At 44.8% G+C, this 237,751-nt stretch overlaps 1 protein-coding gene across 7 annotated transcripts; it reads left to right on the top strand.

Moving 5' to 3' along the window:
* Positions 1-40,997: 40,997 nt before the first annotated feature.
* On the top strand, positions 40,998-225,241 carry CSE1L (chromosome segregation 1 like). 7 transcript variants are annotated; one of them, XM_029612426.1, is made up of 26 exons: positions 40,998-41,086; positions 42,233-42,357; positions 56,831-56,926; positions 72,212-72,354; positions 73,344-73,445; positions 73,530-73,675; positions 86,280-86,370; positions 86,862-86,969; positions 87,086-87,178; positions 88,622-88,789; positions 88,934-89,063; positions 105,370-105,435; positions 106,763-106,965; positions 114,813-114,897; positions 144,494-144,555; positions 169,022-169,158; positions 169,283-169,386; positions 169,670-169,767; positions 170,168-170,318; positions 170,566-170,774; positions 171,299-171,396; positions 172,445-172,530; positions 202,401-202,482; positions 203,156-203,302; positions 216,515-216,746; positions 223,921-225,241. In XM_029612426.1, the coding sequence occupies exons 2-26, from the start codon at positions 42,351-42,353 to the stop codon at positions 224,008-224,010; spliced, it is 2,934 nt and encodes a 977-aa protein (XP_029468286.1). In that variant the 5' UTR covers positions 40,998-41,086; positions 42,233-42,350; the 3' UTR covers positions 224,011-225,241. The 7 variants fall into 7 exon arrangements, with proteins under 7 accessions (XP_029468286.1, XP_029468289.1, XP_029468283.1 ...); XM_029612423.1 differs by lacking the exon at positions 40,998-41,086 and adding an exon at positions 41,113-41,250; XM_029612425.1 differs by lacking the exon at positions 40,998-41,086 and adding an exon at positions 41,282-41,300.
* Positions 225,242-237,751: the final 12,510 nt, after the last annotated feature.

The following is a 237,751-nucleotide window of genomic DNA, read 5'->3' as shown; positions in this document are numbered from 1 at the left end:
TCTAGATGATTGGCTACTCAGAGGTCCATCCAAGGAGCTAGTACTTCAATCCCTCCATTTTACCATCAGCCTGCTACAATCCTTGGGGTTTCTCATAAAGTATCTCAAGTCAAATCTGACTCCATCACGCATTCTCTCGTTTATCAGAGCAGATCTAAACACCATTCAAGCCAAAGCGTTCCTCCCAAAAGACCAAGCACACACATTGTCGACCTTGGCCAAAGAAATACAGACTTGCTGAACCACCACAGCTAACCTTACTAGGTCACATGGCATCCACGATTCATGTTACCCCAATGGCTTGACTAGCCATGAGAGTAACACAATGGACTGTAAAGTCCCAGTGGTCCCAATCACACCAACCTTTGTCCCACATTGTCCACATCACCAACCAACTACGACTCTCGCTAGCTTGGTGGTGCAGGAGTCCAATCTTTAAATAGGACTATTCTTTCAACCCCCATATCCTCAGATTACATTAACCACAGATGCCTCCAATCTGGGTTGGGGAGCCCATGTCAACAACCTGCAAACCCAAGGAACCTGGACCACAGTGGAAGCAAAGCACCAGATAAAGTTTCTGGAGCTGGAGGAAGTGACGCCATCAGGGCTGATGGAAGCCTAAAAAGGTGCTCCTCCTGCTATCAAATGAACATCCTACACTATCGCTCTGTTCCGACTAGTTTTTAGCTGGAAAATAAAAAAACTATCAGAAGGAAGTATGCGGATGACGACCAAAAGCAAATCGCATGACTTTAAACAATATTCGTATCAAAAACTCAAGATGATCCATGAGGATCTACAGAACAAACTGGCAGATACCAACAAAGATGCTGATGCTATCCGAAACTAGATCGGGGCAGCAGACGCTTCATTGCCTGCTGAGGTGATCACCACCAGAGCTGAATTCAGAGAGTGGTTCTGCGAATTATGGCTTGATATTAAAAATCATAAACGGGATATGACAGCCATTAGCGAGGTAAAAGAGGACATGGCTGAAATAGGACACAGACTTGATGAAACTGAAACTCAGATGGAGACCCAGGCCGAAGAAATCAAAACTTTGGAATCAGATTTGAAGGGTGTGCAACAAACATGTGACGAACTGAACTCTCAAGCTAGAGGATATTGAGAACAGAACTCACCAGAATAATTTACGCTTCCGGGGAATACCGGAGTCAGCCAACACCCTGAACTACACAGAAATTATACAGCAGATCTGTGAAAATTTGCTTCAAGAGGATGAAAGCACAGATGCCGGAGACCTGAGTCCTCTTAAAATAGATAGGGCTCATAGGGCGATGGGACAATGGCAATATAACCGGTCGAGAGACGTTGTTTGTTTCCATAATTATCAGGATAAAGAGAAGATCTATCGACAAATGCGGCAACAATTCCCTATACAGTGGAAGGGTCATGACTTCACTGTATTTGCTGATGTGGCGGCCATTAATCTCTGCAAGAGGCAAGAACTGCGTGCAGTAACTGCGCTGCTTCGGAGGGAAAACATAAAATACCGCTGGCTGTACCCCTTTGGGCTGCAATTTTCCAAGCAAGGCACCACCTATAGAATCCAGAATATGGCTGAAGTGGCGAAAGTATTAACAGAAGCCGGATACTCACAACAAGATGTCAAGAACTCTACTCTGCTTCCTGCTTCCCGAAGGCCAGAGCAGCCATGATGGCAAAGGGTAGAAAGATAGGGACGCTGGCTCAAAAGAATCTCACAGAGTCCACCATCATCTAAATAGATACTCTCTGCACTAGAGGGCTTACTCTAGTTTGGCTCTGAATTGATACGTTCTCTTTGTTATCATTTGGCTATTGAGCATTCAAAATTGGACTTGCAGAGTTCCTTCCATTGTTCTCTTGACAGCATGAATGAGGCTAGAGTAATGGTTGCTGCTATAATTTAGAACTGTTTTACTAACATTGCTGGGATGGGCATTATGATCAGCGGGGGGGGGAGGGGTGTATGTTACCCTGGTGACTATCCTCCAATGTTTGCTAACAATCCTCCCTTTGGGGACAATTGCTTTGCGGGGTGGGGGTGGGGTTTGCTCTGTTATTAAAAGCACAATATTGTGCTTATTACCTTTATTTACTTGTTTATGTAACTCAGTTTTATTTTTGAAAGTACGCATGAGGAGCTCTCGGTGGCTCATGAAGGAAGGAGTGATGTATCTTTCCCTGGAATATTGTTATATTATCATTTTGTTGCTTTACGCTCAAATAACTATATATACTGGCTGTCTTTAAAGTACTATCAATGAATGTTAAGGGCTTAAACTCCTGCAGAAAGCATAAATTGTCTTATGAGCTACAACAACTGAAAGTGGCTGTAGCTATGGTCCAAGAATCCCATCTCACTAGCAGGCATATAGGATTAATGAGATCACCCCATTATCCCATACAATACTGGGCTGCAGCACATAAGAACTCCAAATATGCGGGTGTCTGTGTCCTCTTTCGAAAGGATTTTATATTTGAAGAGATAAAATGTATATGAGATACTGATGGGAGATATTTCATTTTGGTAATCTCTATTGGTGGTCATAAGTTTAGTTTGGTCATACTATATGCACCAAATAATCACCAGGGGCAATTTTTTCAAGCATTGTCTGAGGTTCTGCAAAATACAGTAGAGGATCAACTTCTCATAGGGGGTGACTTTAACATGACACTTAACCCTTCTTTAGATAACTCCCGTGGATCTTCAGTGGTCCTGCACAAGGATTGAAAGACCCTTAAGACAATGATGGCAGGTCTAGATGTTGTGGATGTGTAGTGAACTAGATATCCTAAATCTAAAAATTATAGCTTTTATTTATGCCCTCATGACACTTATTCCACAATCAACCTGATTTTAGTTGACAGGAGCTTATCAATGGAATATCCAGATCTGAAATAGAACATATTATGTGGTCAGACCGTGCCCCAGTATGGGTTGATATCTCACTTCAGTTCCTGGATAGAGGGCAATTATATTGGAAGCTTAATGATTCTCTGTTAGATGATTCAGACTTTGTTCATTCCTTAGAGGGAAATATTCAAGACTACTTGCTCATTAATGATAATGAGGAAGTGTCTGTGGTGATGGTTTGGGAAGGCCTGAAGGCTGTGATTAGGGGGCATTTAATAAGCCCGTGCCTCTTATGTAAAAAAATTGAAGGATAAAGAAAGAACACTTCTGATGATTCAGTTAGGAGATGCAGAACAGGCTCACAAATTGTAACCCTCTAAGAGCAACTGGCGTACCCTGCAAGTGTTAAGGGATAGATTAGCAAATATGGATGCAGCATTAATAGCTTTTCAATTGGACATTGTCAAACAAAAATTTTTTGAAGGAAGGAACAAAGCAGGCAAACTTTTAGCCCAAAAATTGAAAAAACTTATGACATGAAACAATGTGATTAAAATTAAGGATGAAAAACTTAATTGGTACCAAGGAAATTAGACAGCGGTTCCTAAATTTTTATGCTGCTTTATATAGTGCAGATAGGTATCTATATACGACTCATTAATGTTTCTATCTTTCCACCATGGATTTACCTATACTGCAAGACTCGGGGCGCATGTGCCTTGACAAGGAAATCATGCAATTGGAAGTACATACAGCCATCCGGCACTTAAAACTGGGAAAATCTCTGGGATTAGATGGGTATACCGCTAAATTTTATCAGACGTTTGAGAGGGTAATAATTGAGCCCCTTACACGTATGTTTAATTCCTTATGAGACAGGTAGAATCCCATAGTCCTCTAATAAAGCTGGCATTACAATTTTAGCTAAACCTGATCGAGACCCATCTTTGTGCGGCTCTTACTGCCCCATTTCCCTAATAAACATTGATTTAAAGATTTTCGCTGAGATACTGGCGGACAGGTTGAAGGGAGTAGTAGGAGACCTTATCTTCCCAGATCAATCAGGATTCATTCCTGGGAGGATGGCTTATGACAATGTCAGAAAGGCAGTAGACTTTATATGGTGGGCGCAGCATCAAAATATTCCAGCTTTGCTTTTAACTATAGATGCTGAAAAAGCGTTTGACTTAGTACACTGGCCCTATTTATTTAAATTACTAGAGCGTATGAAATTTGGACCCTTGTACATTCAATGGATCACTAAATTATGACTCCCCATTGGCTTGTCTTAAAATAAATGGGGGATGTTCTTGTTTATTGTTTTATGTACTTGTGATCTGTTGTCACTTTTGCCTTACTGGTTTGTATCAGGGACACTCAATAAAAATTGAATTTACAAAAATAAATAAATAAATAAATGGGGGATATTCAGATGTTTTTAAGGTACAAAGAGGCATGCGTCAAGGGTGCCCTTTGTGTCCTCTCTTGTTTGCATTTTTTTTTGGAGCCTTTTGCTACCGCGGTCCGATCAGCCCTATCAAAGGGCGGCTTCAGTGCAGCCAATCGGGGAGAAGCCGGCGGGGATTTAAATTCTCCAGCTCAAACATTTAGAATGCATCCAGCCTTCCAAATCCCAATTCTACAGCACTACCTATCACAGAGAAGAATTCCAACCAGACAAGCACAACTCCGCAACTTAAAACCCCTTACACCTATCCTGATTACACCGATTACTCAGCTCCTAGGCCTCACCCTATTCACCTTATCTCTATTCAACGCACAATCCCTAACCAAGAAATCTCTAATCTTCAATGACTATCTCACGGATGCTAAGCCGGATATTTGCGCAATAACCGAAACCTGGCTGAAACCTTCAGATACCGCAATAATAAACCAGCTACCGACGCTAACCTATGACATTTTCTCCCTTCCCAGACAGAAAAAGAGGGGAGGTGGAATTCTCCTAGCAACCAAAAAAGACCTTAAGTTCTCTCAACATCCTGTCCACTCGGATACCAAACTTGAAATCGGCTTTTTCATATCATACCAGCTACAAATTCTACTCGTCTATGCCCCCCCAGGCCTCCTAGAAACTGATGCCTCCCCTATTGTTGAAGTAACTACATCGCTCCTCAACCTGGACGCCCCAGCAATAATCTTAGGAGACTTCAATCTGCACATGGACAACCCTTCACTCTCTACCAGCTGTCAAACCCTTCTCTTAGCTCTCTCAGCAATGGGATTCACACAAATAGTCAACAAACCTACACATAAAGCCGGTCATACTCTGGACCTGATCTTTGTCAACAAAGGCATAAAGTCAACATCCCTACTGAAGAGTAAGAAGGTACCCTGGTCAGATCACTCCCTGATCTCAACTTCCTTCTCGCTCGAACAAACCATCGCCCCTCACATACCCTCACCTTCCTTTCCTTACAGGAGATCATGCTCCTCTGAAGACCTCAACAATCACTTGATTCCACACCTTCCCTCCATAGACCTCCCCGACCCTAACACAGCTCTCCATTCTTGGAATGTCATCGCAGAATCCATAGCTAACAAGCTCTGTCCGCTAGCAATAAAAAAAATCGCACTCAAATGCCTCTAAAAGACAACCCTGGTTCACTAACGACCTGAGAAGGCTTAAACAACGTTTAAGACAGAAAGAAGCCAAGTGGCGTAAAACACCATGTGCTAGCACGCTCTCCTCCAACAAATTTACGCTTCACCTGTACAAGACCTCCACTTCCAAATCAAAAAGGGATTTTTATGCATCTAAAATTCATAACCTGGTCTTTGATGCTAAAACCCTATTTGCCTATGTATCTAGCCTCACTCAGGTCACCCCCCCCCCCCCCCCCAGAATTTCCCAGCAACCAAGCACAATCCAAAGCGGAAGAACTCGCATCGTTTTTCCAAAACAAAATCATCAGTCTTCTTACCCAACTACCCTCCAAGATCGCCCCCCTACCATCGGTTCTGCAGCCTCCCATCAAAAATATTCACCTCGATGCTTTCGAACCCATTTCCTCCTCTGAGATTCAAGTTATTCTAAGAAGAATGAAACCCTCCTCTCACCCGGCGGACCATATCCCCACCAAACTTCTTCTCACAATCCCAGACTCTATCTCCAAAACACTGGCGGACATTATTAACTGTTCTCTCTCCCACGGTTCCTTCCCAGACGACCTCAAACTGGCGTCACTCAAACCACTCCTAAAAAAACCAAATTTGGACCCAAAAGATCCTAACAACTTCCGCCCAATAGCCAATCTCCCCTTCATTGCTAAGATTATGGAAAGGCTTGTGAACTCCCAACTATCGGACTACATTGAAGATAATAAACTTCTATCCGCCTCGCAATATGGATTCCGTAAAAATCTAGGCAAGGAATCCCTCCTTACTACCCTAACAGACTTACTTATCCTGGGTCTCGACAAAGGTCAATCATTTCTGCTGGTCTTTCTGGACCTTTCGGCAGCCTTCAATACTGTCAACCACTCCTTCCTCTTCAACCAGTTAGCTGCCATAGGAGTTTCCGGCTCTGCTCTATCTTGGTTCAAATCATTTCTCAGCAACAGAGGTTACAAGGTCAAAATCCAGAATAAAGAATCTTCACGCCATGACTCATCCGTAGGAGTCCCACAAGGCTCCTCTCTATCCCCGACACTCTTTAACATCTACCTTCTACCTCTTTGCCAACTCCTCACCAACCTCAACCTAAAACACTTTCTCTACACAGACGATATCCAGATCCTGATCCCCATCAAAGGCTCATACTCGAAAACCCTCAACTACTGGGAATCCTGCCACCAAGAAATCAAACATCTCCTCAATAGCCTAAATCTAGTACTAAACTCCTCCAAGACCGAAATACTTCTCATATCCCCAGAAAACAGCAATCTCACCGCTTCTCATCCAACCAACCCACCAACCACACAAGTGAGAGATTTAGGAGTGATAATTGACAACAGGCTGAACTTCAAAGCCTCCATCAACAGAACGACCAAAGACTGCTTCTACAAACTCTTTGATGCTTTGATTCTTTGATGCCAACTTTGATGCCAAGTTTTAAAAAGGATAAGACCTCTCTTCCACGCCCAAGATTTCAGAACAATCCTCCAAGCAATTATTTTCTCAAAGTTAGATTACTGTAATGCTATCCTACTTGGTCTCCCTTCCTCCTACACCAAACCACTCCAAATGGTACAAAACACAGCAGCCCATTTACTAACAAACACCAGGAAAAGGGACCATATTTCCCCAATTCTAAAAGACCTTCATTGGTTACCAATTCACTTCAGAATCATCTACAAATCCATATCCTTGATTTACAAAATCATCCATCAACACACCACAATTGACCTACAATTTCCTCTCCGCTTACACAACTCCACAAGACCTACCAGAGATGCATACAGAGGATCCCTCCATGTACCCCCTACTAAAACCACCAGTCACATTACCTTAAGAGATCGAGCCCTCTCCACAGCTGGCCCACTGTTATGGAACTCCATCCCTCCCAATCTCAGACAGGAGCCTTGCCTCCTAACCTTTAGAAAAAGACTCAAGACTTGGCTGTTTATGCAAGCTTTACGGACTTAAATTAATGCACCTCGCCATCAACATATCCAACACAGCAGCTGTACCTCTTCTCCTTGAATATAATTTAGTCTCTGCTAAACTATCTTTATTTCCTCTGATCCCAGTTCAATAGTCCTTGTTAATTGTAACTGCTTTCTTCGACACGTTATTTCTGTTTTTGATGTATTTATTGCACCCCTGTTTATTTGTAAACCAGCATGATGTGATCATTTCATGAATGCCGGTATATAAAAACCTTAAATAAAAATAAATAAATGTGCATCCATGGTAACTCCCAGATAAAAGGTATAGATTTAGAGGGTTTATCTTTCAAACTTGCCCTTTTCGTGGACGACATCCTGTTTTCAGTCTCAGAGCCGGATATTTCACTACCAGAGATTGTAGCAGAAATATCTCAGTTTAGCTCAGTCTCTGGATTCAAAATAAATTGGGATAAATTGGAGATTTTTAATATCTCAGTTCTGCCTAGACAGACAGTTGATCTTAAGACAGTATATGCATTCAAATGTCCTTCACAGAAGATAAAATATCTTGGGGTATATTTGGGTAGACTGGATGACCTATTCCACGTGAATTACCACCCCTCTGTTAACCAACATTTTTCAAGAAATGGAGATCCTATGTCAACTCTAGACAGAATGACTGGGCTGAACTACTGCCTTGGGCAGAATTTTCCATCAAGTCACATCCTGCTTCTTCAACGGGGTATAGTTGCGATGGAGAAGGTACAGCGAAGGGCAACCAAAATGATAAAGGGGATGGAATAGCTCCCCTCTGAGGAAAGGCTGAAGAGGTTAGGGCTGTTCAGTTTGGAGAAGAGACAGCTGAGGGGGGATATGATAGAGGTCTTTAAGATTATGAGAGGTCTTGAACGAGTAGATGTGAATCAGTTATTTACACTTTCAAATAATAGAACGTCTAGGGGGCATTCCATGAAGTTAGCAAGTAGCACATTTAAGACTAATCGGAGAAAATTCTTTTTCACTCAACTTACAATAAAGCTCTGGAATTTGTTGCCAGAGGATGTGGTTAGTACAGTTAGTGTAGCTGGGTTCAGAAGGGGTTTGGATAAGTTCTTGGAGGAGAAGTCCATTAACTTCTATTGATCAAGTTAAACTCTGGAATTTGTTGCCAGAGAATGTGGTTAGTGCAGTTAGTATAGCTGTGTTTAAAAAAGGATTGGATAGGTTCTTGGAGGAGAAGTCCATTACCTGCTATTAAGTTCACTTAGAGAATAGCCACTGCCATTAGCAATGGTTACATGGAATAGACTTAGTTTTTGGGTACTTGCCAGGTTCTTATGGCCTGGATTGGCCACTGTTGGAAACAGGATGTTGGGCTTGATGGACCCTTGGTCTGACCCAGTATGGAATTTTCTTATGTTCTTAAGTTTACTTAGGGAATAGCCACTGCTGTTAATTGCATCAGTGGCATGGAATCTTCTTAGTGTTTGGGCAATTGCTAGGTTCTTGTGGCCTGGTTTAGCCTCTGTTGGAGGCGGTTGCTGGGCTTGATGGACCCTTGGTCTGACCCAGCATGGCAATTTCTTATGTTCCCCTTTCCAACTTGTCTATGGGAGACAACCTTTACCTCTGCTGCCTATTCCATTGACAGTAGCCTCTCCTGCTGCTCAGGCTACCACAGCAGAACTATCCCAGCTTTGGAGACAGATGAAGGAGCTCCTCCTTAAAGCAGGACAAAAGGCAAAGAGGACCTATGATGCCCATCATCAAAAGGCACCTCAGTTCCAGCCAGGAGACAAGGTCTGGTTAAGCACAAAATATATCCGACTCAAACTTCCATCTGCAAGATTTGCTTCTCGCTTCGTGGGATCTTTTGCCATCCTTCGGCGATTAGGAAATTTAACCTACAGTCTCAAACTGCTTCCATCAATGAAGATACATAATGCATTTCATGTATCTTTACTAAAGCCGAGTTCTCCGGAAAATAACCAGAGCCTACCAGCCTGTACACAGAAGATGACATTGAATATGCCGTAGATGACATCCTTGATGTACGTAAAAGAGGCAAGACATGGGAGTACCTCATATCTTGGGAGAACTATCTCCCAGAGGAAAACTCCTGGGAACCACTGGCCAATATTACAGACAAGGAGATGCTACGCCAATTCCACTTGGCACACCCTCGCAAGCCCAGACCACCTGGAAGAGATCTTGGAGGGGGCCCTTTGAATTGGGGGTACTGTTGCATTCGTCAGTCGCAGACGGCTGCAACCGCTCTGCCTTACCTTTCTTTCTCCCCTTTCTCTCTCTCTGGGCAAGATGGCTGTCTCCGGTGCCCAGTGCCGCAGGCCTCTGCGTTCTCAGACCAGTATGGGCATCACCATCCACCATGCTCACTCCTGTGGCTGCCTAGGGTGCCAGTGCACACATCTGACGCTCAACCGCGGGGGCGGCCCAACCGCATGACGTCAGTACCTCCGGATATATCAGCCTCCGCTTCCACTACCAATTCGAGTTAGGCAGAGTAGCGAAGCGAAGACTTTGCTATCGTGAACATCTGAGTGAGACTACACTTCTGAGCCTGTTGAGCGTATTGGCACCTTGTGGATCTGTGCCTTACCTTCCTGCCTACCATCTACTACAGCAGTACAATAAAGACTATCCATTCTGTGTCTGCTGTGTCAGCCTATTGCAGTGGTTCCCCACGGGGCCCCTCCCCTTGGGCGGAGTCATCTCCATTGCGACCAAGGGTCCATAATGCCTCAAACAGTGGTCCCCAAACCTGTCCTGGAGGGCCACCAGCCAGTCGGGTTTTTGGGATATCCTCAATGAATATGCATGAGAGAAAATTTGCATGCACTGCCTCCATAACATGCAAATGTTCTCTCATGCATATTCATTGTGGATATCCCAAAAACCTGACTGGCTGGTGGCCCTCCAGGACAGGTTTGGGGACTACTGGCCTCAAACATAAATACATTTTGGGAAAACCCATTGCTGAATACAAGGTGGATTGGGCCATTAAGGACCTTAAATCTGGGAAGGCTCCAGGTTTGGATGGGTTTACCCCTCTCTTTTATAAAAAAAAAATATAGACATATCCACAGAGACCACCTGGCACAAATGTTTAATCATATCCAGGATGGGGGCAGTTCTTACCGAATGGTAATGTGGTTGGGATAACCTTGTTACCCAAGTCAGGAAAGGATCCTACCAATTGTGCATCCTTTAGGCCCATCTCCCTGATTAACATTGACTTGAAACTTTTGGCTAAAATCTTGGCTCTTTGCTTGAGAGGCAGAATAGAGGGGTTAATTCACACTGACCAAGCGGATTTTATCCCGGGGCGCACTACTGCAGATAATATCAGAAAACTAATCGATTTGATTTATAGTGCCCAGCGGACTGCACACCCAACAGTCTTTCTAACTATAGGTGCTGAAAAAGCTTTCAATAGAGTATTTTGGCCCTTCTTATTTGCAGTTCTGGATAAAGCGGGCCTTGAGGGTTATTTTTCTACATGGGTGAGGGAAATGTATCAAGCACCCCAAGCCTGTTTAAAAATCAATCATAGTTACACCCAGAATTTTACGGTACAGAGGGGGACTAGACAGGGGTGCCCACTGTCCCCATTGCTATTTGCTCTCAGTCTGGAACCCTTTGCAGCGAAAATCATGCAGGATCCGGAAGTGTATGGAGTCCCGGTGGGCTCTCGTCAGTATAAAATTTCTCTTTATGCTGATGATATTATATTTTCATTAACACAGCCTCTTTCTTCTCTGGCCCGGGTGAAGCATCACTTGGAAGTTTATGGCTGCCTCTCGGGGTTTCGTGTGAACTATGATGTCGGAAATTTTATCAGCCCATTCGATCTCTACCCATTGTTTGGTCGAGTTCGGGTCATGGCACTCAATTACCGATCTGAGTTGTGCTGCCACATTGGATTGGAACGAGAAGGAACTAGAAGGGAAATGATTGTTTCCCATTCGTTGGACAAAGGGCCCTATCCGCTATTTGGGTGTAAATTTAGGGCTAAATATTGCAGCATTAAAGGGGAATAATTATCAACCCTCAGTATGGAGTATAATGGGAGATTTGGATAAATGGGACAGGTTTCAACTATCTTGGCTTGGTAGGATAAATACCCTCAACTGGGATACCTTTTCCAGGCCCTATCCTGTCTCCTCCCTAAACATGACTTGAAACCCCTACCGAGGAAAATGTTCTATTTTATCTGGCACAGGAGACCACTGCCGGTAGCTAGGATGGTGTTGTATTAGGAGCAGATGGGACAGAGGGGTAGGACTTCCATCCTTAGTACATTATTATGTGGCAGCTCAACTCAGATCGGTAATTGAGTGTCATGACCCGAACTCGACCAAACAATGGGTAGAGATTGAACAGGCTTTGGTGGATGATTTCCCATTGCATAGCCTGGTTTGGCTTCTGTTGGAAACAAGATGCTGGGCTTGATGGACCCTTGGTCTGACCCAGGATGGCAATTTCTTATGTTCTTATGGTTCTTAAAGATTTTCCCCCTCCTTTACAATGTACATATCGAATATGGAGATGTTGGAAATCCAAACTGGTGCGGAGCAAACAATACTCGATGCTTTCATCCATCCGACATGTGAGACACTTTGTTGCTGGGAGATCAAATCCGGTATTTCTTAGAAGGGAAAAATTAGGGCTAACTTGTCTGGGGCAGGTTTGGAGGAATGGAGTGATAGCATTTGACCAACTACAACGGACATATGGCCTGTTACAAAAAGGGGAGCGCTGGGAGAGCAATCCCATCTTGAGGGGATTGTGTGCCCTACAAGGCAGCACCGAGGGTAGGCGAGGCGTGTCCCAGCATGGGTGGAGACGGACGGTCTGACCCTCTGCCGGACCTGCATGCTTCTGGAGCCAACACATAGAGTTGGTTATTGAACAGTCCTCTGACCGTTCCCAGCCCTTTCGGACCTGCCACAAGGAATGACAAGAAGCAGCAGGCAGGACTATGGACGAGGGCAGATGAAGGCTCTGGAAGAGAGAGACTCTGGATGTAGACTCACTTGGGTGCAAGGACTTTGGACGAAGGTTCAGAAGCAAGGTACTGCAGGCAAAGGTATTCAGGAGGAAGACCAAGTACTGGGTTGAGACTACGACGCAGCGCGCCCTACACAGCCCTAAAGCCATGTCCGAATATATTCAGGAGAACCTTCAAAAAGGCTTTATAAGACCATCCAAGTCCCCTGCTGGCGCAGGCTTCTTCTTTGTGGGGAAAAAGGACGGAACGTTGCACCCATGTATAGATTACAGGGGTCTCAATGAGATAACTGTGAAAGACCGCTATCCTTACCACTCATCTCAGAGCTATTTGACAGACTACAGGGAGCCAAGATATTCTCCAAGCTTGATCTCAAGGGAGCCTACAACTTAGTTCGCATTCGCTCTGGTGATGAATGAAGACAGCCTTCAACACCTGGGACGGTCACTTTGAATATCTAGTGATGCCCTTTGGACTATGCAATGCCCCGGCTGTCTTCCAAAATTTAATGAACGACATTCTGCGGGACCTTCTCTACAAATGTGTCGTCGTTTACCTAGATGACATCTTGATATTTTCCCAAGACATGACCACTCATTTGGAGGATGTCAAAAGAGTGCTGCAAAGACTCCGCGAGAATCATCTATACGCCAAGTTGTCTAAGTGCGAGTTTCACAAGGAATCAGTGCCTTTCTTGGGGTACATTGTTTCCAACCAAGGTTTCCAGATGGACCCATAGAAGCTGGAGAGCATTAAGAAATGGACTCAACCCACTGGTCTAAAGGCTTTCAGACGATTTCTAGGTTTCACCAACTATTACAGAACATTCATCAAGAACTACTCCTCACTAACTGTTCCGCTTACAGCTATGATGAAGAAAGGTGCCAAAGTTGCCAATTGGTCTACAGAGGCAGTAACAGCATTCCAGAAACTGAAAGACGCCTTCTCGAGCAAGCCGTGTCTCCGACACCCGGATCCCACTAAGCCCTTCATCGTTGAGGTCGATGCCTCAGATGTCAGCGTAGGGGCCGTGCTAAGCCAGGCCGATGATTCCAAGGCCTTACACCCATGCTCATTTTTCTCCCATGCTTCTCTCCAGCAGAGAAGAACTACGGAATAGGAGATAAAGAGCTCCTGGCAATAAAGATGGCATTCGAGGAGTGGCGCTCTTGGCTCGAAGGAGCACAACATCAGATCACAGTCTTTACAGACCATAAAAATCTGGAGTACCTCCGCCACGCACCGTGCCTAAACTATAGGCAAGCGAGATGGTCTCTGTTTTTCAACAGATTTGACTTTGTGCTGAAATACCACCCTGGAGATAGGGCATCTGCTCTGATGTTCTTATCTCGCTCATTCCTCTCTGAGGACATTCCAGATGAACAGCAACATATCATCGACCCGAAAAGTTATCTTGGCAGCTACTCACTCAGTACCTGCAGGTAAAACCATTGTTCCCAAGAACCTAAGAAAAAAGCTGCTAGCATGGGCTCACAACTCCAAACTGGCTGGACACCCTGGTCAACGCAGAACTCTGGCTAAACTGCAGAAATATTATTGGTGGCCCACCAGGAAAGAAGACATATTCTCCTACGTTGCTTCCTGTGCTAATTGTGCCAGACAGAAACCGCCACCCGGTCGCCCTTGGGGCCTACTCCAAACCTTGCCAGTACCAGACGAGCCATGGACACACATTGCTACAGACTTTGTGGTAGACTTACCACTCTCAGGAGGAAACAACACGATCTGGGTAACTGTAGATCGGTTCTCAAAGATGGCTCACTTCGTGGCTCTCCCTGGCTTACCCACAGTCATGGAGCTTACTAAGCTCTTTATCACGAACATCTTTCGCCTACACGGCATGCCTAAGCACATAGTCTCCGATCGAGGAGCCCAATTCACAGCTACGTTCTGGAAGGCATTGTGCAAGAAGTTTGATATCTCTCTCGACTTTACCTCAGCATACCATCCACAGTCTAAAGGGCAAACAGAGAGAATGAATAGGACACTCAAGCAGTTCATTCCGTGCCTATGTGGGCACTCTCCAAAATGATTGGGCTGAACTGTTGCCCTGGGCTGAATTTGCCATCAACTCTCATCCAGCAACATCAACTGGATCAACACTATTTGAAGTGGTCTATGGATGACTACCATCACCACCACTACCACTTCCACTGTCAGTGTCGGCCCCGGCAGCTCAATCTACTGTCGAAGATATTCAACAAATATGGACTCAGACCAAAGAGATGCTTCTTAAAGGAGGACAATGAACAAAGAAAGGATACGATGCTCATCACTGCAAGGCTCCAGATTTCCAGCCTGGTGACAAAGTCTGGCTATCCACAAAGCAGTTAAGACTTAAGCTACCTTCAGCTCGCTTCGCTCCTCACTTCGTTGGACCCTTTCCCATTCTCTGACGACTAGGCAATCTTACATATAGTCTGAAGTTAACACCAGCATTGAAGATTCATAAAGCATTCCATGTCTCACTATTGAAGCCATTGATCCTTAGTGAGTTTTCAACCAAGACACCTGAACCTACACCTATTGATGCAGAAGACATCGAATACAAAGTAGATGCAATCCTTGACGTAAGAAAGAGAGAGGCAGAGTATGGGAATACATCCTGTCATGGGAGGGTTATGGACTTGAAGAAAACTCTTGGGAACCTTTGGCTAATATCATGGATAAAGAGATAACATAAGAACATGCCATACTGGGTCAGACCAAGTAGCATGGGTTATTTTTCCCTATATGCATCACCTTGCACTTGTCCACATTAAATTTCATCTGCCATTTAGATGCCCAATTTTCCAGCCTCATGAGGTCTTCCTGCAATTTATCACAATCTGCTTGTGTTTTAACTACTCTGAACAATTTTGTATCATCTGCAAATTTGATTACCTCACTCGTCGTATTTCTTTCCAGATCATTTATAAATATATTGAAAAGTAAGGGTCTCAGTACAGATCCCTGAGGTACTCCACTGCCCACTTCCTTCCACTGAGAAAATTGTCCATTTAATCCTACTCTCTGTTTCCTGTCTTTTAGCCAGTTTGTAATCCATGAAAGGACATTGCCACCTATCCCATGACTTTTTACTTTTCCTAGAAGCCTCTCATGAGGAACTTTGTCAAATGCCTTCAACAATTCCACAGAATGCATCCTCAGAAACCAAGAACAGGTAGGAAGCCTGGAGGGCACCTTTTGAAGGGGGGTACTGTTGCATCCATCGGTCCTAGACGGCTTTGCCCCGTTTGCCTTGCCTTGTTCACGGCTCCTCCCGCTTACCTTGGCAAAATGGCTACAGCCGCATCTGCAAGCCGCCCTCTCCAGCGTCCCCGGAACGGCTATGGTGCTGCCACCCACCCCTAGGTTTGTATTTCTGATATAGTCTTCCTAATTACATAATTGGCAACAAGATAAATTAGTAAATTGGTATTACCTCAGGTGTTAACCACCAAATTATCAAAATGAGGACTATACAATGTAACTTTTGTGGAGCCTTTATTCTGAGGGAAATCATCTGGAAACTTAGGGCTTGCCCCATTTGTTCAGAACTCTCTTCCTTGAAAAAGGAGCTGGCTGAAGTTAAAGCTGAATTAGCTTCAATGAAGAAAGGCTCACCCTCTTTACAATTTTCAGCAATTAATCCCCATTACCACGGAAAAACCAAAAGTCAAGGATAAAGAGATTTACAGTGGGCTCAGGTAGGATAAGACCCGTGACCCACAGGAACCCATTCTTGATAGCTGTGCAGCCCACAAGTCTACTACCCCCACACTCACACAGGGCATTAATGAACTCAAACAACAAGATTACAGTGGGCTCTGGTAGAATTGAACCTGTGATGCAGAGACACACACTGTATCAGGTGCAACAAGTACAAAAAGCCCCCTCTGTAGTAAATACTGAAGAAGCGCTTGAGAAAGTGATTGAAGTGATATCTGAAAAGAAAGAAGAAACCCAATGCATAAAGAAATTCCAGATCCGTAACCAAAGGAAAAAGGTCATTGTGCTGGATGAATCTGTCATCAAAGGCAATAATCCTTTCCTTTGCACAAATGCAAAGGGGAAGGGTGAAGAGGACATCAAAACTCAACTAAATTCACAAAAGGAGTCCAGGAACAGCAGTAACCTGAACAAGGAAAGCTGGAAAGCTATGAGCACAAATGCTTGTAGTTTGGGCAATAAAATCCCAGATCTGCAAGCCCTAATGATAGAGGCAGACTTAGATATTGTTGCTGTCACGGAGATATGGTTCACAGAATCTCACGATTGGGATACGGCAACACCAGGCTATAACTTGTTAAGGAAGGACAGAGAGGATAAGAAAGGGGGAGGTGTGGCTCTTTATATCAGAAACAATATCCAAGCAACTGAGCTGCAAGGAAGATGGGGCAATGAAGAAGCACTATGGGCTGACCTAAAAAAAGCTGGGACATCCATTTTTATCGGAGTGGTTTACAGGCCTACAAACCAAAAGGAAGAGCTAGACAGAGATCTGGTTGAAGACATCCAAAAGATAGGAAAGAAGGGAAAAGTGGTGATCGTTGGAGACTTTAATATGCCAGATGTAGACTGGAGTATCCCATCTGCAGAATCTAATAATAGTAGAGAAATAGTGGATGCCCTGCAAGTATCTTTGTTCAAACAAATGGTAATGGAACCCACGAGAGAAGGAGCTATACTCGACTTAGTGTTCACTAATGGAGATAATTGTTACGCTTGGGCTCCGGTCAGGAGGCGTGAACACCACCCAGCAGGGTGGCTCCAGGTGGAGAGAGACAGGAAGCTTAGAAACAGTGTCTGGTTCCAGGCTGGGTCAGGGCAGGCAGCAATAAGCAGTGTCTAGTTCAGGCTGGGTCAGGGCAGGCGGCAAGGAGCAGAGTCTAAGTTCAGGCTGGGTCAGGGCAGGCGGCAATAGGCAGTGTCTGGGTCCAGGCTGGGTCAGGGCACAGTAAGCAGGGCAAGGCAGGTCAGAAGGCCCGTAGGCCACACACACACAGAAGGCCCGTAGGCCACACACCATAAGCGGGGCAAGGCAGGTCAGAAGGCCCGTAGGCCACACACACACAGAAGGCCCGTAGGCCACACACCATAAGTAGAGCAGGCAGGTCAGAAGGCCCGTAGGCCACACATACACAGAAGGCCCGTAGGCCACACACCGTAGTCAGGGCAAGCAGGTCAGAAGGCCCATAGGCCACACATACACAGAAGGCCCGTAGGCCACACACCGTAAGCAGAGCAGGCAGGTCAGAAGGCCCGTAGGCCAGGTGAGAACAGCGAGGAAGGAGGCCCGAAGGCCGCACAAGGCTAGAGCAGGGAGCCCAGGTGAGCTCGATGCCGAAGCACCGAGGCAACTGTCAGGCAGGGTTATAAGGGCACACCCAGAGCATAGAGTGGACATAGGAGATGGACTGAGCCTGTCCGGAAAGCCAGCACTAGAGGGACCCCTGGTGGTGAGGCGGTTGCACTGCAGCCAAAACTGTAACAATAATGTCTCTGATGTCCAGGTGGGCGCCCACCTCAGCACCAGTGATCATCAAACGGTATGATTTAATATCACAAAAAGGATACAGAAAAGAAGCACAAAGACCCGAGTTTTGCAGTTCAAAAACACGGACTTTGATGAAATGGGGAAGTACCTGGAGGAAGAATTAAAAGGCTGGGAGAACGAGAGAGATGTGGATCAACAATGAACCAATCTAAAAGGAGCAATTACCAAGGCAACTAATCTATATGTTAGAAAAGTAAAGAAAAGCAAAAGAAAAATGAAACCTATCTGGTTCTCAAAGGAGGTGGCTGACAAAATAAAGGCTAAAAGAACAGCGTTCAAGAAATATAAAAGATCCCAAAGGGAGGAGCACAAAGAAGAATATCTGGTAGAACTGAGGGAGAAGAAGAAATTAATCAAGACAGCAAAATGTCAAGCGGAAGAGAGGATTGCCAAGGAGGTAAAGAGAGGTGACAAAATATTTTTCAGATACATCAGTGAAAAGAGAAAAGTTCAAAGTGGTATAGCGAAATTGAAAGATGGAAAGGATCAATGGCTGGAGAGAGACGAAGAAATGGCAGAAATATTAAATGAATACTTCAGTTCTGTGTTCACTAAAGAGGACCCTGGAGAAGGACCGTCGCTAGTTAACAAGAAACTGGAGGGGAGTGGAGTAGATGTAACTCCATTTACAGTAGAATAATGTACGGGAAGAGCTGGAGAAACTGAAAGTGGACAAAGCCATGGGGCCTGATGAAGTTCATCCCAGGATCCTGAGGGAGTTCAGAGATGTGCTGGCGGGTCCGCTGTGTGACCTGTTCAATAGATCCCTAGAAACGGGAGTGGTGCTGAGTGATTGGAGAAGAGCATTGGTGGTCCCACTTCACAAGAGTGGGAACAGAGAAGAGGCTGGTAACTACAGACCAGTTAGCCTCACTTCAGTGGTGGGAAAAGTAATGGAGTCAATGTTGAAAGAGAGAATAGTGAACTATCTACAGTCAGAAGAATTAATGGACCAGAGGCAGCATGGATTCACCAGGGGAAGATCCTGTCAGACAAATCTGATAGACTTTTTTGACTGGGTAACCAAGGAATTGGATCAAGGAAGAGCACTTGATGTCATCTACTTGGATTTCAGCAAAGCTTCTGATACGGTCCCGCACAGGAGACTGGTGAATAAAATGAGAAGCTTAGGAATGAGTGCCGAGGTGGTGGCCTGGATTGCAAACTGGTTGACGGACAGAAGACAATGTGTGATGGTAAATGGAACTCTCTCTGAAGAGAGAGCGGTTTTAAGCAGTGATCCGCAAGGATCCGTGTTGGGACCGGTCTTGTTCAATATCTTTGTGAGCGACATTACGGACAGGATAGAGAAGGTAAGATTTGTCTATTTGCGGATGACACTAAGATCTGCAACAGAGTGGACACGCCGGAAGGAGTGGAGAGAATGAGACGGGATTTAAGGAAGCTGGAAGAGTGGTCGAAAATATGGCAGCTGAGATTCAATGCCAAGAAGTGCAGAGTCATGCATATGGGGAGTGGAAATCCGAATGAACTGTATTAGATGGGGGGAGAAAGGCTAATGTGCACGGAGCAGGAGAGAGACCTTGGGATGATAGTATCTAATGATCTGAAGTCAGCGAAACAATGTGACAAGCCGATAGCTAAAGCCAGAAGAATGCTGGGCTGCATAGAGAGAGGGATATTGAGTAAGAAAAGGGAAGTGATTATCCCCTTGTACAGGTCCTTGGTGAGGCCTCACCTGGAGTACTGTGTTCAGTTCTGGAGAACGTATCTCCGAAGAGACAGAGACAAGATGGAGGCGGTCCAGAGAAGGGTGACCAAAAGGGTAAATGGTCGTCATTGAATGACTTATGAGGAGAGATTGAAGAATCTAAATATGTACACCCTGGAAGAAAGGAGGAGCAGAGGTGACATGATACAGACTTTCAGATACTTGAAAGGTTTTAATGATCCAAAGACAACGACAAACCTTTTCCGTCCGAAAAAAATCAGCAGAACCAGAGGTCACGATTTGAAGCTCCAGGGAGGAAGACTCAGAACCAATGTCAGGAACTATTTCTTCACGGAGAGGGTGGTGGATGCCTGGAATGCCCTTATGGAAGAAGTGGTGAAGACCAGATCTGTGAAGGACTTCAAAAGGGCATGGGATAAACACTGTGGATCCATAAAGTCTAGAGGATGTGAATGAAGAGTGGGTGGCTCACGGGAATGACGGCTACTGCCTGGAGATAATACCCTTATTCAATAAACATACACACGGGTAATGCGACTCCAACATTGCTCTAAGCTTCAACGGCAAGAGGAAACGTGGAAAAAGATTTTCATTCACAAAAAAAGCGGGGAGTAGCTTGCTTGTTACGGTGGTTACTACCCCAAACCAAATAAGCCTGGTACTTCACTTTCAATGCATATCCAGCATAGCTCTCTGCATCAACGGCAGGGGAGAAAGTCTCATAGTTCACTTTCAATGTATATCCAGCATAACTCTCTGCTTCTACAGCAGGGGGAATGAAGAAAAATAGATCTATATACAGACAACAACCAACAAGGTCTGAATTATTTAGTCTGGGTAAACAAATAAGCATGGGTATAGCTTGCTTATTGCGGTGGTTACTATCCCTAACTAATTAAGCTAGATATTTCACTTAGAGGCAGTTCCAACACTGCTCTCTATATTAATGGTGGGGGTGGAAGGGAAATAGAATCAAAAGGTTACTAAGAGCCAAGAGTAACAGATAAGAATGAGAAAAAAAAAGTGCAAAACTTGCTGGGCAGACGGGATGGGCCGTTTGGTCTTTTTCTGCCATCATTTCTATGTTTCTATGTTCCTCCCAAGGGCCTATTAGGGTGTGCACATGTGCGCTACCCACGTCTTTATTCCAGCATTGGTGCAAACCTCGGGGGCGTCCCCCTCAAGTGACGTCACAGCATTTGGGTATATAGCCTGTTCTTTCTTGCTAGCTAATTGCGTTAGCAACAGATTGGTCTCGGCCGGTCTAAGCTACTCTGCCGCTTCCGTGCTGTCGCTGGAAGCTCTCTCGCTGCCCTTCGGGGTATTGACTAACCTGGGTACCCGCTCCTCGGGGGCCCTCTGCTTTATTTCAGGTGCCTTACAGGGACCAGGTACTCGCTCCTCGAGGGCCTGCTGTCCCTGCCTCGGTGCCCATACCATCTACTTCAGCCTGGTGGAATTGCCTAATTACAGCTACCATCTAGTGAGTAATCTAACTCTCAGTCTGTCTCCTCTACAGCATTGCCTTGCTGGGAAACCTACACTGGAATCCCCTATACCAACAGGGTGAGATGGGTTCCCTCTGCCGAGTGTCCCGAGACTGCTGCATCCAGACTACCTCACTATTGCCACCTCTGGTGGTATACACCAAACTGTACAATAAAAGATCTTATTCTGTGTTTGTGCATCCCGAGTCTAGCCCAGTACTGTGGCTCCCCATGGGGCCCCTCCCCGTGGGCGTGATAATCTGCCACAGTACCCAAGAATCCACCCAAACTCCGCTAAACCATAACATTAACCTTTAAAAATGAGTCATCCCAGCTTTTAAACTTGATGACAAGGAAATGCCAACAGTTACTCAGAAGTTAACTTTTTTATACAGGTGTTCGTAAAGGTACATCACGCTGGTTCACATTATAACAAAAAGTATTGAAATTACATTATAACAGGGAAGAGGGATGGGGCGACAAAGTGAAGCACAGAAATACAATTCAGAAATAAACAAGAAAGTATCTCATGAGTATAACAAGGAGTAACTAACACAACTTCAATATAACGACTGCATGAACAATAAATTACATGTAGTGACTAAGTTAAAAAATACTGTATCAGACTAAATAGTATTTCAAGAGAGTATCTTGGTAATGAGGAAAGAAGAGTTCCAGGTAGAGGGCTAGTTTGAGCGTTTCACTGCAGAGAGCAGTAAAGTATACCAGTGACTGAGAACCTATAACTATAACTTATATATATATATATATATACACCTATAACTCCTTGTAAGGCAAAATTACAGTTGCTAATAATTTCAACTGTTTAAATCCTTCCCTCCCTCCCCCTCTACCCATCCTCCCCAAGGCTTGCTCTTCTAATATAGTGTTGCTGGGGTACATAATTGGTAACAAGATAATTTGCTAATTCTTCATCAGATTAAAGGAGTTCTCTATCAAATCAAATAAATAAAATGACTATTATTCAATGTAATAACTGTGGAGCCTTTAGCTTGAGGCAAACCATCTGAAAACATAGGGCTTGCCCCATTAGTTCACAACTCTTCAGTTAGAGTTGTCTCAACTTAAAGCTGAATTACCTACAATAACAAAGGAATTAGCAACCACCAAGGAATCCTCACGCACTTTATAGCATTCAAGAATCTTTTTCTCACTACCACAGAAGATTCAGAAACCCAGAACAAAAGTTTTTACAGTGGGCTCAGGTAGGATAAGATATGTAAACCAAAGACACCCATTCTTCACAACTGAGCAGCCCAGATGCCCTCCTCCATTGTACAGAGCATCCAGAAATGGATGTATTCTGAGAACCATCTTGGTCTGTGTGAACCTTCTTATCTGCATGAAAGTTGCTACACTGCATTCAACTTCCCCCCATACTCTTTTAGCTGGATATTGCCAAAAAAAACTGTCACCAGCCATCTGCGGATCACTGAGAAGGGTCTTGGAAACTCACATTTGCAGGTGCGCGCCTTGGGAACTTGTGCCCTGCTACTTCGAAATCTGCTCTTTGGCAGATCACCAGTTTGGATGATGTCATGGATCATTGGATACCTCCCCCTATGCATCCGGTGGAATCTCCAGAGCCCCCAGCCTAGCAACATGCTCAACCTGGGTTTCGGCATCTAGTCCACAGTTTCTCGCAGTGGATGATGGGTGGAGCTAGCGGGTCCACCAAATTCCTCTCCCGCCATCTCTCCAAGGGGCGGAAAGGATGGAAGAAGAGAATTTGAGGCCTGGCTGGATGATCTCATCTCGTACGAGAGCAACACTCCAATCAACTCTCGACAACAGCAACCAAGACCTGATCCAGTTGACTCGGTGACCGTGTATGAGCAAGTGGTGCCCACCACTGCTACTGATTCGTCTTTGGACTCAGAATTCACATATTAAAATGTTCAGGAACCAAGATCTCCCTATCCGGATGAGCAACCAGAACCTGAATACATCCAACTACTCCCTGGCCCCATGGAACAAGCCTCCTCCTTCATACGAAATGGCCTGCTCTGGGGCTACCCATGCATGCAAAGTTGCGGGATATATCAGATACCACCTGCTACTTTCATGCTGACCTCCCAGGTACAATTTACTTATGATCATCGAAAGGGCCGGTATGTGTCTTACCCACCATCAAACCAATTATCCATCATGCACCCCTGCCACGCCAGCTCGTCTGCTTGAACAGCTGGTAGGAAGGATTCGCCAATGTTGCCCACAAATCCCTACACATGACGGAATCCGTGATGTATTCATTATTGGACCACTGACCGATAGAGACAGCTGTTGCTATGGACCCTCATCCTTAAATGATTGGATTGAGAACAGCAGGTGTTGTTTTATTTTAATTTCACATTCATTGGGTATGAATGTTCTCATGATTCCCATAAAGAAATTCAGAGAAACTCCTCAGGCCTGTTTATTATTAGTAACCAACTCAGATTTGCAAGCTCACACCTCTCTTTATCAACCTGGTAATGAACCATTTCTACAAAATCATTTGTATTTCAATCTGTATCCACGTTACGCTGTGCGCCAACTTGGCTCAGCACACACAGCTTGTCGCGTGGCCGCCTCCCCCTCAAGCTTCCTGGCACCTCGCTAATCCTTAAGCATCTAGCTAAGTTTTGATGTTGTTTAACTGACTCCATGGGGGGGGGGGGGTGTCAGAAAATGTGTTTCTGTATAGCCATGTGTGTAGTTAGAGCAGTGGTTCTCAACCAGTGTGTCACCAAGAACACACAGGTGTGTCACCACATTTCCCGGTCCCCCGCTGACCCAGCTGCACCTCGGTCCTCCTCCGCCCGTGCTTAAAATGCTGTCAGCCCGGACAGAACGTGGCAGAACAGCTGGAGTCAGCGGCACCGGCATGGTCTCTTCTTCCCACCCCACCCCCACCCCCGCGGCCCGGAAGAGGAAGTGGTGAGCAGCGGGTGCGTGCGGGAAGAAGAGACCATGCTAGTGCAGGCAGCGTCGGCCCGAAGAACAGAAGAGAGGTGCGGCCTGAGGAATGAGCAGCGCGACTTGGAGAAAAATTAAGAAGAACGTCAACCCCCGCGGCCAATGGGACTCCTTTCTCCGTGAGGGCTGAAAATGAAGGAGGTTAGGGTTGGGAGGAGGCTGCTGCTACCGCTAGTTTCAGGGAGAGAGGGAGTGAGAGAGAGTAAATGAGCAAGAAAGCATGTTTGTTTGAGATCCTGTGTGTGTATGGTGTGAGTGAGATAGCATGTATGTGAATGATTGAGAGCCTATATATGTGAAAGAGAGTATGTCTGTGATTGAAAGCCTGCCTGTGAGAGAACATAAATGTAAGTTTGTGATTGAAAACCTGTTTGTGTGAAAGAGTATGTGTGTATGATTGAGATCATGTGTATAAGAAAATGTCGTAGTGCGCCCCGGGATAAAATCCGCTTGGTCACTGTGAATTAACCCCTCTATTCTGCCTCTCAAGCATAGAGCCAAGATTTTAGCCAAAAGTTTCAAGTCAATGTTAATCAGGGAGATGGGCCTAAAGGATGCACAATTGGTAGGATCCTTTCCTGACTTGGGTAACAAGGTTATCCCAGCCACATTACCATTCGATAAGAACTGCCCCCATCCTGGATATGATTAAACATTTGTGCCAGGTGGTCTCTGTGGATATGTCTATATTTTTTTTTTTTATAAAAGAGAGGGGTAAACCCATCCAAACCTGGAGCCTTCCCAGATTTAAGGTCCTTAATGGCCCAATCCACCTCGTATTCAGCAATGGGTTTTCCCAAAATGTATTTATGTTTGAGGCCAGTGGTCCCCAAACCTGTCCTGGAGGGCCACCAGCCAGTCGGGTTTTTGGGATATCCACAATGAATATGCATGAGAGAACATTTGCATGTTATGGAGGCAGTGCATGCAAATTTTCTCTCATGCATATTCATTGAGGATATCCCAAAAACCCGACTGGCTGGTGGCCCTCCAGGACAGGTTTGTGGACCACTGTTTGAGGCATTATGGACCCTTGGTCGCAATGGAGATGACTCCGCCCAAGGGGAGGGGCCCCGTGGGGAACCACTGCAATAGGCTGACACAGCAGACACAGAATGGATAGTCTTTATTGTACTGCTTAGTAGATGGTAGGCAGGAAGGTAAGGCACAGATCCACAAGGTGCCAATATGCTCAACAGGCTCAGAAGTGTAGTCTCACTCAGATGTTCACGATAGGCAGAGTAGCGAAGCGAAGACTTTGCTAACTCGAATTGGTAGTGGAAGCGGAGGCTGATATATCCAGAGGTACTGACGTCATGCGGTGGGGCCGCCCCCGCGGTTGAGTGTCAGATGTGTGCACTGGCACCCTAGGCGGCCACAGGAGTGAGCATGGTGGATGGGGATGCCCATACTGGTCTGAGAACGCAGAGGCCTGCGGCACTGGGCACCGGAGACAGCCATCTTGCCCAGAGAGAGAGAAAGGGGAGAAAGAAAGGTAAGGCAGAGCGGTTGCAGCCGTCTGCGACTGACGAACGCAACAGTACCCCCCCTTCAAAAGGCCCCCTCCAAGATCTCTTCCAGGTGGTCTAGGCTTGCGAGGGTGTGCCAAGTGGAATTGGCGTAGCATCTCCTTGTCTGTAATATTGGCCAGTGGTTCCCAGGAGTTTTCCTCTGGGAGATAGTTCTCCCAAGATATGAGGTACTCCCATGTCTTGCCTCTTTTACGTACATCAAGGATGTCATCTACGGCATATTCAATGTTATCTTCTGTGTACAGGCCGGTAGGCTCTGGTTATTTTCCGGAGAACTCGGCTTTAGTAAAGATACATGAAATGCATTATGTATCTTCATTGATGGAAGCAGTTTGAGACTGTAGGTTAAATTTCCTAATCGCCGAAGGATGGCAAAAGATCCCACGAAGCGAGAAGCAAATCTTGCAGATGGAAGTTTGAGTCGGATATATTTTGTGCTTAACCAGACCTTGTCTCCTGGCTGGAACTGAGGTGCCTTTTGATGATGGGCATCATAGGTCCTCTTTGCCTTTTGTCCTGCTTTAAGGAGGAGCTCCTTCATCTGTCTCCAAAGCTGGGATAGTTCTGCTGTGGTAGCCTGAGCAGCAGGAGAGGCTACTGTCAATGGAATAGGCAGCAGAGGTAAAGGTTGTCTCCCATAGACAAGTTGGAAAGGGGAACATAAGAAATTGCCATGCTGGGTCAGACCAAGGGTCCATCAAGCCCAGCAACCGCCTCCAACAGAGGCTAAACCAGGCCACAAGAACCTAGCAATTGCCCAAACACTAAGAAGATTCCATGCCACTGATGCAATTAACAGCAGTGGCTATTCCCTAAGTAAACTTAAGAACATAAGAAAATTCCATACTGGGTCAGACCAAGGGTCCATCAAGCCCAGCATCCTGTTTCCAACAGTGGCCAATCCAGGCCATAAGAACCTGGAAAGTACCCAAAAACTAAGTCTATTCCATGTAACCATTGCTAATGGCAGTGGCTATTCTCTAAGTGAACTTAATAGCAGGTAATGGACTTCTCCTCCAAGAACTTGTCCAATCCTTTTTTAAACACAGCTATACTAACTGCACTAACCACATGCTCTGGCAACAAATTCCAGAGTTTAATTGTGCGTTGAGTAAAAAAGAACTTTCTCCGATTAGTTTTAAATGTGCCCCATGCTAACTTCATGGAGTGCCCCCTAGTCTTTCTATTATCCGAAAGAGTAAATAACCGATTCACATCTACCCGTTCTAGACCTCTCATGATTTTAAACATCTCTATCATATCCCCCCTCAGTCGTCTCTTCTCCAAGCTGAAAAGTCCTAATCTCTTTAGTCTTTCCTCATAGGGGAGCTGTTCCATTCCCCTTATCATTTTGGTAGCCCTTCTCTGTACCTTCTCCATCGCAATTATATCTTTTTTGAGATGCGGTGACCAGAATTGTACACAGTATTCAAGGAGCGGTCTCACCATGGAGCGATACAGAGGCATTATGACATTTTCCGTTTTATTCACCATTCCCTTTCTAATAATTCCCAACATTCTGTTTGCTTTTTTGACTTTGTATGTATGATTAAGAGCCTGTGTGTATAAGTAAGAAAGAGATCATGTGTGTCTGTGTGTGATTGAGAGCTGGTTTAGGTGAGGGAGCATGTGAGTATGTGATTGAGAGCCTATGTGTAAATGAGAGAGAGAGAGAATGTTTGTAAGCATGTGAATGAGAGTCTGTGTGTGAGAGAAAAAGACAGCATGTATGTGTGTGATTGAAAGCCTGTGTAAGCGTGAAAAGATAGACAGCATTTGTGTAAATGTGTAATTAAGAGCCTATATAAGTGAGAGAAAAAGCATGTGTATATGTGAGTGTCTGAGAGCATGTGTGTATAGGTGTGTAATTGAGAGCCAGTGTGAGAGAGAGCGCTGGTATGTAACTGGTATGTAACTGAGAGGTGAAAGTTCCAAGCAGACCGCCCCTCCTCCTGATAATTCAAAACAATCTCAGGACGCCTGGATATCAAATGTTCCCAGGTATGCAATGTTTGTATCCTTATTTTTCATTACTAGGTCTTTGTATCTGCTATTTTGAAATATTTTATTGGTATCTAGACATTTTTTATATGAGTTTTTAATTATTGGATATTCCACTCATCAGCTGCTTTGAAATAATCTGTTCTTTTTGTTAGTATGGTTTTACTGCTACTGATTTTATATTTCTTGATTTGTTTTATAAGGATGAGTGATGTTTCTTTTTTCCTTTATTACACTGCATACAGAGACTCTGGCTTGTTGCAGTTCCTAATTCATTTTTTTCTGCATGCTTCTAGTTATGCATTTTGGTCTCTTTATTCTTTGTTAGGTGAGTGTCAGCACAAGCGATTCAGGTTGAGGTTCTCTGCTGGTGTATAGTTTCTGTGTAGGGCTCTATAGCAGCCTGACTTGATCCGTTTTCCTAATAGGAGATGTACTGGTGTCTTAAGGCCTGGTGTGATATTTTTAGTGTTGCCTTTTCTTAAGGAAGGTGGTTACTGTTTAAGTGCTGGAAATTGGTGCTGTTTTGGTGTGGGATGTTTACTATTTATGCAATTTCTGTTCAGACAGAATACGTATCTTTTCCTTGTGTCATTTTAAACAAAAATAATTACCGGACCTTTTTATTTATTTATTTATTTATTTATTTATTTAACACTTTCCTATACCGACCTTCATGGTAATAACCATATCGGATCGGTTTACATCGAACAGGGTAAACTGAAACAAACATATGAACGGAGGAGGCAAAGTTACATTCAACAAGGAGGGTAAACTTGGAAGCTTAAGCAGCTGGAAAGAGAGGCCTAAGAGTAAACGGGCTACAATAGAGTAAACTGGCTAGTGCTTAATATGTACTTAAAGGTACAAGGTTCCATTGCTCATGCCTATTGGTGTGTATCAGGGGGATCTGAGAAGGCTTGGCAGAAAAGCCAAGTCTTAAGTTTTTTCCTAAATGTTAGGAGGCAGGGTTCCAGCCTGAGGTCTGAGGGGATGTTATTCCAAATAGTTGGGCCTGCTATAGAAAAAGCTCGGTCTTTGATCAAGGTGAGGCGCGTGGCTTTAGTTGGAGGAGCTTGCAGAGTTCCTTTGTGGATTTCTCTAATCGGTCTGTTGGAGGTATGGAGTTTGAAGGGGATTTCGAGGTCGAGTTGAAGTTGATTGTGGATGGATTTGTGTATTAAGGTGATTGATTTGTGTAGGATTCTGAAATTAACTGGTAGCCAGTGTAGGTTTCTGAGGATGGGTGAAATGTGTTCTCCACGGTTGGTGTTAGTCAAAATTCTAGCTGCGGCATTCTGTATCATCTGTAGCGGTTTGGTGGTAGAGTTGGGGAGACCTAGGAGGAGAGCGCTGCAGTAGTCTATTTTGGCAAATAGCAAGGATTGGAGAACTGTCCTGAAGTCGTGGAAAAATAGGAGGGGTTTGAGTCTTTGTAGCACCTGGAGTCTGTAGAAGCAATCTTTGGTTGTGATGTTGATCATTTTCTTTAGGTTTAGGCGGTTGTCGAGAATTACCCTGAGATCTCTTACATGCGTATGAGTGAGATGGGTGTTGTGTAGGGACTGTGGGAGGGAGTTATCTTGGTTGGAGATGAGGAGGAGTTCGGTCTTCGTGGCATTAAGGACCAGGTTTAGACTGTTGAGAAGGCTAGTGATAGATTGTAGGCAGTTATTCCAGTGAGTGAGAGCTTTTGAGATGGATTCTGTTATAGGGATCAGAATCTGCACATCGTCTGCGTAAAGGTAGTGTATTAGTTTAAGATCTGTTAGCAGTTGGCAAAGGGAGAGGAGGTAGATGTTGAAGAGGGTGGGAGATAAGGAGGATCCTTGCGGTACACCAACTGAGGAATTTGTTGACGGTGATTCTTTATTATTAATTTTGACTTTAAAGCTTCTGTTGCTGAGGAAAGACTTGAACCATCTGTGGACTGATCCTGATATACCAAAGTCTGATAGGCGATTCAGGAGGATGGAGTGGTTGACGGTGTCGAATGCTGCCGAGATGTCTAGCAGGACTAGTAGAAAGGAGTGGCCTTTGTCTAATCCCATAATAATATGGTCTGTTAATGAGATGAGGAGGGTTTCCGTGTTTTGTGATTTGCAAAAGCCATATTGGGATGGATACAGGATGTTGTGATCTTCTAAATAATCTGAGAGCTGGGTGTTTACCAATTTCTCCGTTAGTTTGGCTAAGAATGGGAGATTAGAGATGGGGCGGAAATTGGCTAATTCACTGGGGTCTAAATTGTGTTTCTTAAGGAGGGGTTTAAGGGAAGCGGTTTTAAGTCTGTCTGGATAAATCCCTTGAGTTAGCAGGCAGTTTATAATGTTGGTCAGTGGTCCAGAGATCGTGTTTGGGATAAGAAGCAGGAGTTTGGATGGGATATTGTCTGCTGGATGGCTGGATGGTTTCTATCTCTTTAGGAGGGATTCGATCTCCCTGGGGGAGGTTAAGTCGAAGTTGTCTAGCTTGGCTCCCGCGAGGGTGTGGGAATTGTCACATGTAGCGAGGGGGGTAGTATTGGTAGGGAGTAGTGCAAGAGTATTCGAAATCTTCTGTTGGAAGAATGATGCGAGCTCGTTAGCCTTGGATAGTGCCTGTTCATCTGATATCGTCGGCGGGGCTGACTTTGTGATTTGTGATACATAAGAGAAAAGAGCCTTGGCATCATATTGGAGATTGTGGATTTTATTGGCATAGTATTCTCTTTTTGTCTTTAGAATAGCGGTCCTGTAATGATGTAAGGTTCCTTTGTATGCTGAAAGGGTAGATGAGTTGGGGGTTTTGCGCCATCTGTTTTCTTTGTGTCGTAGGTCTTGTTTCAACCGTTTAAGTTCGGAAATGAACCAGGGTTGATTTCCTTTTTTTGCTGGATTAATTGTTTTGGAGACTGCGGGGCATAATTTTTTTGCTACTGCTTCAGTAATCTTATGCCAGGAAAGTACGGCTGAGTCAGGATTGGATAGATCTAAGTTTGTGAATTCCTTGGAAAGCTGATCACTGAGTATATCGGATGCGCATGGTTTCCTGAAGTGAATGGTGGAAAGGTGCTGTGGTGTGTATGTCTGTTTATTTGTGGAGAAGGATGAGTTTATCAGGAAGTGGTCTGACCAGGGGATTGGCGTACACAAAGGTTCCTTTGTGCAGGAGAAGTTAGAGTTGATGAAAATAAGATCCAGAGTGTGTCCAGCTTTGTGTGTAGAGTTATTGATGATCTGATTGAATCCCATTGCACTGAGGGAGGTGAGGAGGGCTTCACAATTGGAAAAGCAGGGTGAGGTATCGATATGGAGGTTATAATCTCCCATGATCATTGTTGGAAGGTCTGTGTTGATGTGCTTCACTATAGATTCTATAAGGGGTGAGGAATCAGTTTCTAGTACTCCTGGAGGGGCATAAACTAGCAGTACTTGAAGTTGTTTTGATTTGACTAAACCCGGTTCCAGTTTGGGCTCAGACCTGATTATATGCGATGTAAGTCTGAGTTCTTTCTTGGTAGCTAGTAGAAGACCACCCCCTCATTTTTTGTGTCTGTGGAATGTAAAGATGTCATATATGTGTGTGGGTAGTTGGTTGATTAGCGCAATGTCTGAGTTTTTTAGCCAGGTTTCTGTGATGGCACAGATGTCTGGGTTAGAGTCCAGGAGATAGTGGTTGAGGATGTGTGTCTTTTTAGTCAGAGATTGCGCATTAATTAGGGTTACCGAGAGTAGAGCGAGCCCTAGGAACTGGGTCAGAGGGGTGATCATGATTGGGATGAGAGATCTGGAAACTCTTGATGGTATTTCTTGAGCAGGAAGAATGCCCGAGTGGTAGCGGTGGTATCTAATAGGGATCTGATGGGTTAGCATTTCTTCCCGGAGTTCCATTGGTGGGACTGGGCGTGAGGAACTGAGACTTAGATGCTGGAGAAGTGGGGGTCCAATTGGCTTTATATCTATAGAGGACGCGTTAAGATTTGAGCTCAGTATGTTAGGTGAGTGAGTGAAGGGTATAGCTATGGGATGAGGTAAAGTCTGGTCAATGGGGGCGCTGTGAGTGATCCGTGTAAGGCTCTGGCCTGCGGTACCTGCTGTCGTCGTGAATTGTATTTCCGCCATGAATTGTAATGAGCAGTGTGTTACACATGTGAGCGTGGCCTTTCAGGTGTGTCACGATGAGAAAAAGGTTGAGTGTAGTCAGTTATATCAAGTTTGTATTGGAATATAAGGAATGCTTTTAGAACTTAGATAAGGACATATATGGGATGCCTTCTGGCTTCCGCCTCATGTCTCATGGTGGTTAAAAGTACAGACTAACCACAAATGTGGTAAGCAGAGAAGTGACCACAATTGTAGTCAATCTCAGAATAGCAACAACCTGGCTATTTAAATCCTGGTAGGGATAGTACAGGGGAGAGGAGCGAGAACAGTCCTTACTCACCACAAGAGAGACATTAAACGGCTAATAGCTTCATGATGTCGGTAAGCATTTAATTATAATTATTTCTGCATAAGAGAACCCTATGTAGTATGAGATAAGACATGTACTAGAAAGAATTTATTTTACACGAATAAAGACTTTAGTAGATATTTATCTGATTGCTATAGTTTCAATAACTATTGAAGGGGTCTGAACGCTTCAACCTGACAAAGGACTTCATGTACCAGAATTCCCTGCTTCATGACGGGTTTACTTACAGTCTGCAATACAGCTGTAATTAGGACATTGAGAAACTCTCTGTCAGCACATTGCACATTTTCATTTTTTTGGCTTCGCTGTTCTTATTCTCTGATAAGCTTTCACTGCTGTAACCTAGATTAGAACAATGGATGTATTATGTGATGGGCTGTATTACTGCAGACTCGCGAATTCCTTTCCAGAACTGCAAGTCCCAGCAGCCTCTCCTGCAGAACATGGGAGAAGTTTCACGAAAGTTCCAGGGTGTCTAGGGAGGGGGTCAGTAGCCCCTTCAGCCGGAATATGCTTGCTCAGCAATGCTTAGAACGCATGTGTAAAAGATAAGAACTGTAAAGTGCATAAGAGTCTGCTCCTGAAGGGGAGGGGCATGCAGTTGTACTGAGCCTTTGTCTTAGCTGCATCTTGCTGGCAATAAAAGTCTATCTTTACGGATCAGTTGTCTGGACCTCCTTACTGACTAAAAAGAGACGGTTACATTTGGCGAGCTCAGCCAGGAGGTACCGGGGACGCTATTTTAGCCCCCCAGTTGGTCCAGGAGATTTTGTGGCGGAGTGATCCCCCAGACTTGCCTGGTGAGTGGCCACCGCTGAGTTCAGTGATCAGGTATCTGAGGGGGTCATTCCACGGAGATCCTCTGAGACCTTTGGGCTGGTGATCCGGGAAGAAGGCTTTCATGACGTTCGGAAGAACCCTGCAGGCGAGTATTATGGGAATGATGGGAAAAGTGAAGAATAGCTAAAAGAGTAGCAAATAACCGGTCCATCCGTGAGGGGACCGAGGGGGCTTTGATCACACCCCAAGCGGTGGTTTGGTAGGAATTGCATTCCGAAAGCCACGCACATAAAAAGAGGAAAAAGAAGTAACGCATACGATAGTGGGAATAGGTTTCTTGTTGTGTGAAAGAGAGTGAATGGCCTCGCAGTTCTAGGCCGGGCTGACCGCGTCCTAGTCGGGGCGATTGTGACCCTTTTGTGTCTGACGGATACGGACCCCTTACCTATCCGTCTTCCCTTCCCTCCTCTGTCTGTGAATTCTATCCTGATGGGAGGGGGCGGTTCGACTCCATTAAAAGTCATGACGGAACACTATAGGGAAGTGTTCGATAGACATAAATGTACTAAACCCGGAATGATTCAACGATGCACCCATAGGTGGCCCAGTTTGTGTGTAAATTGGCCTCCGGTAGGAACTTTCGATTTCCAAACGGCCACAAGGGTCCAGAATATAGTTATACAAGAAGGGAATCCGGGTTGCCCTGAGGATATACCGTACATAACCGCTTGGATTGCAGTTATTGAAAATCCTCCGTCGTGGGCAAAGAAGCTAGTAGAGGGAGCCGCCCTCGTAATGGTAACTCAAGTACGCAAAATGGGGAACCGGAAGTCCCCAGTGTCTGTCTGTCTGTAAGATACCTGTAAAAAAAAAAAAAAAAAAAAAAAATTCTACTGTGGTAGATCGGTTAGACAAATTTCTTTTTGTGATCAAATGCATTATTTCTTTTGATCTACTCTGGTGATGCAGACTATTTTTACTTAAGGAAAACTTATTAAAAGTGATTGTGAATTATTTATCTGTATATGTGTGCTGAACAGCGGCAGTTAGCTGCTGCTGGGAGCTTGAGAGTTAATTAATTTGGCTGGGCAGCGGGACAGTTTAACCCCTATAACATTTCTCTGGTACGTTTGGGTTTTCAAATTATTAATTAAGGATTGTAATGTATGTAACTGCTATCTGTGAATTGCAAGCACATGTACCAGGGATTTTTAATTGTTTTAAACCCTAATAAGAAGAGATTTTGGTTTACAGATGCTGCACAAGACTACTATACAACAAATTAATTTACAGTGTTAAGTTAAAATACTGATTTGATTACTGAGAATGCATTTACTGGTGTTGAAGTTTAGAACTTGATGGCAGTTAAGGGTTAACGGCAGAGATAATTACAGGAGAGAGGAGGGGATCGAGCCAGAGAGAGAAGAGAAAGAAAAAAAAAAAAGGGGACATTGGGCTAGTCTGGGTGAATGAAAATTGTTTCGTTTGTTTTAACAGAACATTATTGAAAGTTAGTTGATGGTGTGCGTATGTGAATAAAGATAGAATTGTGGTATGTTAATTAAAAGAAAGGAAGATTGTAGCTCCGAGTTTCTGCTGATTAAATTTATTCTCCAAGGTCCTTGCTAAAACTGTCTGTAATCTGACAAAGGATTGCTACTTGCAAAGAAATACCAGAACCAAGGGTCCCTTACAAATCATTTAGTGCCTTATGATGCGGGCTATTTTTAAGACATTTTATAGCAGCAAATTAATTGTTACAGTACAAAGTGGAATGGTGGTGCGTCCCACTGCGTGTCAGTACGTAGTGCGTAGGCATTCAATATGGCTGTGCGTTTCAATGCTGGCGTTGCTAATCAGAAGTTTTTAGTTTTCTCATATCTTCTATCCCAGTGTCCTCCCTATGCTTATCTTTCTATTCTCTAATACCATGTTAATTATTGTTCTTACTTGTCTCCTATATATTATCTGTTATTTAAAAGTTACATTGGAACGCATGATAAAGTATGAACTCCCTTTTGCTGACGCAGTTTATTTTGAAGCTGTCTCTGGGAAATTTAGAGAAATGATTAAGAATGGGTTCTTTGTTAAAGTTTTTCTTGCTGCTTCTTTGGCTAGCAGTAGTTAAATATGCAGAGCTACTCCTTGTTTTAAGGAACTGGCAAGATAAGACAGCCAAGCATGTGCAGCGCTGACTGTGGGAATTACAGGATGCCGTTTGTAAAAAAAAAAAAAGACAATAAAACAAAGACTTAATATTAAAAATTTTGATTCAGTGGCAGGCGCAAGATAAGGATTATTGGAAGTTGTGGGCAAGAGAAGGGGCCACTATGCAAGATTAGGAACAAGAGCAAATATGAGTCGGCCCAAATGATAAAGTAGTGGCCCACACACACACACACACATATATATATATATATATATATATTGCAATTATGTTCTTTTACCACTGGTGGGGGCTGGGCTCTGGCTATTACCATATGTTCTTAGTGTTTGCAATGTAATTGATACAAGGCTTCCAAGGGTTTGATCATCACTCCTGCACACCTAAAGCGCCCCCCCCTGGATCCTTGCCTGCAGATCCAGGTTGACTTTATTGAATTAACCCAATGCCAAACTTACAAGTATGAAGGAAGCAATGTTTTGCAGCTTCTCAGCCTCGTCAGAACTGATTTGCCTCCAGGCGCAGGTCACCTATTCAATTTCCAGATGGATTGTGATCTTCTCATCGTATTTTGAGATGTATGGGAACAGGGATCAGGAAGAGAAGAAAAGGGCCCGTCCCTGCAACCAGGAACTTAATAATAGAGACCCGACATCCGAAAGAAGCTGCAGAAGGCCGAAGGCTTTGAGGGCATGAGCCTCAGCCAGTTAAAAGCTATAGCAGACCAGGTATGTGGAAATAGAGAAGTGGAAGAGAAAAGAGAGAAGCAAGTAGAGACATGAAGGAGAAAGTGACTGTTAGCCGCCGCTCTCGAGGACACACGGAAGGGAAGGAGCCAAGACAATGGCAGACCGCGAAGAGGAGGGGGAACAAGACCCCCCTTTGGGAAAGAATCAGTGTGCGTACTGCAAAAATGAAGGCCATTGGAAGAGAGACTGTGAAGAATGGCAAAAGAAATACGGGAGCCCTGCAGTGAATACTAACGACAAAAATGGACCTGCACCGACACAAAGGGGCCGAGGAGGAAGGAGATTGGACAACCCCCACTGGCAGATGGCGGGGGAGGCGACAAGGAGCATACAGCCTGAAGAGACCGGGAGGGAAGAATCCCCACTGACCCTCTGGTGGAGATCCACGAGGTAACACAACAAAATCAGGGGCCTGTTGGACTCAGAGGCCAACGATCTGTCATGACTGCACCAATCGGCCCCCCTGACGAAAGAGACTGTTTCTATAGTGGGTGCCTCAGGTCAGGTACTCACTGCCCCTCTGCAGAAAGAATGAACTATACAAGTAGGCGGGACCATGGTATCCCTTATCGGATGGAACCTGCTGTGTAAGCTACAGACCACATTGAGATTTCAACCAACAGGGGAAGTTAAAGCCTCCTTCGGGGACCATCCAGTGATACTCATCTGTCCCCTCCAAGAAGAATGGAGACTACATCTTCCCATAGTCGAACGAACCATCGAACATCGATATGAAAACAACACCCCCCTCAACAAAAACGAAGACAACTGATGGATAGTGTACCCCAAGTATGGTTCGAACAGAACCCGGGAGGAATAGCTATCGACGCTACCCCCATATGGATAGAGATGAAACAGAATGCACAGGTGATTAATCAACCTCAATACCCCATTCCATATATGGCCAGGCAAGGAATCCAGATACATCTGCAGAGACTGTACGACTTGGGCATTCTCCGACGAATCCAATCTGCTTGGAACACCCCTTTGTTGCCCGTAAAGAAACCTGGATCTGATGATTATCGACCAGTACAAGACCTACGGAAAGTGAATAGTCAAGTAGAAGATCTAGTAGCCCTCGTGCCAAATTCATATTCAATCTTGGCTCAAGTTTCCCCTGCATCCAAGTGGTACAGTGTCATTGATCTCAAAGATGCCTTCTTCTCCGTCCCGGTGGCGGAGGAATGTCAAAAGATTTTTGCTTTCACATGGGAAGATGCAGATACTGGAGTAAAGCAGCAGTACACATGGACTCGGTTGCCTCAAGGGTTTAGGCACTCACCTACGCTGTTCGGTGAGCAACTGGCAAAAGACTTAAAGATGTATCAAGTAAAGTATGGACCAGTCATACAATACGTGGATGACCTTCTGTTGTTTCGAGAGACGTACCTCGAATGTGCGGTATCCACTCTTCAGCTGCTAAAGACGTTGTACTCAAAAGGGTATCGTGCAAGTAAAAAGAAAGCGCAAATCTGTGAATTGGAAGTAGAGTATTTAGGCTTCCAAATACGTGGAGGAACCCGTTGTCTGGGAGTTTCTCGCACCAGTTCTATAAGAGATCAACCTGTACCCACTTGCAAGAAAGAGCTCCGAGCGTTCCTTGGAGCTGCAGGATACTGTAGGCTGTGGATTGCTAACTATGCAGTTATTGCCCAACCCCTGTACAACAAGCTGCGGGGTAAAGAGGCAGAATCTCAACCCTTCCAATGGGAAGGAAACGAACTGGCAAGCTTACGTCAACTAAAAGAAGCCTTAATTGAACCACCTGCTTTAGGATTGCCAGATGTAATGAAACCATTCCATCTATTCGTCGATGAAAAGAAAGGAATGGCCATTGGGGTATTGACTCAAACTCTAGGCTCATGGGAACGACCTGTTGCATATCTGTCAAAAGGAATGGACAATGTGTCAAAAGGATGGCCGGGATGCCTCCGAAGCATTGCTGCTGCATGTCTACTGATACCCGAAGCTGTTAAGCTAACATTTGGACAAACTTTACAAGTAACAACTCCTCATACTATCCAAGGACTACTAGAAACTCATGGGCCAAAATGGATGACTAATTCACGTCTTGTAAAGTATCAAGCTCTGTTATGTGAAACTCCTGAAATTCAAATACAGGACAGCAAAAACTTGAACCCGGCCACTCTTATGCCGGCACCTGAACCAGTTGCCCATGACTGTGAAGAAGTCATGACTACAATACATTACAGTAGACCAGACCTGAGGGATCACCCCTGGCAAGGAGCTTGGACTTTATTCACTGATGGGAGCAGCCAAATCATTCATGAGATACGTTCTGCTGGATATGCTGTTGTATCCGAAGATGAAATCATTGAGGCTCAACCTCTTCCCCCAGGAACGTCTGCACAAAAAGCTGAACTAATTGCCCTTACTCGAGCTCTGCAGTTGGCAGAAGGACAAACTGTAAATATCTATACAGACTCTAAATATGCCTTCCTTACAATCCAAGTGCATGGAGCATTATAGAGGGAAAACAATTGAACAATGCATCAGAAGTACGTGAATTACTAGACGCAGTTTGGCTACCTCGCAAGGTGGCTGTAATGCATTGCAAAGCACACACCAGGAAATCAAACCCTATTGTCAAGGAAATCAGAGAGCAGATGAAGCAGCAAAAAGGGGCAACTCGGGAACCCTTCCAAGCAGTATTAATTGCATCGAATCATCAGGCTTCAGGCAGTCCTGGAGCTCATCACCAACGACTGCTTTCGCTCTTAAACTCTGGGCAAAACAAAATACCAAAATTATGACTGCAGTGTACCAGAATAGATTGGTTTTAGATTATCCTCTGGCCCAGGAAGGAGGGTTTGTGGAACATTTAACCTCTCCAATTGTTGTTTACAGGTAGATGACCAAAACAAGGTTATCCAAGACATCACTGATCGCATGGTCAAGATGGCACACGTCCCTGTCCAGCAATGGAATAGTGCTTAGGACTGGACCAATGGATTCCGTGGTTGGTTTTCCATGATCGGTGGATTTAAGAGCTTGTTTGTTATCCCAGCCAGTTTAATTCTGTTTTGTCTTTTAGGACCCTGAATTATTCCTTTCTTGCTCAAACCGCCTTCGTCGGGTGATGAAGGACATTGCTGAACGCAAAACAGCCACGCAGCTTCTGTCACTGTACATGTATTCCTCTGAGCCTATAGAACCTGTTTAACCATCCTCATGTTTTATCCTGGGCCATCTTCCCATACATGACAAGTTCGGGCTACAAAGGGGGGTGGAGCCATTAGGGCCCATCCGTCTCAATCCCGTGAAGAAACCATCGGACTGTTTGGGAAATTAGGGCCCCCTGAGAACTCAAATTGCTAATTTTTCTTGTTTCTGTTTCTTTCAGCTCCACAGTTGCGTTGTGATGGTGTGATACTTTTCATAAAGAATGATAAGTATCAAAGGGGGGAATGAAGGGGTCTGAACGCTTCAACCTGACAAAGGACTTCATGTACCAGAATTCCCTGCTTCATGACGGGTTTACTTACAGTCTGCAATACAGCTGTAATTAGGACATTGAGAAACTCTCTGTCAGCACATTGCACATTTTCATTTTTTTGGCTTCGCTGTTCTTATTCTCTGATAAGCTTTCACTGCTGTAACCTAGATTAGAACAATGGATGTATTATGTGATGGGCTGTATTACTGCAGACTCGCGAATTCCTTTCCAGAACTGCAAGTCCCAGCAGCCTCTCCTGCAGAACATGGGAGAAGTTTCACGAAAGTTCCAGGGTGTCTAGGGAGGGGGTCAGTAGCCCCTTCAGCCGGAATATGCTTGCTCAGCAATGCTTAGAACGCATGTGTAAAAGATAAGAACTGTAAAGTGCATAAGAGTCTGCTCCTGAAGGGGAGGGGCATGCAGTTGTACTGAGCCTTTGTCTTAGCTGCATCTTGCTGGCAATAAAAGTCTATCTTTACGGATCAGTTGTCTGGACCTCCTTACTGACTAAAAAGAGACGGTTACACTATCATTATCATACTTATACTTATAGCCATGTACTGTTTGTTTAAGATGAGATTTGAGAATTATGATGCTTCACAAGCTAATCATATACTTTAAATGTTTATAACTTATCTGAATAAAGAGACTGTTATTTTTCATACATCCTGACTGACTTGCTTCTCTAAACAAGTCTATTAGGGAACCCTCATCTCTAAAATAATAAACTCCTTCCCTAAGGGCTGGAAGGTCTGATGAAAGGTAGGATAGGAGCAGAGCTCTTCTTGGCTTTCACTGACAGCAGCAGCGAAGAAAGCAAATAGAATGCTAGGGACTATGAGGAAAGGAATGGAAAATATCATGCCTTTGCATTCCTCCATGGTGTGACCTCATTTTCAGTAAATTGTGCAGTTCTGGTTACATCTCAAATAAGATACAGCAGAATTAGAAAAGGTACAGAAAAGAGCATCTAAATTGATAAAGGGGATGGAAGAATTCCCCCATGTGGAAAGGCTAAAGAGGTTAGGTCTGTTTATCTTGGAGAGGAGACAGGTGAGGGGAGATATGATTGAGGTCTATAAAATAATGAGTGGAGTGGAATGAGTAAACCTGAATTGGTTGTTTACTCTTTCAAAAAATACAAAATCTAGGGGACCTGCAATGAAGTTACTAAGTTGTTTTAAAACCAATAAAAGAAAACATTTTTTTACTCAATACATAATTAAGAACTGGGATTCATTTCCAGTGGATGTGTGAAAGCTTTTAGTGTAGCTGCATTAAAAAAAAAAAAAAGGTTTGGACAAAATCCACAAACCATTATTAAGGTAGAGTTGTAGAAATCTACTGCTTATTCTTGGGATAAGCAGCTTGGAATATATCCACCCTGCCAGATACTTGTGACCTGGAAACAAGAGATGGGGTTCGATGATTCTTTGATCTAACCCAGTATGGCAACGCTTGTATTCTAAAATCAGAACTACAAATCCATGCATGCAATGGGGCAAAACCAGGACTGGTCGAGATGGCAACCTTACAAGGGAAAGAGCAAAGTCTTGCAATGCATTGCAATGACTGGCAGGAGACGAACTGGCCCTGCACACTTTTTTTTTTTTAGATGTGTTTAGCTGTAGCGCCCAGCATCATGCACATGGCACCGAATGCGTTGGCCTGAGACAGCCGCCCGAGTCGGGGAGTGAAGATGGCCAAAGTGCGGACGTCCGCAAGAGGGAAGTCTTTCGCGTGCGCCACGGCGCCTGCGCGGTGAGGTCAGCGCGCCATTTTGCCGGCGTTTGAATGTGAGCTGCGGACGGAGCGCGCGCCCCTTCGCCGGGCCCGGTTGAGGACTGCTCTCGGCGGCCGCTTTTATTTGTGTGTGGTTTTTTTTTTTTTTTCGTTTGTTTGTTTAAAACGTTCATCGTCCGTTACCGAGGTAAGATGAGTTCTGAGCGCTCTAGGGGCACAGTGGCGGGCGGCTCCGTGGTGCGTGGGTTTTTTTTTTTTTTTTTTCCTTCCTCCGGGCAGGGCCCAGCTTGGCCTGGTTTAGTCTGCGGCAGAGCCCCGGGGTGGAGTGCGCTGCGCCCCCAGTCTCTGCTCCCGCTCAGCGCCGGCGTTCTTTACTCCGACAAAGCCAGAGAGTGACTGCATACCCCCGATTCCGACTTGGCATTTCTTCCCCTCGTAAGAGACGGGCAAGGCCGCACAGTAATTACAGCTAGAGCCAAGCGGGTGCCTGCGAATGGAGATTTACAATGGCAAATCGGGAACTGGCGAGGCCTGCTGGGCGGTGGGGTGTTTTTATTTATTTGCAGGGAGGTGTCTGGTGAAATTTTTTTTCTCTCTGTCTCGGGAGGGCGTATGGGCTGAGTCCTGAGTAGGGACACCCCGCCTCACGCTTTGCAGGGGAAGGAGGTGGAGGGGAAAGCAGCCTGCCGACCTAGAGCAGGAATCGCAGCGTTTCTTATGCGGGCTTGCGATAGGGTTTTTTTGGGGGGCGGGGAGGGGTCTCCGCGGCTCGGCGACTGACGGAGAGAGAGGAGTGGTTGAAATCTGTGATGCGCCGCTATTTTAATTTTTAAGAAGAGTTGGCATACTGCAACTAATTAATTCTGTTCTGAGCCCTTTACTGTGATGGTGGGTGGATGGATTTTTTTTTGGGGGGGGGGAGGGGGAGAATAGTGATGGGTCTAAGTTGCATCTGTTCCCGCCCCTGCGATGTGCTGATTGGTGGCGAAGGCTTCACTATAAGAAAATATTGGGAAATGTTAGGGCTGTTCCCCCTGTCAATTACAAATGTTAAAACCCATCATGTTTGAGTGAACTGGTGCGTAATTTTGGGGTAAAAAACAAAAATATAAAGCTGAGGCCTGTTATATTAGCATTGTTTAATTCCAGATCATTCTCTCTGCATTTAGTTCCTGTATCGTAAGGGACACGGATGGACCGAGGAACGTCTCGTGTTTAAAAAAAACAAAACTATTACCAAAATACTGTGCCTGACTTGCTTTGGATTCATCGCTTCCTTAAGTTAAGATGCCAGGTAGCCAATTAGGATCCTCTTGTGTGTGCTAAAGGCTTTATTACGTAGTTAAAATGTTGTATCCAGGTTTTATGGGGAATGGTTGAGATTTAAAACATGTAAACTATTCTAAGGACATAAAACATAACCTTCAGGAAATGCAAGATGGCTTAATTATTTTTTTAAGGTTTCTTCTACAAAATCCCCACAAGTTTCATGCTATATTTGTTAGTTTAGCATTCACTTGTAATGAGAGCTGCCTTTTTTATTTAAAAAATTATAGATGCTAGTGTGTGTTTTTTCATCTGTCTCCTTTGCTAATAGTGGTGGTGTCAGATTTTTTTTGTACCGCTACTTTACAAATGTTTCTACTCAAATTCCAGGTTCTGCAAAATAATTGACAAAATTGTTGGAAAGAATGTTTAGTACAGTTGATTTACTTTGTATATCAAGGAATTTGCTTTTGGAGTACCAATACTAACAATATACTTCAAAATATCAATGTACTGCATTTTGACTTTGTGCCGGTTTTAGTCATTCCTAAGCCTTTTTTTGCCCTAATATATTTTTTCATATTCTGGCCACATCACCTGTTCTAAGAAATGCCTTTCCCCATTTTACTCTTCAGTTTATGCCAATTTCATGTATTGCATGTGAGAATGAAGTCTTCATGGGGTTTTCATGAGTCTTCCCAGCAAATACTGTAGCCTTACATATATAGTAGGTTGACACTGAGACTATCTAAAATCTGCAGTACCAGTGTATAGCAGTACTGCAGATTTATTTAAAAAAAATCCACATGAAATGAGGTAAAATATAACCACAGCTTAAGTCGAAAAAGATTCTCGGTTCCAAACAGTACATTTATTCATAGGTGTTTTGTAATTCACCAGTAAGAAACATCAATTCACCATGAGTGTAATTCCATAGAGGACTTCATAATTGTGATCAAATGCTGCAGAGGTTCGTAATCTTGAAAGTCCAACAATAATCAAATCCGTAAGACAAAGCTAGGTCCACAGACACTGCCATGTTTCACCAAGCGGCTTTACCGGGAGGGTCATTGCTGTAGAAAATAAAGTGTATCATTTCTTACACATACATGGACTAATAGAAGCAATAAGAGTATCACTAACTTAAAAGACAAAAACCCCATGCTACTTAAATCCTAGTGGTCTTTGTTTTGCTAAGTTCTTTCTTTTTTTCTTTTCAGCTTTATATATTATGTATCTCATTTGGGTGACTTTTATTTCTTGTTTTTAATTATGTTGGTCAGTTATTACTATAATCTTATTGGCTCTCCATTGTCATGTGACATGTTCATGCAGTTTTGACCACTTTATCTGTCAGTTGGGAGCCATGCTTTCCAAATAATGCTGGGAATGCTGCTCTGTGGCGATTTACTTGTTGCCTGTCCTTTTCAGAGTTTGTAGTTAGTGATACTCTTATTGCTATTGTCTTTATATCTCTTGGTCTGTGTATGAATTGATACATATTTTATTTTCTTTTTTTTCCTACAGTAATGTCCCTCCTGATGAAGCCGCTTGGTGAAACATGACCATGTTGGGGGACCTAAATTTCTTACTGATATTATTATTGGGACTTTCAAGATTATGAACCTTTGCAACATTTGATCACAATAATGAAGTCCTCTATGGAAATCATATTCATGACCAATTGATGTTTCTTATTGTTGGATTACAAACAATTATGAATAAATGTACTGTTTGGAACTGAGACAATCTTTTTTGACATAAGCTGTGGTTATATTTTTCCTCTCACTTTTTTTGCTTCATTTCATTTTGCATTTCATAGCCACTCTGTCAATGGAAAAAAAAAATCAAGCCATAAATCTCCATAGAGGTGTCCCCCCCCCAAAATGTTTTTCTGCTACAATTCAGAATCTTATAGCTGAAACTCACAGTACTCTTTTTTTTTTTTTTTTTTTTTGCTTGTATCTTGAGGCCCTACATACTGCACATAAATTAAAAGTAGCAGTTCCCTTTTTGATCTGATTTTCACTTATCTGTAAAAACAATATTTAAAGTTTTAAATGCTTCTAATTTATTTTCACCATTATGAATTCAAGTAAATGTGGAATGTTACCAGCTATTTTGTTTTCCACATTCATGAATGTGGCCTATTTGTCTTTTTTTTTTTTTGTAATTACATTAGCAAAATGTAGTTGTGTTTTGTGATTGCAGTCTCTGGTATTTCTGGTTTTATATTTTCAAAATCAAATCCCAAACTTTGTTGCAGAAATGAGCTGTATCTCTATCACCCCCAAGTTCAGTACTTAACTATTAAGTTAGCAGAAAATCAGTTTTTGGTTGTATGGGTTTCATTCTACATTCTGAGATTTGATATTTACCTTGAGGGACTGCCTCTTGATGACCATTTTTGTTGTTCATTCTTTATAGCAGAGCAGTGCTTAATTTGTTTTAATGCTGTGTGGCGTAATAAAAAACATTTATCAAGTTCAGAAATCATTCTGTCCTTTTTTTGCTTAGAGATGTGGGACTGCTTTTTTTTTTCTGCATCTGTGGGGCCAACTGAAGAGAATTAGCTAGGTTAAGAAACCTTGTAGTGCTAAGGATAATCACATAAGCTGTTTTCTCTTATTTTATTTCTGTATTTCTTTTTAACAATTTCTAACTGTGGGTGTATGTTTAGAAAGGGTTGCCTAATAATTTCTTAGCATTCAGACAGATTAATCCACACCAGTGGGTTATGCACCTCTACCAGCAAAGCTGACGTCACGGTACGTATACCCCTGCATGCCTGCCAGTGTTCTGTCTCCAGCAAATTGTGGACGTGCATTTCCATACTGGGGACTGATTTAAAAAAAAAAAAAAAGAAATATAGAAAATGATGGAGAAAAGAGAGAAATTGATTCCCCCCCCCAATGGTAATACCTTACGGTTCCTCTCTGTCGCATTTTCCTGTGGTGATATCTGCAGATCCTTCCCTCAGGCGAGTGCCTCGGTCTGGTAGCTGGTTTTCCGGAGCGGACTTAGCTGTGTTAAATAAAACAAAAAAAAAAACTGATGAAAGATTAGTGGGAGCAGGAAGCCGAGGGTGCTGGTGAAGGCCTTTGGGTCCCCCGCAGTAGGAGACACTCTATACTCGGCCAGGACAGGATGAGTTCAGGTAAGGAGTAAAACAAAAAAGAAGAAGTGGAGGGTTTCCATTCCCTGTACGTACCCGGATCAGTCCAGACTCTGGGTTTTGCCTCCTTCCAACAGATGGAGACGGAGAAAGTTTTACTGACACTGCTACTTAACTACACGTGCTACCTGCAGTTCCTCAGTATTTTTCTGTCTTCAGCAGATGGTAAATGGGTGCAAACCTGCAGTTCTGCAACTGAGACAATTTTTTTCCTTTGAGCCTCCTGGGGGGGCGAGCCGGGGCTTGGTGACCCTTGCGTGTGCTCGACCAATGCGCCCATAGGATGTAAATCTGGTGGTCCAGATCCCTCCCCTTCACGAGGCTGCTTAGGTGGCAGGGTCCGCGTCATTGAAGGATGTTCAGGATCATAAGTTAGAAGTACACCTTGAGGATTTTTTGAGGTCTCTGCCCTGGAGTTGCGAGCGGCTATTTGTACTAGTCTTATGCAATGAGCATGTCTCCAATGGGTGTAGCAGTCACAAAAGAACCTGCCATTTTCTGCCAAGGAGGTAGACAGGGCTGAGAGAATTGAGGCGGCAGTTGCTTATGGTGCGGATGCTCTTATGTGGTTTAGTTTGTATTTCGTCTGTGGTTTCCACCAGAAGGTTGCTCTGGCTGTGAAACTGGGTGGTGGACGTCTCCTTCAAGGTGCAGTTAGGTTCGCTGCCTTTTAAAGTTCTCTTCTTATTTGAAGAGGATCTTGAGCAACTGATGCGGTAGATTGAGGAGAATAAAGTCCTCAGGTTTCCAGAGGATAAACCTAAGGATGTGTTTTTTTCAGACATGTTCTCGTTTTCAGTTGGATAGGAAGGCCTGGCTGTCAAGACTTGTGTCCAGGCCCAAAGGCAGTTTTCTCTTAGGGGCAGTCCGGGGATCAATCCTTTTGAAGTGCTCGACCATTCTGAGCTGCTGCTGGAGGGAGTGCTTCCGGTCTTAAGTCCTCTCCTTCGTTCCCATTATAGGAGGTTGCCTGGAGAGGTTTTACAAGGAGTGGGCCAGTATTACTCAGGACCAGTGAGTTCTCAGTGTGGTAAGGGACGGTTACGTTTTAGAATTTGCTCGGCCCGTCTGCAAGTTGATTCTGATTTCCCCGTGCAGCTCCTTAGAGAAACAAGCAGTAGTTCGAGAGATGCTAGACCGTCTGTGTCACCTGGGGGCGGTGGTTCTGGTTCCCCTCGAAGAGCTTCACAGGGGGAGATATTCCATTTACTAATTACTTTGTGGTTCCAAAGAAGGAAGGAACTTTCCGCCCCATTTTAGATTCGAAGAAGGTAAATGCAGCACTCAAGGTTCTGCATTTTTAGGATGGAAACCCTGAGGTCTCTGATTACAGTGGTTCGCAAAGGGGAGTTTCTAGCGTCTCTGAATATGAGGCCTATCTGCAAATCCTCATTCATTAAGCCTCGCAGCACTTCCTTCGGTTCGATTCTGGGACAACATTTTCAGATTGAGGCCATTCCTTTCGGTGTGGCTACAGCACCACGCACCTTCATCAAAGTGATGGTGGTGGTAGCGGCGGCGCTCTGGAAGGAGAGAATTCTGGTGCATCCATATATGGACTTCTGGCTTATCAGGGTGAAGTCGGAGGTTCTCTATTGCCAGTTGGTTCAAAGGGTTCTTGAGGCACTCCAGTCCTTAGGTTGGGTTGTGAATGTAGCAAAATGGTCCTTGGATTATCTGTGAGCTTGGTTCGACACCCTTGTTGGCAAGGTATACCTCTCAGAGGAGCGTGTTCTGAAGCTGCAGGAGCAGATTCGGTGGTTGTTACAGTTGCCCAAGGTATGGGATTATTTACAAGTTCTGGGCTCTATGGCCTCAACCCTGGAATTAGTACCATGGGCTTTTGCTCACATGAGACCATTGCAGAGAGCGCTTTTGTCTCTGTGGAATCCAGTCTCTGAGGAGTTTCAGGTTCCATTGCCTCTCAAGGGCATCACTCAGGAGCGTCTTTCCTGGTGGCTTCTAACTTCCAATCTGGTCAGAGGTGTGGACCTCAATGTTCCAAATTGGGTAGTAATTACTACCAATACCAGTCTCTCTGGTTGGGGAGTGGTATGTTAGCACCATTCAGCTCAGGGTGGCTGGTCCAGGAAAGAGTCTGTATGGTCTATCAACCAGCTAGAGACCAGAGTGGTCCTCTCAGCCTTATAGGAGTTTCTACTGTTGGTGAGAGGTCAGTCAGTGAGGATCCTCTCGGACAATGCGACAACAGTAGCTTATATCAATAGGGCGGAACCAAGAGTCAAGAAGTAGCCCAGGAGGCACAGGCGTTAATTCGGTGGGCAGAGCAGCACCTGGAGCGAAAAGTGGCATCCCACATAGCTGGGGTCAAACGTTCAAGCAGATTTCTTGAGTCGGACGGCATTAGATCTGGGCGAGTGGGAATTGTCCGAGACCACGATACAACTCATTCGCGAGTGGTGGGGCTGCCCCCCATGTAGACCTAATGGTGACTCGTTGGAATGCCAAGGCACCTCTTTTTTTTCAATCTGAGGTGAGAGGATAGGACTGAGGGGGGTCGATGCCATGGTTCTCCCTTGGCCACGGGGGGTACTGCTTTGTCTTTTCTCCCTGGCCGCTCATGGGAAAAGTTTTGCCTCATAGAAAAGCATCAGGGAGACGTAGTCTTGGTGGCACCGAACTGGCCGTGCATCCGTGGTTCGCGGATCTGGTCAACTTGGCGGTGGACGGCCCGAATTCTCTTGGGTCTTCTGTGTCAGGGACCCATTTTTATGACCAGGCTGTTTGCTTTTGTCTAGCGGCATTGCTTTTGAGAGGCGGTGTTTGAGACGTAGGGATTATCCAGAGGCGGTTATTACTAAGTTGTTGCAAGCCAGGAGAAAGTCCACTAATATTTCCTATGTACAGATATGGAAAACTTTTGAGTTCTGATGCTCCACCAAAGGTGTTCGTCTTTTCAGGTCATTAGTTTCTGATATTTTCTTTTCTGCAAGGTTTCGACAAAGTCTTGTCTCTCAGCTCACATAAAGTGCAAGTGGCAGCTCTAGGTTGTCTTCTTGGTAAAATAGATGGTTCCTCTATTTCGACACATCCGGATGTTTTTCAGTTCCTTAGGGGTACAAAGAATTTGTGTCCTCCGCTTCGAAGGGTTTCTCTGTTCTGGGATCTTAATCTAGTCCTCAGGGGACTATGTGAAGCTCCTTTTGAACCTCTTCGGAGAGTGATGTTGAAGGACTTAACTCTCAAGGTTGTTTTTTATGGTGGCCATATGTTTGGTTTGGAAAGTATCTGAGCTGTAGGCTTTGTCTTCTGATCCATTCCTTCAGATTCAGGAGTCTCGTTGAGGACAGTACCTTTTTTTTTTTTTTACCAACAGTGGTTTTGGCATTCCATGTGAATCATCCGTGGAGCTTTCAGCCTTTCCCACAGTGGAAGCGTCCGTTCCGCATGCGAGAGAGCTCAAATTGTTAGATGTGAGAAGAGCTTTATTGAAGTACCTCAAGGTAATGAATGATTTAAGGAGGTCAGATCACCTTTTTGTTCTGTGGAGTGGTCTGAAGAGGGGTTTTAAGGCTTCTAAAGCTACTATTGCCCATTGGCTTAAGGAGGCTATTGGTTCCACTTACATTATTACAGGTTGTCCAGTTCCAGAGGGATTGGTGCTCATTCTATGCATTCTCAGGCAGCCTCGTGGGTGGAGGCGCAACTCGTTTCTTCATAGGAGATTTTCAGGGCAGCGACTTGGAAGTCGCTATATACATTTGCTAGACACCATTGCCTGTATGTGGGACATATGGGTTCCTCATCTTTTGGCGAAAGTGTTCTGCAAGTAAGGAGCTTTGGTACATCCCAGGAGTCTGGACTGATCCGGGTATGTACAAGGAAAGGACCTGCTAATTTTCGTTCCTGTAGTACCTACCCAGTTTAGTGAGGGGGAGAGTCATCCACTCATTCTGTTTTTATAGCAGAGAATATTTTCATGTTCTGTAAGTTTTTGAAAGTTGGGACATTTTTCGAATTGGTTGTCATTGGCTTTGTGTTAGATTAATACTGAGGAACTGCAGATAGCACTTGTGGTTAAGTAGCATTGTCAGTAAAACTTTCTCTGTCTCGTTTGCTGGAAGGGAGGCAAAACCCAGGAGTCTGGACTGATCCATGGTAGTACAGGAACAAAAATTAGCAGGTAAGAACCAATTTTCCTTTTCCCTTCTGATTTTCCAAGCCTCGGTGTGCCGATCAGACGTCTATTCCCGCCTCCAAGGGAGCTGGGGGACTCTTGGCAGGTTGAACACCTTTTTGGCTAGGCCCCACTCTCAGGCTTAGAAGCCACTTAGGTTGTGGCGGCGGCGCTTGCGTGCCTGGGTGTGGGTGTTCAGGTGGGCACCTACCTAAACCACATGTTGTGCCCCTATAATTATTGGACAGCCTTGTTTTTTGGCTGTCGTGTCCACGCTCACTTGTGCAGGTGCACAGCTGGGTGCACAATGGTCAGACGTTTTGGAAGTGTGCTGCTAGTGGGCATTTATTTTTGTGCTGTTAGCCATATTCAGGCATCTCACCTTGGTGCCCTTTCCCCCCCCCCCCCAATTACTAGCTTGTATCAGCGCTACTTGGAGGTTCAGGGAGTTTTCTCCGGCAGTTTTTTTTTTTTTTTTTAGCTGAGGCTGCTCTTCCCAGTATGAAGCGGGAATGGGTCCGGTAGGGGACCTGTCAGTGGTGTTGCCAGGTTTTGGGGCTCCCCTATGTGTATCATCAGCAGGGGAAGGCTTCTCAGTGGGTGTAGGACCAGTGCCCCCTGATTTTGGTATGCGGCAGCATTCGCCTGCTTTTTTTTTATGCGCAGGTCTGAAGCGAATCAGCTTGACAAGTTGAGCAGCCATTTGGCTAGGCCCCACTTATAGGTTTTTGCTCAGTCTTCGATGTGGTAGACCTAAAGAGTTCAGGATCGAGGTCTGCGAATTCCCGCTCACCTGGTGCTGCAGGTATGTGTTGGAGTGTCTACTCTTGCTGTGGGTCACGCTGATAGCATCCCAGGTGGCATGGATGGTGAATGCAGCCCTTATTCCCTGGAGAATGGGAAATTCCTCTGGCGTTGGAACTGTATAGCTTAATGTTGCATTTCTTCATAGAGGTTGCCGGCTTGGATCGCCCAGGCACTGAAGATGCAGGGTGCTAAAGCCAAACAAGAATTCGATTTAGATTCCTTATGGGAAGCATTATGGATGATAAGAATTGATTGATCTTACATGGGGTGCCTCGTGCTATTTTTTACAGGGGGTTGAGCCTTGGCAATGTGGTACCCCCTGGATTCGGCAGAGAGAGAGAGCGCAGTTGCGCTTTCTGAAAGTGTCTGCGCTGGTGTGTACTGGCACCAAGCAAATGACTATCCCTGTGAAAGGGGGAGTGGCTTTAAGGAGGCACAGGATAGGGAAATTGAGGCTATCCTTAAGCAGGCATCGAGGCGGTGGCAATGAATTGCAGATGGTCTCTTGCTGCTCTCTAACAGATCGCTCTTGCTCTCTGGAAGTCAATGAATCTGGATGAGTCTGATCTTGGAAGCTAAGCAGGGTTGATCATCGGCTATGACTGACGAATGGGTACCAAGACAATCCAAAGCCTTAAATGGCCTTTTAAGGATCACTCTGCTTTAGGAGTGAGATTTAAAAAAAAAAAAAAAAATCCACAATAAGTGGTGAGTCCAGGTTCCTGAGTTACCAGAGGAGTAAAAGCAGGTGCCTCAACTCGTTCAGCATGGTACATTGTGTTAGTGGGTTTCGATCCTACAGAGGAGACACTTTTCATAGGGGCTTGACCTTCGGGTAGGTTAAGTCCTTCATCCCAGGCAGTCTAGATTCGGTGTGGGCTCGAGTGGTATTCCTCCCCCGCTCGAACCTTTCAATGAGGTTCTGGAGATTCTCAGCGTGCCTTCAGACTTGATTACAAGGAAGATCAGTGGGCTGTGGTGAAGCTCATCCCACCATGGTCCAACGACAACAGGAGACTGTGTATGTGTGTGACTGAGAGCCTATGTCTCAAATGTAAGCTCTCACAGGCACGTACAAACACACACGATGTATCTGTGAGGGAGAGAGAGCCTATGATATTAAGTCGGAGGGTGTATAGAAAGCAGTTTTTTTATGCTTTTCTGTACACTTTCCCAGTGCCGGCAGAAATTAACCCCTGTGGCTTGGCTGCACATTTTACTTTCTGTATGGCGCGGGAATAACTAATAGGCCCATCAACATGCATTTTCATGTTGCGGGCGCTATTAGTTTCGGGGGGGGAGGAGGGGTTTGGCAGTACGTTTTCAACGTGCTATTACCCCTTACTGTATAAGGGGTAAAAATAGCGCTTCAAACTCGCGGGCTAACGGTGTACTCCGGCGCGCACTGTACTGTATCGACCTGTATGTTAGAGAGAGGGAATGTGAGAAAACGAATGTTTTGCATGTGTGTGAGAAGATAAAATTTGTGTGGCCCTACTTCCTCCAATCCACGACAATCTCAGGGTGACTGGAAATCAGAAGATCCCAGGTATGGGGAGAGCAGGAGACTTTTTTTAATCCTTATTAGTTTTAATTATTGAATGTAATTTGATTCTGCTCTTTCAAAATTTAATTTTTTGGGGGGGAGAATAAACATTTTTTAATAGTTTCTTTTATTCATTAGATGTTTTGAAATATTTTATTGATGTTTGGGACATTTTCAATATTCTGTTCATTCACTGGTTTGAAATATTCTTATGGATATGATTTTACTATTATGATATTTCTTGATTTTATTTAATGTTTTATGAAGATTGGTACTATCTGTTTTTCCATTGTTGCTCTGCATACAGAGGCTGGATTGTTGTGGGTTCCAGTTCTTAGCAAATTTCTGTTGATACTTTCTGATCTTTGTTTTGTATTTAGTCAGGGTCTCTCTGTGTTCTGCATACGGTATGTGACAGAGGTGAGGAATTTTGCTCATGTGTACTTTCTGTGAAGGGGTCTATAGCAGCCTGGTTTCCTAATAAGTTTTATTGGTGTTCTAGGCCCTGGTGTAATGTGCAGTGTTGCCTTTTCATAGGTAAGGTTGTTAGGCTTGTTTTGGTATGGGAGGTTACTATATTGTAATGCTAATTCCGTTTATTAATGGCTTTCTGAGGGCCATGCCCACACCAACATGCATTGCAAAAGTCTGATTCCCTAGGAGTTCAAGTGTTAGTTTTTTTTTTGGGTTTGTTTTTTTTTTTTGCAGGGTTCTCTGGTTGGCATGTAAATATAATATGCATGTTGTGAGTTATATTTTTGAATGTTTTCTTATGTAAAATTTGGTATAAATGCATAATTTGTGTGTCTCTGTGGGTGTGGGACTGAGGGGGAGGGGTGGCATAAGTGCAAGGCTGTAAGGTTTGCCCAGGGTTAATGGGTTTGGGGTGGAGGGATGTCAGCTTTTAAAAATATAGATTGCAGGATGGAGCTGGGCTTTATCTAATGGGCCCGGGACAGGCACTGAATACATGGGGGGGGGACACGACAACACAGGACAGCAAAAAATGCTAGCACCAGCCCTGGCTGTAACTATTCCTGATTCTGAATCTCAAGAATAAGTTTTATGTTCATAAACAAAGATAAGGATGCAAGTATAAAAAAAAATGGTTATGCATTTCAAAAGAATCAATATTTTTGAAAACTATTAATCCTTTTTATGTTATTGACGGCCTAATATCAGACTGCATTTTTAAATAATTTGTATTGCAAACTGCTAAATGAGTGTCATCCAAAGGCAGAACTTCTGTTAAATTCCTCTGGAGCGGTATATTTTCACAAATTCTACAGTGATATTGAGTCATTGTAACGCCCCCACCGACTGCAGTGCTCACTCTACAGCTAGTGTTGCTTTACCAATGCAAATCCCAGGTCACACACCTCGATCAACACTGCCAGCCATTTGTTTCCTTAGGCGCATGTATCTCCATATCACTTAAGAGTCCAGCGGTGGGAAGGGACTCTGCAACATTCCTGGATGATGACAGCCTCCAGGGACAGTTAAATGCTGACTTCACTTCTGATCTTTGCCTCAATAACAGGTCTCCCTGCATCCACCATTGGTTCTAGTTGCTTTCTGCTTTGTCTGCCTTGCCTTGTTCCAGTGAGTCCAGGCCTGCATCTAGTTCTTGTCTGTGCCAACCTGTTATGTCTCTCACTCTGTCCTTCCTTTCCTAGATTGATTTCTCTGCCTTGACCATCACTTGGATCTTGTCTCTGCTATCCTCTACCTGCCTCAACCATTGCCTGGATCTTGTTTTCTGCTGCCTGTCACCTGCCTTGACTATTGTCTGAACCTCGTCCTGCTACTAGTCAGCGCTCCCTAATCTCTGCTGGCCCCCAGAAAATGACTGTCTCAACCTGTAGAGGAGGGGATTAGTTTAGGTGAAGACTAAATGCTATGGTCCCAACTGGTGGGTGTCTCTGCTGCTACCGATCAGGACATGACTCGTACCTTTGCGAGCCAGGTATATCTATTTTACAGTTCTCTGATTATAGACCTAGAGGACTCAACAGGGAGCTGGGATTCATCCCCGGACATTGCATGCCTGCCAAAAAATCTACCTATCCACTCCAGGAAAAGACCATCTTCACAGCATGAAAAATCATGACAAGATTTAATTAGAACTCCAAACAAAAAAAACCACACAAGGAGGATAACACTAGAGTCCCATCTCATAGAATATTGGCCCAGGAAACGGTCTCAGATCACAACTCTTCTGAAGAATTTTTTCCACGGTTTGCTATCACATCATTCCACTCACACTTCCCTATCACCTTCTGGGAAGTGTAAAATTACATCAGTACGTAATTCTCCTTCCTCACCATTGAAGGAGCCATCCCCACAAAACTTGGTTTCACCTCCAGCCTTTCCGCATCATGAAACTTCACCAGGGAATTCTCCCTTATCATCCCCAAATACTTTACTGGAATTCCATTGGACCTTCAGAAGATCAGCCACAACCATCTTCACCAGCAGAAGATCTCACTTATTCCAAATTTCTTGAAAAGTTGGGCTCAGCCCTAAAAATAGAAACCTGGAAACTTTCTGACCCCAGATCTGAAGTTTTGGGAATCTTACACATTTTAGATGTTCCAACTGCTCCTTCCTTCTCCCCAAATTTTAGAAACTCTTCTGGATAAAACCTGGGACACCCCATATCTTATAACTACAACTTCCAGAAAGCTGGATCTCAAATAAAGAATGCAGAAAACAACTTACTTTCCCTGTACGTACCCAGATCAGTCCAGACTCCTGGGTTTTGCCTCCCCTCCAGCAGATGGAGACAGAGAAAGTTGTGACAGACTCTGCCATATATACCTGGGTGCCAAACTCACAGTCTGGAATAGGTTACTTGGTAGTTTAGATTTTTTCCTTTTGCTATAATTATAAAGCTTTTATTTAAAAAAAAAAAAAAAAAAGATAGAAAAGATCAACAAATTTACTTGCAAGGAAGATTGTTGGAGAGAGCACGTCAGCCTCCCAGGGGGTCGGCAGGTCCTGAGGAGACTATTCCCCCCCCCTGGTGTGAGGCGGCTGCGGCAGGGGTTGAGAGCCATCTGACCTGGTGCAGCAGTCCCTGGGGTGATACCGGGGAGCCCGGATCACTCACCCCAGCATCACCGACCAAAGACCATGGCAGACCGGCAAGTTTAACAAAAAAAAAAAGAAAAGTTAAATAATTTTATTCTCACTCTCCCTTGTTTTTCTTTGCTGCGACTGTGTGTGCGCCGGTGTTTACTTGCGGCCAGTTTTCCTTCTAGCTATTATTTTTGCAGTTTGTTCCGATGCCGCGCCTGTCCCAAGATGGGCTTTGTTCGGCCTGCCTCCCTGGCAGCGAGGGATCCTCAGCGGGCACCGGGGGGGGGGGGGGGGGCATGATACGGGGTCGGTCAGTTGTGCTGGCAGTCGGGGAGCTGCCAGTCCCTCCCCCTGTCTTTTCCCGCTGAGTGCGGGAAACGGTGCTATTTTGGGGGCCTGTTCGGCGCAGATCACGATGGGAGTTGCGCAGCAGCTTTCCCCACAGCGGTCCGTGCCAAGGCCTCGATCAGTTACGCAAGCTGACCCCCAAGGGACAGGGAGACTACTCTGATTCCGATTCGGAGGACTCTGCTTCATCTTTTTCTTCAGAGTTTGTGTTAGCTTTCCTGGCCTTAAGCATAACTAATAAGAAACGCGCTTTTTCGGGACTGGAGCCTTTGGATCCACCTCCCAAGGCCCAGAAGAGGGCCGCGTCTCGGGTCCGCGGGGGCTCCTAGAGAGAAGCGTCCTTTACGGACCAAGGTGCCACAGGTTGGCTCAGACACATCTTCAGACGCAGCAGATCCAGATGGGCAGGATTTGCAGTCCCAGCCCCCGAGGGGGGTAGAGGGTGACGGGGACCAGTGGCAGAGTGCTGCCAGTGGTTCTCATGGCATCGAAGGAGATGACCCGAAGATTGTTCTTCTGTGCAAAGTGGCCAGGGGAGTAGGTAGAGCGAGTGGAAGGGACACTCTTACAGTGAATTTCTAGGGAAATTCTGCTCAAAATATTTAAAATTCTGCACCTTTAAGTAATAACTTTTTTCTGTATTCATTTAAAATGTAATTAGACTGTCATGTAAATTATTTTGACCAATATAAAGTTTGTAGAATTTTAAATTTTTGTGCACAGAATTTCCCCAGGAGTAAATACAAAAAAACATTTTCATGCTGTAGGTTATTAAATATTTGAAGGGTAATATCTGACTTTTTATATTGGGTTCTGTACTGTTTAGGCGAAATATAAGAATGTCAGAGAAATCTGTCAGAGAATATGTAAATATTCTAAATTTTTTCAGTTCTATAGAGCTGTTTTACTACCTTCTAACCTCTAGAAATGTTTAAAGAGCAAAAGGTACTTGTGTGCAATACTATCTTCATCCTTTTTTTTTTTCGGAATCACACGAAAATGTATTGGATCTAATATTTTGGCTCAAGACTTTTTTTCTTCTCCAAATGTATGTTTTCTGTAAGTGGGATGTTAAGCTTGCAAAAGAAATTAGGGAAAATTATTTTCTATTCATTATTATGAGAACTCTAAAATTCTGAGGAGAAACATGGGCTGTTTTGACAGGCCAGCAACATTTATAACACAGCCAGCTCAATTTCAGCTCTTAGTAAATATTTTTAGCTGTTGATAACCTTTCCTTTTATTTCCCTCCTCTCCTAGTTCAATCATCCTTGTTATTTGTAACTGCTTTCTTCTGTACTATAGTTCTAGTCTGACGTTTATTATGCACCCCTGTTTAACTGTAAACCAGCATGATGTGATTGTATCATGAATGCCGGTATATAAAAACCTTAAATAAATTTCAGGGTTTGGGACTATGGAGCTCAGTGATGCCAATTTACAGACTTTGACGGAGTACTTAAAGAAGACACTAGACCCTGATCCTGCCATAAGACGTCCAGGTAACCAGTCTTAACATAATTGTATCAGTTTATCTCGCGTAATAAGTGTGAAATTGGTGTAGATCTCAAGTTGATACTATTAGTTTACCTAGTGTGTATATACTTGTTTTACCTTTTTAGTGGACAAATTTAAGCATCCAAAAATAACATTCACCTCTGAAGAAGGGACCAATATGAGGTTAAACACTCATACACATCTTACTTTGGTTTGTTAAAACTCGGCTGTCACTTTTTATTGAGTGTACAGTAATGCATATAACTTTTATTGGAAATAATGGAAGGCCCCAAATGGCCACACATTTGTGGTATTTGCTAGGCAAAAAATGGCATTGCTGTGTTTGTGAAGAGAGGGGAATTGCTCTTTTTAATACAATCTAAGGCATCCATTCCAGGGTTATAGAATGCATGGCAATGACTGTTATGCAAAAAATGTTGCATCAGTAAGTAATATGCATGGATATGATTTATAATAAATGAAAACTAGTCTTAAGTTGCATATAGGATATAACTGGTAGACAATAGTACACTCCTTGTTATGACTTCTTGCTATTATAAAATCAATACAAGGTTAAGATGTAGATCTAGTTATTATCCAATTGGATATTTCAAATTTGGAATCCTATTTGATAAAATGTATTCACTGACAAGGTGTGGTGAGGGAAAAGGATGTCCATTGTCAAAAGGGCTGTATAAAAATGTCTGCTTTGCAGACACCAATAAATGAATAAGAAGGCATGTTGAAATTCTAGAACTGGTAACTATGACAAAAGTAATGAATAATATTTGCAGCAAGGGGACAAACCTGAGGAAGCAGTTTATGAAATGTACACTTGTTGCATACACATTTTAACTATTCTAAATGTGCACATTTGCCATCTGCTTTTCTATAGTCTACTACACTTTAAGTGACCCAATCATTTGTCATTCTGCCTACTTGTATTTAGCAAATTTTAAGGCTTTGGATGCTATCTACTGATAGGAAAGGATAAACATGTATATGTGTGTATGTATATTTCTCAGAGGACAAGCAGAATAGTAGTCCTCACAGATGGGTGACATCAGATGGAGTCCTGATGTGGGAAAACTTTGACTAGGCACATTGATCATGCCCACCATGCTCTATTTCACACGTCCACGCAGAGTCCCTCTCCAGTCTTTTTCCATGGAGCTGAAAGCCTTGCGGTGTGAGTGAGCTCACTTTAGCTATTTTTTGGACTTGTGGAAATCTTTCCTTGTTTCTCACGTTTTTCGGGGTTTTTTTCTCATCCAGTCGCTGGGTCCCTCTCTGTACCTTCCCATAGTGTGTTCTAGTCAGGGTTTTAGGCAATTTGGGTACGTTTCCTTTCACAATTCCCCGTGGCAGTGGTTCCTCAGTGCCCGCCAGCCCTAGATGCTCTGCCAACCTCGTTTTCAGTTCCTGGTCCTTTTTGTTTTCATCTGGTTTTCAGCGATGCCCCAGTGCCTGAGGACCATATCCATCAAGGATCCATATGAGATGGTCCCTTTGCCTGGGGGTATCGCATAATGTTCGGGGTTGCTGTTTATGTGCCCAGATAACCCCGAAGGGACGTCCGCTTCGACTTGACAAGACTGAGCAGCTCTTCTGGTTGAAGGAAAACTGAGCTATTGGCATTGAAAGACAGGGAGCCATACCGATGGACACCGAGCTATCAACATCAGGGGGACCATCGGGTCTATCGATGCCTTTGGCAGTTAGAGATGCTGGAGACTGACCACTGTTGATCTTCTCCAGACTGAGGATGTTGAGTTCCTCGTCATCGGCCTTTGCACCAGGGAAGCCGAAGAAACATCGGCACCGGTCCCCATCGATGCATGGTGTTGGTCATGGGATTCACCAGCTTATACCGTAGTGCTTCGGAAGCGACCCCCATGGCAAGGAGTGCCAGTCCTCAGTCTGTGCTGGGGGTCCTGATGCCAGTCATTAATCCACCTTGAGGGTCCAAAGAGGATCTGGCTACCCCTCCTTCCTCCCATTTGAGGAGGAGCTAGAGTACAGAGTCCCGCTGGCAGTGGAGCAGATGCTGCAGGACTTCGGACCTGTGGCACCGACAACACCAGACCCAGTGCTGTCCATTCTTGTACTGCTTCTAGAGAAGCTCAATGTGCTTATCAGTGCATTACCGACCCAGTTGATGTCTGTTCCCAGGACAGTATTAGAGCCTGGCGGGGTACTGTGGCCTTCCCCTACTGGTACGGTGTTGCCAGTTCTTCCGAGGAGGAAGCTCCAAAAAGGCATGCAGAGACGTTGAGGCCTGGACACAGCTCAGGCCGAGGCCTTCCTGTCTTGCCAGAGGACTGTCTTCTTGATGACCATCGCAGCAGAGATTCAACCAAGCCAGCAGGTGACAGCTTGGTACACATTTAGACTGTTGGGCCATAAGGCCGCAACCATCCTTGTCACTCCCTTGGCATGTTTACACATGTGCAGAGCCCAATGGACCCTGAGGTTGCAGGGGATCCAAGCCACTCGGAGCCTCCAGGATTGCATCTGAGTCACCCCATCTCTCTGGGGACTCGTTGCCCTAGTGGCGGGTACTTTCAAATTGGGAACAGGGATCCTCTTTTCGAAGTCTTCCTACCCAAATTATCCTAAACACGGATGCGTCCATCCTGGGGGGAAGCTCATGTAGGCCCAAGGTCTCTGGTCCACTGAGATACGATTTTGTCAAATCAGCTTCCTAGAGTTTTGGGCGATCAGGTATGCACTATGGGCTTTCAAAGATTGGCTGTCCAATCCAAACCGACAGGTAGCCAATGTAGTACGTCAACGAGCAGGGAGGCATGGGATTGTACCTCCTGGGTCAGGAAATGGTCTAGATCTGGTAATGGGCCCTATCCCATGGGCTGATGCTCAGGGCTATGCATCTGGCCAGAACGGAGAACTTGATAGCAGACGGGCCCTGGACCAGGGGGTAGCAAATCGGATATTCCACCTGTGGGGGAGCCTGGACGTCGATCTGTTTGCATCCCTTTGCAACAGGAAGGTCCCTCAGGTCTGCTCCTTGTACAGGTCAGATGGCAAACCCCAGCCTCTGATGTCCTTGCCCAGAATTGGTGCAAGGGTTTTCTGTATATGTATCCTCCGAATTCCTTAGTGGCAAAGACTCTCTTGAAGCTTCACAAGGACAGGGACTATGATCCTCATAGCCCCTGATTGGCCGAGACTGCTCTGGTTTCCTCTCCTAGGGGAGTTGTCCATCCGAAGACTAATCAGTCTGCGGACTTCCCCAGATATCGCGCATGATCAAGGCAATCTGCGGCATCCCAACATCCAGGTCCTGTCTCTTACAGCCTGGATGTTGAGAGGTTAATCTTTCAGCTGCTTTATCTTTCAGAGGATGTGTCTCGGGACCTGGTGGCTTCTAGAAAGCTTTCTACTAGACTCCTATGGACTGAAGGGGATGCTTTCCATGTATTGTGAGCAGAAGGAAATTTATCACATGTTTTGGAGAATTGAAACCTTGAGGTGATTGATAGAGGGACATTGCTGGTATCATTTATTGCCGCTAAAGATTTAAACCTGGTCATGAAAACATATTTTAGGAAATACCCTGTAAATTTTTATGATTCTCCTGTTAAAACTTTTCCCGATCTTGCTTCGACCACGCAAATCAGACTTCGAGGGTTCTTGAACCTTTAGACAGGAGGTTTCCCGTTTGATAGCAGGGCTGAATTAGCCATGCTGTCATGGGATCTGTCAATCAGGTCCGGGAGGCGGAGCTTTTTAAGTAGAGGTTTAGTTTTTTTGTCTCTGCGGCTGCGCAGGGGTTCCCATGCAGGAAAGTAACAGATTCTCCTCAGTCTGTTTTTTTCTGCGCGCGGGATCGCATGCGGAGCCATTTTTATCCTCAGATGTCCAAATCGGGCTTCAAGAGATGTCGCTGTGGCAAGGTAATGTCAGTCACGGACGGCCATGACCGATGTTACCGTTGCCTAGGCGCCAACCATGACATGAGGGACTGCGAATTTTGCGCTCGTATGTCCCCTAGGGCCCAGAGACAGCGGGCCTTCCGTTTGAAGGAGCTACTTAGCCTCTCGGAGCCATCGGAGGCTCACTCTTCACTGGGCCCGGTGAAGACACCCGCTCCCCCTCACAAAAGAGCAGCCTCGTGGGATCCTCACCCCTCCAGTCCTGGAGGAAAAGAAATGAGGCAAGTACATCCAGTGGATCAGGGACCTGATCCAGTCGATCGGGATCGATCGACTTCAAAAACAAGAGCACCGAAAATGACGGAGCGGAGCGCGGGGTCGTCGAAGATAGCTAGGGCGCCGAAGAATTCGAAGCATACTAGGGCCCCGACAACAGCGGCGCAGACAATGGTGCAGAAGGAATCGACGCATATGACGCCGAGGACATCGGCGCAGCCTATGGCACAGAGTACATCTGTGCACGCTACGGCGCCGAGTGTATTGAAACCTATGACGATACCGACAGGACGCTGCCGTGAATTATACAGTCTTTATCACGGGACAAAATCCCGATCTCTCCTGCACATGCCCACAGGGAAACATGCAAACACCGAAGTAATCGGAAGTGGAGACACCAATCTCCACAATTACCTCATTCTACGCCATGACCATCAGAGTCTTCTTCAAAAGGGTTTTGATCTAAGCACAGGAAAAGGTCTCCATCAAGAGATGTGTCTAAGGCCATCAGGGCACATACATAGACACAGGCACCATTCCCGTCATGAGACTGTGCCAAAAAAGACTTGAGTGGGAAGTCAGCCCTTCCACCTCCCAGGTCTTCTAGAAGTCAGCGCCCTAGGGCACGGTCACATCAGTCGCCCATATGCCTTACTTCGTCTCACACTTCCATGTCTTCACGCAGTTCTTCTAAAGGTCTAGAAGATATATCCCAACCACGGGCAGAACCATTGCCACAGCATTCTAGCAAAGCAGTCATGCCGCCTAAGACAAGAGAAGCTTTCTGGCAATTATCACAATCGCTTGCAGGATTCTACGAAACTCTAGAATCCTCTTACAAAATGACAAGTCAACCACAGGACAACACTGCTGATCCTAATGTTCAACCTTCACGAGAGCCTTCGTCAGAACCCCCCCGTATCACGAGTTCCAGACCGGTCTCCATCCCCAAGTCCAAAACTAGACATTCAAACAGATTCTATGGCCCCACATACATCTCCTTCATCATCGACAGAGTTCCCGTTAGATCCGCAAGAACAACCGCAGGAACCATATTCTCCGCCAGAAACCTTTTGTACCCTCGTTTTCTGGAGAAACTAGGTACCATTTTGCATTTGGACAAACAAAAGGAATCCAATCCAAGATCAGAAACCTTAGGTTTGCTAAACATTTTTGATGTTCCGGGAGAGCCCATTTCACTCCCACCGCAAGAGTTGCTACACAGTGTTCTCCAAAAATTTTGGGAAACACCTCAATCTTTATCAGCGGTCTCAAGAAAATCTGACATCGTTTCAGATGAAGAAATATCCACCTTATGCGCCTCCGCAACTACCCCATGATTCCATAGTGGTAGAATCGGCGATGCAACGATTCAAAAGATCAAAAACACGCTCTACTTACCCACCGACCAAAGACAATAGATATTTAGATGAAATTGGACAGAAAGTGTACCAAAACGCAATGTTAACTGCTAGAATAATGCATCACCAAGTTTATATGGTGCAATATTTATACAAATGCATTCAGGCGACAAAGGGTATGCTCTCCACCACGGCGGATCAATCACCTCAAATGCTCCATGATATAGAAGAGTGCTCCAAACACCTCCTTCGGTCAATATATGAAGGCCTGGAAACATCCAGAGCATCCACAACAGCCATAGCGGTCTGTCGCATGGTGTGGTTACGTTCCAGTTTCATAAGAGAAGATTTACTCTCAAAACTGGCAAATCTACCATGTGCGGGAGAATAACCTTTTTGGTACCAGGTTCCAAGACACGGTGGGCAAACTGAAAGACGAAGCGATAGCCGTACAATCGTTACAGACACAACCAGCTTACACGGCCTTGCGACGTTACTACCCTTACAATCGGCGATCTTCTTACGGACGCAGACCTTATAGATCTTATCAATCTTACTGTCCTCAAACAATACCCATTGTATCGGCAGCAACAGCAAGCCCCACTTCATTGTAGGGGTAAACCTCGCAATCAGAGACAACAGTCCCAGCAGCTGGCAACTGCAACCAAACCAACACAGTCTTTTTAGACTTACAGCCACCACCACAAAACTTAACGCTGCCAGGAAGACTCCAATCATGTCTAACAGTGTGGAAACAGATTACTTCAGACCAATGGGTGCTAGAAATAATACATCAGGGGTATCAACTTCAATTTACAACAAAACCAACCTTACCCTACCTTCCCACACTAAAAATTCAGAGGTCTCAGTCACAACTAGCGGAAGAGATTACGAGCCTACACAATCAACAGGCCATCAAATTACTATCCTGGAAACAACAAAACACGGAATTTTACTCCCCATATTTCATGATACCAAAGAAATCAGGGGGCCAACGTCCCATCGTGGACCTTCGGGAACTCAACAAATTCCTGACCAAAGAGAAATTCAAAATGGTATCCTTAAAGTCAATTCTTCCTCTAATGCAACCCAACGATTGGATGTGCTCCATTGACCTGAAGGATGCATACACCCATATTCCAATCCATCCATCCTCTTGGCGTTACCTATGCTTTCGGTACAAGAATCAGCACCACCAGTACAAAGTACTCCCCTTTGGATTATCGGCTGCACCCAGGGTATTCACCAAATGCATGGTAGTGGTGGTGGCTCATCTCAGACAACAGGGTATGATAATATTTCCATATCTGGACGATTGGCTCATAATAGCCTCGACTCGAGAGACATTGATCGATCATCTCCAAAGAGTAATACAATGCTTACAGGCATTAGGACTGGTGATCAATTTTCAGAAATCACATCTGCAACCAACCCAACAACTGCAGTTTATAGGAGCATATGTGGATACCATTCGGAACAGAGCATACCTCCCATCGGAAAGAAGGGTACGACTACGTCAGCTTCTACAACACTCAAACACCCTCAGCGAGACAAGTGTTAGTGGTCTTGGGTCACATGGCAGCAGCCAATTTTATAGTTCCAAACACCAGACTGCATATGAGACATCTGCAGTGGGGACTGAAACATCAGTGGAGACAACACACACAACCATTAACACAGAAAATACGCCTAATGTCAGAGATGAAGAAGGACATAGCATGGTGGCTTTCCCAATCAACACTCTCCAAGGGAGCACTGTTCCATCCTCCCACACAACGCAATCCTAACCACAGACTCATTACGGAAGGGTTGGGAAGCGCATCTCGAAATTTACGAAACATAGGGACTATGGATGCTGGAGGAACAAAACCTACAGATAAATTTGTTTGAACTCAGAACGATCCGAAGGGCTCTACAAGTTTTTCAAGACTACCTAAAGGGCCGCAGAGTCATGATCTACACAATTCATTTTATTAGAATCCAGGAAACATTCAACAAGAAAGAACTACAAATGGAAACATTACTCAACTTGGTGCATATCCAATAACATATCACCAATGGACTGTCCACCAGAAAAACTAGTGGAATACCTTCATACGCTGTACGACACTGGACTAGCCACATCTTCCATTAGAGTTCATCTCAGTGCCATAGGAACGTACCATAGGCCATTAAAGGATACACCGATATCCAATCATCTGTTACTATCCCGCTTCATTAGAGGACTATCTCATCTTCGTCCTCCAGTTTCAAAACCTCCAGTTCCCTGGAATATCAACACAGTCCTGGAACAACTCATGCTTTCCCCCTTTGAACCTATGGAATTAGCATATATAAAGTACCCTACTTGGAAGGTAGTGTTTCTAATAGCAGTAAATTCAGCGAGACGAGTCAGTGAACTACAAGCACTAGTCCACTATTCACCATACTTACAATTTTTTCACCAAAAAGTGGTTCCCAGAACTCGCACATCCTTCTTACCAAAAGTAGTTTCGCAGTTTCATCTTAACCAAAGTATAGAACTACCCATCTTTTTTTCCTAAACCTCATGCTAATGAGAGGGAAAAATTGCTACATACACTGGATTGTAAAAGAGCATTAGCTTACTACAAAGAGAGAACAAAATGGGAATCCCGGGCTTCTCAACTATTTGTATCATTTGATTCAAAAGCACCAAGACTTCCAGTATCGAAACGTACCATTTCCAGCTGGATAGTACAATGCATTCAATTTTGTTATGACAAGCAGAATTTACATCTGTCTGCTATCCCCAAAACTCATCAGGTGAGATCACTAGCAACTTTATGGGCACACCTTAGAAATGTACAACCCATAGACATTTGTAAGGCAGCTACATGGTCATCACACTACTACCTTGATCAGCAAGCGACCACGGATACGAAGATAGGGCAAGCAATACTGCAATCTCTATCATCCTGTCCACGGTGACTACCACACTTTCTTCAGATCACGTCCAGATAAAGGTATCACAATTAACGTGATCGGGAGCTTGGGACTCCCATGGCAGCATAGCTAATTCAGCCCTGCTATCAACGGGAAAAAGCAAGTTTGCTTACCGTAAATGGTATTTCCGTAGATAGCAGGATGAATTAGCCATGCTGACCCGCCCTCCTCCCTGGCAGTCGCCGCTTCTAATCAACTACGGCTTAATCACAGACTGAGGAGAATCTGTTACTTTCCTGCGCAGGAACTCATGCGCAGCCGCAGAGACAAAAAACTAAACCTCTGCTTAAAAAGCTCCGCCTCCCAGACCTGATTGACAGATCCCATGACAGCATGGCTAATTCATCCTGCTATCTACGGAAACACTGTTTACGGTAAGCAAACTTGCTTTTGTGTGGTTGGGTTATTCGTTTAAACTTCTTTTTCTCTGTAAATGCTATATAACAAAAGGAGAAGAGTTTTGTATTTTTCATCTCAGAACAATTGAAAGGTTTCCTGGCTTCAACAAGTTCTATCAACTTAATTCAGTAAAAATATATAGTGCTGTAATGTGTTTGATTTGATCCTTATTGTATTTCTTGTTAAAGCTCCTAAAATATTTTTTACGTTTCCTCCTCTTATCTGCTTGGTAGTGTGGTAAAATTAAACCTTAAAATGTCGATATTCCAATAGAGTAAATATGAATGAATGTAAATTCTATATACTCTTTCTTTCCTAAAGAATGGAATTATTTCAAATGGAATACTGGTAAAATTATATAGTCCCACGGCATTTCTTTCTTAAGCAAAATTTGTATTTTAATTTATAAAATGATAGATAAAAAAAAAAAGACCAACTCCGTTAGAGTTCATCTCAGTGCAATTGGCACATACCACCAAGGTATAGATGGTACGCCCATCTCTGAACAGCCTATAGTTGTTCGATTCATGTGGGGCCTGCTTCAATTGAAGCCTTCCCTAAGCCTCCCACTGTGTCTTGAGATCTCAGCTGATGAAAGCTCCTTTTTGAGCTGTTGTGCACCTGTGACCTGAAGTACCTGACCTGGAAGATCATATTTTTGGTGGCAGTCACCTCAGTGCACAGGGTCAGCAAACTCCAGGCCTTAGTGACTTATCCACCTTACACTGTTTTGTTTTTTTTATCGTGACAAGGTGCCTTTGCGTACACACCCTAAGTTCCTGCCTAAGGTGGTGACGGACTTCCATCTTAACCAGTCCATCGTCCTGCCAACATTTTCGCAGGCTCCATTTGCACCAAGGCAAAAGAGCACTGCACAGTTTGGACTGCAAGCGAGCCTTAGCTTTCTATCTGGTGCGGACAGAAGCCCATAGACAGTCTACCCAACTTTTCATTTGATTTGATTGGAATAGGTTGGGTGTTGCTGTGGCCAGACACTATCCAGTTGGCTAGCAGATTGCATCTCCTTCTGTTATGCCTAGGCGGGGCATCATGTCAAGGCTCATTCTGTCAGAGCCATGGCAGAGTCGGTGGCCCACTTGCAGGCAGTTCCTGTGGAGGAGATCTGCAAAGCTGTGATGTGGAGTTCTTTCCACACATTCAAATCTTGCTATTATCTGGATAGCGATGGCTAATGCGATAGTAGATTTGATCAGTCTGTCCTTTAGAACCCAACTCTTCCCACCTAGGGCCCGTTGTTTGGGTTCAGGCCATCTTCCCCCCCCCTCTGTTTCCAACAGTACTGTTGTGTGCATTGGCACTTGGTTGGTGCTGGTTGATCTCCTTTTGTGTTGGGGAGCAGTCTGTAGCTAGGGATTAACCCATGTGTGAGGACTACCATCCTGCTTGTCCTTGGAGAAAGCAGAGTTGCTTACCTGACAGGTGTTATCAGAGGACAGCAGGATGTTAGTCTTCATGAAACCCGCCCACTACCCCGCTGAGTTCGGTTTCTCCTATTTTATAATTCTAAGTTACAAGACTGGAGAGGGACCCTGTGTGGAATAGGGCATGTTGGGCATGCTCAGTGTGCCTAGTCAAAGTTCTTTGTTATAATTTTCCCCGCATTGGGGCTCCATCTGATGATGTCACCCATGTGTGAAGACTAACATCCTGCTGTCCTCTGAGAACACTCCTTACAGGTAAGGACCTCTGCTTATTCTCACTTGCTCTGTGTGTGTATATGTGTGTAATATATATTTAGTTAGTTATAGTTATCTGTCATTTGAATATACAAGTAATGGGTATTCTGTTCTCTTTGGGAAAACAGATAACTATCTTCCTCTTCAAGTCAGACCAGTCCAGACAAATAGGTTATGTGTACCAACCAGCAGATGGAGACAAAGATAAACAGGTTTGCTGGTGTCACACCTTATATGCTTCTGTGCTGACCTTAGCCTGCCGGTATCTTCTGTTTCCAGCAGATGGATGATAGGTGTACATCCTGTGCTGTAAGCTTGGGGCTGGACCTAGATGAACAGGAAGATTTCTAGTGGGTAGCTCCTGAGGTGGAAGATGGGTTTCTCCCTCCCTTAATTGAACGTAGCTTTGAACCAGTGGAATTGGCAGTGCTGGTTGGTAGTTCCTGAGGTGAAAGCTTAAGATTTCCTCCTTCAGTGGAGCACCAGAGAGCTACTAATGTAAGTACATGGTATCTCTCTCTTCCCCCCCCCCCCCCACCCCCAGTCTACCTCATCTGTTCAAAAGCAATATAAAAAAAAAAGTGGAGCAGACCCTGTTGCTTGTTACAGCTTAATAAAGCTGTTTAAACAAGTCTCTCGAATAATGCAGAGGGGAATCTTCAGCACCCATTCTGACCGCAGGACTGCAGCTGACTGCGGGGCAGAGTTGGTGACTGGAGCAGGCTCAATGAATCAGTTTTTCAGCTAGTGCTGGCAAGAGCATTCAGGGGAGTATGTTGCAGTGCAGACCTTGGGGGGGAAAACCCATGCTCTGTGTGCAATACTGAGCTTAAGGGTAGCTCCTGGGAGATTTTAGAATTGCGTTGTCTGTGCTGTGAGGCACAGGGCCAGTGGACTTGAGCTTTCTGGGGTTCTTTTGGCAAGGGGGTTAGTTTTTACTGCTATTTTCCACTGCAGAGGACAGTGCCCCAGAGAGAATGGCGGCAATTTTAGGACTGTGGGAATTGGATACCTTGATAGCGTCCCTTTGTTCAAATCTACAGAGCAGGATTTAGTCTGGATTTACTGCTGGACATTTTCGGTAATGCTGCATCAACGCTTTTCCCTACTGGCAGATTTTTCCTGGGTATGGACTACCTTGTCTACGAAGTTTATTAAAGGTATGAAATAGTTTGTTCTCTGAAGCAGAGTTTATTCAGAAATCCACTCTGGAGTTTATGCTCTGTGTGTTGTGAGCCCTTGGGCCTTTGCTAGATTTGTGCTGCCTGGTGTGTGCAGGCACACACCATGCTGTAGTTTCACAATGTTAGGTTCTATCTTAGGAGTTACCACCCAGGAAAGAGATCTAAGCGTCAGAGTGGATAATACATTGAAATCATCAGCTCAGTGTGCTGCGGCAGTCAAAAAAAAAAAAAAAGCAAACAATGTTAGGAATTATTAGTAAGGGAATGGCAAATAACATGGTAGATGTCATAATGCCTCTGTAGCGCTCCATGGTGAGACCACTCTTTGAATACTGTGTGCAGTTCTGGTCACCACATAAAGATATACCAGTAGTTGCACTGGAGAGAGAGTGCAGAGAAGGACGACTAAAATAAGGGGCATGGCATGGCTTCCTTATGAGGAAAGGCTAAAGAAGTTAGGGCTGTTCAGTTTGGAGGAGAAATGACTGAGGGGATATGATGGAGGTCTACAAAATCATTAAAGGACTTGAACAGGTTAATGTGGATCTGTTATTTACGCTCTCAGATAATAGGACTAGGGGACACGCCATGAAGTTAGCAAATAGCTCATTTAAAACAAATTGAAGAGAAATCTTTTTCACTTGGCGCACAATTAAGCTCTGGAATTCATTGCGAGAGAGTGTGGTTATGGCAGTTACTGTAACTGGATTTAAAAAAGATATGGATACATTCCTAGTGGAAAAATCCATAAACTGCTATTAATAAGCAATAATAGCTTGAGATCTATTTAATGTTTGGGTATTTGCCAGGTATTTGTGACTTGGATTGGCCACTGTTGGAAACAGGGTGCTGAGCTTGATGGTCCCTTAGTCTGACCCAGTATGGTATATCTTATGTTCTTATGTACACCTCAGGGCCAAGAGACAGGACATGTCTTCACCTGTACTGGCCACTTTCCCTTTGGGTTGGGCCTTTTGGTTCTGACGGCCAGCAGGATTTGGAAGTCCTGGGCAGATGGAGGGCAGGCGGAGCACAAGCAGAGTCAAAAGGCAGTCCAGGTGAGCAACAGGAGAATAGTCCTAGGTGTAAGGCAAGATGGAGCAGGGTGGAAGCAAGATTAGATGATGCAGGGCAAGAAGATGCACACTGCAGGTGGGAGCATGGCAGGAGACCTGTTGCTGAGGCACTGGCTGGTAGCAGAGGCTTTCCTTATATATTTAGGATATGATGTCATCAGTCAGCACCCCAAGAAGTCCAGGCTGCAGGGCCTATAAGAGGAGACCCTAGTTACAGTTAGTGTTATATCCTTGTATGCTGCACAAAGCGAAACGCTGTACTAGAAGCTCTGAAAGGTAAGGGTCATTACAGGTTTCTCTCCTATTGATTTGTAATCTGCAGCAAATATGCTGTGAACAGACAGGCTCTAGTTCAGGGATCCACTCCTGGAGTTCTTCAGCTCAGGAGGAAGGAACTGGGGAGTACCATGTTTAGGAGGAGTTGATAAGTCTCTTCAGCTGGAATTATTTATTTATTTATTTGTTTTTTTGTTTTTTTTATACCTATCTTCCTACATTAGAATCAAATCAAACCGGTTTACAAAGAACAAAAACTTGCCATACGGCCTTACATGGAACAATAAACATATAAATAAATATAAATAAATAAATAAACAATAAATTAGAAGCTACACTAGCTCAGAAGAGCTCCAGCCTTTATCTGGAACAGATTCTGGTTCAAAGTTGATCAGAACCTCCTAGATGTTTCCTTTAGTATGGAGTAAGTGGCAGCCAGACGTATAGTGGCAGCAAGGTGGTTACTCTGGCTTCGTAACTGGTCTGCAGTTCGATTTTTCTAAAGATGAACGTTACTAAGCACTTCTTTAAGGGAGAGCTGCTATTTGGGGAGGAGCTTGAGAAGGTGCCAAGGCCTGGGGTGAGTCCAAGGTGCCCAGTCTTCCAGGGAACTTCATGGAGAAACATTAAGGCCTCTCCATCACTTAGAGCTGGTCTGTAGGGTTTCTGTTCTATATGAAGTCATCTTGGTGTGCAGGTGTGTATCTTAGTCCAATTTTTGAGAGTTTAAAAAAAGACCAGTAAGGGTTCAGTTCCAATGGTCTTCTGATCTTGCACAAAGGTCTTCCTATAGTCTTAGACCATGTTTTCTTGACATTGCAGTTAGCATCACTAGCATATTACGTGGGGCAAATATTGAGTAGTCGTCTTTGCACCAGTGGTGGCTGCATTTTTTCCTTAAGCTGGTTGACATTTTTGTCTTCAGGAAAGTTTCCTGTTTCTCTTTGGCTTTTTCCTTTCAGGATTGTGGTCTACCCTATTGGGGGACTTCTTTGGGGGTTGTTTGTGTTTAAAAGCATTCTTCGGAGTGATGGTGGTTTTGCTGCAAGAGTATTGGATATGCAAGCATCTTGCTGAGTCTAGTGAAGGATTTGGTGACAGTTTGGGCAGCTCCTTCCTTCTTCCAGTTGTGTTTTTGGAATTAGACTTTTTATTGTCCTCATTACACTTCTGTTTTAATGGAATAGCAAAGCTCCTTTGTTTTACTGTCAGGAGAGTTCCTTGATGCCTCAAGAACAGACAATATCCTTCAGTCCGCAATTGAATCGAAATGAATAAAAATTTAAGTATATGCCATGTTGTGCAAGTTTGCATATGCTGGCACAAGTTTGTGCTAGTTTTAGCAAGGTTACTCAAGTCCATTCCAGAGATTTCAAGTTTGTGCAAGCTTGGCAGAATGAGGGTGGTCCTGGACTGGTCTGACTATATTCAAGGAAAGGAAATTATCAGATAACTAATTTCTCCTTCCTCTTCAATCAATCAGACCAGTCCAGATGAATGAGATGAACCCAAGCTACTCCTAATTAGCGCAGGACTACCAAACCTGTTTGCAACAACTCAGAGGTGAAGACGCCTCCTCTCTGATGCCCACATGCAAGAAACAATGTTTTGAAAAGCATGCAAGAAAGACCCAGACACTGTCTTCCAAAAATGCCTAAGGAAACATCAACCACTGCTCTGTTAGTAAAACAATTAATCCCTTGCACACAACCCAAACAATGGTCCAACCCTCTAAGGTATTTTCTATAATGTTTTATCTTAATCAGGTGAACAGTGTTGTGAACAGTGTCTGCTTCCATGGGATTGTTTTTGGAAGCACTCTGGTTTAAAAAGGAGCATTTGTTTTGAGTACTTGTGGTGGCATTAACATGCCAAAGTTAACTTATTACAGATAATACTACCAGGCTGAGGTCAGCATGGATGCATGTTAAGAGGTGACTTCAACTAACCTGTTGATCTGACTCCATCTGTTGGTTGGCTGCATAACCCATTTGTCTGGACTGGTTTGACTGTATTTAAGCAAAGGAAATTATCAAATAAGAGCTAATTTCACCTTGAGATCTATTTATTCTGTCCTAATTAAGTTGATTTTGTGAACTAACATTTGTGCATTTCAGTAGAATGCTTTTCAGGAACTCATATTGCAAGATTTTTTTTCCAGCTGAGAAGTTTCTTGAATCGGTTGAAGGAAACCAGAATTACCCATTGTTACTTTTAACCCTGCTAGAGAAGTCCCAAGATAATGTCATCAAAGTGTGTTCCTCTGTAACATTCAAGAACTATATTAAAAGGAACTGGAGAATTGTAGGTATCTTAGTGAATTTGACAAATATAAACTGTAAGATATGTTAATTACTGTAGACAAAATTGCATTCATAATAGGGGGAAGGGATTGGTATAATGATAGATACAGGAACATAAAAACATTTACTGATATGGTCCTTGACTGTGTGGAGTAGTATCATTGAGATGGTAATTGCACCTGAGAGTTAGAGGCATAAATGGCATGAAAAGGTGAGGCACTTAATTAAAAAGGAGGGTAGTAGGGGCCTTTAAGTCCTTTAATTTTAGGAAATAAAAATAAGCATAAAGTGAAATATTTGAGAGCAGCTGTTGTATAGCAGCAGTGTGTGAAATGAGGATGGACTGGTTTTTTTTTAAATAATTTTTATTTGTGTAGCAATCATGATACCTTCTGAAATGAAGAAGGCTTTCACTGTGTGTATAGAGTATAGTATATAGCATTAAAAGAATATGGAAAACAGCTTTGCTGGTATAAGTGTTTTGTACAGAAGTATTTCTATAATTGCTTGAAAGATACCATGTTAAAGAAATTAGCTAGTACAGGTGCAGTTTAGTTTTAATAGATTGGTGCTGACTTTAACGCAGATAGAGATAGTTGAGCTTTCATGCTTTTGTGTTTTCCATGGATGAGCTATACATTTCTTTAAATACTACTCTAGTCGTTTTTGGTAATGAACTGCAAGATAATACATTATTGCAGAACTGGTCATGGATAGAAAATGATGTGCAGTTAGCTTGGTGACCAAGCAGTTGGTGTGTTAGGTTCAGGTATTAGTTCTGATGCCCATGTACTGCATAGGCTGTATTTAACAGGAAAAGGCACAGAAGGTTTTGACCTCCAGAGGAGACTAGGAGCATGAAATTGACTTGCTTGGTGTAGCTGTCAAAGTAGATGCAGGTAAAAAAAAAAAAAAAAAGAAAAGATGGGCATGGGGAAGTAATCACTGCATCAGTTTTAATCTGACTTTTATTTAAATTTTTATTTTAAGATTGAGGATGAACCTAATAAAATTTGTGAAGCTGATAGAATAGCAATTAAAGCCAACATTGTACACTTGATGCTTAGCAGTCCAGAACAAATTCAAAAGCAGGTAAGGAATTAAAATTATGAATTGGATTAGTGCTTTGACTAATGACATCCTAAGAACCTTACCAGAGTTGTATTTCCTTTGTAGCTTAGTGATGCAATTAGTATTATTGGCAGAGAAGATTTCCCTCAGAAATGGCCAGATCTCCTAAGAGAAATGGTGAATCGTTTTCAGAGTGGAGACTTCCACGTTATTAATGGAGTTCTTCGCACAGCACACTCCTTATTCAAAAGGTATTGCATTTAATACTAATTTTTAAGAGTTAGATACATGCTTTTTTTTGTGGGGGGGGGGAGGGGGAGTGCATTGCTTTCATAATTTATATTAAGCAGAACATGCCTGCAAAATATTAATTTGCTTCTAGATGTAATGTTGCTATTATGAAAATGTTGCTGTCTTATAGGCTTTCAAAGAAAATGGTGTGGTGGTCAAGACATTTGCTATATAAAATGTCTACTGCATAAGAAAAATGGGCAGAATGGTGCAGAAAATTGATCCATTAGCTAGAGACATTTTTAGATATTTTTGGTCATTAAGAAAGCTGAATTGGCCATGCTCCATGCGTGATGTCATCAGGTGGCACAAGTTGGACATGTCTCAAAACTTGTAGAGTTTTTAGCTCTACTGGGCATACGCATTTCCCACACATCACATTGTAGAAGTCTCCTTGGTCTTGTTTTGCCTGTGGCTTTGCAAGAATGGCTGGAACTCTCTCTTGCAGGCCTTTTCCTTCTCAGATTTTTCACAAAAAGCACTTTTTCCTAGCATGTAGCTAGATGGTTATGTTCCCTTGCCAGCAGATGGAGACAGGTTTCAAAGTAGTGTCCTCAGCCCTTCAGTATTTCTCCATCTCCAGCAGATGGTGAGCGTAATTCTCCCTATGGGGATTGCTGTACTTTTTGAAAGGAGAAATTCTACATTTAAACTGGAGAAAAATTTGAGCCCCGCTCTCCTGGGGTGATACCTAAAGGTCCCTCTCCCAGTTGAGAATTCCTGAGGCGCTTTCCGAGATCCCTCAGAGGTGTGCCTTGGTCTGGTAGCTGGTTCCCAGCGTGGACTTTGCTGCTTAAGCAGCTGAAAGGCAGTGGGTGCAGGAAAAAGAGTGCGGCGGTGACTGCCAAAGCCCTCTCCCCCTTGAGATGGAGACCATCTCTGTACTCAGCAGGTAAGTGCTAAGCCCAGGTAAGTTTAAAAAAAAATATTTACCTCCCGATTCAGATGCATTTGGAGGGGCTCTGTAAACTTCCTTTGGTCTCCTTGCTCGGCATGTCGTACCGATGTCGTTCCCAATCCTGTTGGGGTAAGGGGAAGTGGGCTTCTGAGCAGGTTGAGCGGCCCTGTGGTGGTCTAGGCCCTGCTTTAGGCTGAGTCGGCACACTGTACAGTAGACCGTGACGGCACCATCTTGCACGACTTCGTGCATGCTGTATTGCCCTCCATAGAGTGTCGGTATGCGCAGTACACATTGTCACGTGGTTACATACACGCATGCCCTACTGAGCATAGAATAAAGTAAAGCCGGGCGCATAGGCTGTGCGTGTGCCTCGCTGCAGCCTGCATAGGTGCCCGAAATCTATGTGCATAAAATTTTAAGCGCAAGCAGACTGAACACAGTTACTGCCGCCAGTGGTTCCGGCTGCTTGTCATAGTAGGGCTTCACAGCCTGATCTTGATTCCAGCTTATGTCGGCACTATTTATTTATTTATTTATTTCAGATTTTTATATACCGGCATTCGAGACAGCAGTCACATCGTGCTGGTTCACATAAAACAGGGGTGCATAGTAAACATAACTATAACAATGGTGTTGAAAAGGCAGTGACATATAACAGGGTGATAAGAACTTGGCTGAGAAGGAAGAGAAAGGAAAGGTTATTAAAATTCACACAGGTAAACGATAGAAGATAAGGATGACCATGGTGTATTTGGAGATTAGTTAACCGAGTTGGAGAATAGTTAACCATGTTGGAGATTAGTTAACCATGGTATAGTTGGAGATTAGGGGTGGCTTGGTGGTGTTCTATCAATTGGCATCCGGGAAAGCTTGTGTGAATATCCAGGTCTTTAGTCTTTTTTTGAAAGTTGAGATGCATGGTTCTGTTCTTAGATTTGACGGGATGGAGTTCCATAACGGTGGAATGGCTGTAGAGAAAGCCCGGTCTCTTAGTGTGCAGTGTCTGGTGGATTTGGACGGTGGTACCTGTAGCGATCCCCTGTATGCATCTCTTGTCGGTCTTGACGAATTATGTAGTCGGAGAGGGATCTGTAGGTCAATGGGGGCCAGTTGGTTGATGTTTTTGTATGTGGTAAGCATGGCCTTGTATATTATTCTAAAGTGTATAGGTAGCCAATGGAGGCTCTTTAGAATGGGGGTTATGTGGTCCCTTCTCCTGGTATTTGTCAGAATTCGTGCAGCTGCATTTTGCACCATCTGAAGCGGTTTGGTGTATGACGCGGGCAGGCCAAGTAGGATGGTGTTACAATAGTCTAATTTTGAAAAAATGATTGCTTGTAGGATGGTTCTGAAATCTTGGGCATGGAAAAGTGGTCTAATTCTTTTCAGCACTTGTAGTTGGTAGAAACAGTCTTTGGTGGTTTTGTTAATAGTGGCTTTGAAATTCAGGCGATTATCAATTAAGACTCCTAGGTCTCTCACTTGTGTGATTGTTGGCGTGGCTTGTTGTGCAGAGGTGATGGTGCTGTTTTCTGAGGAAGTCCAGGGAGAGTTGGTCTCCCTGGCTTTGCTAAGCCCAGCTCCTCCCATTCAAAAGATAGATCAGCCACAGCCTTAACTGGAAGTACCCCAAATCTGAGTACCCCCAGGACTGGGTCATTCATGGGAGAGGGAAATTCAGCGGCACCTACCTCAGTACCTTTTGGGCTAGGCATGGACCCGGCTGCTTTCTCTTGGGTGGAATTTTTCCAGGGCTTTCAAGCCTTCGTATAGGTGCAGTCTGCTATCTCATTTGCCCCTCTCCAGATGGAACCTCCTCAGCCGGTAAGCCCTCCCTCTCCCAGTCCTATCGCAGACCTCGAGGCATTCCTCGCCTCACCAAAGGTATCCCTAGCAGGGAACCAGACAGCACAGATGAAGAGGAGGATACAGATTCCTTGGAAGATGGGGAAATTCTCCTGGTTTAGAACCGTATAGGACCATGTTACGGTTTTTCCATAGAGACGAATTGCCGGCCCTGGTTTCCCAAACCCTGAAGATGTTGGGCGTTCCTGGGGCGGACTCTGTGATGGAACCAAATAATCCCATTTTGATTTCCCTACGGAAAGCCTCTTGCTACTTTTCAGTACTGGAAGCCATTCAGGAGTTGATTGACCTGGAATAGGATGCCCCAGAAGCAAATTTTAAAAAGGGACGAGCGTTAGAAACGCTATACCCACTGGATCCGGCAGTGAGAGAGTATTTGCGTTTTCCTAAAGTGGATGTTCTGGTCTGTGCTGTCTCTAAGTGAACAACTATCCCAGTGGAGGGAGGAGCGGCCTTAAAGGATGTGCACGATAGATGAATGGAGTCCATCCTTAAAAGGCCTTTGACGCAGTAGTAATGACCTTATAAACTTCTTCGTGTTGTGCCCTGGTAGCTTGCTCATGCTTGCTCCTCTTTCGAGAGGTGGATGACTTGGGGGCGAATTCCAGAGTGGTATTGGAACCCGCTGACGTGGGCTCTGACATAGGCTATACTTTGGCCAGAGGAGTAGCCTCAGTGGTGGCAGCCAGAAGACAGCTATGGCTGCGGAATTGGTCAGCAGATGCAACTTCCAAGGCAAATCTTACAAAGATTTGCCTTGGAAGTTCACTCCTTTTCAGAAGATCACTCCTTTTCAGAAGCGAACTGGTAATGCTGCCCAGTAAATAGGACGAATCTCCACACAATCTATCACAAAAAAGGCTACTCTTCTCTGCAATATCCTCACTGACTAATCCCCCGACATTTGTGCAATAACAGAGACCTGGCTAAAGAACTCAGACACCGCTATAATAAACCAACTACCTACTGAAGAATATAACATCTTCTCCATTCCTAGAGGTAAAAAGAAAGGAGGTGGACTCCTCCTTGCAGCAAAAAAGAAATACAATCTTGCTCTGCAATCCATTTTACCTCCTCACAGGCTTGAAATCGGGCTCTTTAAGTCCAAGGATCTACAAATCTGCCTAATCTATGCCCCCCCCTGGCATTTTAGAAAACAACCCCTCACCACTAACTGAATACATTTCCAAATACATCAACATTAATATCCCCACTATCATCCTAGGTGACTTAAATCTACACTTTGACCGCTCACCGCTTTCACCAGCCAGTGAAGCCACCCTGGCCTCCCTAAACGCACTTGGATTTAGACAAACAGTATTGAGCCCTACACACAAAGCTGGGGACACTCTTGATGTCATTTTTACGAATTCACTTATCCAAACTGTCTCTCCACAATGCACCCCTATTCCCTGGTCAGACCACTACCGGATTGACACTTCCTGCACGATTAAATGCACTCCCCACATGCCTAACCACAATAAGAAAACTATAACATTCCATAAACATTGCAAATCTGAAGACATTATGATCTCACTATCAGAAGACCTCAATAAGTTAGATCTCACTGATGCCAACTCAGCATGTTCCTCCTGGCACCAAATCACCAGCAATATTGCAAATAAACTGTGTCCACTAATCTCGAAAGAAATCAACACGGAGAAGAAAGACAGACAAGACCGTGGTACACCCCTGATCTGAGAGTGATGAAAACGGAACTACGTAAAATGGAAAAGAAATGGCGTAGAAACCAAGACCCAGCGCTACTTTTAAAGTTCCACTCTCTTCTACACGAATACCGGAAAAATACAGACAAAACCAAGAAAGACTATTACGCATCAAGGATTCATCAATACCATTTCAACCCACGTGCACTCTTCCAATATGTATCTAGCATTATTATGCCTCCAACAAACGTTAACTCAGATAATGAGGACGAAAACAAATGTGAAAAACTAGCTGCTTACTTTCATGACAAAATAGATAAACTCATGGCACACTTTACCACCTCCCCCCTTCCTGTCAACTCACCTACTGCCAACGCACACATCACTACACCCACTCACAACGCACACATACACAACCCAAATACAACCATACCACTCTGCCACCCTTACAAACTTTGAAACCACTACTCCTCTAGAAATAGAAGCTATCCTCAAAAAGATTAAACCAGCTATGCACCCCTTTGATATCATACCCACTAAAACACTCCTTTCTTCTCCTGCAAGGATTGCCAAACCCATTTCCAAGATTCTCAACAAATCTATCACTTCTGGACTGGTACCCACTCAACTCAAGCATGCCATAATAAAACCGACCCTCAAAAAAGCGGACTTGGACCCTACTGAACCATCTAACTATTGCCCAGTTTCGAACCTTCCTTTCCTGTCCAAAATAATGGAGAAAATCATAAACAAGCAACTCACAGAATTTCTAATTGAACTTCAATTACTACTTCCATCCCAGTATGGATTCCGCAAGAATCATAGTACCGAAACCCTGCTCCTGTCTTTCAGAATTAATACTAAAAACACTAGACACGGGTCACTCTTACATTCTTGCTCTGCTTGACATATCATCTGCATTTGACACGGTCAATCACTATACCCTTATCACCCGCCTATCTCAAATTGGAATCTCTGGCTCTGCCCTTTGCTGGCTCCATTCTTATCTTAATGAGAGAAAATACAATGTTAAAATTGGCCGCCACGAATCCAAACCTAGAAAACTGCAACAAGGAGTACCTCAAGGATCCTCTCTCTCATCAACACTGTTTAATATCTACCTTATCCCCCTATGTCAACTCTTGATGAAACTTGGATTCCTGCACTTCATATACGCAGATGATGTACAGATCCTCATCCCCATTAAGGACTCTCTACCTAATGCTCTGAAAAACTGGGATACTGCCCTTGCAGAAATAAAGAATATACTCACCGAAAATTTTCTAGCAATCAATACCAGCAAAACAGAACTTCTCATCATCTCCCCACAAAGCAACATCCCCCTCAACCCTACCAATTATCCACAAGCTGACCCTCTCGCCGTACAGCAGGTCCGCAGCCTCGGTATTATCATAGACAACCATTTCTCATTAAAAAAATTCATTGCGGCCACTGTTAAAAACGGCTTCTTTAAACTCCATACTATGAAAAGAATCAGATCTCTCCTACACCCGCACGACTTCCGAACAGTTCTACAAGCTACAATATTGTCAAAATTGGACTACTGTAATTCTATTCTGCTTGGACTGCCAAATAATTCGCTACAAAACGCAGCCGCCCGAATACTCACCAACGCACATCGCCATGATCACATTACGCCGGTACTCCAATACCTTCACTGGCTACCAGTAGTATCTAGGATTACATACAAAGTCCTTACCTTGAAGCTCCAGGGAGGAAGATTCAGAACCAATGTCAGGAAGTATTTCTTCACGGAGAGGGTGGTGGATGCCTGGAATGCCCTTCCGAAGGAAGTGGTGAAGACCAGAACTGTGAAGGACTTCAAAGGGGCGTGGGATAAACACTGTGGATCCATAAAATCAAGAGGCCGTCAATAAAGAGTGGGTGGCTCGCCAGAATGACTGCTACTGACTGGAGATAATACCCTTATTCAATAAACATACACATGGTTACTGTGACTCCAACATCGCTCTAAGCTACAACAGCAAGAGGAAATGTGGAAAAAAGGATTCGCACTCACAAAGTGGGGAGTAGCTGGCTTGTTACGGCGGTTACTACCCCAAACCAAATAAGCCTGATACTTCACTTTCAATGCATATCCAGCATAGCTCTCTGCTTCAACGGCAGGGGAGAAGAAAAACTGATACTTCACGCATATCCAGCATAGCTCTCTGCTTCAATGGCAGGTGAGAAGAAAAACTGATACTTCACGCATATCCAGCATAGCTCTCTGCTTCAACGGCAGGGGAGAAGAAAAACTGATACTTCACGCATATCCAGCATAGCTCTCTGCTTCAACAGCAGGGGAGAAGAAAAAAGGATTCGCACTCACAAAGCGGGGAGTAGCTGGCTTGTTACGGCGGTTACTACCCCAAACCAAATAAGCCTGATACTTCACTTTCAATGCATATCCAGCATAGCTCTCTGCTTCAACGGCAGGGGAGAAGAAAAACTGATACTTCACGCATATCCAGCATAGCTCTCTGCTTCAACGGCAGGGGAGAAGAAAAACTGATACTTCACGCATATCCAGCATAGCTTTCTGCTTCAACGGCAGGGGAGAAGAAAAACTGATACTACACGCATATCCAGCATAGCTCTCTGCTTCAACGGCAGGGGAGAAGAAAAACTGATACTTCACGCATATCCAGCATAGCTTTCTGCTTCAACGGCAGGGGAGAAGAAAAACTGATACTACACGCATATCCAGCATAGCTCCCTGCTTCAACGGCAGGGGAGAAGAAAAACAACCAATAAGGGCTGAATAACACAGTCTGGGTAAAACAAATAAGCATGGGTGTAGCTTGCTTATTGCGGCGGTTACTTCCCCTACTACCCATAACTAATCAAGCTTGATATTTCACTTGGTTGCAGCTCCATCACTGCTCTCTACATTAATGGTGGGGGTGGAAGGGAAATAGAACCAAAGAGCTAAGAGAAACAGATAAGTATGAGAAAAAAAAATGTGAAGCTTGCTGGGCAGACTGGATGGGCCGTTTGGTCTTCTTCTGCCGTCATTTCTATGTTTCTATGTTTCTTACCCTCATACACAAATCCATCTACAACCAAGAAATGCAATGGTTCTCTGACCATTTTACATTCCACAAATCCAATAGACCTACAAGAACAATGCACCAAGCCAAACTAAAGACTCCCACGCTCAAACATATTAAACATGTTTCCACGAGAGAACGATCATTTACCATAGCAGGAACCAACTTTTGGAATAAAATGCCCACAGACCTGCGCCTGGAGCCCTGCCACAAGAAAATCAAACAAAACTTAAAAACTTGGCTTTTCAGAAAAGCTTATACACAATGACCTCCTACTCCTCAAACAGCCGTCCTACTTTAAACAGCCATCCTCTCCTCCCCCATTCCTTCTTACACTTTAATTCTAAGGTCTCCCTTTCTGGTAAAATCATTTGAATACATAATGTTCTTTCATACACTCCTTACCCCTCACCTATTACATCCCAATTCTTTCACCTCTAACTGCATTTGATTGAATGTACCTAATTATACATAGTTTGTATATTATTATTTGTACCTAATGCACCTAATCATATATAGTTTCTCCCATGAGATTAGGCGGGATTAAATTGTACTATATGTTGATTTATTGCCCTGTTCATTGACCGTATTGATATATATACCTGTTCTTTCTGAATTGATTGTAAAGCCTGTTGCTAAATTATTGTTCATTGTAAACCGAGGTGATGTTTGAAACGTGCCGCGGTATATAAAAAAACTTTAAATAAATAAATAGAATTTTACAGTACTCCTCGGGATGTATTCATGTCTTCTTGCCACTCCCAGCACAAGAAGCATGCAGTGGAGACTACTCTTTTAAGGCTCCACAAGATGAGGACTATAATCCCAGTACCTGCGACCCAGGAAAATACGGGTTGTTATTCCATTTATTTCATCATACCCAAGAAAGAAGGTTCCTTTTGCTCCATCCTGGACCTCAAGAGCGTCAGCCGACATCTGAGAGTGAATCATTTCTGCATGGAAACCCTATGCTCCGTGATAATGACTGTACAATCAGGAAAGTTCTTAACCTCCCTGGACCTATCTGAGGCCTACCTACGTGTTCCAATCCGTCAAGAACACAGTTTCCTATGCTTTGCGGTACTGGGCTGCCGTTATCAGTTCTGGGCACTGCCCTTTGGCCTGGCCACTGCCCCCAGAACATTTTCCACGATTATGGTCATGGTAGCGGCAGCGTTAAGAAAAGAGGGAATCCTGGTGCACCTGTACTTGGATGACTCGTTGATCTGGGCCAAGTCAGTGGAAGAGAGTCTCTGGGTGACCAACAGGGTGACCACCTTGCTTCAGGAACTCGATAAGGGCATAAACCTGGACTAAAGCAGTCTCAAGCCCTCCCAGTCCTTGGAATATCTGGGAGTCTGGTTCAACACAAAGCGCAAGGCAAGGTCTTCCTTCCAACCACATGGATAAGGAAGTTGATGTCCCAAGTGTTTTAGTTGATGAGCACGATATGCCGGCATACATGCGACCACTTCAGTGCTCACTACTGTCATGTTGGAACCCGCAGTCTCAAGACTATTCGATTTGCCTCCACATACCCCTGTCCTCTCCGAACTGGCTGGTCCTCGCTACAGACGTGAGCCTCAGGGGCTAGGAAGCTCACTATCAGGAACTGAAGGCCCAGGGACGTTGGACCGAAGAAGAGGTCCTCTGGATCATCAACTGCCTGGAAGCCTGGGCAGTCAGATTGGCATGTCTACAATTCAGCCACAGACTCCAGAGTCAAGCGGTCCATGAAATGTCTGACAATGCAACGATGGTAGCCTACATCAACTGCCAGGGTTGGAACCAAGAGCCAGCAAGTTTCATAGGAGATAGATCTCCTTATGAAATGGGCAGAAATACATCTACAGATGATCTCCGCCTCCCACATCGCAGGAAAAGACAACATCAGAGCAGACTTTCTAAGCAGGGAGAGTCTTGATCCAGGAGAGTGGGTGTTGTCGGCCAAAGTTTGTTTGTTTGTTTGTTTTTAAATTGGCTTTACATTGGCAACCCTCCAGTCTTTAGGTACCATAGACAATTTTAATGATAGTTTCCAAATTACTAATAGCAAGCCTGCATTTTCAGTTTTTTCAGCACTGTCTGGTCTAGTTGATTTGCTACTTTTTAGTTTGTCGATTTGCCGTTGTACATCTTCCAGGTTCACTGAGATGTTTCAGTTCTGTAGAATCATCTCTGAATATCATTTCTGGCATGGGTATCTGTCTTATATCTTCCTTAGTGAAGACTGAAGCAAAGGATTAATTTAGTCTCTCTGCTATGGCTTTATCCCTAAATTCGACTGGCTGAGCCCCTGCCCTTCACTTTCAATCCTCCCAGAGAACACTCCGATCCACTAATTCTGGACTCATTCCTACTCCATCACCGAGAATGGCCCACCTGACCTCAACAAGGGAACGATCCCCAACAGTGGCAGATCCAACACTCTGGAACAGCCTACCACCTCAACTCAGGCTCAACCCCACAACCCAATCATTCAAAAAAAACCTAAAAACATGGCTCTTCCAAAAAGCATACCCAACTACCACCCACCACCCAACACATGAACACGATCTCTCCCCCACACACCTCCTACCCTCCTCCCTCAACACCCACATTAGATCTGCATAATCACACATTACAATGAACCCCAAAAACCTAAGCTTTCTTACTACACTCGATGCAAAGTTTTAACGATTTTCTCTGCCTCTAATATGTATCAGAATGTCTCCCCACAGACCAACTGTTATGCATGCTACAAAGTTTCAATGCAAAATGTTGTAAAGTCTCAATACTAAAAGTTATAAAATTCATTGCAACGTTAAAGTTCAATGTAAAATGTTAGAGTTAACTCTTAAATGTCACAATGTTACATTGTAAAACAATTTTACACTAATAGACTCCTCTGTTACACTGTAAACCGGTGTGATATGTCCGATGAACATTAGTATAGAAAACCAAAGAAAATAAATGTTTCCCTTTTACTCCTTGATCATCTAATGGTCCAGCTGACTCCCTCACAGACTTTTTACTTCGAATGTACCTGAAAAAGTTTTTGTTTTGCTTCCACTACAAGCTTCTTTTCAAATTCTCTTTGCCTTCCTTATGAATGCTTTGTATCTAACTTGCCACTGCTTATGCTATTTTCTTCATTCGGATCCCTTTTCCATTTCTTGAAAGATGTTCTTTTAGCTACTATGGCCTCTCTCACCTCACCTTTTAACATGCTGTTAGTTGTTTAACTTTCCTTCTATGGAAAGGAGCAGAAAGGTAGACTATTTTGCTCCATCCATCCCAGTCCTGAATGTTTTTCTAATCTCATGGGCAAAAGGTGTTCTCTATGCCTTCCAATTCCACTAATAGCCAAACAGTCCAAAAATACATACAGGATGGAGCCAAAATGCCCTAGCATGGCGGAGACAACCTTGGTATGTGCATTTCAAACAATTTTCAACAAACCCCCAGCAGGGCCTAGGGTGCAGTCCATCCCTTCTAACCCAGGAAAAGGGTTCTATCCTTCTTCTGCTCCAACCATGAACCTAACAGCATGGATGTTGAACACACAACCCTAGCTTATTTGAATTTATTAGATGAGATTCAAGAGGTTGTAGTATTAGCAAGAAAACCTTCCACCTGACTTAAATATGCTTTCAAGTGCAATTGTTACATCATTCCATCAATCCCTTCACTTGTGAACTTAGTTAGCTACTGTCATATGTATATCACCTTTCCCATACAGGTCTGGCAATATCTTTGATTTAAGTGCACATCAGTGCCATAGCGACCTATCATCTGTAGGCGAACAGATCTCCGATCTTTGTATACCCGTTTAATTTCCCAATTTATGAGGGGGCCTACCACATCTACACTCCCCAAAGTGAAAGCCTCCTGTACCCTGGGACATTAACTTTGTACTTAACAGCCTTACGGAAACCCCATTTGAGTCTCTGGACGCTGCTGACCTCAGGTTTCTGACCTGAAAAATGGTTGTCATAGTAGTGGTTACGTCCGCATGAACTGTTGGTGAACTACAAGCATTTGTGCAATTCCTTCCTTGTTTGCAACTTTTCCATGACAAGGTGGTCCTCTGCACACTCCCTAAGTTCCTACCAAAGGTAGGATCAGCCTTCCACATAAACCAACCCATCACTCTTCCAAACAATATTTTCCCCAAAACCACACAGAAAAGAGCGGGGGAAAAAGCCTCCATACCCTGGATTGTAAAAGAGCTGTGGCCTATTACAAACGCAAAAAGCAAGGGCATAGACTGTCTTCAACTATTTGTCATATGACCCAAATAGACTGGTATTGCCAGTAGCAAAATGTATCCTCTCAAACTGGATTACTTCTTGCATAAAATGCTGTTATGCTTCCAATTAGCTTTCCCTAACTCATCTAGTAAAGGCGCACCAGGTGCGTGCAACAGCAGATTCCATAGCGCACTTGTATAATGTGCCAGTTCAAGACATCTGCAGAACAGCCACCTGGTCATCAGTTCACACCTTCACATCCCACTACTGCCTAGACACGTTGGCAAATGCAGACAGTGCAGTAGGGCAGGCCATGTTAGGCCAGTTAACATCCATATAAAATGCTGTCCACAGAGGAGTCAGGGTTGCAAAAAAAAAAAAAGACTGATAACATGGCAGCAACCTTGAGCTTGGGACTTCCCATGGAGCATGGCTAATTCAGCCTGCTTATCAACAGAAAAATGCAAATTTGCTTACCATAAATGGTGTTTTCATTAGCCATGCGATCCTGCCCTCTTCCTAGGACAGCATTTTTCCTTCATAATCTGTTTACTGCTTTGATATGGACTGAGGAGACTTCTAGAATGTGAGCATGCAGGAACTGCCACACATGCCCAATAGAGCTAAAAGCTTTTCAAGTTCTGCCTTGTACTGCCTGATGATGTCACCCACAGAGCATAGCTAATGAGTCCTGCTTTTTTATGGAAAGCACTCTTTATGGTAAGTAAACTTGCTTTTTGGTTCAGATGGTTTTAATTTACTGGTAATAGCATGCTTTAGAATTCTTTGAAAGTAAATTATTAAATCTTCCATTCTTCTACTAGATACCGCCATGAATTTAAATCAAATGAATTATGGACAGAAATTAAACTTGTACTTGATGCCTTTGCAGAACCTTTGACAAATCTTTTTAAGGTATGTTACAACTTGGTAAATTTTCTCTGTTCTTGGAGGTGGCAATGAAAATACAGTTTAAATGAAGAAAATGCTGTTGAATATGAGAGAAATTAGGATAAGGAAAATGGTGATTCTGAAAAGACATTCTGTAGATTTTTATATTTTGTACTTTTAAGACTGAGAATATGGTGTTAGCTTATAAGAACAGACTAATTAGACTATTACATCAGCTCGTGTCTTTATTCATAATATTGTAATGCTTTTAACACTGATGTTAGTATATTGGGATTAACTTCTTAATCATAACCATCGGGTTGTTAGCATCGGGTTCAAGATTTAAACTTTCTAGTACAGCGATAATTCATGCAAAAATAGATGAATGATTGCACACACGTTTGTGGTGGTCTGCTAGGTCAGATTGCTCCTGGTGCCTATAAAACATGTCTCCAACTGATCTGTTCAAGTGCTAGCAGATAATGGTGATCATGGACTGCTTTCTTCTTTTCTAGGCCACCATTGAACTTTGCAATACCCATGCAAATGATGCTAGTGCTTTGAAAGTTCTCTTCTCATCTCTCATTCTGATTGCAAAACTGTTTTACAGCTTAAACTTTCAGGTAATTGAATTTCCTTTGTGGATTCTTTTGGAAAATTCTTAACCCGATGTTGAATTGGGGTTGTGTAGAAATCTTGGTTTTGTCCTCACTCATGATTGTCGTGCTTTCTCATTTAGGATCTGCCTGAATTTTTTGAAGACAACATGGAGACTTGGATGACAAATTTCCATAGCCTTTTAACTTTGGATAATAAACTTTTACAAACTGATGTAAGTGGTTTGTTTTTGTTTTGTTTATTTTTTAATTTATTAAACTTGTGCTGTATTATAAATGACTTTTACTTCAAATTAAGGTGCCACAATCTTTAGTCTCTGCTTTTCTCTCAAGTCTAGTTTGATAATTTATTGGAGGTTTGAAGAAGAGCATAGCATAAGAAATGCCATACTAGTTCAGAACAGTAGTCCATAGAGCCCAGCATGCTATCTCTTGAGAGTAGCCAGTAGATCCTAATGGGGAGATCGATTCCCTGTTGCTTATTCCTGTTTTGCAGCAGTACAAGATGGCATTACCCAAGTTTACCTGGCTAATAAGTTAATATTTCTGTCTTCCAGAAAGTTGTCCAAACCTTTTTTTTTAAACCCAGCTGTACTACTGACTTTGATCACATCCCCTGGCAGCCTAAATATGCATAGACTGAAAAAAATACTTTATTTTTAAATATGCTACTGGTTAATTTTTTTTATGGAATGTTCTTTAAAAAAACCCAAAACAAAACTTTGACAGATTTACCTTTATCAAAATTTGAGTCTTCAGTTACATGAATTGATGCATGGAATTCTTAAAGTTAGACCAATTGGATACATTTTAAGAGTATATCTAAATGTTTGTTCTAAATTCTATTTTATTATGTTGATTTTATGCTAATTCAATTTTATTGTCATTTTGTTTTATTGTAATTTTATTACTGTTGTAAGCCGTTATGGCTACACCAAATGACTGTATACAAAATCAGTAAATAAAAATACTCATGTGGGTCACAGTGAAAGATTGGATATCCCTGCTGTTTTTCTGTTTACAAGTGGAGCACTTATATGCAGGCTAAAGTGAGATTCATGACTTTTCAAGAGGCACCTCATGCTGGGACTCTACATTTCCTAACTTTTTTACATTTTTGTTTGCCTTTTTTCTTATCACTTTTTTTTTTCTGTCCTTAAGAGTTTGTCAAAACTTCTAATGTTAGGCTGAATGCTAAAATATTTACCTGCTTAAAAGTCCTACCATGCTGGTTACAAGTTGTGCCCAGCTTGTTGCTAGGTAGGGTAGCTAGTAAGGGGGAGAAAGAAACAAGCAAAGTAAGTGGGATAGGCTGTGGAAATGATAGATAAAATGTAGCCACTTAAATTCTTATAATAAAATTCATCAGTGTTCAAAGATTACATGAGAAGAAAAGGAGAATAATACTTGTTAAAGAAAACATTCTAAAATGACTCTTTGATTCCTAAATGTTTAGGAAATCATCCTATGTTGAGCTTCTGGAGAGATAGTTAATTGGATATGGTTTGTCTTCAGGCTCTGTCAGATGTAGCGAAGGAATTTGTGTGTTGAGGCTTTTATTTTTCATATGCTCAGTGGGGAGAACTTACACAGGAGAGCCTGCCAACAGTAGGAATTTCTCTTATCGGTGATATTTTGTATTGGGATTTTTCTGTAAGGATGAAGAGGAAGCTGGATTGTTGGAGCTACTGAAATCGCAAATCTGTGACAATGCTGCGTTATATGCTCAGAAATACGATGAAGAGTTTCAGCCATACCTACCCCGTTTTGTCACAGCAATCTGGAATTTGTTAGTCACAACAGGACAGGAAGTCAAATATGATTTGGTAGGTAGAATAATTTAAAGTTGCTGTAGACTGTTTAAGAAAAACATATTTCCTGTTTGTACCCCAGATCAGTCCAGACAAATGAGTGTTTTGCTAAGTGTTGCTGTTTTGCTTTGTTTTTTTTTTCTTTTTTTACTTTCTCAGTTGGTAAGTAACGCGATTCAGTTCCTAGCATCGGTTTGTGAAAGACCTCATTACAAGCATCTTTTTGAAGATCCAAATACACTGACCAGTATCTGTGAAAAAGTTATTGTGCCCAACATGGAGTTCAGAGGTAAGAATTTGGAAATGATTGCCAATCATTTAGCACAGTCAAGCAAGATTTGATTGAGCAGATAAAGTGCTAAGTATACAGTCTGATCATTTAAAAAAAAAAAAAAAAAGAAAAGAAATGGGATCTAATTTAACTTATTAGAACAGTTGAAATTGTCTAAAAATTACATGTGGTGGGAGTCAGGTTGAGGCGGACACTAATCCTAGAATTATACCCAAGACTAGACATTTAACTTTCAGTTCACTATTTTTCCCTCTCATAATTGCTAACTGGTATAAAACAAGTACTTCACAATTCACTGAGTTCTGTTTTAGAGTGAAAATTGGTTATTTCCTAGTGTGTAGCAGATAGACTCAGGACCAATGGGTATAGTGTGCACCTGATAGCAGTTTGAGACTGATCAGATTTCAATCTGACGTCAGTCCTAGTATATATACCCCTGCAGGACGCCATGCTCCTCAGTATTTTCTGTCTCCATAGCAGTTCGGGACTCTGTACACGCTTGCACAGCGTTAGAGTATTCTATCCAAAGAAATACAAAACAAGAAGAAATCTTACCTCTACAGACGATCCCCGCTCTCCTCCAGTGATACCTACGGGTCCCTCCCCTAGTTGAGAATTCCTGAGGTGATTTCTGCGATCCCTCAGTGGTAAGCCTCTGTCCAGCAGCCGGTTCCCAGCATGGACTTAGCCCCCAACATTGGGTGCAGCTGAGAGGCAGCAAGTGCAACTTTGAGCACGGCGGTGAAGGTACTTTTTCCTCTCCCCCCGCAGCCAGAGACTGGGAAATTCCGAGACAAGGTAAGGTAGAAAACTTCCTAAAAGTCTCTGGTCTCCGAGGCTCGAAGAGCTGCACAGATCGCCAGCTGGTGTCAGTGCCATCGGGTTGATCAGCCTTTCCGGGCTAGACCCTGGTCCGATACAAGGGTCCTCCCTCGTGGAGACCTGCCGAGGTGGTAGCCATATTGCTTGCGTGGTCGCTGTTGCCATTTTCGCCTGATCGCCGCCCTGTCCGCCGATGCGAGCCGTGCGCACACGGGCGCACGCATAAGTGCTGTGCTCACAGCAGCGCGCACATCTTCTTGAGCGTGTATTCGACCTACATGCACAAATTAGGCACACCCGGAGTCTTGAACGCACAAACTGGAGGTTTCTGCAATCCTGCGCGCACAAACCATGGCACCACCGGACAAGAAGCTCAAGGCTCAGGGCCTCTGCCCAGCATGCCACATTAGAGCTGCGCAGCATGAAGAGGCCACGGCCTTGTGTATACAGTGCGAGGAGGCCCTGGGTGATCCAGCCCAAGGTCCTCCCCAGTCGGTACTGGGATCCGGATCCACTGACAGTACACCGGACCTAGCTACCCCCAGCAGGAGCTTCCTTCAAACAGGCTCCCCGGGGACGCAGCACCTCACAATTTAGACCCAGCATCTTTCTCCTGGTTAGAATTCTTAAAAGGCCTACATACCTTTGTCCACATGCAACCGGCGCCCCCAATGACACAGCCACAGCCTCCCCCAGAGGACCCTAACATCCCGGGACCCTCTAAACCCAGAGAAGTGCCTCGCCCGCCCAAAAGCCCCAGCATTGGGGGACATGGACACCTCTGATGAGGATCAAGACAGTACACCTTACCGAACCATGAGGCGGTTCTTCGCCAAAGACGAGCTTTCATATCTTGTGGCGCACAACTTGAATGAGCTCGCTATCCCAGGCATAAGTGCCACAGTGGATCCTAAGACTCCGCCAAACCTTCTGCCATTTTCCTTTGCTACAAGCTGTCCAACAGCTGATTGACCTGGAATGGGAGTCTCTGGAGGCCATATTCAAAGGGGGGCAGACCCTGGCAGCCATGTACCCCCTGGACCCCGCTGCCAAAGATCTCCTGGCATTCCCCAAAGTAGATGCCATGGTCTGCGCGGTCGCAAAGCGCACTACCATCCCAGTCAAGGGAGGAGCGGCACTCAAGGATGCCCAGGACAGAATTCTGGAATCCATCCTCACAGTCATTCGACGTTTCAGCTATGTCACTACAGATCGCGGCCTGCTGTGGTGACACGCGCCTGCTTATCTAAGACCAGGAACGCCACCATGCCCGTCGAAGCACTAGAACCAGTAGTATCATTCCTCACGGATGCGACCTCCAATCTGGTACGCACTGCAGCCAGGGGCATTTCGTCCGTTGTGGCAGCCAGAAGACAACTCTGGCTTCGAAGCTGGTCAGCCGACGCGACTCATGAGAATGCCCTTTAAGGGAACCCTCCTGTTCGGAAGCGAACTGCAAAAGTTAGCCTACAAATGAGGCGAATCCCCACTATTGCGGCTACCGGAGGACAAGAACGAGAAGCCAGCGCCCCTCTCCCTGAACATCTAAGGGCAGGGGATCACAGCGCTTCAAACTGTTCAAGAGTGCATATCAAGCATCTCGCCCCGCAGGCAGGGGCCAGTCCTTTCGGAACAAGCACAACAAAAGGGGAGCCGGCTTTGGTCCAGGCACCAGCCGTACCCCGCAATGAAAATAAGCCGGCCCATCCACAGGAAGAAGCCATAGGGGGCAGGCTTGCCCTATTCTACCAAAGATGGGTCGAGAACTTCGGACAAGTGGATCCTAACCATCATTCGAGAGGGATATCTGGACTTCCACAACATCCCTCCGGACAAATTTGTGAAATCTCCCTGCCATGACCCCTCCAAGAGGACGGCAGTGGAAACCACGCTGACCAAATTGCTTGCCTTAAAGGCCACAACGCCGGTGCCCACGCAACAACAAAATACTGGGCACTATTCCATCTATTTTATCGTTCCCAAGAAAGAGGGCATGTTCCAACCCATCCTGGACCTCAAGTCCGTCAACCGTCACCTGAGGGTCCCTCGCTTCCGCATGGAAACTCTACGCTCGGTCATAAGGGTGATACAGCCGGGAGAATTCCTCACATCCCTGGATCTGTCAGAAGCCTACCTGCACATCCCAGTCCACCACGAGCATCAGCATTTTCTGCACTTCGCGATCCTGGACCACCACTACCAGTTCTGGGCACTACCCTTCGGGCTAGCCACAGCGCCCCGAACATTCACCAAAATCATGATGGTAGTGGTGGCGACGCTGAGTAAAGAAGGAATCCTTGTACACCCATATCTGGACGATTGGCTAATCAGGGCAAAATCCCCAGAGGAAAGTCATCAGGCAACCACCAGAGTCAAAACTCTATTGGAGAACCTTGGGTGGGTGGTCAACACGAACAAGAGCTGTCTGCAGCTCTCCCAATCTCTGGAATACCTGGGAGTCCGGTTTGACACCAGACAAAACAAGATCATCCTAACTCCTACAAGGAGAAAAAAACTGATGAAAAAAATTGCAAAACCTGTTAAGCAGTCTTCGCCCCAAAGTGTGGGACTACCTCAAAGTCCTCGGCCTCATGTCATCCACACTGGAAGTGATCCCATGGGCAAGAGCTCACATGCGGCCCCTACAACGTTCCCTACTGTCACTATGGAATCCAATGTCCCAGAGCTACTCTGTCCGCCTCCAGCTCCCGGAGGAAGTTCGAACCCAGCTACAACAGTGGCCTACATCAACTGCCAGAGAGGATCCAGGAGCCAACAGGTGTCCCTGGAAATAGACCCCCTAATGTCGTGGGCGGAATCAAACCTATGAGAGATATGATGTCCAACAACGTATATCGGTATAGAAAAATCCTTAAATAAAATAAAAAATCTCAGCCGCCCACATTGCGGGAAAAGACAACATCACTGCGGACTACCTCAGCAGAGAAAGTCTAGACCCAGGGGAATGGAGGCTGTTGGCTACAGCCTTCCAGTTGATAGTAAACCGCTGAGAAACACCAGCCTTGGACCTCCTGGCAACCCGGTCCAACACACAAGTTCCCAACTTCTTCAGTCGCAGACTGGAACCACAATCCCAAGGAATCGATGCCCTCGTCCAGGCCTGGCTATAGGAAATTCTGCTATACACCTTCCCTCCGTGGCCGCTACTGGGCGGGATCATCTGCAAGATAGAACACTACAAGGGACCAGTACTTCTAGTGGTCCCGGACTGGCCAAGAAGGCCTTGGTACGCAGACATGTGAAGACTACTGACAGGGAGCCCTCTCCCTCTGCCTCCGAACAGGGATCTGCTCCAACAAGGCCCGATCCTCCACGAAGACCCAACTCGATTCTCACTTACTGTCTGGCCATTGAGAGGACTTGCCTGAATAAGAGCAGAATCTCGGGGGCAGTGATTGACACCCTGCTCCGAGCACGCAAGTTCTCCACTTCTCTAACATACATAAGGATATGGAGAATATTTGAAGCCTGTTGTGGAGACCGCGACATCCTCCCGCGATTCTGGAATTCCCGCAGAAAGGCTTTCAGAAGGGGTTCTCTCTCAACTCCATCAAGGTGCAGGTGGCTGCGTTGGCATGCTACAGAGCCAAGATGGGATGGCGGCAGCCTAGCCTCTCACCCGGACGTCTCCCACTTCCTGAAAGGGGTCAAACAGATCCGACCACCCCTAAAGTGGCCGGTGTCTCTCTGGAATCTCAATCTAGTCCTAGACTTCCTAGTGGGAACCTCCTTCAGACCCTTCTGTAGTCTGTCCCTCCGACTACTAACATTGAAGACTGCATTTCTAGTTGCAGTCTGTTCAACCTATCGCATCTCCGAGCTTCAAGCACTGTCCTGTCGAGAACCGTTCCTCAGGTTCACACCGGGATCCATACAGCTACGCAAGGTCTCTTCTTTCCTCCCAAAAGTGGTTTCTCTCTTCCATCTAAACCAAACCATCTTGCTGCCATTGCCAGACGAGCATAAGGACTCTGAGGAAGCTCGCCGCCTTCGCCAAATTAACGTCTGCAGACTCCTAGTCCGATACCTGGAAAGGACGGAATCCGTAAGAAAGACTGACCACCACTTCGTCCTTCACAGCGGAAAGAAACCAGAGGAAGCAGCCTCGCGGGCAACCATAGTCTGTTGGATCAAAGAAGTAATCAAGGCAGCCTACGTAGAGGCAGGCAAGCCTCCACCTCTACAAGTCAAGGCCCATTCCACTAGAGCCCAGGAAGTGTCCTGGGCGGAAACCAAATGGATGTCACCCGCCGAGATCTGTTGGGCGGCGACATGGACCTCAATCCACACCTTCTCTAGGTTCTACCACCTGGATGTTCAGGCTCGGGAGGACACATCATTCACAAGGGCAGTACTAAGTGGGCCACGGGCAGCCTCCCACCCGGTTCGGGAGTAGCTTTTGTACATCCCGTTGGTCCTGAGTCCATCTGCTACACGCTAGGAAATGGAGAAATTACTTACCTGATAATTTCGTTTTCCTTAGTGTAGACAGATGGACTCAGCATCCCGCCCACAGCTGCCAACAATCCCGGAAATCTCGGGGGACAATCCAAGAGAGCAAGACACACGAGTAAGCCAAGCTTCCCTCTAATTAGGACACCCATACCTACCGGGTGTCGGCGTTTCTCGGTTGAGTGCACTGGCGGTCTCCAGCTATAACCGCATCAACCAGTTCAAGTTAATCAAGTTAACCAAGTTATGCAAATTATTCAGTAACACATATATCCACAATTGCTTTTCGAGGAGAATACTGAGGAGCAAGGCATCCTGCAGGGGTATATGTACTAGGGCTGACGTCAGATTGAAATCTGATCCGTCTCCAACTGCTATCAGGAGCACACTATACCCATTGGTCCTGAGTCCATCTGTCTTCACTCTGGAAAACAAAATTATCAGGTAAGTAATTTCTCCATTTTGTTTTATGTAATACAAAGATTCAATAAACAAATTTCATAGCTACTTCCCTGTACGTACCCAGATCAATCCATACTTCTGGGTTTTGCCTCCCTTCCAGCAGATGGAGACAGTTTCATAGGCACTTCCTCTTAACCCGGTGTGCCACCTGCATCTCCTTAGTATTTCTCTGTCTCCAGCAGATGGAGGTGGTGCAAAACCTGCAGTTCTGTACCTGAAGAAGAAAAAAAAAAAGAAAATCAAGAGAAGAAAAGATTTCCTCCAAGGAGGTTGGCAGGTCCTGGTGGGACCATCCCTCCTGGTAGCAAGATAGAGTGAGCAGGGCTTGGGGACCCCAGGATTGTTCTAGCTGTCATGCCAGGGGTGAAAGCTAGTGGTCTAGCTCCCTCCCCTTCAGCAAGGATCACTGGAAGCCTCTTGCCATTCAGGGAAGTACTTTTTAGTGTTTTCTTAGTAAAGCTATTAAAAAAAAAAAAAGGAAGCTGTTGGAGCAGTGTTGCTTTTTACTTTCGGCTTTCCCGATCGCATACGGCAGTAGTCAGGGACAGAGGCAGGTACCTGAGGCGGCTCCCAAACCAATGTTCTCTCGACGCGGGCCACACGGTCTAGGGCATGCCCACCCATGCCGCAAGCGAGCCGTTGCTCCGTGTGTGGGGAGCACTGCTTGTAGTTTTCTAGGGCTGGTAGATGTTCCCACTGCCTCTCTGGGGAGGGCTCCTTGTGGGGGACTGCAACGGCTGGTAGGTCTCAGGCTGCTTCTGATGGAGTGGTCGGCCTGTTTCCGCTGAGCACGGGAATGGCGGCCATTTTGAAATCATTCTCAGCTGCTGGAGAGAGTGGCGGGGGGAGGAGATTTCCCATCCATGCTGTCATGGTCCGATATGAGACCGGGGGGGGGGGGGGGGGGCGGGAAGACGGGGGATCCTAATCCCTTGCTGGGGGATGAGTATGGTTCCCTTCCCTTTTCTATGGATTTTATTTTGTTAATGCGTGAGGCATATCTGGCCCGGAGGGCCAAAGAGTGGTGCTCTTTCAAGTGCAGGTCATCTTGGGGGGGGTCTCTCAGGAAGAAGCCCAGAGGTTTAGAAGCTTTGGAAACTACAAGGATCCATAAGATCAAAGCACCAGTGGAGCAGTGTACTATGGATGTTTTTCCTCAGAGGAGTTCAACCAGGGATTGCCCTCGGGGGATGGTCCTTCTGATGTTCTTCTGCCCAAGAGTGGACAGGATCCGGAGGAGGAGGAGCCTGGGAAGGTTCCTTCCATGGCGGGGGACGACCCTAAGATAGTTTGCCTGTTTCAAAGGGATTCTGCATGCCCTGGCGGAGTTAGGGATAGCGGTCCTGCAAAAGGAGCCAGATCAAGACATGGTGGATCCGGTTATGGCTGGTTTGAGGGGCCCAGCCAGGACCTTTCCTTTCCATAGGATGGTCAAGCAGTTGTTGGTTAGGGAGTGGAATACTCTGGAGACTGGCCTGAAGTTTAGTAGAGCAAGGATAAGCTTTATCCCTTGCCCGAAGATACTCTGGAGCTCTTGAGGGTGCCAAAGGTGGATGCTTCCAGGTACACGGTCACAAACAGGGCTACCATTCCAGTAGCTGGCGTGGCAGATCTAAAGGATTTACAGGACAGGAAGATCAAAGTGCACCTCAAGAGGATCTTTGAAGTTTCTGCTCTTGGCATCAGGGCAGTAGTGTGTAGCAGTTTCATGCTGCGAGATAACTTGAGATGGGTGCAGCAGTTATAATGTGCCAAGGATCTGTCACACCAGGAGTCTGAGTAAGTGGAATGCTTGGAGGCGGCGGTCACTTATGGGACTGATGCATTATATAATCTTTCCTAGTGTGTAGCCAGATGGACTCAGGATCAATGGGTTCATGCTCACCTGCCAGCAGATGAAGACTGAGTCAGGTTTCAAAGCTGACATCACCCTAGATACACCCCTGCAGTGACCTCAGTCCTTCAGTATTTCTGTCTCCAGCAGATGTAGACATGATTTCCCTATGGGGATCACTGTACCTTTTGGAAGAAGAAATTCTACTTTTAAGTTGGAGAAAAGATTGAGCCCTGCTCTCCTGTGGTGATACCTAAAGATCCCTCACCCAGTTGAGAATTCCTGAGGTGATGTCTGAGATCCCTCAGAGGTGTGCCTTGGTCCGGTAGCCGGTTCCTAGCATGGACTTTGCTGCTGAAGCAGCTGAAAGGCAGCAGGTAAAGGAAGCCGAGCATGGCGGCGACAGCCAAAGCGCTCTCCCCCTGCAGCCAGTGACAGTCTCTGTACTCAGCTAGTAAGCGCTCAGCCCAGGTAAATTAAAAAAAATAATTCAGAGACGTTGCAGGGGTTTCAGTAAGACTTACTCAGATCTCTTTGCTCAGCGCCCTGTACCAATGACATTCCCGATCCTGTTGGGGTAAAGTGACATGGGCTTCCAAGCAGGTTGTGGCCCCCTGGTGGGCTAGGCCCCACTTTAGGCTTGGTTAACACACCGCATGGTAGGCCACTGTGGCACTATCGTATATGTACGTTTGTGCCTGTATTGCCCACCATAGAGCTTCAGTACTCGTAGTATATATAATGAACATAAGAACATAAGAAAATGCCATACTGGGTCAGACCAAGGGTCCATCAAGCCCAGCATCCTGTTTCCAACAGTGGCCAATCCAGGCCATAAGAACCTAGCAAGTACCCAAAAGCTAAGTCTATTCCATGTTGCCATTGCTAATGGAGGTGACTATTCTCTAAGTGAACTTAATAGCAGGTAATGGACTTCTCCAAGAACTTATCCAATCCTTTTTTAAACACAGCTATACTAACTGCACTAACCACATCCTCTGGCAACAAATTCCAGAGTTTAATTGTGCGTTGAGTAAAAAAGAACTTTTTCCGATTAGTTTTAAATGTGCCCCATGTTAACGTGATGGAGTGCCCCCTAGTCTTTCTAATATCCGAAAGAGTAAATAACCGATTCACATCTACCCGTTCTAGACATCTCATAATTTTAAACATATCTATCATATCCCCCCTCAGCCGTCTCTTCTCCAAGCTGAAAAGTCCTAACCTCTTTAATCTTTCATCATAGGGGAGCTGTTCCATTCCCCTTATCATTTTGGTAGCCCTTCTCTGTACCTTCTCCATCGCAATTATATCTTTTTTGAGATGCGGCGACCAGAATTGTACACAGTATTCAAGGTGCGGTCTCACCATGGAGCGATACAGAGGCATTATGACATTTTCCGTTTTATTCATCATTCCTTTTCTAATAATTCCCAACATTCTGTTTGCTTTTTTGACTGCTGCAGCACACTGAACCGATGATTTCAATGTGTTATCCACTATGACACCTAGATCTCTTTCTTGGGTTGTAGCACCTAATATGGAACCCAACATCGTGTAATTATAGCATGGGTTATTTTTCCCTATATGCATCACCTTGCACTTATCCACATTAAATTTCATCTGCCATTTGGATGCCCAATTTTCCAGTCTCACAAGGTCTTCCTGCAATTTATCACAATCTGCTGGTGATTTAACTACTCTGAACAATTTTGTGTCATCTGCAAATTTGATTCTCACTCATCGTATTTCTTTCCAGATCATTTATAAATATATTGAAAAGTAAGGGTCCCAATACAGATCCCTGAGGCACTCCACTGTCCACTCCCTTCCACTGAGAAAATTGTCCATTTAATCCTACTCTGTTTCCTGTCTTTTAGCCAGTTTGCAATCCATGAAGGGACATCGCGCACAACTTACTAGGCACAGAATACAAGTAAAGCCGGGCGCACAGGCTGTGTGTGCGCCTTGCTGTGGCCCATGTAGCCGCCCGAAATCTGTGCGCATAAAATTTTTAGAGCAAGCCATCTGAACACGCAGTTACTGTTGCCAATGTCTCTGGCAGCAAAGAAACATAAGCGCCTTTCTCTCTGCGCTGCTTGTGATATTAAGGCTGCACAGTCTGACCTGGATTCTTACTTTTGTCAGCACTGTGAGGAAGCCCAGGGAGAGTTGGCCTCCCCGGACTTTGCTAAGCCCAGCTCCTCCCGTTCAGAGGATGGGTCAGCCACAGCATTAACGGGAAGTACCCCGATCTGAGAACCCCGGGACCGGGTCATCCATGGGAGAGGGAAATTTTAGTGGCACCTACCCCCAGTACCTTCTGGGCATGGACCCAGCTGCTTTCTCTTGGGTGGAATTCTTTCAATGCCTTCATACAGGCACAGTCTGCTACCTCACCTGCCCCTGTCCGGACGGAACCTCAGCCGGTAAGCCCTCCCTCTCCCAGTCCGATCAGCAAACCTCGAGGCTTTCCTCAATTCACCAAGAGTATCCCTGGCTGGGACCCAGATGGCACGGATGAAGACGAGGATCTAGTTTCCTTAGAAGATGGGGAAATCCCCCTGGTTTATAACCGTCTCGGACCATGTTATGGTTTTTCCATAAAAAATGATTTGCCGGCCCTGGTTTCCCAGACCCTTCTTTGGTTCCCTCATACAGCCCGCCCCAGGGTCTGGCTGTATCAGGGAACCTCTTGCTAATTTCCAGTACTGGAAGCCATCCGGGAGTTGATTGACATGGAATGGGATGCCCCAGAAGCAAGTTTTAAAGGGGGGTGAGCGTTAGAAGTTCTATACCCACTGGATCTGGCAGCTAGAGAACATTTGTGTTTCCCTAAAGTGGATGCATTGGTCTCTTCTATTTTTTTGCCAGGTACTTATATCCTGGATTGGAAACAGGTTGCTAGGCTTGATGGATCCTTGGTCTGACCCAGTATGGCATGTTCTTATGTTCTAACCCAGTGTAGGGAGGAATGGCCTTAAAGGATGCGCACAATAGGTGGATGGAATCCATCCTTAAACAGGCTTTTGCAGTAGCAATGACCTTAAAGATTGCTTCTTGTTGTGCCCTAGTAGTTTTGTTTGTGCCTGCTTCTCTCTCGGGAGGTGAATGACTCAGCAAATTCCAGAATGGGTATGGAACTCACCACTGCCTTTTTAGTTGACGCGGACTCTGACCTAGTCCGTACCTCGGCCAGCGGAGTGGCCTCAGTAGTGGTGGCCAGAAGACAGCTATGGCTGCGGAATTGGTCATCAGACGCAACCTCCAAGGCAAATCTCACAAAGATGCCCTTTAAAGGATCACTCCTCTTCGGAAGTGAATTGGAAATCCTGGCCAGTAAATGGGGTGGATCTCCAGTATCCTAGCTACCAGTAGATAAGAGGAAACTAAAAAGTCATGGGATAGGAGGCGATGTCCTTTCGTGGATTACAAACTGGTTAAAAGACAGGAAACGGAGAGTAGGATTAAATGGTCAGCTTTCTCAGTGGAAAAGAGTAAACATTGGAGTGCCTCAGGATCTGTACTTGGACTGGTGCTTTTCTATATATATATATATATATATATATATATATATATATATATATATATATATATATATATATATATATATATATATACACTAGCCGTTAAGCCCGTAACAACGGGCTACATTAAAACGTTTTTTTTTTTTCGGTTTGGTTTTCAGAAACGGCACTCTTCCTCATTTCTTTTCCCTCACTCCCCCTTCCTCCACTCACCTCCCTTCCTTCCCCTGCCTCCACTCAAACTCCTTTCCCTCAGTCTTATTCACCCTCTTTCTCCCACTGCCTCCCTTCCCTCTCACTGAAACCCCCTTCCTTCACTCTCACCTCCCCTTCCCTCATTCTCACTCCCACCCTCTCCTAATCCCATCCCTCACTCTCATCCCCTCCCGTCCCCTCTCAGTCACTATGTGTGACTCACTCCTTCCCTTGTGGCAGGGCAGTCTGTTACTCTTGGCCCTTATTGGAAACTTTTTGTTTCTAATTTTCTTCCCCTCTGCCATTGATGCAGAGAGCAGTGCTGGAGCTGCATCAAAATAAAGGCTTGCTTTGCTCTCTTTCTGGGAGACCTGTGCCTTTTTTAAGAAATCCGCTCACGGACTTGAGAGGGCGGAGGGAGCAGGGAGCACGACTCTGGCTTTCACTTTTGTTGCTCTGCTTTGCAGGGAGTGGGGGTGGAGGGATGTCCAAGTAAACTCTTCCCCTGGTGGCTGAGAGCCCCCCCCCCCCCCCACCACGCGGTTTGACTGCACTGCTCCCCCCTCCCCCCTCCTGCAGTTGCTGAATGTTTACTTGGCTTCTTATCTGCAGGACTCAGGGGGTGGGGGCGGGCCGACTCGGATCTTCTCCTTTCCGTTGTCTTCTCTGTGCTCCTGCTGCAGCTGCTTTTAATCTGTTCAGCTGGAGGTAAGGAGTAAGGTCCCTTCACAGCAAGTCTCTACTGCATTTGCTCGGCGACTCTTCTTTCCTCCTCCTGTCCCTGTGAGTGACAGTCCGGCAGTCCCTCCCTACTCCCCCCCCCCCCCCCCCCCCCCCGGCAGTGGAGGAGGAGGAGGGTCGGGCTCAGGCTGTTAACATATCGGAGCGGAGGCTCCCTGCCCTTTCCTCCTCCCCTCTGTTGCTCAGAGTTATCTGTGCCGCACATGCGCGGTAGAGCTGCTCTCTACCGCGCATTTGCGGCACGTCGGTCAGGGCTCATTTATCTAGTTAGATATATATGATCTGGAAAGGAATAAGACGAGTGAAGTTATCAAATTTGCGGATGATACAAAATTTTCAGAGTAGTTAAATCACAAGCAGATTGTGATACATTACAGGAGGATCTTGCAAGACTGGAAGATTGGGCATCCAAATGGCAGATGAAATTTAATGTGGACAAGTGCAAGGTGTTGCACATAGGTAAAAATAACCATTGCTGTAGTTACATAATGTTAAGTTCCATATTAGGAGCTACCACCCAGGAAAAAGATCCAGGCATCATAGTGGATAATACTTTAAAATAGTTGGCTCAGTGTACTGCAGCAGTCAAAAAAGCAAACAATGTTAGGAATTATTAGGAAGGGAATGGTTGTTAAAACGGAAAATGTCATAATGCCTCTATATCGCTCCATGGTGAGATCGCACCTTGAATTGTGTGTACAATTCTGGTCACCGCATCTCAAAAAAGATATAGTTGCGATGGAGAAGGTACGGAGAAGGGCAACCAAAATGATAAAGGGGATGAACCAGCTCCCCTATGAGGAAAGGCTAAAGTGGTTAGGACTTTTCAGCTTGGAGAAGAGACGGCTGAGGGGGGATATGATAGAGGTGTTTAAAATCATGAGAGGTCTAGAACGGGTAGATGTGAATTGGTTATTTAGTTTTTCAGATAATGGACTAGGGGGCATTCCATGAAGTTAGCATGGGGCACATTTAAAACTAACCGGAGAAAGTTATTTTTCACTCAACGCACAATTAAACTCTGTAATTTGTTGCCAGAGAATGTGGTTAGTGCAGTTAGTATAGCTGTGTTTAAAAAGGATTGGATAAGTTCTTGGAGGAGAAGTCCATTACCTGCTAATAGTTAAGTTGACTTAAAAAATAGCCACTGCTATTACTAGCAACAGTAACATGGAATAGACTTAGTTTTTGGGTACTTGCCAGGTTTTTATGGTCTGGATTGGCCACTGTTGGAAACAGGATGCTGGGCCCTTGGTATTACCCAGCATGGCATGTTCTTATATTCTTGGATGAGAAGTCCATTAATTGCTATTAATCAAGTTTACTTAGGCAATAGCCACTGCTATTAATTGCATCAGTAGTATGGGGTCTTCTTGGTGTTTGGATAATTGCCAGGTTCTTGTGGCCTGGTTTGGCCTCTGTTGGAAACAGGATGCTGGGCTTGATGGACCCTTGGTCTGACCCAGCATAGCAATTTCTTATGTTCTTAAGAGCAAGCTATTTTTAGGTGAAGACTTGGAACATCTGATCAAACATCTGGGAGATAATCAAGTGCCCAAGCTGCCAGAAGATAAGTGCAAAGATTCCAAATTTCTGCTGGTTCGTTATCTCTTTTGGAGCCAAAGGAGTTTCCATCCGAGTAGAACTTCGGGCATGGGTCAGATACAGACCTTGAGGAGGTCTCAGTCCTGATCCCAATCCTTTTGTGGCCGCAGAGCGAACCGAGGGTACTCGGGACAAGGCCCAGCTGGAACCAGATCTGGGCAATGAAGGGTGGCCGACAAACTCCTCAGTTCTAGCCATCGGGGGTCGGTTGACTCTTTTTACAAGGAGTGGGTCAAGATCATGTCAGACCAGTGGATTCTAAGCGTGATAGGAAAAGGCTACGCTTTAGAATTTGCTTGGCCGCTAAGGAACCTATTTATGGTGTCTCCCTGTGCTTCACCAGTAAAGAAAGTTATCGTTCAGCAGACCATCCAAAGACTGAGAATGCTCGAGGCCATTGTTCCAATCTCCCAGGAGGAGTGGGAGATGGCGCATTATTCCATTTATTTTGTGGTGCCAGAAAAGGAAGGGACCGTTTGCCCAATTCTGGACTTGCAGAAGGTAAACATGGCTCTCAAGGTTCCCCGTTTCTGGATGGAGACTTTCAGATCGGTCATAGTGGTGGTGCGATACCAGGAGTGCTTGGCATCCTTGGACCTGACGGAAGCATATTTGCACATCGGAATACACCAGAATCAGAAATTTCTCAGGTTTATGATCCTCTGGGAGCATTTTCAGTTTTGTGCTCTACCATTCGGTCTAGTCATGACCCTGAGGACTTTCACCAAGGCCGTGGTGGTGGTGGTGGCAGCAGCACTCAGAAGGGAGGGCATGCTGGTTCACCCATATCTGGGTGACTGGCTCATCCAAGCGAAGTCGGAGGAACTTTGCCATCAGGTGGTGTAAGTGGTCTTGTGCCACTTGAGATCCTTGGGCCGGATAGTGAATCTGACCAAGAACCATCTTTCGCCTTCGCAGGTTTTGGAATTCTTGGCTGCGCTTTTCGATACCCGTGTAGGGAAGATCTTTCTCACGGAGGAGTGTATTTGCAAGTTGCAGTTGCAAGTTCAGGGACTGTTGGAGGTCAGAGGTACCCAGGGTCTGGGTTACTTGCAGGTCCTCTGTTCCATGGTCCCGTGGGCGTTTGCTCATATGAGACCTCTGCAGAGAGTGCTGCTTTCCTGGTGGGATCTGAGTTTGGAGCAGTTTCATCTTTATCTACCTCTTGCTGAGTTTGCCAGGTCCAATCTTTCGTAGTGGCTTGGCCGGATCCATTTGTGCCGCGGAGTGGACATCGAGGTGCCTCAGTTGGATGGTGGTTACTACCGACAATGTGCCGGCGGATTTTCTCAGCCGCCAACAATTGGCTCCAGGAGAATGGGAGCTATCGGAGGAAGCAATAACCCTCATTTCTCGCAGGTGGGGCATGCCTCATATGGATCTGATGGCAACCCAAAAGAAGTCTTTACATACCTATGCCAGTCACTACCGATTGGACGTCCAGGCCCTGGATGTTGGCAGTTTTGGTGAAAGTGTACTTCGAGCGGGACTCATAGTCCCACCCTGGTTAGGGAAACTTTGGTATATCCCAGGAGTCTTGACTGATCTGGATAAGTACAGGGAAAAGAAAATTGGTTCTTTCCTGATAATTTTCGTTACTGTAGTACCACAAATCAGTACAGAGTCCTGCCCGGTGGTGGAGAGGAATCTGAGAGTCTGCTCAGTCTATTTTAAAAATTCTGATTCTGAAGAATGGCACAGGTTTCCCATTAGTCTTTTTAAGAAGTGTTTATAAATTTACTTACGAATTTCCTTCTGGAACGGGGAATATACGGTAGTAGAGTTAATTGGTTGAAAGTTTTGTTAAATATTTTGTTTGGGTACTGAATAATTCTGAGGAGATGCAGGTGGCACACTAGGTTAAGAGGCGGTGCCTATGAAACTTTCTCTGTCTCCATCTGTTGGGAGACAAAACCCAGGAGTCTGGACTGATCTGTGGAACTACAGGAACGAAAATTAGGAAGAACCGATTTCCCTATAAGTAATATAAACATACATACTTAAGTAGATTTGTATGTTTGCTGGTGTAGCAAAAGTGAAGCCCTCAGCCCTGGGAAGGGAGGAAAAATGGCTGCTAGGTGGTCTGTGCGGACCTAAGAAGCAATGCTTCTCCTGTCTCTCCAAAATGATCTCTCAGTAAATTATGCCTTAAGATGCATTCTTTCCCACTTCCCCCTCCTCCTCTCCCCCCCCCCCCCCCCAAAAAAAAAACTTTGGTGCAAAATACATCAGGATAGTAAATGCAAACATTCCATCATTTGCTTTATTTGTAAAGCTTCAGCCCTGGCACCTATGACTTTTTTTTTTTAATAATTTCATATTTGAGATTTTCACGTTTCTAGCAACCAGAGTTTGAGGTCTTCCTTTCTCACCTTTTTTATATATACTTGTTTTTCATTTGTAACAGCTAGAATTTGTTTCAATATAGTAAGTCAAATATGAAAACTTGTTCAGCATGTTTAACTCTGTAGCAAAATCCACCAAAACTATTTTTGTATAAAGATTCTGCTGAGAATGTAATGATCAACTGTAGCAGTTTACCCTAATTGATGGCAAATGTATTCTTGCAGTGAAACTAACAAATGATACCATAAGTCATGTCTGGTTTAAGTGTATTCCATATCTGAAATGCTTCTCTCTTTAGCTGCTGATGAGGAGGCTTTTGAAGATAATTCTGAGGAATACATAAGAAGGGATTTGGAGGGATCAGGTAAATGAGTATTTGTTGCCTTCAAACTTATAATCAGGCTGACCATGTTTGACCGCGCGTTTTACATGTTGTTATCCCTTATACTGTAAGAGGTAATAGCGCGTGGAAAACGCATGGCCAAACCCCCCCCCCCCTCCCGAAACTAATAGCGCTTATCACATGCAAATGAATGTTGATGAGCCTATTAGTTATCCCCATGGGATACTGAAAGTAAAATGTGTGGCCCAGCTGCACATTTTGCTCACACCTTCCGACTTAATATCATAGAGATATTAAGTCGGAGGTCCCAAAAAAAAAAAAAAGCTGTCCGCCGGCCCGTGGGTTGGAAAACAGACGCTCAATTTTGCCAGCGTCTTCTTTTCCGAACCCGTGGCTGTCAGCGGTTTCGACAACCGATGTCTGTAAAATTAAGCGTCGATTGTCAGACCCGCTGACAGCCGCCGTTTCCTTATTAGCGCGGACCCTAATTTAAATAAAGAATCGCGTGCCCAGGAGAGGTGCCTGGGCGCATGTCAGGAGAGCGGGCTCTCAACACGGAGCACCGGCTCTCCCATGGAGTTTTTTTTAATCAGCCTGAATGATTTAGTTTTACAGTATCTTCGTAATGAGTTATTTTTCAAATTTGTGCATTATTCTTTGTGCATTTGTTCCAACACTGTGTGGGCAGTTTGGTTCCTTGTCTTTTTTTTAAATCTGTTATTGCACAGTGAAAGTAGCTTAGAAATTATGATACTTATAAATTGTGTTCTGTTATAATAGGATTAAAAATATGTAATGGCGAAACATACTGAAGATCTTATTTTTACAAAATATCACTAGTTTTTGTTAAATTCTTCCTTTAGACTAGAGTCAAAATTCATATGTGGTGATGTGCCTTCAGAATTTGAACACTTCAATGGCTGAAATGTCCAATGTGATTGAAATCCCCCATTTCAGTCTCTTCCAGTGTGTAAATGCTCTGTGTGAGGTATATCCTGAGCAATCTGCCTTTTCAAGAGTTGTCATAATGCAATGCGCATAAACACTTTGAGAAATGACACATTTGGGCATTACATTATTTAGTTTGTTAGGTCATTGAACTGACTTGCAGGATACCTCCCCCCCTCCCCATCTTCAGGGCTTTTAGACTGGTATATATTGAAGTAAAACATTTTCAAAAACTAATTTTGGTTAGCTATAGGTTGATAGCATCGTACTTCCAGTAGGATTCCAGCCAGCTGTAAAACAGTAAGGTAAATGCATGTAATACTATATTGCAAGATTAGCTTGGAATTTTGATGTATTCAGACTTAGGAGCCATTTATTTTTTTTCCCTTGTACTTTGCAGACATTGACACCAGGCGGCGAGCAGCTTGTGATCTGGTGCGTGGCTTGTGCAAGTTCTTTGAAGGACCTGTGACTGGGATCTTTTCTGGCTATGTTAATTCTATGTTACTAGAGTATGCAAAGAATCCATCTACAAACTGGAAACACAAAGATTCAGCCATTTACCTTGTTACTTCTTTGGCATCTAAAGCTCAGACTCAGAAGGTATACCTACTGCTTTCATTTAGACTCTAGGTAGTAATGAATCGAGTTCCTTTTTGTGTTTTTCTCAACCACATAAGTGAATATAAGAATTGGACTCCTAGCCAAAAGGTTTTTATAACTGCATTGTTGATAGAGGGACATAGTTAGATCTTATCAGGATTGATTTAAGCAGGGCAGTAGGCATTTGGTCAGCTGAAACTGATTAATATTTGACAATTTTAAAAATATATGCTGTCAGTTTCTTGAAATCTCGACTTTAAGACAGAAAATCTTATAATTGCAGTGTTGATGGGAGTGTCTTTTAAGCAGTCATGTATTTGAAAAGAATTGTATTGGAATAATTATTTGAGACATTAAGAATTTAAAAGTAAGGGTTTTTGTTTTTTTTGAGTCAATTGTAAGCACTTTGCAAGACAGGGCCTGGGGGAGGGGAGCAACTTGTAAATAGCAACTCAAAAAAGGCTTGAGCACACCAGACTAAGATGCCCACTGTTTAATTCCCTCCCACATTGCCCCTCTACCCAACCACACCAGGGCTTGTTCTAATATAGTCTACCTGGATTAAGAATTGGAAACTAGTTAGTTTAGTAATCTAACAATTCCTTAGGCGTTCTCCGTCAAATAAGTTGATAAAATGAGGACTATCCAATGTATCAACTGTGGAGCCTTTATTTTGAGGCAAGTCATCTGGAAACTTGGGGCTTGCCCCATTTGTTCAGAACCCTCTTCCATGAAAGAGGAATTGGCTCGTATTAAAGCTGAATTAGCTATAATAAAGAAAATATCAGCAACCAACAAAAATTCCCTGTACCCAGATCAGTCCAGACTCCTGGGTCTTACCTCCCTTCCAGCAGATGGAGACAGATGTAGTGTATTTGGATTTTCAGAAGGTGTTTGATGAAGTTCCTCATGAGAGGCTTCTAGGAAAAGTAAAAAGTCATGGGATAGGTGGCGATGTCCTTTCATGGATTTCAAACTGGCTAAAAGACAGGAAATAGTACGATTTAATGGACAATTTTCTCAGTGGAAGGGAGTGGGCAGTGGAGTGCATCAGGGATCTGTATTGGGACCCGTACTTTTCAATATATTTATAAATGATCTGGAAAGAAATACGATGAGTGAGGTAATCAAATTTGCAGATGATACAAAATTGTTCAGAGTAGTTAAATCACAAGCAGATTGTGATAAATTGCAGGAAGACCTTGTGAGACTGGAAAATTGGGCATCAAAATGGCAGATTAAATTTAATGTGGATAAGTGCAAGGTGAAAATGACACACCTAGAGGGCATATATTATGAAGTTATATTCAGAAAACGTTTTTTTTATTAAATATGTTGATACAAAAACAATTTAATAAACCTCTCCTAATACATAGGATCACCTATCTAAACGGTCTCTCAACACATAAAATCCCATACATTCATTACCCTACATACACACTATACATGCATACCCAATCATACCCTCATCATAAAACACCCATCACCTCCAAATATCGATTGAATTTGTTTAGCATATATTCTCATAAACATCGGGTAGAAAAACTACCTCACAAATTAATATTAAGTATATCAATTAATTCCACCTGCTTTCATCTCCACATTATAGCCTTTATGTCGTGTAGTACTGCTACCTCATAATTTTATAAGAGTATCAATATTATCCATAACCCTGATCGTTCGACTGTAAATATCCAACGAAGATCTCGTTTCACCCGTTATCACGGGCTTCCTCAGGGACTCTTTATAATCACAAGCAGAAATCCTTCTTCATGCAAATGAGTTACATATGCTATACTTCTGATACTTTATATTCATCAGCTTCTTCCTTATGATATTTTATACCATCACCGCACATAGATGGGATCCTATGAAATATATATCATTCATATTAGACATAACCTTTGACTCATTATCACTAAAAATATATATAGTCAGCCATATCACCAAAACCTCCAACTAATACCATAATTCCAACCTGCATCACCTTGACCCGGTTTCTTAAAGCCATTCACCATAAATGTACCCAGCGTGATACTCCTTCACCGCACACCATATCCTGTACGTTTCACAGCTTGTTGCATTTATGTATCTAAAACAAACGTATACAAAATATCCATTACTTGCACTCATTGTATCCGGTAGACAGATATACATTACTGCTTGACTCATCTCTTACTCATACTCTAATGCTGCACACTTCACCACATTCTCATCATATAAACTACAAAATGTATTACAAAAAATACCAGAAACCCACACTTACCCACTTTAAACAAAAGCAGCGCTTCACGGTATATTTTACCCGCACTCCTCTGAATCCTTTCAACGGCCTCCGGGGGAAAGGAAACCGCTCTTACAATGAACAATTACTAACCACGCTCAAGCGCGGCGTCCCTTTAAATTGTAAATTCTACCAATGAGCTTTATCCAATGTCGCTTACGTCATCCCCTCACTAAGACACTATCCACACTCTGGCGCAGCGTACCTTTGCATCCAATCACTACCAATCAGCTGTATCAAATGTCACTTGGATCCTCATCTCACTAAACTTTATAGCACACACAAATCCCGAACAAATACATATTGAATCACGGTATATACCTACCCCGAGCTACTATTATTATAACAAACACCGATTCAATATCTTCAACATCATTCTCACCATAGTGAGCAAATGTATTCCTGCAAATATCGCAATGTCTCATAACAACCATGCCACGACAAATCTTCCTACACTTCATGTACCATATCACCATAAGCTAATAGAATGCCTCCCACTCTATCATCTCATTTAAACCCCACGGTTGCACTGTATTCCATAAATAAATGTATTTTTGCTCAATCCTACGCAATGTATTAGTTACATCCCCCTGTTGATTAAATTGACATTGTTGAATCACAAAAAATTTTAAATGATCAACTTCATGTCCTGCCTCCGACCAATGTGACACTAGGGGAGCTCCTACCTTACCTGTTCTCAGTCTAATCTTGTGTTCTATAATACGCAATCTGATTTTACGGGTGGTATATCCAATATATACCAACCCACATGGACATAAAATAGCGTAAATGACCATTAAAGAGTCGCAAGAAAACTCTCCTCTTAATACAAAAGGCTGCTTGTGCTGAGATGCTTGAAATGTACGTATTTCCAATACATTCTCGCAGACTGAACACCCAATACATTTATATTGACCCCACTGATCTTGTCCCACCGGTCTACTAATCCTTGACAACATTGATCGAATATTAATCCCTCTCCGCATAGCAAAGATTGGAGGTTCTTCAAACCCAGGAAGTGTCTGTACAATTTGCCAATGTTTCAATATGCATTTTTTAATGCATTGAGTCTTGGTTGAAAAAGGCAAAGTACAAATGGGTCTGGTGACCTCACTACGTGGACTAGGTTGTAATAAATTACATCTATTCGAATACATTGCCCTTTTATAAGCTCTTTTGATACATTTAGAGGGATACCCCCTCTCTTTAAACTTAACCATCAACGTTTTTGCACAAAGTTTATAATCCTGTACTGTAGAACACATGCGTCTGTATCTTAAAAATTGGCTGAGTGATGGTAGTGGTGGTGACTGCTCTCAGGAGAGAGGGAATCCTGGTCCATCCTTACCTGGACAATCGGCTCATCCGAGCAAAGTCAGAAGGGCAGTGTTGTCAGTCGATTCAACGAGTGATGAAACTGCTGGAATCACTGGGTTGGATCAAGAACCTAGCGAAGAGTCATTTTGAAACCGTCCCAGTCTTTGGAATACCTTGGAGCTCGATTCAATACCCAATTAGGGAAGGTGTTTCTAACCATGGAGAGAGAAGTCAGGTGCTCAGTCTTCTGTGCCTGGCAGTGCCCTGGGGCTGGGATTATTTACAATACAGGTCCTGCATTCTGTGGCTTCTACGCTGAACTTAGTTCCGTGGGCCGTTGCTCATATGTGACCATCGCAGAGAGCTCTGCTGTCTCTGTATAATCTGCTTTTAGAGGAATTTCTGCTTCCTTTGCCACTCCTGGGAGTTCCCAGGTCCAGTCTCTCATGGTGGCTGTCTCAAAGCAATCTGGAGAGAGGAATGGACTTGGAGGTGCACAACTGGGTGGTGGTGACCACAGATGCCAGTTTCAAAGGATGGGGAGCTATTTGTCGAGGCAGATCAGCCCAGGGCCTATGGTCATCAGAGGAGTTGTCCTGGTCCATCAATCGTTTGGAGACCAGAGCTGTTCGCAAAGTGTTGCTGGTGTTTCTCCCACTCATACAGGGAAGGTCCATGCAGGCGCTTTCAGACAATGCGAAGACGGTAGCGTACATCAATCTTCAGAGCAGAACGAAGAGTCGGGAAGTGCAGGAGGCACAGGATATGTTCCTGTGGGCGGAGAGTCATCAAACACTAAGAAGATCCCATGCTACTGATGCAATTAATTGCACTGGCTATTCCCTAAGTAAACTTGATTAATAGCCGTTAATGGACTTCTCCAAGAACTTATCCAAACCTTTTTGAACCCAGCTACACTAACTGCACTAACCATATCCTCTGGCAACAAATTCCAAAGCTTTATTGTGCGTTGAGTGAAAAAGAATTTTCTCCGATTAGTCTTAAATGTGCTACTTGCTAACTTTATGGAATGCCCCCAGTCCCTTCTTTTATTAGAAAGTGTAAATAACCGATTCACATCTACTCATTCTAGATCTCTCATGATCTTAAAGACCTCTATCATATCCCCCCTCAGCCGTCTCTTCTCCAAGCTGAACAGCCCTAACCTCTTCAGCCTTTCCTCATAGGGGAGCTGTTCCATCCCCTTTATCATCTTGGTTGCCCTTCTCTGTATCTTCTCCATCGCAACATGTCTTTTTTGAGATGCGGCGACCAGAATTGTAGACAATATTCAAGGTGCGGTCTCACCATGGGAGAGAGATAGAGGCATTATGACATTTTCCGTTTTATTCACCATTCCCTTCCTAATAATTCCTAACATTCTGTTTGCTTTTTTGACTGCTGCAGCACACTGAGCCGACGATTTTAAAGTATTATCCACTATGATGCCTAGATCTTTTTCCTGGGTGGTAGCTCCTAATATGGAACTTAACATCGTGTAACTACAGCAAGGGTTATTTTTCCCTATATGCAACACCTTGCACTTGTCCACATTAAATTTCATCTGCCATTTGGATGCCCAATCTTGCAGTCTTGCAAGGTCCTCCTGTAATGTATCACAATCCGCTTGTAATTTAACTACGCTGAATAATTTTGTTTCATCCACAAATTTGATAACCTCACTCGTCGTATTCCTTTCCAGATCATTTATAAATATATTGAAAAGCACCAGTCCAAGTACAGATCCCTGAGGCACTCCACTGTTTACCCTTTTCCACTGAGAAAATTGACCATTTAATCCTACTCTCTGTTTCCCTTCTTTTAACCAGTTTGTAATCCACGAAAGGACATCTCCTCCTATCCCATGACTTTTTAGTTTTCTTAGAAGCCTCTCATGAGGGACTTTGTCAAACGCCTTCTGAAAATCCAAATACACTACGTCTACTGGTTCACCTTTATCCACATGTTTATTAACCCCTTCAAAAAAATGAAGCAGATTTGTGAGGCAAGACTTCCCTTGGGTAAATCCATGTTGATTGTGTTCCATTAAACCATGTCTTTCTATATGCTCTACGATTTTGATCTTGAGAATAGTTTCCACTATTGTTCCTGGCACTGAAGTCAGGCTCACTGGTCTATAGTTACCCGGATCGCCCCTGGAGCCTTTTTAAAATATTGGGGTTACATTGGCCACCCTCCAGTCTTCAGGTAGAATGGATGATTTTAATGATAGGCCGACAGACCGGTTGCTGTTTGGGTTTCCCCTGTGGTCTCTCATAGGGAGAGTGTTGCGGCATATTGAGCTTCATCCAGGCAGGGTGATTCTAGTAGCTCCCAAGTGACCACGTCGTCCGTGGTTTGCAGACCTGATTTATCTGGTGGTGGACGGGCCCATGCGTTTGTCGCATCTTCCAGGGTTACTGCAGCAGGAGCCTATATTTTCAGACCGAGTGAATTGTTTTTGTCTAGCAGCCTGGCTTTTGAAAGGCAGCAGCTCCACGGGAAAGGTTACTTGGAACCGGTTATTACTACTTTGCTTCATGTGAGAAAGTTGTCCACTTCTCTGGCTTATGTCTGGGTTTGGAGAACCTTTGAGTCCTGGTGTTTACAGAATGACTTGTAGCCTCTGAAGGTGGATGTTCCGCAAGTGTTATCCTTCTTATAGAGCGGGTTGGCTAAGGGCTTGGCCTATAATTTGTTTCAGGTTCAGGTGGTGGCCTTAGGTTGCCTTCGAGGTAAGGTACGGGGAAGGACCCTGGTAGCCTATCTGGATGTAATGCATTGCTTGAGAGGGGCTAAGCATCTGCGTCCTCTGCTCCGGAAGGTTTGTCTGGAGTGGAACCTTAACTTGGTTCTTAGAGTTCTGTGTGGTCCTCCCTTTGAACCAGTTTGACTAGCTTCCTTGAAGGGCTTAACCTTGAAGGCGGTTTTCCTGGTGGCTATTTGTTCACTAGAAGAATTTCGGAGCTACAAGCTTTCTCATGTAGATATTCTTTTTTTAAGGATTTTAGAAGATGGACTGTCATTGCGTACAGTGCCTTCCTTTCTGCCTAAAGTGATTTTATCTTTTCATCTTAATCAGATGGTGGAACTTCTGGCGTTTCCAAAGTTTGATCGCAATGCTCCTATGGCAAGGGCTTTGCACTTGTTGGATGTGCAGTGGATTTTTTTGCGCTATCTTAAGGTCACGAATCTGTTTCGAAGATCCGATCATCTTTGTCTTGTTTGGGCCAAAGAAGGGCAGTACAACTTCCAAGGCCTCGATTGCAAGATGGTTGAGAGAGGCAATCAATACAGCTTACATCTGTAAAGGCAAGTCAGTTTTGGAAGGGTGGCGGGCGCATTCTACTACGGTGCATGCAACGTCTTGGGCAGAGTTTCAGTTCATATCTCCACAGGAGATTTGTCGAGCAGTGATGTGGCCTTCTATGCACATTTTCTCTAGGCATTACCTCCTGGATGTGCAGTCACCGGAGGAAGCGATTTTTGGGGAAAGTGTTGCTCGCAGGTTTTTCAGATTCCCGCCCAGTTTAGGGGAGCTTGGGTACGTCCCACTTGTCTGGACTGATCTGGAGTACGAACAGGAAAGGAAAATTTGTTCTAACCTGATAATTTCTGTTCCTGTAGTACCTCAGATAAGTCCCAATGGAAAGACTTCCTCGCTTCTGGACATGGTTGACACAGTATACACTCATGTGCAGAGTAATGAGTGTACCGGTAGATATATATGTTTATTCTTAGTGTTCATCAAGGGGTCCTAGTTCTAGGGGTCTCCAGCTGGTTCTCTGCTCGCCCGTTGTTTGTTTGGGGTATGTTAGTTTATTAGTCTGTTAGTTTGGTCATCATGGCTTGGGTACAGGTCAATACTGAGGGACTGCAGGTGGCACTCTCAGATATGTGGCAGTGCCTAAAAGTTCTTGTTCTCTGCCTCCATCTGCTTGTAGGGATGCATAAACCCACTTATCTGGACTGATCTGTGATACTACAGGAATGAAAATTATCAGGTAAGAACACATTTTCCTTTGGGTAGAAAGCTGACATCCAGAACCTCCAGATTAGCTATATTCCAAATGTACAGGTTTTGATAATGAAAGTTTTCGGTAAGTTCAGTTATATAAATCCCCAGTATTGTAAAGTAGACTTAGCCTTTTAAAGAATCTTCTGTCCAGTTTTTGTTGTATGATCTTATTATAAAGGTGTTCTCTAAATACGAAAACACTGACTGATTTTATTTATAATTTTATAGCATGGAATAACGCAAGCAAATGAACTTGTGAACTTGTCTGAATTCTTTGTGAATCACATTCTGCCTGATTTGAAGTCTGCAAATGGTAAGTTGGTTTTGTTATCTATCTATTGCACCTTGTAGTAGTAATAGCATGTTCTATTGCACCTTGTAGTAGTAATAGCATGTTTCCTTATCCAGTCCAGATGCATGGATTTACACCGCCTGCTAGCAGGTGGAGATGCAGCCTTGAGGGCGCAGGCATTCTCAGTGTCTGGACTGGTCTAGCAGAATGATAAAGAGAAATTTAATTCCATCTCATCCTGCTACACCAGTCCAGCCCTTAACAAGTGGGCTATTTTCCCCTTCCAGCAGACGAAGGCAGACAACATTGTTTTCTTCTGACATCACAGCCACTACTTAGGAGGTGGTGCTACCAGCAGGAATCCAGTATTTCCCTGTACGTACCCGGATCAGTCCAGAGTCCTGGTTTTGCCTCCCCTCCAGCAGATGGAGACAGAAGTTTTAACGGACTCCGTCCTATACCCCTGAGATGCCACCTAGAATCTGCCAGTATTTCTCTGTCTCCAGCAGATGGAGGTGCAAAACTTTAGTCTGGGTTTGATGTTAGGTTTTTAGTTTGGTATTTGTTCCTTCGGGAATCTTAAAAAAAAAACACCAAAGAGAGAAGATATCTCTTTAAGCCTCCCAGGGGGTTTCTAGGTCCTGGGACCGTCCCGCCCCTGGTAACAGAAGTTCTGGAGCAGAGGGTTGGGAGCCCGTGGAGCCCTGTTCACTCACCCTCTGAAGATCTGCACACAGGAAAAAACAATGCTGAGGTGATTTATTTAATTTCTGAGCCCGCCTAGCGGTCTCTTTTGGCCCTCCTTCCTTCCGACGCTATTTTCGCCGTCCTTTTCAGTTCCTATGAGCTCCCGGGGGTTTGTCTTGGTCGCACTGGTTCTTTGTTCCAGCCCCGATCCTAATTTAGTTCGGGAATCGTGCTGCATGGTATGGCCTGCGGGCCGGAGTTTGTACCGGGTGTTTGTCGGGAGGGGAAGGCTCTTTGGGGAAGATGATTCCGGCGAAATCGCAGCAGCTCTAGAACATGCAGGGACCCTGGGAGGGCAGAATTGCTGCGGCAGCCTCAGGACCCTTTTCTCCTCAGCACAGGTACTGAAGCCTTACTGATAATGTTCAGGGAGCAGGGGAAGGCTGCCCTGGGGGAGGGGAGCTCCCCGCCACCTCTTTTGCCGCGTCCTGCTGCCCCGGGGGGGGGGCGACTTGCAGGCAGATCAGATCTCTTCCTCAGAGGAGGAATAGGGGAAAGACTCTGAGTCTTCTTCCTTGTTCTCCTCCGATTTCCTTTTGTTGCTGCATAAAGCCTTCAAAGAATGGAAAGCAGCAAAGAGCCAGGGTACTAAGGTACCCTGTGAGGTCCTGGTGTCACTGGGGGCTGGGACAGGAGCCTCATCACTCCACAAGTGTACTAAGTCACACAGTGGCATAGAAGCCCCCAAGGCCAAACGCCCTCTCTGGTCCGGTGGACAGTTCAGATACGAACGATGCGGATGAAGGGGAGTCTCCTCCGCAAGCCCCTGGTGAGGGACCAGATGCGGATCAGGATCTCCAGCTTGCCAAGCCAGTGGACGTGCCTCTAGTGGAGGGTGATGATCCCAAAGTGGTTTGCCTGTTCAGAAGGGATGAACTAGGTCTACTTATCCCGGCCATTCTGGAGGAGCTGGGCATTGAGGTTCCTCCGGAGGACTCGCGGTTTGGGGCTATGGATCCGGTGATGGTGGGGCTCAGGGGTCCAGCTCGATCCTTTCTGTTTCATATGTCTGTTACAGATCTTTTGTTTGAGTGGGACACTCCAGACCTTGGTTTAAAGGTAAGGCGGGCTATGGACAAGTTATACCCGCTTCCAGAGGAAGCGCTGGACCTCCTTATGGTCCCTAAGATGGACGCCACGGTCTCGGCAGTGACCAAGAAAACCACCATCCCAGTAACAGGAGCCACTGCCCTGAAGGATTTGTAAGATCGCAAATTGGAGTTGCAACTTAAAAAGATTTGAGGTTTCTGCCCTAGGAGTCGGGGCTGCTATGTGCAGCAGTTTCGCGCTACGAGCCAGTCTCCGCTGGGTGCAGGATTTGCAAGCAGCAGCATCCCTTTCTGCGAGTGAGGCAGTGCAAGCGGGGCGCCTGGAGGCAGCGGTAGCTTACAGTGCTGACGTGCTTTATGATCCGTTACGGATGTCTGGCAGGACGATGATCTTGGCCATGTCCGCCCGCAGGCTCCTCTGGCTTAGACACTGAGCTGCGGATGTTTCGTCTAAGGCTCAACTGGGTTCCTTACCCTTCAAGGGTAAGCTGCTTTTCGGGCAACAATTGGAGGGCATGATAAAATTTCTGGGGGAGAATAAAGTCCATTGGTTGCCGGAGGATTAGACCCAGGACGAAAGGATCCTTTCCTCAACAGGCGAGATTTTGGGGAAATCGCCGGTTTCGCTCTTCATGGTCCGCCGGTTCGTCCTTTCGACAGGGTCCTAGCTGCCAATCTTCTTGGAATCAGTGCTTTCGAGGGCGCTGGCCTGCCAGAGATGGAGCCCCACAATCTCATGGGGGTCCCAAGTCAGTGCAATGAAACGAGGCCGGTCCACTCTTCCGTCCCAAGAATAGGGGGGAGGTTATTCCTTTTTCTAGAAGAGTGGACCAACTTAACCTCAGATTAGTGGGTCAGTATAGTTGAACACGGTTACGCTTTAGATTTTGCTTGGCCGATCCACGAGTGGTACATGGTTTCCCCATGCGGGTACCACCAAAAACACCGGGCGGTACAAGACACTCTGCGGCGGTTACAGGACCTAGGCGCCATAGATCCAGTACCCGCAGGAGAGCTCGGGCGAAGGCACTACTTCATCTATTTCGTGGTGCCCAAGAAGGGAGGGCACCTTCCGCCCATCCTAGACTTAAAGGAGTCAATCGGACTCTAAAGGTGCCTCGTTTTCGGATGGGCACTCTTCGCTCGGTGATAGTCTGTACACAAAGGGGAATTTCTAGCGCCTCTGGATCTGACAAGCTTATTTACACATTTCCTGGCGTGTAGCCAGATGGACTCAGAACGAATGGGTATAGTGTGCTCGTGCTAGCAGTTGGAGACGGATCTGACGTCAGCACAGGTGTATTTATACCCCCATAGGAAGCGTAGCAACTTAGTAATTTCCGTCTCCAAAGCAGTTTGGAGAGCCTGCACGCTCGCGGAGCGTGTTTTCCAAATCTACTTTCTACTTTTCTTTTTCTAACAACTTCTACAGCATCGAGCCCCACACTCCTGCGGTGATACCCTAAGGTCCCTCCCCCAGTAGAGTTTCACGTGGTGATTTCCGTGATCCCCCGGAGGTTTAAGTCCTCGGTCCGGTGGCCGAATCGCGGCAGGGACACAGCCCCTGGGCGAGGTTCGGGTGAGGCTTACGAGGCGCCTCGGTCCCGGCGTGGACGAGGCAGCGGGTGCATATCCTCAAACGCGGCGGTGAAGGTATTTCCCCTCTCCCACCGCCCGGGTTCCAGCTGGGAAGCGCTGAGGATCAGGTAAGGTGTACGGCTTTTACTTCTGGTCTCCGAGGAACCGAGGATCGGCGGCGTGGCACGCCGTGGAGGGCGCCATTTTGTGGCCTTGTTCAGGTATTGAGCGCCCGTGATAGGCGCAGATCTATGACTATGCGCATATTCTATTCCTCCTTGTGCGTATATTGCTAACCCTTATTGCTAAGCGCATGTTGAATACCATTAAGCGTGTATTGCTAACCGCTTATTGCTGAGAGCATATTGAATGACATTGAGCGTGTATTGCTAACCGCTTATTGCTGAGAGCATATTGAATGACATTGAGCGTGTATTGCTAACCGCTTATTGCTGTGAGCATATTGAATGACATTGAGCAAGTATTGCTAACCGCTTATTGCTGAGAGCATATTGCATACCATTGAGCGCGTCTTGCTAAACCGCTTCTTGCTGAGAGCATATTGAATAACATTGAGCGTGTATTGCTAACCGCTTATTGCTGAGAGCATATTGAATTACATTGAGCGTATATTGCAATTGTGCGCCTGTTGTATTAAGCGCATATTGCTGCCGCATATTATTATTGTGCGCCTGTTGTATTCCGCGCATATTGCTGCCGCATATTATTAAGCGCCTGTTGTGCTCAGCGCATATTGCTGCCGCATATTATTCAATGGAACAGAACGCCTCAGCGTCTTCAGCGGGGGCGCCTCCTGCCTCCGGCATTAAAGCCCTCGGCCTTTGCTCCGCATGCCAGCTTAGAGCCACGCACAGTGAAGAGCCAGACTCCCTATGTGCCCAATGTGAGGAGGCCGTGGGACCCTCGGGCCAGGACCAGTCTCAGCCACGATTTGCTGACAGTTCCCCAGGGGCTACCCCGGATTTAGCGGTCAGTCTCGACCAATCGGGAATCCCGGGGGATCTTGTACCCCGGCGATTAGAGGCTGCTTCAATTTCCTGGGTGGATCTCTTTAAGGGGATTCATGCCTTTGTACAGATGCAAACGGCGTCCCGTCCAGGCCCTGCGGTTCCAGTTGTTCCTGCTGTTTCTGCGGTCCCTGCGGTGCCTGCGACTGCGACGGCTGCCGCTGCGGTGGCGGCTCCAGCGGATACTGTTCCTGGACCCTCACGCCCTTATCGTGAGCGGGACCTCCCGCCGCTGGACAGTCCAGATCAGTCAGACCAGGAGGTTTCACCAGACGAGTCTTGAACTCCCGGACGAGGGGGAACTTCCCCCAGGGATTGAGCCATATAGAACCATGCGGCGGTTCTTCCCTAAGGAGGATCTCTTGGACCTGGTGTCCCAGTGCCTGGCGGAGTTGGATATTACAGGTCCCAGCGCTACAGTGCCCTCTGCGCAGAACCCCCTGCTGGAAGGTCTTCGTCCTACAGCCCGCCATTTTCCATTCTTGCAAGCAGCACAACAACTGATAGATTTAGAATGGGCTGCACCAGCGGCCTCATTCAAAGGGGGTCGGGCCCTGACGGGCATGTACCCACTGGCGCCGGCTATCCAGGAGCTGCTGGCGTGCCCTCAGGTGGACGCCTTGATTAGCGCTGTGGTCAAGCGCACTACCATTCCAGTTGAAGGGGGGGCGGCCCTCAAGGAGCCTCATGACCGGCAACTGGACACCATTCTGAAACAGACTTTTGAGGTGGCAGCTCTATCTTTGCGGATCGCAACCTGCTGCACAGTGGTGACGTGTGCCTGTTTGTCACAGGTCAGGAACAACGCTCCAGCAGCAGACATGGAGTCCGCTCTCTCGTTCCTCACAGATGCTGCATCAGACCTAGTCCGAACAGCCAAGGGGATCTCATCCTCCGTAGCTGCCAGGAGGCAGCTCTGGATCCGGAAATGGTCAGCCGATGCGCCTTCAAAGACACGCCTCACCAGATTGCCCTTTCAGGGCTCTTTCCTGTTTGGCAGCGACCTTGATAAACTGGCCAGCACGTGGGGCGCTTCTCCAGTACCTCGACTGCCGGAAGATCAGTTCAGGAGGAATCAGCGTGCCTTTCCAAGGCCCTCCAGGGGTAGAAGCTCCCAGCGCTTCATTCCCTACAGGAGTCGCTACCAGGCACCTCGTCCTCAGGCCAGGAACCAGTCCTTTCGGACCAAGCAGCGCAAGAGGGGAGCAGGCCCGGGCTCCGGTCCCGGCCGCGCCTCACAATGAGAATCCGCCGATCCATCTGGGGGACGGAGCCATAGGGGACAAGTTAACCCTCTTCTACCCCAGATGGGTCGAGATTACGTCGGACCAGTGGGTCCCTGCCATCATCCGAGAGGGGTATTATCTGGACTTTCATCATCTCCCTCCGGACAAGTTTGTGGAATCTTCCTGTCCCACACACAAGAAGGCAGCATTGGAAGCTACCCTGGCGAGACTCCTGTCCTTGAAAGCAATCATCCCAGTACCTGCCTGGGAAGTGAATTCTGGACACTATTCCATTTATTTCATGGTACCCAAGAAAGGGGGCACTTTTCGGCCCGTACTGGACCTCAAGTCGGTCAATCGATACTTACGGGTCCCGAGGTTTCGCATGGAAACTCTGAGGTCCGTCAAGACCGCAGTACAGCCAGGAGAATTCCTCATGGCGTTAGACCTGTCAGAAGCCTATCTGCATATCCCGATCCATCCGGATCATCAGCGCTACCTATGCTTCAAGGTTCTAGGACGCCACTTCCAGTTCCGGGCTCTGCCCTTCGGGTTGGCCATGTCACCGCGGACCTTCACCAAGGTGGTCGTAGTGGTAGCAGCGGCACTCAGGCAGGAAGGAATTCTGGTCCATCCCTACCTAGATGACTGGTTGATCAGGGCGAAATCTCGAGAGGAGAGCCATCGGACAACCGACAGAGTGATCGCCCTTCTGGAAAGCTTGGGCTGGGTAATCAACCTCAGCAAGAGTTGCCTACAGCCTTCCCAGTCACTGGAATACCTGGGAGTACAGTTCAACACCCAGGCAGACAGTCAGTCTCACTGCCAAGAGAAAGTTGAAACTTCAGCAGCGTATCCAGTACTTGATGGGAGCCAGTCGGCCCATAGCTTGGGATTATCTGCAGGTTCTCGATCTCATGGCATCCACTCTGGAAGTGGTACCTTGGGCAAGGGCCCGTATGAGACCTCTACAGCACTCCCTGCTCTCTCGCTGGAGCCCCCGGCTACGGAACTATTCCACGCACCTACCTCTGCCAGCCAGAGTACGGACCCAGTTACCGTGGTGGTTGCAGTCCAACCACATGAGCAGGGGGTCGAAGATGTCCTCCCCCACGTGGACTCTGCTCACCACAGATGCCAGCCTGAGCGGCTGGGGAGCACACTGCGAAGAACTCGCCACACAAGGGTGGTGGAACAGAGAAGAGTCAGCGTGGAACATCAACCGTCTAGAGGCCCGGGCAATCCGATTGGCATGCCTTCGATTTGCTCACAGACTGAAGAACAGAGCAGTCTGAGTGATGTCCGACAACGCCACCACGGTGGCATACATCAATTGTCAGGGTGGAACCAGAAGCCGACAGGTATCTCTGGAGATCGCCCTACTGATGGCTTGGGCAGAGGCGAATCTTCAGGACATCTCCGCCGTCCACATTGCCGGGAAGGACAACACCACGGCAGACTTCCTCAGCAGAGAAAGCCTAAATCCGGGAGAGTGGCAGCTGTCACCCACAGCCTTCCAGATGATTGTGGATCACTGGGGGATTCCGGACATGGATTTACTGGCGGACGTTCTGAGTCCATCTGTCTACACTAAGGAAAAGGAGATTATCAGGTAAGTAATCTCAACATTCCTATACGCCCGGATCATCAGAAATATTTGCGGTTTGCGATCTGGGGCATCATTTTAAATTTTGCGCCCTACTGTTTGGTCTGGTGATGGTGCCCAGAGTCTTCACCAAGGTGATGGTGGTTGTAGCAGCGGCCCTGCAAAAGGAGGGGATTCTGGTACACCCCTACCTGGACGATTGGCTGATTCGAGCGAAGTCAGAACACTTTTGCAGAACAGCGGTGCAGAGGGTACTACAGATGTTGAGCTCGTTGGGTTGGGTGGTCAACCCCGAAGAGTCACCTGGTTCCCTCCCAGTTCTTGGAGTTTTTGGGTGCACGGTTCGACACAATCTTGGGAAAGGTTTTTTTTTACAGAAGAAAGATTGTCCAAGCTTCTCACTCAGGTGGAGTCCTTGCGATCCATGCCTCGTTCCAGGGTCGGGGATTATTTACAGGTCCTTGGTTCGATGGCTTCCATTCTCTAAGTGGTGACCTGGGCCTTGTTCTCCTGGTGGAATCCACTCTCTGAACAGTTTCATCTTGTCCTCCCACTGACTGATTCGGCACGGTCCAGTCTTCTTTGGTGGCTGTGTCCAGATAATTTACGGCAGGGGGTGGATTTGGAAATTCCCTCCTGGATAGTGGTAACCACTGATGCCAGCTTCTCCGGATGGGGAGCGGTTTGTCAAGGAACGGCAGTGCAAAGCCAATGGACAAGAATGGAATCCTCCTGGTCGATCAATCGGTTGAAAACCAAAGTAGTTTGGTTGGCGCTGCAGGCCCTCCTTCCTTTAGTAGAAAGACTATCCGTGAGGGTACTCTCCGACAATGCGACAATGGTGGCTTACATCAATCATCAGGGGGGAACCAGGAGTCGTCCGGTGGCGGCAGAAGCTCAGCTTTTAATCAGCTGTGCAGAACAACACCTCTACAAGATTGCAGCCTCTCACATTGCCGGGGTAGACAATGTGCAAGCCGATTTTCTCAGCCGCCACCAGTTGGACCCGGGGGAGTGGGAACTCTCCAAAGAGGCCTTTTGTCTTCCTTGCACATGCTGGACCGTGCCCTACATGGATCTCATGGCGACCTGCTGCAATACCAAGGCTCCTCGATTTTTCAGTTGGCTCTAGTCCTTCCCTGGCCAAAGGATGTTCCGTTGTACGTCTTTCCGCTGTGGCCGTTGGTCGGAAAAGTTTTGCGCCGCATTGAAGCTCATCCGTGCAAGGTGATACTCATGGCATTGGAGTGGCAGAGGTGTCCATGGTTTGCTGACCTTCTAAATCTAGCAGTAGTCGGTCCGCTGAGATTTTGGCCGTCTCTGAATCTCCTGCAACAAGGCCCCGTCTGTTTCGGACTGGTAGATCGCTTTTGTCTAACGGCATGGCTTTTGAAAGGCAGCAATTGAGTAAGGGTTACTCAAATGCGATTATTGCCACGCTCTTACATTCCCGTAAAACTTCTACCTCTATGGCATACATTAGAGTTTGGGGAGTGTTTGAATCCTGGTGTTTAGACCACGAAGTGCAGCCATCCAGGGCTTCAATTCCGGATGTTCTGGATTTTTTACAGGCTGGATTAGCCAAGGGGCTGGTGTTTAATTCCCTATGAGTTCAGGCAGTGGCCCTTGGTTATTTTCATGGAAAAGTGCAGGGGGTTGCGCTAGCATCTCATCTGGATGTGGCTCATTTTCTGAGAGGGGCTAAACATTTGCGTCGTCCTGTCCGGAACCCCTGTCCTTCGTGGAAGCTCAATCTGGTTCTCCGCACCCTTTGTAATGCTCTTTTGAGCCATTGAAATGAGCGACCCTGAAGGATCGGACATTGAAGGTCGTTTTTCTTGTGGCTATCTCCTCAGCAAGGCGTGTTTCCGAGCTTCAGGCATTATCTTGCAGGAAGCCCTTCTTACGGATTTCTAAAGCAGGAGTCTCCTTAAGAACAATTCCCTCCTTTCTCCCGAAAGTGTCCTTTCATTTGAATCAATCAGTGGAGCTCTCTTCTTTCGCGGGTCTGGATTCTTCTACTCCAGAGTCTAGAGATTTAAGGACGTTGGACGTAAACAGAGTGTTGCATTACTTGGAGGTCACGAACAGTTTCTGTCTTTCGGACCATCTGTTCGTTCTGGGGAGTGGATCCAGGAGGGGTCATAAAGCTTTAAGTGCCACTATCGCACGATGGCTAAAGGAAGCTATTGTTTCGGTTTACCTTGTTCAGAGCCGACCGATTTCGGTTGGACTTAAAGCTCATTCTACTCGATCGCAAGCGGCTTCGTGGGTGGAATGTCAACAGGTGTTGCCAAAGGAAATTTGTAGGGTGGCTACCTGGAAATCTACACACACTTTTGCCAGGCATTATCGTCTAGATGTCCGGGCCCCTGAGCCCGGTTCCTTCAGGACCAGGGTACTCCGAGCGGGACTCTCTGTCCCACGCTGGTTAGGGAAGCTTTGGTACATCCCAGGAGTCTGGTATGTACAGGGAAAGGAAAATTGGTTCTTACCTACTAATGTTCGTTCCTGTAGTACCACGGATCAGTCAAGAGTCCCGCCCATGGGAAAACGGAGAGTCTGCTCGGCCAGTAGTTAGTCATATTTCTGCAAGTTTACTGAATGCCCCCCTTTTCAGGGAAAGAGTAAGGGCATGGTTTCGTTCATTGAGTTGCAAGTTTTTCATTCCCTCTGCTCTTCGGGGGGAGGTTGTTTATGTCGAAGTTATGCTTTAATCTTTCTGCTTGGGTACAGTGTAATACTGACAGACTCTAGATGGCACCTCAGGGGTATAGGACTGAGTCCGATAAAACTTTTCTGTCTCCATCTGCTGGAGGGGAGGCAAAACCCAGGACTCTGGACTGATCCGTGGTACTGCAGGGAAGAATCAATTTTCCTTTTCTCCCTCCTGCAGATGGTGAGGTTTGTACTGGTGCAGCAACTCTGCATTGGATCTTGATCAGACCCCAAGGCCAGGCCACTGGTTTTGACCAGTAGTGCGAGCCATAAGAACATAAGAAATTGCCATACTGGGTCAGACCAAGGGTCCATCAAGCCCAGCATCTTGTTTCCAACAGTGGCCAATCCAGGCTTACAAGTACCTGGCAAGCACCCAAACACTAAGTAGATCCCATGTTACTGATGCCAGTAATAGCAGTGGCTATTCTCTAAGACAACTTGATTAATAGCAGGTAATGGACGTCTCCTCCATGAACTTATCCAAACCTTTTTTTAAACCCAGGTACACTAACTGCACTAACCACATCCTCTGGCAACAAATTCCAGAGCTTAATTAAGCATTGAGTGAAATAATTTTATCAGATTAGTTTTAAATATGCTACATGCTAACTTCATGGAGTGCCCCCTAGTCCTTCTATTATCCAAAAGAGTAAATAACAGATTCACATTTACCTGTTCTAGATATCTCATGATTTTAAAGACCTCTATCATATTCCATCTCAGCCATCTCTTCTCCAAGCTGAACAGCCCTAATCTCTTTAGCCTTTCCTAATAGGGGAGCTGTTCCATCCACTTTCATTTTGGTCGCCCTTCTCTGTACCTTCTCCTTCGCATTTTTTGAGATGCGGCAACAAGAACTGTACACAGTACTCAAGGTGCGGTCTCACCTTAGAGCGATACAAAGGCATTATGACATTTTCCTGCAATTTATCACAATCCTCTTGTGATTTAACTACCCTGAATAATTTTGTATCATCTGCAGATTTGATTACTTCACTTGTCGTATTCCTTTACAGATCATTCAAAAATATATTGAAAAGCACAGGTCCAATTACAGATCCCTGAGGCACTCCACAGTTTACCCTTTTCCAATGAGAAAATTGACCATTTAATCCTACTCTTTCCTGTCTTTCAACCAGTTGGTAATCCATGAAAGGACACTGCCTCCTATCCCATGACTTTTTAGTTTCCTTAGAAGCCTCTCATGAAGGACTTTGTCAAACGCCTTCTGAAAATCTAAAAACACTACATCTACTGGCTCACCTATGTCCACATGTTTATTAACCTCTTTAAAAAATTGAAGCAAATTTGTGAGGGAAGACTTCCCTTGGGTGAATCCATGTTGACTGTGTTCCATTAAACCAGGTCTTTCTATATGCTCTATGATTTTGATCTTTAGAAGAGTTTCCACTATTTTTCTTGGCACTGAAGTCAGGCTCACTGGTCTGTAGTTTCCTGGATCGCCCTGGACCCCTTTTTAAATATTGGGGTTACATTGGCCACCCTCCAGTCATCAGGTATAATGGATGATTTTAATGTTAGGTTACAAATTTTAATTAATAGATCTGAAATTTCATTTTTGAGTTCCTTCAGAATACTGGGGTGCATACCATCCGGGCCAGGTGATTTGCTACTCTTTAATTTGTCAATCTGGCCTACTACATCTTCCAGGTTCACAGTGATTTGGTTCAGTTCATGTGAATCATCACCCTTGAACCATCTCTGGAACCAGTATTTCCACAACATTCTCATTAGTAAACACAGAAGCAAAGAATTCAATTAGTCTTTCTGCAATGGTCTTATCTTCCCTAAGAGCCCCTTTAACCCCCCTTGGACATCTAACAATCCAACAGACTCCCTCACAGGTTCCTTGCTGTTTTTATTATGAATTTTTGCTTCTACGGCCAGCTTCATTTCAAATTCTCTCTTAGCCTGTCTTATCAATGTTTTACGCTTACTTGACAATGCTTATGCTTTTTCCTATTTTCTTCAGATGGATCCTTCCAATTTTTGAAGGATGTTTTTTTGGCTAAAATAGCCTCTTACCTCACCTTTTAACTCTGCCAGTAATCGTTTTGCCTTCCCCCCACCTTTCTTAATGCCTGGAACACAACCTGAGGGGGCTGATTGGTTGAGCCTGTCCCATGAGCAATTATTAAAAGCAGAGACACATGGACAGATTCAGAGAAGTGGCCTCTGTTCCTGGGTGAAGGTTTCCTGTTTCCCTCCTCTCTATGCTCCTCCAGCTTTGGCTATCGCTCTCTCCCCTGATCCCCTCTCCTCTGTTTGGTTTTTCTCACTTTAGCCTCAAAAAAAAAAAAAGGAAAAAGTGTTTTCTTTTGTGAGGCTGTAACGGGAGCAGGGCTGTCCAGTGGTAAACGTGGCTAGCACTCTGCGAGTGAGGTGAGGGGTGGAGCAGGAGATTTGAGCACGCCTCTCTTGGCAGTGTTTACCTTCATGGCTGCTGAATTTGTGCTGAGAGTGCATGGATAGGCCTGCTTGAGGTCCTTGGCATTGCAAGGCTTGCAGGATTCTCCAAGCCACTTCTGAGAAGGGGCAGTGTGCCTCACGTACAGGGGGGAGACCAGACAATTGCTCAGTAACAGGCCTGGCTCCTGCTTCATCGCCCATGTCCTTTTTTGGCGTGCCTTGCTCCACCAAGGGCCCTGACATGTGGTGAGCCCCGGGGTAGCTATGGCACTGGGTGAAGAACTCAAAACGGATGTTTCCCCGGGGGCATGTTGGCTTTAAACCTGGGTTCCCTCAGATTTCTGTCCAGAATGTTTTCACTTCTTACATCTGGCCTTCTGTGCCTTTGTGTGGCCAGGGGAGGTAGCTTGGGGGACCCTACCCAGAGCACCAGAATGTCTTGGCTCTGGTCCTTCCCCTTAGGTTTCTATCAAAAGACTACGACCGGACCTGGATGCACTGGAGCCATCATGGGAGGACACCTGGGGATGTGGAGGAGCCTGGGGATGCAGAGAATTTCTTTTGAATAGGGGGAAGTTCCCCCATTCCTGAAGATGATTCGGTCATATGCCTATTAGGAATGTGCATTTGTGTGTCCATTCGTTTGATTTGTTTCACCGCTAAGGGCGTATCTAATAAATGGACACTAGGTGCATAAAATGAATGGTGTGTGCATACGTCTATGGGCACCCCCATATGCGCACACCATTCATTTTGTGTATCCTTTTGTTAAATATGTGCTTAGCCACGAAACACAGTGAAAGAAATGAGATGAATGGACGTACGAATGCACATCCCTAATGTCTATTTCACCGTGATGAATTAGTGTTTTTAATTGTGCAGGTGGGTTCTTTTCTTCGGTTAGAGGAGTTGAAACCATTGGAGGCTCCGATGTGGGATTCCATTATTAAGGGAAAATGCAAGACTACTACTGTCTTTCCCCTCTACTCAGAAGTGGAAGAAATGATGGCAGAATTGGAGGCCGTGGAGTCAAGCCTGAGAGGAGTAGCCTTTCTGCAGTAACTGTACTCCCTTCTACCTGCTGCGCTCAGATGTTTATCCAGGTTCCAGTAGTGGATGCCTTGGTCGTGGCCATGACTAGGTAGACCACTATTCCTATTGAGTCTGCAGGGTAGGGAAATGGAACCCCTCCTTTGAAGTTTGTCTCTTCAGTGACAGCAGTGCCAATTTCTCTCTGCTTGTTACTAGTGGTCTGGGCTCTCCTTTGCTGGATCCAACAGTTGCTGTAGAGATCGAAGAAGTGGCCAGGATGGAGTCCACTGCCACCTTTCTGATGGATGCTCTGTATGGCTTGTTGCATAGTTCTGCCCAGTCGTTGGCCTCGTCAGTTGTGGTGCATGGTGTCCTGTGGCTAAGTAATTGGGCGGCCGACTCTTAATCTAAGACTCACCTGGGGAAGTTGCCCTTTAAGGGCCGGCTTCTGTTTTGAGAGGATCTGGACCAGTTGGTTAAGAATTTTGGCGATGATAAACTCCGCCATTTGCTGGAAGACTAGGGCCACTTCTTCCATAGGGATGGCAGAGGTTGCAGACACTTCAAACTTCCTGGCGGTATCATCCAGGTGGACTGTATTTTGGGGCCACTTCAGCTATGTATTTGGGTTCCAGGGACCAGGATAAGTCCTTTTGTGGAGCCTGAAGATGGAGAGGAAATGCAGGTTCTTCTGGAACCCATAGAGCCTTCTCCTGAGGTTCCATGAGTTAACTCGCTCTTGATACCTGTAGTAGGCAGTCTGCAGGAGTTCTACAGGGAGTGGACGCACATAACTACTGATCAGTGGGAACTGAAGATAATTTTCTCCGCTATTCTCTGGACCTACATTATACCATGATCTCCCCATGCTCTGCTTTGGCAAAACAGCAGGCCACCTGTGACACTGCTGAAACTGCAGCTCTTGCAGGCGGTGGCCCCTGTGCCTCCAGCAGAGCGAGGTCATGGCCATTATTCCATCTATTTCATGGTGTCCAAGAAGAATGGTTCCTTTCGTCCCATATTGGATCTCAATGAAGTGAATCACTGTCTGTAGGTCCCACAGTTTTGGATGGAAACTCTGCTGTCCATTTGTTCTGCAGTGTGACAGGAGGAATTCTGTGCTCGCTGGATCTGTCAGAAACTTACCTACATATTCCTATTTGGGACAAGGATCAGAGATATCTGATTTTTTTGCATACTGCAAGGCCATTTTCATTTCCGAGCATTGCCCTTCAGTCTCAACTGCGCCATGAGTTTTTACCAAAGAAATGGTTATGGTTGTGGCGGCTGGCTGGTGCGAGGGGATTACAGTCCACCCATTTTTCGACGATTGGTTAATCTGAGTCCTGTCTCACGTGGAGGCAGAATGAGTGTCCCGTACTTAGCTTTTTAGAAAGCTTGGGCTGGGTGTTCAGTTTTGCCATAAGTTTCCTGCAGCCTATGCAGTCCCTGGAGTTCTTATAGGGCATGGTTTAATACATAGGTGGGACAAATGTTCCTCATGGACGAGAGTACACAAGATATTCTGTCAGATTCATGATTTCCTGGGTTTCCAAATTCCCTCTGGGATTATTTGCAATTCCTTGGGCTGATGGCGGCAACGCTAGCCCCGGTGCTGTGGGTCAGAGCTCACATGCACCCTCTCCAGGCGTCCCTCCTGAGTTGATGGTCTCCGTAGTCACAGGACTATAGGGTTCGGCTCCCTCTGAGCCAGTCAGTACGTCAGTCGCTTTGCTGGTGGCTGGTTCCTGCCAATTTGTTGAAGTGAGTCAGTCTAACCACTTCAGGCTGGGTCTTTTTCACGACAGATGCGAGCATCTTGGGCTGGGGGCCTTGCTGTCAGGATCAGGTGACCCAGGGGAGTTGGTCTTCCGAGGAGGTCTCGTGGTCCATCACCAGCTGGAGACCAGGCTGATTCATCTGGCTTTTCTGACTTTTCTTTCGCTGATTCAGGGCTGGGCCATTTGGGTCCTCTCAGACTAAACTACTGCAGTGGCGTGTATGAATCAGCAAGGGAGAACCAAGAGCCAGGGAATCTTGATTGAAACCTTGCTCCTGTTTCCATGGATGGAGAAGAATCTCCAGCTCCTATCTGCTGTGCACATTTCTGACCAGGAAAATGTTCAGGCTGACTTCCTTAATGGGAATCTGCTAGAGCCTGGAGAATGGGAGCTGAGCTTCGATGCCTTTCGCAGGATTTTATCGCAGGTGGGTTGTTCTTGGGTGGATTTGATGACGACCCGGTTGAATGTGAAGGTGCTGCTTGTTCAGCCAGGAGAGAGAGTAGGGGTCAGTGGGGATCAATGCCCTAGAGCAGCCCTGGCCAGTGGGATAGGTCCTATATGCCTTTCCTCTGTGAGCGCTCATATGCAGGCTGCTACAGTGTGTAAAGTTAGAAAGCAACCGGTTCATACTAGTGGCACCAGATTGGCCGTGCAGACCTTAGTACGAGAATCTGCTCCGGCTTCAGATGGTTGACCCATGCGTCTCCCAAGGACGTGGGGGCTCTTGGCTCAGGGTCCTGGAGGATCCAGCTCTGTTTTGCTTTATGGGCCTGGCTCTTGAGCAGAGACAGCTCCATAGGAAGGGATATTCTTCTTCAGCAGTGATTTCCACACTACTGTAGTCTTGTAAGTAGTCCACTTCCTTGGCTTATATTTGAGGTTGATGCCTGTTTGAACAGTTCTGCATGTCCAGGGCAGAATCTCCCTGTCGAGCTCCAGTACCATGTATCCTTAGCCTTTCTTCAGGGCGGTCTGGATAAGGGACTGGCCCTGAATTCATTAAAGGTGCAGGTGGCAGCTCTTATTTATTTATTTTATTTATTGGTTTTTATATACCACCGCTCATCAAAGATATCACGTCTGTGTACAAGGAACAAGAACATACGCCAGGGTGTTAGACATTAAACAATTTAGAACATATGTAGGTAACAAAATAACATGCACAATAAGGAAGTTAACATGCCATAGCAGGGTGCTCTATAGTGGCTCACCTGGATGTCACATTTTTTGAGGGGCATGAAAACGTTGTAGCCACCTTTCCAATCTATTGTTCTCGTGGGATCTAAATCTAATATTTCAAGCCCTAATGGGGACCCCTTTTGAGCCTCTGAAACAGAGTTCTGTGAAAGATTTGTCATTGAAGACAGCTTTTCTGGTTGTAGTTTGCTGTGCAAGACTGATCTCAGAGCTTCAAGCTCTGTCTTGTTGGGACACTTTTCTAGTGATTTCTTCAGTTGGTCTTTCATCCATTGCTGTCCTTTTCCCAAAGGAAAATTCCATCTTTCATATCAATCAGATGGTTTCTCTTCTGGCCTTTTTTTTTTTCAGGAGAAGTGTGGATTGGAGTATAGTTTTCTCCAATGTTTGGGTATCTGGAGGTCACCAATGCTTTCCAGAAGTCAGATTTTTGTTTGGAAGGTCATGGAAAGGTGAGATGGTTTCCAAGGCCACACTAGCTCGCTGGATAAAGAGATGATTGAGTTGGCTTAATTTCTCAAGGGCAAGAAGCTGCCAGACTTGGTGTAGTCACACTTCACCAGGGCTCAGTTGGTGTCCTGGGCGGAGGTACATGTGTTTGCACATGTAGATATTTGCAGGGCGGCCAGCTGGTCTTCCCTGCCTACCTTTGTGAAGCATTACACCTTGGAAGTGCTGGCCTGAGAGAATAAGGTTTATGGTGCGGGGGTTCTTCGGGCAGCACTTACTTCCTCCTGCCTAGACAGATAAAGCTTTTAGTACTTCCCACTTGTTAAGGGCTGGACTGTTGTTGCAGCACGAGATGAAAGCAGAAATTTCCTTACTATTAGTCCTGCTACACTGGCCTAGGACCCACCCGGGAAGTGAGGTGTGTTTTCTGTCTGTTCACTTTAACACTCTGAGGCCTATGGCCCTTTTATGTTTTGAGTTTACTTCTTCCTGCTTTTCTTCTGTTGTAGGTTGCAGGGAAACTTCTCAGGTTTCGAATTGAAATTTGATTATTCTTCAAATGCTGAGGTCTGATCCGAAGCTTTGTCTTTCAGAAAGGATACTGGATTTCTGCTGCTAGCACTACCTCCTAAATAGAGGCTGTGATGTCAGAGAAAAGCTATTTTGTGCCTCTTGTCTGCTGGTAGGGGGAAATAGCCCACTTATTAAGTGTTGGGCTGTTGTAGCAGGACTAATGGAAAGGAAATTAACAGGTAAAGTTTCTCCTTTTACCTGTTAATTCCTTTCCTTGAATCCTGCTAGATCAGTCTAGGGATCCTCCTGAAAAATCAGTGGCTGCACTGTTCTCTGTGGTTGTAGGTCTCGGGCCTTGTAAAAATGTTCTCTTGTTCCCTATGGGAGAACCCAAGTACAGTTAGAGTTTCCTCCCCTTGTATCAGAGGAGGGATGGGGGGGGGGGGGGAGGGGGGTTAGCTTGGACGATTTATTTTCTCCCTTTATTTGCAAGCCTTTTTTTTGTTTGTTTTTTTTGTTAGACTACCCCTATTTATTTTAAAATGTGTATGCTACAAAAACCCATGTCCTTAGCGGCTCCCATAAAAAGATACACAGTGCTTATAAAACCAAAAGGTAAATAAAATACATACTTAGAATCAACAGCTTCCAATCTGGTTGTTATCTAAAATATCCAGTAATATTTAACCAGGAAAATTAACTATCCGAATCAGACAAGGTAATATAACCCTGGTCAGATCAAGTTATACAAAAGAGCCGGAATGACCAAATCTCAGCTAAGAAGAATTAACTCCTGTAAGCATCGTTAAATATGTTTTCCCTGTACGTACCCGGATCAGTCCAGACTGTGGGTTGAGCCTCCTTTCCAGCAGGTGGAGACAGGCTCTGTCCTCATATAGGATATCCTATCATGTAACCCTTCATTATTTGTCTGTCTTCAGCAGGTGCAGCACGTCTCCCTTCGGTCTCCTGATCTAGGCTAGTCAGCCTTCTTTCTCGTCCTTCTGGGATCAAGCAAGCACTTATTCCTTAGGGATTTTGTAGTTTTCTTCCTGTTAAAATAAAGTTAAAAAGTTGAGTCAGGAAGTTGTGGATTTTTTCTTCAGGAGACTGTTCCGTCTCCTGGTTCTTGCCGGACTCAGGGTGGCTTTGCCCCTTGTGCAGTGCATAGCCTGTGTCCGCCAATGCTTCCGGGTGTGGGGACCGAGTCTGTCCAGGGCTCATCCCCCCCCCCCCCCCCCCGGCTGCCGAAGGGTCTTAATGTTACACTGCTGTGCTCAGTTTATTTAAAAAAAAAAAAAGTGACACAGAAACAGGCTTAAGTTTAAAAGTGCTCCCAGTGCTTTTAATACTTACCTACAGCAGCAGACCAATATTCTGTGTCTTTCTCCCCCACCTGGGTTGAACCGGCAGCCAGACAGGCAGGAGTTAGCTGGTTTCCCCCTGCTTCACTCCGGGCCTCCAGGCTGTCAGTCAAACTTTTTCTCTGCAGCCTTTTTTCTTCAGAGCAGGTCTTTGCTGCGGCAGGCAGCCTGCATCTTCTCTGCCAGCCCCTTCGTGTTTTTTTGCGAGGGGACCTCTTCTCTGCCTCCCTGCCGGGTGGGGTAGGTCCCTCCTCGGCAGGGCTGGCAAATTTAGCCCAGGGATCAACTCCCCAGAGCTTGGCCAGGCCAGGAAAGCCCGAGAACGGTGGCCATTTTGGATTTTTTGTCGGCTCCGTTTTCGGAGATCCCTGGGGCTGGAGGGCCGATTTTGTTTGCAGCTACCCCCCCGATTTCAGCCCCCTGGCCCCCCCCAGGATGGGTTTTCTGTCACCCTCTTGCCTCTCTGGGACTTCTAGGGCTTGTTTTGTATCTGATTTTGCCCTCCTCCTGCGAAGATTTTATTTAGCTAGCCTGCAGGAGGAGGAGGAAGGTTCCCACCCCCCGGCAAAAAAAAAAAATTTCCTCGCTCCGCGCCTTTGATGGTTAGACCAGCTGCAGAGCCCCCGGGGTCCCTTGAGGCGCAGGTGGTCCCGGGAGTGCCCCTCTCCCAACCTCCCGGTGGATCCGGTACCCTCGGATCCTGCCGCTAATCCGGATGCGGATGATACTCTTCCACCCCTTACGGCCTCTTTGCCCAAGGATGTGGACCCGGTCCTGGCGGGAATCAGGGATCCGGCAATCGCCTTCCTCTCTCATCCCACGCACAAGTTGTGTACCACCTGCGGGAATGGAACGTTCACGAGACGGGACTCTAGGCGGGCCGTGCACTAGATAAGCTACCCCTCCCGGAGGTATGCTTAGATTAAAAAAAAAAAAAAAAGACAATACTCCCTCTGGGGACTACTTATGCGATCACAATACAGGAGGGTTTCCCGGCTTTTAAAGCCGCACAGGTCCGCATGCTCAAGGCTCATGGGGATGCACATTTTTTATGTCCTGGCGCTGGGGGTGCGTGCGCCTATTTGCAGCAGTCTCATGCTGCGGGCAGGTCTCAGGTGGGTTCAAAGTTGCTCTGCACCCGGGACCCCCCGTGGGCAGAGGCTGCGCCTATGACCTTCTCCACGTCCATGCAAAAGCGATGGCTACGGCGAGGTCCGCCAAACGGCTCCTCTGGCTGCGCCATTGGTCGGCCGATCCGTCTTCCAAAGCCCGGTTGGGCACGTTGCTGTTCAAAGGTAAGCTGCTCCTTGGCAAGGGCCTTGAGAAACTATGTATTCCTTGGGGGAAAGTAAGGTCCATAGGCTTCCGTTATCTGGGCCAGAGACTGTATACCCCACGCGGGTAGGGTGACTCCTCAGAGGGTATTTTCGTCTTGGTCGCAGCCTTCCCGTGAGGGCCAGCCCACGCGCTCCATCCTTACGCCTGCCACACAATGAAGTTCACTTGACTCTTTCCTCTGTCCCCTTCCTAGGCGGTCGACTCTCCCTGTTTTTCGTGGCATTGGTCAAATTCATGTTGGACCAGTGGGTCCTCGACATCCTCAGAGACAGGTACGCCTTCGCTTTGCTCGAGATTCTCGAGATCCTTTTTCTATTTCCCCATACGGTCGGTCCCAGCGGCAAGTGGTGGAACAAACCCCCGCCTGGCCCCTGTGTCTGGGCGAGGTAGTCCCGGTTCCAGACAGCAAACTTGCCGCAGGCCAGTATTCTATTTACTCTGTCGTTCCCTAACAGGACGGGTCTTCGTCTGATCTTAAACCTCACAAGAGTCAACCGAGCCCTCAAGATCCCGCTTTCCACATGAAAAATCTGCGAGTGGTCCTCGTGCCGTTTCGCCCCGAAGAGTTCCTCGCTTCACTTGATTTGACAGAGGCGTGTTTCCATATTCCACTTCATTACGGCTACCGTAGTCTCTTCGCGTTCACATCCTCCACCGGGACTTCCAGTTCAGGGCGCTTCCCTTTGGTCTCGCGACGGCACCTCGCGCCTTCACCAAAGTCGTGGTGGTGGCAGCAGCTCTCCACCGGAAAGGGATCCTTGTTCACCCCTACCGGGACGTCTGGCTCATCAGGGCCAAGGTGGAGGCTCTTGCCGGCAGGCGGTGGATCGCATGTTACTTCTCCTCGCGTCTCTCGGGTGCATACTGAATTTCTCCAAGAGCTACCTTCAGTCCTCCCAGGAGTTACGATTCCTGGGAGCCCACCTTGACAACTGGGTGGGCAAGGTCTACTTGCCTCGCGCACGGGCTCTCGAGTTGATCGGCCAGTTTCAGAGTCTGGTTTTGCTGCCTTCTCCGGCGGCCTGTATCTGCCTGCAGGTCTTGGGCCCCTTGGCTTTTGCCATTGACATTGTCCCTTGGGCTTTTGCTCATATGCTACTGTTCCAGAAAGCTTTGCTGTCCCGTTGGCAGACAGTGTCTGAACAGTTTCACACAGTCCTCCCGTTTTTTGGGCCTTACCGTTGCCGACTTGTAGTGGTGGCTTTCCCTTCCTCATTTGCTACAGGGAAAGCCTCTCCGAGTCCCTCAGTGGACGATAGTAACCACGGACGTCAGTCTCTCTGGCTGGGGTGCGGTCTGCCTCTCCCCGTACGCCCAGGGGATCTGACCGGCAGCTCAGTCTCGCTGGCACATCATTCGGTTGGAGGCTCGGGCGATGTTCTAGCTCTTCTGGAGTTTCTCCCCCTCATCCGCGGCAAGGCGATATGGGTCTTGTCCGACAGCTCCTCCACTGTGGCTTGTCAATCGCCAAGGAGGCGCCCTCAGTCCACTGATGGCCCTGGAAACCAGCCATCTCTTCGCCTGGGCAGAGCAACATCAACAGTGCCCGGCGGTCTCCCACATTGTGGGCAAGGGGAATGTTCAGGCCGATTTTCTCAGTCAGTCGCTCGATTCCGGGGAGTGGGAACTCTGACGCAGCCATGAATCTCATCGTCGACAGGTGGTCCCCCCACCACCTGGGCCTCATGGCGACCCTTTGCAATTGCAAAGCAAATTGGTTCTTCCGCCGCTGGAGGGAACATGGCTCGGAGGGCGTAGATGCTTTGGCTCTCTTTGGCTGGCGGACGTCCTTCTGTATGTGTATGTGTTCTCCCCCCCCCCCCCTCCCCCCCCGTGGCCCCTGGTTGGGAAAGTTCTCAGAAGAATGGAACTCCACTGGGTCCCGTGGTTCTGGCCGCGCAGGCTGTAATTCGTGGATTTTCTCAACCTACCGCCGGACGGACCTCTACGGCTACACCATTTTCCTCGGCTCCTTCGTCAAGGACCTGTATTTTTCAACCAGGCCGATCACTCCTGTCTAGCGGCCTGGTTTTTTGAAAGATGACGCCTAAGGCGCAAGGGCTAGTAGGAGGTCATCTTCACCTTGTTGCGGGCCCGGAAACAGTCGACTTCCCTGGCGTATGCTCGTATCTGGAATGTGTTTGAAGCTGTTTGTGCGGAGTCTGGTATCTCAGCGCTCTCCGCCCAGATCTCGTTAGTCCTCTCTTCCCCAAGAAGATCTTCTGCCCTCTCAGCTCTCTCCTGGGTAGGGTAGAATGTCATCACTGAACGGGCCACCTGGATGTGATTGGTGCTTGAAGGGCGTCAAGCATCTACGTCCACCTTCTCGGCCACTTGCCCGTCGGGGAGTTTTAGTCTGATCCTTCGGGCCCTCTGTGCGGCTCTGTTCGAACCTCTCCGTCGCGCTACCTTGAAAGCTCTTACGCTTAAGACTGTCTTTCTGGTCTCTATCTCTTCTGCTCTTCGGATCTCGGTGATCCACACGCTGTCCTGTCGGGAACCTTTTGTTTTGCAATTTTCCGATTCCGGGGTATCCCTCGTGACGGGCCCTTCCTTCTTAGTGAAGGTTCTTCTAACCTCCATGTCAACCTGTCTGCAGAACTCCCTGTGTTTTCCCCTGCGACTGGGGACAATTTCCGTAAACTTGATACTACACGAGTTCTACTTCGCTATCTCCAGGTTACCCATGGCTTTCAGGTCTTGGTTCATCTTTTGTCCTCTGGAGTGGGCCCATTCGGGGTACGCCGGCTTCTAAGACCACTATCGCGTGGTGGTTGAAGGAAGTGATCTCCTCGGCCTCTCTTTGTTGAGGACGGGCGGTTCCCGAGGGCCTTACGGCTCATTCACTGCGTTCTCAAACTACTTCCTGGGCGGACAGTCAATCGGTCTCTCCACAGGAGATTTGCAGTGCTGCCACTTGGACGTTCTTGCATATTTTTGCTCGACACTACCGTCTGGATGTGCAAGCCCCGCTGCTTGGTTCTTTTGGGCTACAAGTGCTTTGAGCGGGACTGTCTCTGTCCCACCCGGTTTAGGGAAGCTTTGGTACATCCCACAGTCTGGACTGATCCGGGAACGTACAGGGAAAGGAAAATTAGTTCTTACCTGTTAATTTTCGTTCCTGTAGTACCACGGATCAGTCCAGAAGCCCTTCCCTGTTTGTCTTTTTTTCTGTCCTCTCGAAGCTTGTTTCTCTTGCAGATTTGTAGATTTCCACACATCTTTTTTGTACATGAATACTGAGCAAATACACCGGAAGCCTTGGTTGCCCAGCACCAAGTATATGCAAGAGCGGTTAGTCATACCATATCTATTACATTGTTCTACATCTGCTCCATTGAGCTTTATGGTTACTTGCTTGATCCTACTCTGGTTTTGTTATTTTCTGCTTTGACATTCGTTATACTGAAGGGTTACAGGATAGGCTCTGTCCTCATATAGGATATCCTTTCAGTTTTAGTCTGTCTCCACCTGCTGGAAAGGAGGCTCAACCCACAGTCTGGACTGATCCGTGGTACTACAGGAACGAAAATTAACAGGTAAGAACTAATTTTCCTTTAAAAGTTTTTTGAATGTTTTCAATCTTCTTTCCTCAATGTGTCGGGTAATAAATTCCCCATAATGGGACCAGCTACTGTGAATATTCTTTTTTTGTCTCTCTTCTAATCTGACTTCTCCAATGGATCGAGTAAGCATCAACCAGAAGAGCATAATTCTTGCACTGGTTTATTGATTTTTAATAATGAATTGATACATGGTGGACTATCTACACTTAGAGCTTTAAAAATCAAAGTGAGTTTTTTTATATTTTATCCACCATTTCATCATTTAATACTGGAATGATATGATCAAAATGCAAAGCTCCGGGAACATAAGAACATGCCATATTGGGTCAGACCAAGGGTCCATCAAGCCCAGCATCCTGTTTCCAACAGTGGCCAATCCAAGCCATAAGAACCTGGCAATTACCCAAACACCAAGAAGATCCCATGCTACAGTTGCTAGTAATAGCAGGGGCTATTTTCTAAGTCAACTTAATAGCAGGTAATGGACTTCTCCTCCAAGAACTTATCCAATCCTTTTTTAAACACAGCTACACTAACTGCACTAACCACATCCTCTGGTAACAAATTCCAGAGTTTTTGTGCACTGAGTGAAAAAGAACTTTCTCCGATTAAATGTGCCACATGCTGCTGAGCTGCTTAGTTTTGGATCATTTGTAGTGATTTAATGTACAAAGCATGTAAAACACACAAATGAAATTGCAATAATGCAGGCTAGTGATTAATTAAGGATTGCATAACAGTTCTGAAATCAGATTGGGGGGGGGGGGGGAAGGTTTCAATTTACAGATTACCTGAAGCTTATAGTACAAATTGCAAATTAAATACCTGATATGAGCATGGAAAGACAAATCAGTCTAATATAACTCCCAGGTCCTCTGCATTCAGGCAGGCCAATTCCCCCCCCCCCCCCCCCCGAGTGGGTTATGCACCTCTGCCAGTAGATTGAGATAAAGTAAGAAGATAACTGATATAGTTCCATCCTGACAGCAGTCTGCCAGTATTTTGTCTCCAGAATACTCCAGAATATTCTGTTCCCTACTGGGAATTGCTTTAAAAAGAAAAAAAAAAAAGATTGAAGAAGATAACTAGAAGATGAGACTATTATTATATAGCACTGCTCAGAGAGCCTTTAGTCCAGTAGCCTTAGTTGGCATGGTCTTAAGCGTTGCAGCCTGAGGGGGGGCTCGGTGATGAAGGCTTTTGCCCTCTTCCCCGGTAGCAGGGACCTGTTCCTGCTCTCAAAAATTTTACTTCATAATAATAATAAAAAAAAAAAAAACCAAAACCTCTTTAGTGAGGATTCTTCCTCCTTGGCTTTCGGCTCTTCCACTTATGTCTCTGGGGAGTTCTATGAGATGTGGAAGTACAGCAGGTTGAGCAGCCTTTTGGCTAGGTCTCGATCTCAGGCTTCTCCTTGGTGTGTGGTAGGCCACAACGGTTGGTTAGTGCATTTTTTTTTTTTGTGTTGACAGTGCACGCCTGCGCGCCTCATTGTACGTCTCCATCAATCTCTTTTTTGGGCGCATGCGACTAAGCATTTTTTCTGGATGCACATTCTGTGTGTCCAGTTTGGGCGTCCTTTCTGGATGCACTTTTTGGGCGCCTAGTTTGGGCGCGTGGCTAAACGTATGTATTGAGCACATACTAACCATGGCACCTGCGGCAAAGAAGTTTAAGCGCTTATCTATTTGTGCTGCAAGCTGGAGCTTTCTGCAAGCCTATGTCAGCGCTGCCTGGATGCTCGTGGGGATTTGCCTCCAGCTGATATTACAGACTATGGTCCATCATCTCGATCTGAGGAAGTAGGACTGAAGGTGACGTGCCACGGGTGTCCCCTTCTTCGGTTGATCCACTGGCTGAGTCTTCTTCAGGGGAGACTTGCTTTCAGGGTGTCAGGTTCAGGCCTGTGGGGCCTGGTATAGAGCCATCCTCTTTCCTGGGTGGAATTCTTGCAGGGATTACAAACCTTTCTACAAGGGCATGCATCTGAGTCGACAGTACCTACTAGTTTACATCCATAGTCTGAGTTCCCATGTCTGATACCACAGACTAGCACGTCCTGACAAGGTTTGAATAGATGTGGATCAAGATGACGACTATGGTGGCTTCTCTATTGAGGAAGGGGAGATTCCTCCAGATTTGGAGCAGCATAGAAATCTTCTCAATTTCTTTCATAAAGATGAGTTGCCGAGCCTGATCTCTCAGACTTTTGAAGAGCTTCAGAGTGGTTGGGGGCGACTCTTCGGGTATGCAGGAGGAGGACCCCATATTAGTCACCCTATGCAAGGCTTCATGTTTGTTTTCCCTCCTGGATGCGATTCAAAAGTTGATTTAACCTTGAATCGAATACACCAGAGGTGAGCTTTACAGGAGAGGTGTGCCTTGGCGAGTTTATACCCCTTGGATCCACAGGCCAGAGAGCTGTTGCGGTTCCTGATAGTGGATGCTTTGTGTTCTGTCACTAAACGAATCATCATCCCGGTGGAAGGAGGAGCTGCTCTTAAGGATGCTTGGGATAGAAGGATTGAGGCTATTAAGCCTTTGAGGCAGTGGCGATGAATTTGCAGATTGCTTATTGTTGTGCCCTAGTAACTTGAACTACCTGCTATTCCATTTGTTTTGTCATGCCCAAGAAAGAAGGGTCCTTTCAGCCCATCCTGGATCTCAAGGGAGTCCGTCATTTGCAGGTCACTCATTTCAGAATGGAAACGGTGCGTTCTGTCATAATGGCAGTACAATAAGGGGAATACCTCGTGTCTCTGGATCTGACGGAGGCATATCTACATATCCCCATTTTCAAGAAATATCAACAGTTTTTTATGGCTTGCTATTCTGAATTGTAATTACCAGTTTTAGGCCTTGCGTTTTGGGCTACAGATGGTGAACCTGGCCAAGAGCTGTTTGTAGCCATATCAGACTCTGGAATATCTCTGTGTTCACTTCGATAATGAAGTAGGGCAGAGTATTTCCGCCAGAGTCTCAAATCCAAAAGTTGATTGCTTGAGTCCGAACCCTGACAATTTGGTCTTATCTACTGTTCTTGGGATTGATGGCTGCCGCATTGGATGTAATTCCCCGGGCAAGGGCACATATGCCATTTTGTTTAGCAACAGCACTAATTACCTTTTTCAAAGTTACGGTGGTGATAGAGGTGGCTTTGCCACAAGGAAGGAATCTTGTTCATCTTTATCTGGACAACCTGTTAATCAGGGCAAAGTCTCATTCAGCGTGTCTTTGGGCCACCCAGAGGGTGGCTTAGTCTCTGCAGGAGTTGGGCTGGATAGTCAACTTCTCCAAAGCCATCTACAGCCATCTCAGACCTTGGATTATCTGGAAGCTTGTTTTTGACACAAAGATGGGTTGTGTTCAGTTAATGGAAGAAAGGATGCAGTAACTAGGTCAACAGGTGCAAGCGCTTCTGGCGGCAAAGAGTCAAATAGTGTGGTTTTATCTTCAATGTCTGGGCTCCATGGCAGTAGCCTTGGATTTGATGCCAAGGGCAAGAGCACCTATGTGGCCACTTCAGAAGGCATTGCTGACTAGATGGAATCCCCAGTCGCAGTGCTATTCCATGAAACTTCCGATACCGGAAGCGGTGTGAGTAAATCTGCATTGATTGCTGAGTCCTGTGATCTTAAGAGCGTTGTATAGACCTGGAAAATCTGGATTGAGTGTCTGTGTGATGGATGCCAATTGAAAAGGCTTGGGAGTGTACGATCTGGGTCATTCAGACCAGGGTCAGTGGAATCCTGAGGAAGCTCAGTGTTCCATCAATCGGTTAAAGGCCAAGGTGACTCGGCTAGTTCTCCTAGATTCTGTTCTGTTAATGAGGGGTCAGGATAAAGTCTGACAATGCTAAGGCAGCGGAGTATCGAGTCCTCAGGTGTCGGAAAAAAATTTGCTTGTGATTTGGGCAGAAGTGAATCTAAGGGCGTTGCCTACTATGTGAGCCGTGGATGTGAATAATACTCGTACAGATTAATTCAATATGGTCGTTTCAGAAGAGTGGACACTGTCCAGGAGGCATTCTCACAGATTGTGTCAAAATGGGGTATGCCTAAACTAGACCTTATGGCAACTGTAAGGAACACAAAGGTTCAGCAGACTTTCAGAAGGAAGAAAGAGAAACGCTCATTGGGAATTGCTGTTCTGGTTCAGCCTTGGCCGATGAACAGACTTCCATATATATTTTCTCCTTGGCTTATGTTAGGCAGGGTTCTCCAGAGGAGACCGGGGCATCCTGGTCTGGTCTGATTCTGGTCGCGCCAGAATGGCCCAGGCCATCCTGGTACACGGATCACATGAGATTATTGCAGGGAAGGCCAATTAATTTTCTTCTCAATCCAGCTTTGCTGTCGCAGGGTCCGGTTTTGCACAAGGATCCGAATCAATTCTGTCTTAGGGCCTAGTCCTTGACAGGATCAGATTAATAAAGAAAGGTTATTCTCATGCAGTAGTGCTACTCTTCTATGGGCTAGAAAATTTTTCCACCTCTTTGGCTTATGTGAGAATGTGGAGAATTTTTGAAGGTTGGTGTATGGAGAATGTGTGCTTTTGATAGTGTCAGTATCACAAATTCTGGAGTTCTTACAAGAGGGGTTCTCCAAAGGTTTGGCTCTTCACTCCTTGAAGGTGCAGGTGGTGGATCTCATGTGTTACAGGAGTCATTTATTAGGTAAACCCTTGTCTTCACATTTTCTGAGAGTTGTTAAACATATTAACCATCCACTTCGGGTCCCGGTAGTTTCTTGGGATTTGCATTTCGTTTTGCCCTTTTTTGGCAGGTATGCCGTTTGAGCCGCTTGAAGTATTATTTTTTGTAGCTATTTGCTCCACTTGCAGAGTTCCAGAATTACAGGTGCTCTCTTGGAAAGAGCATTTTTTTTTTTTTTTTTTGCAGATTTCAACTGAGGTGGTTCAAATTTGTACAGTCCCTTCTTCCCTTCCACGTGAATCAACTGGTGTGCTTACCCACTTTTGGTAATCAGCCCAGTGCGGAGGAATATAGGTTTCTTGATGCCTTAGGTCAGTGCTTCTTAATCAGTGTTCCTTAGGAAAGTTCTTTCTGTGCTGTAAGCCCCAGCAAAATCCTCCCTGGGCTCATGCTCTGATTCTATTGGTCAGTACCTTAAATCTCTTGCTTATTGCTCTAACCCCTGCCCTGTCCCCACGGCAACCAGATGGCACAGGAATACTGGAAGGAAGGGACAGGAGCAGGGAGCAAGCACTGCAGCAGTGAATGGTGAAGAAGAGCCTCTGCTCCTTTCTCCAGCCTCTCCCCATCTGTTCACTTGTCACACCCATCTGTTGCTAGAATACAGAGCTCTTCAAGCAAAACAGAGCACAGCATAGAAGAGTACATCCCATCCATCTGGACTGATCTGACTGGATGAAGCGAAAAGTAAAATTCTTACCTGATTTCCTTTCCTTTAGCACAGTCAGACCAGACCAGGACCTGCTTTGTCCTGCCAGACTTACATGTCTGATTACTGTTTCATTTCTTGTAATGGTTAAGCCACTGTGCGGGTGAGTGTTTCTCTTGTTACTGTATGCTTTTTGTCATTTTCCTTGATCTTCTGAGGTCTGTTGGTTAAAAAGAAAATGAATTTCTCTGGTGTAATCTGGTTGTTTTCAGCTTATCTACAGTTAGCTTGGTACAGAAAATACTGGCAGGCTGATGTTTGCACGGATGCCTATATGGAGTGATATCAGTGAACTTGTTGATCTCTGTCTCCATCTTCTGGTCGGTGGTGATAACCCATCTGCCTGGACTTGTGAATTCCATTAGATCACAGATTGCAGGGCATAATACAATATCTTAATGGTTCACTACTTTGTTCTCATAGAGCTTGTACTTAGTGTTCTTGGGCTTTACGAGATTGCATGTCGTCATTGCAGTAAACTTGTTAAGAATTTGAAATGCAGTGGTAGCTTCACACCTTATTAAATCATGCCAAGGAACTGAGCTATCCTAATTTTGTTTTTCAGTCAATGAATTTCCTGTACTTAAAGCTGATGGCATCAAATATGTCATGATATTCAGGAACCAGGTACAGTGCACTCTTTATCCCTATTGCTAATGCTTTGGTTTTCTTAGCTTTTATTTCTGCTTGTTAAACCATTCTTTTCATTTAGAGAGAGAAAATTAAAAAGAGAATTATGTGGAATATCTTTGAGACAGCATTTCATGTTTATGAAAATTTAATGCAGAGGTTTACTTGTACCTTTGTCAGCATTTCTCTTCAGCATGTGGAATGATTAGTAGCCTGTTCCTCTAGGAGGTGTTGAGTTGGCAAGAATGTGAAGTAGTCAGTGATAGCAAAGGGTGTTATGACCATGTTGAGCTGAAAAGTTGCTCCCAGTATGAATGTTTTTAAAATCTGAATCAAAAAATCTAGTTATTTTTAATTGCATTTCTCCATTGACAAACAGAGCTGAAATTACATGATGTGGGTGACATCATAGGAAGGCACCAAATAGACCCTTCTCTCTCAGCTTATAAAGCTTTTGCTCTACTATAATTCTTGCTTGGGTGTTGCTTTGGGAGCTCTCTTAGTCTTTCTTTCATGTGAGCTTTAGCATGGACGTGTACTCTTTTTTATATCTCTGTAATTTATTTGTGTCAATTTCAAGTTGCCTCGCTACCTCAGCTGTCCCCCAGAAAGCACTTTTCAGTGCTAGTTTAAAAAAAAAAATCTTCAAAAGATGTCCAGCTCCAAGAAGCTCCTTCATATGTGGCATCAAGGGCTGTATATGCAGTAAAAAAAAATAATAAATAAATAAAAAAATGTCATTCCCTGTACGTACCCGGATCAGTCCAGACCATGTTGAGCCTCCTTTCCAGCGGGTGGAAACAGACCAAAACCGAAAGGGTGTATCCTATATGAGGACAGAGCCTACCCTGTAGCCCTTCAGTATTTGTCTGTCTCCAGCAGGTGGAACAGCTCACCCTGTGGTTCCCTGATAACTTCTGCTTGTCCCTTCTGGGCGTTTTTCCTTCTGTGTGTCTATCGTGTTTGGATCAAGCAAGTATTTCTGAGTTGTAAAAAAAAAAAAAAAAAAAGTTTGTTCCTGGATTTGTGTGAACTCTGTGGATCCTGTACAGGAGACAGTCCTGTCTTCTCACTCTTGCGGGGGGCCTAGGGGAGCTTGACCCCTTGTTTTATATAAAGATGTAAAGATGATTGTAGCTATGTGTGTATGTGGTACACTGTGGCGCTGTACGTCAAAGAAGGTCATAAAATCCCTCAGTTCTATGGCAAGGTGAGTGGTTGTCAAAAACAAAGATTACACTGGAGGTGTTCAGAAATGGACGAACATGCTTAGCAAATAATTCTGACTCTGACTCTTCCAGATTAAAGCACCATTAAGCTTTAACCCGTACGCACTATGGTATCACTTTGTATTTATTTATTTCCTGCCTCGTCTTCCTTCCAGCTTCCTGCAAGCTTCCAAGTTCTCTTACCCTGTTGATTGTAACTTTGACTCATTCCTACCTATTGTTTACCTATCGTTTACTTGAATTGCTACCCCAGTTATATTCTTGTTTATTGTAAACCGATCCGATATGGTTATTTACTATGAAGGTCGGTATATAAAACTGTTAAATAAAATAAAATAAATAAATATCCTGGGCTCCCTTTTCCCGGTGATCCTCAGCTGCAGGGGTGAAAATTGGTGGTGCCAGTCACTCCCCCTGTTCAGCTCTCACTCCCTCTCTTCTGTACTGCTCTCCCTTCATTGGGATCCATGGTTTTGTAGCTGCTGACAGGGACCATTGTGAAAAAAAAATAAACCAAAAAAACTAAATAAAAGGGGATTTTACCCAAGAGGAGTCCCTGACAGGATTAACAGAAGGCTCCTGCCTTCCCTACTTACTTTTTGCTGCTTGAGAGAGAGAATTGGGAGCGTGCACAGTTCATTCTGTGCCTCCTCTCCTTCAACACCGGCAGCTCAGCTTATTTTAGTGCTGCCCCTCCCAGCAGCCATGCCACGATCTCAGATGTGTTTAGCCTGCGGGCTCTGTTCACGCTGCCTACCGGGGAAGGGGTGGGGGGAAGGTTCCTCAGAGGTTCCAAAACGTTTTCCCCTGCTGTTCCCGGGCCGTCAAACCGTAGGATCGGCGGCCATTTTGGGTTTTTCTCCGGTTTCTTTATCGGAACTCCCTGAAGCCCCTGACCTGGTTTTTTTTTTTTTTTCGGTACCCCCCCTCCGGGGATGTTAGGAACCATTTTTCCACTGATTTTGTACTTTTGCTGCTCAAATCCTATTTAGCAAGTTTGCAGGAAGAAGCGGCCCCCCCTGGCCAAGGTCCCTCGGCTCTGTCCCTCTCTCCCCTGTGGCTCCTGACGGGCAGGGGGCGACCCGGGTCCGGGTCGTTCAGGGGGCTGCCCCCCCCCCCCCCCGCCCCGGAGGTGGATCACCCCTGGGTTCTCAGTCTCTTCCGCAGGGAGGAATTGGAGCCTCTTCCTCCCCTTCATCTCCCAGGAATTGGGGATTGACTGTCTCTCAGTGGAATAGTTTTCGGCAGCGATGCCAGCTTCTCTGACCCAGTTCTGGCGGGACTCAGGGCCCTGCCGTGCTCTTTCCCTTTCCATCCCATGCACAAATTAATGCTTCTCAGGGAATGGCAGGCCGCCGGGTCGGAAGGGCCATGGTAAAACTTTATCCCCTCCCAGAGGAGTGTTTAGAATTATTGAGAATGTCTAAGGTGGACTCCTGTGACGGCGGTCACTAAGCATACCACATACCAATCGTGGGGGGCTACGGCCTTGCAGGATGTTCAAGATCGTAAGCTGGAATTCCATCTCAAGCGCATTTTTGAAATCCTGGCCTTGGGTGTTTGGGCATCCATCTGCAGCAGTCTCATGCAACGGGCAAGCCTTAGGTGGGTCCAACAATTACTCAGCACCCAAGACCTCCCGTCTGCAGAGGCAGAGCAGGCTGACAGGTTGGAAGGCGCCATAGCGTATGGGGCAGATGCCCTATACGACTTGTTTTGGGTGAAGGAGATGGCTTCGATGGTATCGGCCAGACGGCTCCTCTGGCTCCAACACTGGTCGGCTGATTCGTCTTCTAAGGCACAGCTGGGAACTCTCCCCTTTAAGGGTAAGTTGCTTTTCGGTGAAGATCTAGACCAGCTTATTAAATCCTTGGGGGAGAACAAGGTTCATAAGTTGCCTGAGGACTGCCCGAAACAGGCTAGATCCTTCTTCCCTACTCATACCCGCTTTCGGGGCCAACGCCGCTATAACCCAAGAGCAAGGGGCGTCTTCCCTAGGGGAAATTCTTCTCGGGCCCAGTCTTGGCCCCAGTCCTTTCGAGGCCAGTGGCCCTTTCGAGATGCCGCTACCCACCGTCCTGCGCCCAAGCCCGCCTCCCCATGAGAATCCACCGGCCCAACCCTCCGTTCCCAACTTAGGTGGTCAATTGTCCCTGTTCGTGGAGGAATGGGCCAAGATCACGTCGGACCAGGGGGTCCTCGAAACCATCGACAAAGGCTATGCTTTAGTTTGCTCGCAACATCCTGGACTTGTACATGGTTTCTCCATGCGGCCACCGGAGGCAGCCCGCGATAACCCAGACTCTTATCAGGTTCCAGAGGCTGGGGGCCATCTGCCCGGTTCCTGTGGCAGAGCACGGCGTCGGCCAATAATCTACTTCGTGGTCCCGAAGGACTCCTCCTTACGTCCCATCCTGGATCTCAAGAGGGTCAACCGGGCCCTCAAAGTGCCCCATTTCCGGATGGAAACCCTTCAGGCGGTGATAGCGGCGGTACATCCTAGAGAATTCTTGGCCTCCCTCGATCTGACGGAGGCCCTTCTGCATATACCGATCCGTCCCAAACATCAGAGGTTCCTCCGGTTCCACATCTTGGGTCAGCACTTCCAGTTCAGGGCCTGCCCTTCGGTCTTGCCACGGCACCACGCACGTTTACCAAGGTGGTGGTGGTGGCAGCAGCCCTCCGGAAGGATGGTGTCCTGGTCCACCCGTACTTGGACGATTGGTTAATCTGGGCCAAGTCTGAGACCCTATGCTGCCAGGTGGTGGACCGCGTACTCGCTCTCCTCTCGTCCCTACGTTGGATAGTCAACTTCTCCAAGAACAATCTCCATCCGTCTCAGGTCTTGGAGTTCCTGGGGGCTTGCTTCAATACCCGCGTCAGCAAGGTCTTTCTACCGGACTCGAGAGCTTTCAAGTTGATGGATCAGCTCCAGGGCTTCCTCTCCATGCCTCTCCCCACGGTGTGGGATTATCTGCAGGTCCTGGGGACCATGGTTTCCATGATCGACCTGGTCCCCTGAGCATTTGCACGTATGCGACCGTTACAGAGAGCCTTGCTGGCTTGTTGGCAGCCGGTATCTGAGCAGTTTCAGATGCAGCTCCCGCTTTCAGACTCTACCATCAGCGAATTACAATGGTGACTTTCTCTCAAGCACCTCCTCCGTGGAATGTCCCTTCGGACCCCGCAGTGGATGGTAGTCTCGACGGATGCCAGCCTATCCGGTTGGGGAGCGGTTTGCCAGTCTAAGCCCACTCAGGGGCACTGGTCCCCAGCCCAGTCTCGCTGGCACATCAATCGCCTGGAGACCCGGGTGGTTCATCTAGCACTCAAGGAATTTCTCCCTCTACTTTGGTGACGGGCGGTCCGGGTACTCTTGGACAATTCTACCACCTTGGCGTACATCAATTGCCAAGAGGGCACCAGGAGTCGACTGGTGGCCCTCGAAGCAAGTCGCCTTCTTGCGTGGGCGGTGTGGCACCTGGACTGCCTCGTGGCCTCCCACATAGCGGGCAACGAGAACCTGCAGGCCGACTTCTTAAGTCTTCAGCGCCTGGACCCAGGCGAGTGGGAGCTGTCCGACGCCATGTCCCTCATTATCGACAGGAGGGGGTCCCCCGCACCTGGACTTGATGGCAACTCTGAACAATGCCAAGGCTCCCCGGTTCTTCAGCCGCTGGCGGGAACACTGCTCGGAAGGGGTGGATGCCCTGGCCCTTCCATGGCTGAGCGACGTTCTGCTGTATGTGTTTCCTCCGTGGCTCCTCATAGGGAAAGTGCTCAGACGCATAGAGCTTCACAGAGGCCTGGTCATTCTCGTAGTTCCCGAGTGGCCTCGCAGACCGTGGTTTGCGGATCTAGTCAACCTGGCGTCGGACGGTCCTCTTCGCCTAGGCCATCTTAAATGCCTTCTCAGTCAAGGTCCTGTATTTTTCGACCAGGCGGATCGCTTCTGTCTTGCAGCTTGGCTTTTGAATGGCGAAGGCTAAGGCAGAGTGGATATGCTGAGAATGTCCTTTCCACTATTTTGCGGGCCCGCAAAACTTCTACTTCTCTTGCCTATGTCAGAGTCTGGAAGGTTTTCGAGCTGGCCTGCGTGGAATCAGACGTTACATGTTCAGCCCCAGTCTTACTCGTTCCTCCAGCAAGGTCTCTCTTAAGGGTCTCTCTTTTGGCTAACTCCGTGTTCAGGTGACTGCCCTCTGTTCCACTTTGGGAAGCCTTGACTGCCATGCAGTTGCGTCTCACCCGGATATTGTCCGTTTTCTCAAAGGGGTCAAACATTTGAAGCCACTGTTGCGTCCTACTTGTCCCTCGTGGAGTTTGAACTTGGTCCTTCAGGCGCTCTGTCAGGCTCCTTTTGAGCCCCTTTGCCTTTCCACCCTCAAGGATTTGATGCTCAAGATGGTATTTCTGGTTTCTATTTGCTCCTCCAGACGGGTGTCTGAGATCCAAGCGTTGCCTTGCAGCAAGCCTTTATTACGTTTTTCGGATTCCGGGGTCTCTCTTAAGACGGTCCCCTCGTTCTTACCGAAGGTCGTGTCTTCTTTTCATGTCAGTCAGTCGAGCTCCCCGCATTCTCTTCTGCGGACATTGCAAGCCCTGGTGGGGATGACCTATGCCGTCTGGATGTGAAACGCATTCTCATTAGTAATCTGGAGGTAAGAAATGACTTTCGAGTGTCGGATCGTCTTTGTCTTATGGAGTGGCCCCAACCGGGGCAAACAGGCCTCTAGGACTACAATATCTCGCTGGCTGAAGGAAGCGATATCGTCTGCTTACATATGTCAGGGACGCCCGGTTCCGGGGCTTCAAGGCCCATTCCTTGCATTCACAGGCGGCTTCCTGGGGGGAAAGTCAGTCGGTCTCCCTACAGGAGATATGCAGGGCAGCTACCTGGAAGTCTCTGCATACGTTTGCTCGACATTACTGCCTTGATGTTCAAGCACCAGTTTTTGGTTCTTTTGGGCGGCAGGTACTTCGAGTGGGCCTGTCAAGGTCCCACCCTGTCTAGGGAAGCTTTGGTACATCCCATGGTCTGGACTAATCTGGGTACGTACAGGGAAAGGAAAATTAGTTCTTACCTGTTAATTTTCATTCCTGTAGTACCACGGATCAGTCCAGACGCCCTTCCCTTTCTATCTTCCTGTCCGCTCGTAGATCCGTATACTATGTGTCCCTTCTTGGAGGCACCGGAAGCATCCATGTGATGATTGTGGGCATTCATGCAAGAGTGTCCATGCACGGAGTTCATTCATTAATCCACTGTTTTTCTCTTGTTCAATATTTTCAGAGTTCTCCTGTTATTTGCTCGAACATAAGAACATAAGAAAATGCCATACTGGGTCAGACCAAGGGTCCATCAAGCCCAGCATCCTGTTTCCAACAGTGGCCAATCCAGGCCATAAGAACCTGGCAAGTACCCAAAAACTAAGTCTATTCCATGTAACCATTGCTAATGGCAGTGGCTATTCTTCTGTTACTTGCTTGTTCCATGGTGTTTATCTTCTCTGCTTTGACAATGGTTATACTGAAGGGCTACAGGGTAGGCTCTGTCCTCATATAGGATACCCTTTCAGTTTTGGTCTGTCTCCACCTACTGGAAAGGAAGCTCAACTCATGGTCTGGACTGACCCGTGGTACTACAGGAACAAAAATTAACAAGTAAGAATTTTCCTTTACAGATGGATATGACATGTTACTGCTACTTGAGATTGATCCATGACCAGGCAAATTACCATTGCGGCCAGATGTCTCCATGCTAACAGGTCTCATGCTGCCTTCCACTACTAATACTGCTGACACCTGAAGAGTGCTGCCATTTGTAACCCTAGCTGAAAGTTTTTGTGACATCATTTGGGGTCCTGACCCACAGTTTGAGAATCCTTGAGCTAGAGGAATGACACAAGATTACCAAAGACTGCTGGTGTCCTAAGATTGTGAAGTCTGATTAATGCTTGCATTTCTCCCAGCTTCCTGTAACTTCTCATTGCTCAGCCTTCAATCCAGATCAGTCTCACCTGGAGGTGGAGTTGTTTCTCAATCAGCTGGGGAGAGAATTTGTTCCACCCATCAACATGCCGAAGGGTTCTATTTCTGTTACTTCCCTATCCCCAAGAAATTCAGAGGATTGAGACCCATTCTTGATGTAGGAAGCCTGAGCAAGAATATACTCCAGGAGAGATTAAAGATGAATTCCTCCCCTTTATTCAGAGAGGGAATGGATATGTACCCTGGGTCTGAAGGTTGCTTATACGCATATACCCATCCATCTCTCCTACTGGCACTATCAACGCTTTGCAGTGACCTTGCCTCTCGGTCAGTACCAAGTAAACCCTTTCGGTCTATCAGCAGCACCGAGGGTCTTTACCAAGTGCCCAGCTGAAGTAGCATCACATCTTTGGTGTCAGGGAATCTGCTCTTTCCTAGCGTGTAGCCAGATGGACTCAGGACCCAATGGGTTTTGTGCTCTTCTGCTAGCAGATGGGAGACTGAGTCAGATTTCAAAGCTGACGTCATCCTGGATACATATACCCCTGCACTGACCTCACTTCCTCAGTATCTCTCCATCTCCTAGCAGATGCGGACACTATACCACATACTAGAATAGTATTAACAATTACAGCAAAGAAGAAAGAAATTACCTTTAAGAAGATCGAGCCCCGCTCTCCTGCGGTGAAACCTATGGGTCCCTCCCCTAGTCGAGAATTCCTGAGGTGATTTCCGGGATCCCTCAGAGGTGAACCTTGGTCTGGTAGCCGGTTCCCGGCGTGGACTTAGCCCCCAGTGTGGCTGAAAGGCAGCGGGTGCATAATCGAGCTCGGCGGTGAAGGTATCCCACTTCACACACACCCCCCCTCGGCTGGAGACTGCCCGGCACGTGACCGATAAGCACCGAGACCAGGTAAGGTAAAAATCTTTAAGTTAAGGTCTCCGGTATCCAGAGCTCGGATAGCCGTACTGAAGTTTCTTCCGGCGAGATTTAAAGGGACACAGATTGGGTTGAGCAGCCTGGCTTGGGGTAGGCCCCGATCCTGTGCAAGGGTCCACACATGTGGAGACCCTCGGGGGGCGCCATCTTGCGAACGGGGTCGTCTGCACCATATTCCCTCCTCGACTGGCGGTACGCCCAGGGCAGGCCGGACGCCAAACTTGCGTAAGCCCAATATAGTCGCACGCATAGCTGTGCGCACATTGACGTGCACAAACCGAGACGTGCGCACCCGGGCGCATAACCTTGCACACAAACTGGTTTTTGAGGGCAGCCATGTGCACAAACTCGTGGAAAACGATGGCACTGCCGCCCAAAAAGGCCAAGGGACACTCCCTTTGCATAGCCTGCCACATAAGAGCCGCGCAGCCTGAATTGGAGTCCTGCCTATGCCAGCACTGCAAAGAAGCCCAGGGGGAACCAAAACCTGGACCCCTACTGTCCGGCATGGAGTCCAGAACTACTGACAAATGCTTCCCGGAGCTATGTATCTCTGGCACGACTGCCCCTCAGGAGGTCACTTCTGGGGCCCCTACTCCACCTCTCCCTGGGATCAACATGGACCCAGGGACCTTCTCCTGGGTGGAATTTTTCAAAGGGCTGCAAACCTTCGTTCAGGCGCAACCAGCCCCAGCTGCGCACCAGGCTCAACCCCTACTGGGAACTCTAGATCCTCCGGGCCCGATTCGGATGCCGTGAGGCATGCCTCGCTTAAACCAAGAACTTCCCTAACAGAGATCCAGACACCTCAGATGATGAAAGTGACTCCCTGGAGGAAGGAGAAATCCCCCCAGGGATAGAACCGTACTGAACCATGCTTTGTTTTTTCCCCAAGGACAAGTTACCTGCCCTTGTTTCCCAGACCTCAAAGACGCTGGGTATTCCGGGCATGGGACCCTATGGCGGAACCAAAGAAGAACCCCATTTTGGTGTCCCTTTTAAGGCCTCATGCTACTTTCCAATGATAGAAGCCATCCAGGAACTGATTGACCTGGAATAGATTGCCCCGGAGGCCAGCTACAAAGGGGGGTGGGCATTGGAAGCCCTATACCCTCTGGAACCTGCGGCCAAGGAACGCCTGCGTTTCCCTAAGGTGGACGCTATGGTCTGTGCCGTCTCAAAGCGAACGATTCCCGTTGAGGGAAGAGCAGCACTGAAGGACACGCAGGTCAGACGGTTGGAATCCATCCTTAAGCAGGCCGTTGACGCAACAGCAATGACGCTACAGATTGCTGCCTGCTGTGCACTGGTGGCACATTCCTGTTTGCTCCTCTCGAGAGAGAGAGAGACTGACTGACACCTCCGGAATGCATACCGGAGAGTTGATGGAACCTGCAGCGTCCTTCTCACTTATACAAGCTCAGATCTAGTGTGCACCTCAGCCAAGGGTGTTGCTCGGTAGTGGCAGCCAGAAGACAACTATGGCTACGAAATTGGTCTGCAGATGTGACTTCTAAAGCAAATCTCACGAGAATGCCTTTTAAAGGATCTCTCTTATTTGGAAGTGAATTGGAGAAGTTAGCCAACAAATGGGGCTAATCTCCAATACCTAGACTACTTGAAGATAGGAATAAAAGATCTCGGCGTCCCTCCCCTAGAAGAGCCAAGGGCAGAGGATCGCAGAGCTTTAGACCCTACAGGAACACACAGTTCAGACAACTCGCCCCTCCGGAAGGTCCTAGTCCTTTTGGAGCAGAAAGACCAAGAGGGGAACAGGACCCAGGGGTAGGCTCCAGCTGTGCCCCACAATGAGAAGAGGCCGACCCATCCACAGAAAGAAACATAGGGGGTCGACTAACCCTCTTCTACCAAAGATGGGTCGAGATAACATCGGACAAATGGGTCCTAAACATCATTCGAGAAGGGTACTCTCTAGAATTCCGCAGCATCCCTCGAGACAAATTTGAGATCACCCTGCCACTCCCACTCCAAGAGACTGGCAGTAGAAACCACACTAACAAGACTACTCAGTCTGAAGGCAATAACTCCGGTGCCCATGCTCCAGCAAAATACTGGGAGCTATTCCATCTATTTTATCTTTCCCAAGAAGGAAGGGTCATTCCGGCCCATCCTGGATCTCAAGAATGCCAACCGTTATCTGCGGGTACTACACTGCCGCATGGAAAAACTGCGCTCCGTTATAATGGCAGTACAACCGGGAGAGATCCTAACCTCCCTGGACCTCTCCGAAACCTATCTTCACATCCCAGTCCATCAGGATCACCAGCGCTTTCTGTGCTTTGCGATACCGGGCCACAATTACTAGTTCTGGGTGCTTCCCTTTGGCCTAGCAACCGCCCCCAGGACCTTCACCAAAATTATGGTGGTCGTGGCGGCAGCGCTGAGAAAGGAAGGAGTCCTGGTACATCCTTACCTGGACAACTGGCTGATCAGGACAAAATCTCCGGAGGAGAGCAAAGTCAAGAGCCTACTGCAGGAGGTCAGATGGGTCATGAACACGCACAAGAGCAGTCTACAGCCATCTAAGTCACTAGAGTACCTGGGAGCCCGGTTCAACACCAAACAGAACAGAGTCTTCCTCCCTCCTCCAAGGAGAAGGAAACTGATGGCACAATTGCGACAATTGATGACCAATGCACGCCCCAAGGTTTGGGACTACCTTCAAGTCCTCTGCCTCAAGGCATCAATCCTAGAAGTCGTTCCATGGGCAAGGGCCCATATACAACCGCTCCAGCACTCCCTACTGTCACGATAGAACCCACTGTCCCAGGACTACTCAATTCACCTCCAACTACCAGCAGAGGTTCGGACCCAACTCCAGTGGTGGTTACAGGAAGACCACCTAAGCAGAGGAGTAAGCCTATCCCCACCGAACTAGATATTGCTCACCATGGATGCGAGCCTGCAAGGGTGGGGAGTGCACTGTCAGGAACTGACAGCCCAGGGACAATGGAACAAGACAGAGGCGGAATGGAACATAAACCGCTTGGAAGCACGAGCAGTCAAACTAGTGTGCCTGCAATTCAGCCACAGACTCCATGGCGAATCAATCAGGATAATGTCTGACAACGAGACAACAGTTGCTTACATCAACCGCCATGGAGGAACCAAGAGCCAGCAGATGTCTCTGGAAATAGACCCCCTCATGGCATAGGCGGAGATAAACCTACAAGGCATCTCGGCCTCCCACATCGCGGGAAAAGACAACATCTCAGCAGACTACTTCAGCAGAGAGAGCCTAGACATGGGGGAATGGACGCTGTCGACCACAGCCTTCCAACTGATAGTAAATCGCTGGGGCCTCCCAGCCATGGATCTACTGGCAACCCGTCTCAATCTCCAAGTTCCCAAGTTCTTCAGCCGCAGATGAGAACCACAATCCCAGGGAATCGATGCTCTTGTCCAGACCTGGCCAGAGGAAGACCTTCTGTATGCCTTCCCTCCATGGCCACTACTGGGCAGGGTCATCTGCGAGAGAGCATCACAGGGGGCTAATTCTACTAGTCGTCCCGGACTGGCCAAGATGACCATGGAATACAGACATGCAAAGACTACTTACGGGGAACCCTCTTTGCCTACCTCCACATAGGGACTTTCTCCAGCAGAGCCCGATCCTCCAGGAAGATCTGTCTTGATTCTCTCTTATGGTATGGCCCTTGAGAGGACTAGCCTGAAGAAGCATGGTTACTCAAAGGCTGTGATTGACACCCTGTTCCGAGTGCGCAAGTTCTCCACATCCCTGTCTTACAGTTTGGAAATCAGTTCAACCAGTCTAGTTTTAATCAAGTTTAAGCAAGTTATTTAAGCAAAAACATATCCTCATTGGCTTTTCGAAGACTATACTGAGGAAGTGAGGTCAGTGCAGGGGTATATGAACCCAGGATGATGTCAGCTTTGAAACGTGACTCAGTCTCCCATCTGCTAGCAGAAGAGCACAATACCCATTGGTCCTGAGTCCATCTGTCTACACTAAGGAAAACAAAATTATCAGGTAAGTAATTTCTCTATTCCCTTTCCTAGACTGGCTTATAATGGCAACTTCTCAGGAGTTTGGATTAACTTTCCTGTAGAAGACAATTCAACTCCTACAGTCATTGGGATTCCTGGTACATTTCAAGAAATCATCTGATTCAGAAAATCAAATTCATTGGAGTGTTGATAGAGTCTCTGCAAGGGAGAGCTGTTCTCTCGTCAGATCAAACGCCATTCTCAGGACCCTGGCATTCAGACTGCTGAATGCAGATCAAGTGTTGACCGGAGAGTTTGTGATTGTTCTGGGTCATATGGTGACAGTGATTCACATAATTTCACTAACCTGCCTTGATATGTGACTTCTACAGTGGGGCTTTCGATCCCAATGGGACCAGTTGACTCAACTCCCAGGGTGACAGTTTCACATGAAATGAAACAATCTATGCTGGTGGCTACAAACAGTCATCCTCTAGGCAGGAGCTTCTCCAAATCTGAGTTCTCACCAACTAATATTGGCAACCGACACCTCCACAAAGGGTTGGTGGGCCCACACAACTCCCTTTTGATCTCAAGGCACTTGGTGGTTCGTGAAAAGACAATTTCAGATCAATCTCTTGGAACTGAGTGTTAAGAGATTAGTCCTGGGGGAATTCTGCCCTACAGCGGAGCACAGAATTTGCACAGAATTGCCATTTTCTGCGCAGAAAATGGCAGAGGAGACCCCAGTATGCCGCGAACAGAGCACGCGAAGATGAAGGCCCCGGCATACTGTTCGCGGTGAAGATGAAGGCCCCCATGTGCCACGAACGGAGTGTGCTCCGCTTGAGGCAAAGATGAAGGCCCCAGTGAGAGTGAATGTGTGTGAGGTGAAGGGTGGGAGAGGGCAGGAGGGTGACAGCATGGGAAGTGAGAAACTGGGGGTGGGGAATGCTTGAATATGGATGCCAGAGAGAGGGAGCCTATAAGAGGAGATTGTGAAGGAGTGTGTATGTGTGTGAGACTGGGAACTCATGTGTATGAAAAATGGATCGGGTGTATGTGAGGATGCTAGCCTGTATGAAGGGATTGTGTATGTGTGAGACAGAGCCTGTGTGAAGGGGTGCATGAGAGAGTCACATAGGTAGCCTGTGTGAGAGAAAAAGGGAGCTTATGTGGGTGTGTATGCAAGAGAGAGGGACCCTTTATGAGGGGATATGTGCAAGAGAGTGAGGGGGTGTGTGTGTACTAGAGAGAGGGAGGGACAGAGGGAGCCTGTGTGAGGGGCAGAAATGAGAACGGGGTCAAACTCTGGGACTGGTGATTAGTTGGAGGGGAGAGATACTGGCAGGTGGAGGAGTTGGGGCCTGAGAGTGCAAAGTGGCCAGGGGAGTAGGTAGAGCGAGTGGAAGGGACACTCTTACAGTGAATTTCTAGGGAAATTCTGCTCAAAATATTAAAAATTCTGCATCTCTAAGTAAGAACCTTTTTCTGTATTAATTTAAAATGTAATTACGTACTGTCATGTAAATTGTTATTTTTGATCAATATAAAGTTTGCAGGATTTTAAGTTTTTTGCACAGAATTCCCCCAGGAGTAAGATGCTCTGACAACTTTTACCTATCTTTTCCAATGAAGGAACATTCTTATTCAAACATATAACTAGGTAGCCATGTTATGTGAGCCAGCAGGGCCAACTGAATCATGGTCTCCTTTCTTTCTTTCTTTATTTATTTATTTATTTTATTTGAAAACTTTTCTATACCGTCGCTAAGTTATGCACCATCGCAACGGTTTACAAATAGGCACAAAATAAGGTATATATAGGTAGTTATCATACATTCTAACAGGTGCCAAATAAGAACGGTTACAATATCATTAATAAAATTAAATTTTGGGTAGTGATGGCTTAATCCAGGAAAGTTATTTGAGATACTATGATTCGGTCTACTTCTTAACCGCATTATGTATTTATAATATTGTGATGTCATTTATTCTTAGCTGCGCTTTTCTGTATTTTTTCATTCTCTCTCTCCCTCTCTACCCCACTGTTTCTTTTGGAAAGGCTTGTTTGTAGAGCCATGTCTTTAAGGTTTTCTAAAAGGATTTTATATCACTCTGTATTCTTAGTTCAGTGGGCATTGTGTTCCATAGAAAGGGTCCAGCCAGTGATAAGGCCCTTTCTCTTACTTGGGTTAGTTTTGCTGATTTTACTGTAGGGATTGTTAGCAGTGCCTTGTTAGCTGAACGAAGGTTCCTTTTAGGGACATGGACTCTTAGAGCTGTATTTAGCCAGTCTGCTTCTTTATCGTATATTAGTTTGTGTATTGTGCATAAGGCTTTGTACTTGATCCTGTATTCGATTGGTAGCCAATGTAGTTCTGCTAAAGTTTCTGTTATATGGTCCCTTCTTTTTTTTCCGGTTAGTATTCTGGCTGCAGTATTTTGAAGTATTTGGAGTGGTCTGATTGATGAACTGGGGAGTAGTAGGAGTGCATTGCAGTAATCGGTACTGGCGAAAACAAGTGTTTGTAGGATTGTTCTGAAGTGGGCAGGTGTGAGTAATGGTTTCAGTCTTTTAAGGATCATGAGTTTTGCGTAACCTTCCCTTACTTTTAAGGATATGTGTTGTTTTAAATTGATTTATCAGGCGGCAATAAATATATGGGAATGTGCATGCAGTCATACAGCTGTCAAGCAAGCAATTTATCTTCCAGGGATCTCCAATACATTAGCAAATCGCCTCAGCAGAGTATTTCTGCCACAAAAATGGATCCTGCACCAATCAACTGCCAACACTGCTCAGCTTGTGTGGACTTCTGGCAATGGACTTATTCACATTTGAAGAAAACAGAAACGTGGAAAGATCTTGCTCTGTTCTTCCCAGCAGTCTCAGATCTGCTTAGGATGCTTTTCTGTTCAACTGGAATTCATCTCTGGTACACTTTTTCCATAGATTCCACTGATAGAACTGTTCAAAAAGTACTCAGACCAGGCCTGTGTAATTCTTATCACGCCAGCATATTCCAGACAAGTGTGGTTTTCTTATCTAATTCAACTATCCTGCAGCCCTTCTATCCATCTCAGGGCAGATCCATGCTTGTTAACTCAAGAAGAGGGACCCTCTGTTTTGTACGAACCATTCTTCCCTCAACTAGTTGATCTAAATGTTGAGCACTCGCTGATTGCCAAATTCACCTTACCCAAGGAAGTTGAGGACATAAGTGTCCACCAATGAGTCATCAGCTAAGATAGCTTACGGATTTAAATGGAAACTGTTCTCCTCGTTGTGTTAAAGTTACTTAGACATATTCATATGTGAACCAAAAGTTACTTACCGTATTTTTTGCTCCATAAGACGCACTTTTTTCCCCCCAAAAGTGGGGGGAAAATGTATGTGCGTCTTATGGAGCGAATATAAAAAAAAACAAACAAAAATCTAACAACCCCCCCCTCCTGACTCCCCCAAGACCTGCCAACTTAATTTACCGCAACCCCCCACCCTCCTGACCCCCCCCAAGACCTGCCAAACATCCCTGGTGGTCCAGCGGGGGTCCAGGAGCAGTCCGGGAACGATCTCCTGGGCGTGGGCCGTCGGCTGCCAGTAATCAAAATGGCGCAGACGGCCCTTTGCCCTCACCATGTCACTGAGACCGACCGCTGCTATTGGTCGGTCTCAGTGACATAGTGAGGGCAAAGGGCCGTCGGCGCCATTTTGATTACTGGCAGCCGACGGCCCACGCCCAGGAGATCGTTCCCGGACCGCTCCTGGATCCCCGCTGGACCACCAGGGACGTTTGGCAGGTCTTGGGGGGGTCAGGAGGGTGGGGGGTTGCGGTAAATTAAGTCGGCAGGTCTTGGGGGGGGGGGGTCAGGAGGGTGGGGGTTGTTAATTTAAAGTGTGGGATGGGGTTTCTTTTTGGCGGGGGGAGGGGTTCCCAGAGAAAAAAGTTTTCTGATCTGGGGAGTGGACCGAAATGGCCCTCCCCAGACCCAAAAACAAAATGGGGAGAAAAAAAAAAAGCTATGCACTCCCCTAATTTGCTCCATAAGACGCCCAGACGCAGAGCCGGTTTAGCACAATTTTTTTTTTTTTAATTTTCCCCCTCTAAATCCTAGGTGCGTCTTATGGTCAGGTGCATCTTATGGAGTGAAAAATACGGTAAGTACTTTCTCTCCTTTTTCTTCCAGTGGTCTTAGCACCTCATTAGTGAAGGTTCATCTCAGTGCCATATTAGTCTACAATATTCAGTTATATGTAGACTAGTCTCCATTCATTTTTTTTTTTTTAATTTATACTTTATTCATTTTAATTTTGGTTACAAGAAAATTTTCCAAAGCGTTCATCATATTCCAGGCATATAATAAAGAATAAAAATAAAAGACATATTTTCACTTATTACCCAGCAATAAATCCTATTATCCCTGGTCAAATACACATTGAAATCTTAATATAAAGAAATAAGGAGAGACAAAGGGTGAAAATAAGCAGAAATATAGGCAATCTATATAATTAAAGTATTACATGCTGATACTTATATTATTTATTTATTTATTTGAGGGGTTTTTTTATACTGGCATTCATGAAAAATTCACATCATGTTTACATAAAACAGGGGTGCGATGAATACAAGAATACTTGTGAGAGGCGCCTATATCCAATTTTTCTTATCCCAACAACCCCTGGATTATCCTAAGCTCATGATGGTAAATCCAGAAAACTATGTAACTGTGTCGGCTCTGTAAATATATATTTTGCATTCCCATAGTATATAAAGCAACGACAAGGAAAACGTAACATGAACCGCGCCCCTCTTCCCACCACCTCCGCCCTCATTTCCAGAAATTTCCTACGTTTCAACTGTCAGTCTAGCAATGTCTGGAAAGATTTGAATACATTGGCCAAAGAATTTTAATTTTTGGAATCTGAAATAGTGCTTTAAAACACTATCTCTATCCAGCTTCGAGGAAAATTGTACAAGTAATGTTGCCCTCAAATTGATTTCCATTTCAAAAGATTTTTCCAAAAAGTCAGTTAAATCTAACATTTCTTCTTCTCCTTGTTTTTCTTGGTTATTGATATTATTTCCAGAGAGGTTCCGTGGTGTTTGATAGTAGGTAGCAGATATAAACTGTATCTTTTCTGTCGGGTACTTCAATATATTTGTAAAGTAACTTTTTAACAAGTCCAAAGGTGACTGTAATTTAGTTTTTGGGAAGTTAAGAAATCTCAGATTAGCTCTCTTTGATTTTCAAAGAATTCTATTTTATTCTCAACCATTTTTTCAGACTTTATTAAATTTATTTGAACATCTTCAATTTTCTTAACTTTCCCCTCCAAGGTAATTATCTTTTCCTCGACAGAAACCAGCGAATTTTCTACACTTTGTGTTTTATTCATTGCTTCTTGCACCGTTGCGGTCAGTGTAATTATAGACTTCTGCATTGTTATTAAAATATTCTTTATCTCTTCCAATGAGGGTGCTAAAACTGAGGTGGTGAGTGGGGGCAAATTATCCATCATGATTCCTACCTCCAGGGGTCCTTTGCCATTCTTTAGATGTTCCGGGCGTTGTTGTGCCTGATCCAAGTGGTTCCTGGAACCCAAATACATCGGGTTCTCCGAGGGCGGTTCATCCGCTCCTCTCTGGTCACCGCTTGTTTCCAAAAGAGACTGCCCGAGTGCCTCTACACTCACTGACCGTTTCCTAGGTGGCTCCGGTACTGTTGGAAATCCCGGACTCAGCGAGGTCTCCGAAGTCAGGGGGCTCGGCAGCTGCTCTCTGCCTGCCCCAGCGACTACTACTTCCGGGTTCTGTATTGGCGTCCTCGTGAAAGCTTCATCAATCCTCGGTTGAAGGAAATGTTCAGGCGTTGAGGTAATTTCGCGAACACGAGCTTTTCTCTTAGAATGAGGCATTTAAAAACGCAAAGAAAAAGAAAATATTTTAGCGGTAATAGTTTGTGTTGAAATTTTCTCCCGGGAGCGAAGCCCTCACGACCTCACCGTTCAGCGGCCTACTAGTCTCCATTCATATGTTGATGTTCAAGTTCATGAAAGATTTCTGGCATATTAAATCTCCAGTGGTAAAACCACCTGTACTATGGGACATGTTCTTGCACAACTAATGACACCTCCATTTGAACCATTGGCATCTGCTTTTTTCAGATGTCTCACATGGAAAGTAGTATTTCTTATAGCAATCACTTCACCCAGAAGAGTCTGTGAACTCCAGGCTTTGGCTCCCTATTTTCCTTATATGCAGTTCTTCCGCACAAACTCAGTTTCTACAAAGAGTAATATCAACTTTCCATATTATTCAAGCTATTGTATTACGTATGTTCTTTCTGCGGCCACAAGCATATGAAGGTGAAACGGCTCTTCATTGTTTAGATTGCAAAAGAGCCTTAGCCTACTACAAAAGAAGAACTCAGACACATCATTAAACCTTGCAACTAATCTTACGATCATAAATGATTAGGCATAGTAGTTAAATATACACTTTCTCTCTATATTAATACAAAATGCATCTAATACAGGGTCTCAATTTCTGCTCACTAAATACAACACTAGTCATTTAATTTTTACAACTCTTCTTTTATTAATTTATCTGTTTCTTCAACCATATAAATACCAAATTAAATGGTGATCCTTAAATGTTCTAATATTTAAAAACTCACAACCATTCATTCATCTCAATTCATACTCCACAACAATCATACACCCCCCGTCCCTGTAAACCATTAATCCCCAACAATCTTAAACAAATGAGCTCAATGTTCACAATCTAAATAATTCAATCAATATCTCAAAGTATTTTTTCTCATCATTGTCAATAACCTCTTGCACTAATTGGAGAACACTCTAAAACCTCAAACAACTTAATCATTTATTGCATTGTATTTGCACTTGCACAGAGTCATTATTTTTCCCAATGTTTCACTCTGTTCATGTCATCTGTAGCAACAATACCCTACTCTCTTGTAATTTGTGTATCCAAGTCAATTTCTTTCTCCTGTGCCAAAATCGTACTCTTTCTTTTATAGAAAACACATTTGTTCTCATCAAAGCTTTTATCCTTGTCAAGCCATATCCTGTATCACTGACATCAGCAATGTCCCACTCTCTTGTTGATTATGTATCAAGGTCCATTTCTTTCATACAGGCATTTTGTAATCTTACTTTTGTAGAGATCACATGTATTCTTGTCAAGACCTTTATCCTTGTCAAATCAAACCCAACGCCATGGCGTTTCGGCGGTTCTTTGCCACCTGCATCAGGGGACAGTTCAGAAATGGATCCAAATTTTTAAAGAGCCTCTTTATTAAATATTCAGTTCAGTCTTATGACTGCTACTTTTCATGGAAATCTGAAAACAGATCATCATCACATTACCTCTAATGAACCGATATCACAAACATTCATTTACCCCTTCTCCCACAGATCATATACATGAAAACACATTCACATCTACACCCCCACTTTACTATTCATACCAACTTAAAAACATCCCCACCGTGCCTCAACTTGTAAAACACCCCCTCCATTTCCCTCCCTACCCCTAAACTATATCCACATCTTTAAATTTTTACTTGTTTAACCATATCATTCAAAATAGAATTAAACCCCGTTATATTATTTCTTCAAGAGTCTATAAAAGATTTTTTCAAGAGTCTGTAAAAGATTTTTATACCTCGGTTGATTACCAAAGCTAGAATTTATCACCCATTTCAGCGTTCTCAGTCATATGTATATAACTTCTATTGAACTGATATTACTGCCTTCTAACATCACATCGTACATACCCCAAAATATCCCACACATTCACACTTACCGATTACATTCCATCCTCCTCTCTACATCTTAAACACTGCTCTATTATGAGTGCAGTCTTCTGGAGTTTTGAGTATTTATCCTTGAGACAATAAGAGGAGATTCAGATATTTAAAATAGGAGGAGTGCTTGGAGACGAGTTATTTGGGAAAGCCATGTTGAAATTTAAAAGTAACATTTAAAGGTAGGGGTAGGAGAATGTGGCGTCCGTGAAGTCACTACGTAGGGAGAGGGAGGGGGGCAGGGTTTGGCACTTTAAAAATTGAGGTTTGGAGGTAAAGCTCACGGCAGAGTATTTGAATCTGAACAAGTGGCTCTTAACATTGGTGTACTGCAAGGATCTTCCCTGTCTGCAACCCTCTTTAACATAAATATTTTGCCCTTGTGTAAATTACTTTCTGGACTAGGATTAACTTATTACATATGTGCAGGTGATGTCCAAATATTGCTTCCTATCTCAGGCTCTCTCGAATTCTTTAAAATTATGGGAAATATATCTTCTATACAACAGCTCTTAACCCATATGAGTTTATCTTTAAACCAAGCAAAAACAGAAATACTCCTAATATGCACTAAAATGGACGATAGGATAACATTGTTTTACGTTATGTTATGCTTTACACACTCTGTTAATTGTAAACCGGGTTGATGTGATGCCTGTCATGAAACTCGGTATAACAAAAACAATAAATAAATAAATAAATAAAATATTGGATATAAAAAATGTACAGCCTAAATATATTCTAGTCAATGAAGTAAGAGACTTAGGAGTGATCGTAGATAGTGAACTTAATTTAAAGAAATTTATTAACAAGTTGATCAAAGATGGATTTTTTAAACTTCAAGTTCTGAAGAAACTAAAACCTTTTTTACATACCAATGATTTTAGAACCATTCTACAAGCACTGAATCTTTTCAAAAACGGATTATTGTAATGCTCTGTTAGGCCTTCCAGTATCTACTATTAGGCCCCCCCAACTCCTCCAAAATGCAGTTGCATGAATATTAACAAATAGTAGAAAATATGATCATATACCAATCCTAAAAGAATTACATTGGCTGCCAATCATATACAGAATTCAATTTAAAGTTCTATCATCCTACCTAATAAACGAAGGATGACCGTGCCGCAAATGCGCAGTAGAAACCAGCTCTACCGCGCATGTGCGGGTGAGCACGTCGGTCTGAGCCAGAAAAAAAATGGCGGCGTCGAATGGCAGCGGCGGCGGCGGCATTGAGTGGCGGCGGCGTCGGGTGGCAGCGGCGGCGTTGAGTGGCAGCAGCGGCGGCGGTGTCCGGTGGTGGCGGCGGCGGCAACGAGGGAGGAGAGAGAGAGGGAGGGACTGACAGAGAGAGGGAGGGACTGAGTGAGAGGGGAGGAGAGAGAGGGAGTGGGACAGAGGGAGGGAGGGAGTGGGACTGAGTGAGGGGGGACTGAGTGAGGGGGGAGAGGGAGGGAGTGGGGACTGAGAGGGACTGAGAGGGGGAGGGAGAGGGACTGAGAGGGGGAGGGAGAGGGACTGAGAGGGGGGAGGGAGTGGGACTGAGGGAGAGTGAGAGGGGGGGAGGGAGTGGGACTGAGGGAGAGTGAGAGGGGGGGAGGGAGTGGGACTGAGGGAGAGTGAGAGGGGGGGAGGGAGTGGGACTGAGAGGGAGTGGGACTGAGTGAGAGGGAGGGGGGAGGGAGTGGGACTGAGGGAGGGGGAGGGAGGGGGCGGAGGGAGTGGGACTGAGGGAGAGTGAGAGGGAGGGGGCGGAGGGAGTGGGACTGAGGGAGAGTGAGAGGGAGGGGGGGAGGGAGTGGGACTGAGGGAGGGAGTGAGACTGAGTGGGAGGGAGGGACTGAGTGGGAGGGAGGGAGGGGATGGTGAAGAGGGGGAGGTAAGAGACAGAGGGATGTAGCCCGTTTTAACGGGCTTAACGGCTTGTTAATCCATAAAATGCAATTTAATGACAAAATTGAATGGTTCAATGCAGCTCTTCACTTCCATACACCACAGCAGAGTTTGCGATCAGCAAACATAAGTTTACTAACAATACCATCTCCCAGACTGGCACATGTAAATAGCGTATGAGAGAGAGCTTTATCTCTAGCAGGGCCCAGGTTGTGGAATTCATTACCACCGGAATTAAGGCTTGAGGCTAATTTGTGGACATTTAAAAAGAAATTGAAACTTGGCTATTTCAACAAGCATTCGCATGACCAAATTGGATACCTCGATCTATTTGATGACCTTATGTATAAATACGGAAATATAGTAGTCTTAAGCTAATGCTTTTATTTTATTTTATTGTTGACTTGTCATATGATTTTTGGATAACTTGATTCATTTTTTAATGCATTTTGATTTACTTTTATGCCTCTAATGTATATTTTATTAATTGATGTATTTTATTAATTTTAATGTATTATCATGTGGTAAACTGGTATGATGTTACCACAAATATCAATATATAAAAATAAAATAAATCCAGGTTCAGTGGTTCTGGTGGTGCTGGAGTGGCCGCGATGTCCATGGTTTGCCGATCTGGTGCATGTGGCGGTGGACGAGCCTCTGTAGCTGGCTCACTTGCAGGGGTTGCTTCACCAAGGACCCATATTTTCAGATCGGGCAGATCACTTTAATCTTGCGGCCTGGCTTTTGAGAGGCGGCGACTGCGCTTGAAGGGTTATTCAGAGCCGGTTATTGCTACCCTCCTTCAAGCTAGACGTCCTGCTACTTCCATTGTTTATTCTAGGGGGTGGAAGGTTTTTTAAGTCCTGTTGTGCTCAGCAAAGTTTAGATCCGCTGCTGGTTTCAGTCCCGCATATTTTGTCCTTTTTACAGCAGGACTTGTCAAAGATTTAGCTTATAGCTCGCTTTGGGTCCAGGTCTGTGCCCTGTGTTGTCTCAGAGGGGAAGGTACAGGGCAAGTCTTTGGCGTTTTCTGAAGGGCATTAAGCATCTGCGTCGTCCTCTATGGAACATGAGCCTGGAGTGGAATCTCAATTTGGTTTTGCGGGTTCTCTGCAAGTCTCCCTTTGAACCTTTGGGTCATGCTTCTTTGAAGGTCCTTACCTTGAAGACTGTCTTTTTGGTTGCCATTTGCTTGGCCAGGCGAATTTCGGCATTACAAGCCCTTTCTTGCTGCGACCCTTTCCTGCAGATTTCTAACGACAAGGTCTCTTTACGTATGGTGCCTTCATTTCTTCCTAAAGTGGTCTCCGCCTTTCATGTGAATCACAGTGGAGTTGCTGGGGTTTCCAGACTGGTCTCATGATCCTTTAGGTAGGGAGCTCCATCTCTTGGATATACAACATGCCCTGTTGCGCTATTTGAAGGTCACTGATTCTTTCAGACTATCTGATCTGTTTTTGTTCGGTGGAGTGAAGAAGGGGGAGAAAGTGTCCAAAGTTTCTTTGGCTCGCTGGTTGAAGGAAACTATTAGCTTGGCCGGCCCTATGTTTGCAAGGGCTGCGTGGTTCCAGTGGGTCTTAAGGCTCATTCCACTCGAACTCAAATGCTTCATGGGCCGTGTGTCAGCTGGTGTCTCCCCAGGAGATATGTAGGGTTGCTGATGGTCCTCACTTCATACTTTCACCAAGAATTACCGATTGAATGTGCGCATGCCAGAGACTGTGTCGTTTGAGAGTGTGCTGAGAGCGGGTCTTTCGGGTTCCCGCCCGGTATAGGGGGGCTTTGGTACATCCCACTTGTCTGGATTGATCTGGGTGTGTTCAGGAAAGGAAAATTGGTTCTTACCTGCTAATTTTCATTCCTGTAATACCACAGATCAATCCAGAAGCCCATCCTCTGTATTGCTGCCGAAAGACTGCTTTTTCTGCTGCTGGACCAATGAGCTAATAAGAATTTAAGATGGTGCATTTGCTGAAGTTTCAAAGATTACTGGAGGTTGTATTTGCTTAGGTTGGTGGCTATCCAGTTTAGGAGTATCCACCCCAGGGTTTTAGTTCGCCCTGTTTTAAATTATCTTGACTTGGGTTCAGGTCAATACTGAGGGACTGCAGATGGCACTCTTAGATAAGTAGCAGTGTCCCAAAGGTTTGTCCTCTGCCTCCATCTGCTGGTAGGGATGAATTAAACCCACTTGTCTGGACTGATCTGTGGTATTACAGGAACGAAAATTAGCAAGTAAGAACCAATTTTCCTATTTCTCTATCTCTCTTGTGCTCTATCTATATATATTTCTGTGTCTGTCTCTCTATAGAGTGAGAATCTTGTGACAAAAGGATGGCCTACAGCACAGTAAATAAATTACAGGATGGATTTTGGTTTTGTTGCTGATTGCATAGTTTACTATAAGAAATGTTCAGTAACCTTATTGTCTGAAATGGAATGCGTGCAATTCTGAAATAAACCAGTTTAGTGTAAAAAAATTTTTTTTTTAAAAAAAAGTGGTTGTAATTGTAACTTCAGATTTTTCTTATTCATTAAGATTGTTCTGAATAGGTTTCAAAATACTGTCTTTAAATCTCACACTTGGTTTTATTTCTGACAGGTATCAAAAGAACAACTTTTGGTGTCCATTCCTCTCTTGATTTGCCATCTTCAAGCAGAAAGTATTGTTGTTCATACGTATGCAGCCCATGCGCTTGAAAGGTTATTTACCATGAGAGGACCCAACAATACTACCCAGTAAGGGTTTTTTTTTAATATTTATTCTTTGTTATCCGGTAGATTTTTTTTTTTTTTTTTTGCCATCCATATCACTAGAAATTTTTGCTGACAATTGTTCTGAACCTTATTTTCATACCCACAGCATAGCAGCAGCAGAAATGCAACCATTTGTGGAGATACTTTTAACAAACCTTTTCAAATCACTTGCATTGCCTGGCTCTTCTGAAAATGAGTATATCATGAAAGGTAAGATATTTTTACTAAACACTGAGATTAAATGGAACCTTGTAGCCCCATCTTTTATAATTTATGTACAACATATCTGCTGTATACTGTATATGAACTTAATTTGGCTGTATATACTAATTCAGAATGTTTTATAGCTAATTGTCATTTTGATATGGTGTCTGCTCTGAGTCCTCTCTTGCTTGTTAGTGAAGTGACACTGATAAAAGAAATTTATAGGTTTGTTTTACATCAGAATGAATAGATTTCTCAAACATATGAAACATTTTTGTTCTATTTATAGCTATCATGAGAAGTTTTTCTCTGCTTCAGGAATCTATCATCCCATACATCCCTTCTGTCATCTCCCAGCTTACCCAAAAACTGCTTGCTGTGAGCAAGGTAATGGAGAAAGAAATTACTTGCAGGGTTTTTTTTTGTGTGTTTACCCACTGTTGCTTATATTTGTCATGCATTCAGTTACATGTAATTGAAAGGTGGCTACCAGGAATAGAGAGAGTGCAGTGGCAGAAAGGCCACCGTCCTTGCTTTGGAAGAAGGGCAAAAAAGAAGCATTGGCCAAATAAAACTGTAGTTATGGAGGAGTAAAGATGCTCCAAAATTTGGCAGAATTGAGCCCATACTCTGTGCATGCTATCAATAACACCGATAACCAAATACTCTGGTTAGGTTAACTAGTTGTATGCCAGTGGCCACTGTCCTATGTAACAAACAATAATAGCATCTGACATTTGATTAAATCACTTTTTGTGCTTTTTTTTTTCTTTCTTTTTTTTTAAAGAATCCAAGCAAACCCCACTTTAACCACTACTTGTTTGAGTCCATTTGCTTGTCAATAAGGATCACTTGCAAAGCAAATCCTGGTGCTGTTGGAAGCTTTGAAGAAGCTTTGTTTATGGTGTTCACAGAGATTTTGCAAAATGATGTCCAAGGTACTGTAAAAGTAAAATCTATGTAGTCTTTGCCTATAATTATAACTAGGTTGAAGGCCACACAAAATTCTTGTTAACAGCATTAGTATTACTTGTAATGCAGCAATTAGAAATACTGCTATAAGATGCTTAGTCAAATCAATTGTATTGTTTTCATAGAAAGGATATTAAGTTTTCTCACCAGATTGCAATGTAGGCAACTGATAAAAGCTTCCCATGTTGTCTTTTTTTTTGTTTTCCCCCTTAGAGTTTATTCCATATGTGTTTCAAGTGATGTCTTTACTCCTGGAAATGCACAAAAATGACATCCCAGCTTCATATATGGCATTGTTCCCTCATCTTCTTCAGCCAGTTTTGTGGGAACGAACAGGAAATATCCCTCCTCTTGTAAGACTTCTTCAGGCATACTTGGAGAGAGGGGCAAATACAATAGCCACCACTGCTACTGATAAAATTGTAAGTTTGTGTTAGATCTGTATTGGATCTTTAATTTTATTTCTGGTGATCATGGATAATCATAAGGTTTATGGATTTCTTTTTTTGAAGAGGTTCTTTTGTCAGCTTAATTGCACTCACATAGGCCAAAATTGCCCAGACAGTCTGACCATTGGTGATTTGTCCACTTTGAATAGATGTGCATACAATTTCCCATATTAAACCAAACACCCTCTTCCTCTTTGCCTATGTCTGTCACCCAGTCTCTCAAAGTTGTAACTGCTGATGGGTCACAGGCCTGGATTCTGCACTTTGGGTCTAATCCCAACTCTGACATCTGTCTTCAGAAGTTGCTTCCTTTCTCTCTCCCAAGCTCTATTTGGTGAACAATCTTCTGAATTAGAAGCTACAATATCTCCATGCACTATACTCTCTTCAAGGCTATTGATTTGTTTTTGGTTGAAGATGCTGGGAATGTCTTAGAGTAATTTGATACATTTTCCACCAATTTATATTTTAACTTTTGCCATTTGTTTAATTTACAGCCTGGATTGCTAGGTGTATTCCAGAAGTTGATAGCTTCTAAAGCTAATGATCATCAAGGTTTCTATCTACTCAATAGCATCATAGAGCACATGCCACCGTAAGTATAGATGATCAGACTTTGGTGTTTTACCTCTTTAAATTACTAACAAAAATGCGTAATTCAAAAGTAGGCTTTAATCTAAATGTATTTTGTTGCTTACTTAAAATTCACAGTTTCCAGCATAAAAGTGTTGTATTGTTAATTGTTTAATGCATGAAAAACTGCACAAATAGAAACTGATGCCATTGGTATGTCTGTTCCAGTATGATAGTTTTTGCTAAAATGAGACAAATGTATACAGATACCTAGTACAAGTCTCTAAGTGATGCATTAAATGAGAGCAGGATTGTGTTCTGCCTTGGGTAATAGAGGTAGTATGGGACGTTCATAAGTGAGTGCATTATGCTGCCATTGTGGGTCAAAGGTGGTACTGCAGGAGTAAGATTGACAACAGGGCCGGGCTTCCATTAGGCGAGCTAGGCGGTCACCTAGTGCTAAGATTCTTGGAGGCAGCAAAATCTTACCAGTATGAGGTTTAGAGGGGTGCTGTACTGGAGCCAATACTATCAAAGAAGGGAGCGCTGTGCTGGAGCCACTGCTATCAATAGTTAAGATGGGGGAAGGGGGGTAAATGACCAAAGGTTCAACTAGGGTGCCAGATATGCTTGCACTGGCCCTTATTGGCAAGCAAAACCTTTTCAACAAGAATAAATGGCGTCAAAAGAATTAAGGTGCGCATGGATGGATTGGCAACATACAATTTAGTGATTATCTCATTTAAAATTGCAATTTTATTCTGGTCATATGTTAATCCTCAGGCAGCATTTATTGAATTGTTATGGCAAATGAAATTAAGATCCCAAAAATTTGGCAAATAACAGTACTGAATACAAATACTTAATTATGGGCAGAGTTAATGATCGTGGTGTTTTATTTTTCCAGCTACTGTATTTATTTGCTGTACTTGAATCTGCTATAGATCCCATGAAAAGAGACAAAATTGAGAAAGTGAGCCCAGCTGGGTGGTCACAAAATGTAACATTTCTGGAACTGTTCTAACTTGTAGAGTTGTGGGATTAGTAATTCAAGGTTATTTTATTTCTAGAAATTCTGTTGACCAGTACAGGAAACAAATATTCATTCTGCTATTCCAAAGGCTTCAAAACTCTAAAACAACAAAGTTCATCAAGAGTAAGTATTAAGTTGTATATGTTGTGGTGGTCTACAAGGATGGGAGTTTATTAGCAGATTTTTCCTATGCTGTACAAGGGTGTATTACTTTTTTCTATAGTGCTACTAGTCGTATACAGTACTGTATGGATACGTATGACATTCCTTATCGTCCAACCAGACCAGGTTTTGTTCCCTTACCAGCAGATAACAGGAGGAGAAAGACAGTTTCCTAGCGTGTAGCAGATGGACTCAGGACCAATGGGTATAGTGTACTCCTGTTAGCAGTTGGAGACAGATCAGATTTCAATCTGACATCAGCTCCTAGTACCTATACCCCTGCAGGAAGTGCAGCTCTCCAGTATTTTCCGTCTCCATAGCAGTTAGGGACTATCGGCACGCTCTCTCAGCGTTAGAACCAAATTCAAAGAAGAAAATCCAAATTTAAAGAAGAAACCTACCTGAAGACGAGCCCCGCTCTCCTGTGGTGATACCCTCCTGTGGTCCCTCGGAGGTAAGCCTCAGTCCGGTGGCCGAATCGTGGCGAGGACCTAGCCCCCGATACTCGGGCGCAGCTGAGAGGCAGCGGTTGCACCCTCGAACGCGGCGGTGAAGGTATTTGCCCTCTCCCCCCTCAGCCGGAGACCGCCCGGGACGAAACCGGGAAGCGCCAAAGACAAGGTAAGATAGAAATCTTCTGCTTGAATCCGGTCTCGGAGGATCGAGGAGGAGCACAGGTCTCCGGCCGGGACCAGTGCCACCGGTTAATCCGCCCTAATAGGCCCCGCTATTTCCGAGGGTCTACCCACGTGGAGACCCTCCGAGGGGGTCGCCATAGTGCCCGCGAGCTCGCCGTCGCCATCTTGGCCCTATTCGCTGCACCGTTCGCCGTTCGAGAGCGCACAATCGAGCTAGGCACACAAAGCACTTGTGTGTATAAACTTACACGCACATAAAACCTTGCGCGCATAAGTTGCGCGCACAGAGCCAGGCGCATACCTACGGCTGAACGCACAGCTGCGCGCACAACTACACGCTCATCTTAAGCGCACCGGAGCGCATAAGAGTTTACGCACAGACAGCCATGGCACCTCCAGAAACAGGGATAAAGGCTCGAGGCCTCTGCCCAGCATGCCACATCAGAGCCGCACAAAGCGAGGTGGCCGACGCCCTTTGCACACAGTGCGAAGAGGCCCTGGGAGACCCAGTCCAGGGCCAGTTCTACCCAGGGCCGAGTTCTAGTTCCTCAGGGGGTACCCCGGACCTAGCCAGGGGGACTTCCCCACAGACGGGGACCCCCAAGGAACCAGCGCCCCTCAGCTTTGACCCAGCATCGATCTCATGGGTGGAATTCTTAAAGGGGATTCACGCCTTTGTTCAAATGCAAACTGAACCTCAGGCTGACCAGCCACATGCTCCACAGGAGGACCCTCATGCCCCCCCAGGCCCTTCAAGACCTAGGCACAGGCTTCCACTACCCAGAAGCCCCACCTATGGGGACTCGGACATCTCTGAGGAGGAAGCCGAACCCTTAGAGGAGGGGGAGCTCCCACCGGGGACAGAGCCTCACCGAACCATGAGACGCTTCTTCACAAAGGACGAGCTCCCGGACCTGGTCAACCAATGCCTGACGGAGCTCGCTATCCCGGGCTCAGGTACTTCGGGGGAACCTAAACCGAACCCCCTGCTGGAGGGTCTTCGACAGACTTCTCGCCATTTCCCTCTGTTACAAGCAGCACAGCAGCTGCTTGACCTGGAATGAATGCTCCAGAGTCCACATTCAAGGGGGGGACGAGCTTTGGCAGCCCTGTACCCGGCAACCAAAGATCTTGCATGCCCAAGAGATGATGCCATGGTCTGCGCGGTCTCCAAGCGCACTACCACCCCAGTGGAGGGAGGAGCTGCGCTCAAGGATGCACATGACTGGTGGCTGGAGTCCATCCTCAAACAGTCATTTGACGTAGCCACTATGTCTCTACAAATTGCAGCCTGCTGCACCGTGATGACACATGCCTGCTTATCACAAACCAGGAACAACACCCCGGGAGAAGACATGGAACCAGCAGTATCATTCCTTGCAGATGCTGCCTCCGACCTAGTGCGCTTCTTGGCCAGAGGAGTATCCTCTGCGGTGGCAGCCAGGAGGCAACTCTGGCTCCGCAGCTGGTCGGCCGACGCATCTTCCAAAACGTGCCTCACGAGGATGCCCTTCAAAGGATCCCTCCTGTTCGGCAGCGAACTAGAGAAACTGGCTAGGGAGGACGCGGCATTTGCAAGGGCAATACTAAGTGGGTCATGGGCAGCCTCCCACCCAGTTCGGGAGTAGCTTCTATACATCCCATTGGTCCTGAGTCCATCTGTTACACCAGTGGTTCTCAACCTTTCTTTGGCCGGGACACTCCTGACAAATGGTTCTCACATGCATGACACACTGAACATGTGACCATCACGGGGCTAAATGTAGACATGCACTCTGCATCCACAGGAATCCCCTCACCCCCCCCCAGCAATGAGTGCAGAGCAGATCTAGGGCATTACCCTGTACAACTCGCCATACAAAAAAAGATATTCTGGTTCTGATGACATCTCAGTAAAAGCAAAACAAACTCCCTTTGCTACCAGGCACAATAGCCTTCCTTATGAAAAGACAGTAATTTACCACTAATGCATATCCTATTGAGAAAACACAACAAATAAGATTAATACAAATGCCTACATGCTAGTAAAATACCTCACCTCTGTCACACACCCAGAACTGACCTTCACCAAGTACAGAAAAAACACAAATTATAAATATGGAGACAGAAACTGGAATGGAAACCAGAACTACATAGTTTGTTCATAAACACTTCTAGTGTTAAAACGTTATTTTTCCCCTGAAGTTACTTGTAAGACTCTTTAATTGTTTAATTTATAATATTGTTAATTTCAATTATTTAATCTTCAGATGTAACTTCTGTTTTTCTTCATAGTTTTCTGTTAAATGTAACATGTTATAACTGTAAACCGGGGTGAAGGCTGATAGCTATACCTTGGTATAGAAAAAACTCTCTAAATAAATAAAAAGCCACTCTGCATGCAGTGCGAGCCTGGAGAAATGGAAAGAGAAATATAGCACCTAACATAATCCCAGGATCTGCAATAATGCACACAAACTAATCCGCACAAAGTTACACCTGCATTATGGAACACACGCAAACAGTAAAAACCCTATCTAAGAAACACAGCTATTAAACCAGGCCCTAAACACTAATACATTTCCTATTGGGAAAACAGAATAAACCAGAGCCCCACACAGAAATAATTGTAAAGTTATACCAAAAATGTTACAAAACAGCTGCTGAACAGAATAATATTCAATTAAACACTCATAAAAATTATTAAAACATGTCCAAATATCAATAAAATATTTCAAAAAAGCAGACATCACATACTACCCAATAATTAAAATGGCAGTCAATCAAGAAAAATAAATTTAAAAAGCCACCTTTACTTACCCTCTCCAGTAACTCTCCTACTCCTTTCCCTTCCAGGCCAATAGCACTCACCAGAAGCAGCAAGGGCTGCTGAAGCTTTGTCCTAAATCTTCTTCCTTAGCGCCCACAACCAGTCACTCACAACACACACCCCCCCAATTAGACCCCACGATCAGTCTCTGTCTCTTTCACACCAGTCATCTTCCTGACCAGTCTCTCTCTCTCACAGAAACACATCACCTTCCTGACCAGTCTCGCTCTCTGCCCCACACACAAGCTCTCACCCAAGCACCCATTCACACCCCCCCACATACAAGCTCTCACCCAGGCTTCCATTCACACCTACAGACACAAGCTCTCACCCAGGTTTCCATTCACACCCACACACACAAGCTCTCACCCAAGCAATGATTCACATCAGCTCTCATCCAGGCTTCCATTCACACCCACACACACACACTAGCTCGCACCCATTCACACCCACAAGCTCTCACCCAGGCTTCCATTCACACCTACAGACACAAGCTCTCACCCAAGCATCCATTTACACCCACAAGCTCTCACCCATTCACACCAGCTCTCATCTAGGCTTCCATTCACACCCACACACACAAGCTCTCACTCATTCACAACTTCAGACACACGCTCTCAACCATGCATCCATTCACAGACTAAAGCTGTCACCCAGGCATCCATTCACACCCTCAGACACAAGCTCTCACCCAGGCACCCATTCACACACAGACACACCAGCTCTCACCAAAAACAACTTTTTCCTTCACTGCAGGGATGGGCTTCAGTTCCGCCGCGGCTTTAATCCGGCGGACCTTCTTTTTTCGGCGCCACGGGAATGGGCGTCTGTCGGGGGTCAGGTTTTCCTCTTCACCACTACGGGGATGGGCTCCTGTAGCAGCCTTGCACCGTCGGGGTCGGGTTTTCCTCTTTACCGCTTCGGGGATGGGCTCCCATAGCAGCCTTGCTTCGTCAGGGTTCTACATTGCCATTTCTCCCACCCCACTCCCGGGCTATGCCTTGCCTGCCTCACCGGCCAATCAAAGGCTTCCTCCCTTCTTCCTACTCCCAGTGGCAGGTAGAAGGGAGGAGGCTTCCGATTGGCCTGCGTGGGGGAAGGCAGAATGAAGGAGGCTTCCCATTGGGCAGTGGGGGTTGGAAGAAAGGAGGCTTTCAATTGGCCCGCGGGGGCTGGAAAAAGGGAGAAGGAAAGTACAACGGGGCAGTGGGACACCTGGAGACGCGACATACCTGCTGGTGTTTGGCGACACACTGGTGTGTCACGACACACCGGTTGAGAAGAACTGTGCTACACGCTAGGAAATGGAGAAATTACTTACCAGATAATTTCATTTTCCTTAGTGTAGACCGATGGACTCAGCATTCCACCCTTGGCATGGTCTTCAAATAATTCAAGGGTAAGCCATGTTTTCATTTACCTTGGGCATCCACCCTGCCGGGTGGTCGACGCCTTCCAGTTGAGTACACTGGCGGTCTCCAGCTATAGTCAATCAACCAGTTCAAGTTAATCAAGTTTGAACGTTTAACCAAGTTATTCAAGTTAACCAAATTATTAAGTTAATCAATCAGTCAGTCACACATATATCCACAATGCTTTTCAAGGAGAATACTGAAGAGCTGCACTTCCTGCAGGGGTATATATACTAGAGGCTGACGTCAGATTGAAATCTGATCCGTCTCCAACTGCTAACAGGAGTACACTATACCCATTGGTCCTGAGTCCATCTGTCTACACTAAGGAAAACGAAATTATCAGGTAAGTAATTTCTCCATTCCTATTCATACCCCTGATCAGTGCAGACAAGTGGATTTATGCATCTCCTACCAGTAGATGGAGGCAGAGAGCAAAACCTTGAGGCACTGCTACATAAGAGTGCTACCTGCAGTCCCTCAGTATTTCTGTCTCCAGAGGTGCAAACCTGCAGTCTGGAGTTTAAAAAAAAAAAAAAAAAGAGAATAGAGATTTTGGCTCCCTGAAGTGTTTAGGTTCCTACATGGACCATCCCTTGGGTGGGGTTGGTGATCCCTGTGTTAGGTCGGCCTTTGTCTTCAGAGAGGGTGATAGCAGGTGGTTCAGTTTCCCTCATCCCCCCTGGGTCCCTGTCACCACCTGTTTTCAGTCTCCTTTGCCAGAAGCAGGGAAGTATTTCATTTCTTTCCCTTATGGGTGTGTGTTGCCTTAATTTATTTGTTAAACAAAAAAGAGAGGAAGGAGCAGTGCTTGACTGGCTGAGTTCAGTTTTATTGCCGGAAGGCAGTTCCAGGTGAGCGGGGCTGAATCGCCATCATTATCGGGGCTAGGTGCTTGATCAGCACCGGACAGAGCCGCCAGCAGTGCTCGCGGGCAAGGTTTATTTTTGGGTCCATTTTTCGCCGGCATGGAACCTCCCACACTGTGCGGGAAAGTTTGCAGCAGCTACTGCTCAAGGCGGTCTCGTCTCGATTTGACCACGTTTTGTGGGGAATGCGCCTCCGGGGGGGGGGGGTGGAGGAACCAGCAGCCATTTTGTCCACACGTGCTGGAGCTAGGCTGCTGTTTCAAGGCTCGGGACTCCCCTCCCACACTGTTTCCCACTGATCAAGACTCTGCTGGTGGCAAGGCAGGGGTTCCTGAATTATACCCAGTTCAGTCCAGATAAGTGGGTTTATTCATCCCCTACCAGCGGATCGAGGAAAAGGACAAACCTTTGGGACACTGCTACTTATCCGAGACTGCCACCTGCAGTCCCTCAATATTTCTGTGCCTCCAGCAGATGGTAGAAGCGTAAACCTGCAGTCCTGAGGGATTTGGAGTTCTGGTGATTTAGTGCTCCCCAATGTTCCTGTTGAGGGCCGTCACTCGGGTTGAGCCGGGCAAACAGGGGGTTGGATACCACTGGCAGTTTTAGCCCGAGACCCTCGGGGCCACTGATAGCCAGGGGACTGGTTCCCTCAGTGGTGCCCAAAGTCCCTTCCTGCCTACTTTGGCTTACTTCAGGGAAATATTCCTCTCTGGGGTTTCTTTGTTCTTTTTGCCGCTGTTAAGTTAAAAAAAAAATAAATTCAGTAGCTGGAGCACAGGCATAGTTCTGAGCAGCCAGACAAGCGGCCTGCGTGGCAGTGCCGACAATGGTCAGATCTGGGGGTACAGGGAGGGGATGGATTCTGCCGAAGCTCGTGTCCCCCGGGGGGGGGGGGTTGTGAGCTTTCTCTTGAGGCGCCTTGTCCTGAGCAGTGGTCTGCGCGTGTGTTTCCTGCAGTGGCCAACCTGGAGTTTTACGCTGATGGGAACTTCATGACAGTGCACTCTCTCCCTTAGCCTGGTGGCGGTAGCTTCATAGTGAGCCCCTCCCCCCGCAAATTCAAATTTTTTTCCCTGCTTGCGGATGCTTTTAGGCCCCAGTGGCAGACAAGCTGCTTGGGGGGCCTGCGGTGTTTGGTTTGCTTATCTTTATTCCCTCTCCTCTGCACAGTTTGTGCACTGGGGGGGGGGGGGCGGGGAGGGTTCCTCCACCAAAAATGCTAAGCCTTGGAGGGCTTTGCAGTCGGGGGTCACGGGGGGTCACCAGGGGCATGGTGCTTCTCCAGTGTAAGGAGACCCTGAGTAAGGGGGCACAGTCATTCTGGGGACCTTTACACCCCCCTCTCGGGATTCAGCAGCATGAGGAGGAGGAAGCTGGGTCGGGGTCCAGTAGTCCGGAGGGGGCCTCGGGGGACCTGAAGGAGTTTCGCCTGAATGCGTTGTCCTAATGCACAAAGCTTTCCTGGCTCGGGAAGCAGGAAAGCAGAGGTTCAAGGACTCCGCCAAGAGGCCTCTGAAGTCCCAGGTGGGTTCCGCAGGATCATGTGATCTTGAGGTCTCTGACCCTCAGGTGAGGGTGGTTCCTCTCCAGCGGCGGATCTGGATACAGCCCCAAGGGACCTGAGGCGGAGGGTGATGATCCTAGGGTGGTCCACATTTCAAGAGGGAAGAGTTGCAGTCTCTTCTGCCCCAGGTGTTGGAGGAATTGGGGGGTGAAGCTCTCCCTGGAGGAGTCAGATGGCCTATGGGTGCCACCCAGCACTTTTTCTATTCCAAAGAAGATCCAGAAGCTGATTGGGAGTGGGACTTCCTGGACTCTGGCTTGAAGGTGGGGAGAGCGATGACCAAGCTTTATCCTTTGCTGCAGGAACATTTAGATTGCCTCAAGACACCGAACGAAGATGCCGCCATGTTGGCGGTCACAAAAAAAGACCACAATCCCGGTAGCTGGTGCGGCCTCTCTGAAAAATGTTCAGGACCGCAAATTGGAGGTTCAGCTCAAGCGGATTTTTGAGGTGTCCACACTGGGTCTCCATGCTGCGGTCTGTGCCAGCCTAATTCAGTGAGCCTGTTTATGTTGGAATGCTGTCCCCCTGCTCAAGCGGCCCATCTTGAGGCGGGATTCAAGTATGTAGCAGATGCCTTGTATGATCTAGTGCGCATCACGGCATGGAGCATGGTTTCCGTGGTGGTGGCAAGATGGCTGTTGTGGCTGCGTAACTGGTTGGTGGATCTGTCATCCAAATCTCGGTTATGTAACCTTCCTTTTAAAGGCAAGCTTCTGTTCGGGGAGGACCTCAACCAGCTTATGAAATCCCTGGAAGAAAGCAAAGGCAGCAGGCTACCAGAGGATATGAAAACGACGAAGAAGCCTTTTTCCTCCCGATCCTGGTTTTGTGAGATGAAATTGTTCTTGGGCAGACAGCAGTCCTTTCGGTGTTTGGGAAAGCCTTCTAGAGGTGGGTCCACTCAGGAGCCGGTGGAAACAAATCTTCCCAATGAAGTCAGGCCAGTCCATTCCTCACAGTCAGTGATCGGAAGCAGGGTGTCTCACTTTTACGAAGATTGGACAAAGTTCACCTCTAATCAGTGGGCACTGGAGGTTGTTAGGGAAGGTTTTGCCTTAGGTTTCTCACCTGCTCAGGCAGGTTTTTCTGGAATCGTGCTGTCTTTCCCAAAGCAAGCGTGTGGCGATAGAAGAGATGCTCCAAAGATGGATAAGCCTGGAGGCTACAGTCCCAGTTCCACTGTCCAAACAAGGAAAGGGAAGGTACTCCATTTATTTTGTAGTTCCAAAGAAGGAGGGCACCTTTCGCCCCATAATGGACCTGCAAAATGTGAATCTGAGTTTGACTGTGCCATGCTTCCAGATAGAGACCTTGCGTACTGTGTTTTCGGCGGTCTGAAAAGGAGAAATTATGGCTTCTCTGGATCTCACTAAGGCCTACTTGCACAACTCCATTCGACAGGACCACCAGAAATTTCTCCGGTTCAAGGTGACGGATCAGCTTTTTCAGTTTTGGGTCCTTTCCTTTGAGCTAGGCACTGCTCCTCAAACCTTCATGAAGGTGGTGGTGGTAGGGGCAGCTCTGAGAAGAGACGGAGTGCCCTGTCTGGACAACTGGCTCATCCAGGCGAAGACAGAGGAGTGCTTGCATTCAGTGCACAGAGTGAGGTCTCTGCTGGAGTCGCTGGGCTGGGTCATCAATCTGGCGAAAAGTCACTTGGTGCCTTCTCAGTCCCTGGAGTACCTGGGAGCCCGATTCGATACTCAGCTGGGCAGAGTGTTCCTCACAACCAACAGGATGATCAGGCTCCAGGATCAGATATCTCACCTGGTCCGCCTCCCTGTTCTGAAGGTCTGGGATTTCTTGCAGGTCCTGGGCTCAATGGCCTCGACGTTGGAACTGGTTCCTTGGGCATTCGCTCATATGCGCCCATTACAGAAGGTGTTATCCCGATGGAATCCCCTGTTGGAACAGTATTTTGTTCCCTTGCCTCTCCTGAGAGAGTCCAGTTCCAGTCTAGCGTGGTGGATATCGGGGAGCAATTTGGAGAAAGGAATGCCCCTTGACTTCCTGGAGTGGGTGGGGGTCATCATGGATGCCAATCTCAGGGGCTGGGGTGCGGTGTTTCTAGGCAGGCCGGCCCAGGGCCTTTGGTCAGTGTTGGAGCAGACTTGGTCCATTAATCGGTCGGAAATGCAAGCGGTGCGCAGGGCCCTTCAGGAGTTTCAACCCTTGGTCCGCGGTCAGATGGTGAGAGAGTTTCCGGACAATGCGACAAGGACAGCATACATCAACTTCCAAGGAGCAACTAAAAGTTCCACTGTGGCTCACGAGGCTCAGCTCTTGTTTGTGTGGGCGGAACTTCACCTCGAGAGCATCACGGCCTCTCATGTTATAGGAGTAGACAACGTACAAGCGGATTTTCTCAGCCAACACCGTCGGCACTGGGGGAGTGGGAACTGTCCCCAGAAGCCTGGAATTACATTTGTGCCCGTTGGGGCACCCCTCGGCTGGACCTCATGACGACACGGGCCAATGCCAAGACTGAAAGGTTCTTCAGTCACAAGCGGGAGACTGGAGCAGTGGGCCTCGATGCTCTAGTGTGGCAGTGGCCAACAGGGATCGTTCTCTATTTTCCCTCCATGGCCCCTCAATAGCTCGAGTGCTCAGACGTATAGAAGCCCATCCAGGTTCTAGTGGTGCCGGAGTGGCCGTGACGTCTGTGGTTCGCAGATCTGGTGCATCTGGCGGTGGATGAACCGCTGTAGCTGGCTCACTTGCAGGGGTTGCTTCACCAAAGACCCACATTTTCGGATCAGGCAGATCGCTTCTATCTCATGGTCTGAGTTTTGAGAGGCGGCGGTTGTGCCTGAAGGATTATTTGGAGCCAGTTAGTTCTGCTCTTTTTCAGGCTAGACATCCTGCTAATTCCATCGTGTATTCTAGGGTGTGGAATGTTTTCAAGTCCTGGTGTGGTTAGCAGAGTTTAGATCAGCTGCTGGTTTCAGTGTCGTACATTTTGTCCTTTTTACAGCAGGGCTTGTCCAAAGGTTTGGCTTATAGCTTGCTTCGGGTCCAGATTTCTGCCCTGAGTTGTCTCAGAGGCCAAAGGTACAGGGCAGACCTTTGGCGCCATCCCGATGACGTGCGTTTCCTGAAAGAGCGTTAAGCATCTGCTTCTCCCTCTACGGAACGTGTGTCCGGAGTGGAATCTCAATTTGGTGTTGCAGGTGCTCTGTCAGGCTCCCTTTGAACTTTTGGGTCACACGACTTTAAAGGTCCTTACTTTGAAAACTGTCTTTTTGGTTGCCATTTGCTCGGCCAGGCGTATTTCAGAATTACAAGTCCTTTCTTGCCGAGACCCTTTCCTGCGGATCTCTACCAACAAGGTTTCTTTCCGCTCAGTGCCTTCGTTCCTTCCTAAGTGGTCTCTGCCTTTCATGTGAATCAGAATGTGGAGTTCCAGGGTTTCCGGACTTTCTTTGAATCAGAGAATGGGCCATCTTGCATCTCATTGTGCACTCTTCAAGCCTACTTGAGCCCTGTGCTTCCTAGATAGTGAGTTTAACTTCAAAAAAATACATTAACACCATGATAAAAGATGGTTTCTATAAACTTCAAGTACTAAAAAAAACTCAAACCACTCCTTTATTTTGTTTTTATAGACAGACATTCGATATGGAATATCACATCTGTTTACAGAGCAACTAATGGGATAATATGACAACGGTGTCTTATTATTTTTACATAGTAACAGAATAGCATATTTAACAATTTGGAACGCTCGTTTGATATACAATGTAACAAGGTAACTTGTTTAAACAATTTGGAACAATCTTGTTTGATATACACAGCAAGGCATGAGATGATGAGGTAGGTAGTGCTTTGTCTTCTTGATGGGGCGATTAATAGCGACTTGGCATTTTAGGCACTTGAATAAAGACTTGGTGACTGAAGTTATGGAAAGGGAGACTTGGTGACTGAAGTTATGGAGGGTGGGGGGGAGCCTCTGTTTGGGGGCTTAGCTCGGGTGTGCTGTGAGTAGGGTGAGGAAAGTGTGTTAGCCATGAATATGGGGAGGAGTAGAAGGGAGTTCATGTAGATGGGGGGGTGTCATTAACTCACTGGCTGGAAGGCTTTCTGGAATAGCCATGTTTTTAGGATCTTCTTGAAGATCTGGGTTGAAGGTTCCGTTCTGAGTTGTGTGGGTAGTTTATTCCATAGTGAGGGGCGCGCTATTGAGAGAGCGCGTTCTCATGTTGTGGTAAGGTGTGCCAGTTTTGTAGAAGGAATTGTTAGCAGACCGGTGTTTCTGGATCAGAGGTTTCTTTGCGAGTCATGTGGGTGGAGGGTATCCTTTAGCCAGTCAATATTTTCATTGTTTGACGGTCTTATGCATAAGGGTTAGGGCTTTGTATTGTATTCTGTGGGTTATGGGGAGCCAGTGGAGGTTTTTAAGAATGGGTGTGATGTGGTCGGAGTGTTTGCTGTTTGTGAGATCTGGCTGCTGCATTTTGCAGTAGTTGCAGAGGTTTGAGGGTGGACACTGGGAGCCCGAGGAGAAGGGAGTTGCAGTAGTCTAGCTTGGAGAATAAGAGGGCCTTGGTCAGTGTTGGAGCAGACTTGGTCCATTAATCGGTCGGAAACGCAAGCGGTGCGCAGGGCCCTTCAGGTAGTCATGATTGAGGAGAAGAGGTTTGAATTTTTTGAGGACCTGTAGTTTGAAGTAGCCCTCTATTATTGCGTTGATGGGGTTTTTTAGGTTTAGTTCGGAGTCTAATGTGATGCCTAGGTCTTTTACAGCTGATACGAGTTGACTGGTTGTGTGATCGAGGGGTCTTGAATGTTCTTTGGGTGGGGTTTGTTTGCTGTGTGTAGTATTTCAGTTTTTTTGTAGTTGAGTGTGAGCGATATCTGAGTTAGGAGTTTTTGTATTTGAGATGAAAAGGACTCCCATTGTAGTAGTGTTCTTTATGTTCTCTTTCATGGGAAGTAGGATTTCTAATTCATCTGCATAGATGTAGTAGGAAAGGCCCTTTACAATCAGGATTATCGTACTCCAGGCAATACTTCTCCCTAGATTACTGTAACGCTATTCTTCTGGGCCTCCCGGCGTCCACCTCACAACCAATGCAACTACTACAGAATGCAGCAGCAAGAATGATCACAAACAGTAGTAAAAGATCAGATCATATAACCCCAATACTTAGTTACATTGGTTGCCGATCCTATACAGACTCCAATATAAATCTCTGACCCTCATCTATAAAACACTCTACAAAGAGAATATAGACTGGTTCAGTGCAACTTTGCACTTTCAGATATCTCAAAGGAGCCTATGTTCTTCTAATACTGGTAGTCTTCCAACCCCCTCCCCAAAATTAGCACCCCTGAACACAGTCAGGGAGCGTGCACTATCATTGGCGGGGCCCACCTTATGGAGCAACCTACCAACTGAGCTAAGGATAAGAACCCCTGATACAAACTTTAAGAAAAAGCTAAAGACATGGCTTTTTCATAAAGCATTCGTGTAAACACAGCTAGGCTTACAATAACCGCCATACCCCCATACTATAACTGATATACCCCCGTAGTACATATGTTAGAACAGCGATTCTCAACCGGTGTGTCGCGACACACCAATGTGTCGCCAAGCACCAGCTGCTGTTGCGGCTTCCGGTATCCCACAGCCCCAGTTATACTTCCCTTTACCTTTTTCCTGCCCCCAATGGGAAGCCTCCTCCCTTCTTCCTGCCAGTGGGAGGAGGAAACCTCTGATTGGCTGGTGGGGCAGGAAGAAGGGCATCTCATAGCCCAGGGGTGGGGTGGTTTGAGGGGGGCTGGGAGGAGTGACAGTGTCCAGGCCCATGGCGGCAAAGAAGGCCAACCCTGTGGCCACCATGGGCCAGAAGTACTGAAATTAAACACAGCAGCAAGCCACAAAGAAAAGAGGCCAGCCGCCCTAGAAACCAAGCTAGAGTAGGGATTCCCCAAAGTGGCAGCGAGTCGCAAGCACGAAGAGGCCGGTTACTCTGGGGATTCTCTGCCCCCCCCCCCCCCCCCCCCGATGCAGCAGTGAGCACAGCAGAACTGCATTTAAAGTAAAATGGCACTCAGCCATGCTGATTACAGATGGGGCAATTGGAGCTCCCAGCGGCCGTAAAAGCAGGCAGATGGGGGCCACGGGAGCCTAGGGATATCCCGACAGCCAGAAGAAAGGCTTTGAGTGCTGTGGCTATTTTTCTAAAATAAATGTTTGCTGCTTCAGTGTGGCTGAGAATGCAGCGGCAGCACTGGGAAATCTGCCACTGCGAAATTAAAGGGGAACACAGAATTGGGGCTCTAAGCAAAGTGTGTGAAAGAAACAGAGACTGGGCAGGGAGGTGACCGGGGGTGTGTGTGTGAGAGAGAGAGAGACTGGGCAGGGAGGTGACTGGTGTCTGTGTGTGAGACAGAGACTGGTCGTAGGGTTTAATTGGGTGGGGGGGTGTGTGTGAGAGTGACTTGTGGGCCCTAAAGAAGAGGACCGTGAGGACAGAGCTTCAGCAGCCGCTGCTGCTCCTGGTATGTGCTTTCAAGGGAAAGGAGTAGGAGAGTTGCTGGAGAGGGTAAGTAAAGGTGGCATTTTAAGTTTATTTTTCTTAATTGACTGCCATTTTAATTGAGTATTATGTGATGTCTGCTGAAATATTTTATTAATATTTGGACAATTTTTAATTTTTATGAGTTTTAATTGCATGTTATTCTGTTTATCAGCTGTTTTGAAACATTTATTAATATAGTTTTGCAATTATTTCTGTGTGGGGATCTAAAGTAGCTTGGCTTGTTCTGTTTTCCTAATAGGAGGTGTATTAGTGTTTAGGGCCTGGTTTAATATTTGTAGTGTTGCCTTTTCATAGATAGTGTTGTGTGTTCCATAATGCAGGTGTAACTTTGTGCAGATTAGTTTCCTGGGACCGTGTTAGGTGTGCTATATTTCTCTGTTAATTTCTCCAGGTTTGCACTGCATGCAGAGTGGCTTTTTTTGGTTTTCCATTCCAGTTTGTCTCCATGTTTATAATGTGTGGTCTTTCTATACTTGGTGAAGGTAGATTCTGTGTGTGCGCCCAAGGTGAGGTATTTTACTAGCATGTAGGCAATTGTCTCAATCTTATTTGTTGTGTTTCTCAATAGGATATGCATTAGTGGTAAATTATTGCCTTTTCATAAGGAGAGCTATTGTGCCTGGTAGTAAAGGGAGTTTGTTTTGCTTTTACTGAGATGTCATCAGAACCAGAATTTTTTTTTTTTTTTTGCATGGTGAGTTCTATGGGTAATGCCCTAGTTCTGCTCTGCATCCATTGTTAGGGGTCAAGGGGGTTCCTGTGGTTGCAGAATGTGTTTACATATAGCCCCGTGACGGTCATATGTTTAGTGTATGTCACGCATGTGAGAACCATCTGCCAGGTGTGTCCCGGCCGAAAAAAGGTTGAGAACCACTGTGTTAGAAAATGCTACTTATCTTTACCTGATACTTGACTACCCTGACAAAGTTGATATGTGATAAAATCTGTTTTGAATACCACCTGATTATAATGATGAAGCTAACATGTTATCTGCCTTTCTGCATAAGACTACTCAAGAGAAGAATGTATGTAACACCAAATGATTTTACCTTTACATGCATTTCCAACTAATCTTTGTCTTATCTTAAACTCTGTGAAGATGCTACTGTAAGCAACTCTTGTTTATTTTTTGTAAACCGATGTGATATACTAGTTCGAATGTCGGTATATAAAAATAAATAAATAAAACATCTCCTGAGTTCCCTCCGCCGGAAATGTTATGTGAGTTTATTTTATTTATTTATTTTTATTTTTTCTATACCGACATTCCTGTAAAAGTACAAATCATATCGGTTTACAATGAAACTTTAACTTCACTCTGAGGCAGTACATGGAACAATGAGGCCAGTTAACAGTAGAAATACCAAACGAAACCTAAAACTCTAGACTCATTTTAACATCTAAAAGCACATGAAACTCAAAATAACAGAGAATACATTAAACAATATAAAAACATCAATATGGCATAAATAAGCTCAGGGGAAGGAGGAAAAGGTAGAAGGTGGGAAGGTGGAGGGAGGAGGAGAAGGTAGAAGGTGGGAAAGAGAAGGCAAAAAGAGGAATGCAATGTCTGGCCAGAGGGAGGGGATGGGAGAGATGGGAGTAAGGCGAAGGGGGAGGAGAGAGAGTGACTAGAGGTAGGATTTGCTAGTGAGAGATAGGTTGAAGGCAAGGGTAGTTAGGTGTCTTGAAAGGCTTGGCTAAAAAGCCATGTTTTCAGTCTCTTTTTGAAGACAGTGGGGCAGGGTTCTCGTCTCAGGTCGGGGGGTAATGCATTCCATTGGTGTGGACCAGCTGTTGAGATGGTGCGTTTTCTAAGTGAAGTTTTGGCTTGTGGGGCTACAAGGTGTCTTGGTAGGCAGTTCTGATTGGTCTGGACGAAGTATGTGGTTTTAGTTGGGAGGCAGTGTGGGGAGTGGTGAGGTTGTGAATAGCTTTGTGGATGATTGTGAGTACCTTGAAGAGGATTCTGAATTTAATGGGGGGCCCAGTGTAGGCTCTGAAGGGAAGGGGTGATGTGTTCCCTTTTTTTGGTGTTGGTGAGGAGCCTGGCTGTAGAGTTCTGAACTATCTGAAGGGGTTTAGTGTGGTTAGCTGGTAGCCCGAGAAGCAGGGAGTTGCAATAGTCCAGTTTTGAGAGTATGATTGATTGAAGTACCAGTCTGAAGTCTTGGAAGTGAAGGAGAGGTTTTAGGTTTCTGAGGACTTTAAGTTTGAAGAAGCACTCCTTAGTAGTGGCATTCACGAACTTTCTAAGGTTGAGCTGGTTGTCTAGAGTGACACCTAAGTCTCTGACATAAGGGGAGTGATTGAGCGTTGGTATGGTTGGGTGTGAGATGGTTGGTAAGATAAGGTGGGTGTCAATGTTGTCTTGGGAGAGGATGAGGATCTCAGTCTTGTTGGTGTTCAAAACTAAGTTGAGAGAAGTGAGAAGGTGGTTAATTGCTTTTAGACAGTTGTTCCAGTGATTGATGGATTTTTGCAGTGATTCTGTGATGGGAATGATTATCTGGACGTCATCTGCGTAAAGGTAATGGGAGAGATTGTTTAGAAAGAAGGTGGCATAGCGGAAGTAGATAGATTTTGAAGAGGGTTGGTGATAGGGAGGATCCCTGAGGGACACCCATGTTGGAGTGGACAGCAGGGGATTCTTTGTTGTTAATCTTGACTTTATAGCGTCTGTTGGACAAGAAGGAGGTGAACCAATTGAGTGCTGATCCCTTGATGCCAATATCAGTCGTTCTAGGAGAATAGCATGGTTCACCGTATCGAAGGCAGCGGATAGATTGAGAAGTATTAGAAGGTAAGATTGACCTTTTTCCATGTTTATAAGGATGTTGTCGGCCAGGGAAATCAGAAGGGTTTCTGTGCTGAACGTCTTCCGAAATCCATATTGTGCGGGGGCAGAATGTGATTTTCCTCAAGGTAGTCCGATAGCTGTTGACGATTTTCTCCATAATTTTAGCCATCATAGGGAGATTGGCTATTGGGCGGAAGTTGGCTGGGTCAGTGGGGGACAGGTTAGGTTTTTTTAGTATAGGTTTGAGGATTGCAAGCTTTAGTTGGTCAGGAACTAGGCCTTGGGTTAATGAGAGGTTAATAATGTCAGCGATAGGTTTAGAGATTGTGTTTGGGATGTTGAAGAGAATGATTTATTAGTGTTCTTTCTCTTACAGTTCAGTCCAGGATGGTGTCTTTTAGGCCAAATTAGGCAAATAAGATGGAAATTCAGGTAAAAGACAACATGCTGGTCTGAAGGGATTGATTGACATAAAAATGATCAGCTGATCCTGAACGCCTTCTGATATGTGTATATTTAATGCCTTTTTAAAAAAGTGTGGTGTTAGATAGTAAACATACAAATTCAGGAAGAGCATTCCATGTAAGGGGTCCTTCCATGCAAAATGTGCATTCACGCACTTCTGTGTGTTGGGAAGAGTATAGTGATAGGATTATACTACCGTCCATCTGGCTAAAATGATCACAGATGATGAAATGCTAAGAGAAATCAGGGAAGCTAACCAATTTGGCAGTGCAATAATAATGAGAGATTTCAATTACCCCAAAATTGACTGAGTAAATATAAAATCAGGACTTGCTAGAGACATAAAGTTCCTGGATGTAATAAATGACTGCTTCATGGAGTAATTGGTTCAGCAACCAACACGAGAGGGAGCTATTTTAGATTTAATTCTTAGTGAGAGGAGTAACAGTGGTGGGGCCACTTTGCAGTATCGATCATAACATGATCAGATTTAAACTAATAACTGGAAGGGGACAATAAGTACCATAAATCTACAGCTCTAACACTAAATTTTCAAAAGGGAAACTTTGATAAATGAGGAAAATAGGAAAAGAACTGAAAGGTACAGCTGCAAAGGTTAAGTGTTCAACAGGCATGGATATTGTTTACAAATACAATCCTAGATGCGCAGTCCAGATGTATTCCACACATTAAGAAAGGTGAAAAGAAGGCAAAATGAATACCGGCATGGTTAAATGTGATGTGTGAAAGGCTATTTTAGCCAAAAACAAATGCATCAAAAATTGGAAGATGTGAAAAGATCTGAAGATGATAGCATAATGCATAAGCACTGTCAAGTTAAGTGTAAAACATTGATAAAATAGGCAAAGAGAATTTGAAATAAAGTTGGCTGTAGAGTCAAAAACTCATAATAAAAACTTTTAAAAATATATCCGAAGCAAGAAACCTGTAACTGAGTCGGTTGGACCATTAGATGACTGAGGGTTAAAGGAGCTCTTAGGGAAGATGAGGCCATTGCAGATAGACTAAATGAATTCTTTGCTTCTCTGTTTACTAATGAGGATGTTGGGGAGATACCAGTTCGGTGATGGTTTAAGGGTGATGAGTCAGACGAACTGAACCGAATCACTGTGAACCTGGAAGATGTAGTAGGCCAGATTGACAAACTAAAGAGTAGCAAGTCACCTGGACCAGATAGTATGCATCCTAGGGTACACTCAACCTAATGAACCAAAAAGTGGCTATCTCTCCAGTCAATCATGCACGCAACCTTGGAGTCATAATTGACAAGGAACTTTCCTTCAAGAACCACATCACAACAAAAATCAAAGATGGATATCACAAACTTCTAACACTACGTCAATTAAAACCTTTCCTCTCCCCCAATGACTTCAGATCAGTCCTTCAACTACTCATCTTCTCCAACCTGGACTACTGGAACTCCCTACTATTCAACTTACCCTTAACACCATTTGACCACTCCAAATCCTACCAAACGTAACTGCAAGAATAATCACTGGATCGAAAAAACATGATCACATTACTCCTACACTTATATCACTTCACTGGCTCCCAATAAAATTTAGGATTGAATACAAAATTCTTTCCATACTACACAAAATAATATACGAAAAACAAACTGGCTAAGCTTATCCATAAAACTGCATTCTCCAAACAGAAACCTCAGATCAGCAAATAAAGGACTACTAAAGATTCCACCTGCTTGCTCTAAACACACCAACTCAAGAGAGCAATTTCACTAGGAAGCCGTAAACTCTGGAACACCCTCCCAACCGAACACAAGAAGATCTAAAAACCTGGATGTTTACCAAAGCATACCAACTCACCCAATGACTCTAAATCACCACTCCCCTTCACATTGACACCAACAAAAATGCTGAACCAATGTAAGAAAATAACATAACAATGAACTGAAACATGTATAACCTATCCTACGAACTAAGTTTATAAAACAATATCTATGTAAAATTATAATTTCTATGTTAACTATTTGAACGAACCTTTTGTAAACTCTGTTAAACATTGAAACTTTGTAAACCGTTGTGATGGCGAAACCGAATGACGGTATATAAAACTCGACAAATAATAAATAAATACTGAAGGAACTCAAAAATGAAATTTCTGATCTATTAGTTAAAATTTGTAATCTTTCATTAAAATCATCCATTGTACCTGAAGACTGGAGAGTGGCCAATGTAACCCCAATATTTCAAAATGGCTTCAGGGGCAATCCGGGAAACTATAGACCACTGAGCCTGACTTCAGTGCCGGGAAAAATAGTGGAAACTATTCTAAAGATCAAAATCGTAGAGCATATAGAAAGACATGGTTTAATGGAAAACAGTCAACATGGTTTTACCCAAGGGAAGTCTTGCCTAACAATTCATTTTTTTGAAAGGGTTAATAAACATGTGGATAAAGGTGAACCAGTAGATAAAGGTGTATTTGGATTTTCAAAAGGTGTTTGACAAAGTCCCTCATGAGAGGCTTCTAAGAAAACTAAAAAGTCATGGGATAAGGTTATGTGGGGGGATGAGCTGAAGCAGACGTGGCTAGCTTCAGCTCCCGGCCCCACAACAGAAAATCATCAGCGAAATTTGGCTAAGGGCTTCTGAATTCATCACCGGGATACAGGAGAAGGCAGCCCATGTCGATTATTACATACATGAACAGATCTCCAGGTATTATGACTTCAAAAAGCGGTAAGAAAGAAAAGGAACGAGCACGGCCCGCACTGAAAAGCAAGATGGCGACAGCCTCGTGTAACAAGCGATTCCTCTGCGCAAAGTAGTCTCACAGCTGTGGCACTAAAAGAAATAATCGCTGTGACGCTGGACGAAAAACTTGCCGGAATCTCTGAAAAATTGTCCGAGGTAAGGGAAGCCCTGACTGAACTCGGACCGCATCTCGAGCAGGTTGAGGGACAGGTCTCCCTGCTCGAAGATGACATGATGGCGCAAACAGGGAAACTGAGCACACAAGAGGAGACAATTAAAGAATTACAACTCAAACTGGATGACCTGGAGAACAGGTCCCGCAGGGCCAAACCTGCAGCTGTTAGGGCTGCCAGAGACTGTAGATGAAAAAGGATTGGGAACATTTCTGGAAGATTGGCTGCCTGAAGCTGTTGGGGAACCAGAGCTGGCAAGATTCGCATAGAAAGAGCACACAGAGTAGGCCTCCAGAAAGCAATGGACAGTCGCCCTCGAATAACAATAGCAAAAGTTCTAAATTATGCCCACAAGCAGAGAATTTGGATAGCTTCGAGAAAACAGCGAGAAATACTATAACAAGGGAATAAAATAAGAATTGCACAAGATTTTTCAGCCCGAGTTTCACAACGGAGGGCTTTTTCCTGCATATGCTCTACATTAGTGGATAAACAAATCAAATTCGCCATGCAATATCTGGTGACCTTAAAGATATGGTATGGAGGAAAAGGGCAATCGTTTGATTCTCTGGAGACCACTCAAATATTTCTCACTAAGATCAATTCTACATGATCTGGGCACCTAGTCACTACTGAATGGTAAAAGTTTAGAAACTTCATGTCAAAAGACTTTCATTAGACCCTGGGACAATATGCTGCAGCTATGCAAATTAACTAAGAAAAGGATTCTACCTTTAGTTACAGAATACAACTGAACTGCATACGGGGAAATTGCACATATTCCCAGAAAACTGAGCTACTGGCTTATAATTTGCCCCGTATAGCTAATATTCTGTGTTGTGGGGCAGGAACGCTCTAAAATGTGACCTCTAAGTTCCTCTAATTGTGAGGGACATACTAGAGTCTAATCGGGGATTTTCATTTAAGGGAAGGGTATGGGATTTGGGACAAATTGCGATCTGGGATCTATGGATGCAGGGATAGGGGGATCTCACAAACGACAAAAGGAACATCGAGTATCTGATTTCAGCTTATCTAGTAAACCTAGGAAGCGGATGAAGGTGGAGAAGGGGATATGTGGATACTATTCTCAAACAATTTCACACTATGGGGGACAGGTTAGGCTGGGAAACTTGGACCCCTTTATCTCATTACACAATGATATTCTTGGGTAACAGACCAAACAAGGAGCAGAATGGGTAAATATAGGATAATTTCATGGAATGTCAACGGGTTGGGATCTCCCATAAAATGAAAAATAATTTACCAGCATCTCCAACGGCTAAAAGTGAATATTGCATGCCTCCAAGAATCTCATCTCACAGAAAAGGAAAGTACTAAGCTGCGAAGTGAGTGGGTCTCTGAGTGTCACTTCTCTCCAGCGAAGGGAAAGAAAGGAGTAGCCGCCATTCTAGTCAATAAGAATACACCATTAACAATAAACAAGGAACTTCAAGACCCAGAAGGCCGTTTTATCATAATCATAGGTATCTTAGCAGGAAAACAAATAACACTATGTAATATATACGGCCCCAATGTATCAGATCCTGGTTTCTTCAATGATGTGATTACACTACTTTTAACAAATGCACAAGGCGAACTTATCGTAGTGGGAGATATGAACTGTGTGTTTGATGCTCAGATGGATAAATCCCAAATCCCAAAGGGATTCCGTCAGAAAAAAGAAACAGGAGTAGCCCATTTATGTAAACAGTTAGGCTTAATGGACCCTTGGCGTACATTAAATCCGGCACGAGACTACACTCATGTGTCCCGAGCGCACATTACTCTGTCAAGGATAGACTACATACTGCTCGCCCTCCGCCTTTTTTCTAAAGTGGAGACCGCAGACATTGGAGCGATAGTTATAGTGGATCATGCTCCTATATGGGTGGATGTGTAGTTCTCATCGGAACAAAAAAACCGGAAGACCTGGAGGCTACCGGGTCATCTCACCAATGATCTCGACTTTCAGAAGCACTTACAGACAAAATGGGATGAGTTCCAGGATAACAATAAGCAACATCTTACTAATCCATCTTGATTTTGGGACGCTAGTAAAGCCGTGATACGTGGTGAAATAATAGCATATGCTGTGAAAAAACATAAACAACTGAATCAAACTATCCTAAACTTAGAATCTCAATTAAAACAAGCAAAATTTCAGCTGGCAGCAACATCCTCTCCTCCTAATAAGGCGGCATATTGGGCATGCCTAAATTCATTGAATGCTCATTTACATCTCCGAGCGCAAAAGTCACTCCAGACCTCAGAACACTACTTTTATAGACATGGCAATAAATCCAGTAAATTGTTATTACGTATGGTAGCGATAAAAAGGGAAAAAACCTTACATTAACGGCCTGAAAACCAATGCAGGCACTTGCGTGACAAATACCAGAGAGGTTCTGGATACCTTAAGACAATTTTATGAAACCCTTTACAAAGAAGATAGAAAAGGAGACCAGAACGATGAAGACGCTTTCTTCCATGATATTTCCTTGCCTACAATTACAAGCACAAAGAATTCATTGCTAGACCCATTGCAGCAGGTGACGTGTCGGGTGTAATAAAAATGAGTAAAAGCCATATCACCGGGTCCGGATGGATTTCTTCTGAGTACTATAAGATCTTAAACCCTAGGATTTCAGAGATTTTAGCATCCTTCTACAATCAAGCGTGGCAAGGAGATGGCTTCCCAGCGTCTTTCAACAATACCCACATCACGGTCTTACCGAAACCAGGCAAAGACTCCCTCCAAGCAGCATCATATAGACCAATATCCCTACTAAACTATGATCTGAAACTCTATGCCCGGGTAATGGCTATCCGCCTTGGAACAGTATTACCATCCATCATCTTCCCATATCAAGCAGGTTTTGTTGGTGGTAGAAATGCTGGTGCCCATGTTGTGCGATTAATGGCAGCTCTTGAGACTTCCCACCATCTTCGAATCCCAGCTATGGCCGTGGGATTTGACTCAGAGAAAGCTTTCGACCATGTATCATGGGATTACATGTTTTCAGTAATGGCCCGCTTTGGTTTCTCCAATCACATCATAAAAGCCATCTCTATCCTCTACCAGAATCCCCAATCTTATATTGTGGCAAATGATTGTTTCAACGGAGATCCCAATACAGAGAGGAGTTAGACAAGGATGCCCGATGTCCCCTATCCTATATATTCTTTTGTTGGATCCTCTCCTTAAGAAGTTAGCTAATGCTTCAGAAATACAAGGCCAAAAAGTAGGGGGGGGGGGGCTCATTTCACTGTCGCAGCTTTTGCGGATGATATGCTGTTGTATTTAACCAACCCAATACAGTCTTTGCTTTATGTTCTTACAGTGCAACAGGCTTTTGGCAAATTTGCCGGTCTAAAGATTAATGTGGAGAAATCCGAAGTCCTGGATGTATTGGGTATTTTAAAAAATAAGTGGCCTGGAACATTTCCATTAAAATGGGTTTACCTCTTCATTAAAATATCTAGGAATATATATCCCAGCAAATACCAAGGACATTTACTCCTTGAATGTTCTTCCTATGAAACGAAAACTGATCTACAAATTGCAATCGTGGCAGACACTACCATTATCACTTTCTGGGAAAATACTACTTCTCCATCATTTTGAGATTTCCAAATGGCTCTATTTATTCAGCAGGATACAGAGGACGTAAACAAAGCTCTAAGCAGATTCTTATGGCGAGGAAAACGAGCAAGGATTTCCCTACAGACTCTTATGCGACCCAAACATGAAGGAGGATTGAATTGCCCTTACTTACGGGCTTATAACTATGCTAGCTTAATGCGCCATGTATGTGACTGGACCCTGACAAGAGAGACATGCTCCCCAATATTTCCACCTGGACAAACACAGGCGTTATTTCTTCGCTGGTCACCACTAGGGCTAAAAACCGTTATACACATGTTTGATTTAGAAACCACACCAGTATATGTACACAGCTTTCAACAGCTCCAAGAGATATATCATGTACCTCAAGTGGACTTCTATGGCTACCTCCAACTAAGGAATTATATCATGGAAAAATTACAGATCATAACCTTTATTTCCGAAATCATTCCAACTGATTTCTTTCCTTCAAGGACCAGATGGCAAGCGTACTAGTTGCTCGCAGTTTTATACAGCGATTACGAAATTGTCTAACCCACCCGATTTCACATCTATAAAAAATAAATGGAACTAGTGGCTACCCCGAACAATATCAGAGAGAGAGCTTACCTCCTGTTTCCAAAACATTACTGTAACCATCGAGAATGTAACTTTGCGAGACAATTTCAATTTTACTACCAAGCCTACTACTCACAATATGCAGCGTTCCAAATGGGTCTCATACTGGAGCGTTTTTGCACTCTATGCTCGGCTGATAAACCTGACTTTTAACATAGTTTCTGGGCTTGCTCAGCAGTGGAAGAGTTCTGGCATTACCTACAAACTATAACGTTAAAAATGTGGAATATAACATTACCACTGGACCCTCTAACTTGGCTGTTTGGTATAATAGAGAAGCCTAATGATATACTGTATAAATACCAAATCCAACTCTTTCACAAAATCATCCTCATAGCAGTAGACACTATACTCTGACAGTGGTTGAACTCTAATCCTCATCTCAAACATATATGGAAAACGATATCTGGAACACTTAACAGCGCAGCTGAAGACTATTAAATCTCAGACGACAAATTCCAGAATATGGTCTGACTACGTAAAATTACAACTGACAGAAGCTTTATCATTCCTTAACCGGGACAAAGAAAAATCAGGATGATTTACATACAAGATATTTGTCAAATCCATACTATTTGAAATATGTACTGTATTAATATTATGCATAAACTTTAGTTACGGATGCCAAGTAGAAATCCTTTAGGTATGAGCCATACTTAGTCTATCGCACTGACTTTGCAGATATGGGACCCATAATTTACACTGCCTTTAACTCACACATAAACCACATGGCACCATATTGCTCAACCTCTCCCAACCATTTCATTTTTTTGTTCTTTCTTTCCTTTCTTACTGCTTTTCTTTCTTCCCATTCACGATACCTTTCTTACTTTACTCACATACCCATGCAACTACTCACTACACAGATTCACTCTTCCACCTCATCTATTTAAGTAAAGAAATCACTTCACTCACATATGCCACTTCATCAAAGCAATCCATGGTTTAATAGTTTAATACAATTTCTATGTTTGGAATTCCAGATAGCATGGGGTGGGGAACAAAAAAATCGCACAGCTATCATAGCACTAACAGAATATTACCTAATACGTACATCGAGATAGTAACTATGAGACTGGAAACAATATGAAATCCTTACTACCTATACTGGGTAGAACTACTAGGGATAATATCAAGGGCAATGACCAGATAACATATGAAATACTGCTGTCAGGAATTTCATAGAAAATGTTACAGAACTATGTCTTATGTCTAACCTATTGGAACAAGATACAGTTTACTGAATTGTTCATTGAATTGTTTAGGTTTTTATTCCGTCTGGTTTGCAAGTTTCTATCAGAGTAAACAGTTAAAAATTAACTTGAGTCTTAACCCCTACGAATTATACATCATATGTTATACATCGTTTGTTAACAACTTGCATTACCCTCTTATTACTTGACAAGTTCTGTTGAAAGGATGTCAAAAAAACTGTTTGTATGGTATAAAGCAAGGTGCTGTTAATAAACATAAAAAAAAAGTCATGGGATAGAAGGCGATGTCCTTTCGTGGATTACAAACAGGATTAAATGGTCAATTTTCTCAGTGGAAAAGGGTAAACAGTGGAGTGCCTCAGAGATCTGTACTTGGACCGGTGCTTTTCAATATATTTATAAATGATCTGGAAAAGAATACGGCGAGCAATGTTATCAGATTTGCGGATGATACAAAATTATTCAGAATAGTTAAAACACAAGTGGATTGTGATACATTACTGGAGGACCTTGCAAGACTGGAAAGATTGGGCATCCAAATGGCAGATGAAATTTAATGTGGACAAGTGCAAGGTGTTGCATATAGAGCAAAATAACCCTTGCTGTAGTTACATGATGTTAGATTCCATATTAGGAGCTACCACCCAGGAAAAAGATCTAGGCATCATAGTGGATAATACTTTGAAATCGTCAGCTTAGTGTGCTGCAGCAATCAAAAAAGCAAACAATCTTAGGAATTATCAGGGAGGGAATGGTTAATAAAACGGAAAATGTCATAATGCCTCTGTATCGCTCCATGGTGAGACTGCATCTTGAATACTGTGTTCAATTCTGGTCGCCGCATCTCAAAGATATAATGCCGATGGAGAAGGTACAGAGAAGAGCAACCAAAATGATAAAGGGGATGGAACAGCTCCCCTTTGAGGAAAGGAGGAAGAGGTTAGAGCTGTTCAGCTTGGAGAAGAGATGGCTGAAGGAGGGATTGGATAAGTTCTTGGAGAAGTCCATTATCTGCTATAATTAAGTTGACTTAGAAATTAGCCACTGCTATTACTAGCAACGGAAACATGGAGTAGACTTAGTTTTTGGGTACTTGCCAGGTTCGTATGGCCTGGATTGGCCACTGTTGGAAACAGGATGCTGGGCTTGATGGACCCTTGATCTGACCCAGTATGGCATGTTCTTATGTATATGACAGAGGTCTTTAAGATCATGAGAGGTCTTGAGCAAGTAGATGTGAATCAGTTATTTACACTTTTGGATAATAGAAGGACCAGGGGGCATTCCATGAAGTTAGCAAGTAGCACATTTAAGACTAATCAGAGAAAATTCATTTTCATTCAATGCAACAATTACCGTATTTTCCGGTGTATAAGACGACTGGGCGTATAAGACGACCCCCCCTTTTTTATACATATTTTTAAGAAAAAAAATAATTTTACACTCAAACAGGAGCAACCCTATCTATGAAAAGGCAACACTACAAATACCGTATATCAGGCCCTAAAAACCAATATACCTCTTATTAGGAAAACAGAACTAGCAAGCAGCTATAGATTCCCACACATAAATAATTGTAAAACTATACTAATAAGCAGAATAAATGTTTCAAAACAGCTATGAACAGAATAACATCCAACAATTAAAAACTCATAAAAACTATTAAACATTCTCCAAACTTATATACAGGAGCCCAGCTTATATACAGGAGCCCAGCTTATATACAGGAGCCCAGCCTCCCAACCTTCAGGAAGAGACTTAAGACCTGGCTGTTTAAAAAAGCTTTCCCGGACACCGATTAATTCTATTCAGCCAGATTCTACCACTTCCACATGTAAAAATGTTATTACTAATGTAAATACCTATACCTAATGTTATTCTCTTTCTTTTCTTCTCTCCTCCCAGTTCTATTACCTTGTTATTTGTAACTGCTTCCTTCTACACAAATAGGTTATTGAATTGTTTACTGTACACCCCTGTTATATGTAAACCGGCATGATGTGTTTGCAACATGAATGCCGGTATATAAAAATTTTAAATAAATAAATAAATAAATAAAATATTTCAAAAAAGCAGACACATCACATAATATTAAATAATTAAAATGGCAGTCAATCAAGAAAAATAAACTTAAAAAGCCACCTTTTCCTTACCCCCTCCAGCAGCTCTCCTATTCCTCTTCCTCTTCCTTAGGGCCCATGTCTCTCACACACACACACCATACCAGTCATGCCCCCATGACCAGTTTCTGTCTCTCACGCACCAATCATTTCCCAAACAGTCTTTGACACACACACCAGACACCTTCCTGAACAGTTTCTCTCATGCCATACACACACACAGGCTTCCCACTCCCGTGTTCTGCTTACCGTACATATACGGGCTTCTCACTCTCATAATCACTTTCTCTGTCTCACACACACACACACCAGTCTCTCTCTCATTTCCATGCTCACTCTCCACGTGCACAGGCTTCTCATTCCCTGAATCACATTCTTTCTCTCACATTCACACACAGCAGTCTCTTTCTCTCACACACACCGTCACCTTATCAACCAGTCTCTCTCTCATGCACGCGCACACACACACACACACAGCCAGTCCTCCCGCTCCCATGCTCTCTCTCACATAATCAGGCTTCTTACTCCCATGCTTTCTCACATACCCAGATTTCTCACTTCCATGCTTTTTCTCTCTCTCACACTCACATACACATCAGTCATCTCTCTGAGCAGTCACTTTCATTGTCTCTCACACACATGAGCTCGCTGACCAGTTTCTCTCAATCACACACATGCTCTCAATCAAATGCATTCTCTCACTTACAGGCTGGCTGCTTCTCTCTCTCTCTCTCTCACTTACACACAGGCTGGCTGCTTCTCTCTCTCACACACAGGCTGGCTGCTTCTCTCTCTCTCACTTACACACAGGCAGGGTGGCTGCTTCTCTCTCTCTCTCCCACTTCCACGCCCCCCCCAGCACAAATAGTAGCTGCAGCAGCTTCCTCCTCCAGCCCCCGCAGGCCAAGAAAGAAGAAACCCATCGGCCGCGGGAGGCTCACGCTGCTGTCTCCTTTCCCGATTACCAGCTCCTTCGACTGCTCGGGGGCCGATGCTGCTGCGCCACTGCTATTTTTTCACGCGGCACGGCTCTTTCTTCCCGTGCATCACTTCCTGTTCCGGTTCAAAGGGGGGGGGGCAGGAAGAAGACAAGGCCAGCCGCGGATGCCACAGCTTTTTTTTTTTTTTTGCACCGCTGCCGTTCCCGCTGGGCTTGAACGTGCTTTTAGCCCAGCGGCAACGGCAGTGCGGTGCGCGGGAAGGAGAAAGCCGTGCCGCATGAAAAGATAGCAGCATCGGCCCCGAGCAGTCGAAGGAGCTGGTAATCGGGAAAGGAGACAGCAGCATGAGCCTCCCGCGGCCGATGGGTTTCTTCTTTCTTGGCCTGCGGGGGCTGGAGGAGGAGGTGATGCAGCTACTATTTGTGCTCGGGGGTGGGGGTGGAAGTGAGAGAGAGAGAGAAGCAGCCAGCCTGTGTGTAAGTGCGAGAATGCATTTGATTGAGAGCATGTGTGTGTGATTGAGAGAAACTGGTCAGAGAGCAGGTGTGCCCGGCGTATAAGACGACCCCCGACTTTTGAGAAGATTTTTTTGGATTAAAAAGTCGTCTTATACGCCGGAAAATACGGTAAGTTCTGGAATTTGTAGCCAGAGGATGTGGTTAGTGCAGTTAGTATAGTTGGGTTCAAAAAAGGTTTGGGTAAGTTCTTGGAGGAGAAGTCCATTAACTGCTATTAATCAAGTTTAATTAGGGAATAGCCACTGCTATTAATTGCATCAGTAGCATGGGATCTTCTTGGTGTTTGGGTATTTGCCAGGTTCTTGTGGCCTGGTTTGGCCTCTGTTGGAAACGGGATGCTGGGCTTGATGGACCCTTGGTCTGACCCAGCATGGCTTGTTCTTATTGGTCATTTTCAAAGACAGGATTCTGGGCTGGGTGGGTCCTTGGTGTGGTCTGACCCAGCATAGCCCTTATATTCATAAACCAATATGGCCCATTCTGAGTGACTCATTTATTCTAAACATGATTGCTCCAAGTTTTAATTTACTGAGGGGTTGTTTAATGAATTTGAAAGACCGATTGGGCGCATTTAGCAGTAGACATTTTAATTGTTTACAAGTGAATTTTTTAAATCTTGTACAGTAGAGCACTAATTTAAAAATGTTCAGATCACTCTTTAACACTCAGATTTAAATCTTCCCTCGTTGTCATATTTTCCCCCTATGGTGATACAGCATTAAAAATGTGTAAAATTTTGTACATATTTAACTGGTATTTTTATTTTCAAACAGGTTTCTTGGTTTTTATTAATTTGTATTGCATAAAATATGGAGCGATAGCACTTCAGGAAATATTTGACAGCATACAGCCAAAGTTAGTATCCATTTTTATTACATATTCTGACTTTACTTATTTTTAATCCTAGAATCTTGTTCTACAGACATTCAGTAGGAAGCAAGCAACCAAACCTTTGATGTCTAATAACTATCCATTTTCCAAACGGTTTTGCACATTTTCTTCCCTGTGTGCAGTAGACTGGATCCTGATTAAGGGGCTGATTTACTGACTTGCATTACCACATTTAAGTAAATATACCCCATTCGCTCTATTATAAGCCACATTATAGTGGTTGATTTTTAGTGCAGCTTAGTAAATAGGCCCCTTATGTTCCCTTTTCTAGAAGAAATATTATATATTGGCCTTTAATTACTTAATATATAATTTTGCATTTGAATATTTGAGTTTGAAGAGCATTATGGTCATGTAAATATGAGGCCAGCATGTGTTTTTCTTCCACTTCTCTTCAGTATCACTCTGCTAGCTTGTAACTGATATTGAGGGTAACTAATTTATCTTCCTAACCAGATAATTTGCCAGGCTAACTTGGGTACTGAAATTTAGTCCTGTAACTTTTTTCCCTTAGTAGTATGTGTATCACTGTTTAATAAAAACAAGACCTGATAAACATCAATAAATGTTAGCACACTACATGTTTTCTGTTCAGTGCAATACTAACACTTACATTTATTAACTACTTTCATAACAGAATGTTTGGAATGGTTTTGGAGAAAATTGTCATTCCTGAAATACAAAAGGTGTCTGGACAAATAGAGAAGAAAATTTGTGCTGTTGGCATTACCAAAGTACTAACTGAGTGCCCTCCTATGATGGATACAGAGTACACTAAACTGTGGTAAGAAAACTTGTCTATAGACTGATGTAAAGCCTTTAGCACAATATGTTTATAAAGTTAGGTGCATATCTTTCATATTACCTCCTATTATTTTTTGTGTATGGTTAGCTATGTCCAGCATAAAAGTACTCAGCTTGCTCTAGAACCAAAATACCACATTGCTCTAGAATCACCTCGCAGCAATGCTTCATTATGCGGTGCAGCTAGGACCCACCTCACTCTGATACATACCAATGTATTTGAAATAGGCATTATCCCAGGACAAGCAGGATGCTAGTCCTCACATATGGGTGACGTCATTGACTGAGCCCTATTGCGGGAAAACTTCTGTCAAAGTTTCTAGAAACTTTTGACTGGCAGCCTGAGGCTACTGAGCATGCCCAGCGTGCCATGATATTCTCTGCCACAGGGGTCTTACTCCAGTCTTCGTTTTTCCGCGCTGCCCTCAGCATCGCGGTGACAGGAGCCCTGTGAGATCTTCTCACTAACTCTGACTGAAAAAGTCACTTTTTTCTCTTTTTTTTCCCCACTTGGGGTCTCACAAAATCTCATTTGTCACCAGACGGTGACAAAAACAATTATTTGGATTTCTCTCTTCTCAAGATTTCTCTTCTCTTCTCAGAGATTTTCCATCGACAGCTGTCGATAGAGACATGGCTTCAGGCTTCAAAAAATGCCTGGTCTATAACCGGACCATGTCTATAACCGATCCACATCTCGAATGTGTAATCTGTTTAGGAGAGAAACATGAAATTTCTTCATGTGTACAATGCCAGGAAATGACACCAAAAGGCAGAAAGCTGAGGCAGGAGAAAATGTCACAACTTTTCCCACCTCCAATCAGTGCCTTCACCGTCTCCTTCGACCAAATCTTCACCAACAGGGGTCACTAAGAAAATTCTTCTTAAAAGGCGAATCGAGGAATCCGGCGATGCTCCATCACCAGTACCGTCGACATCATCGACCAGGTCAGTATCGGAATCGAGGCCTAAACACAAGCACCGACGTCATCAAACCTCTGAGTCTCTGTCGCTCCCTCCCCCGGGGGAACCGACTGCTAAGCGGCATAAGTCATCCGAACCTCTGCTGACCTCCGTATCCTCGATTCCCTTGCCGACACCGTCGATATCGACGTCTGCATCGACATCCCAGATACCATCGACGCCAGACTTAATCGGCCTAATCAGACAGATGGTAAAAGAAGCCTTCCAGGCACAAGTTCTGGCGTCATCGCCGAGATACACCGAGGATATCAACTCAACTTCATAACCATTCCTCAAGATTCTCCACTGAATTCCTCTCATCTTAGCAAAAATCATTTGCTTCACATACAAACAGAATTATCCACCCTCCTGAAAGCCAGGGCTGTAGAGTTCGTACCCCGGCTTCAGCAGGGCAGAGGATTCTATTCCCGTTATTTCCTCATTCCAAAGAAAACCGGAGGCCTACGACCAATCCTAGATCTCAGATATCTCAACAAATTTCTAAAAAAAGAAAAATTCAGGATGGTCTCTTTAGGCACCATGCTTCCCCTTCTTCAAGCAGGAGATTGGCTTTGTTCTCTGGATCTTCAAGACGCCTACGCTCACATTCCAATATTTCCTCCTCATCGCAAGTACCTGCACTTCATGGTAGGTCATCAACATTTCCGATACAGAGTACTGCCATTCGGACTTGCCTCTGCTCCCAGAGTTTTCACAAAATGTCTGGCAGTAATAGCAGCCCACTTGCACAAGCAAGGTGTCCATGTCTTCCCATATCTAGATGACTGGCTCATCAAAAGTCAATCTCAAAAAGGAGCTCTGTCTTCTCTCAATCAGACAATTACTCTACTACACTCCATGGGTTTTCTCATCAATTACCAAAAGTCCCATCTTACTCCATCTCAACTACTCCAATTCATAGGAGCAGAACTGAACACCATCCTTGCAAGAGCCTTTCTACCCGAAGATCAGGCACAAACACTATCTTCATTAGCAAACTCGATTCACTCCGGACATCAAGCAACAGCCCATCAATTTCTAACCTTACTAGGCCATATGACCTCCACAGATCGTCACTCCTATGGCAAGGCTTGCCATGAGGGTTACCCAATGGACTCTAAGGTCACAAAGGATACAAGCCATTCAACCGCTTCATTATCCAATTCAAGTAACCCACCAACTAAGATCATGTCTACTTTGGTGGGCGAACATGGACAACTTGCGCAAGGGCCTACCCTTCCAGCAACCAGTCCCACAAATAACGTTAACTACAAATGCATCCACCTTGGGTTGGGGAGCTCACATACACAATCTCCAAACCCAAGGCACTTGGACAAAACTCGAAGCGACTTATCAAATAAATTTTCTGGAGCTTCGAGCTATACGTTATGTGCTACATGCGTTTAAGGACTGCCTTTCACACAAGACTTTTCTCATCCAAACGGACAACACAGTGGCCATGTGGTACATCAACAAACAGGGAGGTACGGGCTCGTATCTCCTCTGTCAAGAAGCCGCACAGATGTGGGACTAGGCCCTGAAACACTCAATGTTCCTCCGGGCCATTTATCTGGCAGGCATTCACAATGTAGTGGCAGATCAACTCAGTCGTCAATTCCAACCACACGAATGGTCCCTGGATCCCTCAGTAGCGACCAGGATATTCCAACGTTGGGGACATCCAAGAATAGACCTCTTTGCGTCACATCTGAATCACAAAGTAGACAATTTCTGTTTTCTACGCACAAACAAGACCCAGTCAACCAAGGACGCCTTTGCTCATCTTTGGAACTCAGGCCTACTATACGCGTATCCTCCGATACAGCTCATAACCAAGACTCTAGTGAAGCTTCAGCAGGACAAAAGGTCCATGATATTCATAGCCCCGTATTGGCCTCGGCAAGTGTGGTTTCCCACACTCCTAGACCTCTCAGTCAGCGATCCAATTCGTCTGGGAGTAGCTCCCACTCTCAGGATCAGGGTCGGTTGCGCCATCCCAACCTTCAATCCCTATCCCTGACAGCATGGATGTTGAAAGCTTGATTTTACAACCTCTCAATCTTTCAACCAATGTATCTCCAGTGCTTCTAGCTTCACGTAAACCTTCCACACGAAAGAATTACTCTTCCAAATGGAAAAGATTTACTATATGGTGCAGACAAAAGAATATAGACCCTTTCACCTGCCCCATAACCTCTGTTAGACTACTTATACAATCTATCAGAATCTGGTCTCCAGACTTCATCTGTAAGAGTCCATTTAAGTGCAATCTCAGCTTACCATAATAAGATAGGAGATGCACCAATATTTATTTATTTATTTATTTATTTAACAGTTTTATATACCGACCTTCATAGTAAATAACCATATCAGATCGGTTTACAATTAACAAGAATATAACTGGGGTAACAATTCAAGTAAACGAAAGGTAAACAATAGTTATGAATGAGTCAAAGTTACAATCAACAGGGTAAGAGAACTTGGAAGCTTGCAACAAGCTGGAAAGAAGATAAGGCAGGTTTATGAGAGGTTTAACTCACCTTAAACAACCAATTCGGCCACCAGTCACAGAATGGGACCTCAGTTTGGTATTAATAAGACTCATGCGTTCTCCTTTCGAACCCATAGATTCTTGTGATCTTAAATTTCTCACATGGAAGACTATCTTCCTCATAGCTATTACATCAGCTAGAAGGGTTAGTGAGTTGCAAGCACTTGTCACGTTCGCACCCTATACACAGTTCCTACATGACAGAGTGGTTCTTCGTACACATCCAAAATTCCTCCCTAAAATAGTTACGGAATTCCACTTGAACCAATCCATAGTTTTACCCACATTCTTTCCAAGGCCTCATTCGCACCAAGGCAAACGGGCTTTACATACTTTGGACTGTAAGCGTGCACTATCTTTCTACTTAAACCGGACTGCAGTCCACAGAAATCAAATCAACTCTTTGTTTCCTATGATCCAAACAAACCAGGGAAAGCAGTGGGTAAACATACTATATCCAATTGGTTAGCAGATTGCATACAGTTTTGCTATGAAAAAGCAGGCCTTCCTCGCCAAGGGCGAGTAAAGGTACATTCAGTAAGAGCAATGTCAACATCAGTAGTTCACTATCGTTCAGTGCCAATCCTTGACATATGTAAAGCAGCAACATGGAGTTCTCTTCATACCTTTGCAGCTCATTACTGTTTGGGCAAGGAAGGACGACAAGATTCAGCCTATGGACAATCTGTCTTAAAGAACTTGTTTCCAGTTTAATCCCAACTCCTTCTACATCCAACCTGCTGTGATCTTCGGCTGATTCATTTTCCACAACAATACTTCACAATTGCTTCACTACAAAATGACTCCGCCTCTAGCTTGCTAATCACCCATATGTGAGGACTAGCATCCTGCTTGTCCTGGGATAAAGCAAAATTGCTTACCTTGTAATAGGTGTTATCCCAGGACAGCAGGATGTAGTCCTCACGAAACCCACCTGCCACCCCGCGGAGTTGGGTCTCATACGTTTTATTTTATTTTTTGCTAAAAGCTTATTGCTACATACGAGACTGGAGTGAGACCCCTGTGGCAGAGAATATCATGGCACGCTAGGCATGCTCAGTGGCCTCACAGGGCCAGTCAAATCTTTCTAGAAACTTTGACAGAAAGATTTCCCGCGCTAGGGCTCCGGTGACGTCACCCATATATGAGGACTACATCCTGCTGTCCTGGGATAACCTCTATTACAAGGTAAGCAATTTTGCTTTCCTTTTTGTTCACCGGACAATCCAGAGGCATGCATTTTGTTCCCTTATCAGCAGATGGAGGCAGAACCAGATTGCCAAATTTCCTTTACATAGTAAATAATGGAGCTATCCATTATTTCTCTACCTCCAGCAGATGATAGAGGAGCAAATTTGTGCAGCTGAAGACACCTGGAAAATTGCTCCGGGGTGATGGGCCTTAGTTCTCCTCCAAGTTGAGGAGGATCAGTTGCTTCTTTCTGGCAGTGGCTTGCTGGTCCTGGGAGTGGGTGCAGGTATGTCCAAAGGAGTCTGGTTCCCTCTGCAATGCCCCGTCCCTGCCCCACCTCCACCACCAGGATTAAAAAATAAAATAGCAGGACTTGGTTGAGTTGATGTCTGTGCAGTGAGCCTTGCCTGTTAGGCATAGCTTCATGTTTTTAAGGCTTATTTATTTATTTATTTAGGTTTTTTATATACCGTTATTCCAAAATAAGATCACAATGGTGTACAAAATCAGCTTTCCGTTACTGGATCAACATTCCCGTTCTGTTTCAAAGTTCATATTCTAGGTCAATATAACAGCAAATACATTTTCTAGGTCATATTTATACATAATCTAGTTCATCTCAGTAGCAAATGTGTATTCTGGGTTGATACAGCAACATCAAGTACAAGGTAGCTAGGGTGCTTCGATATGTAGGATTATAACCTATGATTTCCATTTCATTATCCTTCGTTATATTCTGTATACATTTAACATCACTCAGTACTTACTGCTCACTCGGTTAACTTAACTATCAGAACCTTAGATTATGCTATCAGCATATTGGAATTTTACATTAGTTCATATACATTTCTAAAGAGCCATGTTTTCAGTTCTGGTTTGAAACTATTTCTGTTATCAGGCGTAGAGAGACTGGAAGAGAGTTCCATAGTTTAGGGCCCACTATGGAAAACATTCTGTCTCTTATTTGTGTTAGGTGTATGTTCTGTGTTGTAGGCAACTTTAGAAGTCCTTTGTTTTGTGATTTTTGGGCTCTCTGCATGGTGTACGGTTGAGGTGTCACTCCTATTAAACATGGGTTAATGTTGATATTACAAAATTAGTTAATACTTTATAATGAATTCTGATTTGTACAGGAAGACAGTGCAGTGCTATCAGTGAGGGGGTGATGTGGTCAAATTTCCTTGTCCCTAGTAAGAGTCCAGCTGAGGCATTTTGTAGTAACTGTAGTGGTTTTAGTAGTCCTGAGGGAGTTGCAGTAATCTGTTTGAAAATATTAATGTTTGTAAAACAGTGCAGAAGTCATGTATTGTTAGCAATGGTTTCAGCCAGTATAGTATTCTCAGCTTGGTGTCTCCTGTTTTGTTTTTTATTTAAATTTTTATTGGTAATAGCAAAGTCATGGCAACAATGAACAGAGTAATTGTACACAAACAAGCTTCAATAAACCTTGCACAAAATACAGAAATGCCTTTCTGTTTTTATGTTCGTCTGCCCCCCCCCCCCCCCCCCCGTCCGCCCCCCGTGGTGAATACGTTTGCTACCCAAAAGGTGTATCCTGTTTTAATTAATTTACTTATATGCTTTTTCATTGAAAGGTTCTCATAGATCTGTATTCCTAGGTCTCATACTTGATCTGAGGGTATAATGTTAAAATTTCCTAGATCTAAGGTTGGTGGTTTGGTTATTGTGGAATTTCTCCTTAATCACACAATTTTTTTTTGTCTAGTTAGCTTCAGCTGAGAGTTTTTGTTGTAATGCCTTCGTGTAGGTGGACAGAGTTTAAACAGTTTTTTCAAATGATTTGCCGAATTGTATGTCTGCATATAGGAATAAGTTGATTCCTAGTTCTGCTAGTAATGTACATAGAGATAGCTTATTTATTTATTTAACATTTTTATATACCGAGGTTCTAGAGACAAAATCACTAAGCACTTCGGTTTACATATAACTATTGAAATGACTGACTTGAGTCTTACAGGGAACAGGAAATACAGAACTGGGTATACATTAAACTCAAAATGACATAGAACCTTTAAATAACAGAAATAGTAAATGAATGGTAATAAAACATGTAACAGGCGATTGTATGAGAAAAGAGCAAAATGAGATATTATCTGTGGTTGTTTGGCAATGAAAAACATGAAAATTTGCATCCAGTGGTTAGGAAGGATTAAGATCGAATTAGGTGTAGGCTAAGGAGAAGATCCAAGTCTTGAGTCTTTTTTTTTTTTTAAATAATTGGCATATAAATGTTGAATAGTGTAGCCAAGAGTGCTGATCCCTGTGGGACACCTGTATTGATTGGGAAGGTGTCAGATAAGTGATTGTCTAATTTGATGTGGAACAATCTATCGGCTAGGAAGCAAGAGAACCAATTGATGACCTTTTCTGTCTATTCGGGTATTTCTCAACTGATTGCACAGCAAGGTGTGGTCCTTGGTGTCAAAGGCTGCTGTAAGATCAATTACCGTAGTACCAGGATATAGGATTCATCATTGTGAAACCCCTGTAGTACTCGGTCAGTTAAGGAAATGAGTGGGGTTTCTGTTGAGCGATCTTTTGTGAAACCAAATTGGTTTGGGTGTAGAATATTATTGTCTTCTAGGTAACTTTCTAATTGTCAGGCCGATACAGTACAGTGCGCTCCGGCTTATTCAGTAAGGGGTAATAGCATGGAAAACACGTGTCCAACCCCCCCCCCCCCCCCCCGAATCTAATAGCGCCCGCAACATGCAAATGCATGTTGATGGTCCTATTAGGTATTCCCGCGCGATTCAGAAGGCAAAATGTGCAGCCACATCTACTGGTTCACCTTTGTCTGTTTATTCACCCCTTCAAAAAAATGTAGGCAATTTGTGAGGCAAGACTTCCCTTGGGTAAATCCATGCTGGCTATGTGGGGAAATCTTTTTCTGCTAGAAATCCTATTGTTTCCTTTCCTGATGCGAGCGTCTAGACCCCAGCCGGCCCCCCAGCAAACCCCAGCCACGGACTTTTGACTGGCGGTGAGGGAGCAGAAGTCAGTTGGCTATACCCCTGGTGTCAGGTCCCCCCAGTCAGATGCAGACTCATGAGCTTTGCCTGTCACTGGGAAGAGAGAATATCGGACTGCTAGGTCCTTTCTGTCGTTCACCAAGGGTACCATCTACATTTCAGCTGGCTCCCAGAGACCTCTCCCCCATGTCCATCATGGGGTTCATCCAGCCGCCTGGTCATTCTTCAGACGAAACTCTCCGTCCTCCTTTCAGTGGGTGCAGTAGAACCGGTCCTGCGCCATCACCAGGGTCGAGGGTTCTATTCAAGGTATTTTCTCATTCTGAAGAGGAATGGCGGTTTGCTCCCCATTCTCGACCTCCAGGCTTTGAACAAGTTTCTTGTAAGAGAAAAGTTCAAGATGGTCTCTCTGGGCACGCTGATCCCGCTCCTCAGAGGCGGAGATTGGCTATGCTCCCCCGATCTCAAGGAGGCTTATGCACACATTGCAATTATTCCCAGCCCCCGGAAGTACCTCTGCTTAAGAACATAAGAAAATGCCATACTGGGTCAGACCACAAGGGTCCATCAAGCCCAGCATCTGTTTCCAACAGTGGCCAATCCAGGCCATAAGAACCTGGCAAGTACCCAAAAACTTAGTCTATTCCATGTTACCATTGCTAATGGCAGTGGCTATTCTCTAAGTGAACTTAATAGCAGGTAATGGACTTCTCCTCCAAGAACTTATCCAATCCTTTTTTAAACACAGCTATACTAACTGCACTAACCACATACTCTGGCAACAAATTCCAGAGTTTAATTGTGCATTGAGTGAAAAAGAACATTCTCCAATTAGTTTTAAATGTGCCCCATGCTAACTTCATGGAGTGCCCCCTAGTCTTTCTACTATCTGAAAGAGTAAATAACCGATTCACATCTACCCTTTCTAGACGTCTCATGATTTTAAACATTTCTATCATATCCCCCCTCAGCCGTCTCTTCTCCAAGCTGAAAAGTCTTAACCTCTTTAGTCTTTCCTCATATGGGAGCTGTTCCATTCCCCTTATCATTTTGGTAGCCCTTCTCTGTACCTTCTCCATCGCAATTATATCTTTTTTGAGATGCGGCGACCAGAATTGTACACAGTATTCAAGGTGCGGTCTTACCATAGAGCGATACAGAGGCATTATGACATTTTCTGTTTTATTCACCATTCCCTTTCTAATAATTCCCAACATTCTGTTTGCTTTTTTGACTGCCGCAGCACACTGAACCGACTATTTCAATGTGTTATCCACTATGACACCTAGATCTTTCTTGGGTTGTAGCACCTAATATGGAACCCAACATTTGTGTAATTATAGCATGGGTAATTTTTCCCTATATGCATCACCTTGCACTTATCCACATTAAATTTCATCAGCCATTTGGTTGCCCAATTTTCCAGTCTCACAAGGTCTTCCTGCAATTTATCACAATCTGCTGGTGATTTAACTACTCTGAACAATTTTGTATCATCTGCAAATTTGATTCTCACTCGTCGTATTTCTTTCCAGATCATTTATAAATATATTGAAAAGTAAGGGTCCCAATACAGATCCCTGAGGCATTCCACTGACCACTCCCTTCCACTGAGAAAATTGTCCATTTAATCCTACTCTGTTTTCCTGTCTTTTAGCCAGTTTGCAATTCACGAAAGGACATCGCCACCTATCCCATGACTTTTTACTTTTCCTAGAAGTCTCTCATGAGGAACTTTCAGAACTCTCAGAAAAAAGCAAAGAGATCCCGGCCTCATTTTTCTAACCGCCGGGCAAGGAGCAGAAATTTCTGGATGCCTTTGGACGAAAAGTATTTCAAGGGTCTATGTTGATGGCTCATATAGCAGCCTATCAGCTATACATGACCCAGTACACGAGAAACCTGTGGAAGCAAGTGCAAGATTTCTCTGACACTCTGCCAGAAGAATTTCAAGAGGGTCTAACTTCCATATTCCAGAAAGGCCTTGATTCTGGAAAACACGAGGTGAGAGCTGCCTACGATATCTTTGACACAGCCTCAAGAGTGTCCGCAGCAGGCATAAGTGCCAGACGATGGGCTTGGTTAAAAGCGTTGGACTTGCATCAAGAAGTCCAAGAAAGGTTGTCAGACCTCCCTTGCACAGGGGACAACTTATTTGGGGAGAAGTATCTTCTTTCAAGGCATCTGTTCCATTGATTGTTTCCTGACTGCAGAATAGGTTGCACAAGGACTTTGCATTGAATTCCCTCAAGGTTCATGTAGCAGCAATTGCCTTTTACAGGGGTTTAGTTCAGTGAATGTCTGTTTGCTCATCCAGATATTGCATGTTTTCTGAGAAGGGTGAAGCATCTGTTTTCCAGTGAGAACAACCATGCCTTCATGGGATCTCACCTTGGTGGTTCATGCCTTTTGTGCAGCTTCATTTGAACTCAGGAGGGAAGCATTGATAAAGGATCTTGCACTTAATACTACCTTTTAAGTGGTAGTCTGTTCAGCAAGATGCATAGCTGGGTTGCAAGCACTCATGTAGAGAGCCTTTTCAGATGAGGTAGTATCAGTGCGTACAGTTCTGGTCTTTGCATGAAATGGAGAGACCACCTTAGGCAAGTCGAGTGTTTTTCTATCAACATTCGAGAGAACATAGTGGAAAGTTTTTCAGGCACTTCATTTTCTGGATGTGCACAGAATCCTACTGCAGTATCTGAAGGTCCCAAACTTTCAGGAGATTGGATAGTTTGTGGTCTTTAGTGGCCATGGTGAGACCACACCTTGAATACTGTGTACAGTTCTGGTCGCCGCATCTCAAAAAAGATATAATTGCGATGGAGAAGGTACAGAGAAGGGCTACCAAAATAAGGGGAATGGAACAGCTTCCCTACGAGGAAAGACTAAAGAGGTTAGGACTTTTCAGCTTGGAGAAGAGACGACTGAGGGGGGATATGATAGAGGTGTTTAAAATCATGAGAGGTCTAGAACGGGTAGATGTGAATCGGTTATTTACTCTTTCGGATAGTAGAAAGGCTAGGGGGCACTCCATGAAGTTAGCATGGGGCACATTTAAAACTAATCGGAGAAAGTTCTTTTTTACTCAACGCACAATTAAACTCTGGAATTTGTTACCAGGGGATGTGGTCAGTGCAGTTAGTATAGCTGTGTTTAAAAAAGGATTGGATAAGTTCTTGGAGGAGAAGTCCATTACCTGCTATTAAGTTCACTTAGAGAATAGCCACTGCCATTAGCAACAGTAATATGGAATAGACTTAGTTTTTGGGTACTTGCCAGGTTCTTATGACCTGGATTGGCCACTGTTGGAAACAGGATGCTGGGCTTGATGGACCCTTGGTCTGACCCAGTATGGCATTTTCTTATGTTCTTATGAGATGTAAGGCAGTGTCGAAGTCTGTTAGCTCAAATTAAAGAAGCAATGTGTTCAGCTTATATTTCCAAGGGGGATTGGTGGTCCCTAAGGAACTCTGAGTTCAAGCAACATCCTGGGCACAACATCACTTGATTTCACTGGAGGAGATATGCAAGGTGGCAGCTTGGTCCTTCTTGCATTCCTACTGTAAGCATTACTGCTTGGATGTTCAGGGTAGGGATGCTGCTGCCTTTGGCGGGGGGTGTCTTGAGAGCAGGATAGCAAGTTGCCACTGGGTTTGAGGTTTTCTTCTGTATCTCCCATTTTTCTGATTTTGTGGAACGCAAAAAGGAAAAATTTGGTCTTACCTGCTAATTTTCTTAGAATCCTACCAGACCAGTCCAGAAACTTCCCCTGTTACAGGTTCAGACTGTACACACTGGTATCCTGCCCAGGGGCTTTGACCTGGGGGGCGGGGGCTAATCTCATATAAACACAATTACTGGGATTATACCTGGGGGCTTGAACCCAGAAGCTTATCCCCTGCACAGAGAGCTACACACAAACTTGGATTCAATATGTCATGGTTCCAGGTAAAGTAAGCTTATTTGAGCAACAAAAGGATAGAACAAATAAAATCAGATCAAATAGAAGTAATAGTAGATATTAACAATTGCTACATAGATATAAAAAGCTTACATTTCCAAAGGATCAGCCATCCCATCAGGTCCAGGGCTCTCTCTCCCCTCTCTTTTTCACTGTCTTCCCTTAACACTACAAACCCTTGTGAGAACAGCCCCATTCCCTCCCTCTGAGTTCTTATCAGTTTTTCAGACACAGCTGTGCAGGCCTTGATTCTCTCTCTCAGGCTTTAGTATAAGTTTATTGCTTGCTTTCTCATCATAGACTTAGTGGAATAACTAACATTTCACAGTGCAAGACAGTAAACAGGAGTTCACTCAGAGGTTGGCCTGTGGCCTTCAAACTAGTCTGTGTCTGGGTGAAAACTCTGAATCCATATGGCCTATCCTCTATATACATCCTCAGCAAAAAGTAACAAAAAATGACTCTCATTCCTCCAGAATAATTTTTTCAGCCTGCTTATCAGAAGTTTGTTCTGTCGTTTGTGGTTTGTGTGGGTTTTTTTTGTGGGAGGTGAATTTGTGCAGTTTACTTAAGCAGTCTGAAACTCAGTTGTCTGTGAGGAATCCATTGACAGTGCAAGTTATTGACACGTCCTGTTCCCCGTCCCTCCACCCCACCAACACACACACATTCTCTTGTTGGGGGTATGGGGGGAGTTGTGGTTTGTTGCTTTACCAGAATACTAGATGTCTGCAGGCTGTATAAGGGAAGCTCAGCAGTCTAAGGGAAGCTCAGCAGTTCTGTCTGCATCTGCTGGTAGGGGAGCAAAACCCATGTGTCTGGACTGTTTTGATAGGACCTGCAGGAAGGAAATGAGCAGGTAAGGCCAAATTTTTCCTTCAGTGGCATGGCCCTTTTTTTTTTTTTTTTTTTTTTAATTTAGGAAGACTGGAAGGAAATGCCAGAAACCAAGTAAGGTCATGTTTCTCTACAGACCCAGCAAGTGTAATCAAAGGGTGTTATCTAAGATTTTTTCCAAGGCAATCTTGAATGTATAGCATGTCTGCTTGAATTATCAAACTTGCCCAGTTGCCCTGTAGGGAAGCAATCTTCTCACTTGTCTATGAAGCTATTCTCAAATGAGCAATTTGCCTTCTTCAGTCTTTTCTTGTAACTGCTGCCTAATTGGTGTTCCTTTACAATTTTATTTAATATCATGTTGGTAATTTAAAAAAATGTATCTCATTTTGGACTAAGTAGTTATCTGGTCTCAAATCCTTTTTTTCTTGATGCAATAATAAATATCGCAACTTCCCAGTTTTTCCTGAGAGCAACACAAGTTTTGATCCACCCTAAAAATTACAGGAAAGGCAGAATGCATAATGCCAGTGCTTCCTTCTTTCTTGCGATCTCGTACCTAAGTGCCAGAGGAGAAACATTGCAACAGATTCTTCTGTGTGCACATATGGATTGTAAATTTTTTTTCTGCATGCATGCCGTCTGATTTGCAAGTGTTGTATGTCATCATGTGTTTGATCTTTAATTCCTTAGGGCCCCTTTACTGCAAGCCCTGATTGGTCTTTTTGAACTGCCTGAAGATGATACCATTCCTGATGAAGAACATTTTATTGACATAGAGGATACTCCAGGATACCAAGCTGCTTTTTCTCAGCTTGCATTTGCTGGGAAAAAAGAACATGATCCTATTGGTCAAATGGTTAGCAATCCTAAGATTCTCCTGGCACAGTCTCTTCACAAACTCTCTACAGCATGTCCTGGAAGGGTAAGTGGGTACTCGATTTTCATGTCACACAATTTTTTTAGCTGAACTAATGCTTTTAACCAAAGAATATTTTTCAAAACAAGAGCAATGGCATTTCTTGGTTAGTGTGGTTATCAAATCTTTAATAAAAATAATTGCCAAAATAATGTTCCCACCATTTTTGCCATTATATAATCTCTATATAATAGTCCTGGAGGAATTCTGCGCTACTACAGAGTGCAGAATTTGTGCAGAATTACCCCCTGCGCAGAATTGCAAAATTCTGCGCAGAAAATGACAGAGGAGACCCCGGCATGCCACAAATGGTATGCGACGATGAAGGCCCCGTGTGCCACGGGATGCGCTCCGCTCGCGGCAAAGATGAAGGCTCTGGCGCACCGTTCGCAGCAAAGATGAAGACCCCCTGTGTGCCGTGAATGGAATGTGCTCCGCTCACGGTGAAGATGAAGGCCCCGGTGAGAGTGAATGTGTGTAAGAGAGGGAGAGGGGTGCTGGGGGGGGGGGATGCTTCAGTGTGGGTGCCAGAGAGAAGGGAGCCTATATGAGGAGATTGTGAAGGAGTGTGTATGTGTGTGAGGGATTGGGAGCTCGTGTGTATGAAAAAGGATCATGTGTATGTGAGGGTGCTAGCCTGTGTGACGGGATTGTGTATGTGTGAGACAGAGCCTGTGTGAAGGGGTGCATGTGAGAGAGAGGGAGCTTGTGTGGGTGGTATGCGAGAGGGACCCTGTATGAGGGGATGTGTGTGAGCGAGAGGGTGAAGAGCCTGTATGAGGCTTTGTGTATATGTACGAGAGAGAGTCAGTATGTGTGTGAGAGGGAGGGACAGGGGGAGCCTGTGTGAGGGGCAGTACTGAGAACGGGGTCAAATTCTGGGACTGGCAATAAGAGTGAAAGGGGTTGAGCCTAGAGGTGAAGGGAGGGATAGTGGCAGGTGGAGGAGTTGGGGCCTGAGAGGGCAAAGTGGCCAGGGGAGTAGGGAGAGTGAGTGGAAGGGACACTTACAGTGAATTTCTAGGGAAATTCTGCATCTCTAAGTAATAACTTCTAACTGTATTAAATTAAAAAGTAATTACTTAAAGACTGCCATGTAAATTGTGTTATTTTGACCAATATAAAGTTTGCAGAATTTTCAGTTTTTGTGCGCAGAATTCCCCCAGGAGTAATGTGTGTATATGAATGTGTTAAGGGGTTATTTTATAGCAGCCAGTGAGGAATTATTCCTTTATATTACAGCCATATGGAAGCTTGTGGGTAAACAGAGACCTATGCAGAGGTTTAACATTTTACAGTGATTAATGTACTTTTGAACACACACTGCTCATCCAGAGCATATGAACATTTGCAGATAAAACAGGATTTGTTGCTTGCCTTATGAACAATGCATAACATCGCTAAAGCAGTGAAAAATGTGTATTAACAAATGGATAGTGTCTTTTTAGTTAAGTGATTTGCTGTAGATATAAATAATAATCCATCAGATTTTATTATATATGATGTGACTAGTGGAGTGAATGGAATGTAAATTTTTTTTATTTTGAGATTTGTTAATTTAAGCAAATTCAGTAATATTTGTGTACAAAATGAAGTTGCTATTTAGAATAGTTTTGACTAAAGTTTTGATACTTTGATAATTTTGCATTTACAAATATTATTCTTTATCCCCTGACGAAGCCCGAATGGGGCGAAACAAGGGTCCTTGTTGGGAAGGGTGACGTGGATTTTAGGGATGGTTGTTGGGGGGGTTTTAGGTGAGGGTTTTTAGATATGTGTGATGTTTGGATGGTATGATTTATGAATGAGTGAGTATGTATGGGTGTTGTAATAACATAATGTGGTTACTTGTTCACATGGGGTTATGTGCTTTGAAGATTATGATTTAAAAATTGTGGCGTGTACTGGTAACATGTTCACATGCGTCAGTTTTGAATGTATACCATAGCTTGATATGTGTATAGATATCTAATGTGGTTTAGTAAGAGATGATAAATAAAAATATGATGGTTTGAATCTATTAAATTTTGTTATAGATATTAGTGTAATTACATTATTGCTGCCCCTATATGTATATGCTTAGTCCAGTTTGCACATTCAGAGATTATTTATTTATTTATTTAAAGTCTCTTCTATACCGATAGCCATTCGCACATCGTATCGGTTTACATAAAACAAATAACTTTTGGGCAGAGCCCTTACAAGTAACAGACGAATATAATTAACAGGAAGTATGGATAATACTGATAAGCATAATAAAAAATTAATAAATAAAGTATTCTTAGTCAATTAATAAATAAAGTATTCTTAGTCAAAATTCGGAGGAGGAGGTAACAGGAATGATGTGTTGATATGTTACTCGATTGTTGTTAGGGAATTTTTATATGGGGGGGAGGTGACATGGGGTAAGCTTGCTGGAACAACCAGGTTTTAAGTTTTTTTTTTTAATTTGGAAGTGGAGGTCTCCATGCGTATATCATGAGGCAAGGAGTTCCATATGGTGGGGCCAGCAAGGGAAAAAGCTCTGCTTATGGTGGAGGAGAGTTTGATAGATTTGATGGATTGGGTACGTAGGGTTCCTTGTAGGGCTGGGCGGGTAGGTCTATTAGAGGTGCGGGGGAGGAGAGGGGGGTTGATCCAGTTGAGGTTTGAATTTAACAGACTTTTATGGATGAAGGAGAGTGCTTTGTACAGTATTCGTGAGTGTATTGGGAGCCAATGTAGTTCGATAAGTGTGGGATACATTATTGAAGAGATACATTGCAAATTAACTGTCCAGTTTAATAAGTAACAATTAACCAGCTAAACCAGATAATCTTACGTGCATCAGGGGTACTGAAAACATCTCGAGTTTCTCTCACTCTCTACTGCATTTGGGTTGTCCATCTCAGTCTGATCAGGTCCCATCTCGACATGGAAGGCAGCCAGCTGAACTCCTGGTTGGAAAATGACAGATTAAAACCACAATCCCAGGGCAGTGGTCCTGAAGCACTTATAGAAGACTGTTATTTTGTGTGCAGACAGGAGGCAGGAAAGAACATTAGCTTAGCTTGCAAAAACACGTGCAAGGATAATTTTGAAGATAATCCCACTTAGGGCTGGGCTGAGTGGGCAGCTCAGTCTTGAAGCTTGGCTAGAAGCCTTGTTGGAAGTCATGATCCAATCAGTTCTCAGCTGTTGCACAGTCTTAGACTAGTTCACTGAAATTCTGTGTTAGGCCACCTTTAGGGCTACTATTTCTGTCTCTGCATAGGATCCAAAAATTGATATTGGATATTACCACAATCCACTGGCAAAGAATTGCTGGGCTTCTGAGATTGCTTCTTAGGTGTTATGTGCTTGCAGATTTCATGTGGATGATATGTGCTGGAAGACATGGCTAATAGAACTGGATTCACAACTAGATGCAAAGTTTGTCAAGGCCACGGTGCTTTGTAAGCTTGTGTCCGGCATGTTCAGCTAAATTATAAGGTGAAGACAAATTATTCTATATGGAGAACAATAGCAGGTTTCTTCTCTTCAGCCTTATTGGCATTCACATTAAAAGTGCAAGGGCCATTATGTAGCTCAATGTCCATTTTGTATTGCTAGACCTGTACTCAGTTTTTGTTAGTTGCGCACACACTTTTTCAGGGTAGCTAGCTAATCCCTTCAAGTCTAGGTGCATCAGATTGGCCCAGTCGTTCTGGGTTTGGGTTTCTTGTGAGAATCAGAGGGAGAGCCTCTTAAGTTCCCTCAGGACAGGGATCTCTTGGTGCAAGGATCTGTAATATGTGAAGATCAGCTCCATTCCATCTCATGGTTTAGCCATTAATAGGGTGCGTTGATTTAGAAAAGGCTATCTTGGCAAGGTGGTGTATAAACTTTTATAGGCCCAAAAGAGGTCTGTGTCCATAGCGTATGCTAAGGTGTGAAGGATATTGGAGGATTGGTGCTTGGATAATGATTTCGCTTTAAAGGTATTAGTGGCTTCACCTTTTTATAGGAGACCTGGAGAAAGGGCTAGCACTTTATTCTCTCAGGGTGCAAGTTGAGGTCATTGCCTGCTATAGGGGCAGCTTCCTTTAAGCCTCTTAAGGATATGCCTCTGAAATATTCAACTTTGAAGATGCTTTTTGTTTGGGGAGGCAGATTTGGGATCTGTAGGTTGTTTCCCGCAGAGTCTCATTTTAGATGCTCTCGGAACAGGTGGTATTGATCTACATGGTTCTTTTTACTAAAGGCAGTCTTGCAGTTTCATCCCTACCAGATGAGTTTTCTTCCATTCTTCTAGAAAAGTTCCTTGATGAAGGGATCCAAGGACCTTCTGGATTGAATGTTCAGAGTCTTCTGCAATATGGGAAAGTGTCTAACTCCTTTAGGAGATTTCTCCATTTGTTTGTTCCTTTTAGTGGATAAAGGAAGGGGGAGTGTCCTCTAAAGCTTCCATAGCTCAATGGATTAAGGAAGCTATCAACTCAACTTACATTGCTAAAGGTCTTCCCAGAGGTCTTACGACTCATTCAACTAAGGCTCAGGCCTCTTTGTTGTTGGAGCTTTGTCTTTTTTCTCCAATGGAGATTTGCCGGGCGGCTTCTTGAAAACACTTGCATTCATTGAGAAAGCATTATAGTTTGGATGTTTGAGCCAAAGGGGATGCTAACTGAGTTGAGCGGTTTGAGAATGGGGCTGACAGTATCCCACCTAGTCTGAGGGATGACTTTGGTACATCACACTTGTCTGGACTAGTCTTGCAGGATGATGAGAAAAGTGAAATTTTTTCTGGCTTGATTATTTTCTTTCCAGATTGTTGGTTGGTTCACTATGTCTTGCTTGCCCACTGGTTTTGCTGAATGTATTTGTATGTCTAAAATTTGTATAGTTTACAGTTTTAAGGCCTTGTTAGGCTGCTTGTTGGCCGGTTTCTCATGGTTCTAAGGAATGCTGCTGTTTTCTCTCCCTATTGAAACTCCTCCCCAACCCCATTACCCAGGGGCAGGGAGGAGTTTGTTAGCTTATTACAGAAAATATCAGCAGTCTCCAACTTACCCCTAATAGCCAAACTAATCGAAAAAATCAGTTCAAAAACAACTATCGAACCACCTTGAAAATAACATACTATATCCAGCACAACATGGATTCCGCAACACTACAGTACAGAAATGTTGCTATTAGCTCTATCAGATAATATCTTAAGAGGATTCGACACAGGAGCACACTACATTCTGGTTCTATTAGATCTCTCTGCAGCATTTGACACTGTAAATCTCAGAATACTAATCAATAGACTGAAAGAAATAGGACTCACTAACAAAACGTTAAAATGGTTCGAGTCGTACTTAAACAATAGATGTCAGGTACAAATCAAAAATGCACTTTCAGACAAAGTCAAACTGCTAACTGGTGTCCCACAGGGATCAGCCCTATCTGCAACACTCTTTAACATCTACCTCCTCCCAGTATGTCACTTACTAGCAGGACTGGGAATCATACATTACATTTACGCAGATGATATACAATTACTGTTACCCATTCCAAACACCATTGAAGAAACAATGAAACTAGCCAATATGTACCTAGAAATAATCAAACAGCTCCTAAACCAGATGGAATTGGTAATAAACATTGACAAAACTGAATTCTTATACCTTGAACGTAAAAACACTCACCACACACAACCAACATTCACAATCAAAAATATTCAAACCACCGAGTTATCAACCAAAGTTAGGGATCTAGGAGTAATAATTGACCCTGAGCTAAACATGAAACACATCTCACAGAAAATAAAAGAAGGTTATGCAAAACTAATGATCCTAAGAAGACTAAAACCTCTAACGATTAACAATTTTCGCACAGTTCTACAAGCAATGATTTTCGCTAGCACAGATTATTGTAACTCCCTGCTTTTAGGACTACCTCAAACTACAATTAGGCCTCTACAAATATTGCAAAATTCCGCTGCCAGAGTTTTGACAGGCAAAAAAAAGAGTGACCATAATACAGGAACACTTGCTGAACTCCACTGGCTTCCAATTGAACAAAGAATACAATATAAAGCACTTTGTATAATCCATAAACTAATCCACGATGATAAAGCCAACTGGCTTAACACGGCACTGCGCGTGCACATACCACAAAGAAACCTGAGATCTGCAAATAAAGCTCTACTAACTGTCCCCTCTATCAAATCAGCACATCTCACGCAAGTAAGGGAAAGAGCACTGTCACTGGCTGGTCCTGTACTCTGGAATACCATGCCACTTGAAATAAGACTACAGACAAGTCTGAAATTATTCAAAACTAATCTGAAAACCTGGCTTTTTAAACAAGCATTTTATAAAGATAAAAGGAGAAAAATAGTTGAGCGATAAGGATGCACCAAGCTAGAAGTTTTTAGTAACCTACATAAGCATATTAATGTTAAAATCAAACTGCCTAATTTGTTCCTAACAATCAGGTTTAACTTACACACCTAGTTTATTATTTTAAATTGTTACCGTACTATGATGGCACACGAGTAATTTGTAATCTATACCACCCATATTTCTCTTTATCGTGCCCTTCTGTAAACCATTGTGATGGTATTTAACTTAACGATGGTATAGAAACATTTTTAAATAAATAAATAAAATATCAGCAAGCTGAGGAAAGCCCAGGACCCTATATAGAGTGATATCAGCAAACCAATTGCGCTCTCCCTCTATCTACTGGTTCGGGAACATAACCCATTTGTCTGTGCTAGTTTGGCAATTCTCTGGGAAAATTAATTATCAGGTAAAACTAAATTTCACCGTTTTGCACATCCTATGACAAGAATGAACCTCATTAGTAAGCCAGGGGGTGTGGTATACAATCTCAATCTTTCAGGTATACTGTTAGTGGTGTTCTTAGTACTTGTAGTGTGCCAAAAAGAATCTTTCTCTTTCATAGGGTGCAATATGACAACATATTGAACTGCACTTGGCAGTTAATTTTAATCAGGCTGGTGGCTCCTAATATAATTGAAACTGTCTGTATCTTTCTGCCATGTTTTCTTGATCAGGCTAAGCAAATTTGCTGATGTCTTGTCTTTGATGCTTTGTTGAAATTGCAGGATGGGGAAGAGTATGTTGGTGACACAGCTGGATGCAGTCCCAATATTCTGTATAATGAGCAATAAACATAATGTGATTCATTTTCTTCATTATTTTTTTTGTAGGTCACATCTATGCTGAGCACTAGTCTGAATGCAGAAGCACTGCAGTATCTGCAGGGATACCTTCAGGCTGCAAATGTCACACTACTCTGAAGTCTGTAGGTTTGAAGAGCAAAGATCAAAACCTGTTTGGTTATAAAGAACTTTGTCTTCTCAGCAGAACTTGCATAAAACAAATTTTCTACTTCAGAATGTATCACGGCATCCATCTCATCAGATATTAGGTGTGGCTTTAAGTGAAATTGAAAGAGTTGGATGGACTTGGAGTAACTTTGCAGTTCCCATTTTATTTCAAAGGCATAGCAGTGACAGTTAACTTATTGTACGGATTGATTCATGTTTTGCATTTGCTGTGTTTAAATAACATTTGGAAATTATGGAAAGCAATGTTTGTAGATGTCATTTTCTGTCTATTCCTGTTCATTTTGATGCTGTTATCTGTATTTTCTTTTCTCTTTTTTCTTCATCTAAAATGTGAATAAATAAGAAGCATTTGTTTAAAATATCTAGTAATGTGCACTTATTGTTTGAGGATAATCAACAAAAACGAGACCAGATCTCTATTGCAGAACTGTAGGTGAGTTATGTTTTCTTTAATGTCATCAGTACTCTATTTGTGAACTACCATCTAGTCCTGGTGTCTTTCAACAAGTTTGTGTTTTGTGCTAAGTAATGCAATCATTTGAGAAGACTAGCTTTTGTGAATTGAGTTGTAATACTTGTAATGCTGTTCTTTTGTCTGTCTCCTTTTCAAGTCTTAACAATGCAAAAATTTTTCAAAACATGTGACTTGTTAAGTTAGCGGTTGGATGAGCTGCATCAGTTACAAGCCAAGATCTTTCTGTTCTGTAGGTTTTCTTTGTTATATATAATAGCATTTTGGCAGGGGCATGAGGAGGGGTGGAAAACAGCTGTTCAGTGTTGCCACGTTGCCGTACATTGCGTCCTGCCAATTTTGTTCATTTTTTTAAAGAACTGGCTCTTTGCTACCTGTGACCTAAGCATTATACCTATTAGTGGCACTGACAGGGTCAGAGCAGAATGTTGTAGACCAGGAGATGAATTGATTGCAAAATATCGACACCTGTACAGCACTATACTAGTTGATTGATTTGCTCTATATGAGAAACAATAGAAACCTAAAGCGACTGTATAGAGGTCTCATTTTTAAAGACACAAATGTATAATAAATTAAAGCCTTCAGAATAATTGGGTCATCTTTCTTGGGCAATGTACCCTGTACAAAAGTAATTTAACAATCTAAAGTTTACGTTGTGCATGAACATTTTTGCATAATTAAAGAATCTGTCAAATGACAAAACTATTTTGTTTGTGAAATGGTATAGTTCTGTTTTTTATACCATGGTATTCAAAAACATTTTCCATGCCATCTAATCAGTGCTGCGGTGTTCTCAGTTACATGTGGGTTTCACAAAAGTAAAAAAATAAATTACAAGAGTATAAATGGCCTGTGAAAGGAGTGCCAGTATTCTTTTTATTTTTTGGCCTCTTCCTCGATCTCCTTTTTCTCCCATAAAGACCATGGAGTGATTGGAGATCCCTTGCAGATTGATTTTTGCTAAGAAAAGACCTAGGGCTTATACTTCAAATAGAGACCAGCAATATAGTGTTCTTTCAACAAATAATGCCATACTGAGATATGAGGAATGTTATATGTAAAACACATTAAATAATTCTCTCACTCTGTACTTCACCAGTGGTCTTACCAATGTTGAACAATGTTCAATTTAAGGGCCTCATGTTTGAAGACTCAATTAGGGTGGTGGATGCCTGGAATGCCCTTCCGGAGGACGTGGTAAAGACTAAAACCATGAAGGATTTCAATGGGGCGTGGGATAAACACTGTGGATCACTAAAAGTTAGAGAATGGGAATAAATGGAAAAAAAGCATGGGGGTAGTGGGCCTGGTGGTAACCAGCACAGAGCGGCAGTTACTACCCTTAACAGAATCATGGGGGTAACCTGCACGGAGCAGCATTTACTACCATGGGAAGCTTGCTGGGCAGACTGGATGGACCATTTGGTCTTTTTCTGCGATCATTGCTATGTTACTATGTTACATCAGTTACCTTTTTTTTTTTTTTTTGACACTCCAAGCTTAGATTTGTGCACAAGTTTTCTACCCAGCTCGTTTGTGTGGGTAGAAAACTTTCATGTGAATAAGGCTAGTAATCCACAGCAGGTTAATACATCAGCCTTATAGACTTTCCATGGTTCTCCACAAAGCTTATAGGACAAATGTCTTTAAAAAAAAATATATATATATATATAGTGTTTGACTGTTGTGATGGGGGAAACAGTGGTGGCCCTACCACTGTGGGAAAGGGTATACATTAATAAACAATTGAGATTAAAAATGGTTTAGACAAATTCCTGGAGGAAAAGTCCATAAACTTATTAACCAGATAGACTTTAGGAAATCCACTCCTTATCCTTGAGCATAAGCAGCATGGAATCTATTTAGGATCCTGCCAGCTACGTGTGCCTGGATTGGCCACTGTTAGAACAGGTTACTGGGCTTGATGGACCTTTGATATGACCCAGTAAGGCAGTTCTTTTCAGGACCTTTGGAAAAATTTGACCTGAGGTTCCAGGGCTGCCTTCTCCTATAATAACCCTTCAGCCTGCGTTATTCTAGGAGAACGCCAAGAAACACCATTAGCAACTAAGTAAATTTGTCCTTTCCGGCTCACCTACGTAATGCATGATAACTACAACATTACTCTCCGCTTTGATGGCAGGGGTGGAGGTGGGAAAGAGGTATGGATTCAGACAACAATCAACACGGGCCCAGACTTCTACAGTCTGAGGTACTGATATGCAGACATAAGGGGAAAAGCACTCGACGACTTCTACGGTCAAGTCCATAAGCAAAGCAAGTCAAGCAGCACTGTCTGAATTTTCAAGAAGGCTTATCCAGTAAAAGAGAAACATGGGGGTAACCTGCACAGCATGGCAGATACTACCATAAGAAGCTTGCTGGGCAGACTGGATGGACCATTTTGGTCCTTTTCTGCCATCATTACTATGTTATAAGATGCTTGATCTTGCATTTCAAAGGTTTTTTTTTAAATGCTGAGACCGGTAAGCTTTTAAGAAGTGTGTTTTCATTGAAATAATCAACATATGATTATTTTGACAGAATGACCGTCTTTCATTCTGACTGAATATTCAGATAAAAATATTCTTTTGGTTTCTGAATGGACCACTCTAGGCATACCTCCCTATAGGCTGTACTTATTAAAAAGTAACCATACAATTCATAGTTTACACATCAAATACTAAAAGTATATGCCACACCTTTTGAATTTCCAAGGAAAATATTGTAACATGCAAATAAATGAGTTCTCAAATTAACATTAAATAATGCTAAGGTTAATGTCACCAAGATGAAGTATCAGTTAAAAGCTGTACAGGTTCTGAATTCCTTGCCACTAAATATATCCCAAAGACCACTACTCGATTATCCTCACACACTGAAAATAAGACAAAGCAGGAAGTACTGAGACGTTAAACTATCTTAGGTGAATGGTTCAGAATAGACTGCTAATGACTAATCTTTTGCTTCTGGATATCCAGGGTTCAAGTCCTGTTAGCTCACATTTGAAATTGGGAAATATTTTCAAATCAGCCAATCAAACTTTTTTCACATTGTAAAATCTCCTAAACTTTGTTACAACATTTTTCTTTTTGGCCAGATAATTTTCTCCTGCTCCTGTGGGTTTCCAGTTCCATTGGAACCAGCCTCTGTTGGGATTTTTGTCTCCCCCCCCCCCCCCCCCCCCAAATCACTTCACACCAATCATTGCAGTGACTGTACTTAAGGGCCACACACAAGGGCTCCTTCTGGAATCCTACAATTCTGGGACCTAAATCCAGCACTAGGTGTCAACATTGTGTGATGACAAGGTCTCCCATCACTCTGCCAGCCCAATGGACTGTGAATGCTGCCTCCATAGCATTCCCAGCTCAGCTGGGGAGCAGAAGACCTGACCTAAAATCGAACCCAGGTCCTCTGAATACAGCACAGCCACTGGGATGTTTAATCTTTGATCGTCTACCAAGCATTACAGTAGGAAGAGCACCAAGTCTGAGTATTGATATGCAGACATAAGGGGAAAATGTACAGGACTGCTTCTATGACCAAGTCCATAAGCAAAGCATATCAAGCAACAATGTCTAAATTCTCAAGAAAGCACATCACCCAATAAAAAATATTACTAGCTGCAATTTTTATGGGTATCATAAGACTTGGGGATTACGGCACAGTTACTACCCTTAAGAGAAACATGGGAGTAACCTGCACCTTAACAAGCTCGTTAGGTAGACTGGATGGACCATTTGATCCTTTTCTACCTTCCTTTCTATGTTTCTGTGTAAGAATCTAGAAAAGATCAGAAATGATTAGAGACATCAACAACCTATAAAGATCAGTTTAAGAAGTCTAGCTTTATTAACTTTAGAAAAGAGCACATTAAGGGGTAGCGTAATAGTCCTTGAAGAATGACAGAGAGCGTGGTAATTGATGGTTCTCAGTCTTCACCATGGAAAGAACAAGTAATGGTCTTAAATTCAGGAGGAGAGATTGTTGGACATTGTAAGTTTTCTATGAAGGTAATTTAAGTAGTGGGTATAGGGAAATACCTACAGTACATGAATGTAATTCACTTTAACATGCCGAAAAGCGAAATATAAATAACAAATAGTGAAGCAAGATAATCAGGGAAGTGGCAAGATCTCAATTGATGTAATATCATTCAGAGCAATATAAGACACACGTTAACCAGAATGGAACCAGGCTTGCTGGCACTAACCTTTAAAAAGGAAATAGCACAGCTTTTAAACTAGATGGTGGAAAGCAGACAGTGGCTCGGAAGCACACAGTTCAGAATGATGTATCTTTGAAGGATAACACATGAACAGGGAAATTAGGGCATCCCAGTAGAGAGGTTGCAATAAATGCTCAATTGGACTAGGTGCCTTTAAGTAAAGAGCAAACCAGAAAAATTTCAAATTACCCCTGTCAACTGACTAGCAGTTTAATGCAAACAAAAAACATACTTTGAAATGTCTGTATAAAATTGCTAGAAGTTTAAAAAATTTGATGGGAGAGTTGGATGAAGAGATTGATATAATTGATATCTTAGAGACCTGGTGGAAGGAGGATAACCAATAGGGTACAAATTACATCAATATGATAGGATAGATCAAACAGGTGGAGGGGTGCTACCTTATATTAGAGGGCATTGAGTCAAACAGGATAAACGTTCTGCAATAATCCAAATGCAATGTTGAATCTTTATGTATAGAAATTCCAAGTGAAAAGGGAAATAAAATAGAAGTGGGGGTGTATTAGTCCACCTGTCTAGAATGAACATAGACAATGAAATGCTAAAAGAAATTAGGGAAGATAAGAAAATCAGCAGCACAGTAATAGTGACTTCAATTACCCCACTATTGACTGGGTGAATGTCATATCAGGACATGCTAGAGAGGTAAAGTTCCTAGATGAAATAAATGACTGCTTCATGGAGCAATTGGTGCAACGAGGGGAAACCATTTTAGACTTAGTCCTTAGTGGAACACCGGATTTGGTGCAAGAGTAAACATGTTGGGAGCCACTTAGCAATAGTGATCACAGCAAGTAAAGTGCATTTACTTGAGTAAAACCCAGTTTTACTCAAGTAAATGTTTTTTTAAATCAGGCCCTTAGAGTTTACATCAGGCATGGATGTTTAAAAATACCATCTTGGAAGCCCAGACCAGATGTATTCCATGCATTAAAAAAGATGGAAAGAAAGTTGAATGACTACCAGAATAGTTAAATGGTGAGGTGAGAGAGGCTATAATAGCTAAAAACATATGTCAAGAAATGGAAAAGGGGTCTGAATAAAGAAAACAGCAACAGAATAAGTAAGCACTGGCAAGTTAGATGCAAAATATTTATAAGGCAGGCTAAAAATTTGAAAAGAATATTGCCATGGAAGCAAAAACTCATAATAAAAACTTTTGAGTACATTCAAAGACAACCTGTAGGGGAATCAGCTTGGACCATTAGATGATCAACAGAGATCAAGGGGTAAAAGGGGCACTTAGGGATGACAAAGCTGTAGTAGAGAGACTAAATAAATTCTTTGCTTCAGTCTTCACCGAGAAAGATGTAAGAGAGATACCCATACCAGAAAAGATATTCAAAGATGATTCTGCACAACTGAAACAAATCTGTGAACCTGGAAGATGTAGTAGGGCAAATTGACAAACTAAAGAGTAGCAAATCACCTGGACAAGAGGGTATACATCCCAGAGTGCTGAAAAATGAAATTGCTGACTTGCTATTAGTTTACAAATTACTATCATAAGTCTATGGTATCTGAAGACTGGAGGGTTACCTATATAGTGCCAATTTTTAAAAAGGGCTTAAGGGATGATCCTGGAAACAGACCAGTACCAGGCAAAATGATAGAAACTGTCATCATGAACAAATAGATATAGTTTCTTGGGACAAAGCCAACATGGATTTAACAAAGTGAAGTCTTGACTTCCCAATCTGCCACATTTTTTTTTTACATACATAAACATGGATAAAGGTGAGCCAGTTGATATAGTGTATCTGGATTTCCAGAAAGCATTTGACAAAGTCCCTTATGAGAGACTTCTTAGGAAATTATCACAGATGGGGGGAACTGCTTAAAAGATAGAAAATACAGAGTAGGGCTAAATAGATTATCCCAGTGGGGAGAGGTGAATTGTGGAGTGGCTCAGGTATCTGTTCTGAGACCACTGCTTTTTTTAATATATTAATAAACAACCTGAAAATGGGGACTAGTGAGGTGATCAAATTTGCAGATGACACCAAATTATTCAAAGTTGTTAAATCACAAGAGGATTGTGAGAAATTGCAAGAGGGACCTGTTAATCAGTTTACTCTTTCAAAGAGTACAAAGGTTATGGGACACACAATGGAAGTTACTAGGTGATACATTTAAAACTAAGAGAATATTTTTTTTACTCAACATTTAATTAAGCTTTGGAATTAATTGCTAGAGGATGTGGTGAAAACTATTAAGGTAGCAAAATAAAAAATCTACTTATCCCGCTAACATCTTCTAACCCCATTCCTAACCCCATTCATAACTCCCAGCCTCCACCTGACCAAAACCACGCCCCATCGACACACAAACGGTCTCTAGAATCTTTTGATACTACATCCCTGGAAATAGAATCTATCATCAAGAAAATGAAGCCCTCATCGCACCCAATAGGCCAAATCCCGACCAAACTCCTCACAATTCCTAGCATCATCGCCAAACCTTTGGCTGACATCATAAACTGTTCACTCACAAACGGAACAGTCCCGGACGCTTTAAAAACAGCCTCGCTGAAACCTTTACTAAAAAAAACCCAACTTGGACCCATCTAACCCCACAAATTTTCGCCCTATCGCTAACCTACCTTTCATAGCCAAGCTAATGGAAAAACTGGTCAATACTAGACTCACAGACTACCTCGAATCCCACGACATTCTATATCCATCGCAATTCGGTTTCAGGAAACGCAGACATACAGAAGCTCTCCTACTCTCATTAACTGACAACATCCTGTTGGGCCTCAACAAAGGTCAATCATACCTACTAGCTCTGCTAGACATCTTGGCAGCATTCGACACAGTTAACCACACAATCCTCATCAACCGTCTGATGGAAATAGGCATCTCAGGTGCTGCACTCCTCTGGTTAAAATCCTTTCTAAGCGACAGATACTATAAAGTAAAAATAATCAACAAAGAGTCTCACCCTGTAGCTGCCAAACAAGGAGTTCCCCAGGGTTCCTCGCTCTCGCCGACCCTATTCAACATATATCTTCTCCCCCTATGCCAACTCCTCAATAATCTCAACCTCACAAACTTCATCTATGCGGATGACGTGCAGATCCTTATCCCCATCAAAGAACCCGTCTCCGACACTAAACTACTGGAATAGCTGCCTCCACGCCATCAACCTCCTTCTTACAAGTCTCTGCCTCGTTCTCAATACGTCCAAGACCGAACTGCTAGTCATTTCCCCTAATGATGATAACCCGCTAGCCATCAATACTAACACACCTCTAGTAAATCAAGTGAGAGACCTTGGGGCCTTCCTAGACTCTAGAATGAACTTTAAAAAATTCATCAACAACACCACCAAAGAAGGCTTTTACAAACTACAAGTATTAAAACAGTTAAGACCTCTCCTACACTTCCACGATTACCGTTCAGTCCTTCAAGCCATACTATTCTCAAAGATTGATTATTGTAATGCGCTGTTGCTTGGTCTCCCGGCCTCTTCTACTAAACCTCTTCAAATGCTGCAAAACGCTGCAGCCAGGATCCTCACAAACTCCCGCCGCATGGACCACATCACCCCGATTCTAAAAATACTTCACTGGCTACCCATTCGCTACAGAATTCTCTTCAAGACACTTACTATTATCCACAAAACCTTATTTCAGGAATCCTCACTCCAACTTACCATACCCCTCAAACCACACTCCTCTGCAAGACCCACCAGATCTGCATAGAGATTCCCTCCAGGTTCCCCCAAAAAATCCGTTCTTCACAACACTATTGAAAAACGAGCACTATCAATTGCTGGGCCGCATCATTGGAACTCTCTCCCGCCAGATCTCCGCCAGGAACATTGCCATATCACTTTCAGAAAAAAATTTAAAACTTGGCTGTTTGCCCAAGCATACCCTTGAAGAAGCCTCAGGGTCACCCACACAGTCACATACCCCACGGTTGCGTCCCTTTCCGCAACTCAAAGGAACTGTTTTTCGCCTAATTGCACTTTGATAAAACTTGCTTAATCGTATACACTATGTAAATTTGTATATAATTCTTACCTTGTAAGCACTTTCTCCTGCTTATATACCCTTCTCTCCAGTTAGAAAAAGGATAGGTTAAACAATTTCTAACAGCCTAGTTCCACTTTCCCTGTTATAATGTAACTTTTGCTTTCATTGTTAACTGGTTCCCCCTAGTTTATTGTAAACCGGTACGATAAGACCTGGTCTTGAGCATCGGTATATTAAAAGAATTTAAATAAATAAAAATAAAATAGCTGCATTTTAAAAAGGTTTGAAAACCGTTTCTGGAAGAAGTCTATAAACAATTAAGGTAGACTTGGGGAAATCTACTACTTATCCTTGGGATAATCAGCATGGAATCTATCAGCCCCTTGGGATCCTGCCAGGTTCTTGTGACCTGGATTGGCCACTGTTAGAAACAGGATACTGGGCTTGATGAACCTTTGGTCTGATCCAGTATGGCAAGCCTTATGCTCTTATTTGTCTAGGATGGCATAAGTATAGTTAATCGTTTCTGAGGACAGAATGGGGCTAGCTGATGTCTTCCATAATCTTTTCCAACCATATTTTTTTGTGATTCTCTGATCTATTCGGTTCCTGTTTGTGCCACTGATGTGGGCAGGCTTTGGCCAATTGTTTCACTTCCAACTTGCTTAATCTAACTCATCTGTATGCCAGGGTACTAGATCACTCCTTTTTTTAAAATTTAATTCTGAGTATAGTTATTTTCTCAGTAGAAGTACAAAAATGTTTTTCATTTTTCCATCGAGAAAAGCACAGAAAACCCTGACTGTATTATGTACATGTGGAAAAATGGGCAAAAAAATGTTTACATTAGTGTTTGCTTTGTGACTGAATTAATTATAGAGGTTCTAGTATATACTTAATTTATCAAAGGCCGAACAGCTTATCCCTAGAACTAATTAAAGTGCACTACTTAGGAAAAATTGTATTCTCACTGAATGAACTCAGATTTTTCTCCATTAACATGAATGGAAGAAGAGATTTATTAAGGCTGATTGTATGTTGGGTTCCCACTAAAGTATGTTTCTGAGACGTGGAATACCCTTGGGAAAATATCTAAAATTCTGAAATTAGTTTTAACCCTGCTGCTCTGTATGAAAACAGATGCCAATAAATAGGCAGAAGTAATTGGCCCTTTAATAGGATAGAACAGGTAAATGTAAATCTGTTATTTACTCTTTAACAAAATGCAAAGAAAAAAATGCACTCCTTGAAGTTAGTAAATAGTACATGCAAAACAAATCTGAGAAAAAATGTTTTTTCACTCAACGCACAATTAAGTTCAGGAACTCATTACTAGAGGATGTGGTAAAGGCAGTTAGTGTACTGAGGTTTAAAAAAGTTTGTACAAGTTCCTTGAGGGGACATCCATAAACTATTATTAACCAAGTAGGGCATTGAAATAAAGGGCTTCTTCTGATCGTCCGATTCTCATTGTCTTTACTGTATCACAGCCAACTGGATCGGCTTCCGATTTGCTGTTTGGAATTTTGCCAGGTACTTGTGACCTAGATCAGCCACTATTGGAAAAAGCATGCTAGGCTTGATGGACGCTCTGTCTAACCCAGTATGGCAAGTTGAAGCTTGTCTGGAAAGATTAATGGACAATGAGAAATACCAGAATACTATATTATCTTGCCTGTGGACTATAATTGCAAATTTTGGGTGCTGGTTTGATCAGTTAGAAACACTATTCAACAATGTAGCATTAGAGCGTATGGTGGTACAAAATTGGAGCAAGAAGAGTTTTCCATGGCTTACCCCCCAGCTCTTTATGCTATGCATAAGCATGCTCGCCAATTGGAGAAAAGATGGAGAAAAATAGATTGAAAGCTATTTGCTATTCAGGGTGGCTGAAAGGCAGGTGCAAATTCGAGCATGGCGGTGAAGGTATTTCCCTCTTCCCCCTCCCCCCCGGCAGCTGGAGACCGTCCGTCCAGCACGCGACCGGTAAGTGCCGAGACCAAGTAAGGTAGAAACCTTTACTTCTAAGTCTCCGGTCTCCAAGGCTCAAACAGCCATACTGTCCTTCCTCTGAGGTTTAAATCTGGTTGAGCAGCCCTCTTTTGGGGCAGGCCCCGATTTGGTGTGAGGGTCCACACACGTGGAGACCTTCCGGGGGGGGGGGTTGCCATCTTGCCTTCGGGGTCGTCAGCGCCATTTTCCCCCTCCAACTGACGGTACGCGTGAGGCAGGCCAGAGGCCTGAAGTGCCTAACTTAAGCACTTAACTACGGTTTGAGCGCACAGTGGCACGCACATCTGGGTTGTGCGCACAGTGACACACACAACTGCATGCATAACTGTGCTGTGCGCACAAACTCAATTGCACATCCACGCACATACCTCCATGCCTAAACCCTACACACGCACAAATAATGGCACCGCCATCCAAAAAAGCCAAAGGACCCTTCCTTTGCCCAGCCTGCCACTTAAGAGCCACACAGCCTGGATTGTAATTCTTCCTGTGCCAACAGTGCAAACAGAACCAGGGAGAACCAAATCAAGACACTCTACAGCCAGGAGAGGGATCCGGTACCAAGGATGATGGCATCCCAGACCTAAGTATCTCCAACTTGGCATCCCACAGGAAAATCCCTCCGGGGTTACCACTACAACCCTTCCTGGGATCAACTTGGATCCAGGAACCTTCTCCTGGGTGGAATTTTTCAAAGGGCTGCAAACCTTTGTCCAGGCACCACCAGCCCCCGCTGTCCACCAGACTCAAACCCAGCCGAAAGCACAAGGCCTTCCTGGCACCTCCCGAGCTTCTCGAGACATGCCTCTCCTAACCAAGAGCCTCTCTGATGGGGATCTAGATACCTCAGAGGATGAAACAGACTCCCTGGAAGAAGGAGAAATTCCCCCAAGGATGGAGCCATACTGGCCCATGCTCCGATTCTTCCACAAGGATGAATTACCAACCTTAGTGTCCCAGACTATGATGACACTGGGTCTCCCAGGCACGGAAACTACAGTGGAACCAAAGAAGAATCCCATGCTGGTGTACCTCCGTAAGGCCTAGTGCTATTTCCCTATGTTGGAGCCCATTAAGGAACTGATTGACCTGGAATGGAATGCTCCAGAGGCCACTTTCAAAGGGGGGGGAGGGCTCTAGAAGCCCTATACCCGCTGGATCCCACGACTAAGGAACTTCTACGTTTCCCAAAGTGGATGCTATGATCTGTGCTGTCTCAAAACGCACTACGATCCCAGTGGAGGGAGGAGCGGCACTGAAGGATGCCCAGGATAGAAGGCTGGAAGCCATCCTTAAGCGGTCCTTTGTATTAGCAATGACGCTACAAATTGCTTCCTGCTGCACATTAGTGGCACGTTCCTGTTTGATCCTCGCCAGAGACACAACCACGCCTGGAGAAGCGATGGAGCCTGCAGTTTCCTTCCTCATCGATGCTACCGCAGACCTCATGCACACCTCATCCAGGGGTGTCGCCACCGCAGTGGCAGCAAGAAGACAATTATGGCTCCAGATTTGGTCGGCTGTCGCAACTTCCAAAGCGAACCTCACAAAAATGCTTTTAAAAAGATCCCTCCTGTTCGGGAGCGAACTGGAGAAATTAGCCAACAAATGGGGTGAATCTCCAGTTACCCCGATTACCTGAGGACAGGAACAAAAGAACATATCAGCGCTCTTCCCCATAAGAACCAAGGGTAGAGGATTGCAGCGCTTTAAACCTTACAAGAATGCATAGTCCCAAGCACCTCGTTCTTCAGGAAGGTCTCAGTCCTTTCGGAACAGGCACATTAAGAGAGGAGCAAGCAGGCCCCGGCCGTACCCCACAATGAGAAGACGCAGACCCATCCACAGCAAGAAGACATGGGGGCAGACTTACCCTCTTCTACCAAAGATGGGTTGAGAGAACTTAGGACAAGTGGGTTCTAACCATCATTCGAGAGGGGTACTTGCTGGAATTCCAAAGCATTCCTCCAGACAAATTTATGAAATCGCCATGCCACTCCCACTCCAAGAGACTGGCAGTGGAAACCACGCTAGCAAGACAACTCAGCCTGAAGGCAATAGCCCCAGTGTCCACACTTCAACAAAATACTGGCCACTATTCCATCTATTTTATCGTTCCCAAGAAAGAAGGAACATTCTGGCCTATCCTGGACCTCAAGGCCGTCAACCATTACCTGAAGGTTCCACACGTCCGCATGGAAACCCTTCAATCTGTTATAATGGCAGTACAACTGGGAGAACTCTTAACCTCCCTGGACCTATCCGAGGCCTACCTTCACATCCCAGTCCATCAGAACCACCAGCGCTTCCTGCGATTTGCGATTCTGGGCCGCCATCAATTCCGAGCGCTACCCTTCGGACTAGCTACTGCCCCCAGAACCCTCACCAAAAATCATGGTGGTAGTGGCGGCAGAACTGAGGAAAGGAGGAGTCCTGGTACATCCTTACTTGGATGATTGGCTGATCAGGGCAAAGTCTCCAGAGGAGAGTCGCCATGCGACCACCAGAGTTAAGAATCTACTACAAGAACTCAGGTGGGTCGTGAACACAACCAAGTGTTGTCTACAGCCTTCCCAGTCACTAGAATACCTGGGAGTCCGGTTCGATACCAAACAGAACAAGGTCTACCTTCCCCCTCCACAAAGAAGGAAGCTAATGGATCATTTACAAAAGCTGTTGACCTCGGTCCGCCCCAAGGTATGGGACTACCTTCAAGTCCTCAGCCTCATGACATCAATGCTACTGATGCAATTAATAGTAGTGGCTATTCCCTAAGTAAACTTTATTAATAGCAGTTAATGGACTTCTCCTCCAAGAACTTATCCAAACCTTTTTTGAACCCAGCTATACTAACTGCACTAACAGTGGGCAAGGGCACATATGCGGCTGCTACAACGTTCCCTACTATCACGATGGAATCCAGTGTCCCAGAACTACTCAATTTGCCTCCAGTTACCGACAGAGGTTC

The sequence above is a fragment of the Rhinatrema bivittatum genome, chromosome 8 (assembly GCF_901001135.1).
Source record: "Rhinatrema bivittatum chromosome 8, aRhiBiv1.1, whole genome shotgun sequence".
Lineage (NCBI taxonomy): Eukaryota > Metazoa > Chordata > Amphibia > Gymnophiona > Rhinatrematidae > Rhinatrema > Rhinatrema bivittatum.
The sequence above is the reverse complement of the archived record's forward strand: the minus strand, read 5'-3'. Positions and strand labels throughout refer to the sequence as shown.

Excerpts from the sequence above, each read along its gene's own strand:
- CSE1L (XM_029612426.1), top strand. Across the intron at positions 169,387-169,669 it reads AAATGAGTATATCATGAAAG|CTATCATGAGAAGTTTTTCT; the intron begins GTAAGATATTTT and ends TTCTATTTATAG. Across the intron at positions 216,747-223,920 it reads CTACAGCATGTCCTGGAAGG|GTCACATCTATGCTGAGCAC; the intron begins GTAAGTGGGTAC and ends TTTTTTTTGTAG.